This window comes from Gavia stellata, chromosome 31 (assembly GCF_030936135.1).
Source record: "Gavia stellata isolate bGavSte3 chromosome 31, bGavSte3.hap2, whole genome shotgun sequence".
NCBI classification, from domain to species: domain Eukaryota; kingdom Metazoa; phylum Chordata; class Aves; order Gaviiformes; family Gaviidae; genus Gavia; species Gavia stellata.
Window position 1 is genome coordinate 3044605 of NC_082624.1, and position 253292 is coordinate 3297896.

Below are 253292 nucleotides of genomic sequence, written 5' to 3' on the forward strand. Positions count from 1 at the left end.
AGGCCCCAAAGAAGAACTCCAGCAGCAATTCATTTTGTATCTGCTTTAGTTTCCCAGTAATTTGACCCGTTAGACAAGACTATAATGAATTACAACAATTCAGTTTAGAAATAAAGGGAGTAATTATCACCAAAATTATCACTGGAATTTAGTAATAGCTGAGCCATCTGAGGTCATATGCAGGTTAACATCAGGGCAATGTAATTCCCTACAGTGTACTCTTCCATATTTCATTCTGTCTAGCTTGAAGTGTCTCAGTAAGATGTTTCCATTGCTTTTTGGGAGAATGTTTCACAGCCTAACAGCCTTTTCTCCTCGAAAATGTTTGCTAATATTCACCCCGTGTTTCCCCATTCTTAATTTCACATAATTGTCTCTACATACGCAGCCACTTAATTAACAATCATAATCAAAACAGTGCTGAGTCACATCTTAATACCATCACATGGAAATTCATGCTTAACAAAAGGTCAGGCAGACCCTGATTCTGCAATGAGATTCAAGCAAACTCATAGGGTAAACTGCATGTGGTGCAAGTCCCAACCCATCTAACCTCTTCACGTTACATCAACACCAGCCTCGCTCAAGCAGGTAGGCCCTTAATGCTATTCGCAGTCTGCCAGCTGACATGCCAGGAAGTCTTCTGTGGGCACACAGAACTTCCATTTGCTTTTTCTGACAGTCAGGCGTTACTCAGCCTGAGTTCATTTTAACCAGGTCCCACCTGTAAAGCCCCAACTGCCAGTGGCCAGAGATTTTCAGCTAAAACCAAGGTTTAAACAAAGGTTTAAGCATTTCCAGTTCCTGCCTCACCATCCTAAACTTGCACACTTCAAAGGCATGTATTGCACCCTACTTCACTGGAGCAGTTCCACCAAAGTCACTGTTTTTCATTTTTGGAAAAGAAAAAAAAATGAAATTAAAGTTTCTAGCAGTTCTGAGCATCTGTACTATTGGGGAAATACTCAGGAGTGGCATAAAATGTTATCCTCCCCTGATCAGTCACTGGGCAGTTTAACAATGATAAAAAGCAGAAGAGGATGGTACACAACTTTCAGTTCACTGTGCAACTGCCAGTAATTTTCTACAGTGCCATTTCCCAAACAAAACAATGTAACAGTACTATCTAATGGTTCTGTAACTGAGTGCCCCAAACTACTCAACACTGAGCAAACTTGGGCAATGAAAGCTCACTAATTCTGGTAAACAAGCAGCTTGTGTCATCTCAAAGGTGTAAAGTTCATTGGATTAAAGCTCTGCTATTACAAGGGGAAGCCTCAGCATTTTCTTTCAGAAATTACTAAGGCTTTTTTTCTTAACTTTAGCCTGGTACAAGCAAACAGAAAAGCTTATTAGGCTGGGAAAAAATTTCATATATTCATTGAAGTAATAGTTTGTAAAACAGGTTTAAAACCAGCTCTAAAGCTGATCTGTTTAGAGCAGGTCTAAATTACAATGATTGAAACCACAATTTGCAAAGTATTAGTTTAATGGATTATTTAAGCACAGTTTTTACAGGATTCATGCACCTGAATTTTGGCAAGTACACCTGAATTTTAAAGCAAGTGCAAAAATACATGCAAGGATACAGGGAAAACAAGGCTTCTAGAAAAGAAGAAAAAAGGTCTTAGAGGTAGACAGGAAGCACCTGTTTGGAGGGAGGAAAACAAGTATTTTTCAACTAGAAGGGCTTGTTTGGGAGGGTAGGAGGTGTCCCAGTATTTTGAGGCTAAAAGTTAAAAAAGAGGGATAGCTTGAGATGCATAGAAAAATTATGTTCTTAGTGTTTTTAAGTCTCTTACTACATTTTTTACAAACTGTAGTTGGTTCTACGGGAGGATGATTCCAACCAAAAAAATAAGAGGACTGTTACGGGAAACTAGCAATCCTACTAAAACTGCAGCCATAGGAGAAGATAGGAGATTCACAAGACCTAGATTTAGCCCTTCCTCTAACTTAGGAGCTGCAACTAACAAATCATATAGTTCAGGGTAACCTGGCACTTTGAATCTTCCACCTCGGGATAATTTGGACATAACTTGGAACTCCAAAACCTTCTAGCAGTAGGAAAAAACCAAAAAAATGGAAAAAAATGAGAACAGTAATCCTAAATTAAGCACCATGAACACAAGGCAAGGCACTCAGAAAGTGTTTTTATTCTAAGAAGAATGATTAAACACTGAATTGCACTGCTAAAAAAATCTGCAGCACATCCACTACCAGGTACTTCTAAGAGCAGATTAGATAACCACCTACTGGGAATAGTCTAAGTAGAGCTGCTCCCTGCCTAAGGGTAAGAGACGCCTTAGTCCTTCCCAGCCCCAGTTTTCACCATTCTACAGAGAAACCACATTCTTCAGCTTGAAAGCACATGTTCTTCGTACTAGTCACAAAAATCAAGATACACCAAAACCAATAAATCCACACTCAGAGACTATTTTAAAAAGTATTAAGATTTTCTTCTCTTACTAGTCTTTAGAAAGTGGATAATTAACATTCCTCAGCCTATTTGAATACATTGAGATCAATGAAAGGAACATAACAGCAATACCAACAATTGCAACAAAAGGTTATCTTGGGGGGAAAAAAAACAACACTTCATGCATAGACTTAACTGATAACATGCTGCATCTCTAAGAAGCACAGAGTAACTCACAGGTGAAAAGAACCTTACTCCTCACCACCTTTTATGAGGCCCATTGCAAGAAGGGGAGGAGCTAAGATACAGAACTGCAAAGGGCCTTGAATAGGTTTCGTTTGGGGTTGGTTGTTTTTGTTGGTTTTTTTTAAACCTCCAACTCTCATGGCCTATAAACAGAGATGTTTCTTTGGGGGAAGGGTTGCAGTGTTATTGAGAGAAGAGAAGTGTTCATTTTTCCTTTCTAATAAACCTACATAGGTGATCTAAATAAGTGAAAGAGAAGCCTCGGAGACTTTTATGAAACAATTTTGCTTAACAAAAGCAGGAAGTTGAAAGCAAGTGTGTTAAAAACACTGCTGTCTATAGGATTTCCCTGTTATTTTTAATAGTGGGTTTTAGCATCTTCTATTTTAGATTCTTATTACAGCAAAGTACTTTTATGCATTAATTAAGTTAACAAGCTATTATCCTTCACTGTGAGCTGGAAGAATTACACCTGGACAGGTTTATTTCAAAAGGGATACGTAAATATCAGTCTTAGATCAAGCCCTGTAGTTATCTTGTGTGTATCACTGAAGCCATTGTTACTAAAACATACATAAAAAGTCAACTGATGTAAAAAGAGCATGATCAGCTCTTTGGAATCATGTTTTTGTGCTTTGAAGAAGCCTGTAATTTTACTGGCATTTTGCAGTAAGAAGTTAATTGCTAGCCCTGTGTGGTGCTAGCAGGGTGTATGAACTTATCACATCAATGATCCGACTTTGCCAGGAGAAATGTTCCTTAAAAACCATGGATTGTGGGAAGCAATGATTAAATATATAATTTGGAATAAAATGCCACTGTATTCTTTGAACTCAAGCATTCTTGCTCTTGATCCTAGGCTCTAGTCAAGTCTTGTACTTTCAGTCAGCTTGGTGTTGCTGACTTTTCATGGTATTTAAAGGGTGTGAACAGATTGATGTCCTCAGCCCTGGAATCATAGAAAGACATAAGAAATTCAGCTGATATTTTTCAAGGAGTTTTTAGCTTTTGTCATTCCAGAGGGAAATGTGAAAAAGTGACTTCTAAAACAAAAAAAAAGCAGAAAAAAAGAAAGCAAATGCAAAGAGCCTGAAGATACTCTCTCTTTAAAACTCTCTTGATTTTTAAGCCGTACTGTAAGTGGAAGTATTAGTAGTAACTTACTCTGAGAAGTAACACTATCGCTCTAGTATTGCTCGAGTCACACATGCAATAAATGACGCGTGCGGGTGAAACAACAAAGTCGGTACCGAGCCCGCGATCGGGACGGTTTTCCGAGATGAATAACTCAATAACAACTAGTTTGTTATTAAGCAGGCATTCTTTAATACAGCGCTGGGCAGCACTGGGGATTTGTCCACCACGAGTGCTCCAACGGGTTAGCAAAGCACCTCAGTTCATATACAGAAAAATCATACATATTCATCAGAATTCTAAAAAGGGCGGTCTTATGTGGATGAGTTCCCGGAATTCATTTGCATAGTCCAAGCATGCGCAGTAAAATTAGGGTTAGGGTCTTTTCACCCTCTGGTGGTCGTTCATAGTCTTCCTCACACTGTCCGCTAATTGAACTTCGGGTTTCCGTTGTCCATACATGGTCATGGAATTGGCTCATCCATCCTTTGGCCTCGGAATGTTACAAAAGGGTCAGTTTGAACTAGTTCTTTGGCGCTTATCTTGACACAAACGTCTCGAGTCCCTGTTATCAATGATATACTCAGGAGGCATAATGAGCTACCTCAAGGCCCATTTGATCTTGCCAGGAAGGGAGTTACACGTCTTGAAACATCCTATTATCAACTCTGCTCAGCAAATAATTAAAACTATGCAAGTAAAGCTTTTATGTATCACAGTAGGGTCTCAGCCAGGGACCGTCAGTGATTTAACCCTTCATTCACGGGTACCTAGCATGATTGGCTTTAGTCATTCATTAACTTACTCCTTGATGTATGAGTTCATTTACCTTTTGGTTTCATTTTTCATGAACAAAAGCGCAATATTTCTAGGGTATTTTTTAAGCATTTCAAACTTACTTTAATTTAGCAAATATTATTCAAGTATTTGCAGCTGAAACGGTTCTGAAACATTCTTTGCTTGCTTTGGTTTGTCACACAGTTCTTCTGGTAACAGGTTTGTAAGGATCTGAAGGTAATGCCAGGAATGAACTGAGAAGGGAAGGAAGGGAGGCTGAAATAGCAGAATGAATTGTTCCATTCACATGGCTTTTCTGCTAGGGAATAAGTTAACATTGTAAACAGGAGAGAGGTGTGGTTTGCAGATCGGACAGGAAATCCTTAGTTCTAATCCTTGCTGTGTTGTTGATTCCCTTGGAGACCTTGAGCAAATGCTTTCTGTTCCTATTTTTTTAATTGGAAATAAACCGGGGATGATAGCACTCAACTAACTCATAGGAGCAGTCTTTCAGTTAAAAGATTTATAACACACTTTAAAAGCAGCTCATGGCCCACAGGCTTGAAATCAACTTGGCTGCTTGTCTGAGGTTATTTCCTTACCCTGCTCTGAGGACCAGGGACCTTTGGGGGCCCAAGCCAGCAGTGCACATGTAGAGGCTTTGTTTTTCCCAGTTTTAACAATGCAAAGCAGATGCTTTACCGGGGATATAAGGAAATGTAGCTTCACAACCAATAGCTATTGTCTAGTGTGATTTGTGGTCAGGCAGACTGCTCTGCCATTCTTAGTACACACTGTGGCTGCATTTAGCCCTGTTGGAAAAAGATTTCTTAACCTTTTTGCCTTGGGTTGCAGGGAGCACACCTGCTAGTGAAGATGTGTGAGAAGGGGTTATGGCTGAGGAGGGTATGGTCTTTAAGAGGACTCTTCTGTGTGTCAGGCCCTCATTAGAAGCCACACGCTCTGGTTGTTGAGCAGTGTGGCAGTCTCTTGTGGCCCGAGACCGCACGTACCAGATGCAGCTGTCTGACAAGGCATTCAGCTGTGTCTGATATGTGAAGGGTCCTGGAACCAGCAGATGATGGTGCTGGGCTGGGAATACTGAAGAAGCATAGAGACTGCAGGCGTGACAGCCCTGCATGGAGTCAGGGCAGAGATTCTGATTTTTTTAGTGCGGATTCTCTGTATTGGTGTAAATGACGGTGTTAAGTGATGAATCAGACTTAGAATCTTATCATCCTACTTTAATCAGGGAGAACCTGTGGTAACGTGGTCTACTAACAGCAGCATGGAAAGGCAGAAGTCCAGACTCCTAAAAAGTATGCCTTCACCTCAGGTTTCTCAGTTTTTCTCTAACTAGTGCTTACAGCTAGAGTTTCAGAGTTACTGAGCACACACAACTCATGCTAGTCCAAAGAAGTCCATGGAAATGTTTCTAGATCTGAGAGACAATTTTCTTCTGTCACATAATGAAAGAAGGAAAACTCATTAAACAGTTGTCTGTTACTTACCAAACCTGCTTGGCTTTTCACTTAGCTGCAAGCATTTTGAGTTGTCAAAACTGCTGATAACTGTCACTGAAATTTAGAGAAGAACTTTCTCAGTATTCTTATTTGTAACTACTTTTATTTAAAAACCCATTTAATCCTTGCCCTGAAAAGCTTTGTAAACGAGGCTTAGTTTGAAAGACATCTCACTTTGAGAACCTAAAGAAACTCGGTCCCAGTTTGCCTATTATTTGTCCTGAGCTTGATACGCTATCCTGAATTTAGCCATGAAGTTTTATGTGTGTAGAACTCTATTGTCTTCTATTACTTAGTTATAAGAATCCACCTGACTGGTTGGGAATCTCCCTAGTTAGTTCTAAGACATCTTCCAATGTTTGCAGGATCTGTTTTTCCCATGCTTCTCCATTCTTTCTTATGTATTTTCCACATATTCCCCTACTTCACTTCCTCCCCTTCCTCCCAATTTTTCCTTCATCTCTCCCCTTCCCCTTCAACATCCAAACTGTATCTTTGATCCTCAGAGGAGCAAAAACAGAAAAAAAGTTGCAGCAGGCCCAGCCATTTTCCTTTCATCTTGTCTGCACTGTGCAAGTTACTCTGTATGGAAGTGCCAGTGCATGCAGATGACCAAGTAACTCTCATGGGGTTTGCAAGATCAGAACTTTGATCACTAAGTTACATGCTCATGCTTTAGACAAAGTCATTCTCAGCTTGGCAAATGGGAAGCTAATTACAAGATACCAATGAAAGAGACAGTTATTTGCAATTAAGCCTGCCAATATGTCTCAAGATCACTGCCACAGACAACTGCTGCCATCCAGGAGGAAAACGCATCACTTTCTTCAAAGACCCCGGAACTGCAATGCATTAAAGGTCTGCGGCAGAAGATATGGCTTAAAGTAGCTGTGTAGAGAGAACCCCTGAGAAACAGGAAAAGGGCAAGTTGCTTAACAGTGATACTTAATTGGCCTACCCTAGAGACTATTTAAAAATCCTAGACAACAGTAAGCCCTGAATTACTCTGCTTATTGACCTTCCCCCTTTTCCCTTTCAGCGCCTTTATCTTCTTCACACTTACTTCACTACCTGGAAGAGAACAAATTTTCCTTTGAGGTTCCCTGTACATGCTGGTTTTGACATGATCCTGTTTCTTGCTTTCTCTGCCAGTAAACAGAGATATCTGGGTACTTCTATCCCAGAAAAAAAAAAAAAAAGGCATTTCTTTTTTAAACCAGAAGTTACTTTGTAAAAGACTCCAAGAGGGATGGAGGAATATGAATGTAAACAATGCCTTTACTGATACTTGATTATCAATTCATTTAAACTATTCTTGGGCAAATGCAAGTATGCAGAAGAATACTAGAACTTCCTGCTTCTAAATAATCAGATTAAATTGTCCATTTTTATTATTGTTATTCTATTTCTATTCTCTGTTGTTTGATTAAAACCAATATACTCTCAAATGGGTATATTAAACATGATGTAGAAATGCTTGTAGTTTTGGCTAATAGCTAGCCTTTCCAAAAAACACATCAGTTCTAACACTTGGGTTTAGATTTAAAGCTGATCTTTCCTGGCATGCAGGCAGCTTAAATAGTAAGCAGGAGAAAAAAGTGGAAATGTGGATTTCCACTCCCCCTCCCATAAGGCACTGGTATTTTCTCTAGCTCCATCAAAGCTTCTTTGCTTGTGTTTCACTATTCCCTGTTTAGCTGTTGGTTACCCCAGCTGCACAAACACAAGAGACGTGCTCCATTCCCTCCTGGAGGTCAAGTCTCAGAGACTGAACATGCACAACCCCAAGACCTTTTGGCATTGGGGGACCTCAGCCATTTATGGTCTATAATTAGGCTCCCACCTTCTCATCATTCTATCATCAAACACTGATTTCAGAGTCCTTGGAGGGGGGAGCTGGTGCCTTCTCTGACATAAGCGAAGACTGGGCACACGAACCTGAAATTGTCTTGATATAGTCACTGCTGCAGTGTTCCTTTAAATGTGAATATGCAATAAAGTTAATTTCAGAACTAGAAATGTTATCACTAACCTAGCACAAAAAGTAATAATGGTTTGAGTATGGTGTGCCTTTTGCCCACTGTCACAGAAGTCAATATAGAGAGATCTTCATTAGTTTCAATGACATTTAGATCAGGCTTTAGGTAGAGACCCTGACAACAGCTTTAAAATCAGGTGTTGACAGGCGAGCAGGATGTTTTGCTGAAGTACAAAGAGGGAAATCTTGGTCATGATTCATATATAGGTGTAAGTATCTCCACTTGTCTTCAGGTAAGAACTATAGAGGTTTTAATACTTGCATTGCATATCTGTGTAATGATGAGAAGCACAGGGACAGACAGATCCAAAAGGCATCCAGGTATCTTTGAAAAGAGCCAACCATATAAACTGTGTGGAATTTAGAGCATGGTCACACGAGGACACAAGATCCAGTTGATACGTCTAACAAGTCACTGCACTGAGATGCAATAATTAGTCACATAACATTTGCCTAGTGTGTTGCATGCAAAATGAAATGAGTTCATCTGAGCCACTAGTGCAAGGTTTAATTATTAAAAAGCGGTTCAGGTTGAGTTCTTTTACTTTGCTTAACAGTAGATTGAGAGCTTGCATGGAGCTAGAAGTATTATTCCTAGCATTAAACCAGACCACTAGGTAAAGCTACGTTTCTGCAGTTTCATTGGTTTTCCTTTGTGGTTACTGAAGTAAAAAGTAATCTTCTCCCATCCCTATTGCTTAAACCAAAATGAGGCTTAAGATTCATAGTCTATGTCTGTCCACTTCCTCATAGTAGCTTTTGACTCAATGACCAATTCCAATTAGGTTTTGTAGGAACGGATGCTTCAGGGATATTCAACTGCTTACAACTTCAAGAAAATGTGATAAAGCTTGAATTTTTGCCTGCTCTGGCAGAAGCTGCACAGTGAGTTTGGGCCTTATTAGACTCCAGAGAATCCACACTGGAAAAGTGGTGTTAAAATGTTTCATTTGTGCGAAAATTACCCTCTACCCAAAAAGAAAAAAAAAAAGGTTTCTGGTTTGAGAGAAACTTTGTCTTTCCAAAACTTGGTTACAGTCCAAACTGGACAGCAACTAGAAATATTTCCCACAAACTGGAAGTTCCCTGGACTCTGCAGGGGCTCTGCGAAATCAACAAGCTACCAGTCATTTTTCCAATAGCAGGCAGGAAATTACCAAGAACATCAATTCACCGAGCAACTACAGGGGGTTCCCATGATATCTGACTTCCCGCAAAACTGCCAGGATAACTATCTTGCTGTTAAACACCATAGGCCTTTATAATCCATGTCTCTAAACCAAACTAAGCAAGGTACTGGCTTCCATGCCAAAGGGTTCAGATACTTCTTCCTCCACAGACCCTGCAGAAACAAGACTCTGGGACTTCCGACCAGTCCTGGGCAGCCCAGGTTCAGCAGAACAGAGGCTGTAATTGCATGGATGTTTCTGAAAGTAGCAAAGTTCAGTCCTCTGGTTCACAAAACAGTTCTGTAGTTACATGGGCACACAAGAACAGGAACAATAAATCAGTTACAGTCAAAGTGTGAAAGTTTATGGAGCTGCAGCCTGCAGTGCTTCAAACAGAACATTTGGGTCTCAGCAAAATTATGTTTGGTTTCTCAGAGTAGGTTTGAGCAGTTCTTATCAATATCACGAACACAACAGTGAGTTTATTCAAACATATTGATGGCAATTGTATTGTACCATATCTGGAGACAAAGCTAATTATATCATTTTATTGAAAGAAAGGTTGTAAGCTCCACGAAATGACCTAAAATAAAAAGGCAAGGTGTAATGTTTTAATTTGGTTTTTCCTAGCGTTTCCCACAAAAGGCTCAATTTAAGTTCTTGTTCTGCTTGATTCTGTCCAAGATCTTGAACTTGGTCTGTCACATTGCAAACCAGTGTCCTAATTAAATTTGTTGCTGGCCATCATCAGCAAAGGCAAAGTCTCTTTCTTTCTTTCTCTGTACTTTGCCAAACAACAACAAACGGATTTTGAAAGGCCTTAGTTATTCACTACACTGTAAAAAAGTGTATTTCAAAGCTTGCAAAACTTTCCTTTCCCCACAGTGTAAGAATAAAATATAAAACTCAAAAATCTTGTGTCTATTATCACCCAACACTATGGAGACAGGTAGATTCATTAGGGATCCTCAATGGAATGATGGCACAAGAAAGCTGTTCGTGCAATCAAAACTTTATTTTATCTGGGCCCTCTACAGATCAGGTTATTTTGAAAAGCTGGCATCCAAGACCCCCTACATAACAGGTTACTTTAACACATTAACTGTAATTTCAATTTAAAGTAGGCATAAAGACTCACTCTAGCCTCAGGGGACACAGCCAACAGTGAAGAATCACAGCCCTCCTACCCACCTACAACTCCAAACACTGTCTCACCTGGACTTTGCAGTTTTTATAGGCAGCACACAGGTGATGTTAGGCTTCCCTGTTCTGCCACATCAGTCATTCTGATTGGCGCAGGTGCCCGGGACCCCTTTAAAGGAGGAGTGGGAAGGTGGTTTGCTCCCTATGGCTAATGGCTGCTTGCTACACAAGATGTTGGCCTGGGGGTCAGTAGTAACAGGGGTACTGCTGCAGGCTGTGTATAAAACTGAAGCATAAGTGCTGCTTATAGCTCAGCAAAGGTCATTTAGCAGATCAACAACAGTGCTAGCAAGTGAACTCTTTTGAGTTCCCTGTCTGGTGTCCTACCTACAGAGCAGGAGAAGATGGAGTTTTGCAGATGTTCTGAGGGGGTTAATAGTCAGGAGCTCAGACTGAGGTCAGCTGAGCCACAAGGTGTGTGTTTTCTGAAATCCTTCTTTGATCTGACTTCAGTTGCAGGTTTTGAGTGCTTAAAAAATCTGTCTGTGGTCACTCAGATCACTTTGGTAATTCATGGAAGAGGCAAGAGGAGATCACAAATTGTGTATTCCTTTGCACCCTTGTCTCTATGCTCTCTTCCTCAAAAAGATCCTTTTATTTATAAAGTCATCTATTTACCCACTTTCATTTTCCTGTTTTCTCATTTTTTGGCAACGTTTTTGCTCAGTGTTCCTCTCCTTGTATTAGATGGAACATTGCATAAGGAGGCAATTGTTTGCTTAAAGTACTGTATCTCTATTGTCCTTTTAGAACAGTAATGAGCATAAGACAACTGGACTTTGGATCTGCTACAAGAAATCAGAACAGCCATCACAGAAAATGAAGGTGCGGTGCTAATTTGCAGAGGTGTTTTCTGCAGCAGCTTGAAATAGATTCCTTCTCTGCTCTGTTTCTTCTTCTAACTTCTCTGTGTAGTGCCAGCATCAGCATAACTGTTGCAAGCAGCCTGGGTGTAGTAGTAGTTTCATCCGATGTTGCCAAATTTGCAGTTCCACAGGGCCTAGCTGCTCCTTCCCTCCCAAGTCGTAGGAAGCCACTGATTTCAGGGTCATGTTTACCATCCACACAGCATGGATTATGTGATACAGAGTGCTCTAAATAAAATGGGACTCCTGTGGAATAAGTACCTTGCTCGTGTTGTGACTGTGATGGGTGTTTTATTTACCAGGAAAGCCCTGTCACCATGAGTGAATTCTGAAATGTGTTAGTTCTGGATGCATCAACAAATTCCTTTGTAACTGGTGTGACGTTGATCTTGAGGGGGAGGCTGGGGAAGCAATAAACAGTGGATTGGAAAATACCATCCACGGGGCCCAACCTGACAGCCATAAATTTGCATGAACCAGTATGATGTTTATCCAGTGTTACTCCCTGCATTTAGAAATGTGGTTTTGGCCATGAGACAACTCAAACCAAGATCTCCATGAGGAGCATTCCAACCCACCTAGGACCTCTGTTGACAGCACTAATAAACCATCAAATGTTTGTTTTCCCAGTGTCTGATGTTTCTGAGACTCCTAAAGAGGGTACAGCTATATGCACTGTTAAATACTGTTGTTGTTCCTCATGTTGTTCTGATACGCATCAACAAAACAAAATAATCCAGGCTGATGTTTCCACGTGCATCTTGTCAAAAATCATTCCAGAGTTGAATGTGAAGGTAAAAAAAGTTAACTGATCTTGGAAACAAGATTTATTCCCTAGTGATCTGCAATCCCAATGGTTATATAATGCTTTTTAAGCTGAAACTGCCATTTTTGCTTTACAAGTTGTATCGATTGTAGGATCTGCTTCACGTAACACTGAGATGCAGACATTTCTGGGGTAGATTTTGCAATCTGTTTAGTGAAAAAGATTGCAGCACAGATCAAAAAGAGAGTGATCCTATAGTTTTTCTTTATAAAAGTCAAGGGTAAATTCTTAATTAGCAGACTGACAAGGAACTTAAGGGATCTGGATTTTGTCCTCTGTTCTGTTTCACATTTGTTGCGTGAGCTAAGCAAATCATCTAATTTCTTCCTTCCTTCTTTCTAAAAGCAGGAACAAGAATGGCTTCTTTAGCTAGGTTCATGCATTTGAGTTATCTTACTGCACCTAATGTTAAGGAGCCTGACTTCTTTTTGCTACACGAATGACTCTATTCTATTTACTAAGTAAGACCTGAAATTCTTGTGGATCTATGTGTAAAATGTGTGGTGGATAAAATTTTATGTGCTGTCAGAAAAACTGTAAAAGAAAACAAAATAAAAACATCAGATAAAACTGGGAAATTCAAGGTAGGGAGTAATTACCTTTGGTGGCATATGGCCAAGAACAAAGAAAATAACTCTCTGAACAATTGCTGCTAAGATATGCAGGTATTGTAAGCTCTTTAGAAATACTTAACATGTAGAGGAAAACAAAGTCATTGTCCCTTTAAATGTATAGTCAGGATCTTGGTTTTTAATTCCCATCTGAGAAGGTGTAGAATTTCGAGGGATGTGCCAAGCGGGAGGACATAATGCTAGATGGCTCCAAACAGAATGGACACTTGCTTGGTTATTTTTGGACACATGAGTACTTTAGTCAATGACGCTAGTGTTGCAGCTGTAACAAAGAGAGGCTTCTGTTTTGTTGTGGAGATAAAACTTGAGTGGATGCATGGAGGAGGGGAGGAAAAGAAGAGGACGGACTGGATGGCATGACCCATATAACGTTTTGCTAACAGCGTTAATTCATTGTTTAATTAAATAGTTAATTAAGTTCAATGTGTGGACTAGATAGAACAATTAATTGTGGGCTCATTGCATTTTTCAATTTGTTTTAAGAAAACAAAAATCAATTCATCATCATTCCCTGGATTTTGCTTACCTCACAGAGCACTGATCTAATCAATGTGACAGATACTAGCTGCCCTTTATAGTATTAATGGGTCATGGTAGAAGAGATTCCCATGCTTTAGGGAGATTATTAGAGAAGATTGGGAAAATGTACTAAAATAGGAATGGCAATTTATTTCAGGTCAGTTTTTAAAAGAGGGAATTTCTGTGTAATAGTTGAAGTGGGGAGGAGACTAGGGAGAAGAGCTTGAGTGGAAAGAAGATGTTAGAGAGTTGTGAAAACAAAAAAAATAAGAAATTTTTCAATTTTTAGGAATATCTAAAGGAAAAATGCAAATGTCCCCTTCTTTTTAGTGGGAATGTGGGCTGTTTGTTAAAGTGTTATGAAACAGGAGGGAAGACTAGGTAAGTCATAACTAACTTTCAGACCTGTATAGTAAAAATATAAAATACTCATTGTCAAGATGAGAATTTATGTGAGGTTTCCAGTTAACATTAAATTTTTTTTGTGATTTTTTTTTGAGGAGGGGTTTGACAAAATTCTCAAAATGCTTCAAATTAAAACTTAAGTGGGAAAAAACCCCACTCTTTCCCCTTTGTTGAAATTTGTCCCCCCAAAAATAAATCCTAGACAGGCTTGGTTAGGTCTCTCCCATTTATATGTGTGCAAAGGTATGTGGCATTTCAGTTAATACTATCATCCAGGAATACTTCCAAGTTCTTCAGAGCAACTCAGGGTATTTGTCCTTCATGTACCTAAGGTTAACATTTAGCGTGTGGAGAGAGTGTTAGCTGTATCAGGATGGCAAGGAAGTTTGAGATGGGAGTTCACAAGTTCTGGATAATTTCTATTCTAAGTCTCGGTTGTCAAATGACGAGCCAACACGGCTTGTAGAACAGGGAATGTCTTCTCTTCAGCCTTCTCTAAAATTATTGATTTATACTTTGCAGTTTTCTCCTTATTTTTTAGGATTAAATCAGCCAGGAGAGGGAAGCAAAAGCATAACCAGATGAGGCAGATGTAACACAGCAGCAGTGAGATAATAGGCAGCTTCCTTTGGGACATTTTTTACCGGTATCCTAAAAACAAGATGTGAAAGGCTAAGCAGGAATTCAGACTCACAGGCACAGATGAAGCTGATTAAGCAGAGGCCTGGGTAGCTGAGGAAGATCAGCTTGTAGAGTCTTCTGCTACTGCTGTGTGGATTGCAGTGGGACACTGGCTTTGTCTAGAGTTAAAAGTTATGTTCTAAGTGTGCCTCTGTTGGGGGGTAACCCCCCTAGTTTCATCCTCTTCTCTCCATCTATAGTCAGCCATAGCACTGAAGATGTGTGAATGCCAGTACAACCAATTCGAGTCTCACAATGAAAACTTAATTGTACCAGCTTAAAGTGTGTTTTGTGATACTTTAATTGCATTGGTACTGGAGGTTCTGCTCACCTAGTGAGTGGTGACAGAGCAAATACCATGCCAAAAAGCAGAAAAGTGTGATTAAGGGTGCCTGGTGAGAGCAGCTATATGGGTAACACAGTAAGAAGACAGCCCTACCCTTGGAGGGCTCAGAATTCGTTACTGGCAGGACGTTTTCTGTGTGGCATCTATAACCTCAAAACATCTCCCTAATTTACTCACTAACCTGAAAATGGTACATATTTGCAAGATTTTTGAAGAAGACAGAGTATACATTTCCAAAGCTGCTACTCAGTTTTTAAAATACAGGTAACTCCTGTTTAATGCTTACCAGTGAAACTGTGCAGTGATGATAAAATCCACAGCAATATAATGCCTATTATGTGGATGTTAAGGGCATGTAGCAGCTGCTTGCAATGCTGAAACTCAAAATGAGTTTTAACTGGTTTAAAATACTGCAAATAGTGGTCTTGATTCCAGTGAGTTTTGTACCTTTCAGTACTTTTCTCTAGTGCTGTGAAAAGCTTGACCTCAGAAATTCTTATATTTCAGGTAGGTTTCTGTGTTAATGTATACAATGGGAAATGAAATTGGCTGGACAAGGTGAGCTGAAGAGTAGAAAAAGCGTTTTATCATTTTTTCCTTGTCTTTACAGAAGTCTTCAATAAAATTGCTTGTTTAACTTCTAAATCAGAGCTAGATTCATGAATCACTGCTGGTTTATTGCTACCCCTTCAATTTTGGGTGGGTAATGTTTTACGTAACTGTGCTATGTCACATTTTCAACTGAGAAAAGACACATTACTTTGCTCCCCACTTGTCCCAAGAGATCTTCAAACCTATACAAATTAAAATGTTACATTATACTCTCATATTAGACATGCAGTGAAATATATCCACAGATTGTTTATCTTCTAAGCAGCTGAAAGATGATGATTGAATTTATATACTCCTTCCCTTCCTCATCACCTCTGTCTTTCCCATATCTATTCTTTTATTCATAGGGACATCAGAAAAGCTAAAGAATAAGCCCTGGAAATCTTTTCTGGGTGATGACCCCCCAAAAAAAGGCTGCTGATAAGTCATATCCAACACACTATACAGGGTTATTTGGCCCTAAGAATACCTACTGGTTGTTGGACCAATATTTTGAGAGTATTGGTGTACTGTTGTGAAATGTTGATCTTTTTGGTTCAGGCAAGGCTTATTTACATGCAAAATAGCTCTGTAAAAAGAAAGTGGCTGAGTTGATCTCTTCCTTTCCCCCAACATCTGTGAATAAGTGATTCCCAAGCATACAGAAGATACTATCTTTTCCTTAGAGCATGGTGTGGGATGTGCTAACAGTGCAATCTGAGGAGGTTTGCTCTGTTGTTACACACACTACGGATATAAGCTGGGAGCTTCAGGCTGTGGTTAAGCCAGTGCTTTACATGAACCCTAATTTGGTGGTGGTTGCTAATAGCTTCTCACAGGGATTACACCAATTGTTAAACAGCCCATAGAATACAATACAGGCATATAATGAAGGGAAGTGAGAATTTCCAAATTCTTTCCAACCTGTGAACCATTTCATACAGCACGTTTCACATACCATAGCTATCCTTTCAAAGAATTTAGTTCTTCCGAAGGCAAAGACACCCCAAAGATGACAGTTAGGGCAAAAATATGCCCTTTCACTCTCGTAATAACTCTCAATCTTAGTAAATCTCTGAAAGTAAAGGCTGGCTTTATTGGTAATAAGAGGCCTCTTAGAAGCTATAAATTAGCAATACACGTATCCAGTTCATTATTAAGCCTTGTTTGGACACAATTACAGCCTTTCTACTGGATTTTGGTTTTTAATTCATCCTCTAGGTTTGTATGGCTGCCTGTGCTGGGTGACAGCGCTGTAGGAAAGTAATTAATTCCTAGAAGGTTTTTCCCATAGGGGAGGTTTCTATCGATGCTGAAGCAACCATACTGCTCATCTGTATTTCTCACTGAAACTGTGCAGTAATGCTGCCACCTATGGAAAGTTTCACAGAGCTGACCTTTGCAGTCTGGCTAGCACATTTGCAGCTGTGAAAACAGGATTTGAACATGCACCTCTGATCTGCTGATAAAACTCTGCATTTTTTACTGGATCTTTGTTAACCTAGACATGAAGTGGCTCAAATTCTCTTCCTTCCAAATAAATACGTTTTGAAATTGAAATTGGTTCCGGAAATTTGTCCTTAAGACAATATTTTTGCTTGACAGTGGCACCTCAAGGCCCTAATGGAAAATATTGCTGCCCCATTATGCTAAGTGCTGTAAAAACTTCAGAAAGAGCTGGGCAGCACTTCCAGCCCCCATCTTTCCTGACACAGCTGAGGAAGGTGTCAGGAAAAATTCCTTCTTCAGGGATATACCTCACTTGCTGCATGTATGTACATGACAGGGCAGTTCACATGGCACTGCAAACGGCGACGGGGGCTTGCCCTGTAACTTGGTGCCATTTTGTGTGTCAAAATAGAAACCTGACAGGGATGTTGTGTATTAGCTATGGGAAGAGGCCATATTTTCGAAGTGAGGAGTCAGGGTTATGTGCTAGGCCGATGCCGCAGGCTCTGCAGTCGAAAAGCATGTTTTGGCATTACTGCCCATTTCCCACCTTAGGCCCTGCAACGCACACGACAAGATGCTGAAAATGAGCTTTTCCCTGCTGAGGGGGTGCAGTGGGACCCAGCCGCAAAGGCTTGAGGTAGGGCTACGCCTGCAAGTGGCTTTTCCTCAGAAGAAAGCACAGCTTGCCCACCCCCCTGCCTTGCACATGGCCTTGGAACAGAGAATTGTGAGGAAAAAGTGAGCAATATATTCATGTTACTTTTTTTGTGTTGCGTAGGGGGACAAAAGTAGCTTTAAAGGCTGTGAGGGGAGGAAGGGAAAAGTTACCTCAGGTGTGAGTTGCTTCAGGTGCCTCCACTGAGCTGCTGATTGCTGAGGGGAGCCCTGAGGGGCTGTGGAACCTTCCAGAGCTGCCTGGGGCAGCTGCTGAGGTGACATGTCCTCCTCCGCTGGACTGCAGTCCTGGTTGCCTGGGGGGGTCTCCTTTGTCAAAAAACACCCACAGGAGGATGTTTTCCAGGTAGGAAACCATTAAGTTTGTCTGTGGTGGGATGGAGCTTGCCTTTTGTGGTCCTTGAAATTTTTTTTCTCTGGTCGTGGCTGACTCTTGCTGGTTTGCAGGCTGTGATCCCGCCTAATCGGTGCTGTTTTCTGCTGGCTTTTGTAGTGGTTTGGGAAGGGCTGTGCTGCCCCTTCATTTTTGTAATAATAGCTCTTTTGCTCTTTTTGTGCTGTTCTGCGTAGTAGGATTGCTAATTCAGTTGGGTTTATTGTAATTGTTTAGGAAATAATCAGTAGTGAAAACTTCTCCAGAGTGTTGGAATCGATATCTTGAGATAAGGCACCAAGGCCTGCAGAAAAAGAGGAGTTTGTTCATAAATATTCACAAGTGTTCTGGTTCTCTGGTTTAACTTGATCTTTTTCTCAATAAATACGATAAATGTCAGCTGCTTTTATTACAGAAGAAATGTCTGGCTGTAGGGCTGTAGCCACTGTACTTTGTATTCTTACCTACCTAAATCCAAACTAATACTCCATTGTGCACAAACCATCACTTCCACAATTTTTTCTTGGGTGTGTCCCCCCCCCCCCGTTATTTCTAGCTAATGGGATATTGCTAGGAGAAAGGATGTTGTGCTAGAGTAGTTTTGAGACTTATACTAGCATGGATGGGGCGTGTCTCTTGCTCTGTCCATTCCAAACAGAAAGAAGGGTGTTTTTACACAGAATTAAAGCACAAAAGTAGCACAGTTGTTGTATGGTTTCCTCTGACAGAAGGTACAGGATTTCAGCTGTTCTGTGGAGATACAGTAGACACAATGGACTCCAGAGTGTGAAGTTCTTTGTTTTGTTTTAGCCCAATTTTCACTTTTTCAAAGCAAATCTGCTCTACCTGTATTTCCTCAGGGAGGGATTTCTAGATTTTCTTTTCTTTTTTTTTTTTTTTTTTGTGAGCAATCTCAACGCTCCAGTTCTTGCCTTCCCATCTGAGCGTGCATAGGTGTTGGTGGGAAAGAAGAAAATGGAGGTGTGAAATTATTACTTTGTGTATGTAATGATACTTCTTTTGGAGACCCTCTTGTAGGAGGCATATTTCTTGGGCCTTAATCCTGCAAACTGTTTCATGTTTCCTGAATTAGGTACTCAACAGCTTGTGGTCTGGCAGCTGTTTGGCTCATCTGTGGAGTGCTGTTACTTTAAGCGAAGGAGGCAATGTGAAGAGGAACCCAGGAAAGTCCAACCTGGTGTAAATGAGGGCATTGCTATTGCACTGTCTAGTAGCAAGGAGCAAAGGTTCAAATACTCAGGTGGTGCTTGTAAGACAAGGTTCAGCATCACCATCATGGGCTTTTGTGTCAGCTTAAAATCTGACATTCAGTTGCTTCAGATAAGATTGGGCTTGCAACACTTGGCTTATATTCTTGCTTTTACTAGGTGACGCGTACAAGTCCTTTCAAACTTCTTTCCTTTCACCTCTCCATCCCTTGAAAACAAACAAAAAAAAGACTTAAGTAGTTCTGATCTTTGTAGACACTTAAAAATGCAGAATAAAAACTGTAGAGACTGCACTGTACTTAATGAATATGCTGCAGTATGGCTGTGACCTAATTATGTCTGACTCTTACGTGTATTTCAAGGAGGGTAGTTGTCCCATATGTTTCACTTTTGCACATTGAAATATTTTAAGCAAGTTGTTTACTGAGACAAGTATCTAAAAATCTAATGTGTTAAACAGAGATGTTACAATATTTCATGTCTCCTTCTTATAATAAGGCATAACAAGTTGGTTTGTAAAGTGATTACTTTTTTAGCCTTTCATTAGAAGGCATTAAAGACTTATCTGAACTGAGTAGTTTCTGGTTAAAAGTATAATGATTTAAGCTACCCTATATTAATGCATCATCTGAAACTCTCAAACAAGAATGAGGGCCCTGCTGAGCCAAGGGGTTTGAAGGTAGGTGACAAAGATGGGCAATATCTTGTTGTGTTTTCAGTGTGGCGTCAAGCCGAATGCAAGAAGTGTCCAAAGAAAAGTAACAAAGTGGTAGTAGTTGTTTGTTGCTAGAATTATTTCCCTGTGTTATGTGTGTGCAGTGCCAAGCACAAGAAGTTTCTGTTTCATGGCAGTATGGTGTAATGATTCTAGATTTGAAAAAATTAGAATGAGCTGTTACATTGGTGTGATTTGGGGCTGCTATAAATTAGAGAAACTTTCTCTTTCATCAAGTATGCTAGTCAGAAGCTAAGAGCTTAAAGATGGGTACAGTTGCCAGCCCTTCTCTGAAGGATGTTGGAAAAGATAACCCCCTAAGAGCAAGGATGCAAGGAGCATCAGTGTCTTCCTACCTCGATGAGTCTTAGCCTTATTGTTGAGGCAAGAAAATGTTTATTTCATGTTTGCTGCAAGGACTGCATGAGGGATGAATGTGATATTTCCAAGTGTTGTCAGGTAGTCTGTCTAGTCTCAGTGGGAAGTCTGTGCTGTGCAGGAGTTGGAGGCTGGCAAAGGCTCTTTTGGCTTTGAATGGGATGTGTCTATTTCTCTTTGGAATGCAGCAAGGTGTATTTCTGGAGAGGAGGTATTATGGGTCTGAATGTTTTGAACACTGAGTGGTGCCCTCTGATTACAGGGTCTGGTTTTTTACCTCAGTAAGAAGCAGCACCATGTGCCGCTCTACATTGAACATAAGTGGTAGACTTAGACCACATGCTGAGCGCATCTCATTGACCATATATTGCATACAGCTGCATGCTGAGGCCTGGACTTTATTCTGTAGTGTGCAAAATTTATGATCCTACTGCTTGTCACAGAACTCTGCACAGATTCCCAGAGCATCTCCTTCTGACCCGATATCTGGGGTGTTGGCAAGACTTAAAAACAACATATTCTCTCTTGAGTGTCTTCCCTTTTAACTCTGGTTCAGGGACAGGTCTGAGGCAAGCAAGTCATATGCTGTAAATCTCTAAGGGGGCCTCTGCTTCTCTCCCCAACAAAATAGAAGCACCAGTCTGAAAGCCTCAGTGGGGTGGTTCATGGTCTTCCTCTGGGAAAAACTATGTGTCTGTAAAAGGCCACAGTAACACTGGGAATGAAACCTGGTTGACTGCAACGAGAATTACTTCACAAAAAAGACTTGACCCATCTCGTGGATTGTCATGTAGCAAGTCAAGTAGTTAGTGAATGTGAAGACACGCGCTAGCAAGTCAATGTCTTTTCAGTCCAAGGATTGTACATTTTGTTTAGCTGTGGTGTGTGGTTGAAGTAGTAGAGCCGGAATTTTCAGAGACTGTCATCTGAATTCACGTGCCGTTTTCGCATCTAATGGGGTCTGAGGCCAATGCTTCCGTGCTTAGTTTTGTGCAAGTTGAACACCTCTTTGGTGAATTCCAGCCTACCAGAGATTTGGGCTTTTTTTTATTACTATTACTGTCAATTCCTCAAACACATAATCCAAGTTGTGGTCTCTCTCCCCCCCCCCCCCCCCCCCCCGAGTTTTGAATACACCTAGAAAGAAGTATTAAAAATGTAAGCCTATAGCAAAAGTCAGACACACTGTACTGTTATCTGTGTTGCATTCATTAAAACATTTTCTTCTCACTACTTGTTCTGTCAGATATTGACAATGTTTGCAAATGAAATTCAATCCCTATACCATAAAGTTAATTTTTTTCCCAATAAATGTTTTTTTATGCTAATAACTGCACAAATGCATGTTGGTGATGAGGATCCTATGGTGTTAAGTGTACTATGAATGCTGTAAAGAGACTATAGTGTTTGTAATTTAGATTAAGAGATTTAAATATAGTGTGTGAATGTAGCAAATGCTACTGGGCTTTGGGGGAAAAACTTTATGGGCTAAAACTTTCAAAAGGAACTCAAGGGAATAGGGTGCTCAAATGCCTATAGAAATTGGACCCTAGAGCTTATCTGAGTGAGAAAACTGACAGGAATGACTCCATAACTGTTCTTAATCACTCCCAAAGCAGATGTTTTCAGTCCGGAAATCCTGGTTTGTCTTGATCTGCTTTGGAGAAAATGTGAACAGTTGTTGTAAAATGGCTGATTCTGTAATAAAACATTCCAGTTATCCTTCCCTGTAGAATGTAGCCTCTGTTATTTCACTAGCAGAGTTCTGAAGCTGTTCCACATAGACCTGAAAAAAGCAGCAAGGTAAAAGAAGAGGAAAGGTAGTAGCTTATGATATTTTTGGAATGAGTTTGACCATGATGTAAAACTCTCAGAGGTCCGTGACTATTTGGCAAGTGTAAGCTAAACTGAGTAGTGGAACTGCAAAATTAACTGGTGAAACAAGTATAAAATCGGCAAGGTAGCATGTGTTGCATCAAAGAGTTGTAGTCCAAATGGAGGATATAATTCTGCCTCTGAGGACGATACTACAGGCTGTCAGTGTCTGTTGGAAGGTGAATTCTTGGCTCTAATGTTACCCTGAACCAGTTCTGTGTTGGTAACTGCAGGAAAAATTGCTGTAAATGCTTGTGTGCACTAGTATTCTGGAAAGCAGCCTAGGTTTACATCATACAGGATGTCTTGATTATATCAGTAGCAGATATCCAAAGTATTTTTATTTCTTTATGGCATTTTCAGATACGCTTTTTCTAGTTAGAGTAGAACTGAATTTTGCAATAAATAGTCATGTGGCCAAACGTGATAACTTTGATATCTACTTTTTTTTTTTTGCCTGTCATCTGAGGATCTTTAGTTGAACTGCAAAGGCACGATATGCTGATTTAAAGGGTAGGGAAAGGGAGATGGACGTGCTTCAGGTTGTGGAATGCCTCATTAGCAAAGCCTGGGATTGTTGAACCTCCATTTTTTGCTCCAACTTGTTATTGAAGTGTAGGCACTGAAAGCTGGGCCAGATTCAGAAGGTAATTCCACTTTACACAGAACTGCTCTGGGGTGGCAGGAAGTAGTGCTTTCTCTTGCTTCTGTACATAGCATAACTTCAAGTCTACACTGCCATTTGTGCTTGGAGAGGCAAAGAGCCTCAGTGTGGAGGCTTCTTGTGTACCAGACTCTATATTTGAGGTCATCATGTCTCAAGAAATTTCCCAGGTAGGGCTATAAAAATGGGCTCCTGCTGTAGTGACTGGCAGAGTTGCCCCCGCTGACCTACAGCACTGGTACTGTGACAAAAGCAGTCCATCCAACCTGCTGAATTTACATGCATGTTATATAGAGTGTGTTCCTGTCTTAGAGAAACTGCTTATTGTAGATAATCTCATACTAGAAACAGGTAGCATGTCCATAATCTTACAGCCAAAAGTTGTGCCTTAAATTCATGAGAGAAGCTGCCACTAAAACCCCCACGATGGACAATAGCTTGTGTATGGTTTTTGTTGGGTTTGGGGTTTTTTTTCCGAGCCCAGCAGCTAAGCAAGTGCTTCCTATCTGCAGGTATCAGATCGTCACTAACAGGTGGTGGCACCAGTGCTCTGTGACAGGTAGGAAACAGGCTGGAAGTTGTAATGTTTTCTGTTTGTGGAGGATTAACTTTTGTGGTGCTATTATCTGACTATGCCACTAGTGCTAAAGTAATTCCAGTCTACATGCATGGAGATGCTCTCCTGTATGTGTCTCTGCTACATGGCAAGAAATGTCCTACCCTCTTGGATAGCAGACAACACTGTTCATCAGTAATGCCAGGCAAGAAAATAGTGGCAGAATACTGAGTCTCTGCTCTGAACATAAAGACTGAGTAAACATTTCTATGAAGTGTTACTTGGGAAGCAAAGTGTATGTTCACACTATTCATAGTAGGGAGTGGCAAGACTTATAGGAATCAGTTTGACCTTGAGATGCTGTGAGCAAATAGAAAAATTTAGGTGGGAAAGCCCGCATGGAGTACAATATGGCATCTATGCCAGAATAACAGTACTAGGAAGCCCTTTTTTCAGGGTTACGTGAGTAGGAGGTGTTATGTGCATTCAGTGAGTGTAGCTTTCTCTGTGTTGAGAATGGGTATCAACTTTGTAATAACAACGACTAAATAATCATACATCATTAAATTCCATCAGCGCATACCAGACAGAGCTAATAAGGTGGTTCATGAGCAAAGTTCTCTCAAAAGAGAACAGCAAGACAGCATGAGGTTTATCTACTGTTGAAGACATTAAGATTCTAGTGGTGGTGTGGCTGTACAGACCACAAGGTGGTGGCATTGCCCAGGTAAACACTATGCGCAATACCATGTTTTTAGTATTCTTTTTTCCCTTTTGAGCTGCGGGTTTGTCTTTTGTGCTAGCTTTGTTTTTGGGAAAGGAAATCACATTTAATATTTTAATCTGTTGCATAATTAATCAGGACTGTAAAATACACTTCTTGATGGGAGGGACTTTTATTTTTTCTTTTAGAACACTTTTCTTCTCCTGCTTCCCCCAACCCTAGTTATTAAGCAATTTGAATAGCATTTACCTGTCCTACAAAAGGACTGAATGCGGTTGTGCTCTGGAAAACAACTCTGAGAATTGGGAGAGTAGGATTGAGTTCCTGGCTTCCTGTGTGATTTCAGGCAAGTGGCTTAACTTTTGTGGACTTCTGTTTCCGATACATGAATTGGGAATATACCATTCCAACTTCTGTTCTCCTCTTGTTTACTGTGTAGCCTCTTCAGGTATGATATGTGCATATAGTCCCTCACTCACTAGCATCCTGTCTCTTGAGTATTTAAAGTATTCTTGTAATCTTTGCAAAATTAAGAGGTACAGCAACAAAACATCTTTCATTTAATTGTTAATAAACTTGTACAAATGAGTTGAGTGACAGGGGCTTGGTGAAGATGTGCATCAGTGGGCAGTCCATATTGAGATGGTGCTGAGCCCTATTCCTTGACCTGTGGACTTGAACCATAAATGAGCTTCCATATTCCCACCTTAATAGTATTTTAAAGATCTGGCTTTCATCTTTCTACCTGAACTGTCAAGGCTTTTGCTTTAGGACTGGCATCTCCTGCCTCTGTGGGCATGCTGACAGCTGCCATGCTCCCCACGCTTCCTCCCAGCTTGTTGAAAGTGCTACTAGTGGGATTGATTTAGGTCATAGGTTCAACTACACTGCCTCCTTCCTCTGTTCCTTCATCGGTCCTCCTTTTCCAAGATCATGCTATGGCCTCTTTAAGGGCCTTTATCCAGTGCTATCAGAGCTGCTGTCTTATCAGCCTGTTTACCATCACCTTTACCCTGACAGTGGTGTAGGCTTAGCTCAACTCTCCCCCTCCCTGCACACACCCTTCCTTATAGATCATCTGTCAGTGTCTGAGGAGAGAGTTGCCTGCCAAACTCTTCAGACTTTGGAAAGTTTAAAACAAGATTGGTAATCTTTTCCCTTTCCTTTCCTAGGAATTCTCTTGATCAGAAGATGAGCTTCATAGGAGGGCAGGGGGAATATGCAAGTCAGAATTCATCTGCTTTGTTATGAAGAGCTTTAAACTGTGTTACATGGATTAAATCATAGAATTGTGGTTTTAAATCTTTTATGTTTGGCATCTGTCAACTGAATGGTCAGTAAGGACTTCTGCTTCTCTACTAACTGCTGCCTTTACATTTAACCTATGGGCATATGCCTTTTCATTTGCTCTAACCTGTACTTCTTGACTTGCACACAGATTCTGAATTCTTGGATACGTGGACTTTCTTTCTGGACCTGACTGCACAGCACAAGAGAAATGTCGTCTTATGCTTGGTGTTCTACTATGATAAAGTGTAAGGCTGGTGTCTGTTGTGAAGTCAGTGATCAGATGTCCAAGTGCAGCTTCACTCTTGCTGAAACTGATGGCAAAACTTTCACAGCTGGTTCACTTCCCTAATTCTCTGTCTGTTGCACTTATGAACAACAAGTGTCCCTAAGATACTGGGGGACAGGAAATCAGTGCAGGTGTTAAAACATGTCAGATGATCAAATATTTAGTTCCTATCTTATAAAATAATAAGGCCAGGTGTAAAACAGCAGTTCTGTTAACTATTAAGACTTGTAAGCTATATTTCCCATTTTACAAAAAGTGTGAAAGTGGAAACTTTCCAGCTGTTGAGTAGAACTCTAACATTTTATCAGTATCTGAAGTTATACCTCTAGTGGCAAGCTAAACACATTTTATATATGTAATAAATATACATATGTTTATGCATACTGTATACATGTTAGAGTGTATAAGTGCAGTGGTTCAAGTTTTTACATAATACTGTAAATAAAGTGAATGTACTTGGCTCATTTAACCAGTACTTGGTGGAAAGGCAAAGGTTGTCCTGTTCCCAGCCCACAGCATGTTCCTTAAAACAGATGTTTGTGTCTTGGCTGTTGATGGCTTACTTTTTAAATGTTATTATTTTGCAGGGTATGTGGCAAATGTGCCAATAATTGAGCCTTGGGGAAATATTTTCACATATTCATGGATAGCATTGTCCCAGAATCCAGGAGCTCCTGAGATTCCATCCCATCTCTGCAGCTGACCCGCTGCAACTTTGACTTCCATGTGCTCCCGCTTCCCCTCTTACTGAATAGGAATCATAGAACAGCATTTACCTAATGCAGGTGCTGAGAAACTTGCCTTGGCGCTTGTATTAAAGGAGGAAAAAGAAACAATGAAAAGCACATCAAACAACCCGCTTTGTTGGGCTTCTTGATACTTTGTGACTGAAGGCATTCAATATGCATGCTAACCTGACTCTAAGAAAAACTTTTGGGGGTGTTGGATAAGTGTGTGTTATGCTTGGGTATTCACTGAAATGGGCTTTGCTGAATTGTACTTTTATGGAAACTAGCTCGCAGTGGTCAACAAAAACAGGAAAAAAAAATTCGAGAAATGAAAATGTAAGGGAAAACATGAAGAAATTAACTGGCTCAGTTCTTCAAAAAGCACTCTTCCAAATTGGAGTAATCACTGAAGAAAATTTCATTCTTGCTTTTATGATTTGGAGATGTGAAATGAGAAGTGTTTATTAAGATGACTTATTAGTTTATACAAAGTATTTTGCATAATGGGTGGTGTCATATGCTGATGACCCTGCCTGATAAAAAAAGTGAATAGCAGTGGAAACAGTGGAATGTGTGTGGGTTTTTTTTTTTGCTTTGAAATGTGGGTCCTTACCACTTTGCCAAATCTGCTTAAGCTGCATGCTATGCAAGACTAATAATGCCCAGAAAATGTCTTGTTTCTTTCTTATTTCATTTTGTAGTCTTATTTCTTGCCACGCTCAAGTTCTCTTTGGAACTCCTTTAAAAATTGCTATGAACAGCTTAGCACAGGGGAGCCCTGGACTCTTGGTTTGAGCCTTCACGTGTTGTTTGAACAAGGGATGATAATAAAAGTAGAGATTTTTCATTGTCTGGCTTCCCAACCTACATTCTTGTTTTGAGCCTCAGCAGCTGAATAAGAGAATAATAAGAATTTCCTTATCCATTAGAAATATATATTTAAAACAGTGGCAGGTGTGTATGAAACAAATTTCTTCCTTTCTGGAAGATTTTTTACATGATTTTTTTTTAAATCAAAATTTAATAGGTTTTCTATTTGTTTTCTCACTGGAAACCAGTAAGGCTGTGTAATTACTTAATGGACACTGGTCCTAGCCTTAAGTAGGAAGTGCTGGCTGACTGTAACAGCTGGCAGAGAGCCAAAGCAAAGTTCGAAGCTGTTTGATACCTGCAAAGGCCTTTTATTGCCTGTAGGCTCTGTCACCATTAACATTATTCATATTCTACATGGGGAAAAATAAGATGCCATAAACCATCTTGTAAAATGGTTTTCCCCTCTGGAGGTTGTACATGCTGTGCTGCTTTGCAGTTTGGCCTTCCGCACAGTGTGTGTTCTAGCTACCCCTACCCAGCCCTCTCGGTGCAGTCAAGTCAAGGTCAGCATAGCAAATCCCGGGTGTAAGGGTGCCTGCACACAGCTTGGGGCAAAAGCTAGCGTTAGGCCTATGCTGGAAGATTTTATCTTAAGTGACAACCCCGACCACCATATGTCAGAGATTCAAGAGAGTCTCAAATCTTGTAGCCGTTGGGGCATGAGCCTGTAGGCCATCAGGTACTTTTTAGGTTCTTGGCTAAGTGTAATGCAGGGCCCATATTTGAGGATGCTGTCACTCCTGTAGGTTGATGTTCTTCTCTTTCCCTCTGTCCTATGGGTACTTGGAGAATGCTTTGACCAAATAGGTGACTGTAGTGAAGGGGAAAGCAAGCCTTTGAGAGCGAGTGGCTGTCCTTCAGTTACTTAATAGTTACACTGTGTGGTCTTAAGTGTTCCGAGTTGAAGTTATATTTTCTCTTCTCAGCTTCCCTGTCTGTGCCTCTGCTTTATCCTCTTTCCCCTTGCTATTTCTTCTAATGTTTGGATCTTGAGCAGTGCAGTGAAGGAGCTTTATCTCATCTGGATTAGACCTTAGTTACTAGGACGGTATACAAGCATAAAGTAAGTTGGTAGCACCATCATATGGTGTTTATACTTCCAACATGATATATCAGCGGAGGTAGGAAGCAGATGGAAAGTCTTAAAGATGTATGGCGTGTACTTTCTCTAAGAAAATTGCTTAGCCCATCCATAGCAATGGTAACTTACTACTTTTCTGATACTCGCTTGCATCGAGATGAACCCTAAATAGGCTTGCTACAAGGACACGGCTATGGAAATATTTTAAAATGAAAGCTGGAGCTTGTTCTTACTAGAACTGATCTTGCTGCAGATTATGAATGGAAGAAAGGAAATTATATGCCATATGCTTCAACATATTCTAGTCTTCAGATGCTCTGAACACATGCTCTTGAAAACAACAGAGGGTGTTTTCCTTCCCTAAAGCCAAAGAATGCACGTGGACCACAAAGCTGTGTCTGCTCAGGGTGGTGTTCCGAAATCCTCTGAACCTGCTCATCTCTCTTGTTGTCATTGATGTCCTGTGGATCTGGAATCAGCAAAGGCTTGGGTTTTGTCTTTAGCAAGTAGCTAAAGGGGAGGGTACACATGGAGAACTGTTTTTTTTCCGCTCCCCTTTACCCCCCACCCCATATTAGTCAACTGGTACTCAATGAATCTATAAAGCTAGTGCTATATGCCCTGAAAGCACCATCCTGAATAGAGGCACTTTCTGATGAATCCCAGCTGATGTGGCAATTCTTCTATCTAGAGGAGAAACACAAAGTGAAGAGAAACATATCTGAGCTGGTATAATGGTTTACTGTAGCTCTTGCTACAATTTAAAGTATCTCATGGTTTGTAATGAAATTTACACTGGGTAAATCTATGCACTGCCCAGCCTGCCTCTGGCTGGGCATCATAAAGGTGCCTTTTTGTGTTAACGATTCTCCACCAGTGTGAGTCCAACCTGACTTCTGTACTTGTCTGCTATCAGCTAATTCTCATTTGATGCCCTTAGCTTGATTTCTTAAATTAAACTGACTTGACTCCTTAAGCTTATAGAAAGACATCTACTTCTCATGCTCTATATTAATGGAGTTTGGATTTTTCTCCTGATCAATGTTAGAAGAGACTTAACTGCTTGCCCAGGCATAATGCTGCCAATCAGTCTTGGGCCCATCATCTTCTGCAGGTGTGTACAGATTTCTTTCTCCATCCTCAGGTTCCAGCTTTGCTGCTCCTAGTTTCTGGGTGTGGAAAATGTGCTGAGGAGCCACATCTAAGATTGTTATATACGTATTTACTGTAAACCCCACTAAATATATGGATTTACACTATGTCTTTCAGAGGTACAAGGCTAGCAAACTGGGTTTTTTCTTTATCTTTCTGTTGTAGTAGCTTAGCTGGGTTGGGGGGGCACGTGGTACAACTTTATTAAAAAAAAAAATAATACAATGCTCTTGAAATACTTTAATAGTATCAGGTTATTTAGTAAAATACGTTACTTTTCCCTACCTAACTGATACTCCTGATGGAAATGCGATGCCATACAACCAGGGTGATCAAATCCTTTCAAGTAGGAGAACCATTTAGGTGTCTGTAAATTTCAAAGCATTGATCTTTAGCGTGCCTATGAATACTTAAAATCAGTGGTGAAAGAAACAGTTAAAATGGTAAGCTATAATTAAATAGCACAGAAGGCATAAAACTCTGGGTAGATTTCTCACCTCCTAGAAGATAATGTTTAGACTAAACTAGATCCTAATGACTTAAACTCTCAAAAACAAAAGCCTAGCATTTTACTGGTTATGGGACCTTAACCTTGGAAAGATCTGTTGAGAGCAGTTGGCGTTACATACCGTCAGCTTCACTGCTTGTAATACAAGTGCAAATGTTTGCAGGATCAGAATCTGGTTGTGTAATTTGGCAGCTTTTGAAATGCCATGTACTGAGGTAGAAGTCCAGTTGGCTTTATGAAGTTAGGTGTGTTAATTTTTCTGTTCCACCAAATAAAAAAACCCACTTTTTCCGGTTATTTAGTATACTTCAGAGAAGAGCAAAACTGTCTCTCCAAGATTGTAAAGCTCTAATCATGATATACTGAGCTTTTAACTACCTCTTTCTTGCCTTATGGAATGAATGTAGGAATAGTCAGATTAGATTAGGCTTCTTGTGTATTATATCTGAGCTTCCAGTAGCAGATCCTTTAAAAGGAGGCACAGGAAACTTTGTGGGAGCAGATGTTTTGATTATTGACCATCCCCAAGAGATATTTTCCTAATCCTAATAACTTGTATTATGGTTGCACCAATAAACTCCAGACAGGGATTCAGAATCTTGATAAGTGAGCTTATATGTTATACAGAATGGTTAAAGCTAGCTCCTCCTTGAAGAAGCCTGCAATTGCAGCCCCTAATAGTATAACCTGTTTTTATTTTTAAACCACAGAGCTTAATGCCACTTTCGGAATTGGTTTGCAGTAATGTATGTAACTCTAGGTTGAAAGTAGCCTGCATCAGCAATATAACCATGTCCTTGAGCAGCATGAAGTAGGTTGCCGCCATAGTCTTCCCTGAGCCCATACTCACCAAGGTTCTTAGTGCATGTGTGTTACATGACCTGGGTGCTCTTCTAGTTGTTATGGACTCCTGTGTATTGGAAAAATGGTTGGTAAGGGAACGATGGTCTTGTAGGTGATTAGCATGTTGAACCCTTGTTCTTGTGTACTGTGACTTTTTTGGTGCCTCAGCTTCTCAGCCTATCAAACAATAATACTGTATGAATTAGGTGAATTGGTCTCTGCAAGTACCTTGAAAACCTTATAAATGCTGACATTTAGCTAGAAAACCATCTTAAAATAAGAAAAGCAAGTGCTGTAGTCAAGCTTGTAATGACCTCTCAATAACATAAAATTGGTCTGATCCAAACCCTGTTGAAGTCACAATGTTTCCAGCAATGTACTAGGCTTTGACCCAAACCCTGCAACTGTATTTTTTTAATGTGCTGAAGTTCTGGATTTATCCTGACTGGTGAACAGTTAATGGAAAGCCTGAGATGGGTCTACTTACTTGCTTATCTGTGTTATGTGAGGATGAAAATCAGTATGCTTGTTTCTCAAAAACAAATATTTCTTTGAGAAGACGCCTCTGTGTGTGTGTGTATGTATACATATGTATGTATATGCCTGGAAAATGACAGAACTTTGGAAGCTGAAGCTTTTCTAGGTAGCTAGCCCTAGCTGGAGGCTGTTCTTTCAGCCAATCAAAACAGTGCAACAAGATAGGCATTAGATACATGCCCCCCCTTCTATTAATCAGAGGCAAAACTGGCAAATTTGGAATTAAACGCCATTAGCATATTCCTGCTACAATACTAGTTTGCATCAGTTTTGTATTACTGTAACTTGAGAATGTCCAAATTTAAGTGTTGGGCTGTGCTGCATGGAAGAACTAAAGAAACTTACATGTGTTCACAATTCTTGTATTTTTAAACACTTAAAATCAAGTTTTTTATCTAGGAAGATGCTTAAGGTTTGCTGACTTTTAAGCAGACAAAGTGTCCCTGTGGCATCACTTCGGAGTGACTATTCGTGTAATTAAAGTTAGAGATCTGTTTAAGACAGAGCTGCATTGAGTTGAGTCAAGAAATAAAAAATAGGCCCTCACTGTCCAGATGTTTAAGCATGAGGTTAAGCATGTGTATATTGTCAAGTAAGTCTTGTAAGACCACTCAAGTGACTAATATAGGTTAAGTGCCAGTACAAGAATGTTTGTAATACTGGGGACCACTTTTTATTTGGTTCATGTGTTAATGAATGAATTTAATTCTGCTCTCTAGTATGTCTGCACTTATCCAGTTGCTTGTGGAGACTCTGTTTGACAGCTGAAGCTGGGTCATAAGTATGTACCTGGAACTAGGAAAAGCTACAATAACCTCAGCTTCTCTTTTTCCTGGTGAATGTTTTAGATAGCTTATGTACAAAGATGTATTGAAAAGCTGACCTTCATTGCTTTCCATAAACTGCAAAATGAGAGAGAAGATCCCAGAACAAATATACACCCACTTAAAGTATTTTTCGTCAATGTGCTTGTTGCTGCAAACCTCCGTGTGGCTAGAAAAACAAACTTCAGCACTAAGACTTCTCAAATCTGCATTATAAAATAAAATGGAACATACACTCCCGATGGTAAAATATTATTTGCTAACGTGTTCCAAAAACCATGTTAGGCAAAAGGCAGTAAAAGTATCTTTAAAAGAAAAAAAAAGTTGGATATAAAACCTAGCAGATGTGTTTTTCTGTTCTAGTGAAAAAGCACCTACTTATTGGAATGAATGGGAGACTCAAAAGAGGATCTGATGGATACAATATTTTCTCTCTTTTGGGAAAGATGAGGTGGAGAATAAGTTATTAAATGTTTACTTATGCATTTGTAAGTTTGAAAGCATTCCTTTGTTCACTGCTTATAAGTGTGATCAGTAGAATCTCTGAAACTTGCACATTTTGTAAGTGCTGATCAGTGGGGAGAGTTGCCTCCAGTAAATAGTGCCTTTATGATGCAAGAGGGAAGGGGGAGAGAAAGAGGGAGAGACCAGGTATAGCTCGTGATTTTACAGCTATAAAACCATGTTTCTGGTTATTTGCGAATGGTATGGGAGGGGCAGGGGGGTGGGTGGAGTGGATCAATTATTTTATACTTGGGGGTTAAACTTTTTCCAGCAATCAAATGGGGGAGTTCTCTTCTGAGAGAACCTGTATGTTGATTATATAAGACCGGGCTTACAATAAATATAACCAAAAGCCCTTAAGTCCTTGTTTTGCATTTTCCATTCACAGTTAATGGCTTGATTTGCTTTCATGATTTAGTTGCATGCACCTGAACTGCTTTAAACCTCTCATTAAAAACGTTTTAAGAAGCTTTTTTTTCCTTAAGCTGTGTACGTTCTTATTCAAGTTAGATCGAGGGGCTTGTAAATCAAGAGTAGTCTTGCATCAGTCGGAGCAGACTTCTAATTCAGTTCTGTGCGTGGTGCTGACTATCCTCCGTACACTTCTCGTTACACCGGTTCACAACACAGCCTTCTCCTGTTTCTTGTAGCCACGTTTCTGTTGCAGGGTGTCCCGTGCAAGTAAATATTTTGTTTATGCTTATGCTGGGCTCTCGAAAGTTATTTTCGGGGACTTCTTTGTTTGTCGAATACCGTTATATTGCCAAAAATGTGATAGATGTGTGCTTGAACATGAATCACTTTCATTGTGAATGACTTAAAACTTTATGTTATGAACAGTTTAAAGGAACACTTATAACCGGCACATTTATTTTTCTGGTACAGGTGTACCAGAAAACTGAACCTTCCAGTGAGATTGTTGGATAAAGAGGGAAAGATTAGTTATCCTTCTCCATTCTGACGTTGATAATTTTACCCTACGATTTGTTCCCTTGAGACACCTGAAGGATGGCGAATTCTCACAAATTAATAGGAATAAGAATGAAACGCTTCTGTCCAAGTGTCGTCTTTAGGCGTAGTTTAACTTTCGCATTGACATTTTCTCCTTAAGCGTGGGAGGAAACAATAGTAGTTTTAAGCTGATGCTGTTAAAGGGCTTAAGTATTCTCTTCAGTATATATGATTCTTCCTGCTCGGAGTCGTGAAAGTTGCCTCTGGTGTATAAAAAGACGTTGTTAAAAACCTCCTAACAAAAAGGAGCATCTCGCTTTACCACGTCAAAACCGCCTCACCTGTCATTTTGACCCCGGCATGTGGAAACGAGTGTGGCAGTCTGGAGGGGAATAGCTCTTCCTCCAGAAGGAAACGATCAGCGCTCACCGAACCGGTTGCTTTTTTTCCCCTTCTTTTTAGTGCGAGGGAGAAAATCGCTCCAAGCGATCCGCGAGAATGAAAGCCGCGCATCGCGGCGCCTGCGAAAGTTGTTGGGGGCGCGGGGCTGCGCGCAGAGCGGCGCTGGTGCGGGCGGGAGCCCCGGCCCCGCGGCCGCTCGCCCGGGAGGCGCAGGGGGTGCGCGGCCCGACGCCCTTCCCCGCCCCGGGGCGGCTCCGCGGCTCGCTCGGTTCGTGCGCGGCAGCCGCCCCGCGACCGGTCGCCGCTGCTGAGTTAGAGTCGTTTTCACTCTCAGCGCCGTTTGGCTCCGGGAAAGCCTTTCGCCAAGCCTTTGGCGTGCTCTTATTTGTGCCTCTAAATTGTAATTAGAACTGGGCGCAAGTGCGGTATGGAAGATGCGCTGCTGGAGGCTTCCTGCTCTTTAGCGAGGTGTCCTCGTCGGGTCTTGCACGGCTCTTTTTCCCAAGCGAACGCGCTCATCCCTCCCGGAGTTACGGGGTGCCGTTTACCTGCCGGTGGAACCGACTCTCTCAGACGCAGCGCAGAAACCTCTAAAGTGCAAATCCAAATTAAGCGGCGGTTGCACTAGTATAAATGCCGCTTTTACTCGGCGATTTTACGTCAGAAGAGTCTGAGAGATGGGTTTTTCCCAAACTGTGTTTAAACCAGGCGCTTGAAATGGGGAATCTAGATCAGGAGTTTATAATTTCAGAAGTATTTAAGAACGCCTCTCCTTTTAAGACACACACTGCAAAGGAGAGGAACTTAGCTGGGGGGGGAGAAAATTCTCCCCCGAAAGCGCTTCCTCCTCCCGGAGTCGATGAGACGCCGAGGCGCGGGGCCGTGCTGCGCGGGGCCGTGCTGCCCGCGGCCGGGCTGCCGCGCAGCGCTTGGGAAGCTCTCCCCCCCCCCGCGGGCGCGGCGTGGGGAGGGCGCCCCACGGCGAGCAGCCCCCGCTAGGGCAAGAGGGGAAGGCTCCGTTCATTTGTCCCCGAAGTGCAAAATTCTGGTGGCAGCTGTTCGGGGCGAAGAGAGCGCATCTCCTCTGACCTGCGCCGCTGCCCTCTGACCCGCTATGAATCCCTAAAAGCGAGGCTCCCCGGGGGCCGCGGCACACGAGTCCCCATTGTTCCTAAAGCTGGCACCGTCCCGCCGGGCGCGGCCGGCCGCGCACCGGGGCTTCCTCAGCGACTGGGCTGGAGCTGAATAGGCGTCTGGGTTGGATCCGATCGGGCTCCCTTTAACGCGTTTACAGGGGCAGGCTCGGCTTTATCGCTAGGAGCGGGGGACTGCGGTTATTAGGAAAAGCTTTCTCCTTACGAGTACATCGGCCAAGGTTAGATCAAGAGGGAATTCCGCCCCCTCCCCTTCCGTCCCTGCCCCAGGTTTAAGAATAAATGCAAACCGGTCAGAGTGGCATTGCCAAAAATGATCTTAGTACAAAGAGAGGGCTTTTATTCGAGGAAATGTACCCACGCCTGTTGCGAAATAGTAAAAAAAAAAAAAAAAAAAAAATCACCATAATGTGCTTCACTGTCGGCTGTACATTTACGTCGTATGTTCTTGTTTTCTCACTTTTTTTGTTTGTTTGAATATCTTGCCCTGCTTGGTTAGACTGGGTTTTTTTTAGGCTGAGAAACTGCATCTCAAAGATGCTGAGATCAAATCTGGAAAGGTTGGCCTCCACTCGATAACGCCATCAAACTGCTGTTGGTTTTCTTTAACGTTAAAATAACGCCAGCCTCGCCTTTTGCTAACCTGGCAAAATCACTTACTGCATATTTATCAATTCGGGGAGGTGGGTTAGCGTGGTAAACTTCCTTGAACAAAGATTGTGCGAGATGCATTAGTTCATGTAATACCACGTCTGTCACTTACGTAGACAGAATAATTCGGAGTCCCGGCTTTGCCCGCAGTCGTGCCTAAATGAAGGATATATTTTTCTGAAAGTTCTATGGGGAGATTTTAATTTGCTTTTTTTTTTTTTTTTTTTTTTGAGAGAGAACTGTATGAAACTCCGTGAAAATAACGTAGTTTAATAGAAAGGTGGCTTTTTGAAATGCAGCTGAACGTGAATGGAAGGAGTTAGGATTTGTTCTGAAATGGAAATTACATTTCTATCCCGGTAAAAAAAAATAATAAAGCAGGTTAAAGAGAGGAGCTGCACATAATGAGTCAAGGAAATCCTTGCGCTGTCCCTTTAACTACCGAACATCTGATTCCCTCATCTGGCAGATGGTCTCTGAGCACAGATTTGCATTCATTGTCTTGAAATCTGTTTTCGCGTTGGTGTTATATAGATTTCAGAGGCAGATCTATGCACAGATCAGAATACAAAAGGGACGGGAGGAAAATCTCACCAAGGCAGAGTGGTTTTAAAAAAAATAAAATAAATGACGCCGCAGGTATCGTCCGGGTTCACAGCGGGCTGGGCTGGGGAGAGCTCCAACTTCCTTTAATGGGGAATTTTGCCTCCGTAGGATGTTATAAAAAGTTTTACGGCTAGACCGAGCTGTCAGGTCTAGCCGTAAAACTTTCTATTAACATCCTACGGAGGCAAACTTCCCCATTCAAGGAAGTTGGCAGCTCCTCCCCAGCCCAGCCCGCTGCTGACAACCCCCGCGACGCTTCACCCCTGCGGCGTCACTTTATTTTTTTTTTTTTAAATATCGCGCCTGAAAGCGAACCAGCCAACTACCAGTGCCATTGCTTTATTGCTACGGTATGGAACAGATCTGTAGAGACTGCTGCTTTTAGCACAGTGTAGTTGCGGTGTGGCGGGACCCTGTGGTGCGGGGCTGACGGGCTGTGACGTGACTTTAAAAGTCAGCCTGCCCGGGCTCCGGCTGCCGCGGGGTTAGCGCGGGGCCGGGCCGGACGCCGCTCCGCGCCTGCTCCCCGCCGGCACTCGGCCGACTCCGGCCTGGCCGCCCCCGCCCCGGGGGTGAGTGTTTGGAGCCGGAGCCGAGGCGAGTGCGGAGCGGCTGCAGGATTGCCGCGGCCCTCCAATGGGGGGAGGCTATGCAAATGTCAGCCCTTATTTGGGAGCAGGCTCCTCCCCCTTCCCGGTATGTCTGCTCCCGTTGCTGTAACCCATTCATGGTGACCAGTTTGGGAAGGATCGGCTCTTCCCAGGCGTAGTGTGTAATCAGACTCTCTTTAGCTCCATTTCTTCCTTTCTTTTGCAATTTATCCCGCATTTTTTTTTTTTCTGGATTAGGCAGCAATCAATCCTTCTCTCTGTGTCTGTTGAGAAACAGGTGATCCTTGTTAACAGCCATCAGTTTCTGGATGCAGTTTCCTCTCCTGCGTTTGAAGGATGATGATACCAGGCAAGACTGAATCAGCATAACTTTTACTTTGCAAGAGGAAAAACTTTTTTCCCTATCTGAAGGCATTAAAAACACGTAGCATTTAAAAGCAGAAGAAGTTGGTTTTAAAGCTGAACTTCTCTACTTTCCTGGGATTTGTGTGTCAATTTCAAAGGCTGCGTCTTTTTTCTTTTTTTTTTTTCTTCTTTTCTCCTCCCTTATCCCCCAAAAGGAAACTGTTGCTAGTTGGAATAGACTTTTTAAATGTTTGGGATTCAAGATACTTTAGGAAGAGGACCAATTCTGAAAGATAAAGCTCTAGGTTCTGAAATGGATTCCGTCAGGTCCTGGGTCAGAAACGTTGGGGTTGTGGATGCAAACGTAGCAGCACAAAGGTAACCGTGACTATTTCTCCCCCACTGTTTCCCCGCTCTTTTTGTTGTTGTTTGCATTTGATATTAAATTCATTTTCTCCCTTTCTGTCCCCCTCCCGCCTCCCGGTCTCCTCTAGTCAGTGAAAATTCAAGGTAGTACAGCTAGAGCTAGGGAGAAGCGCTCCAAAACCCGAGAGCATCAAGAGTCCTAAAATCCAGTGCGGGGATCAGATGACAGAGAGATCGGGTCATTCTTTCTTTTTCTGCACAAGGGAGGTGTGTGTGTGGGGTGGATTGATTGTACCTAGCGATACAGACTACTCCTTTCCGCTTTCTGGGCCAGCAGCCGAAGAGGAGTGGACCAAGTTAGAATTAGCTTCAGCGTAGATCTCCCCCCCCCCCCCCCCCCCCCCCCCCCCCGGCCCATCTTGTTTTACTTAATTCAAGTGGCTCTGTAGCTACCGTAGGCATTGGTGAAATCTTAACCCGTGGATCCAAGGCTGCTGGCTGACTAAAAGAGGCAAGCAGCGAGCAAAGCATGGTTTCGAGTAAGAAGGGGAGTTTGCAGCAAAGGCAGACGTACCGGCAGTTTGGCAACGCCGCGGCAGCAGCGCGGAGCCCTGCGGGCGCAGCACTGCCCGGAGCCCGCAGGCTTCCTGCGCAGCCCGCCTTCAGACCTCACGCTTGCTTGTGTGTAGCACCTGCGTGTACGAACGGGCTCTGCTGGGCTGAAATGCTAGTAAACACACCGAACTGGGGCTCGGCTGTTTGCTTTCTGCTTGTTTGGGCGGGTTAGCTTCCCCCACCCCTTTATTTTCTCTTCCCAGCCGAGTCGGCACAGGACCGTTATTCCAGTCGCTTTCCGTTAGGGGTAAGACGATGAAAAACCCTTTTAGGTAATTTTTTTTTTTTCCCCTCCTCGCTTTCTGGATATCTTTTAAAAAAAGAAAGAAAGAAAAAAAAAGTAGTAGCGTCGGGAAAGGCTAAATTGGTCCCGGGAATAAGTTGGGTTTTATTTAATATAGAGACAAGGTGAAGGCATGTACCAGCAGATGGAACTTCAAATGAAACAGGGCCGTTATAGAAATAAGTACATCCATGCCCCCACCCGCGGCCTGATCCGTGAGCAAGGTTTTCCAAGCACTATGGGAGGAGTTATCAGAGTTTTATGAATGTCGATAGACGGTTTAATAAACACGGGGCGGGGGGGGGGGGGGGGGGGGGGGAAGAGGTTTATTCCTGGGGAAACCGAAAGTAAAAGGAAACGGTTCCAAAGAAGCCTGTAATTCGCGGGAGCGGTGGAGGTGCAGTCGCATTGTGCTAGGTGGTGGCAGCGCCAGGTTTTTTTTCAGAGATCCATAACAAACCAAGAAATGCGAGTTCTTGCATGCAGAGTGAGAGGAAGCCCCAAACTAGGTGCAGTTGTGGCGGATGTGGTGAGTTCACGCTGTACCTGTTTGGCAGTGGAAAACACAGGGAAACATCTGTAGTTCTCCGAAAGAGTCAAACACTTTGGCCAATGCAGTGGAGCTATTTTGGGGACTGAAAACCGAAGCTGTTCTGACTCCTAACTTGTCTGGCAGACAGACTTAATCTGTCTATTAAGTAATACGGAGGTGCTCGTGTGCACCTATTTCCTCTGCAGTAGGTAGAAATCGGCATTAGGGAGAAGGAGCTACAACTAATTGCACTAAGAAATGTGGCTGCAGTTAGGGAAACTGTGGATACGCAGAAGTGTTTGAATCATTCCCAGCCGGGAAATGTGTGGGAAACGACACTGCATTTTCTGCTGTCGGAGACAGGATTTGGGCAAGGGCTAATTAACTTGAGTCTAAATTCTTTCAATTTCAATCAGAAATTGAAGAAGCAGGCATCGGTTCAGTGACTAAAGACTATATTGACAAACTTTGCTGCTGAGGAAAGTGGATGCTCTGCTTGAAACTAGCTGTCTTTTGCCTAAAATGTAGGTGCCCTCAAGTTGACAGTCCGCTGGTAGGAAATGTTTTGAGGTCGCTTGTCCTCCCCTACAGGAAAAGTGAACGGTGCTGGGGTGTACAGATAGCCCTTCCAGACTCCCTGATACGTTACATCTACCTCCCGCCCTGCGCGTTGCGTTCCAGAAATGAGTGTGACAGGCAAGAAGGAAATAGGTAGAGGAGGAAGTCAAAGGCTGACTGCACTTAGCAATACCCGATCTCTTAACATTCGGGGGTCTGTAAATTATCCTTGTCCTCAGAGCGTAACTCCTAAAGACACCGGGCCAAGCCGAGACGAGCGTTACAATGACAGCTTCAAACCCGGGCATCGCCCCGGCCCGGCCGCTCCCAGCCCGCCCCGCCGTCCGCTTTGAAAGCGGAGCCGCTGAGCGCGCCCGCGGCGATGGGGACGCGCCCAGGTCCGAGCCCGCGGTGACAAGTGACTGTTCGTAGCCTCCTGCGGCACTCGCACGCGGTGGACGATTCCCGGCTTTTCTCTGAATGTGTTCTGCCTTTTCTGGTGTTGTTTTGCTGTTACTGCTGCACAACCTGGTAATGTCTTTGTCTCTCCCCCCACACCCCATCCCGTATGTTTCCTCCACAGCGGAGTAGCTTTGTCCAGAGCTCACTTTGAAAAGCAGCCACCCTCCAACTTGAGGAAATCCAATTTCTTTCACTTTGTTCTGGCTCTCTACGACAGACAGGGGCAGCCCGTGGAAATAGAGAGGACAGCTTTTGTGGACTTTGTAGAAAATGATAAAGTAAGGCTTGTTATCTTTCTTCTTCCTCTTTTTCTCTCCAAATTTGATCTTTTCTTCTCCCCCATTGAGCTGCCAACTCTTAATACCTGTTGTCCCTCACAAAATACAACCAGCTCTTGGTCAAGGGTTCAGGTGCTTTGGTAGAGCTGTTGCCCTCTGTGTGCTGCTGTAGTTAAAAAGGCTTGCAAGCCTCTGCTGTATCAGGAATACAATGGGAATTTCACACACCCGCTAAAAATAGAATAAAAAATTTCTCATGGTACAAATGCGCCTTTTTTTTTTTTTGGTACCTACCAGATCGGCCAAGTTTTATTAGTACCATAACAGAAGTGGAATCTGACCTGTAATATGTCATATTATCTGTCGAGCTTGATTATATGTATTTCTTAAGACTCTAAAGTCAATGGCAGGACTTGAAAAGCATTTGCTTTTGGATTTTAAATCCACGTGTTGACCGCTTCACATTGTCTTTACAATTATTTCTTTAGTTGTGGATGAGAGTTTTTTTAATTATGAAGGATGCTGATAAATAATTATCTTCTAGGAAATGACAGTAAAAAAACATGCAGGAAACATCCCTGTAACACAACCTTCAGGACATAAATATCACTAATGACTCAAAATAAGACTACTGCAAAGTAATGAACACATTAAAACCAAAACCCACTGAGCTTTCCCACTAACAATCTGCTTTATAAAAACTGACTTGAAATATACAAATTCATCTCAGTGTTTTGCCTTGAAAAAGTTGAGGGCATGATAGCAAATAAGAGAGGTAAAGAAGTTCTTGAACTCCTACAGGAAAAGATGTCAGCAGTATTTTGTAGTTTGTCCTGGGTCATTCGGAAGGTTAATATATCCCAATCAGTGGATTCACCTCTCAGAATTTTAATGAACTTTGTTGTCACTTCCATCATGATAATCAGCTTTTGCATTTTAAATGTGCCAAGTGTAAGTTCTGGAAGAATATTTTTTTTTTTTTTTAATTCTCTCTTTCAGGAGCAGGGAAATGAAAAGACAAACAACGGCACGCATTACAAACTCCAACTTCTTTATAGTAATGGTGAGTCCCCTTTCCAGTCACTTTCTGTAGGTTGTACGGTGAGGTGAGGTTTGCAGGTGCTGTCACTATGATTCCTAAAATACACAGAAACTCCCTTGCATGATGCCCCTTCGGTGTGGGGATGGGCTCTGAAGTTTACCTGGTGTGGATGGGCTTGGGAAACACACTGGAGGAAACAAAACTATAAATGGTCTTTCTGAGGGTGTTTAATAAGGCACTAGATGAAACTAAATGGTTTTGTTCTGATGTTTAGGGAAAGATGCATGTAACAGCATTATTTATTACTCTTCTCTCTCACTCTAGGTGTCAGGACTGAACAGGATCTGTATGTTAGACTCATCGATTCAGTCACTAAGCAGGTGAGCTAAGTCACTAAGCTAGTATATGCTGTGCTATCCTGTCCTGCCTCATCCTTCCTTTTTTCTTAACATTGCCCTGCATGTTTTTATTTCTCTTGTTCGTTTTTGTCTCTTGTTCATCTGTATTGCAGACCTTATTTTTTAGGGCAATGAAAAGTAATGCTGTTAAGTCTCTCTTTTTTCCTCTATGGATTGATTGTAGGGTTTTATCTACTTTTTATCAATATTTATGTATAAGCTGCTTTCCCTGCTCATAAAGGCTTTGGGAGAAGGTATCTATTTGCAAACAGATGGTGAGCAACGGTAAAAAGCCTTCACCTCAGATCTGACTACTATGACAAATAAGTAATGCCCTGACGCTACTGGCTTACCCCTTTTCTTAATTCTTGTAGCCCATAACTTATGAAGGACAGAACAAGAATCCCGAAATGTGCAGAGTTTTGCTTACCCATGAAGTCATGTGCAGGTAAGGTGACTTTATTAATGGCGTATGATTTGTTAAGTTTGTTTCCATAGATGCCAAACTGACCTTACTGATGAAGTTGTAGGGAGGAAGAGTTTGCTTTTTTTGTTTGTTTTGTTGTTGAGTCAGAGAGATTCTTTGTGTAGGAAGACTTCTTTTTACATGTGGATAATATTTGATTTGGGTTCAATACAGATATTTGGGTTTTGGTGGTTTTTCTTTTTTTTTTTTTTTTTACTGTAAGAGATTTAGCAACTCCAGATCCACAATCTGAGCTGTGCTATTTTTGTTTAAACTAGGCCTTTGTATGTGTTGTTTAAATCAAGACTTTTCATATGCTTATTTCTTACAAAATTCCTTTTCACCTTTTGAGAATGAGCAGTTTAACTTATAGATTTTTCCTGGAAACTAAGAGGCCTTCTTCATGTAATTTTCTCTGGCAAAATATTTTAATTTTCTTAATTAAATTATCATCATTAATGTTCTTTAATTTTGCTTAGTTCTACCCCATCCAAAAAGAAACCCCTCAAACCAAAACACAAATCCTTTCTTTCTATACTGTGTAAGCAATATTTAGGGGACTTCCACCTTTTAATTAAAAAAGACACTATTTTTAGCATGTAAAGTTATAAATTAGAGGGTAAAATGAGTTGACGATGTTTTTAATAACATTTGTATAAGTCTGAAGTTACATGTACCTTATGTATGTACATCATGCTTCCATGGTAACTTATTACTTTTCCTGTTCTCATGTAATTAATTTTTTTTCAATACATATAACAATGCAAACAGTCAATGTTCTTATATTAAAATGTGTCAAATTGTGCATAGAATGTTCTTTCATAAAATGAAAGGCAAAACCAATCTTGGCCTTTATTAAACACAGTTCGTGATTTATTGTATTAGTGGGAGCGGGTTAAGCTGTTGGACTGAACGTTGCTTCTTTCAATGTTGATTTTTTTTTTTTTAAAGTAGCCTTTTAACTTCATATAGCAGTAAGAGCAGCTTATTTGGACAGACTTGTCAAGGGAAAGTCTCAGTTTCAGTACTTAATTGTTAAGTCCTCTATTCTATTACTTTTAAAATATAATAAGAATCAAGTAAATGTATAGTGTTCCTCTGCTGTGCTTTGCTCTCATTAATTAAGAAAATGAGCACTGATACTTTTGACCAATGTTCGTGTATGTATGCACAAACACAGCATATAGCATGTATGAGAGATGCATACGGTGCGCTTTACAAGGACCTGTAGATGTAGTAGCAAAGATCAAAGGTATATATGTTACTTTATGGCACATCTAGAACTTGCGTACGTATTTAAATAGATACGCTATCCATATTGTTGAAAGTCTTCACTGTATAACTGGAAGAAAAATCTTTGAATTGCTATGTAGCTGAGTCCTGGTTTGTGATAACAAAATGACAGTTAGCATACTTCATCTTTTTCCACTCTTCCTGTATAGAGTGCAGTTCTATTTTAGAAGTTAAAATACCTCAGCAAACACCAGCGCCTTCCCATCCAAATGTACTTCTTTAAAATAAAATTAATTTGGCTTTTTTCCCTGCTTTCTCTTCATTCCTTTATGGTATCAAATGCTCTGTTCAGCTTTTATATACCTGGCCTCCACTGATGCCTATAAACATATTCCGTGCTTGATTTAAGGTAGTGTTCTACAAATGTAAACCATTCTTCTGATTTTACTGAACTCTCCTGCTTGATAGATTAGCCAAGGAAGAATTACAGCTCAGGGATGTTCTTTCTGTGTAAAACACAGATTAGTGAACAAAATCAAAAGCGCTCTGTAACCTAATCAAGACATTTGATTTTAAATGTCGTGTTTTCGTGAAGTATTTCTGAAGAGGATGCTGTGTATTCTGAAGAGGCATTACACATATCACTTTGAATAATGCCAAGGGAACGGATCCAACTCTAGTTAAACTTGACATTTTATTTTATTTCTTTTAAGTACAATAATCAAATCTTCCTCATTGTGTGCTGCTTAAGTGGCAGCATCAATTTTTAAAGCCCCTAGTTTAGTTTGCATTAGTAACGTATATAAAAATTTAATGCACTGTACCCACTCTGCTGTCCAAATTGATGTCTACTGTTTTTAAAAAGAAGGGTCTGCCTGTCTTTCTGCTCCTCCTCTTCCAATCCTTGCTAGTTGAAGGTAGGCATTTTTTTTGTATTTTTTTGTATGTAATCACACACAGAGATATTCTTTCTGTATAGAGACAAGTGCATCTGAAACTCCGCATCTTCCACTCAGACAGTGACAGATGCATGCTTAGCAGGAAAGTTGTCTAAATATTGATACGGCTAGAACAATCTGTCATACCAATTGAAAGTTAAACTCTCAACTCTCAATAATTAGTGCTTTCAGTGAGAGGCTCTATTTATTTATTTGCAGATCTGAAATTTTTCGTTTGGGTTATTACAGCCTAATGGGAACTGTTCCTATTAGGTGGGTCTATCTTAAATACACAGTCTTCCCCCCCCTCCCGCCCCGCGATGGTTGGAAAGCAAGGTAAACAGTCTCCTCTCCTGGAATAACTTTCTTCACTTCTTCTTTTTCTTCCAATTATCGACTAAGAGGAAACTAGTTGTTATGCTGCTGCCAGCAACCCCCTATGCCCTCCATGCTCAGAGGGTTAAAAGGTATTATAATTTGAACAGAAGTAGTCTCAGGGCCTACAGCTGGCTAATAACAGAGTTGTATTGAGTGCAAGCAAGCCCCACAGCTGTGACTTTCGCCACAAGGCTCAGACTAGACAGGAGCTCTAATCAGCTGGGCCAGGCGGCCACTGGGGCCTGTGTCTTTATCGGCCAGATGGTGTGAATTTAGACACTTTTGTTATGCAATTGCAGGGAGGAGTTGGGGAGAAGAAAACAAAACAAAGGCCACCATGCTGTGAGCTTATTTGAGTTTGAAATTAGAGACAGATTTTTTTTTTTTTTTTTTGGTGGGGGGGTGAGGGGAGGGAAGTTGAGGGCTGAATTTTAAAACCATTTTAGTCAAGTGTGAGGAGGAAAAGGATGGAAGTTTGCCTTTGACACAAGCCTTCTGGAGTATTCAGTTTGTAGATCTGGTGTTGTCTGTGGTAGCTTTTTGGTTTCTGTGTTTGTTTTCAGGTTTTTTTCATGACTGTTCATAATGTAAACCATTATTTTTCCCATATAGATCTAGTTAGAGGGGAAAGTGTAATAAGAAAAGGTGTAGAAAATAGAAGTCTTAGGCCTTGACATTCTTATTTTGAGCAAATGAGCATCTCTAAAGGTATGTTCCTAGCACAACATTGTAGCAGAAGTGTAAATATTGGTGAAGTCATGCCAATAATTTGCTTTAAGAGAATATTGTAGGCTTGATCCTCGACGACCGGAGTTTGGGATTTTTGCGATTGACTTAAACTGGAACAAGTAATTTCTGTTACGGACAGCACTTGTAAAACAAACCTAGTGGAAACGTTAGTGCTTGGATACTGTGATGAAATACTTGGAAACAGGGATGTAAAGATTTGAGAGGTACTTTTGCTAAAATGCTGGGCTGAAACATCCTCGGTCTTTAAAACCACTCTGATTTACATGTGAACTAGTCATTCACTGGGAGTGATTGTTTTCCCTAATCAAAACATTTTTTTTTATATGTTTGGGCTCAAAAAGTATTACCATCAAAGCGAAAAAGTCTAGCACTCTAACAAAAATCTGTTACCCGAGTGTGATAAGAATGCAGGTATTTGTAACATAATTGGAGAACTTTAGCTGTAAGCCACAGTTTTAGAAGGAAAATTTTTAAGTATTACAAAGAAAGTTCCTAACTGTGATAATTGTGCAAACCAAACCAAGATGCGCTTATTTCAGAACCTAGCCACATTGTACTCCAGTCTCGCATAATTCATTCTAAAACACTTACTATGCCAAGAAGTGGCAACCTCTCTGGGAAGAGTATATGAGCTGATGAGGTGAGGTGGAGGTACTGCTCGTGTGTTCTTCTTGAACATTACTGTGCTGTAGTGCAATCGGAAATATTTTTATGACCATCTGCATACATTACACAACTAAAGGATATCTCATTTAGTATTATTGCAAAGAGAGGAAATTACTGGTGTTTCAGCTAGCTGTAAAAAAACCCAAACAAACCCAACAACAAAACACTACAAAACTATTTTAAAAATTGTGTTCCTTTTGTTATTATTATAGCAGCATGTAAACCAGCAAGGCATTTATTCCTGGTGTTATTTCCAAGGCATTATTACATTGGACATGTCAGAAGAACATGCCAAACTTAGATTCTTCTGAGCGAGGGTTTTCTGCTTTTTGGGGGGGTTGTTTTGCCTTTTTTTTTTTTTTTTTTTTTAAATATCTTGCATCTTGGCTTTTAGTCCAAAAATCTGCAATTCTTTATAAACAATCATTAGGCAGTGAAATGCATAAAAGATGCACTTAAAACAAAGTTGGGATATTCTTAGCTAGTGTGAATTACCATAGCTTCACTGAAGTCGATGGAGCTATGACAATTTACAGCAGCTAGAGGGTCTGCCCCAGGGATTTTTAAATATTTAGTGTATCCTTTTATTTTAAAAGGACTAGCATCGATGAATAAGTGCAGGTTTGAGGCAAAGGGAATGTAGAAATGTAGAAACGGTTAGAGCTGCTATTCAAATAGATCTGCTAGTTGTATCTCATCTTGCTGGGCAACTTCAACTTGCAAATGGGAAGTTCCTGGCACACACTGTAACTTCAGGAGAAAATGCACGCATTTGACGTTTTTCATATCTGAAAGAGTTTTTTTTGTCTAAATGCTTATTTTTGGTATTTATAATTGAATATTAAGCATTTCAGGAAAAAGAGCTACTCTTTCATATTTTGTACTCCCTTTAGTGAATTCAAGCATTTTATTTAATTTTTCTAAATTTCTCTGCTTGGAATTGCTCCCTAGTTGGAAAACCGTGGAAACAATCTGAGCATCAAGACAGCTTAAATCCTCTAACAGACTTCTATCTTGCTACAAATGTTTAAAATTGAGAATTTCAGAGCAAGGACGGTTTTTAAAGTCTATTAAACTTCTCGTACTCAGCTGGTGTATATGCAAGGAGCATATACACTGAGTATGTCAGTGGAAATCAAACAACGCCCTGTCTCTTGATTTTTTTTTTTTTTTATTAGTTATTAAAAGTGGGAGAAGGAAATGCAGTGGTTCTGTTCTTCTTTCCTGAAGAAAGTTTAATTCACTGAGACTGAAGAACATAAAACAGTTCCTGAGTGTAGGTTGTAGTCTTCTGTACCATCTTGTGATACATCTGTGTATATATGTACACACCCATGCATGTGCACACATACATACACACACAGTTGTCTTTGCATATGTGTGCATGCACACATGCATAGATGTGGACATAACACGGATATCATTCTGCAATACGAACCTTACTGCAAGCTTCTGAAGGCGAGAGCATTATCTTGCATTTTCTTACCAAGTCAGATAAATATATTTTATGTTGTAAGCTCTTCAGAGAGAGTTCTAATTTCTATACAATCATGTTTGTGGCCACACAGTATAAAAATGTGTGTAAATACATGCTTAATCTTCAGGGCTTATCGTCCCTGAAACAATTGCAAAGGGATTTACAGAGGAAATGCCAACCTGAAAAAATCTTTTCAGATCCTTAGTAGGATCTCAGTATGTTCAGTTTCTGTTGTTACTAGATATTTTATAATCAAGGAATCGGTTATTACAATATAACAAATCAGTAGGTTGCTTATAGTCAGTTCTAACACCTTCTTTTGATGGATTTTTAACCATACATAACACATGATACTGACACCTGTAATGTCATTATGACATCTGTTAATCATTTATTAAGCTTTTATAAATAGTGCCTTAGTCTGAAGTGTGACCATATTGCTGTTCATTTTTGGCTGGGAATTTAAAAAAAGACTACAGGGAGCCAAGTGCCAAACTCCAGCTGGAATCAACGAGGATTTGGGTACCCGGTTCCCTTAGTTCTTTTCCCTTCTGGAAAGCCTAGCCAGAATTTTCTCAGTCACTCTTCTAGGCATATATTAAGTCCTGAAGGTTTGTAGACAAGGCTTTTAGCTGGTTGCTTTGCTATCAACCATCCTAGTCATTCTTTAATTTTGGTTTTCTTTCTCTCGCTAGTCGGTGCTGTGAGAAGAAAAGTTGCGGCAACAGAAATGAGACTCCGTCTGACCCTGTGATCATTGACAGGTAGGAAACGAATTCTCGTTTTCCCACAAAAGCAACTCCAAATTGTTGTGTATGCTTTGAGGCAGCTGAGGGCCTTTCTTGATGGTTATCTGTCAGCGTCTGCAATTCAGGGATATCTGTGCTTTGTGATTCTTTAGAAAAATGCCTGCCTAAGAGTTGGTTAGCTTTAGTCCATCTGGGTTTACCTTGACAAAATTGTTGATGTTTGCTTATTTTTTAAATTAAGTTCTCTGTGTATCACTTCCATTGTGACCAAATATTCCCTGTATGTATCTAGAATATTTTCTATTCACCAGGGATATGATCCAACTGGATTACTGAGACAGATAAAGCTTTGAGCAACCTGGCAGCTTCAATAATATTCTTTAACAAAATAACAATATTTTTGTAGAAATGTGTGGTGGAAGGAAGGGGTAAAGGCAGAAGTGCAACATACTAGACAGGATTAAACCTGATGGTTTGGGGACTGTGAGCAATTTTATGTAGAACAGCAGCTTCATATATTACTCAGTTTCAGATCCATGTCTAGGTTGTGCTTGCCAGTTTCTAGGTAAATAACTTAACAAACTGCTGTTCTCCCCATTTAAAACATGAACTGGCACATTAAAAATTGTGAGTATTTGTGGAGGCTTGGAAAACTAGCCTGTGGAACTCGCTGACTCGAAGTGTTGTTTGAGATCTGGAGTTCAGCAAGATTCAGAAAGGAAAAATAAGAAGACAGAGCTGTTTCAAAAAGAAGTACACAACCAAGATCTCCAGAAGGAGAACAGTAAATAAGGAAAAGTCAGGAAGAAACCTTTTCCCCCCCAGATTATTCTACAGTAACTGTTTAAAGAGTTTCTTTTCGCCGAAGCAGTTGCTACAAGGGGCCAGTGGAGAGCTGATGCTGAAGAGGATTGATTGTGGATTCAGTTTTTATGTCTGTATGTGTCTGGCATGTTCTATCTGCATTCTAAAAAGCATTATTTGTCATAGTATTACTTGTGAATTTTGCTTTGGCATTCAGAATGGTCAAGCTGGTTTGAGTAAAGATCTACAATTATTTCCTTCATTTTTTTCATCACAGAGTCAATCTAAATAATTTTGGAACTTCGATGATGAGGTGGGGTTCTTCCACTCCCTTTACCCCATGGTTTTCCCTTTTAATTTTGTACTTGCAAGTTGTGATTGGGGTCAAAGTTGGAAATTCCAGCAAACTGGGCTGTTTGGGTGTGAGGGGCAGTGTCCTGACTAGAAGCAGAAGTCCTAGATATGCCATCTTGACCTTTTCTACGAAATGTCTAGCTTATTTTTGGCTGTGTTGATGTTAGGTATGAATCTGCATTTGGGAACTTTCCAGTCTGAAGTCTGAATTTTCTGAAACTTGTCTGCTGGAGAAGCAGCCTGACATAAGGCAGGGTACGAGCCTCTGAGTTAAGACCGTGAAGGGGGTAGTTCCTACCACTAACTGAATTTGTCATCTTGAGCAAGCTGTCCATTCTTATGCAAAATGAAGATTCTGATGCTTTCTGCGGGGATTTGAGATCTGTTGATGTAAAATGCAATGGAAGTGAAACTATTAGAAAGAACAGGGTTATTCTTTTTAACAGCTGTGTCTAAAATGTGCATCACAAGTCATCTGTGTGGTCAATGAGTCCTAGGCTTTCCTAACTTGCTGTAAGGCTAGAACTTTTATTAGTAGCTCTCCTGCTAACAGCAATAGCTGTTCTGCCTATAGGCATTCTGTTCGCGTGGAAGCATCCTCTAGGTTCAGTTTGGCAGTTTATTGTTAAATGTCAGTTGTACCCTTTCATCTCTGTGTGTGTGTGTGTCTCCAAATTGCAAGTGAAATCTGGAGTTCGGTAGGGGCAATAATAAGGTAGATGAGCGAAATAAGGGATATAGCCTGATTAAAGCTGTTTTCACTTGGTTTTAAGGGCAGTCACTGAATCAGATTTAGGCCACAGTGGAAAGAAATGATTACAAATCTGCACTGCTGTCTGGAGGTGGCATGGTTTAGTGAACAATGTGGTGAATAGAAGCTGAACTCGAAGCTAAATCTTTTTTCTTGTTCTACCACTAATCAGTAGTGTGGCACCTAGCAAATGACTCCCTCTTCCGTACAGTTATTTCTATTCCATGATTTTACCCAGTTAAACAAGGTTTGAGGAGTGAGGGATAATCCTGTGTACTACATCTTAATCAACACATGTAATGCAAATATGATAACAAAGTTATGCTGTACGTGTCTGTGCACAGAGGAATTAATTGTCTAGTCTGTCATCCTCAGACATTTCCACAGCAGTAAGTACAACTACTTGGGAGTTTAACTAAACGCCCCGCTCTCCCAAGCTACATTCAGTGGGGCTAATCTTTCTGTCTTTCAAACAAGCAGAAAACTCTGCTGGAGAGTCATGTGCGTTCTGAACTAGCTTGGGAATCTGGGCAGCAGTGTTCTTATTTATGTAGGGGGTCTTTATATGGCTTCTTTAGAAGAAAACATCTATGCTTACGAACTTGGTAGCAAGTGGAATATAATTTCTGAAATGCAGCTTGCAACTGTCTGTAATCATGAAGGCCAATAAATATGGTAAGACTTTTTGGTTCAGTGTTGGCTTCATGGTGGGTTTTTTCTTAGTTTAAAATGAAGTACAGGTTTTCTTTAAAAATAAATAGTAATTGGAATGAAGGTGTTTTTTCATTGTTTGAAAGGATAGGTAAATGTAAAAATTTGTCATTTAACAATGCAGCTGTTACATTCTAGCATGTCTCTAGAAAAGTGGAAAAGAAAAAAAAGGTAAAATGGAGAGAGAAGAGATTACAAAAATACATTTAGAATAGAATTTTTAATAGACTATTTAGAATATTAGAATAGAAGGAAGATGGAGCCCGGAGAAGAACTTTGTGGTCTGAAGGTGCTAGGTTCTCCCTTTAGGCCTGGGTTAATTAATATGCATTGCTCCTGCTGCAAGAGTGTGTGAGAGAATTGTGGCTGGCATGCAGGAGGTGCCATCTGCATTGTAATTCCAGATGTGTGTGTGGACCTACATGGTTAAAACATGGTTTGATCGTACAGCATAGAAAAGATCTTCAAAGCTATAGTGGGTGACTATCACAAGGTGTGAGAGCAGAGATGGAACCAGTTTTAGGTTGAGCTGAGTATAACTTAAGTCTAGCAAGTTCTGTGATTTGCGACTCCCACAAAGCCAGTGGCCTACTCAAATATAAAGGATTTGGGAGGGCACCACGTTACTAATCTCTAAGCTGCTTTACTGTACAAGCAGCCTGTGCGTGGCAAGCAGATTCCCTGAACAGCAAAGGAACTGCAGGGGTTTAGAAGGGTTTAGAGTCCAAGATGAAGCAAGCTCTGTATGGTACTCAGCTGTGGGGACAAGTACTTTGGGTACCTCTAAGGGTGGTGAAGAAGCAAGGAGAGGCATTGCTACTGGGTAGAGATATACACCAATGCTTGTGCTACTGCAACTTTATTGTTTTTCTTTTTTTGCCTGAGCTAACTAAGTGGCTGCATCTGGTATGCCTGCCTATGCTATGATAGCACACTTCTGACCACGCCATAGATACATGCTACAAACCTCATGAGACTAATGAAGCATTCAAATCAGTTGAGGTTATAACCTGCCATCCAGTGTTGCACTGAACTAAACAATGCACCAAATTTAGCCGAGTTCAGGGACTACATTGTAAGTTGCTGCAAATGAACATAACTCCGTCAGCAGTACCGTGTTTTCCCCTTTATTTGTTTCTCTCCCCGCTTCCTTGCTTTTTATGCTTCCAGAGCCTGATGCTTAGACTATTGTGTTGGTTTACCTGTCTATTGCTGTAGGGAGGCACAATTCATTGGTGTTTGCCAAATCATGGAAACTTGTATTCCTGTTTAAAAGGGAAGAAGTAGTTCAGTGGGAAAAAAATGTCAGCCATGTTGTTGTTGTTGGGTTTTTTCTTCTCCTTGAATGAATTCCAAAAGTTCTTATGCTGAATAAAACATTTCTGCTGTGACCTTTGCTCTGGGGACTAGATTTAGATCCTAAGGACCTTGCAGTTATTTTTCCCTTCACTCTTGGAAACTAGCACTTTTCTGTATGAAAGGGAGCTTCTTCACTGAAATTTACTGTGTACCCTCTCCCACCAACAAAGAGCTGTAGGTTACATTAGAGTATTTAGCTTCCTGCAATGTTCCCAGTCAGAATTCCAGTGTAACTCAGATCAGAATCTGACTTCAGAATGCTGCCTCTGTTTTAAAGGCAATGATACAGCTCAAATCCTGCAATGCTGCTATTGCAGGCGTCAAGAAGCAGAAACAAACATAACTCCATAACATTTCTTTCTTTGTTGAAATCGTAGGCAGGGATATGAAGTGGATGGGTTGGGGTGGCTTTCAGATAGAAGGGGGGAAGCTTGTTCCTTTGAAGATGATACTTCCCAAAAGAAAGCTGTATTTTGTCACACCTATATTATAACTACTTAGTTTGCTACCTTTCCCACGCCAGTTATGCAAATAAAAAGAAACTTGGTCTTATGATTAAGAGATCGTGGATACTGCAAATGAATTTAATTCCTCATTTTACTGCAGATTTTCTCTCTCATTTTAGGTGAGTTGTATAGTTTTGGATATAAATTCCCCATTCATCAAGTGGGAATGATAATTTTATTTTAACTTTTTTTTATTCTTTGTGTATCTTGAAGATTTAAGCTCTTTAGAGCAAGTTATTTTGTGCGCTTGTTACTCTTAGTGCTTTACCTAGTTTACTAAAGCTGTGATCTAATTGAAGCCCCCAGGGTACTGGGGAGAACTGGGTGACTTTTTCGGTTGAACAGTTTATTTGCCTTTTTTTTTCTTCTTTCAGTAAGAGATAAATAGTCAAAAGGAATTTCTATGTAATTCAAATGAAACATCTCAATTCAATTAAACAATGCAACTGGGATGGACAGACTTTTTGTTACTTTTTTGTTACAAGGGAAATTACTTGGAACACTACTGCAAAATGCAAGCATAAGCTCTGCGCTGTGTGTAGCTGGCTGTCTTTATGGTTTTGCTGTGTGGAGGTTCTTGAGTCCTCTGCTGTCATTGAGCTGATGCAATGAGGTCATTTAGCTCAGATGCTTTAAGAATCTGAGATCCTGGGTTCAATTCCTCCTACTGTTAACCTAAACTCTTCCTAATTGTCCTGTAAAGAATCTAATGTGTTTTGTTACCACCTTTTCTTTATTGCAACTGTTACTGGGGCAGTGGCTGTAGTGATGAATGGGATTTGAGTGAACTGCTGGGTTGTGTGGAGCATTACCTTGGGTCGAGACATGCTCTAACTGGTGGGTGGAGGCATGGGGCCAGATCTGCAGCTGGGTCAGCAGTGTTAACATTGACTTGAACCAGCTGAGCACTTGGCACAGTGGTTTCAGTAGGTGGTGAGCTACAATATTAGTTAGCTGACACATGCCGTAAACGTTTAGGCTTTTATTATTATTATTTTTAAAGAAAAACCCCAAAGCATGAACACAGCTGGCAAACTTGTTAGCAACTCTATAAAGAAGCAGAAGAGACTGGATTATGTTCTTGTGCCATAGGGGTCCATGCCTTCAATGCAGAAATGGGGCGGCATGGATAGAGATTTTCTTTCCTGCTGATATGCATGCCCTACCTGCTGTATAGATAAACAGAGGACCGAATTCTCCCAGGCTGGCTGGCTGGCACATTTCACAAGCACTAAAACTCACTTTAGGAGAGACAGCTGTTGCCAGGCTTAGACATTCTGACTATGCCCCATAGTGTCCATGCTGTGTGTTAAAGTGAGATGTCCACATTAATAGGACTGGGCTTTACATCTTCTTGTGTTCCTCCCCACCCCTGCCAATTCCCTCTCCCTAAAAAAGGCAAAAGGACATATAGATTATCTTTTGGTTTTGAAGGATCTGGCTTGAAATAAGCACAGACTTTTGTACGTGTGTGTGGTTTTTGGTTGTGTGTTGTTCCCCCCCTCCCCTTCTTTTCTCTTAATCTCAGCCACCTAAAAAGGACTTTACCCCTTCCATCTCCCTTTCAGGCTCATCCCAAAAAACATTGGGCAGCATAAGGATATTTCCTAATGCTTAGAGGCAGAACAGCATGAATGGAGAGGCCTGGATCAAATTCCCACTGATACTGAGTTGCCCTGTCGCTTTAAACAAGTAACATAACTCCATGCCTCAGTTTCCTCCTTAACACAAAGTGTTGGCAATTACCTAGCTGTGGGAAGCGATTTCAGAGCCATGAATAGGAGTCTTTGTTTTTATTTTTCATGTTTCTACTGCAAGGAGGATTTCATCTACATGGCAGAGTTGGATTGTTCTTGTTCTACTCTGTTCTCCATGCTTCTTGTAAGCCTGCCAAGGTAGAATAAATGTCTCAAATCTGTTGCTGCTGTGGGGTGAAACTAGGAGCCACAGATAGATGCAGCCCTCCTCAGCTCCCCGCACACTCCAGTCGCCCCTTCCAAGCCTCCAAAACCCACAATGATCTCTTCTCTTGTCCTAGGGAGTCAAAGTCCTTTGTTCGCTACTAAACCCTGCTCTCCTGCAAAGAGCTGCTGTTGTGCCATCTGTCTCTTTATGAATTTTTTAGTAGACTGGATGTTTGTGGGGAGTCAGTAACTTAAAGTGCACTATCCTAGCCGTTTGACAAGTGGTTCTTTCAGTGCGTAATTTGTTTTTTTCTGCCCCCCCCCCCCCCCCATTAGGCAAAAAGAAAATTTCTTTACTAGTTTGCTGTCCAAAGCATCTTGAAATCTTTGATGCATACAATCACTTAAAGCTTGTAAATAGAGTAAACTGGAGACTAGATTGTGTCACTTAAATTTTTTTTTTTTCATGTCAACAGACAACAGATTTTCTAGCAAGCTGGTGAGTCAAAAGAAGCTTAAAGATCTCTGAGTGTGCTAGAGAAATGAAGAATGGACTTGTAGTTAAGGAACTAGTTTGAACTGTGGAAGCCCTGGGTTCTGCTCCTTTCTCTCCATTGCAGACTCCCTGTATTTTTCTATTCATTCACATAGTCTCTGTTTAACAGTAAGACAAGTGTAAGCGCGTGCTTTTCTAGCTTTCACTATAACACAAAGATACATATGCTGAAAACTGATGTGTGGAAATACTATGATGATGTGGAAAACTGTTGCCATTAGGATGGAGGTTGTTTTGGAGCGTTTTAAAAAGTTACTCTCCCCCCAGACTGTTAGTTGCTGCTGCTGTGGTTGAAGATGCTACTGCTTCTGAAACTAAGCAAAAAATAAATGAGATGAGTTTAAATCACTGCTGATTTCAAGCACAGATTTATTAGGAAGCTAACAGAACTGGAACTTCATTTCCACTAGCTTTTTGCACATGTGTGCTCCTAGCCATGTGCTGTCATTGTGCGACTGTGCAGCCATTTTATCCTGAGCACTTCACCTGAGCCCTCCGAATGGAGTCCTTGTCTTTTTGGATATGTTAGAGGGTAAAAATGTAATGGGTGGGAAAGTTAAGCAATATGGATTGGTTTAGTTCCACTAAGTCTGTAACTGGAATAGTTTTCATGTGTTCTGGTTTCACAACTGTAAAGGGGAGCATCGTTAAGTCTGAGCAAAGACATATTATATAATTTAAAGAAATAAAATCTGACTATTTCTACTACTGCCTGGAAGCCTTAAGAAAATAAGTCCAATGAAGACAAGACCCAAAGGATTTTAGCAATTCTGCATAAATCAGATAAGCTTCCATGATGCTTTAGTTTGGACAGCAAGCATGGATGAATTCCAATCTTGTTAGATTAGTTGTGCTTTAGCTGAGATAAAAAACACTGATGGTGCTGGCTGGCTGAATCCTGACTGAGCAAGGCAAAGTTTTGAGCAAAGTTCAAAAACAGTGTGGAAAAATCCTTGTCCCCTTTTAAATTGAAGCTTTGTCCCTGCAATAAGGAGAATTTGATCCAGTTTGTGTTGTGTTCTCCTAAACAGCAAGTGAGGTGGTTAAATGGCTGCACAGCCAGCTGATAATAAGGGATCTCAGAAGGACAGGTGCGATAGCAGTGTAATGAGCCATTAGAACCAATGAATTTGGTAGTAGTGGAGAAGGGGGATGGAATAAAAGTTTCCCATGGACTAAAGCACCTCTGGGAATAGAAGCTGAGGATAAATTCACTACGCAAACAGCACGAAAGAAGCTCTGGGCCTGTAGAGCAGTAATGTGCGACATCGGATCTCTACAACTCAACTTTTTGAAAATGGCTCTGTGTTTGCCTGGATCCATCTGCACTCACCATTGAAAATACCAATATTTCAGAGTATTTGCATCCTAAAGAAAGCATCCTCTGTGTATTTATGACCTAAAATACTCTTCCTTAGCACTTTTGCACTCCTCTCGGCCTCTGTCTAGACCTGGTTTTATGGACTTGTCACTTCATCTGCCCTAACCTTTTTTGTTACTGCCTCTTGCTTTCCTTTTGAACCTTTTGTTTCTGCCCATCCTTTCCTTGTGTGTTTCTTTCACCATCTGTTTCTGGTGGGATCTCATATATTTTCTACGCTGTAAACATCCCAGGATTTCAACCTCTCTGAAGCGAGCGCTTCACACCTGAAGAAGGCCTCTCAATTAATGCATAGTGTTTCCTGCTTTCAGATAGGGTATGAAATAATTTGTCCGGCTCGGAACATCACCCAAAGTCCTTGTAAAATGAAGACAAGGTTGAGGTCGAAAGTATTTCACGTGTACCTGAAACTTGCTTAAGTCTGTTGGAGATGGGCTCATAATTTTAAAGATGTTAAGAGCTTACATGACTTGCCCAAGAAAGATCACGTAGGAGACATGGTTTGTGTGATACAGTGAGGAGTGGAATCCAAGTCTTGTGTGTTCCAGGCTGGATCATGTAAGCATGTCCCGGAACAGCATTTCCTCTCTGCAAGTATAATGCATATTCCCATCTTCCTCTCTGATTTGGATCTCTGCTGCTGTCATCCAACCCATCTTTCTTTTTTTTCCCCTTCTTTTTTTTCCTTTCCTCTCCATCTCCTCTTCTCTGCTAATTTCCTTCACAAATAAATGCTTATTTCTCCGTGGGCGTTCCATTAATAACTCCATGTTTGGTGGCTTTTCTTTCAAGTGGAGTCCATTGAGCTTGTAAATTGTATTGGATCAGTGAGCCTATAATGAGGCTTCTAAGTCCAAACAGTGCAAGTCTGCTGGGATTTTATTGTTCATAAAGCTTCTTCCCTGGGGAGTGATAGAGCCATTAGGTGTGTGCTGTGTTTAATATTTGGTCATGACAGGAAGCAATAATTTTCTATCTTTTACTATGGCTCCCGACTTGTTTCTAAGCAGTCAGCTTATTTGAGTCTCGGTGACTGTGAACCCATTAGGCAAAAGGAGTTGCTCTTTCCTACATGGGTTTGTATCTTTCCTACAAAGGCTATTTCAAGAAAATAAAATAAAATGAAGTGGCAACTGATTGCCCTACAGTGGCTTTTAATCACTTGCCCCTCTCATGAACTCCCAAGCGCTGTCACACCTGACAGGAGATGGCATAAAGCTGATTCCACCAGATGATGGCATTTCTCGTGCTGAAGGGCTTTTTTTATTTATTCCAGCAGGGCTCCTATTTGTATGGTACGTTATGGGTTTGGGGATTTATCTTGCGCAAATCGACATCAAAACTTCCTTTATTTTGAGCGGAAGCAGGAGTGAGGTTGTATTGAAGTATTCTGAAAATGGTTATATATATTTTAGCAGAAAAAATTTCAAAAGCAACTAGCAATTTTGGGTGCCTCCAACTTTTTTCTGAGGTCCAACTATGAGCCATTTTCAATATGTTCCATTTCCAGATTGCACTACATCAAGCAAAAAGATTTTCATTGAGGTAATTAAAAAAATGAAAATCAGATTTTTAACCTGAACTTAAAATGTATTTTCACGGGGGGGGTGGGTAACGGGACACCACCAAAAAACAAGGACTGAAAAACAGTCTGCTTTTCCAGAAAAGACTTACAATTTGGGAAAGAAAACTTTACATTTTTCCACCAGGTTTTTTTTGCAGCCTTTACCCTTGCTCTTTGAAGATCGAGCTATATTATTATTTTAAATTCGGAGTCTAAAGCCACTTGATCATTCTCCAAGTACACATGCACCTTTATTCCTTGAGTGTTTAAAACTGAGCTTTGTCCCATGTTTAGCCAGTCTACTGTTTGAACCCAGTGTTGTCCAACAGTGTTGTGTTTTTCCTTAGGACCTTTCAGGAGATGTGTAGGGTAGAAACTCCATCTAGGACTGTCAGTCCAGCATCAACCTGACAGACACCTTGTTATTCTTATTTGATCCAGCGGGAAGCTTTCTGTGGGCTGTGGGAAATGGCAGTGCAGTAGCTTACACAGATTCTCCTTCCACTGTTGCACTGCACTCAGAGTACCAAGATAGGGTAGCCTGCAGCTAGGAAAAGGAGTAAAGCTGTCAGTGACAATAAAAATGTGCCCATCAGCTTAGGCTCTGTTACAGTGATGTATAAAAGTCATTCTACTGTCCATGAGCAGTTGTTCTCAGGGAAATTAATGCTGTTTAGAGAGAGTTTTACATAGGGCATAGCGTCTTACCAATCAGTAAGCAGAACTCCAAGGTAAGGTTTTTTGTAAGATGACTATTTCTCCAAGGGGAAGAGAAATAGAATAGGATGAGAAATTTTAACTGATTTTAGAAAATCTGTAGTCCAATGTCCTCTTTTTGGCCTGTATTTTTTTAAGCTGCTTGTTGCTCTGTTTATTCAAGGTCCTTTAGCAAACTCTAGGAATTGTCCTAACCCATTCCTATCCTAGGTTTTCCACCAAAGCAAGATGAAATGAAAAGACTGAGTTAGAGGAAGCTCATAACGATCAGTGAAATTGGTACATAAAACTCCTCCTTTTCAGCTCTTGCTCTAAGCCTTCATCAATTAAAAAAGAGGTCATGTAGAGGAAAGACTGAATTTGGGGCAACAGGCTATATAAATTCAGACTCTGAAGGCTACAGCTTTATAAATTCAGTGTTCACAGATCAGATTGGGGAGATGGCCTTCTGTGGTCCTATCTCAGAGGCATACACCTGCTATAAACCCAGCACTTTGTTTTAACAAAGTATGCTGTAGTGGAAGGGGGAAGTTAGGGATGGAAGTTAGGATGTTTGAAGCCCATTTCCAGCACTCCCTTTCCTGTAGCCTGCAGAGAAACTTGGGCAAATCACTTCTCCCTTAACCTACCTTGATGCGCCTCGTTAAATTGCACGTTTAATTGCACGACCTTTGACGACTGTTTGGCAAGCAAAATGGGATAAGGAAGGAGGAGGAGAGTTTCATCTTGGCTAGGAGCGCTAGGTGATTCTGTAGTACTAATCATGATGGCAATTTAAATGGCATTGATGGTGTCTGTCAACAACAGAAGATGTTTTGAGTATGCTGACATCTAGCTGAGGCAGAGCAGAGTCAGTCCACACAGGCTGACCTTTTTCTGAAAAGAACATTCTTGCTCACGTGTTTAGATACTGTGATGCCAGTTTAATACACTCAGTTAAGTACCAATTAATTTATTTTTCAAAAAGTAGCCCAGTGATTGAGCTGGAAGAGTCTGGGTTATAAAACTTTGCAGCTCAACGTGTCATAACTTCATACCCCCATGGCCTGGGGTGATTAGTGAGCGAGGTGACTCCAGCTCTGCAGCCTGTGGAATGCTGAGCCCTTTTCCCCTCTGCTCAGGTTTTGGCATGAAGGCAGAAAATTCTGCTCTGTGAATTTTTCATCCCTTTCAAGAAAAAAAAAAAAAGTAGAGTAACTATTCTCATTGGAAATGTGAATCCCAAGCAAACTAAAGTGATATCATCAATTACCACAAATCCTTTCAGGATTCAGGCTCTGTAGCCTAACAGGAAGTTGCTCCTCTGGCAGTCTTTCCCTTTTATTCCTGGTGCTTCCCTCAAAGAACTAGTCAACTTTCTCCACAGGATGTGCCATCAGTTCTGCACGCTTCTTATGCTTTCCATTGTTGCTGCTGACTGCACCACCAAGGCGGTTTTTTAGCCTGATTATTGTAGGTGTTCACTTGCTCTAGTTAGGTCTGTTCCATTGCTCCAGGGGAAAAGTTTTCCGCTACCATATTTTCCCGCTGGGTCCTTGTCTTGATCTTTGCAGCTCTGTGCAAGAGGCTTGTATCAGAAAGGAAAGAAATAATTGCCTTGCTCTTATGGCTCTGTACCCAAGAGCTATGTTGCAAAAGCACGACTGCACAAGGTACGTTTGCATTAACCAGATAGACACACATTCTTTTTCGAAAAACCAAATCTTAGAGGAAGATCATTGAGTGTTTGAAAAGAGGTGGCATAGGGAGGGTAATTACAGAGGTGTTTAAAGCGGTTGAAAGCCAGTACACAGTGAACAGATGAAATTAGCTGATGGCATAAAGAAATTAGACTTGAAGCCGAGAGTGTTGATGCCAATACAAATTGGATTTAATTATTTTTGGAGAGATGCGGTTAGGTTTTCTTATGCAACACTGATAAAAAGCTATTTCAGCAAATGGGTCCCGATTCAGCAAAGCAATTAGCACTTGATATTGTGTAGTATCAACATCAAGAAGCATGTACGTAAATATTTTGTTGAAACTAAGCCCTGAAAAGAAAAATGAAACTGCTAAGATCCCCCTCTGGGCTTCTGGTTTGTTTCACATTTGCAAACTTTCCATAAGAGCCTACAGTCCTTGAAATTTCTTTTTTTGAAAAGATGAGACTTAGGATTCTTATGTTCACATGAATCTAAACCAAAAAGTGCTGTTTTGGATGATTGGTAAAGCTGAAGATGTCTGCCTCCTTCATACCTGCCATTTATCTTACGGATCTATCTTAAGTTTTTATTTTGGACAGTTTTAAATGATCCTTGAATTTATAGCTCCTAGAAATTTCACTGGGTCTTCAAGCTAGACTGTGCTAGATACTAATTTGGAGTATGAGTGAATACTCACATAGGGATGTTTTTCCAAATTTCTAGTTGCATTAGGAACATGGGTGCTCAGTACCTTGCAAAAAAAATAATGATGACTTTTAAGGTTGAATCCATGCCAGCATAAATCATTCTACTTGATGTTGACAAAATATCTGGTCAGTCAAAATTCCTCTGCTAAAGAGGGGAGAAAAAGTATACAGTGTTGTGTCAGTGTCACTTGTTGACACAGAACCTCAAAAAAAAAAAAAAAAAATCCTCTGGGACGTTTTGGTTAAAGGGTTGGGGTTTTTTTTTTTTTTTCTTCTCCTTTATCTCAAGCATTTCCCAGCATTCCTTCAGAGACATCTGGTTCTCTCATTTTCTAGCTTTACTTCGGTGCCTTCAAAAAGTATCCCTGTCAGTTTCTTTCTATTTAGCCAAACAACACGAGCAGGATAGTAGCCCTGCCTGATAACTTGCCTAAAATACAGTTGCTCTTCAGAAGCAGTGACCTTAACCATTTCTGTGATGCGTAATGTGACTGTGTTCCCTTTTTTCTTCTGTAGCTTCAGGGTTTATTTTATAGGCAAAATTTATCTTTATGTTATATATGAAGATATGTGAAGTTCTGTCTTTTTCTGCACTCGTACACTGGAGGGCTATTTTGCTCCACTTGAGAGCACTGCTTTAGCAAGAGAAAAGCAGACAACGTATGAATGCTCTTTATTAGCATACATCAAAGCTGATTTTAGAGCAGTATGGATTCTGATTCCTTGGCTAATATTAATTGTCATGCAGCTAAGAAAGTTCATATCCGCTAAGGCTTGGCTGTTAACACTTGTGGATATATATTGTGCGTAGTTTGGGAGCATCCTCTTGATGGCTTCCTTGCAGTGTGGGGAGAGGGTACTTCTGGTTAAGAGAACTAGGCTTTAAGGTTTGGTGAGGAATTCTTTACTGGACTAGGAGTCTTGACTGGAAGATTAGGACCTGATAATAGGTTGGGCTCAGCTGCAGGCTGGGGAAGAGGCAAGAAGCACGTAAAAATGGGGATGGGGGCGAGGTACATGCCGACACATTGGGGAGGAATTATATCATAATATAATTAAGGATTGTACTGTGTATGTCAAAAAGGATTTAAATTAAAGTTATTCTTTAATCTTAATTCTAGCATTTTCTAGCTTCTGAATGAGTTTTTATGAACTGAGTAATATTTCTGTACTTCAAATCTCTGGCATGGGAAAGACTTCCCATTAACGTTACTGTAAGCTGCAGGTGTGGATAAGTTTTATCTTCCTGCAAGCTTTACTATGAGGGTTTAAAATAATTAAAAAAATCCCCTGTATCTTTCATGTACATTATTTTTCTATATATAAGAAATCTAGAGCTGTTTCATGAGCTGTTTTGGGACAGTGTCAGCACTGGCAAAGAACAGTACAGCATAGTTGTTAACTTACTAGTTCTACATAGCTGTATAAGATGGCCTGCAGCACAGCCGTGATCATACCCATGTACAGTACCTACAGAACTTTAACAGACTGCCAAGATTTTGCTCAGCTTAACCCTACAGGAATTGAGTTTCTCTGTCATCATCATTTTCTCCCCCGCCCCAGATACAACATTTCAGGTATACCCTGCATATCTATAGTGGCCCTGAACAGCAAAGTTAAAGCTGAAGTCATTGGAGAGACAACTTGATTTGAGTTGCAGCCCTTCCTCTCTAAGACATAGATCTGAACTTGAAAAATTAACTGAGTCTGTTTCTCCCTGCAGCTGCTTCTAGCCCACACTGCAAGCACTAAATATAAGTCTGCAGAATGGAACATGATTGGCAGCTACCTCCTCTAGCAGTGGAGGCCTCAAGAAGGATGGTGTGCAGATAATGAATTGGTGTCTTTATCCCAGGAGACTGAGCATTGCAATGCAGTACCCACTCTATTCTCCTGTCACCCATGGTGTATCATATCCCCTAGATACAAAGGGAACTTCAGGTCTTAGTGTCATAAATCTAAGTTTTCAGTCTTAAGCATGCTTCTCCCCTTGCCCCCGAAGAGCTGTGTAAAATGTTTCATCTTCCTCTGAAATAGTATCTGTTCCTTTCTGACTGCAGTGTGTTAGCTTTATCCATGTGCAGACCCACCTTAGAGCATGCACTGTAAGCACAGTCCCTTTCTTGCATTTCTTAGAGCAGAAACATGCCTTTCTTATGACTTGGCATTGTTGCAGATATCTGTATTGAATTTTCTAGTGTTTGGGTGGGGAAAAGGGAGCTGGCACTCTCATGCTCAGTGTCTCTTTTTTTGTCACTGACTTAGGCTGTCATCTTGTGCAAGTGAGTTTTCCTCTTGAGGAACTGTCAAAAGCGCAGGTGGCCATATTCTCCCCGCTGCCTTAACACCATCCATTACCTGGTGCCAGAATGATATTGGAAACGATGTCTTGTTGTCTGTATGAACTCTGCCTTAGTTCTGTCTTCTGCAAAAAGGGTCTGATATGTAGAAATTTTTTTAATGGAGAATTAGTCTAGAGACAACTGCAGTGCACTGTGTTGCATGAACATTGGGGAATGCAATACTTAAAAGGAAAGAGAGAGCGAGTGTACTTTGCTAGTATGTGGCAAAAAATTAAGATCTAGCTCTTATGCCGCGAGTCCTCTGCCCTTCACTGGCAGTATTAAAAGCCTTAAATTGGGCTCTTGCCTGTATTAATTTTAAGATGTCTCTTAGGTTCCTGATACTTTAAGCCTGTCCAGGACAACTGGCCTGTTTTCTTGTGTTCCAGTCGTTCCTTCTCTATCGTTTCTGTTTAGATTGGAAGCTCTGCAATGCAGGGGTTTTATACTATGACTTTGTACAGTGCCTAATGGACTGGAGCCCTGCTCTAGACTGAGTCTCTACCCGCTCCTAAAATAATGCGATCATTTCAGCTAGCACCTAATAGTGATTGCTGCCATCCATTGAGATGTGTTTGTTTACTAAGTGAACTCAATGGAAAAGGTCTCTTTTCTCCCTATGCCACAGCTATTTGAACCAATGTGACACATCGTCAAATAATTCATAGAACTGACTTGAATAACCATTTAAATATTTTTGGTAATTTTTTAAAAATTGGTTTCCAGAATTCTTCATAACTTTTCTCCTAATTGGCAAAACATTTCACTAGGTTCTGTCATTTGTTGAAACTGTCTTAAAAAATGACAAGTTTGTTTTTTTTTTTTTTATAAAACCTTGTTCTACCCCCAGCATGCTCTTGCAAAATTCTATTTTTTTTTTTAACCAAGAAAAAGTAGTCTCAGATTCAAAATTAGGGATGACTGAAGCTGGATTAAATACTTCGTGAAAAGTATTCTACTCGTATGCCCTAAATAATAACTGCTAATGAGAGGGTCTCTTATTTCTAGACTGCTGGTTCTAATTGATGCTATTTGATCTAATCTGTTCTCTGGTCATTCAGTGGCAACTGAAACATGATACGGCTTTCTGAGGGCCTGTGTGAAAAATAATTTACTACCATAGTAGTGTCACTGAAGAACTTCTGGCTGTGGATGAAAATCCTGTTAAGTTCTGTGCAAATACAAAAACTGGCTTTTAGTCCATTTTTGTTTGGACCAACATTCATATCCCAAAATATTTGCTGTAAATGGCAGCAACCTTGTTTCTGTGCTTGCAAGGTCAGAAGAGGACCAGGTAGTGGTATACCTGGATGGTCTCCTGCAGCCAGGGACTCCTCTAGCTGTAGGACTAGTGGCTCCGGATTACTGCAGTGATCCATATGGAAAACTTTCTACTAGCATGTTATCCACTTAGAAGTCCACCAATAAAAAAAGCTCCTCCCTTATCCCATTGAACATTTCATATGTTGTATAGTCTCATCTCTCTCCTAGCCATGTTTTCTCCTGGAGTTCACTATTGTTTTGTCAGCCCACCCATCACAAAGCAGAGGTCACATCAACATGACCTTTTGCTGGTACAAGGAGGCTGCTAAATAATTCACGTGGCCAACTTGATTTCGGGGTCCACATTTGTTTTTTCCACTCTCCTAATCAAGATGCTCATTTAATTCTATTCCAGCACCTGTTCAGCAATTAACACCCTACAATTTGCATCTTACCCTGACATTTGCTATCTTTCCAATTAGTTTTTATATCAGTATAATTAGGTAGGGTTATTACAGTGCATCAAGCAGGGTCGAGGATATTCCCAAGCCTTTAAGCTCTTTCCCAGATTTGTTTAGGGAAGCCACTAAGGGTAAACGGTTGATTAGGATCACTGTTTTTCTTCTTCATTCAGATCAGGCGAAAACTGTTTCCCCATGTGGCTCATGAAAGATCAGGGAAATATGTCAGTCTGTAAGAACTAATATTATGTAGTTCATGACTTTTTGGGTGAATTTACAGGGGATTATAAGTAAGGGTCAGGCTATGTAGCCACTTGCAGTAGCATTCGTAAGGGGACACTGTGCTCTTGCTTTATATTAAGCTAAGCAAATCGCAACAATGATTTCAATTTTTAAAATCAATTTTTGGAGTTAACATGTAGGTGGGGAACAAATCAAAGTTAGAGGGTAACCTGACCATATTGAACACTTAGCTTAATTTGTAAAGACTATGGAGTGAAATGACTATTCTTGACACCTTTTAATTTAGATTTCACAGAAGGAAGGTCTTGCTGTTCAGCTGTGATTGGTTTGGATTGTAGGCTCTTTGAGTCAAAAATTGTCTTTCAGCCAATGTATATAGAGTGTCTAGCACAGTGGACCTTCCGAGCCCTACTGTAATGCCAATAGTAAAAGAGATGGCTTCTTGCTGCTACTGTTGATTTTTTGTAATTTTTATTTTACACCCACCCCCCCCCCCCCCAATCAATATACAGTGCTGACATAAGGGAGACTTGTGTGTATGTAGCGGAAGTGGGACACTAGGAGGTGAAATCTATAGTATGGATCAGAGAGCAGAAGTTTTTTTCTGATCTCGCATCACCTGGCTCTGCATGGTACTTCTTTCTTGCATTTGGTTTGAAATTATCTCCCTCCAGCCCCCCAATTCCCCTGCATCTCTCTTAATTCTGTAGGTGCATACAAAGACTATATTATCAAGAGGCGATACTGCCCTTGGCGAGATTGCAGTGAAGAAAAGTATGTGATTGTAGGAAGATCACATCTTGCTGGGTAAAGTGAAGAGGTGGATTAAAAAAAAAAAAAAAAAAAAACAAAAAAACGCACCACACTTCATGTCTGGTGTATTGCTCCTGAATCTGGTTGTTATTCTGAGCCTTTCTGCAATATATCTTAATGATGCTCTCTAGACCTTGCTGTGGAGGGATACTGGGAGCCCAAAGGAGGAATCAGCCCACTCAAATTCCCCAGCCTGGAAAAGCTGGAGAGAAGCACAGATCTTGTGTGCTGTATTGGTACAGCCAGAGCTACAAGCAGTTCTAATCTTTTTAAGTATACAATAGATTTACTCTTCCTCAGTTTAATATTATATATTGTAATGAGCTTCATCTCTCCCCATTGTGTCTTTTTTTTTTTTTTTTTGATCTCCAGTTACAGGTAGCTGAACAGGCTTAGAAAAATAGAGGGTGGAAATGTCTTGGGAAATTGGGGTAACAAGGAAGAAGTGGAATGGGAAAGGAGGCTGGGGATGGAAAAGAAACCTGGGGACATGAGGTTAATTAATGGGAATGATCAGATCCAGAATAAGAAAACAAGACCAGTGATCAGATAAGCAAGAGTTTTGAACATAAAAATCTCATTTTTGTGGGTGGGATCTCAGTCTTAGCCATTTTTTCCCACTAATTTTTAAAGTTATATCCCTTGCTGCTTTTCATGATATCAAATCCTTGGGAATGAGTTTCTGTGACCTATCAATAAGAAATTAAATTCCTAAGTCTCTAAGAGGGTTTCCATAGGGCTGCTAAAACCCCCAAAAATTCTGTGGAAGTGCTTTTGATTTTTAATTTTTTTTTTTATCCGCCTCCCCCCCCCCCCCCCCCCCCCCCCCCCCGTCAAAGAATTAAGAGTGTCTGCTTTCCTTGGATGTTGTGCACATGTGTGTGTGCAAAATACACGATTAAATCAAACCCCCATACTCGAAAACTTTAAATCTGGTAGTATTTGATTTGAGCTGAAAAATCAAAACTTTCAGCCTTTGTTTTTTACTGTGGTGGCTTCTTGATGTTTCTAAACCAGAAAGTGGGAAAATTAGGCTGAAGAAGTCAATAAGGAGTCAGAATAATTGCACTAAGGAATGCCCATTCGAAATTCTTCCTTAAACCATAGATAATGAAGGAAAGGCCTGACGTACAGGTGGAACTAGTAAATACACCAGCCAAATAAAGACTCGCAGATTGAAGTATCCTGACTCTGGGGAAAGGACTGGGTGGGGATCTGTGCAGGACTCAAAAAGCAGTGGTGCTTTTTTCATTTTGGTGACATGCGACAACAGGAAGGGGGAAAGCTGAACTGCTGCCTTGTGAACCTTTCCCCTTTCCTGAAGCCTGTGTTGGGCTTCAGTTACATTTCCAGATTTGTCTGTGTTAGGATTTGCTGCTGGGGGAAAGAGGGGAAATCCTGGGAGGTTGTTTTATGGAGCGGGAGGAAAGGGTTGGATCTCAGGGCGGCAAAGCAGAACACAGAGATACTATAATTCCCTGCCTCTGCCGGTGCCATAGAACCAGCCTCTGCTAATTGCCTTAGTTCATTGCTCTCCTCAGTCTGTATTTGAGCACAGAATCTGATTTAAAAATCAAGGTAGCAAAGAATTCCCTTTTATTGCTCTGAACATTGTATCAGGCTGTACTAGTAGAATTTACCTCCTAAAAACACTAGAGCTACAAAGGAGGAGAGTAGAAAAGAAAAGGAATAGAGTTTTGTGAGGGTTAAAACTCAACTCAGGGAGAACAGAATCAACAGAAGCTGCCTCAGTGAAGTGCTCTGCCCAGCAGATTTCAGTGCCTTCTGTTGTGAGCAGGCAAAGCAAATGCTCACCTGTGGTGGCAGGAACTATGGTGTGTCTTATTTTCAAGCTTTTGTCTTGGCCAGTAACCTGGTTCTCCGACTGAGCTCCCTCGATGAGAATAAGCCTCTTCATAAATTAAGTTCTCTACCTAAATGGCTGTAAATGTGCTTAGAGAAATGGGAAAGGACAGTTTGTGTAAACCCAATTAAAAAGGGCGAAGAGCCTGTATTGAGGAGAGTTCCTATCTGATTTTTTCAAACTCACAGGCTTCAGCTGGATGTTTACCTAAGCCTAAACCCTGAGCAGAGTGAAGCTTTACCCCTGATGTTCACCTCTGTATCTCGTGTTAAAATCTGGAGTCTCACGTGCTTGGTAGAGGGGTGGGGGAGAGAGTAAACAAATAGTTCAGTTTAAAATGGTAACCATATCCTGTATTGTGTAGGATAATGTCATTAGCTGATCACCTTGTCTGCACAGAAGTATCACACTTCATCTTTTCCCCTTAATAGATTTCACCTTGGAATGCAAATACACTTTGTCACTGTTGAGCAATCTGGTTAATATAGTGCCTGGTTACTCTGGGCCAGGAAGAGAGTTTCTTAACATTCATCAGAAATCACTTAGAGTGCTAAAAGGCTAGCAGCTTCTAATTGAATGGCAAGGAGATCAAGCTGTTCATAGTGACATCAGGAAAGGTTTTGATTTGTATGTGTGCGACAGCATTGTGAAGGGCTAGATCTTACTGTTCCTGGTTGCAGACTGTTTCTTAACCAGCACGTGAAAACTTTCTCCAAAGCTGGCCTGCTTATGGACCAAGGTCTTGAACGTTAAAAATTTAAGCTTTAGCTCCCCCTTTACTATTTAGACTGAGATCTTCTGTGTTGCCTAAGAGTTTATAATGGAAATTATAATCCAAATCTAATAGCTGGCTTGGAAAAATTTGCCTAAAGGCAGCAGTTGATGTTACGAAATTGCTGGTTCTTAAGAACTTTTGAAAATTAAGCCATTTCTAGCCTGTTGCTTCTGAATTTAAGAATTCTGCTCTAAATCATCATCTTATCTAATGGTACGTAACACTAGTGACCTCTTTTCAGGAGAGAGAATGAAGTCAGTTTGAAGAATCTTTTGTCAGTGTCCAAAGAGAGAATTTAACCTATAGCGTTGAGAATGTGCTTACGGTGTATTTCTCTTTGAATCCTTAGTTTTTGTGCTTCTTTGTCAATGGCATCAGACTTAGAAAAGTTAGGTCTTTTCCATCTCGGTGAGGTTACCCAGGGCTCTCCCTAGTGTGGCCCTGCTAAGGCATCTCTTGCTGTATTTTATTAATATATTCTCCTGCTGTAACTTGGTGCGTTGCTTCCCTGAAGGCAGGTGTCCAACATTAATGGAAGTTACACTCACTAGCAGAGGGACGTATTAGATCCTCGGTGTGCTGTCTCTAGGAATGGAAGAAGAAAGAAATGAATTAAGTAAATGAATAATAATATTAATGATGTTTGCTAAATCTCTCATCCAGTGTACTAGCCAGTGTAATTGCTTTAGTGCTTTGTGTGAAAGCCAGCAGGCTGATTGAGAAATATAAACAAAAATTTTCCCCTCCCTTTTTCCCAAACAAGAAGATAGCCATTAATAAGGGCTCTTTGTTTCCTGAAAATCTAAAAATAGGAGCATGATGTGTGAGCAGGCAAGATTTGTATATCTAATCAGTACTAGCTACACTGTCAACTGTATCAAATTTCCTCTAGTTTGGGGGGATCTCTCAGAGCTTTTGCAGTTGTGTTAACAAGAGTGAAGTTTCTCTGTATATGTGTATAAATATTTGTGTGTGTGAGAACCTGCAGTGATCAGTTTGATCTGTTTTTTCAACCCCCAATTTAGCAACACGTTATTAAACTGAAATGGTGTGAAACTCTGCAAATCCTTTTTTAATCTTTAAAAGCAAATTTTGGGGGAAACAATAATAATAAAGGCTTACATTTTAAAAGTTGAATCCAAAGTTTAAAAAAAGACAGAAATCTTTTAGGTTAGGTAATATGAGCTCTCAGTTTGTCCTCCTTTAAATCTTTTTGGATGAGCTCAGTGATTGCAAGCTGTCAGGTACAAAAGGAGTTGGATGCTGTTTGGAAATAAATTCATTTGTAAGATGAAAGGTCATGCAAAATATTTGGGAATTTTGGAGGCACTGCAGCTGAACTCGGTTGGCACTGGGAGCAGCTGTTGGGCTTGTTGGATTTCCTCCACTAAGTGGTTGCTGTATAATTTTTTTGGGGTGTATGGGGTGGGAATGGGATCGAGAAGGGGGAACCTGGTGAGTGTTTTGCTGCCTGGAGCAGGTGACCAAATTGACTAGTTGCTACTGTGTTTTGTTCAAGGAGGGGTCAGGGAAGAAAATCTGTGTGGGGAGGGGGGCCAGGCTCTGCGTGGTTGCCTTTTAACACCTTCTCTGCGAAGCAGGAGGCCAGCTTGGGGTGCTAAATTCCTGTCTGTGGCTGTCTGTGAAATAAATCTGTGTGTTGTGTAGTCCCAAGCTGTCAGCAACGGTTTGCGCTGACGGACTCTGAAAGAGGTTTCCTCTCGGTTCGTGGAGTAGTCGGCAGCCGCTAGGGAGCTGTCTTTAGCTCGTATTTCAGAGTTAGCTCATTAGACCAATAACAGCAGACACTCACGCTTTTTTCCCCAAGAATTTGTCAAGTTGGACTGTATTCATAGAGTTACGGCTAGACAATAATAATATTACATCTCCCTTTACCTGTTGTAATGGCTTGGTGAGTTGGATGGTACATGGTTTTTTCACATAGACTACCTGTCCCATTTGGTTATTGCTCCTGTATGCTGTGCCCCCCTTTTTCCCCATGGTGCGCTCTCTATCTTATAAGGAGTTTGCATTGGATTGCCAGATTCTTTGTACCTTCTCAGAATCAGGGCTTGGACTTCTATTTTGAGCACTCACTCATAAGGAAGTCCTGTCTGTCTTTTTTCTTCTTCCCCTTTGCACCAATAACTGGCTATGTTGAATGGGTTGTCTCATTCGCATTTCTCCTTCTGAACCTTTCTTTATGTCCCTCTCCCACCCAGCTGTGTAGTGCCAATAATACACCGAGTTGGTTCCCAGCAGCCGCCTTGTGATTCATGAGACAGTGCCAGTAAGTACTGCTGAGCTGAGCTCCTTAGTTCCCCCTGTGAAGATGCTGCTTGGCCTCTTTTTTTGCACAAGTTCACTTGACCAGTTGCTGCCACTAGAAACATTTTAAAGCAGAACTTCTGTCTTTTGCTTTTAGCGCTAAGGTGGCTGCAAGCACCAAGGTATTTTATAGGAATCACTATGGGGAAAAGTTACGCTATCACTCCAGCCATTAGTAAAATCTATTCTGCAGGATGTGGCCACGCACTCTGAAGAGATGAGACAGTCTTGGTAACTCCAATGCAGGAGAAGACATGGAATGAGCAGAGGAGCATAAGCCAGGAACTCTGGAGTTGTAATCTTAATATCTGATACAGTTTCCCTTTCTGGCCTTAGCCAAGTCATTTAATGTCTCTGCTTCAATTTCAATAGTCAGTTTTGAGTATTTTCAATTGGAAACCTTCAGTTAGCTTCCATAACTAAGAGAAAGAAAATTGTGAAAGAAAAATAATGCGCATGTTCATATTTTTCAATTACAACTTTAATTTATGAAAAATTTGACTTGCAGCTTTTCAGCCTGATTTAGGCACTAATAAGCAGACCCTTCTTAGCCTGTCTTGTTAGCATATGACATTTCAGATTGTTAAACCAGAACAGTTAATACCAGGGCTTAAAAGTTGGAGCGAGCAGTAAAGAAAGTCTGTGGAAATGGGTTGTGTGATCGTATTTTGGACTTGCAAGCTACTTTGGTGAGCAGGTAGGAATGCTGTAGCCCATCTGTTGTGACAGGGAAGACAGGATATGATTTTAGAAGGAAGGATATGAATGCACTGTGACCTTCCACTGTAAAATGTCATCACCCAATACTAGGCTGTGACTGGGAAGCTGGGGATGTATATCAGGGCTGGTTCAGACCACATATTTCAGCAGTGTCTGCTGTCAGACCTGGTGCTCCGTAGTTCCATTCCAAAGGAGAAATGACTCAATCTACCCATTGTTCCCAGATAGTGACACCTGATGTGTTTAGGCCTGGAATAGAACGAGGAGAGTTGGAAATAACAAGGTCCTGAGGAGAGTTGGAAATAACAGGTCCCGTATAGAAGGAGTGTCCTGTGGGTGAGTCACATGTCTGGAGCTTGGGAGACCTCATTCAGGTCCCCGTCACTAAGGTGGTATTCAAAAAGGCTGACTCGTCCTAGACAAGAATCTTTCAGCAGGTGAGTCAATACAGCTCATTTAGTTAGCTCCGTGCTGCTGCATCACCTCCCCCAGAATCCTGCCTGTCTCTGCTGACTGCAGCACAGAAAGCCTGTACCCTTTCTTTCTGTTTTAGGTGGTTTGTGCCTCACTGGTGAAATGGAGGGCAGTTATACTCACCTAGCTTACTGACTGTACATATTCATGACTGGAAGGTGTTTAGATACTGAAGTATTAAAGAGAACTGGGGGGGGAACTAGAGGTAAACATCTGTTTAGATAGAAGGTTATGGTGTTGAGAATTCAGTGGTGCCTTTCATGCCTTTTGAGTGTGGAGGAAAATCCTGCACAGAGAAAATGCCTGAATTGAGCTAATATGAGTCTTAATTTTTCTTGCTCAAAATACTCTCCCAGCTTTGGATCTCAACCTAAAATTTGTCTAGCTGGTATATCTCTATAAGGGAAATATTCCAAATAGGACTGAAAGGCAACCGATGTCTTAATTTCTTTTACCAGCGTAATGTAACTGCAAATAAGTTTTAAAAAAAATTTAATACAATGTCAAGTTGCTTAGGAGAATAGGGTAGTGGTGGCTATTCCTTACTAAACAAAGGATACAGCTTCCCTTGCTGTCCCCGTGTCTCCTTATTTGCTCTTGCTTAGGTCCTAAGGGGAGGTGGGTTCGTACCGATGCTGTAGCTGACACTCCTGGAACACTGTAGAACTGACAGAAATCATTCACATCATTCATCTATCATGATAGCGCCTCAGTTTTGTGTCCTCCTTTGCTCTTCCATGAGGGGCATCTTGGCTGACTGGCAAAGATGTGAGTTAATGTGTACTCCACTGGAGGCACCAGTGGTGAGTTGGCATTTTGAGCTCGTTCCCTGTAGTAGCAGTTGAATGAACAAGTTCAACATAGTGATATCTGGCAAAAAGCACTGGCAAACTGAGTATTAATTAAACAGCTGATAAAGGTTCATTTGGTTAATTTTCCCTGCAATAAAACACTAATTATACCAAAATGAGAACATTTCTGAGCGTTGCAGCAGAATGGGATTGAAATGACCGTGATTGCACTGAGTGCAAAACCACCCAGTACTCCCGCGCGCCACCACGCTGAACAGAACAGAGGCACAATGTTTTCAGAGACTAAGTATGAAGTCTAGTTCAACAGAAAGAGGAAGTGGTGTTTGTTGATGGTTAAATCTTTCATTGAATCTTTTTGTTTTCAGTAAACAGCTTGGCATCTCTATACTTAGGATGATATAAGGAAACTTCCACTCAAAATTGTGATAATGGTGGTAATTAGAAATGGTTGGAAGTTGGTTGGTACTTTGTGTTTGTAACTATTAATTTTTAGACTTCTTATGCCAAGTTTTCCTCTCTTAGCAAGAAGCTCTTGAAACTTGGAAGTGTATTTTCAATTAATGGAAGGAAAAAACCCAACATTTTTTTCCTGCCAATAAATGCCTAGGAGATGAACGGTTGCACTGCAATACTACTTGAGGTCAAAGCATTTCCTGGAAGGAGCATAACTAATAATGGACATAACTGTATTATGACTGTTTCAGATTTTTTTGGTAGGGAATTTGAAAAGGGTTTGGGGATCCAGAGACAAAAACAAAGATAAAATTTCAGGACATGAAGGAGTAGGACTGATTAGCAGTATTTCTACAATGAATTTAATTAGTATCTTTTGTAGTATTAAAAATACTTTTCAGTTAATTTTTTCATTACCAGCTTACCATTTTGATGGTTGTGTGCTCATTTCAGGACATCTTTCTTAATGAAGAACCACCTTCTTTACAACTTTTGAATTGAGTTAATGGATTTTGCTTTTGGAAGTGTAAAATAGCCAGCTTTGCAGTGCCAAAATTAATCTATGATTAGGACTTTGATCTGTGCATTTGGAATGTATGTCTGTAGAATATGAGACTATATGCTAAGGCTGACATTCAAGGAAAGGTCAATAATCTCATCTTGAAAGGGTTACATAATTCTTTCTGATAGGAACTTTGGTTTTAACCTTGGTTCTTCACAGCTGTATTACAGTTTGTGTTGCTTTTCTAGACTGCCAATCTCTTCATCTTGACAGAAAATGTGTGTAGCCCAGGGACTGAAACAGGTCAACAAAGCAAATGCCTGCAGGTTCACTCAGTGAAAAATCTACATTTCTTATAATAATTAGCCTGCTTATTTGCTCACTCCATTTGTCTGTTCTGCATTGTCAGCAGAAAGCGGTAGTTCTTCCTCTAGATTTTGTTTTATGCAGATGCTAGCCAGCCTACAAGTCTGGTATCTCGCTCCCTTTCCTGCTGCTTCTGTTCTGTATGGACTACTATGTCTTCTCAAATATTATCATTCTCTGAGTGTAAGCCTGAGGGCAGGAAAATGAACCGATGTCCTTTCAAGGTCTCTTTCAGTGTGGTGTGGTTTGTTTTGTGTGTGTGTGGTTTTTTTTGGTTTTTTTTTTTGTTGTTTTTTTTTTTTTTTTTTTTTTTTTTTAAAGGACCGAGTGCAGTGTAGCCTAATTTCCTTCAAATAACAATAATGACGATGCAGCATTGAGCACAACTGCCCTGGTAGGGGCATTTCTGGGCATGATGCTTTTGGGGATCCATCTGGCAGTTTGTGTTGCAGGCAAGGTCTTCCCAGGTGTTACCAGGGTGCTAGTTTCGTGCATGATTTTCTGTAAAGGAAACCATGTTTTTTTGGTTGTCTGTTTCATCCTTTCTCCTTCCCATTTCTCCTAGCCTAGTGTGGTTGTTGTTTCTCCTCTGAGGTTAAGCTACAGTTAGAGAGAATAAAATAATGAATGCAATAAGGAAAGGAAACTAGAGTTTCTTTTTAGCATTTCAATTTTATTTCTGTCAAATGACACTTCAGGAGCTGGAGCCTGTTAATGCTCTCTCCAAGGAGCAAGGTTTCTTTTGAGAGAAGAACTACGGGGAAATGCAGCAGCAACAACAAAAGTGCACCAGAATCCTTCAGACCTGGGCATTCTCTAAAGAGCTCTGGCTGTCATAATTTACACACCTTGCCTAATTCAGAGCACATGTCTCAGCTACAACAGGCATTCAGTAGACACACTGCTGTCTTCCTCTCAGTGGGCCTGCTGTGAGTTTGTCAGCAATGCTGTTAACAATGACAAAGTAGTTCATCAATATATTTTTTTTTTTTTTTTTAAACACCAATATCCTAGAAGCAGCAAAAATCTTGTGCACTGTTCCTGTGCACTCTTCTCTCCTGTAGCCTTAGGGATAAATGCAGGAGGTAATAGAGGTTCTGCTGCTGGATGCTGAAACCCTGTTCTCCTTTAATCGAGAAATTGGCAGTGTGTCTTTTAATATAGCACTGTCTGTGGTTCATTCTTGTATCTGTGAGTGAGATTATCTGGATTGTTGGTAAGCTATTCCATTAGCACAGAGCTCAGAAATCCTGCTGGGCCAAGGACTGCATTGATCTGGAAGCAGTGTTAAATGCATTGCATATATGTCTACACGGGTTCCAGGCAGAGCCACTTGTACTTCTGCATCATATTTTCCAGCACTTCTAGATTTGGAAGGACAGACTGCCTTGGATGCAGGGCTGTGTGGACATCACAGTCCAGCTTTCAGGCCTAAGCCTGTTCTGTGTCTTCTGTGCGGTACATGACTAAGTCAGTCCTCCCAGATCCAGAAGCACTTGCAAATATGATGCAGAGATATTTGAGCTGGCTCTGGCTCTGCAGGAAATCCACCTGGATGATTCTATTTCCTGGGGATTTTCCTACCACTGCAATACTTAATGCCAACTGAAGTGCACTTTGTAATACAAAAATCATCACTTGCACTTACCCATGGACCTTTAAGCTGCCCATTTGCCTCAGTGGGACTGATGGGAATGGATTAGAAACTTATTGAAATTAAAGACTTAACAACAACAACAAAAAATCAAATGTAACTGAAAAATGGTTTGGGAAGCTGGAACAGTTTAACATAGGCAGAAATAGAGGCGTGTGGGATAAAAATTCTGTCTAGCCTGAAACTTCTGATGAGACTCCTATGGCACAATGAGCTGCACGTTTCGTCCTAGAGGAACACTGGAAAAGTGGAAATGGATAAAAAGGTAACATGAAGGAATATAAAACAGTACATGGCATGGAACAGGGGCATATTTTATTGTAAGTTAAGCAAAGAGAATATTCAATGAAATGGAAAGACCCCGGACAAAGAAAGAAGTAGTATTATTTTGAGGTATAGTTGGCCTCTGGCATTTGTTCCGAGTCAATATTACAGAATTCATGATTATCAAGATTTATAAATATTCTGTACGGATGTGATAATGAGAATAGAGAATTTTATTTTGGGAAGGATATAGCTAACTGCTTGGTGAGTTCTGATACTAATGAATAACTCTGTAATCATGCATTGCAGAATTTTCTAGAAGGGCTCATCAAAAGATTTGAAGGGTCAAATGTTGGGTCTGATGTGGCGACATCCATGATCAAAGCCTGTGTGTTTGGCGGAGCTGCTAAAAAAGTCCTCTTAGCAACAGATTGCATGACCAGGTTGAGCAAATAAAACACAAATGCAGTGGGAGAGAATAGATAAGTCAATCCATAGCTCTGAGCCTTAGATTTCACCTTGTTTCAATATGAAAGTGTGAAATAGTTCATAAGGTTTATTTCATCCTCACCCTCCATTTATGGCCCTGATCTGTGAGCAGCCGGGAACCTATGCACCTAACCCTGTCAGCCGATTGTCATTTAGAACATGTTGACCCACTAGAAATTTACTGGCCAATAAAAGAACAAATTCCACAATTTTCATACTGCTTTTATGAATTTCTTGTTGGTCCTCAATTTTCAGCCTCTTGGCAGGACCTGTTTTTAATGGGTGTATCCGTGTTGCTGCCAGGCTCTGTTACTGTGCGAGGTAGCGCTGGAGCGTGGAATGGCCAGTCTGGGAAACGGCCCCTCTCTCAGCTGATAAAGGAACCCTCTGCTCTGCTTACCTCCTCCCTCCCCCTTCCTCCTGCTTAAGAAGCTTGGTCTGACTCATGTCTGGCATTTACAACATGTGGTAAGAGTTAGGAGGAGGGAAGAAAAGCAAAAAAAAAGGTGGGGGAAGGGTAGGATGGGAAGGTTCCACAGAATTTAATAAGACTGCTTAGAATTTATGCTAAAATCCTACAGGGAAAGTATACTCCCCTCCACTCCCCCTCCCTTCTGATGTTTTTGCAAGTTTAGAGCCAACAAATGTAAAATTTGGGTGGAGGTGTCAGAAAAGCTATGGAGGTAGGGCTTGCAGGTAGAAAAAAGTTAAGAAAGGGGTGTTAAAAAGAATACCAAGTTCGACCCTGAGCTTTGTGGAAATAGTCTTAAAACTGTTGAAGTCACATTCCATTTTATACCAGCTGGAGGTCTGTTCCTCTCCCAAACAGTGGTTGGGAAGACTGATTGAACTAGCACTTGGCTGCCATGTTGGGCAAGTGTTTAAGGAAATAAAATGGATGTTGTTCGAGCCAAAGTTGCAGAATCCATGTTTTTTCAATCCCATCCATATTTTTCAGCCCCATGGAAGATGGTTTGGAATTGTTTCTAAATGCAAGGATTTGTTCAAAAATACAGCTCAGCTGCAGAAGTTTCAGGCCTGGGTTTACTTTGTACCCAGCCTTCCCGCTGCCTTGATCCAAAGTTTATGGGAATTGGTCTCGAGTGCATTGCTAAGTAGGGTCTTAGTGGTATGCTTGCTAGCGTAGATCCTACAGGGAGAGTTTGTGTTTTCTCTTGAATGTCTTAAGGACACATTTGCTTATGTTACCTCTGTGTGGGCTTTTTGGCTGCTCATGTACTAATTTGTTGACATAAGAATATAACCATCTTTTCAAGCAGCATCTGCTTGTCTGTCTTCCATGAATTCTGCATATTTTCTACTCTTGTTTTTCCAAAAGCTGTTGGGCCTACATCCAATAACCTCTCCCCAACTCTTCCAAAAAGTGTTTCCGGCAATTGCCCAACGGCCTGAATAAGGATGAGTCAAAAAGGGACTTATCTGCATGAGAACGATTGTAACAGTGCAATGAATTAGAACAAAATCAGCCCCCCCACCCCAGCAAAACATGTGATCAGTGGAGTCCACAGCAATGAAGTTTAAAAGCAAGGCCTTGGGGTACAGTTGCAGCAGTACTATAAAATCAGTTTGAAGTCTCCTCACTTAGGGCTTTGATTTGTGTTTATTTTACAGTACGTTAGTTTCAGATGGTGCCTCTTTTTCACTGCAGAGCTGGTAGACTGAAGTGTGCCTGCATCTTGCATCTTACTCAAGTTATGGACAAAGACATAGCTCAACGTGCCACTGAAGGTGTGTTTAAGAGAAGCTTAGCTGGCTTTTACAGGCAGGCAGCCTCAGGTAAATGCTGCTTATTGCATTCTGCCAGCTCTGCTCTCAGAGAGATAACCTCCAGAAAAGGAGCAGTATGAACTGCTAAGGGCAGAAACTTCTTTCAGACCTCACAGGTACATTTTTGAGAGCTTGTCTGTCAGCATGTTACTCGTGCAAGTTTCTTGATGAAAACCAACTCAACGATACGTAAAGTATGTAAAGGATGAACTTGCGTGCTACCCTTGTGCTTCATGGGTTGTGAATGCAGATCATCAAGCTCCTTTTGAAATAAGATCAATCTTTTCATGCAGTGCCAGATACAGCTCTTAATTGCACTGTCGTAATGCGTTATTCCTTTGCTAATAGTTTGAGTTATTTCTTTGTTAACCTTTACACAGCCAATAACAAATTAAACATCATTATCTGAGTTTAAAATAGGCTGTAAATCTTGAAGCCCTGGTTAATACTCAGGTACTTACAGCGAGGGAGCAATAAAAGGGCATTTAATGACACTCTGAAATGCAATGTGGGAAGTGTTATAAGCAAAAGAGAAGAAAACAGGGCAGTTATGAATTGTCCATGGAAATATGAGTTTACATAAATGACAGTGTTCTTAAAATGTGTCTCTGATGAAAGTGGAGAGCTTTTCTTATCAAATTGCTGGCAAATAACATGGTTCCAATGCTCTAAATCGCTTTGAGTCAGCAAAATTGAAGGCATCCAGTGAAGTTTTCAACAAAATCATTCCGTGTTCTGCAAATAACATTGGCATGAGAGAAACAGCGTTGACATGAGAGATTTGGAATTTTGGTCTATTCTCTATTAGGAATATTTATTCCTCTCTGCTATCTGCACCTTTGGTTCGCTACCACCAGCTTCTATTTTCCAAGGGTGATGCTTTGGTTCCAAAGCTGCTTGTTACATACACCATTTTGGCAACCCCTGCTTTTTAGCATTGTGGGGGGAAAAATTAAGAATTATTGATGAAGGGATATAAAAAAAATTAATTTCTATTGCAAGTAGAAATATTCCACAGTTTGAGGTATTTGTTATACATCCTTTGCTTCCTTGATCAGGATATGATACAGCATTTGTATGAGGAGAGACTAAATAAAGACTCTAACTTGGATACTACAAAGCTGATGACAGCTTGAGTAGAGGTATATGAAATTGTCAGTGACCTAGAGAAAGAGAGCAGGGAATTGTTGTTAATGGCTTCTCATTTCCCCGTTGGGTCACCGTAGCAAATTCTCATGTATGGCCTTCAAACAAATAAAAGGGAGGACTTTGGGGTCTTGAATGTGGACTCCCATACTAATCCTAACTAGCAGACAAGCTTCTTAAATTCTGTAACTATAGATCTTCAGAGTTTCATATCTAGCTTTGTGTAGCTCCATTTGCTAATGTGTATGATGAGGCCTATATTTGTTAAACCTGTATCTATTGTTGTGAATGTTAAATGAATTGTCTGTGATCTGATTTATAGGTGAATGCAGGAGACTGCGTATATTCATTATTAATCAACTGATTTCTAAGGGATCCTTTCTGTGTACTTCATTTCTAGCCACGCATGAACCGTTTGGGGCTATAATTAAAAGGAAGGCTTAAGCCATAAAATTCAGATTGGGCTATAATGTTGTTCTTTGTTCGAGGTACTCAGACTCGGGATTCCGGTTGATATCTATCTCACTGCCCCACTTCTGCTTCTCTCTGATATGGCAGATATCTTGTGAGAAGTGCTAATCTAGGTGGCACCTTTCCATTATGTATGGGAAGAACTCGGAAGCTGAGAAGACTGTTTAGAGGCCCAAATCTCATCTTGTCATATTTAGAAGATATCAAGATAGGAAATATTTATTTGGGGAATTGATTTTGTTTAGTCCAGTTCTGTAAAGCATGATTTGCTAAATTTTTACTGAATATGGCTGACTAGATTTACTCTTGGTACGTTTCATAAATAGCTTGTGTCCTGTCAACCTGCTTTCCTTTTTCTTCTGAGAACTGATAAATCTTCACTAATTATATATTGCATTCTTTATTTTCCAGCTCTGTATACATGTATAACCAAACCAGCATGCAGTCAAATAATTTGCCACAGGCCTTGAATTTCTTAGACAAAACTGGCATTGTGTGGTTTTTGTTGTTGTTTTTTAATAAAAATGTGATGTGGTTGTATATTCAAAAACAAGTAATGTGTGACCCACGTGCACTGTATTCATGTTCCCTGTGAGAGATAACAAGGCTGGAAGCAGACAGGGGTGTAGCCAAGTCCCGTGGTTCTGACTAGACGCAGGGGCTATGGGTTTGTGGTGGCTGGAAGTCACAGAGGAGAAGGGAGGAAGCTGGGGCATTGTGCCGAGGTATCTCATTAGAGTTCTGATCTGTGACATAAGAACATTTATTTAAATGTAATCTTTAGACAAACGTTACTTAGATAAACATCAAAAGGAACTTATCTGAAGGTAAATGTTGTACTGTGCATAGCACGCATCACATGATAATCTTGTAAGGATGGTAAGATGTAGAGGCAGGAGACCTTGCTGTAGCCACAACTACTCTGTGTTGTTGACAGTTGGGGAGTCTACTTTTCTTTTTCTGTTTATATTCTTTCACAAACATACAGGGGAGAAAATTATCTCCTTTATAGGTGACTGTGAAATCTTTATACGTCTTAAAGCATGGCTGTCTACTCTTCTGCATCTAGCAGTAACTATACCAGTATTCTGGATTTCTGCAAAGATGTCTGGCAGTTCTGAACAAGCAGGCATGGGGCATGTGGTTTCATGTTGCAAACAGAGTGAGTCAAGGCATCCGAAATGCACCTTACTCCCTGTGTATGCAATGTGCAGGCTGATGCATGTGGGACGCATCTGATTTGGCTCACGTCTGCACATGTAGTAGGTCCAATGCAGATGAGTGCATGGGGGCTGCTGTGAATGTTGACGGGTGCGGTAAAGTGCTCTTCTCTCTTTGGGTGGAAGGTTGCATGTAAAGGTGTAGTGTTACATGGGACTTGGATGTCAGTGTTGGATGTGGGCTAAAAATTTCAGTGCTTTCTGACTGGAAGATGGCAGGGGAAATGACGGTGAGGAGTTTGGAGGGCGTTTCCCCTCTGATGTTAAGGGAGCAATTCCTTCTCAGATGTGCTTTGATGCTTGCAACTGCACACATTCCCCTTTTCTCGCTTGCTACCTTGCAAAAAAATAACTGTAAGAGGCCACAGAAACTACATATAAAACATTAATTGGTATGCATAAATGCAGTAACAGTTTCATTAAACTAAGTAACATATTGCTGGTGGTCTCAGAATGACAAGAGGTCAATAGAGGTAGCCTTGATGGGAGACAGTATATTTGTCTGGCTGTGGCCTCTCTTGTACCTGACTTGGGAATAAACAAGGACCAATGATCATCTGATTTTCCTCAGCATTACATTCTCTTCACTAAGGCTGGGAGCAAGAGGGTTAACAGACATTTAGCTATATCCTTGGGATTGCAGAGTGAGAGAGTGTGTGTGTGTGTGTATGTACACCCACTAAATTTTTTCTTGTTTGGAGCACAATCCCTTAAAAATCCAGCCAGTCAGCAAAGTCTTCTCTTCATTGTGCCTCAGGGGTGGGGACCTGGAGCATGGCTTTTTCTGTGCTGGGAGGCTCACAGTTCCCATCATCTCTAACCCTGCTTATCCAAAGGAACCTGGTTTCCCCTGAGATGGTGGATAAGTGGGATTTATACTTTTATATGAGCTGGCCTGGCAGAGAGTTTTCAAGGGAATATAATGAGGGAGTCTGTCCAAGTTGGGGATGGAGGGCTGTGTGAGGAAGAAACCCTTTCTAGCTCAGTATATTTCTTGGGGTTTTAAATGATTTTTATCTTTACAATTGTAATTTGTCTTTCTTGGGGAGTCAAGTCTATCCTCCTGCAACCCAACATAACCCCGCGTAAAGTAGAAAGGTGAGTTTCCTTCCTGCAGCACAGAAGTACTTTGGTTGGGGACTCAGAAATTTTCTTGCCTAAGGGACAAATCAATTCACAGGAGGAGAGCTGGACTGCAGAAGATGTTAAAGAAAAGGAAGCAAAGGCTTTCATTCATTTTTAAAAATTACATATGAATATATTTATATATTACAACAACAAAATGTTGTTGCTTGTTTCTCTTGATTACTTGTGTTACATTAGCATTGAGAAAGCCAGCTGTGATTAGGATCAGGCTTTTGAGGATCTGAAGCAGAGCTATGGGTTTGGTTCACTTGGCTGTGCTAGGACTCTGTAGTAGAGCTGAGAATGGAACCCGGCATTTCTGAGTTGTAATATTTTGTCTTAACCATCTCACTATGGCATCTTTTCGCTTGTAATTCATCCTAATGATAGCAGCTTTAAGTTAAAATGGTGTTGTCTAAGCCTATTTCCTACAGTAGAACTGTGTTGCTGGTGAACTGTGAGCCAAATTATTAGTGGTGTCTGTACACAGCCGTAGAAGCTGAATCTTGTATCTTTTCTTCAGCAAATTCCAGGATCAGAAACAACTATGCCTGGGACATTTCCAGGGTTTGCATGCATCACTTGCCTGTTGAATTTGTACTGCGTAACAAAAAAAACCAAAACACCAAAACCAAAAAACTCCCAACCAAACAAAAAAACCCCACCAACTCACACCCCAGTGCCTAATGGGGTGGTGGTGGCTGGCTTGGTGGAAGACAGGTTTCAAGTAGATTGGTTTTTCATATGTTTCCAGGGAACGGCAGTGTGTCAAGCCCTGTTTTATTTTTATTTTATGCTGAAAATATACTGTGTCATTGCAATACCATCATGGTTTGTTTTGGAAGAGGAAATGTTGGTCCTGATGTCTAAGCCAGATCCCAGTTTAGGAACTGGGTCATTGCATTTTCCTACCTATTCCTTATGTGGTTATTCAATAACATCTGTCCTCTGTGCTATGACCTAACCCAGTTTAAATACTTTCCACCCCATATGTGATTGCATTTCTATAGGAGGCAAGTAACTCCTACTTCTGCTTGCACCTACTTGAAGATACTCCTTCACCCATATTTTCTTAAAAATCTGTGAAGATGAAATATACTGCAGTGACGCAAGCTATTATGCACTGAGGTTGGCTTGTGTAGAGGAGTATGTTTTTCTTTCTGTTTTCTGCTCTTGGAGATGGGTGGCTTTTGCTACCACCAGCCTAAGCCAAAGATGAGAAAAATGTGGGGAGAGGCCAGATCCCAGAGATGCTTATTGCTGAGCTGTAGGCAGCTCTTCTGACCTCCTGCGTCTCAATAGTAAACATTTGCTGGATTGTGCCTACAGACAGCATTTTTATTGATATTTTTTTTTCCCAAAGGCGCTTGTTTAGCTTTTTAACTGTTTAACACCTGCTATCATTTATTGCAATTTGAATTGGAAATATTTTTAAAGAAAAAAGATCAGCTGCTTGCTTTTGAGCCTTGTACAGTCTAATAATGAGTTTACATTTTTACTTAAAACAAAACCTACGCAGAGGACTTGACAGGAAAAGCGTGGTTGCCTTTATTTCCACTGTATTACAGTGTTATAGAAATAAGCGAAGAAGGCCTGAAAGTCTGAGCACTACACTTGCCTTAATGGGTCAGAAACGTCTGTGAAGTAGCCTTTAGTACAGCTTCTCAGTGCTGCTTGACTCAGTTATTTATTTCTTACTTGAAGGGACTTTGGAAAGTTTGTGGTGCACAGGGGGCAGCAGGACGTCAAGGAGGTGGACTCCGGGCATCATTAAAGGTGTCAAAGGTCAGCGATCTCAAAATTGACACACTTGACCCATTTCCTTGCCATGCTGGACCTTGAGTCTGGAGTGAGTTCCCCTGGGGACAGTGCAGTGGGTTTGAAGCTGAATCTTCAGCCCTTTCTTCCCATGAGGTGTATAATTCGATATTTATAGCTTTTCTCTCCAACAAGGTCTATGGCACCTCAGGGACCCATTCGGTAAAGAATGCTGATTCCCTTTATGAATTTTTGATGGGGGAGGAGGAGCAAGGGAGGCCACAAGGGGAACTTGTGAAATGTTAATATTTTTTTCTTTTTAGCAATGTTACGAAGAGCCCCTCTGATTGCGTTTGCTAGGATAAAGTTGTCTGAATTTTCTTTCTCCTCCCTTGCCCCATTCTTGCCTGCAAAGCAAGAAAGCAGAAATGAACATCTCCCACTCTACAACTTCTCAGTAATGCACAGATTTTTCACCTCCTGTCCTCCTCAAAAAATCAAGATGATCAGTAAACAAGATATTTTCCTTGAATATGGTCTAAATGAGCCTCCTTTGTTCAGCTTGATTTTGGTGGTCCATGGGGGTGGCACTCCTGGGACTGGGAGTGTCTGTATTTCAGTGCAGAGGAGGAAATGAGGGGTTTGCTTTTACTTAGCATGTATGAGTACACATTACTCATAGTTGTGATTTTTTTTTTTTTCTTTTTCCCATCATACACACAAACAAATACGCACCCCTGCCTTCTCTTTTGCAGGTGAAATGTTCACCAGTGTGACTTTAACCACACTTTTCATCACAGAGGGTGTTTTGGGTGTTTTTTGTTGTTTTGTTTGGTGTGGTTTTGGGTTTTTAAAAGTAATTTAAACAAACCTTTCCATAAGTAAATCTGATTTTGTGCCCTTTTCTGGTGGTTTTGGTTTTGGATTTAATTATAGTTTTCTTTCGCTTTGTGTGATGTACGGTCCATCTTGTAATAAAGTAAGAGGAACCACTGATGTTTAATTTTGGCGAGAGAACATCAGTCAAGGGTCAAACAGGGCAAATGTACTCAAGCTTTCATCAGTAAGAAAAGCCAGGGTTAGATCTGGTGAAAGAACGGAAATGGTAGTACAGGTGCTTAGATGGTGATTTTTTTGGGGGAAGAATATCTTTGATTTCTAGAAGAAAAGACATGATGAAAAGCGTGTGCATCAGAGAGATGGTTTGATGTGACTTTTTCATAGGCGGCATGTTCTTGTTGAGACTGGGAGCTGATGAAATAAATGTTGTATTCCTGACTCTGTGACCAGTCTGCTAGACTGGCTGGCCAGGACACCTTTCACCCTTTCATCTCTCTCTCTCGCCTATTGAGATTTTCAGAGTGTCTGTGGTTAAGTGCCCAGTCCAGTAAGCTTCCTGGCATTGACTGGGACCTCCTGCTGCTTCTGCATTACAAACAAGTAATAATATAGCCACGGGGTGTCCTGTGGTTAGGTGAAGTCAGTGGACTTTGGACTACAACCTTCAGGCCAAATATTGATGCACTCCTTTTACTACTGTGAAAATAAGTATCCATGATATATGGCAATGCGAGATGCAGGGCAAGGCCCAAGTTTTAGTAACCTCCTGCAGGCACACCAGCATCTCCTTTGCTCTCTGTGTGAGGCTGCATGAATACTGGACACGCTGTGCCTCTGTCATGTCCTCCTTTAGTCATTTGAGCTTGGGGTATAAGGCCTGCGTTTACTCCACATTCAAAAGTCAGATTTTTTAGCTTTGAGGGCAGTTTGTGCTCTATGAGCAATGTTTCCCCCTCTCCCGGCATGTTCTGAGGGGAGGGTGTCAGACAGGATAGTTTGTATGATGCTTTTTGGATGCAGCATATTGGTAGGTAGACCTGTTTTTTTACCTGAACAACACAGTTAACCTGTGAAGCTCATTGCTGTGTGGTTTTACTGGGGCTAAGAGTTTTATATTACACAAAGTAAAATTCTTCTCTTCATGGCAGAATTAAAATAAAAATTAAAAATAAACCCTTACCTACCTCTTTGGACAGGGTTACTGATAGACCTGGCTAGTCATTCTGATTTAATTAGTGTTCTGCTTTCACTCATGTTCCACTTCTTCCTACCTTGAGGTAGGATTTTTTGCTTGCTTTAAAGTCCTATTTGAATGTTCTCATCTGGATCTGTCCCCAGAAGCCTTATCCACTTGCTTTCTCTTTTAATGAGAATAAGACTTGCTCTCTATGAGCCATGAAGCCTCTAAGATGATGTAAAATGATGTTGCAAAGCCCTCTGTCAAAAGCTTTGTATAGTATGATGAGTTGAGCCTCCTTTTCAGTGCAAGGTGATGCAGGCATTGCTATGATTAGTCCGATAACTCGAAATGCCAGAAGGGGATTGAGATTTTTGAGACTATTAGGGGCTTTTTATTTTGGATGCATTACAGATCTAACATCTGTAATGCGTTGTGCTTCTCCTATTGATTGACTCGTAAAACAGTATTTGTGAAAACAGAGGCAATTGCTAACTTAGCCTTGATCCTGGAGATGCTTAAAACACATGCTTAACTTTGCTCTTACGAGTAGTCCTGGGAAGTAATCCAGTGCCTGTAGTTTGGGGTCTTATTGCTGAACTGGTAGATCAGGAAACTGGAAATCAGGACTCAGTATTCTGCATTGCTCTGAGGGGTGCGTATTGTCTAGTAGTGAGATGAAGAAAAGGACATGAGGGAATAGATGATGTCTGCTCTGTTTGTGATTTGAGGAAAAAAAAAAAAGAGGTCTGGATCTTTGCCTTAGATTTTCCCATCTGTTCAATACGGATTAAGATACTTTCTCTGCCTCCCATCAGGGTGTAAAACTTAATGGATTAGATTGTCTGATTTTTGATTCCACCTGTTAGGTGCTATGTTACCAAGCTTGTTAGATGCTATGTTCTGCAACAGCTCCTTCCTGTATAATCTTAATCTTTATCCTCATTGCTTTTTGCAAAGTCAGTCAAACTTTTTTTAATTAATTTTCTCTTTTCAGACTGGTCTTCCAGAATTTGACTTTGTTCCAACATTTGTATTCCCTTACCCGATCCTTTTTTCGTATTTCCTCAAATATTCCTCCTTTGTCCTGTCTCTTACATATGCTCACTGTTTCTCTGCATGGTTGACACTTACTATCGTAGCTTTGTACGCCTATAGCAATAGCCTTGCAAGGTAAATCTGACTGGCTGACTTCTGTTCTGACGATGATGTTAGATTCTTTTCCAAGAAGTTTTAGTGCTCCATTACCTTAAAGAATCACAGGCTCAAGGCCAATCTTAATTTCTTGGTTTTTGGTAACTGTGGGCAGCATTCTTCACCTGGTAATTTGTGCCCAGGCCCTTGATAACAGCTTCAGGTTTTCTCCTTTCATTTCTCTTCATTTTTGTTTTGCCTTTCCCTGCTACTGTCTCACTGTCTTTGTAGATCCCTCTTAAAAGCAGACCTCTTTCTTCTCCAGTTTGAGACTTGGTCATTTTGTACATGGGTTACTATGACTTCCTGTCCTCCCAATCAAGTGAAAACCATTCCCATCATTAGAAGTTTACTCTGAATCCCTCTGGGTTTGAAAACTCTTGCTGGTTTCATATGACCCTCATGCAGTTCCTTTTCCATGTCTTCATGCCCTTTTGATGCACCAAGACCTGTTTCTTACCTCTTCACTGTTGTCCATTCTAGCAGTCTTCATGAGGATTTTTTTGCATGTTTCCTGTTCCCAACTTGTTAAACATCTTTGGGAACTTAGAAAAGATCTGTCAGTCTTTTCTAGCAAAATAACCTTTAACATGGTAACTTTTGTGATGAGCCATCCTGCCATCTTGATTCTGTACTGGTTGACTTAGTCTTCCTTCTTTCTTCTTTAGTATGTTAGCTTATGAGTTTGCATAGTAAAACCTATGGACAACCGGTGTTTGTGCAGTATATTGCCAAACATGCTTAAATTTCTTCCAGTGCCTTGCAAATATTTGCAAAGGGTTGCTTTACACTGAAATCTTGTTGGGAACAGTCTATGGATGTAGAAAGCTCCTAGTATTAGCAGAGATAGGGACAACAACTTTCCTACCTAGTAAGAACAGCTGAATATAAAAGCCTTCACACAAATGTGTTAAAAGGAGGCTGTTAGGACCTCTTAAATAAAGCATCCAATATAATTAAAGTGAAGTAGGCTGTTAAAAACATACATTCCCATCATGATGAAAGTAGGCTAATACAAACACTGATAAAACCCACACCGTTACAAAAGTAGACACAGTTCTACAAACATGTATATAAACCTCCCCATCATAATAAACGTGAAGTAGACAGCAAACATTTAACAGAAGCCTTGTTCACCATAATAAAAGCAAATTAGCCAGGCAAATACCACAGGCATCTGTCAGTAGAATCCCTGATCTATTTTGAGTAACTTGGAGCATCTTGGTTCCCACCAGCCATCTTGATGTGCGGCTGCACTGTAAATTGCTTAGGGAAAAAGCCAGGCATTTAGCAGTCATAAAAGGAAAGGCTGCCTGCTGCTGCTGCTTGAAAGGATTGCTGCTTTGTACATTTTATTTCAATGCTCCTGCAGCAGGCCTGCAGACCTGACTCTTGTTTAGCTTCAGGCAAATGTGTCTAGTTTTTCTGGCACGTCTGTCTGCCTCTCTATCGAATGTTCCCTTCATAGAGAGAGAGAAGATTCGTGCATGCGTAACTACTCGCTCTGGTTTCCACAGTGTGACAAGAGTTCAGTGACAGACACTTCTGGTGACTCGGGGGCTGAGGCTGACCTGCCCGCTAGCCTGTGACGACTGACTTTTCTGCTGGATGGGGTTCATGGTTCTTTACCTACCACTTCAAAGTGACAATGGGTCAAAGTCATTTTTCTGAAGTGACTAGAAGAAGGACAGGTAAATGGGGCCAAGAGGAGAGAAGCAGATGAACTCTTGGTTCTTCTCTTCTGGTCATTATATCAGTATTGCTTTCTTCTTAACCTATCGTGGAGCTCATGGGGGTAAAGTGCCACAAGTGTTTTTCAGGCAGAGATGCTCACCGAGGCTAGGTCCTGACTACTCGCAAATGGATACGACATTCAGTTTCTAAAGCAAGATGTGAACTAAGATTTCCCACTCCTATCTTGGCACTTAGGAACCCCTTTGTATTCTTAGTAAAGCTGATAGAAAAATACTCATCAAATTCAGCAGCAAGATGGCTAATTTTTACGTTTTTGATGTCAGGCTCTGATCCTTGCTAACTAGCTATAGTTCCCAGCTGATTGAGGGGCAAGGAGACACGATGTGTGTGTTACTGCAGCAAAGCCAGACACCTGCCCCTGATTCCCTAGCCATTGATACAGGATTTGTGTAGTATCTACAGCCTTTTGTTTTATATGAATAATAACCTACTGTATCTGCCTTAGTTGATGAGCTCTTTGTTGTTAAAAATGCTGGTGGGAAGACAGGAAAGCACCCCCACGTATTTATCATACCAGTATCTACGTATTGTATTAATTCATCATAGAAAGGCATTTAGTGTTTGTCAGAATCTAGTGTTTGTCAGAGGCCAATACTTGTTCTAGTGGGACTGATAGTTTTACCTGGTGTGGAAGAGGAAAAGAAGAGTGATCATTTGAAGTTAAAATTTAGTGTTTAAGTGGCTTGCTTTCAATTCTGTACTTTGTCATAGGCTTCCTCGGTGACTTGGGGTTACTCGGTTCACTTCCACAAGCCTTAGTTTTCCTGTCAATGAAATGGTTATTACGGTACTTTTCTTACAACTAGTAAATGCCTGGGTTGCTGAGATTCAGTGCTGACAGTGTTTCATGTATGGATTGGCAAGATAGATCTTAAGTGGACTCAAAGTGGAATGTGTAGTATGTACAAATACTTTCCATAGTTTGTTTTGAAGATGGTTATATGGCAGAAATCCTGATCCTGCTCTATTGGGCAATTATTTCTGAGGAGCTATTACTGTTTTTGATCTAATATCTTTCCAGCTTACCTTATTGTTAGTAAACAGAAAGCACCAACTGCGGACAGTGGTTATCAGTGAGCTACTGCTCTGGGTTATTTTGTTCAACTCCAGCTTTGGAAATGCCTATTTTCTCTATTCCCTAATTGGATATCAGTCAGAAAACAACCCAGTCCTGGGAACATGAGATTTTAATGTGCGGTGAATAAGTACCTTGAGACTGAAGCCTGTCACTAGAACTCATCTGGAATTGCTTACCACAGGGTAAATTTACTAGAAGCTGTGGCTTAATACTGGAGTTTAAAAGGTGGCACCTAAAGAAATCCTCTTAATGTCTCAACAAGCTGATGTTGACAAGTTCTTTGCGTTAAGGACTTATGGCAAAGTCCAAATCCTTACTCAGTATGTTAGACAAATAATTACAGAGAATTTTTATCTTGATACTTTGCTCTGAGGTATCCATTCATAAAATATTTACAATAGCTGCAGAGAATGCAACAACCATTTTTGTTTTTTCGTTCCTTTCTTTTTCTTCTCTCTTCTTAGAACCATGGTTCTTATTACTGTAGGATTGTAAGAATAAAAATCAGGCTTTACATTTTTAGCAAAGACACTTCCAAGGTGAAATTGAATTTTTTTTCCCCTGTAAACTTCTGTCTCTCTTTCTCTTTTTTTTTTTTTTTTTTAAAATATACAAAGCCTGGAAATTTCAAGCACTGGAAACTATATAAGAATAACTAATAAATGCAAGAAAATGTGGGGAATTGTACCCAAATAACAGCCGTGTTCAGCTGAAGTAGGCTGTATATTTTTGCACTTTATGTCATTTTCCTAAGTCTCTTGCCCAGAATATTATGAGTGCTTCTAAAGATGTCAAATAGCCGTTCAGCATCTATTGGGGCCTACAAACCTTTATGGAAGTCAGAAAGCTTAGCACTTGAATAGTGTTTAATAGCAGTCTATGATGGGAGATTGCCAAACTGGCTAAATTACACTGATTTTGATTCTGAAGTGGGGAAATAACATGGAAAAACTGCATGTGGTTTTTAAGAACTATATTCAATAATGATTTAACAATGTTAACCACATCCTATTTAAAAAAATAATTTATTTTTATGAAACACATGCTGCAATGAGATTTATCTTATGAGGAGTTTATTCATTAGAATCAGAAAGAACAAGTCAGACCTGACTCATAATACATAGTATTTATATATGTGTGCACGGTTGTCTATTTTTTTAATTGGATATTGGTTTAAATATTATTTAAGAATCTTGTAAAGATTTAAGCCAGAAGCATCAGTTAATTTTCTGGATTTAATTTTTTTTTTTCATTGGTAGCTATGTAAATTCTGAAAAACATTTATGAGAAACCATTATTATTTAAATACAAATTCATGGCTTGCTGGTATTTTTAAAATATATATATAATTTTGTATGGTGCTTTATTTCTTATTTTGAAAAATAACATTGATGTAAGGTAGTTAGCAAATGCTTGGGGTTCTTAATGCTTTTGGAAATTATTTTGGAACAAAACTAGCAACATATTCTGAAAATTACTATTTAGGTAAATATAAACACCTGCATGTGCATTGGGTGCCTCTCATTTATTTTGCATAAAAAGTTTAAAGTTCTTTCAGACAGAGATGGGTTGGATGGAATATTTAAAATGTGTCATTTAATTAGTGAACATATTGAAAGAACACAGAAATACATGTGTTAGAGAATGGAAACAATGATTCTAATATGGATTCTTAGTTAAGGTATGCAAACAATTTCTTGTGAAAAAAGGAGGAAAGATTGCTCTTACACCTATTTGCTTAAATCATTTTTCCTTTTGGAGCAAATAACTTTCCTGCCTAACCTATCAAGCAAACACTGTCAGTTTTTAGCCGGAAATAAGAGACTGAACATGAATAGTAATGTTGGGTTTGGTGGTCTGTATTTTTCATAGAATCAGAGACTAATTTAGCTGTTGCTGAATTTTCAAAACGTTAACTTCTTTGTTGTAGGTGCTTTCTGAATGGTCCAGAAAAAAGGCAGTTCCTGTCCCAAAGTACTTACAAGAGTTTCTAATTTTACATGATATAAGGCTATAAGAAACTTAAAAAATTTTTCCCATACTCAGCTTTCATAGGTGCCAAAGAGTGGTTTGGGATGCAGTTACTTTCAGCTGGAGCTTGGTAGAAGCTTTTATTTATATTTTTTTGGGTAGATGTGGGTCATGACTTAGAAGAATTAAACCACTAAAATCTAAAAGAAACAGACTATCTCAGATTAATCTTTTGCCTCTGGATTTCTTGTTCCTAGGGGCAGTGGTAGTGGCTATTTCTCTACCCCAGTGTCAGCTTGGTAACGAGGGGGGAGGCACAGCCAGTAGCTTGATTGTTCTGGATGAACTATCAGTGATCCAGTGGGAATACTGGTACCTTGACCTCTCTGACCCTCAAAGTGCTGAGTGTGGAAAATGTGAAGTCTCCATGGACCTCAATATGCGCAAGATGTCAGAAAAATGCAGTTCTTGGAAAACTGTACCTTTTTTTAAGGTTGCATCGTTGTGCTAACATTACAAGTTTTCCTTCTTTTTGTTTTGTTTTGTCCCCAAATGCATGTTTTCCTTTTTTTCATCCCTTCAGTAATGTTCACATTTTTATTGTGTTTAGGGTGTTCGCAATTGTCCCAAGAGAAGAAAAATGTAATAGAGGATTTTAAACACAGTTACATTGCAAAACTGTATTCTGTTTCTTCTTCTGCCTCCACCACAGAGCTGGGATCTCTTTTAATAATGTCTTCCCCACATTTAGCCAAAATCTCTGCTGAACTTGAGTAAACTTCCTACAGCTCCTTTTGGACTCATTAAGGGCCAAGCTGTATTTCAATTTTGATATTTGGGTGTTTCCTTGGCAACAGTTTTTTCATTTGGACACATAGAAGGTTATGGATCATACACTTGCTTCTCTGAATTCCCAAGTATTGTTCAGTGTAGTAGAGCACAGCCTGAGACTGTATAATAACAAATCTGATTGCAAACTGGCTGTTTGTGACTGATGTTGCAATTTAGGATTTATAAGCATTTCCAGATTTTTTGCCAATATCCAGAAATGTGTATGGTGAGCACACAACTTGCACAAAGTTTAGTCAACAGTTTAAGATTTCAGTTAGTAAGCCAAGATTTCCACCACCCCACCCCCCACCCCCCCTTTTTGAGGACAGAAGGGTGTATTTGATTTAAAGTTTATACAATGCACCTCTTCGGGGTTTGGGTTGGGTTGGTTTTTTTTTTCCACCTAATAGCCATTCATACTCTCAACACACCTGCCCTTTCTCTTAGTGCACTGCATCTGTATTCTCTCCTATTTTCAAACGTCATGTGTAATAGACTTAGGAGTTGAGAATAAAAGTTCATCTTAGGCTGGCTTGAATAAATTATTTTTTCATTGCATATGCTTTGGTTTCTGTGTCTTGAAGGAAAAAATGAAAGACGTTTAAGAGCAATTGAGGCTGGATTTTTAAGGACTCTGAATGATTTGCTGTTGCAAAAGAGAGCCTTATCTCAGTATAGATGCTGAGATCGCAGCATAGTCTAGTCATTGTACTGTATTTGCTAAACTGTTATTAACGTTCCCGAGTTCTTGATCTGATTTCATTAGTGGATCTCGGAGCGTCTTATAGAGGAGGGACAGTAGTTTTTTAATTTGAATGATTTTGATGTGGATGATGAGGTTTGGGGGGGGGGGCGGTTTAGATGCTATTCTTAATGAGGTGTAATCATTTAGACATGCCAAAAAAAATCTTCATTAACAGAAGAAATCAACAGACATAACTAATATAGTTAAAAAAAATGTGCACTGTATACACAAGATCCTGTTCTTTTACTCTTGAAACAGGAATAATTCTTACTATGTAAAGTCTTCTACTTGAAAATAAAAATACTAGAAGGATGCCAAAGGAGTAACATCTTTTTTACAGTATACAGGAAAGTCAAAGGGCTTCTCTCTTTACTGTGGTCACTTTTCACCATTCTGAAAGTTTAAATTGTAACTGCTTCTGTTTTTCAGCCACTTCAGTATTGTCAAAACAATGTAATGAGGCCCTAACATAAAGAAAAATCAGGCTTATTATGCTCCATTATAAAAATAACATCATAGATATTCAGTATTTTATCAAAGGAGTCTTAAAAAAGGTATCTGAGTTCTTCATTCCTGCAGACTAAAGCCTTATTTACCTGAGAGACCAAACATCTCCATCAGTGGTTTTCTGGTCTTCTAGGTAAATAATCAACCCTTTACAGAACTGCTTACCCTAGATACCGTGTCGGTCTCTGGCGTAAATGATGTATTTTATGAAGCTGGTAAGAATTAAGTACACAAACCAACATTTAAATAATATAAGTAGGGTTGTGTGTGTGTACTTGCACTTCCATCAGTGTACAAGTGGGCTTGATACTAAAGATGAAAAGTTCTGGCAGGCATTATTTATAGCTCATACCATTTTGTCTTTGCCTTTTATTTTTCATAAGAGCCAGAATTTGTTAGTATCAGCCTTAACTTTCAATTTCCTGGGTTTTGTCAGCTTAAGCCACACACTTAACGTTATTCAAAAATGTTTTTCTTTATTTAACTTTTTTCAGGTTTTGTTGACGCAGAAATGTTATGAAAAATTGAAAAAAAGTCTTGGCTCAACCAATATTGAAGACCAGAGTTATTTTTCAGTTTCTTGAAACACAGGGAAGTTGAAAAATGATGAATTTTTACCACTACTCCCCCAGAGAAAAAGGGGAGGTTGGGGAAGGAAAATGGCTTGTCTCTGTTTATGACTTTGCAAATAGAATTCTAAAATCCAGATGTATAATTAAAGTCAGTGACTCAGAGAACTGTAAATATTACAGCAGAATTCACCAGCATGAAGCATGTATATCTGTTGGCTTAGAGGTAGTAACAAATATAAGATGAGGGGTTTTTTGGTTCATGAACCTTCTGCAAGTGTGACATACATTAACTTATCAATTTTAGTGAGTGATTTAAAATGCCAACTACCATTTGCCTGCAATAATTTTTCTTGTAAACTACTCCTTCTGGACTTCCCTACAATATCATTCAGGGTTCATAAATCAATATCCAGAACCACTAGTGGGTTGCTTGCATCTCGCCCCTGGATGTTCCTAGAGCTTTTCTGTCAGGAACCCATTCATTGTGTGTATTTTTTTTTCCCCATCCCTCTCTGCCTTACAAACACCCCAAATGGACGCAACCGATAAGTCACTGGTTCTAAACCTTTATAGTTCAGCATTATAAGTACAGTTTAGCTGAAGTATTTGAGGAGAGCTTCCTTACAGCTTTCAACAAATATCATTAAAGCTGTAGAAATGATTAGCCCTCAGAGATACCATAAGTTGAATCAGTTGTGGGCATGGAGTGGCTTTTACACCGCTAGAGCTTGCTCTGGCTGATGAGGGCTGGTATCTGCTGGTTTAACAGAATGCCTAATTATACATGTGCTGCAGCAGTTAGCAGCTCTCTGTATAAAGAAAGGGAAAGCCATCCATTAGGACAACATGATATAAGGAAACAGTTCTGTGTTCACTTGCGTTTTGTTGTAGGCTATTTTTATGGCTGTGGATATCTGTGATATCTAAGAATGCATGTAGAGTCTACAAAGTTTTTAAAAAACAACTAAATAAGCTGGGTTAGAAAAGCCAAGCCTTTGCCTTGCTGCACCTCAGTTTCCCACATATGATAAGAGTACTAGCACTTCTCTACTTACAATGGAGAAATTCAAAGTTTGCTGCAGTTAAATACTGAAGAGAAATGGACAAAGGATTTTTTTTTTTTTTTTTTAAAGCATTAATGGTATTCTTTCCACTGCAGCACTAACAATGCTCGATTCTGGTTGGAAGAGTTGTGTCAGTGGGGACTCTGTTTTCTCCTGAGTTTGCAGGATGCATGGCACACTGGGATCCTGGCCTGTGATGAGGGGTCTTGGGATTTTTTGAGCCACAAACTTAGATGGGCCAAAAAAATCCCCCCACAACCTTTACCAAGAACAGAAGTGCTTCAAAAGCACTCCCTGTTTGAACGTTTTCTACCAGAGGTGTGAAACTGTGGGAGAACTGACCCATGAGCAGTTCTGTTTGTTGTGGGCTATTTTATTAGGGGAAGAAAAGCAACTCTCCCAGTTTGCAAGCCTGAGGAGAGCTTAATTAAACTGATTTTCTGTTACTGAAAATACGCCTACACCTGCTTCTGTGGTGCTTTGAGAGGCTCCTGTTCCCAGAAGGCCGGGGCAGATGGGGGAAATGAGAGGAGAGTCATATTGCAATTTGTTTTTTACATCCAGGCTTGTGAGTCTTGGGCTTGTATGTTTGGATTCAAATGTATGCATGGCGGAAAGAAAAATGGAATTTAGATGACTTTCATGGGGGAAAATTCCCAAATAGTGGCAAATTCTGTGATACTTGAAAAAATTAATTTTTTCTTCAAAAAAACTTTATAAATATTCTAAATTTAGTGTGTATAATTTGGTTATTCATACCTTTTAAAAATAGTCCTTAATTCTTTTTGCTTCCTATTTTTCTATTCTGGAATTTTTATATAGAAAATTGAGCTTAGGGAAGAAGACGGGAAAAGGAATAAATAAGGAACAAAATACTGTCTTTCTCACTCTTGCCCAAACATGGGAAAAATTTGGGAGAGAAAGCACTCTTAATGAAAAGTTCCATCATGGGTATTCTTTATTTAAGCAAGTAGTTTAAAAAAAATTTTTCATCAGCTCTGATTTTACAAGAAGTTATTCCTTGTACAGCCCAATCTTCTGGCTGAATGTCACTGTCGTGTTGCAACATAATAAGCATTGAATAGTAAGTAAATTGCATACTCTACATGATTATGTGTTATGTTTATATTCCACCTGTAATAAAATTAATATAATGACCAATGAATGAAATTAAATGAGAAAATTGGAATGTTGAAATACTGCCCTTAGAATGAATCGTTGTCTATGAAACCCTGCAGTTTTGGTTAAACAGGGTATTCAGTAGGATTCTCATTTCTGTTCAACTCTTTTATGTACAAGCCAGCTGAGGAGGCAGAGGGTTTAACGCTCTGCTTCCCCTTACTGTCCACGTCTTGCAAGCGCTCCAGGTAGCCAGAACCAGTCCTCTTCTGGGTTATGAGCATTTGCACACTCTTCAGATAGAAGAAAAACCGAGGGAAGGCACAAAACAGTGTTTGGTCGGGTCTAGTGAGCATTTGGAGCAGATTATTGAAGCCACCTGGTGCGGTGCTGAGGTACTGCACGGATGTGCTCCTAATCGTTAGCATCCAGGTGACCATCAGGAAAACATGCTTTTTCAACTGAAATGCTATTTGAGGGCTCGAGGACAGGATGACTGGTGGTCTGCTCTTCCCATTCCTTGTTTGTCTAGGCACCTGGGTGGGACGAGGAATAAAGTTTTGGTTTTGCTCCCCAGGGTCTTGGTTGACACCAGGAAGGAAAAAGGTTGTGTCAGGAAAAGGATTAGAACCGCCTGGTTTCCCAGAGGACCTGCAGGTGAGGAGAAACTCATTTGGGACCCTCTCGGAGCCACGGTTCAGTCACACCAGGACAGTCCCTTAAGCGAGGGGGTTGGTAATCTGCCATACCGGTGCCCAGGGAGCAGCTGCATTGACTTTGATGAAGTCCCCTTAATCTGTAGCAGGAGGTTGTGTTAGCAGGCCCCACAATAAACATTTAATTACTATAAAAGCTTATTAACATGAGTAGTTCCACTTAAAACTGGTGGGGACATAACAAATGCTTGCTTTGTGCAAAACATTTGCAAGACAGTGTCCTAATATGGAATTGTATAGCTGATTCCTGTACTGTCTCTTTAAGGCAAATGTTGCTATTTCTTGGGGGGGGGGGGTGAAAATTTGGGGGGGATTTCTTTCTTTTTCTTACTTTTTAAATGACTTTCCTTTAGTGCATATGCTGTGGTCTCTCTTTGTCTTCTCACCAGCTGAGCCTCAGCTGCAGATTCCCAGGCTCCTCTTTTCCCCTCTGTTCTCAGCAGTGATTTAATAAATATATTTAAAAATCACTTTTTCCTTTCTCCTCCACCCAGCTGCCAACTCCCACCCCCATAATGTGCGTATGCACATGCATGCATGTGAACTGAATTCACATCCGCAGTCAATGATAGGTCTGATTTCACCAGAACTTAATACAATCATGACTTTTTTACTTACTAGTTCCCCTTTTTTTTTTTTTTTCCCTTCTCCCACTGCCTATGTCTTTTTTGGATCCTGGGGTGAAAGTCCATCTCACAGTGAGAATGTGAACTAAATATGCGCTGTAGAGACAGTCCACCAGCTGAGAAAGGCAAGATCAGAATGACCAGGTCACAGTTACCACCATGCTTGAAGCTTTTGTCAAAGCCTGTCAGCACCAAACAGAATTCCCTAACCACATTTGCTCAGTGCTACAGTAAATATTTTAGTTCTTTTTGCTTAACATTCAAAAGCATGATGTTTGAATGCAGTCTGTTTAATGGGATTGCCTAATGCATACGTGTAGCTCTGCTTTCCAGTGCTTGGATATTTATGGGAATTTTCTGCTTCTGAGATCTCAAATTCAATTTTCTTTGGCACTGATCTGTCACGATTCCCATGGACTTCAGTGGCAGCTACAACACAGAATCTCGGAATACTTCACGTGAGCATTAGAGGGCAGGGATGTATGCTCTGCATTAGGCCGTGCATGTGTGATACTAGCCACAACGCTGGCTCTTCCTTCTAGCAATGCCTATGCTTTTTGGTGCTGGTGGTAGTGCTGTAGCTCTGTGTTAAAACTCCTGCTGAGGCCATCCACACATGCAAAGTGCAAGAGCTGCACATCAAGATGCTTTAGGATAAATGGGCCAAATCAGTAAAAGAGGAGAACAGGGAAGGAGATGCTTGGAGGAATAAACTGGCTCACCATGCCATTGGGCTACAATCCTCAAATCTTCCGAGTCCCGCCCCTGGACTATTTTGTCTGGTGTTATCTTATCTTTAGTTTAAACTTCCTTTAGCTTCTCAAATGCAATCAATTTAGATCAAATTAATCCGTAACAAGGAATTAAATAGCAAAGTTCTTGTTTTCTGTTCATTCATCCCGATAGTTATAATGACTGTAATAAAAAATCATGCAAAGTAAGGAGCAGTTGGCTCTGAATAAACTTGAGACAGAATATGGCCCCAAGATTCTTGCATTTCATGTACTTTTGAAACATGCATATCTAAGCTAGTCCTGATGCCTTACTGGTGCAATGGTGTATAGCAAAAGCATTAAGGATCTGAATGTAAGTGAAGTAATGCAAGACAAGATCTGTCAGCACAGGCTTTAATGTTGCTTAACAAAATATGTTACAGTAAATCTTTATAGACTGTATAAGTACGTTGGGTTCCAACAAAGTAAACCAAAGTAAACATTTCTCTTATGGGAAATTAAATTCCATGTGGTTAGGGCAGAGCTATGATTAATTCAATGGCAATGAGAATATAGTAAAGTTATTGACTGTGTCTGAGAAACAATTTAGTGTCAGAAAAAGAGAAAAAAGTTTAAACACCAGATAGTAGGACTGGAAAAATAGAACTGGCGTTTCTGATCTTTAATTATAAATTAAAGCATTGATGCTGTAGGTATTAAAGTTGCGTCAATTATTGATAATGAGCTCGCTACAGTATTAATAAGGAACCATCATCTGCACTGAAACATTGCAGCTATGAAGGGGGGTGTGTGTGCGTGCACGCGTGCGTGTGTGTGTGTGATTTCGTTTACTCCCTTAACCAATATCAACAGGAACAGTGAGCACTCGGAGGGCTGTTGGACTGAAGCCTCAACCGGAGTGCATGGTTTCATAATGTTCGTTTTAACTTTAAATGATTTTTAATATTCTACATATGGTTTCATGGTTTTAAGCCTCCTCACTGGGAATGAACAAGGCTGTGGTATTATGATGAATAGTGGATCAAGTCCAGGAACACCCACTTGCTTCCCTACATATCAAACATGTGGCGCTCCCATTAAATATGGGAATCTCTCTGGGGATTAGAGTTGTCCTATCTAATCCAGTCCTATTTTGTTCCCCCGACCCGGATTGAGTAGGATGCATTGTTCCCATACATTTTTCTTTTAATTAAATGCAGTAGATATGTCATGTCAATGAAATATTCCAGGTCTGTTTTTACATCTGTAGCCATTTTCTCCTCCTTTACTTCCATTTGCCTTCTTGGAAAGAAATTCTACATTAAATACAATCTTGGATTAGTTGATTGGCTGCGTGTATGCTGCCAAAACAGTTCAAATAAAAATCTTAATGTTGTTTTTTATTTTTTTGCCTATGTAAAACTAGACTATAATGTCACAGAGACACTGTTCCTCTGAGAAGTTTCAGACCAACCAGAAAACTCAGTCTCCAAATTACCTGCCTTCTTTTGTTTGTTTGGTTAAGTGGATGGCTTTTGCAGCAATCACACCAAATGTTTTTCTCCTTGTTACTTCTGTAATCCCTACAGGTATTAGCATGATGGACGCTGGACTGGGTTGTTTTTTAAATTTGCTGGAATAATTTGGTAACTGATCCAATTGATACAAAGCTTCATCATTATTTAAAATAAAAATCCTCTCTGAATATATGCCAGGCAGATTATCCAGGTTTGAAAACTGATCTCCTTTTAAAAATGCCGTGTTCAATTATTATTTTTAAAATGCTGGATTACAGCTATGAATTCTCTGGAGGTTGAACTGGAGCCTTATTATAAGGGGAACTACAAGTAAACATTATTAATTATAAAAAAAAAAATTGCTTAAATTAGGTTTTTTTCACACCTGCTTCTTTCTTAATTAGCTAGTAGTCCACATATTTCAGTCAGTTGAACTCTTTAGTATTTATTCAAGCATACTTGACATTAACATACTGTTTGATGTTTGATATCCTGAGTTTTTAATTTAACCACATGACAACAAATGGTATTTATGAAATATCAGTGAGCTGGAAAAATATCCTGTGTTGCAGTTGTGCACTGTAGTGAGCTGAAAGCTGTTTCCTTTTGGAGGTTTAAGAAGGGCTTAAACGCGCAGGGGGGAATCTGTGCCTTGTACCCATACCCCTATTTTTTATCCTTAGCAAGATTTACAGGCCACCAGGGGTGCAAACCTACCAAGAGAGTAGCCATGCCTGCCATAGGATCTGGGAGGGGAAAAACACAAAAATACTTTTAAAATGATGTCATAAGTTAGAGGGTTCTTACAAAATGGAATTTGTACTGACACACAAGTCATCAACAAAGTATGTGACATCTATTTGTCTGGGTTTATTAACGTTGTGACACTTAATATTTGGATCGTACTTTCTCCCCGCCACCCCCCCCCCCCCCCCCCGCTGATCCACAGTAATTTACAAATTTTCCGTCAAAATTTGCAAAACTTTTGTTGTTTGTGTTACAATAGCGCTCAGAGACTAAGCTGGGATCAGGTCTGTCTGTGTTAGGTACTGTTCACCATCATCAGAAGACGGTTCCTGCCAAAGAGAACTTGCATTCAAAACAGATTGTATAAACACAGGGTGTCGAGCACAGAAACCACATAGGCATGTGAAACAACTTCCTTAGGATTTCACAGCAGGGTAGTGGCAGCGCTAGGATTAGAGCATATTCCCTAAATCCCAGTCTCAGTTATGATAGCATTACTCCATGGGTATTTTTTTTTATTTATTTTTTTAATGTTTTTTAGTGGGGAAACTGAGGTATGAAGTAGTCAGCTGGCTTTTTGAAAGCAGCTCTGTGTTGAGGACAAAAACCAGTCCCTCAGCCTGCATTTGGGTTCAGTGTTAACTTCAGGATGTATCAGCTATCTGTCTCCAAGTGAATAATCTTACATTTGTAATTACAAAGCTTCATAGCCAACAATGACGGTTTCTATAACTGGCTAGCTTTAAACTTGCAGAATCTTTGCCAGAATCTTGATACCTGCTGTTTTGGTCTTCATATGTCATCCTGTACAAGGTTTACAGGGAATGGCTGGTTTTGTGGGTAAGGGTTCTCAACAAAAGGGTGTGGAACATCTGAGTCATTTGTTAAATCTGCTACAGATTCTCTTGTGCAAGTCTCGTCCTCCTCAGTCTGTTTCCTATCTGACAGCAAAGTTTTCTGATCTTGGTGTATGGGTGTTACATTAAGCAGAACTTAAGTGTTTTGAATAGAGCTGTGTTGTTAATTGACTTTTCAGTTTATCAGTTAAAATATTTGAGAGATCCAAAATGGAAAATTTTCAACAAAAGGAAATACTAAACATAGGAAATTTCAAGCTGATTTACGCTAGAATTTTTGGGTTTGAGTTTCAAAACAGAAATTTGTTTTAAAATCAAAGTCCTTATTTTAAAAGTGATAGTATTTTTATACTTTTGATACCTCTGCCCACAAGGAAAAAATGTAACAAATTGTAAATATCTTTAGCCTACCTACGTTTTTGCTTTTTCTTTTGTTTTGCATGTTAAAGCTTCATATATGGTCTGTATTTGTTAAAGTGCTATTACTCATTATGATTTTTTTTTCCCTAAGCTATTTGGACCATAACAAAAGTTAGAACTACAAAATGTTTAAGAGTAAATATGTATCACCTTTGTGATCCCTACTTCTGGGTCAGGTACAATCCTCTGGTGAGGAAAAACTGGTGTAATGCCCTGGTTCACACTAATAACGTGGTTTTTTTTTTTAAGGTTGCTGATTGTTGTAGTAGACACCAGTTTTCATATCATCTTGATCACCAGCAGACCATTTTCGCTTCAGTCATGTGGATGTGTGTACACACTTTTGTTATCATTATCTTGCTGCTGTTATAGTTTGATGGCAGTCATTACCTCTACCTGCTTTCTGCCATTAAAATGTTGGCAGTCAGTGAAAGAAGGCTATAAAAGAATACTTGTGTTTGCACCCTGTGTCTCAAAAGAGGGCGCGTGCTCTGCACCAGGGAAATGCATCTGCTTCTGGGTTGGGGTTCGGTAAGAATCAGGCCATAGTGTGTAACAAAGGAAGCATATGTGTAAAGAAATATTAAGCATGGATTTAGAGAAAATCCCTCATGTTAGTGGAATATTCTAAACTGAGAAGAGTATCTTCATAAAAATAAATGGGAGACAGATGCATGAATTTCAAGTGGCAGGATAAATTCGAAGTGAAGAGAAAGCTTGTTTTTAATGTTCGCATGTGTTAGCAGGTGTGAACACCAGAGTAGACAAAGCTTTATTTAGACTTGCTTAAACTCATTCATAGCAAAACTGCACTGTCTTTGCTAGGATCTTAACTTTTGATACCTACCTGTGTCTTAATTAACATGGAGTAAGAATACCCTTAGCTGGTTTTATTACTTCTCCAAAAAAGAAAGGTAAACTGCCATCATCTTCAGGAGAAGGAATGGTTTAATCTGAGCCTGTCAAAACTTGGGACCTCAGAGCATGCTCCATTAGTGCCTTTGCATTTTGAGTGGGCAATTTTTCTTGTTTTAATGGGACGTTCTTCAGATGGTCAAGGCTGAAAGACAATGAAATCTTGAGGTATCGTTTCCACTTAGCATTTGTTTATTGGGACCATGTAGTATTTGATTCGTAAGTATGCCACTTAGCATCTGTTTCAAAAGATGCAGCCCAAAGGCCGCTGATGTCAGTGGAAGCCTTTCACTGATCTCTGCAGTGTTTGAAGCACAAAGTTGTAGTGTCTTTGGCACACCAATAAGGATGAAGAATCCTGTTTTAAGGAATTTGGGAGAAGACAGTACTTGCTATGATGAGCTTCTAGTCCAAATAGAGACAAGCACCTATTGACCTGGAAGAGAAAGTGGCAGGATTACAGGATAGATCAACAGAAGCACTGAAAACGGTCCTGTAGTGTTACTCTGATTCCATCAAAGGCACATTGCCCTTGATGTCCTATTTGACTGTCTTGTTCGCAGCCACATCTGGAAAACAGGTTTTCCAAATCTCAACCTTACCCCTTACCTGCTAGGCTGTGTTACTCCCTGTCTAGAAGTTGAAACTTCACTTTGTTTTCCTCATAATTAGACCTTGACTCTGGCAGGTGGACTTGGACAGACGATTATTGCCTTTGGGTAGGCCATGTGAAAGAGCTGTGAGATGCAGTATGTTAGCTCATAACACTGCTAGCAAACATGGAAACAGGACCAAAACTGAAGAAGCATGTTGCTTTCAAAATTTACTATTATTACTTCAAATAGAATAAATAAATAAAAAGAGAATGTAGCTCAGCAAAGTGTGCAACACATCTGTGTCATAAAGCCTTGTAAGGAGGCAAACTCCCTTTGAAAGTCTGAGATACAACACCAGTGCTACACAAGCCAGGGACAGGAGAATGTGTTGGAGCACGTTTCAGTTCCCCTTGCACTCTGTGGGCCTGAAATTTTCATCTGTGTCTGGATGTGTTTTTAACATAGGTTTTGCTTGAGTTCTCTCTTATTCTCTCACAGTGAGGTCAAGTGAGAAGCTTAAGGAGACAGTAGGATCTAATTTTGCCAGCTGCAAAAGACAGTCAGCTCCCACCAAAGTGTAATACATGGTATTCCCTCTGCGTGTCCTCAGAATTAGGTCCTCTAGTGTCTGAAATGAAGCAGAGATATTTGAATGATAATGGTTAGCTGACACCAAATTTCAGATCTACAGTCCTTAGGTTAAAGGAGAAAGGCCCAAATCTAAGAAGGGTGAAGGTGCTGAAAGCTGCAAGAAGGGAGAAGTTGGAGCTGTGAATTACACCAGAGGGGAAAGAGCAGAAGGCCTTAATGCTACTATTACTGATTGTTTGCAGGACTTATTTTGGAGAGGGGAAGAAGGCATGGGTGCTACAAACAGTGATGCCAGGAATATTTATTTAAGTTTAAAAAGTCCTTGAATAAAAACGTTTAATCAGTGGTCAGTTCCTACAAGAGTGGAAAAGAATGCTTAGGGACAGCTGGAGAAGTTTGTGAACTTTTCCAGCAGATGAGACAGGTTACTTTGAAGTGGGAGTCCAAGAGAATGTATAAGGATTACTGGAATAAGTGGACCTAGAGGAAGGAGGTCTTAAGGAGAAGTTGACCTAGAAGAAGAGCCAATGAGCATGGAAGAAAGGCACCAAACCCAGTAGTAGTGAAGGAGAGATGCAGCCCTTTCAGTTTGCAACTTGAGGGAGATGTCATTTCACGTGTAACCCTAGCGTGTGTTTAGGGCTACTCTCGCCTTGGTATCTCAGTCTTTTACCTGATCCTCTGTTTATCTATTGGTAGATGACATCTGCTTAGGGGGAAAGGAGAGCACTGAGGCTCTGGTTCCTATTTATTAAAATTATTTCCCTTATGTGTGAAGAGGGGACCCACCAGAATAGTTCTGCATAATTTAGAACTTGGAAAGTTCCTGCACTCTTGACAGTTATAGTGAGGACTTAAGTTCTGCAGCAGCTCAGCTTTTGGGTTTCACCTGCATGAAACACATCTTTTATTAAACTGCTAAGAGGATGATTTTTCTTTAAAGACCACAATCCTAATACCAATTTATTCCACACGTAGGAACAGAGCCAGATCAACAGACCTGTGTAAACAAGACACCACAGACTTTCTTCTTGATTTTTTTTTTTTTTTGTTTTTAAACTTTTTTTTTTTCTGTATATAAAGAGGCTACTTCAGATTCTGCAGAAGTAATAATAAAACCAGACCTAATGGGTCACCATATGTGGAGAGGAGTTCTCTTGGGTCTTAGGATATACACTTAAAGAGTGAAATAAAGAAAAGGAAAAAAGCAGTAATATTGGCAACTGTTGTTAGGTAGTATAAACAATAGCCAGCCATTGGCTTGGAGTGGAGGATCAAGTTCCAATAGCACTCAATAGGGAGCCTTCCTTAAAAAATTAGAAGAAGCTGGGTTGGAGCTGGTCCATGCTGGGAATGGCAGAAGAAGCAAAAACAAGAGTAAATGAATGGAAATTAAGCAGCAGGAAATGGGGATTTGGCACAAGGTTGGAATTTGAAACTGCAGAGAGGTGTCAGTGATAAAGGTTGGATAGAGTTTCTGGCCAAAAACAGAAAGAAAGAATGCAGATGTGTTCATTGAATAAAGTACAGATGTAGAAAGTGGAAGAGGGGGGCTGACAGGGGGAGAGAGGAATAAAGAAGGGGGGTGGGGGGGAGAAAAAATTGAGGGGAAATCATGCTGAAAGTAGGTGCATTCATGTTTAATGTTTTTTTGAAACAATTTTTCTCCTTGAGTCTGTAGGTCTAGGCTTAGTTCAGATTGTTGCATTCTACAGGGAGCATATTTCTGCATATAACTTGTTCTTGCCTCTCCTGTGTTTCGGCCCCACGTTCTTTTGGATCATGCAGTATTCAACATCTAGGTGTGAGGTGGGGTTAGGGATTTGCTCATTTATCATCTGACAGTGTCTCTTCAGGAAGATGAGGTGCTGTCATTTCAGGGACTACAGGGTTTATGCTTCTGGATGCCTTATAAAAAGACTAGTCTTGTTTACAGGTTTTTCTTGTTATTATCATTTTTTCAATTGTTTTTGTTCCTTTCTACCTCTCTACAATGGAGTATTTATGCCTAAGTCTAGGCATATGGTTGCACAATCAAAATTTATCATGTATTATTTAAATAAGCCCACATTGTGGCAATTGACAGTGGGTATGTTCTTCCTAATTACAAAGTAGGTTTATTTGCTTAGACTGTTGTGAATATGAACCCATTTTTCGCTGCAGTTGGGCAGGCTAATTACAGTTTTGTTTCCGTTTCTGCAGCTCATCTGATGAGTAATGTTGTTGTGTTCTTTCCCTAAAGTCCTCTTATGGCCCACATTACAGTTGCTTCCGAGTACTTCTCTATATATCTGGCTTCAGATTGCCCCAGTGACAGAGGGAAGTCCTGTCACTCCTGTTGTACTGCTGCGCACTTGGTAAACCCAAACGCTGTGAGCTTTGAAGGCATTTAGCCGTTTGTCTCCTATCAATATGAGCACATAAAATAAGAGATATGGTCTCAGTGACTTGCCAAATAATCACGTAGCCTGTAGCAGAGCTCAGAGTAGTATCTGGGCCTTCTGAATCTAGACTAGGACTTCAACTGTTGAACCATGCTCCTTCAATATTGTGCTTATAGAGCTGTAGCTCAGGGAATAAACAGTTCAGGGATTAAGCAGCGTCCTCCTAGCAGTGTAACTGTATTCACCCTAAAGATATTACAGGCTTAATTACTTTTAATTAACATCTTGTGTCTTTAACTTATGTAAGGAAGTTATAAATGTTATGGTAGGTTTCTGAAGGGCCTGATTCTCTATTGACCCCTGTCTTGTGTGTCATTTATTAAGCAGGAAAGTTAGCATTTTGTGTCTACTTTACAGTTGATATTAATAAATGAAGTGCAGTGCTGCACAAGACCACAGCTCTCTGAAAACAGCAGCAAAAATGAATGGCAGTCTTTGAGTTGTGTCTGATCAAATTATACTGTGGTTTATGGATTCGTGGTGTTAGGCCCTCATCTTATAAATTAATCTGTACTGTGCCCCGTTGACTTTTTTAAGAGCCTGTCCAGGAAAATTGTTTCACTACACTGGGACCTAACCCAAGGCAGTTGCAAAGAACCATAATCACTGATGTATTAGGCGTTCATGCGTGTAAAACTGGGTAACCCTTTTTGCCTGCAAAGGACTTGTTATTTGACTTTTAAGTTCAGTTTAAAGCTCACAAAGAGAACTTCACGTATTATTGTGACACTTGCAACACAGATGAGGAAAACAAGACAGGGAGAGGTTTAACAACCGTCTTGACAAAGATGACAGTGAATTTAATGGACAAAACAGGGATTTAATAAGAGAAATACTTATATGCATTTATATCTGTTCCCTCCCCCCAGCCCTTTCACCAACAACCTTCAAGATGCAATTCATCAAAGTTATACTGATCATTACAAGACAAGCTATGAAGAGACATTAAAGCTCCCATTTCAGGGCTAAAGCCAACTTCTGTATGGCTTTACGAAGCGCTATCTTGTGACTAACTGCTGCTGACTTTCTTGTGTCTGGCTGCAATGGTGCCTGATGCTGGCTCAGGTCAGAGACCAGGTACTAGGTTAAACGGCCCAACACTGCGATAAAAGCTGGCAGCTTTCTGCTTCGGCACTGTGGCACTGATGTGGATGATGCGGCTAGTCAGTGCTGTGTTAGACATATAGTTTTTAAGAGAAAGAAATCTATGTGCTTTAGTGCCCAGACTGACTGCTAATAACCTTCAGAATAAGCAGCAATTCTCTTTGAGCAGATTTTGCAATAGTTGTTTGTTTACTTCTTTCTGGAGGCACTTGGAACCGACCATTTTAGACTATGGAACAATGTAAGATTTGATTTGGTGTGCCAATCCTTGTGCTTTTTGGTTATCTGTGTGTTTATGTAACCACTAGACAATTTTCTGATTAAAAAAAGGGTATACCTGGTTTGTTGGTATTCAGTAATATCAGTCCAGCCTGCCTAGATTTTTTTTTGGACAGACAGTGGAATATCTGTGGCTAGATTGTTCTAATGACACTAACGAAAACTGTGGCAGCTGCTGTTAGCCTCAAAAGCTTGGATCAGGTGAACTGAAGCCAAAGTATGGACAACTGGATTGTCTCTGAGCTCTTTACTAGACCTTTATGCTTTGTGATATCAGCTTGTGCAGACTATTCTAATCGATATTTTTAGCTGAGACTTCAAGAGAGCTTAGATCTCATGTAATCATGGCAATGAATCAGGCTGTTTTTAAAGCAAGTAAGACCTTAAGCCATCTAAAGCAACAATAATAAATCAAACCTTCATATTACTTACAAGAAATGAAATATTAGCTATTAACTAAATCATTATAGGTTTGTTTGCTCTTTTATTTCTAATTGCTCCAGTTTAGGACTTGGCCATCTGACTCTGGATTTTTTTCCCATTAAGACAGAAGATAAGGGATATTTTGGTGTCTAAGCCTCATTTAATATTTTACTCAAGTATAAAATGTCTTGACTTCAGAAAGTCTTTATTGTCCTTTGAGCTCTAGAAGGAATTTGTAGTGCTTTTTCACAGCTGTTGTTTTGCTCTTAACTATGAGTGGTTGTTGCACAACATTTCCTTTATATTTCAGGGTATTGTTAAAAAAATTAAGCCAAATATTTGTCTTATGTTATTATCTATTACGAACTTTGCCACTCTGCTCTGCCAGAACCATCATTCTCAAACCCTAGAGAACTCTAAAACTAAGAACCGGCAGGTGGGGAAGGCTTCTCCATCCTGCAATAACAACCCCTTCTCAACCCTTAACATTTAGGTAGTTTTGATACTCAATTAATGGATGTTATGGAATTTACTGTGAGGGTACCCAGCGACTTTTGTATGCCTAAGGCGCTTGGCACATCTCTAGTATCTAGATGTACAGATCTAATATTTCAGCCGTTATTCTGACTGCCCTCCTTGGAAGTGCTGCCTAATTTAAGTTTGCAGGATCAGCCTCTGATCATCTAAAACGAACTTCTTAGTGTTAGCACATTGAAAAATCTCTTCTACATGTTCTTATATATAATAATTTTAAATAAAGGCTGTATCCTGCAAAATACTATACTGTAAATTCCCTGAATTTAGAATGAGAAGTTACATTAATTAAATTCCTTTGCATATGGCCAGTCCTGTGAAACACTGTGTATTCTCTGCCCTTACTCCTAGATTTTAAAGGGTTTCCTAAGAGAACGAGACACACAGGTCATGCCTGGTTCTTGTGGGAGCTGAATAGCCATCACTGGTATTTGAGCAGCTCTGAAGAGCTAGAGTCACCAAACCCGCAACTGAGAAAGGTGCTGCACAAATACAAGCAAAAGTGGATGTCAGTGCTAACACAGCTGAACTCGGCTAAACTTCTTTGTGAACTCATTGTTAAGTGGCCTAAATATTAGCTGAGAACGCTTGCCTTTTCTTATGTCAGTTCCTGGATGATGTTTATAAATAAGGAAATAAATCTGCAAAATCAAATGCATTTTCAAGGGACACAAATCCTGGTCATTAAAAGGGTTGTTATCCCTGCTTTTAAAGCAGCATCTGGCCACCTTCCTTTTTCTATTTCTGAATTTCTGCTTCATATCTCTTCCCCTCTCCCCCCACCCTTCCCTTTATGGAATCTTTTAAGTATAGATGCTACTTACATGCCTAAACAGCTGTAAAACTACCAGTGCAAACCCCCTGTAAATGCCAAACAGATGCATGGTGGTGAGATACGCATATGGACAGCACGATCACCACATTGGAGGCCTGGGCTCTTCACCTTCTTCCCTTACCGAGAGGGCAGTGTAAAGGAGAACTCTGCACTAGTGTTTAGCTCCTCTTGCTAGAGCAGGAAAGGTAATGCTGAAGCTTTTGACTAGGTAGTCTGGGAAGGGAGTATAGTCGTCTTTATTTTGAGTTTGGATTTGTTTTGTTTTCTTTAAAGAGAATAATAGACAAACTTACAAATACTGTGGTGGTGCAAGATGACAAACTGGGTCACGTTCTGACATTCCTTCCAACTCTATCTTTCATCCTACACTGAGGATGCAGGCTGGGTTTCACAAACACAGAGCTTTTACAGTCCTTTCACCAAATCCTTTAACTTGCCCTTCTCTGTTATTTGTTGCCTTACACAGGTGTCCCGTCATCACTGGGGGAAGTGGCAGTGGTATAAATCTTGCCTCCGTTCTTTAAAAAGGTGTAACGTACATCTCGGCGTCAGGGGTCCTCAATGAGCAGGCTGTTACACTGGGCGTTCTGCTGGCATCATGCACCTTGGAGGTTGTCAGCCTGCGTGGCAGGACTGGGAATGCCTCGCTGCAGCACAGTGACTTTATGAAACCTACAGGATGTGCAGCAACAAATACTGCAAAAAGCAAGCAGTATGCTGGATATTTTTTTAAGATCATCCTATTGTGTCTTATCTGTGAACTCTTTACATGTAGATAAATAAGACGTCTTTCTCTAGCAAAGGGGTTTTGTGAAACTTTGCTGCCCTGTCTGCACTGGAAGCAGAGAGGGTTGCAGCAGGAGGTAGGAATGGGGAATTTCTGACAGTTAGATCAGAGGTTTGCATATGGTATCTTCTATAACAGGCTGGGAAGTACAACCTGTTGATATTTAACAGTAAGCATCTTTATGTACCTAGGAACTGCAGATGGTTAGCCATAACTGTGGGTAATGTTAGTTCCTGACCACTTACTGCATGCCCAGACATCTGGTTTATCATACTCTGGATTTCAGCTTTCTGTAATGCATGCGTCTGTGGATTCTTTGTAATGCATTTGGCACAGGACTTCTAATTTTGAAACTAGCCCCTTATTGCTCCTTTCTCATGCGAACTCTCTCAAGTTTCTCTTCTTTGCTCTCCCCCCACCCTTTTCCACAACCTCCTTATTATAGCTAAGGAATGTTTATACAACTATTAGACATAATTTGTTTATTTACTTCAGTTTAAAAAAAAATATAGAGAGAAAGAGATTGAGATCTGAGCTCTACCAAATATCTGGGGGCGTTGTTATCGAAGAGATTGATTGCTGGCTTGTGTGAAGTTAGATGTAGAAGTGAGACTAAAAGAGTTCTTGTTACAGCACTTCAACAGGACTAACTTGGTCAGTGCCTTTCTGTACATAATTTTCTGCATTAATAACATGGGAACCAGGATCTTCCCCCACTACCTTGTGTTGAGAGTCTTAGGGTGTCCAGGAGGGTCCTGTCCCAGGGGTTGGAAAGGACATTATGGCCAACTAGTATTTATCAATGACCCAGGCCTGAGGGTTTAAGGTGTTAGAGAATGGGTCTGGTCCTACATCCTGGATTAAAACTTTGGACCAGATGAAAGTAACATAGGAGAAAGCAGTCTTAGAAGATTATGAACCACAAACCCTGTGTAAACGCAAGGCAGAGATGTCAGAAGATGTAAAATAAATGCTTAAACCCCCTCAAACCCTGAGGCTGGGGTTGATGAGATGATCTTGCAGTATGGAAAACATCATTTAAAAAAAAAAAAAAAAGCCTGACAAAGCAGAACACAAACAGGTGGAAAATAGGACTATATTTTTTGATTTGCAGAATTAAAAATAAAAAAAGACAAGTTAGTTGATGAGAAGTCTCAAACATTGTTGTAAGTCTGTAAACAATGGTTGCTGATCTGCTCTTGACTAGGGCAGGATTTAGTGGGCAAACTGAAGCTTTTAATAGAATAGCTGACTGACTGCACTGTAAGCATCACCGTTACAAAGAACACATTTTCATCAAGGTTTTGCAGGTAGGTACATTAAAATATCACTTCATGGGTATTTAAAAAAAAAAAAGGTAAGATAATCCTACAGGGCCTGAAACCAAAAGCAGAGTGTGTTACAGCACAGTCAAGAGAATTTTTGTGACCCGCAGTCAATTGCTTTCTCACTGTTCCTACTCCCTCCTTCCTCAAGTAAATATCTGTTTCAAATGATAATTTTGTTAGTAATTTGGTGATGGTTAATCAGCTTATGCCTGAACTTACAACACTGATTTTTTTTTTTCTTTTTTTTTTTTTCCCTGCTTGCTCAGTGCAGCAGTGAAACGGTGACCTTGACTTCAGGAGTCAGGGAGCTCCTGAAGGAGTTTTGAGCTCTTACTGCTTCACAGGGCCTTTTCCTTACTACAGAGGTGGTGACAGTCAGAGGGCAGGACTTGAGAGACCTGGTTTTCTATAAGGTGACCAACAAAATGGAGAAGAAAATCAGTGCCTCAATTCTACCTTCCTCTAACAACCACAACAGGGTACAGAGGGAAATGTTCTTGTTTACCTTGCAGAGGTGTAGAGGGTGGTTATTTAGTGGCTGTTTATAAAATGCTTTGAAAGACTGCATCTGAAGACATTCCTGTTGCTAATAATATGTAACCACATCTAATAATAATGTATAGCTTATAGTATTTGGCATGTGTCCTCCCAAAAGTGTTTTGCAAGAGAGACACAAGCCTGTTGACATGCAGCCAGCTCTAGGGTGGAGGACAGCAATCAGGCAGGCAAGAGCTGTCACGTGGCATTAATGCAAGGGCAAAAATAAGTCCTCAGGAGAGCACCAAACCCTTCCCACCTCCACCAAAAACTTGTCTGATGAATACCAATGTTAATGCTGGGCAGACAGAAAACTGCCTTTCAATCTCTGCTTGAAATGTTCCCACCCTGTATAAAGCACATGAATGCAGGTCAAAGAAAGGGGATTGAGAATAAAGAGAAGCAACAATTTATTTAAAAAGGAAATAGGAATAGTCTTTGAAAAGAGAATAGGCTTGAAAAAAAAAAATCTACTTTCTGATTCAGGCTACAGTGTGCAAAGGGATAACTTCAAGCGCTGAGGAAGCTGTGGGAACTGAGCTATGATGATGGAGAAGGGTGAGAGGAGACACTGGTGTGAGACTAGAGCTGGGTTGTTTCTTGGTCCTTGTCGGTGCTGGCCGCGCTTTGCCCTTTGGACAGTTCTGACTGCCTCGCTGCTGCCCGTGGGAAGCTCCTGGGAGCAAGAAGGTGATGACTAGCCTGGGGCTAAGCTCAGTCACATGCCTGGGAGAGAAAGAGGCTCAGCAAGGGTGTAGGCACTGCCGTGTGGCGTGGCTAGGGCCAGTAACGGAATTAGGGACGAGGTCTGTGCAGCTGCATACCTTGTGCTCTTGAAGGATTAAATGCAGAAGATTTGTACTTGTTTGGATGTGTTGCTTTGGAATTTATGTAATGTGAGGATGAGAATTAATGGTTTAGTTTTTTGTCTGTCGTCCTGTCTGTCACTAGCTCCCTGTCCAGATTCTTTTACTGGTCCTTAAAGCCTATGACCTGAAAGTTCAGTTTAGGTGTTGTCACTGAAAAAGGTAATAAGGATTTTTAATTTTCTTCCATGCAAATAAATTATTTTGGTACCTTTTTATGAGGAGGGTTGATTTAAACATCAATCATTGAAGTTTAAAAACAATTTGGGGTTCTTCAAGGAAAGAGATGTACATTAATGATGTTTGCTGGATGTAACACCTTTTAATTGCAAAGTCATCTTTCAATTCCTCTATGTATAGCAGTACTGAAATGCAGCGATCTCTGTGATGAAGCACAGCAATTTGATGCACTGCCCTTTGCACCCGTGGAAAGAATAATTCAAAATGGCAGCATAACAGGACTGAGTCCCATCCCCTAAAATAAGACATGGTGTGTGCCTATTGTCCATGAAAACTTGTGCAACTGTGAGGGTTTTACCCCAGAGCCCTGTGTACACTGATTGCATCCTGCTTAATTTCCCTTTGCTATGCAGAGAGTTATTGCTGTGATTCACGTTTAGCTACGTACAGACTCCATGAAGCTGTCTATGTCTACGTGGCTTACCAGCGGTTTAGGCTGAAATCTGAACAAAGTGCTGACTTGGTTGCTGATCCTTATGTGATCAGATGGCCTATTTAGGGGAAGATTCTTTGCTGCATCTCTTCTGGGAATCCCCCCGTCGGCCATCTCCCAGTGCCTGATGATTCTGTTCTGCCTCGTTATGCCCACTGCACCAGGGGTGATGAGGGTTTGGTTATGTTACCCATCTAATAGCCATGCTCTAGGGGAATAATTCCCGATTCATTCTCTTTTTCACAGACTGTGTCCCTTGCCAAAGATGGGTCAGACATCTTTTCTTAATCACCCATTTTATGATTAAAAAATCCTTTGCTGATGAAGAAGCAGTGATTTGTCAAGAGGTAGTCTCTTAATTTAGGATGATCTGTTAATGCTGAATGGTATCTAGATCAGCGTCTGAAAGGTTTTATCATTGACCGGAATCAGAAATGTTTCCACAGCTGAGATTCTTGCTCTGTTATCCAAGACATGTGCAATTCTGACTGTGACAAGATTGGTCTCAGTTTTAGAATTGTAGATCTTTGCATGCATGCTTAAAATGATATGATTTAGTTTGGGCAGTTGTCAATCTGAGATGTCTCTTGTTGCAAGACAGTATGTGATGTGATTCCCATTTAACTATGGATCATTCATTGGTTTGGTGGGTACCTTGTTTCTGGGGATATCCCAGTTTACTGATTTAGATATATCTGTGAGATTGTTGCCCACGGGATAAGTGTTGTAATACAGTGAGACTCATCTCTAATTAAGGTTCTTGGCAGTTGTAGTCTATTAACAATGGAGGAGGGTCAAAATTCACCACCTTTGCATTAAGGTACGTGCAAAAATCTTTAAATCTTAATCTTTAAGTTTGTATAAATTGGGAAGATTGATAGGGTGATGACTGGAGAAGGAAGATGGTACATTTCCAGGCTCAAAAATAGGACCAGATTTGCTAATAAGGTTGAGAGGACTTCCTGACCTGCGTGGGTGGCTAATGTTGCTGTTTTTGTGTCGAAACTATGTGAAAACTGCAGCTGTGAATAAGGATGTGTCTGAGCCACAAGGTTTGGATTCATTTCCAGTTTCACAGTCATGGGCGTTGGGATGTGATATTACAGTCTGAGCTGCTCCTTGATTTAGATCCAGTTTAGATTGTTGTGTTTTCTTTTCTAGCTTTTTTTTCCCTTAAACTCAAATTCACAGCATAAGTTTGTGAAGGTTTGCAAAACTCTTGGATTTGGAATTTGTTGTCAGTGAGGGCAGAATCACGCTGGAGTGAAGCAGCAAGTAAATGTCAAAAAAAAAAAAAGTAAATGTTCTTATGAGGAGGGGTCTCACTCTCACAAAAATGCAAAGATCCTGCATCCCTGATGAAACAGTCATAGGTCATGTGTGCAAGAATGCTTTAACTAGGCATGGTGCTTACATTAAATTTGAATAATTGTTTCTAGCATCATCTATGCATGATCCTTGCACATTTTCCAAATTTTGGATTGTAATATGCAAATTGCAATTCCGGTTACAGGGAACTTCTGCTGAAGTTGAAGTTCTGTGCAAACAATTACTTCTGTTCGAGTAGTGCTTCAAACGGATCTCTGGAAATGGGTGTGCCTGCAGCAGTAATGTGGTATTTTGTTCTTCCCCCAATCTAAAGTTCTATCATGTACCCCTGATTTTAGCAGTTTGGCCAAATGTTTAATTACTGCAATTACAAAAGGGCATCATACTGCACATCAATCATCTTACACTGCAAATGTTTGCACATAACCAAGATTGAGAAGAAAACAAATATACAAGATGTGCATATGTTCTAATTTCAATGTGAAAGAATAATCTTCAAGCCTGTTAATATGCAGCTAGATTGGAGCAACACTCTTACCAGAGAATACCTCTGAACTTGCTCAGTGAGATTGCAAAGCTGGAATGAGCGTCCTTTTCTTAGGAACATCTAAGATTAGTCCAGTGAGTTTTCTGGAGAAGGAGATCCTTTCCACAAGTATTTTGACAATTCTGTATACATAGCTTTTAATTTTGTATCTATGTGAATTAATCCACTAGAGTAGCTGGAAAAAATATTTGTTGCTTCCCTCTTGGAATTCTACTGAGTAAATATCCATAGGATCCTCCATGCTAAATTATGATAGAAGCATATGGTTTATTCCCAACTGAATATAGGACTCTTGAAAAGGGGGATGGTGGCATAAATTTTTTCAGTATAACCATCATTGTCTATTTACATCAGTTTCACAAGTATATATTAGGGAAATGAAGCTGTTAAAAGATTCTTTTTTCTTTTTTTTTTGAAGGGCCACTGTGGGATGTTGGGAGTCGATTTTGATTTTGAGAGAGATGTTCTGACAGTCAAGCTTGTGAACAAATATGGAAGAAAAATCTAGAAATGTGTGACTTTTTTGTTGGCTGATATTTGATTCTCTGTCTTATCAAATTGTTTTAATCAAAAGAGACCTTTTGATTTGCGCAACTGCTGAAAAATCTTCTCTGGAAGGTGACATAGAGTTGCATTCCCACTTCTGTGGCTTTTTCCTCTATTAAAAAAGAGATAATGTCATTAGGGCTTCCTTCCTGATTGTTCCTTTCTTTCAGGTGTTTATTTGGTTCTCTTTCTTTTCAGCTAAAACTCACTAAGTATACCAGAGTCATCTGTATCTTTAAATATTGTACAAGGTTAAGATATTATTCATCTATGTGTATTTTAACCCAGGCAGACTTTTTAACAGCTGTGTAGCTATACTGATTTATTTTTTTTCTTTCTCCTTGATTTCTTTTGACTCTTGGGGGGGCAGGGGAATAAGCAGAGAGGAAAGAGAAAGAAATAACATTAACACAAAGGAGCACTTCTTATTAAGAGTAGGTGGGTAAAGGCATTGGAAAAATAATACCTCAAGATGCATTGAAACATTTTAGGGAATTAGGGAATTCTGATCTCCTGCAAAAGAAAAAAAAAAAGAGGAGGGGGGGAGAAAATTAATATTAAAGACAAGCTGTGAGTTTCCATCTGGCCTTGCCGCTTTCGACTAACGCTTCCATGACGGAATTCATCTGTCCATCAACTGTCAAAAATTCTCCTGTCAGTAAATCCCTGGGTACTCTTTCAAGCCCACCCCACTCAAAAATATTCTGAGCCACAAAGTCCTCCGAATTACGAATCACCCCCTCTCCCCCCTCCCTTCCTGGCTCTGCTCTCTGTGGTACCAAAGTTGTAGGTCCCAGTTATTTATTTATTTACGTCCTCCTCCAAAATTGGGGTTCCAGGAGGAGGGGAGCTCTAGTGGAAAGAGACTGGGGAGCGTTCAATCATCTGGAGATTAAATTCCCACCAAGATCCTCCTAAGTCTTTCTATTACAGTCTGACAGCAGACAGCCCACATCTGTTTTAAAACACTGAGTGGTTGTGAAGTGTGAACTCCCCACTGTTTAATGTAACTACATGACTATTTAATGTACACAGTGGTAGAGCAACTCAGAATGCCAAACTGTTGTGACATGCCTGAAGGACATATATAAACATAATATACAGTGGTTTATTGTGACAAAGTGCATCTATACCACAAATAGAGAAAGATCAGTTTGCTCTGAAGTGGAGTCAAATGGGAGCATAATACTATTTACCACATTTTTTTTCATTGCAGACATAAGACAAATATACATGAAACTTATGTTCCTTAAAATTGCATGGAGTCTATTTAAATTCCCCAAAGAAAGATTTTTTTTTTTAAACTTTTTTTTTTTAGGTGAGGATTCATCCCATTATATGTATTCTGTGCTGTTATTGATGATAGAAATAGAAGAGAAGGGAGCAGGTAGGGAATTTAGGAAGTGTGCACTGCATGCTTGATTGGTCCGACTCCCAGCTCATGTAAGACTGCATTGCTTTACTCTTTTGTGCCAGCCAGAGACCTGGCCCCAAGAATTTCTCGTTTCATATTCTCAGAGATTGAAGGGGTTACACCCGACAGAGAATTTTTGTGGGTTCTCTCTCTCAGCTTAAGTGATCTGGAGTAGTGAGGTTTTTATTTTATTTTTTTCTGACCATGCTGAAAACTAAAACTGCCTTTGAAACAGCTGCCTTTTCTATGCTGGGAAGAGGAGTGGGAGAAACATTAAATCTTTAAAAGTACATTTCATTTCAGTGTTTTTCCTTCAAAAAAGTGTTGGTTACTTGTGGCTTCTGACACCTCATTAATCAAGTGATCAGAATTCAGTATTTTACAGCAGCAAGACCAATTAACCTTTGCCAGCTACATAGCAGCCAAAAATAATTTCTAATTGTCAAATGGGGAAAAATACCCCATCCCAAACACCGAACATCTGAGGCATATAAAGATAAAAAAAGTGGAATTTCTTTTTTGTTTTGCAAGCATTTAATCAGCAAGAAATTCTAAACTCTGCATGTGTGCATTTCTTTTTTGGACTTCTGCAAGTGATGAAGAAATTTGGAGAGAAGAAAGTTCAAAGGTTTGACTCTGCACAGTTGCAGAGTGCCAGCCTGTAACGTATCTCTAAATCCCTTTGGATGAAAGATCGGGCTTTCCTTCCCTGTAACTCGAGATTCTGTTTTCTAAAAAATCTCCCTCTCACAGCTAGGATATTAGTAGGAGACAAAAGATGATGTGAAAACCTCAGCTCAAACCATTTCATTTTAGCTAAAAACCTTGACTATCCGACGTTCACCATTGCGCTATACCTTACTGCAACTGGTTTCACGGCCTGCAGCGTTCCCGTTTGGATCGTAAGTGGCAGATGTTCGTAGCAGTATTGGAGTGAATTCTGTCAGCTGAGGAGCTGGCCTTCAGGCTTTGTTCGCAGCTCCTAACCTGACAACTTAAAACTAAAACCAAGTATTACTACTTAGGGGTTACTTTCCAGTGAAGGCTTACTGCACTTCTTAAAACTTACCAATTTTTACTTATGGATTATATTTTATTATTTTGAGGAAAACTGCAGTTTTAAAGGCAATCAAAATAGTAAACATTGTTTTGGGCAGCTTTTAATTTTTAGTAGAGATTATTGTAAAATAAGACTTTTAAATATTAATTGTGCGAAGGATAGTACAATAACAAGAAGTTCTTCATAAAAGGGAAAAGTTAACCAAACTGTCCTTATTTTCTTGTTATTATTTCTGAACACGAAGTATATAGACTTTGTCAGAATTCAAATCTTTGTCGGATCTTCAAATGCGCAGAATTAACCAGTTCTGGGGGAAGGGACCCCGGTAAGCAAACTGCTTGTCTACCATACAACAACCTGCTGTTGTCTTACTTAGCATTAGTATGAGCTCTCCTTATTTACCTAATATTTTTTGCTTTTACGCTATTGTTTAATTCTCTAATTTTTTTTTTGTCATATATAAGCCATCAGAAGATCCGAATACAAAGTCACGCTGAGGTTCAAATCTTGTATAAGGTTTGGCATGGACTTTCAAACCTCTATTATTGCAAGCCTGTAGTTAAGGTTGTGATGAAATTTGCAGTTGAATGGGAGCTCGTCTCCTTCAGCTGAATATTGTCATTTACTTCTGAAGCTTAGCTTGATTTTTTTCTTTATAGGCTGATAACTTTCATTTTTTATACATTCTTGATAAAACAAAATTTAATTCAAGTATTTGCGTGGACTTCTCTTTAAGAAGTATTTCACATCCTGGCTTTTCCTGTTAGTTAAGTTTCATCAATCATGCTTTTAATTTAAAGAAGGGCATCTCCATCCTCACTTTGGACACAAAGTGCATAATGAAATTGCGTATCAGGGAGGACCTGTGAGGTTGGGTTTTTGGTTGTGGTTTGTTTCCCCCCCTTCAGGTTCCCCCGCCTCCCCCTTCCAGGGTTGTTCAATGTATTCCAAGCAGAGGAGGTCAAAAACACTGGTGCATATGCAAGAGCCAAACAAATAGCCTTTCTGATAGGGTTGGGTGACATGTGTCAACCCCTGTCATCCAGGAACAAGAGAGGCAATGTGCCCAGACAAAGGAGAGGGTGGAATCTCAACACACTGGCAAAACCTGACCCACACGCAAGGGCTTTGTGCAGCAGATGCCGCCTCTTATTGTTTCCTGACTCTCTCCCCACCACCCCTGACAACAGCCACTGCCGCTGGCATTCCACCCTGACATCTGTTCAGCTTTATTGATGCTCTCCTGGAGGAATTCCCAGTGTAAACAGGGAATTCTCTACGGGAACCCCATGTTGTAAAAGGGATGAGCTGCATAATGCAAAGATTTAACCACTATTTAAAGGTGTGACACTTGATTGAAAGTGACTTGATTTTTTTTTTTTCTTTTTTTTTCCTCCTCTCCCCAACCACCCTTAACTGTATTTGGCACAAACTGTCTGGGTTGGACTTTTTTTTTTTTTTTTAATTTTGGGTAGGATTTCTCCTCCTCCCCTTCCTTTCTCCCCCTCCTCCCTTCTTTTGTTTTCATGAAGTGGAATTGTCAGGATGAATGAAAACTAGGAAATGGAGCACACCAAAAATGGAAAATGAAGCAAAAACTTGAAAAAACCCTGGAAAGGTGGGAGAGAAAAACCTGGTTTGTGTGTAGTGGAGTCTAGCTGCTCCTATAAAAGCTGTCAAAGCCCACCTGCTCTTAGGACTGACAGCAAATGTCTTGAAGATCTTTGTATCTCTTGAACCTAGGGAGAATTCCTTCTGAGGGGGCTGAAAACTGGTACAGTACATTCAACATCTATGGCAATAGGAAGGAAAATAACATACTGAACCATAATGCCTTTTTATTCATGTCCTTTCTCTCTTGGTATTTTTTAAAAAGGAATCCTCCCTGCTTCCGTTCTGCATGCTGCTCTATGTGGGTTTCAAGCTACCTCTGTGAGTATGCAGGTCTCCTCCTGTAGAAAATATTTAGCTGAATTTTGGCACCAAAAGACCTGATCCAAAATCCATAGCAGCTGATGAGAATCAGTCCATTGATTTGAATTGGCTTTGAGGCAGGATATTAGATGCTGAAGTGGCCAAAATAGCATGAGGACTGGGAATTGCTGTGTATTCTTGTCATCTAGGGACCACTATGAAGAGACTAAATCTGGCATTATTTTGACTCCCTGATTTGTTTAAATAAATATGTGAAAATAAATGTGGATACTTGAAATGCAAACAGCAGGCTGTCTGCTAATCAGATCAAAAATATACAGAAAAAAAATCACGCTACAAAAGTCCTGTAGAATTTTACCAGGATATAAGCTAATATTACTCTGTTGAAATTGCTCTATAAAGCCATTGTGTCTGATGCTGGAGGTACAGCTGAGGTTCTCCCATGCCCACAAACACATGCTTATTTAAATTAACTAAGGATCCGGCCTATAAACCCTCATTCTTTGTTAAAGTTCTGTCTGTGTTCTTTAAAGTAAAATTCTATGTTAGGTATAAATATTTCTGTTATTGGATAAGTTATAGGTATAAGAACATCCCCCCAAATAGTGAAGTACACTAAAAGAGACATCAAACCTACAAGAAAAATTACACAGAAGGAAATAAAATGTTATAAATGTATAAGTAAGAGGAACAAGTGCTACATTACAGAGAAATCTCTTAAGTCTTAAAATGTTATACTTAAAATCAATTCGGGGTTAGACAGTGTTAGGCATGGAGAATACTATGTAGTTGTTTTGGATCTTAGTGTGATATAATCATCCAGGCTAGAGTTTTTATTAGGTTTAGGGTATCACTGGGATGAATAAAGTAATCTCAAATTCATAGCAAACATGCGTAGTCTGCATTGATTTACATGTAATAAAAATTTCTGTGGTAGCTGTTACGGGGAAAGGTCTTACTGAAACGATATCTTGAAGTTTTATTGGACTGTCTATAGGATTTCATAGTCGGTTGTATATTTATTCTATAATTCTGTTGGATTGTTTAAAAAATATCACTAGTCTACTGATAGCATCTAATTTTTAAATAAATTTTACAGGACTTTGGAGGAATTTCTTTTAGGAATCTATGGCTAAATCATATTAGCATCTTTTGGACTGCTCTGGGAAGTGGAGTAAATATCTAAGCTTGTTCAAAAGCAAAAAAAAAAAAAAAAAAAAATCAAGCAACATTCCCCCCCCAAGCCAATGACCAGCTGAGCATCTTTTTGTACTAGTGAAGCTGATAGGAAATGAGGCCTCAGTAACCAGAGAGAGATCATTCTGTGTCAAAACAAGTTGTTAGCATTTTGAGAGTTAGAGCTCCCAATAAAGTCTATGTGGTAGGATCAGGCCCTCAGAGATTATTATGAGACTAAACAGAGGACTGTAGGAAAAGAAGTGAGAGACTCATAATGAAGTTACGGAGAGGTGGATTTGACGGTATTTGTAGGAGTGTCTCTAATTAGAATGTCTTATTTTTCCACTCACGTCTGCTTTTCCCTTGCTCCTAGTAGCTGAAAAATAACGAATACAAATACCGAAGTGTTGATGGATGGCCAGAGTCGTGGCCAAATCCCGCTTTGTGCTTCCTGTGCCGTTTAAACTAAAACACAAAGAGAAGTTGCTACTAGAATTCTCAACAGCAGTCAATCAAGAACAAATTTACAATAGAAATCCAGCTTCCCCTAGGAACAAATCACTTAAAGATTTAAGGAGGTAAACAAATATCTTGCAAGATTTGTTTGAAGCGTAAAGTGAGTACAGTTTCATTAGAACATGCCTCTTGATAGTGTTCCTAAATGCAGATTTTCTCCCCTACTGTGTGTATATGTTTTGGGAAAATATGTATTTTCTCAAAAGTTAGCAAACATTCTGTGTATTTGTCTTAATGTGAGAAGAGTGACAGGAATAATATGTGTATGGATGTGTTTATGCACTTAATACATTTATATGTGTGTGTATGGGAATATGTATATACTATCTGTGTGTGTATGTATATGTGCACAAATATATTTGCATCCAGGTCAAATAACAGCTGTTATTATTAAGTTCAGCTTTTATTATTAATTTGTTGGTGGATTTGGGCACTATTTAAAAAAAAAAAAGTCCACATCTGAGCTTTTTCCTAATCAGTTCCCTCATTTTGCTAATATTCTAACGACTGTCAATTTACTTCGGTGGTGCCATTTGCAGAATTTTCCAATTAGCAGGAAACCTGTTCCACCTTCTCCCATAATTACAGGGGACTCGCTTCAGATCAGCTGTGGCCAGACAGCATATGATATACTTGCCAAAATCTGCGCACTGTGGGTTTTTTGTGTGTGTGTGGAATTTTTTTTAACCTTTGCATGAGCTGGCACAGACTTTACATCTCTGTTGTAGGCAGGGAGCTCCCTCAGTAGTGGCATGTGTCAAAATATCCAAATAATTTCTAATAAACACACCATGGTGAAAACACAAATATGAGCCTATCTGTGTTTTGATGGGTCTGGTGTGCGATGGATGTTCAGTGCCTTGTAATTCTACAACTCCCTGTGTATGGTTATGAAAATCAGGTAAATACTCAGTAGCTGCTGGGTTCCAGTCACACTAGGTGATTTTATTCAAGAAGCATCCGTTTGGTCACTTTTTATCACCTTTATCCTTCAGCATCTGTGTCAAGCAGTACAGCAAGGACAATGTTGTTCTGATACTACACCGGACGATCAAAAAGCAATCAGCCCCCTTTTTTTAGAGCTGCTTAACCAGCTGATATTACAGCTATAACAATGGAGCAGCAATAACTATTATTGTTACATGAAAAGAAAATATATTTAATAATAAGCTCATTGATTTTTAACAGCATCTCTGTGTTGCCTAATTGATGGGAAGTTGTATGTTTGTGTAGCCAACGGGGGTTATGAATTAAATATGGTCGTCATTCCTTGAGGGATGCATGTCAATGCAAGAAAGATGGAGGATCTACATTTCCCCCAAGCTAAACAATCCCCTTGTAACAGACATAGGAAAGCCTGGAATAGGAGGAAGGGGGGAAAGGGAATAAAAAGCATCCATCACTGTTTATTAAGTGCTGCTACTTGAAGGTAAAAGGGGTATTGAACTGTTTTTAAATTGGAAGGAATGTAGCTAGACAAAACATTGATGGTAATATTGGGTTGGTGACAAATTTTATTCTTTTGTCCACATTTATTACAGTAGCAATTTGAAGTGATTTATGCCTCTTACCCCTCTAAGCCTCTCTGCATACGCGCACACCTGCAGGCACGCACACGAAAATTCAGTGTCTTTGAGTAATAAAATGAACTCTTCTGGTAACAGCCACAAAAATATGGGGTAAAAGTGTCTGGAAATACTGAATCTTAAATTTAAGACACTGAAGAGGCTGGTGATCAGCACTTGGAAAAAATTAGGCTCATCTGAAGATGTCTCAAACTGGCCGCTTGATACAAAGTCACTGGGCACTTCTGCAAACCTTGGCTAGCCTGTGCTTAGCTCTGAGGTACATGTGAAATGTTGGTGGATGTGAAGTACTACAGCAGCGTTTTCTTTTTTCTTTTTTTTTATTTTCTGGGGTTTTTTTTCTTTTTTTTCTGTGTGTTAATGGCAGTGGGAGTACTTTTTGGAAGAAAACCTTACCATTACTTAGTTTTGAGATTTCAGGTACGCTGAGCTCTCCTGGAAGCCTAAATTCCTCGCGTCTTGAGCTTGAACTATAAGTTAAAGGGAAGGTCTGAGCTCATTACACTTGTGATAAACAGTTACAAGTGGAGCGTGGTTCAGTGCTTGCATGAGCAATTACCACTTTCTCGCTCACGTATGTTGTCTTCTGTCATATGACTTAAAAAAATACGCTCTCGTATGCATCTATTTGTGTTATATAATCAAGAGTATTCTGCAGATTGGAACATTTCACCCTTTAGATAAGATTTTCAGTCTCTAGTGAATGCGATTGTTGTTACTTGTTTCTTTTCAAGTACTTTTTGCCTGAGTTTTGTCTCAGGCTTCCCCCATTATGTGATCATTTTCTGTCTGTTGAGAAGTTTAACTAGGCCGAAGGGGGCAAGGCTTGGTGCGTATTCGTGGGTAGTATCTGTTTGACCATAAGAATGCATATGAAAGGATAAATGACTTGTCTCTTGGCTGTCCCCAAGGAGGTACTGAGGATTGCTGGACCATGTAAGTCTGGGGAGAGCATATAAACTATGCTGTGATGATTTTTAGGATGTTTACAAATCCTTGATCTCCAGCATTATCAAACAAATTCCTATTACAAAATCTCTGAATCATAAATGCCATTCTGTTTTCTTCTGAGCGCTACTGTTTTATGGTCAGATCTATTATTTTCCTGTGATTAATAGGGAATAACTTAATGCAGAGCAAAGTTTGGGGTGATCATTAGGTTTGCAGGTTGTATGCAATGGAACTTACAGATATAAGAACTCACACAACCCTAGCTACAGTAGAAGGTTAAGTCTTACTTTAATTATCAAAGAATTCCTACCAACTTTAAGACTGCTTGAAATTAAGCTGGAGTGGTAGTGTTTGTCAGAGCTGGATTTGTTCTTGTAAACAGCTATTACAATAACAATATTAACTGCCACTGGGGATGCTAATTAAATGGGTAGACTCACATTAAGGCTGCGACAGGCAGAGTTTGCAACATTTAGCCCAAAGTTTAGACCAAACAGGGAGTTCCCTACAGGATGCTGTCGGAAAATGAAAACCACCCTCCCACCCCAAAAAGGAACAAAATGCTCATGGTGAGAGGATTGGTTCTGAGAAACCAGGAGAGTTTATTAAACAGGAGAGTTATGTTTTTAAATGACAACTTATAGTCAGCTTCACTTTCTACTTCTGATGTCAGCTGAAGGCTGTAATGACTGAGCTGCGGATGCTCTGAGATGGGAACGTTTATTTGTAAAACAAAAAACTTCTGTTGGATCTAAGCAAGGTATTTGACCCAATTTTCCCTCATTGTTAGATCCTTAGAGGCTCGGGAAAGGGACTGTTCTGTCTCCTGCTCTTTTATAACTGCTGGGACAGTGAGGCCCTGATCCCTCTTTAAAGGTTTTGGATAGTCTCTTAGTAAAAATAATTTCTGTCATTAAGAGGGAAAGATGTTCACAAGTCCCCAGCTGTTAGCCAGCTCAGCTTGCTCGTCTAGCCTCTTACAATGGTATTCACAGTCACGGTGAGCCAAACCAAACTGTGGCAGTGAATGGTAAAGGAAAAGCCCTTTAGAAAAACAATTTCACTTTTTTCAAAGTTTTGTCATTTTCTAAGCTAAAGTAAAGACATTGCCAAATATAATAGCCGCACTATTATTTTTGCTCAGGTGCTCAGGAATATGAGCTTACTCAACAAGTTGAAAAATGAGCAGGCTTTTTTTTTTTATTAGAAAGAAACCCTCTGTTGTGTATAAAAGACGCTTCCCCCTAATATTTTACTTGCTAATAGATAAGTACAAAGTAATTACGTAGGACAGATGAAATGGTTTCTAATGCCTCACTTCAAGAATTATAGTGAATGTTTTCCCAAGCTGTCCTCCAAATTGGTAGTCTAATTAAGCAACAGAAAATTATGTTGGCAGTCACTGAATTATTGCAAAACCAGAATTTAGACTGAAACTGTTGACTAATTTTTTTTTTTTTGGTGTGGGGGGGGAGGTGGAGAGGGAAAGGGGGAATGGAGAAGGGGAGGGATCTATTATTAGAGCAACTGATTAATCTTCTAAAAATCTCTAAGTGTCCTGGCAGAGATCAGAGTTTCTGCCTTGGCATTCATTGGTCTGATGATTCCTTATGAGTGTGATTAGTAGATTTAAACCCCAAGAGCTTCAAAGCTAGTACACGTCTTTTTAGCACGTATATTAAGATGTGCAAGTCTTCTAGTTGATCTCTATAGTAAATGCTGATCTTCTAGAAAGAGATGCAACATTTTTCTTCTGGGTCCCCAGGAAAACACATTTTGCTGAAATTAGTGTCTGTGAACTATGTAAAGCCTCTTAACCTTAAATTTCTGTATTAAACTTAATTTTTGGCTGTAAGAATTCACACGGCAAATGTTACTGTAATTGTCTTATTGAAACAATGATGCACAGTTTCATATACAGGCCCTTTAAGAAGCATATGTTGGCAGTCACAGTGGTAACCCAAGTCAGAACGGTTTATCGGATGCTATTCAACTTCACAGCATTCATCAGAGATGTAATTATACATTTATGCATGAAGAAACTTTGCAGAGTTAATTTTCTTGGTAGAGAAAAATATCTTTGGAAATCTTGTGGTCTTTTATGGAGCGCTTTCTTCTCTCCTGCTGGCTTCTCATAAAAGATGGATTTTGGGCCCAGTGGACCATAACTCCTGTAAAATAGCTGTTCCACAGATACTTCAGTAGATACTTCTTAACAGTTCCAAAGGAGCCTTTACAAGGGATTACATCATGATGTGGAGCCATTAAGACCTTTTTGCATATTGGGGGAAACCACAGTCGTGCTATGGAGGGGGGTACAGTAGCTGACTTCCATGGAGCAAGTCTTTACCTGGTTCAAATCATTATAACTGTAACAACTTCTGTGTTAGTTTACGTAGCTGAGATATGGCTGCAAGTATTTAAAAAAAAATCAGGGAAAGTGACAATAAGAAATCTTAGAAAGTCCAGCAATCACAAGGCCGGTCGCCATCCTCAGTTACAGCAGCGTAATTTAAGAACTGATTTTTAAAAATCAATTTAACAAAGCTACTGCAAACCTGCATGTAATCTTCCTTCCATTTAAGCTAACTTGACTTCAGTGAGGTTAAGGTTGATTTTTTTTTTTTTAGGAGGTTCAAATTGAAACAGAACAAGAGTTTAACAATGGAGACAAAAATTAGGACAGCTGAAGAGTCAAGCTGCAAATTCACAGTGCTTTGAGTAGAGCCCAATTGCACTGTCAGTCTCAAAATCTTAAATCAAAACAACCCCACTTATGATAAAGTTATACAGCAACTCCAGTATTTCATTTGGGAGCTTCAGAAACCACCCTTGCTGTTAAATGAGCTTAGTGAATGGGTCTACAAAGTGGAGAAATGGAAATAATTCCTTTTTTTTTTTAAATTTTGTGTGCAACTAAATCAAACCATATGAAGAAATACAAGCTTGTGTAATGTAAAGCTCACAATATACTTTTCACTATGAGTTCTGTGCAATTTATGTTAAGCCTCGCTCAGCAGTCTCTGTAAGTGTCATGGATGGTCTTACATTGATGTGTAATGTTTTTCAACAAGCTACATGCCTCCGTTCCTATAACCTGTCCTGACATTGTCGGGACTGACTTCTTAGTCTAATGTCTCATCGTACAAGTTCTTTCCAATGACAATGCTACTCCCATTAGCCTCCCTTGATGTCTATTTACCATAGCAGCTTTTCAATTATTTAAAATGCAAACATCTGGATTAAATAAATGAAGAAAACATTCAGCAAATGTTGCATGCACTCTAAAACTTTTCTCCAGAAATTATGACTGCAGTAGAACTTGAGAAGGATAAAATCCAGAATTCACTGCACGCATCAGCCTCCCAGTGCACCAGGGACATGGGCAGGAAGTCCTAAAGTTGGGAACTGCCAAGGGACCTTTTTCAGTAGAGAGCACGTTGTGATGATGCATCTGGAACAATACCTTGTTATTTAAAGCATCCAAACATGAATATTTTCCAATCAATAAGCCAACTTTAGGCTTAAAATCCATGCTCTGCATTGGAAGTGAGTATGCCTGCAGTTGGAGTATATAAAACATCTAATACATATGCATAAAAATGTTATACATCTCCAAGAGATAAAGCGGATTAATTTTTTCACTGAGAAGTCTTTCAAAGTCAGTTAAGTATGGGGTTTGTATCCAGCTTTAACACTGCCACTCTCTTGAAGGAGCCTCATCTCTGGCTTTTGCAATACCTAGTTAAGCATCGAGTTGAATCTGTCACTATGATCTCCACAAATCAGGGAAGAATATTAGAATTTGAAGTGAATGAAGAATACAGATCATGGTTGCTGCATTTGGAAACATCTGGAGCCCTCACACAGGCTCATTAGTCTAGTCATAAAGAAAAGCATTGCAGAAGTCTTATCTTAATGAGATTAAAAACAAGCACAAACAACCCAGTGCATGAATGACCACTCCGGTCGGGCAGAGGAAGCTATTGGTTGCACAGGGCATTAATCATTGGCGTGAGTTGTGTGATCAGAAGCCGGGTGGGGGGATAGAAATTTTGGTCAATCAAGACCTGTTCCCAGACTCTCTGCATTCTGCAGCCTCCTGCAATTCCCCTCACGGGCATGTAGTCCAAAGCCAGGTCTGTATCTGCTGTGTAAAGAGGCCCAGTAATCAGATATTTGCTTTTTGTATTTGGTACGTTTCACAGGCCTTGTTTGCTTTCAGTAGGTGGAAGGTCAGGAGCTGAAATTACAAAGTGTTAACTTAGGATCTCTCGCAGAAGCCCTGGGAATGTGTTTTGCTCTAGCCAGAGGGTAAGGTTCTGCAGCTGAACACAAAGCTCTGTAACAACTTTATGAATATACACATAGATATGCTGTAGTGATCAAGGGGGAAATCAAAACTATGACCTTCACCAAAAAACCATGGGCAGCAATCGCTGTGCTGAAGGAGTGGCTCACTTACCAGATAGGTGTCTTGAAGGAGGCCGCTGCTAAAACCAGATCTGAACATGTGCACCCGTTCAAGTGAATGGCAAATTTTGCATTGTCTAAAGTGATGTGGGAATAGGTATTACATATACACGCTAAAATGAAACCAATCTCGTGCTTCAGGGTGTAAATTGATCACTGGAAAGGTCAGGAAGCATTTTCCTCATTTTCCTCTCCTGTTAACATCACTGCACAGTCAACTTGAGGTGTGTGTGTGTGCACACGTGTGAGAGAGGGAGGGATGGAGTGAAGAGAAGCAATTTCTCCTGTAGCATGAAGTATTTGCCAGAGGCAAGATAACTTGCTGCAGCCATGAGTGTATAGCAAACTGATTGCCCGAGTGTTTGGATTTTACCTCGTCTTGATTTCTGGGTGCCCAATCTAAGACACTTTAAAAGAGCATGGTTTTCATGACCTATTTCATGAAAATCCAGGCTTCTTTTGAATGCTGAGACTTGATGCTGTGTGTAGTTGCACCAAGTTGGCTCTTTTTGCGTGAAGCCTAGGCTTTGAGCTAGTGTGTGGGGTGTGGGTGTATAGTCACAGTTTTGAATCGTGAGCCCAGAGAAATTGCATGCCAGTGTTTTGGACCCGCTGGATTCTGGAGATGTGCAGCTTAGTACAGCATGACTTAGTACAGTGTTATTTCCAAAGGGCCTCATACTGAGCCCACTGAAAACATCTCTTATTTTGCTGTGTATCTTTATAATCATCATAACTTCTTAGGGTAAGACAGTTGCCCTGAAATAACTGAGGTGTCAAAACGGGCAAAGTCAAGTTCCCTTGAATGTCAACCCCAACAGAGATACTCAAGTGAAGGGAAGTAGATTTGCCCCTGTTCTGCCCGCCACCACCACCCTGCCCTTTCACTGCGGCCCCATATTAAGGTCCTGAAAAGGCATATCAACGGTGCGGTGTTTCTTCAAATTAAACTGCCGTCTTGTGCGAGGCTCATCTACTGCCAGTTAACAGAGTTCATACTGGTATTCTCTCATCTGATATGAGTTCCTACCCCAAAATACTGCTGCTTTTTTAGCCTCTGGCACCTATGTGCTACATCAAAGGGTACTGAAAAGGTTAATTAAATTTGGAGGCTAGTAAGCAGAGATGAATGAAATGTTTGCAGTGAAAGGTGGAATCACTTTAAATGTATTAATTTATTTACTGCACTCTAGAAATTTTCATATTCCTCATAAATACAAGATGGTGCATATATGTCTAAAATAGTAACTCTTTTCCTTTGGAAAATTAGTTGATTTCTGAGGTATATGCTAAAACATAGAAAAAGGTGGGTTTCAGAGTTCAGAATTTTTCTCTTTAAAGCAAAATTACTTCTTTCTACATAGGCATATGTGCACACACACACACGAGCTTTTTTCAGGAGTTGAAACAATAACAAAATGGAAAAGCATATCAGCTGTGGCAAATTCCATGGTCAAAGAACTGGGAAATGGTAGGAAGCCCTGGACATCAGAAATCTTCTGAAAGATGTGGATGCTGACATTTGGTTTTGGTCATATGCTGTGACTGCAAAATATCTTATTCTGACAAAAAAAGAATAGCTTTAAAGAATTTCAGTGACTTGCTCATGTATCCAGCACTGTGGCTCTGGAGATACGGATTCTATTTCTGCCTCAGCCATGTGACCTATATATCTTTGGGCCAATTCATCCATGGTTTAAAATGAGGTGCAGGCAGAAATGAGGAGTGAAAAACACAGACCAAATCCTGTATTTTTTTTTTTAACTCATTACATCTTTTCTGTCTGCTGATCTGGGGTATGGGAAGATAAGAAATGGAGATGTATGAGACAGAAAGATGTTTTCTGTTTACATTACTCATTTTCTTTCACTTTAGCTTCCCTTGTCATCCGGTGATCTGTTCAGTGGCTATTAGGAAAACAATGTATATTGGGGCTGTCTACAGATATATACCACAGAATTGTTAGAGAAGCTATTCAGTGTTTGGAGTCCTCTAGTCCCATGGTAATCTGCCACAACAAATAGGTCTCCTGGTATTGCTATGCTTCGTGAGTGGTTGGGATTCCAAGTGTACAATTCTTCTCTGTTTTTAATTTCAAGACGGTGTTTCTTCTCCTAAAGGGAGGTCTTTGTTAAACACGTGCCATTCACAAGCACCTATCTTTTCTGAGGAGGTCTACAACGAGTTAAAGCACAGCAGGATGATTTCCAATCTTCCTTGGGCAAAAAAGTTGTTGGTTTTGCTTTCTTTTTAAAAAAAGTGATTTCCCATTGACTGTCCAGTAGCAAATACTAGAAAGCAGCTTGGTTGGCACACAGTGCCAAGAACTTGTCCTGTGCAAGCTGGGTCCCTTTCACGTTTTCTGTTTATGCATGGATATGCAGAACCCAAGTCAATTTAAAAGAGAAATTTATCTGAAGAAGGGTACTTGTCCAAATTAATAAAAAAACAATGGAGACTTCAGGCAGAAGTGTCTGATAAGTATTTTATGTATATCATTTGTAGTAGACAAGCCACACTTGAAGGCTTTAAGTGGTTCAGCAATCTCCAAGTATAGGAATTCATTTTTTTTCTTCTTGCTTCCTTTGTTTGGGTTGAGTCGTGAGGTCTCGCTTCAGATTTTGCTTACTCACAATTGAAGTAAACACTCAGTGATGTTGGTGAGTGCTGCATTTGAGAAAGATTGAAGTGAAGACTAAACAAGGATGTTAGCAAAAGAGCTGAAATATACATCAAAAAGTATATAAATAAATACAGTAGTTAGTAAAGGAGATTACAGACAAAGCGTGTATATGTTTATAAATACAATACACTCATATTATTGCTTGCATTCTTGTTTGCAAAATATCCTGTGATATTTTGGATGCTTTTTCCCTCTTTCTCTGCACAATTAAATTGCTGGGTGAGATCTTAGTACTTGGCTGTTCTATGCACAAGGGTTGCTTTGTGCATCAGGAGTAGAGTCCCTAGTATACGGCCTGTAACACTGTGCACATTTAAAAAAAATGTAATGGCATGCATATTTCTCTGAATCCAAGCTCTTCAACATTAAAGCAAGACCCTTCATTTTAATCATTAGAGAATGAATCCAGTGCTAATAGCACTTAATTGTTTCACTAGAATGATCTCCGTTGGTTTTGGCAGCTGAAATGAAAACAATTCCAAATACCATCAAAGGAGCTTATCCACACACAGCATGTACAGGGAGAGTGTTTTGATAGACAACGGTGTGTTAATATCATAACATCTCCTAATACTACACACGGTTCTGTAATCCTTTTCTGTCTCAGTCTATGATCTTGGAAGGTCCAATGGGTGAAAGCAAAAGGAATAAAATAGACATGGGAAATCTTGGTCCTTGCCCCTGAAAATAATGCGCCGACAGTCTCTTTGCTTCAGCCATATACCCATATTAATCTTGACTTTCTTGAAGCTTGCCCGCTAGTTTAAATTTGTATGCGACATCAAACATACCTTTTCACATATGTTCTTTCCAGATTTTTTTTAACAGTTACTTAGCAGTTTATAGAAGGAAGTGAATGATCTCATCAAGCTGCTTAGAAATTAAAAAAAAATCTGTGCTTATTAATTATGCAGGATTAGTCTAATTATAATTCAGCAAATTAATTAGCGACAGAAGGTGTTCTGAAACATTGGAGTACATTTGCATGTTAAATGGAGAGGCTAGTCTGTAATATATGTAAATTTATGCATGGCTTCATAGTTTAATTTAAAAATTTGCAGCTGCATATGGTATGGGAGCAGGTGAAAAGTCAGTTTTAGTTTAATGATGCTAACAAACATTGGATGCTGTCCTGTCTTAGGGAAGGAATGCACTGAATGCACCCCTATCTGCCAATCTATAAATCTGTCATAGGAATATAATGTTACACCAATGTTCAGATTCAAGGTCATCTGTGACTAGACCCAGAAGTACAATAGGTGCAAATCTACTGACTGAATAGATCTCAGAAAAGGGAGGAGGCAAAATGTGGATGGACCCAAGTTGCTGGGATGTAAATTTGCCTCTTTAGCAAATGAATGCATGTTTATTCGATACAGAAACAGTTTAGGGACAGGCAATACTCTTGCCTTCATAAATGAGTGAGAGCTTTCAGCTGAGTGATATCCACTCTGGCAGGTGTAAAATAGGTGCCTAACCTTGTGTCTGCCTCTAACATTCGCATCAGTGCAACTTTCTGATCTCTTGGAGTCACCGGAAAGTTATTACCAAGTTCTGCATTAACTGCAGGGTAGAGAGTTTTTATGCGCTCGCCTCTGCCATCTGGCAGAAATAGTAAAAACCAGCAGACCCAGCAGCAGCAAAAAGGCTGTTGGTGTAATTGGTGATCACTGTTCAGCCTAGCATGGCTCAATAGACATTTTTTTGAGAGCCATGGGGTAAGAGGATAGAAGAGTCAAAAGATAAAGGAATCATAGATTTCTCTGGGTATGGAAAAAAATGGGTGGGGATCAGATTCTGTGCTCGTGTAACACCTATGTAAGCCTCTTCTGGGGTCCAAAGTAGAACTTGAGTGAAATTTGCACCTGTGTAGAGCTATCAGGACAAAGCAATACCAAAGAACGAATAGATTCATCCAGTATTGCAGAGCATCATCAGGCCTATGGTTGTGCGATATAGTCCAGCACCAAACCATGTGTGTACTGCTGAGGCTGACATAAGTGGAATGAAGAAGAATTTGGCCATGTTTTCAAAATCCTGCTCGGTATTATGTTCTGAGGCAATGAGCTTTATGAAATTTTTGTCGCTGTTAAAAAGTACCAGTAAAATCACAAACATGGGCTTGCAGGAATGGTACATGGTTCTTGGCTGGAAGAGCAACTTGATCTGTGCTATGGGGTAAGTCACTTAATTTCTAGGTGCCTTGACTTCCCCATCAGTGAAATGAGTATAAAAGACATTCTTTCCTCCTGTCCTTTGTGTATCTTTTCTCCAATAACAATTTCACAACGTGACTGTGCAGTGCTTAGCACAGTTGGAGCCCGTAGATACTGTAATAAACTAGGGAATGTTATCTGAACGTCCCTTTCAACAGCCCGTCAGCCCAATCCTCTACTCTATTACCTCCCTGCCTATTGACTTTTGATTATGCTATGGCATTTGGTCGCATGCCAAATGGCATGAATAATATGGATCTTACAGTATAAATAAGCTTTTAGCCATTGTCTTGTAAGTTACTGGAAAGTTTTGGTGTGGGAGGAAGGAGGAAAACCCAAAGGAAAAGGGAAACTGCTCAGATTGCAAAGAGTCCTCCAAAGACTTTTTGGAGAACAATTGCAATTACAAACACGCTGTTAGTGTTGTGTTTCATTTTCAATTTGAACCCATAGAGTTCAATTATTATTTTCATTAATGGTGTCAGGTTTTCATCAGAGTGCACAAACAAGGAGGTTTTCCTTGGAGACTTTTTTTCCTAGCAAATGTGGCCATGCCAAATAACTGCATTCAGCACCGAGAAATGACTGTCTGTATAACCGGCACTGCACTCTCCCCCAACCCTTGTTTCTTGAAAATGGGATCACTTTGCAAGACAGAATAAGCATTTACCAAATGAGTGTGAATTGCAGTTGTGGATGTGTGTGCCTGCTGCTGCTCAGAAAGAGTGGAACAGAATCTACTTTAGAATTGTGCAGAAGGTGGAAAATGTACAGAATATAAATACCAAGTTTACTGGCATGTTTTGGGCTTGGATGACACATTGCAGGTTTCCATTCAGTTACTACTAGTCTGTAAACTAAGCTCTTAAAAAAAAAGCCACTAGATACAGGGCAGAGAGAAGTACAATGTTCTAGGCTGCAGATGGGATGCGATATTCGAGGAGGAGTTGTTCTTGGTTACAGCATGAGACTGGGAGTTGGGCATGAATTGAAGTCCAACCGTTGCTGTGGGCTCAAGGTGCAATATTCTTTCTTGATACATCTGAAATACAGGATACCAGTACTTTCATCCTGCATCTTCTTTAATACATTGCATAGAGTGTTACTTACTCAAGTGTGACTGGAAGCTCTTGGCATGACAAACAGGTCCTAATTAGAAGCAATTTTAAGATGGGTACTGCCATCCCGTAATTTTAAGGTTGACTTTTAAGGTAATCTGATCTGTTGGCCTACCTTAGCTGAACCAAGAACCTTTTTTTGTTCCATTTTCACATCCATCTCTAGTGTTAGCTTCTCTGAGCTCAGTGTTGCAAGGGGCCAGAGACACTACAAATCAGACACTTACTACTAATAGTCTTCTGCCTTTCCATGGTGTTTCCAGGTAGCTTTTCAGGTCTGAATACTAGGCACAGAAAAAGAGGCCCTAAATAATGTTCCCACATAAACTTGAAACTTAAAATCTAATTTGGAGTGATTGACTAAGTGTGGGACAAAGAAAACAGGATGTTAAAGAGTAGATGTTGGTAAATGACATTGGACTGTTAGCCTTGGAAAACTGAATTGTTTTGATACTTAAAATTATCTGATGTTTCTAATTTATTTGAGGGATACAATGCCTTGTGGCATTTTAAACTCCTTTCTGAGCTTTTCTCCTTTTTAAAAATAAAAGCACTAATTCCACCTGTTTTCTATTACATTTATCTGATCTGCATGTCTTCATATGCTTTGCATTGCGACCATCTTGGAATGAGCATGCTGTTATTGATTGATTAAATATTAATTTAATAATAAAGATGGGCCTAAACAGAAAACTTCTGATCTGGGCTTTCCTCAGTGCAAAGGATCTTTTTGTCCTGTAGCTATTGGTCCAAACCACCTTAATTTAATAATACAAGTACAAATACACAAAAGCCTCACATTTTGAAGCCAGCTTCACTTTTGCCATTACAATTCTGCTAACATCAGTGCAGTTACTCCTGAACTGTACTCTTTAGATCGCTGTAGAAGCGGACTTTGCCTTGGCAAGCATCTATTTCAAAGCTGGAAAAGAAATGTAGAGCACAGGAAGAAGTTCCTGTAGAAAGAGGTGAGGATCAGTCCCTAGAAGCTGAGAGACAAAGAGGTGAGATGAGGAGAAAGGTGTAATGGCAATGTAAGGGGCTGTATGTGGCAGAAAGTATAGATGGAAGTGTAAAAATAAGAATCATAGAAATTTATGAGGAAGGGACCTCAAAGGATCACTTACTCCATCTCTCTTAGGTTTGCATGCACCTATCTCACCTCTCACTGAAGGCTGAGGAATTCTGTTGCATAGTCTGGTTGTCCTCTGCATGCAAAAGTGTGGAGCTGAAGAAAAGTCTAACCAGATTGGTGGTCCCATAACTGAAGAAATTACTTTGAATTAAGGCAAGAGGGTAGAGAAGTGTTTTTCGTTTTTCCCATCAGGAAATGAGGAGGTGGTTGGGGGCAGCAGTAGCAGGCATAACGTTCACGTGTGGTTTTTGGTGCAATGAGAGTCTTTCTATTAAAAAACAAGTGACAAAGGAACAGCCAACTCCTCTTCTGGCCTAGGCTTGGGACCTCCTATCATCTGACTCCTGCACCCTTCTCTCACAGTAAATCTCTGACAAACTCAGAAAAGTCTTTTGACCTACATATGTTGGTTTTCACATTTGTTAAACTGGGTTCACACTTTATGCACAGGAGTTTTGTGAAGATTAATTAGCTGCTGTTTGTGGAGTATCTGGATTATTGTAATAACCTCAGTCATTTCTCACACAGTATAAGGTGTATGTTCATTTAGAATGCCTGTGTGCAATGCCTGATCCCACATTGACTATAACTGCTGGAAAAGAGTAGGAAATTTTCTCATCAGCTCCCTAGTAATACACACTGACATAATAGAACGAAATTACTCCAGAGATAAATATTCAGATTATAAAGAAGTATTCTACTGTGTTATTAATTAAAATCAAGATGATGATATCAAATATATGCAATTAATTGATTTTAAATACTGACCTTCAAATGTATGTGCAAAATCTGACCTAGTCCCTTTGAAAGGAAGAAATTTCAAGTAAAGCCTTCTACTTTGTCCTGTTGGGGCATCGGGTAGGGTTACTTGTCACACTTATCTCAGAGTTTGCAATGCCAAGACACACATGGGTGAGTCGAGGGGAGGATGGGAGACCCTGATCTCAGAATTTCCTAGCTTTGATGGAGCTGGAGTCAGGCCCTCCCTGTAATGATAGTTTTTCAATTCATAATATATTTAATCTTAACATTGTTTAACTGGAGCAAAGATACTCATAATAACAGCTTCTAGTTTTTATTTTGTTCACTTTGTGACTTTTTGGAAGCACTTTAATTATTTAAGCAGAATGCCACCTTGTCTTTATATTCTCATTAGATTGTAGCATCATAGGATTTGCTGATAAACATAATCTTACTAGATGGTAGGCATGTTCTCATGCCAAAAAATGACTGAGGCCATGAATCCAAATTCTCCAGTAACCCAAACAAGACAGGATTGTCTCAGTATTTGCTTTACAAGGGATATTTTTGAAGTGTATCCAGAGGCTGCTCACAAGATAAAAAAAATGTTGTCTCTTGATTCTGTACCTGTATTTTAAGAAAACACAGAAGGTGGATAGGAAGGTTAGTTAAGATGTAGAACCAGGAGTCAGGAGATCCGAGTTCTAGTCCCAGCTCTGCGGCAGACCTACGATGTGATGGGGAGCAATTCTCTCCCAGTTTCCAGGCCCTGGCATCTTTGCCTGTGAAATGGTGAGTTACACCACCTGCTGCAGAGGGGTTTTGTGAGGCAGAATTAATTGAAGTTTAAGTCCCATAGAATGGTGCTATAAAAGCGCAAAGCATATTATCTATTTCTGTGGTTCCATGTGGTGAGACTAATCAGTCCCAGGTCTTGTGGCAGGATTTTAAAATAACATTAATGGATTTTTTTTTTTTTTTTTTTAAACTACACCTTCTGTTGCATGTGGGACTGCTCTTCAGGGCTTCTGTCTAGTCCTGTTGAAGTCACAAGAAAGATTTTTTTTTTTTTTTTCTGACTCCAACAGGATTTGATTAAGGTTCTTCTCAGTCATCCAAGATGGAGGATAAACATTCTCAAAGGTGTGGAACATGCTTTCTAGTTCTAGCCACGTTTTTAAGTTGCCTCAGGTAGGTACAGAACCTAATAATATAGGCATACATAGACGAGGTGGGAGTGTGGATCAGCAATTGCTTTGGAAAGAGCCTGAGAGGTGCAAGACCTTACCTACTTTGCCCTTACCCTTTCTCACTGTCCATTGACAACCTTCTGCAGGGGAATTTGTTCGGCCTCCTCTCAACTGCCTTATGGATTGTATGAGTGCTCCTGGTCTGCTTTCCCACAAAGTCAGATAGGATTGCTCATAGTATTGCTGAAAAATAGTTGAGATAACACAGCTGCCTTTGTACTGAAGTGAAAAAGGGGCACTTAAATGATTCATCAACCTAACTCCTCAGCATGATGGCAACTCCCAGTAGGAGGAGCAGTAACTTTCAAAATAGCTCCCTGTAAATCCTAAAAGAGGGAGTTATATTTAAGGTGGCATTTTGGAGACCTCTGCAAGTGTATCAGTCTGTAGAGAGAATGCTCGACTATGTGAGAGAGACAATAGGAAAAAAGGGATAAGTCTGTAGTTATATCTTAATTAATTTTATGTCTATGCATTAAGTTAGTCAGGTTTTCTATAGCAATGCCAGAATTTTTAGTGGTAGTCATTCGAAAGTATTTAGGTTTTCCCCTAGCGCCCTTAGATGTTGATCTATGAGATGACTGGGCCATGCTCTCTCTGCTTGGCTGGAATCAAAGTTATCTGCTAAACTCATAGCTAATGCTGTCCTTAGGAAGGAACAAAGGCCAGCTAAGAAACATGAAAATGAGCTAATTTTTTTTAAATTCTGGTTTTTATTTTTTGATATATGTATAGGTTAAGGCCCAAAACTGGCTAAAGGTTCTCATTTAAAAAAATTAATAAAGCCTTTCTGCAATTCTCCTGTTACCCTAAATCAGCTTCATTTAGTGCTAAACCTTCCCTCCTCTTTGCTCCCCCCAAGTCATTTTTATTCTAATGCTGCAATAAATATTAATGTCTTTCCCAGATGCAACTGCTTAAAATATATATGTATATATAACAACCTACCAAATACTTCATGCAGATGCCCAGTTGCAGCTAAAACTTGACTGGAGAAACTCTGAAAGGAGAAAAAGAGAGACATGGTTCAACTAGAGGAAAGATAAAAATGCTTGTGTGTGCATCTAAATAAAACTGAATGTAAATCTGGGGTGACGGGAGGGATAACTGTCTTAGTGCAGCATATCCAGTGAGCTCCAAAGAAACTACAAACGTCTTAGCACAGGCAATATATAGGAATACTGCCACAACGTTTAAGTACTAAAGCCCAAGGCCAGCACTTCCAAAAGTGAGGTGAGGAATTACTGATGCCCGATTTGTGATATCTTAAAGGTGCACAATTTTCAGCAGCACTGGTGCTCAGCAATTCCAGAAAGTGGGCACCCCTAAGTTGTCTCAAGTGGGACTCCCAAAATTGCTGTTCGTTAAATATCCTGGCTAAATACCCTTAAGCTCAGTGCGTATGCATGCTGAATGGTGTTTACTGCAAAGCAGTCAGTGAGGGATGAGAATGCTCTGCGTCTTCTAGGAGGCAGACGGCTTGGAGAGAAAGGAGAGTTTTGTTTTCTGTGTATTCTTAATGGACTATACATCTGTTCGTATGAATCAGCACAGATCTAATTGAAATCCAAGTTAATTTTCACATACGCTGCTGATTTATGTTTGCTGAGGATCTGAACCCCAATTTTCTGGAGAAGTTTAGCAGAAAATATGAATTTAGTTCATTGCCATGCAATGTTGCAGAGTTCAGTCACGGGTACTGTTAAACATGCATTTAGATTTTTTACCTTTTTGTAGCTGCCTTTTAGGGGTTTGTGTAACACACGTTACCGCAGTATCTTAGCTCTTTCCAAAGTTAGCTCAGCTGACAGAGCAAGGTCTCTTACAGACACCTTTTTTTGCTCTGATTTTCTTTCTCCTTTAGTTTGTGTTAAGCATTTCTCTTATCTAGATGAATGGGGGGCAAGCATTTAAAAAATTTAAAAAGGAAACTGGACATTTTCCCAATTAATTTGATCTTTTGTTTTTCCTTGAAAATAACTTCTTGTGGATTTTTGTTTGTAGTTCTCCTCCAAAATAATCAGTTAGCTAGCGGCCCATTGTAAAAGTTACTTGCCTTGGTTTCATTATAGAGTTTGGTTCCGTTCTGCAGTTTTTCCTTCCATAGGTAGATCTCAGTAACATAAGCTGTTTATGTATCTGCAAGTATTTTTTTATATCTGTAAGAAGAGGGCAGGATAAAAAGGAGTGTTTGTGAGTAACATTTCTGGCTCAAATTCTCCTGTGAATCTTTGAGTGTGTCGGCATGCATAGCATTTTTCCTTTTGAAAACATTCTTACAGATAAAATCTTGCTTACTGAATATTCAAATAAAAGAGGTCACAGGTTTTAGCATGAGGAGTCAATAAGACTTACTTGATAGAATATATGCACTCAGTGCTGTTCCTGAGGCATGAAGTTCTGTAGGATTTTTGGTTCAGAATACGAGGAGGTGACCAGGGCTCTGTTCACAGAAGTTGCCCTCTGACAGTCGAGCACCGACGTATCTCTCCTGCTGAACCTGGATGCCACCGTGAAGAGAGACCGCAGCAGGACGCTGTACTTTCACCCTCATCTGTGCCACAGGAAGAACCAGTGAGCTCTTTAGGTCGTAAATGAGAAGGAACGATGGAGATAAAAATAACAGTCCCACACAGAGAAAATAAGTATTTTAGGTATTTTTAAAATGTTTGTGAGAGATTTAAGGAAAAAAAGGAACATTTTAATTTAAAAAGCTCGCTGGAAGGATGTATTTTGCAACAGTCATTGTATATAACGTTATCTGGGTCTTTTTGGTGGGTTCAGTTGTCATGAGGTTTTTGAAGGGTTTTGTTTGTTCAAGCAACATATAAATAGATCAGATCCTTCGATATTTCTTTGTATGTTTGGGGCAGACGGAAGAGAAATACTGTGATGTAAGTGGTGCAAAGAAAGTAGCAATAACAAGGGAGAGTGGATTTCTGCTTTATTGTCTTGCGTTAGGACTACTTTGGTGGTTGTTGTTGGTAAACCCTAGGAAATATACATCTTTCTCCTTTAAAGTTCTAATTCAAGGCATGAATGTGTGAGTTCTGAAGGGACTTAGGGACTGCGGTAAAAAATCGTTGTCATAGTAACAGAAAGGGAAATAGGCCTGGCTCACCTGGGACTTTAACTTACTGCAAAAGCGGATTTTTTTTTTTAAGGAAAGCACTCAGCAAGAGAAATAAATAAATAAATTGTTCTTTGTATTCTAAATCAATTCCTCAACTATTTATTTTTTCTTATATCTGAGTCTTTTTCCTTCTAAATCTATCTTAAAGTCTTTGATTTTTTTTTTTTTTATTTTAATGGTTGCAGTTAAACCCATTTTGTCCGACAAATGGAAATGAAAAGAATCACAGAAAATATTTTCACTTGTGATAGAGGATGCCAAAAAAATTTCTTGCCTGTTAGGTCTGAATTTTGAAGACGTTTGTTTTGTTTTTAATCCAACAACTGATTTTTCATGTAGTTTCTTTACCTCTGAAATTCACAAATTTCATCAGACAACGAAGAGATGAATCCTCTCCTCCCTGGATTTGACACACAATTTTGTGGAAAAGCTTATAGAAAAATGCCTGCCTAATATTTCTAAACTGTAAAATCTATATGCTCTAGTGCATAGTGTTGGGTAAGCCCATCAAGCATGCTGAATGTTCAACTTGTGTACATGACAAGCTAAACTCTACAGAATAATAACACATAAAGATAGGCATATGTGACAGGGCAAAAATAATTGGCACGAGAACTTTGTACAATGTTAATAGGTTTATCTGCTTGGACAGCGTGAGCTGTCATGTATTACTTCAGGTTATGTTTTTGTTATCCTCTCTCAAAATCTATGTAAGATTATAATCTGGGCTCTTGGCAGTTCTGCTTCTCTGCTTTAGTTACTGAAATCTTAATAACTAACAACATCGTCATGATGAAATCTCATCAGCTTCTTCTGGGAGCTGTATTTGTTTCTCTGTTTTTTAATACATTCTAAGTAGTTTCAAGGCTTATCTGCCTCAGAGTTGCCCTGTTGGTTTTTGTAGTTTTTACAATAACATTATCCTTCTGTATTGTTTCACGGAAAATCCCTTCAGACAGTGAAAGAAAGACCTTGTATGCAAGGGAGAGATAAAGAAAGAGACTAAAATGGTGTGGTCAAACATGCAGTGAGGAAACGGGCATAAATTGGAGTAGATATGTTGACTTATACCAGCTAGCAGCCCAGCTCAGAGTGGATTACAGTCACATTGGTAGTACTTTACCTGGTTTGTTTTTTTTTTTAACCTCTGTTTGCTAGGGTTTGTTTTTTGTTTGTTTTGTTTCTGTTTTGGTAAATTCTTACAGTCCTAGTCTACCGATACACTGTCATGTAAATCACTACAATGTATACTTTAAAACAGAATATAACAACACGTGTTTTGTTATGGTTAATAAAAGTGACATGGTTCTTTACCTTTCCAGGTTCTTCTTAAAATTTTTTCTCAAGTGCAATCAGAATTGTTTGAAAACAGCAGGAAACCCAAGAGATATGAGACGGTTCCAGGTAAGTCCGATAAGGCTCAGCATTAACTTGTCTGCTTTTTCTCTTCTTTTCCTTTTCCCTCTCCTCTCTCCTGCATTGTTCATAATAAATATGATGACAGTATATGATAAGATAATATCAGATATTGTTAAAGTTTTTCTCCATTTGTTTTGTTTAATCCTTCCCCCCCCCCCGTTTTTTTCCTCTTTTTCCACTCTGAATCCCCAAGGGGAAGTGATGTACTGTACCAACCAGTAGTGGATATTTGATTTGACACCCCCGGGCAAAGCACTCACACATACAGCTGCCCACAGCAGGGATCATGTTTGTGATACTTAGATGCCTCAGAATTTTTCAAAGTAGCTCTGTACGTGGTACACAAGCAGGGTCCTCATTTCCCTCCACTCCCTATCTCTTCCCATCTCTTTTGCCTTTTAACTCTCTCACGCCCTTCCTTTCAGCTTCTTTAAAAAAGGAGCCAAAATAGTGATGGTCACTTTAAGATCTCACGCAGCAAAGCAACAAGACCCATGGGACAATGACCCAGCTGCTTTGCAGTGAAATCTGCCGCTGGTTTCATCATAGCTGTCGCTGATGTATTGTGAATACCAGCTAATAAAAACACAGAAGGAGGTGAAGTGTGGCAGTGGTGAAGAGAAAGGCGGACGCAGCCTCCCATCTTTCACACCCTAATCTTTTAAGCAACTATGTTTAATAAATAAGTATTTAACCTGTAACTTGGCCCTCACAGAAATATAAATGGAATGCTCAGGCTGTTTATGTCCTAGGTGCACTGTCACGTCTCTGCGGTGTGAAAGGTGGCACGGCAGAGAACGCTGGGGAAAGTGCAGAGAACACTGGGGAAAGTGCTGCTAGAACTGACTCTCGTGCAATTGGGAGCGAGGCAGCACGGTCTAGCGGAAGATCGCAAGTTTTGGACTGTACCACTAATTTGCTGGCTGACCTTTGATGAGCCATTTTTCCTTTCTTTTAGTATATATTTCCACCTCTCCAAATGGGGTTGCTTGCCTTGGTAAAACTTTGTGGTCTTTTGGAGAACGTTTGAGAAAGTGCATGCATGCTTTGCCAGCCAAAGCCTTTGAAGTCTACTGATGAAAATCAGGACTGTCCTTGTAAATGCTGGTACCGCTTGTTATTGTTATTATTGTACTTTCACTGTGTCACATCCCTGATACAAAGAGGATTTTAGCTTATTTGAGGGATGGGCGGTTTTCTTGTAGACCCACAAGACTTGTGGTGGGAAGGTGACATCCTCAGGTTTGCCAATTCTTGTTTCATTGCTTGGGCACTTGCATCAGTTTTCTCATTTATAAATGAAGTTAAAACTCCACAGGAGTTTACAGAGTTTACAGAGTTGTTTAAAACCTTCCACCAAAACATGTTTTCACATACAAGTGATTTTTTTTTTTTGTGGGAGGTGTATTTTTATTTAAAAAAAAGTTCAACTTTTAACAGAAATACTGCAAAACGAGAGCTTCTAAAAGCTCAAAAAAATTTGAAAAAATATAGGCAAAAAAATATAAGAGAGTTATTAATTTTTTTGTTTTGAGCAAAAATAAATTTAAAGAAAAATTCCTGACCAACTTAATTTTTTTCACTAGTAGCTTTAGGAGACTGCAGTGACTTCTTCATTCTGTGTTTTTAGAGTTGATAAGATGTGAGAAAAAAGAGGTGTTCATTGTTAGGAAATTTATACTGATTTTTTTTTTTTTTTGAAGTGGCAATTCCCCTAAAGAAAAAACACCAATTAGATATCATCTGCCAAGAATGCGAAAAAATCTGAGTGTAATGGAAAACTCCATTTATAGCTTGTAAACAGATCTTGTTAGCTCTTAGAGCCAGCTAGAATAGCTGATTGTGGAATGTGATGAAACAGAAATAGAGTCCTTTTTTTTTTTGTTTTGTTAGGAGTTTGTAAAAAATCTTGCACAAGGGTATCCTGATTAGCACCTGGGGATTCTAGGCACTGCCACATTGCAAACAGTATTGGTTGTTGCAGCCAAAATATAAATTCTGGATCCAAAACCACCTGAACACTGAAGAAATTCAGATCTGATTTCAATCTCATGCTAGCTGCCCCCTCGCTATGGCGAGTGAAACTAAAATCCTAGATTTCGATCAGGTGCTGAACTGCAGGAAGATTTTGGATCTAATTTTTTTCTTAGAAATCTATCTCTAGTATCAGCCTCATTCTTTGTTTCACCTCTGTATCTCCACACCCAAAATGGTGATGCTATACAGCCTAAACAGCTTCAAATTTCCAGTGGAACATCGAACAGGGAAACTGAAGTGAGTCTTACAGCACCCACATGGTTACTGATGGAATGTCTTCACTCCTTCAGCCCATCCACCTGGCATGCCTCTCGTATGTGAGAAAGTGTGGCCTGGTGTTTGATCTTTGTACCAAAATCAGCGGTTTATTGGAGAAGAAAATGGGATAGACTCTTCATCTGGGTTTTCTGCCTTACAACATGCCAAGCTGGAAAAATAGAGCCAAGTGAAACTCTCTGGTTCTGTTTTGCAGGGCTTACTTAAACTCCTGCACTTTCTGTCCATTTGAGTTCATACCCTTTGAGTTCCATTGTGAGGTTTAAGTTCAAACCCCAAAATTAATCAAGATCAGGCAAACCCACTAGGTTTAGCTTACTTTTTGTCAAAACCAAAAATATTGACAAGACTTTTTTTCAGATTTACAAAAACGAACCCTTTGATAGAAATTGCAAGATGCTTGAGGTTTTGAGTGAAAGCAGGATCTTCATTCAGGCTTGTTCAAAACTGGACGCATTGGTTGATGAGCTTTGTTCTGGGCTACAGACGTCAGTATGTATATAAAAGAGATATGAAAAGTAGTTCAATTGCTGAAATTTTACACATTGGGAGTAAAAAAGCTCTGTGTTCCAAAGGAAATTAGCCGTGATGAACTGTAAAGACAATAAGCAAAGACAGCTTGCTTTCAGTCTGCCTCGTTGTTTCTAAGGATAGAAGCCTGACTTCCCTGAAAGTAACGGAAGTAAGAGTGTTCTTGAATGCTCCACTGTCTTCTGGATCGTCCTTTTTCTTGGTTGATTTTTTGGGAGTTGTTTTGTGTTTTGGTTTGGTTTTTGTTTTTAAATTTGGGCAAACACTTCTTTGCCTGCTGCTTGTTGAGCATGGTCTGTCAGCTACCCTTCAAGTCAGAAGTGGGAAAAAAAGATAGATTACTTCAAATATTAGTGGTGTGCTTGCACACTGTGAACATGTTCATTTTCATTGTCCAGATTTACATCAGGCAAAGTAATTAAAGTGCAGAATTGTTTATTAGGTTTGAAAGGACAGTTGTTTGTCCTACCAGTACAGGAACATGTGAGTGGAGTAAAAAGCAGGGTCAAAAAGCACAGTGCAGTGGGATACTTTATTAACTTCATGATTTAATTCATTATGTTTTATTCTTGGGCCACATCTAAAACCTTTATTATTTTTTCCTAATAAATTATTTGTACAGCTGTTGTTATTAAGGCCCTCCTCTTTCACACGCATTTAACTTTCCTTATGCAGACAGAGTTCTGGAGCGATGCTTAGTTCAGTATCTTTTAATTTGTACCTATGTTTTTCTGCAGAACCAAATATATTCATTTTCGATGGAGTAGTGCTTGTCGGATCTCCAGGAGACATTAAGATACTCTGTTTTATGGTTATAAAAAAAACAGAAGAGAGAATCCCTATATCAAAGTTCTCATTTAAGTTGCTACTGAAACCTGGAACTGAAAGGGTCTCATCAAAAAACATTTTTGCTCTTTAATGGAAACTGAATGAAAGCCCAAACCTCAGGCTTTGTTGTTGAGACACAAATGTAAATAAGAGACATGGAAATAGTGCTGTACAACGCATCTTATTGAGTTCTTCCCGCATGGAAGAATGGTTACTCATGTCTGGAAAAGTGTCAAGTTAATGCTTCTGATTAGAGATGGGTGTGAAACTACACAGTTTGGGCTTGGTTTGGCTGATAACCAAAGTTCCAGGGCGTTGGGATCCAGTCTCTGAGCCTGGCCTCAGCCTCACTTCTAGATATGTTAAAAGATTTAGATATTTTACAGTGTCGTTACGATATATTAAACTAAGTTAAATGTTAGATTTCACTTATATCACTCTCATTTTAAAAAAGGGGGGTGGGGAGAAAAAGGGGTGGAAAGGTTACGTTAACACTGCATTGTAAATTTAATACAGCTCCAGATGCCTGAAGATGGTTTTTTTTTTTATTATAATTCTTTAGTTTGGAGAGCAACACCAGCTGCTTTGTGATCACATTAACTATTTGAAATTTGCTTTGATATTAAGTAGAGCTTCAAAGATACAATGAAAATCTCTTAATGTTCATTTTTTTTTTAATCAAATACAAAGGTTTTCTACTGTTGAAAAAAATGTTATACCTCAGAAGTTAAAGGATGTGTGATCATTATTTTAGTGGGGTTTTTCCACCCAGTAATAACAAAATTTTATTGACTCACTCAGTACTTCAATGTCTGTCAGTGGCTAAAGCAGGGAAAGGGAATATTTCTAGAACTAATGGATATTTTCATGGTTACTTGATGGCTGCCTAAATAACGAATGCAGATCGAGTAATATGTCCTTGTGAATTTAACTGAAGCAAATATTGATTATTTATCAATTAAAATATTTCTGAATAAAGATTGTCAGTCGAAAACTGAAACAAAAAGCATGCTAAAATCACCTAGTCAAACAATAGTGCTGACTATTTGAGTTCAGCTCATCTGCAAATCTGAGTTTACACAGGTATTGTCATTACTGTCATTGCTGTATTCTCAGCGAGTGATTCTCCCAGGAACAGAATAAAAAAAAAAATATGATGCCCTCCATTTAATGAGGACTTCTCCTAGAGAACTTGATTGAAGCCCAATGATACTTAATGGTAACGACCGGTGTGTAATGTGGGACAATAATTCTGTGGAATTAAGATGAGGCACTTCAGCTAAAATGCTTCAGCTGAGACCCGGTGCTAATGCATTAGACTCCTGTTGATTGGGAATTCTGCTTCATCCAGTAACATACTGATTAAACAGATTCTACAGTGCCACAGTCGAGAGAATGGTACAAGCCAACAGAACATCAGTACTAACAATGGTCATCTTTGAACCAACGTGCTTTCTTAGAGACAAAAAAGAGAAAGGTCAGCAATTGCCCTCTGTTTTCAGCAGAAATCATGACATGGAATGTGCCTGGCAGGTATCCCCCTCTAGGTGCTCTAGGGAGAAAGAGAAAGGAAAAATAACAAGGTGTATCCCTGGGGAGATTTCCTTCCTGACCTCAGAGTGGTTGGATCTCAGTTTATCATCAGGCACGTGAGCAAAGCTGGTTGTGTTTGAGAATTCACCCAGCTAGCTTCTCATACGGAGCACTGAAGGATATGTGTCATTCAGGAAAAAGAAAAATGGGTAAGAGTGGTGGGATAATATTGTGAGTTAGGAATGTCGTAGACTGTAAAAAACTAAAAAGGGATAGCAAGAATAAAACATAACTGGTCAAAATCAAAATCCTTTTCAGACTGATGGTGAAAGAATGTGCCAAAAACCCCCATGGTCAGATTTGGATATGGATAGAGATCGCTGAACTGTTGTTAGAGAGGTGAACACTACACGGACTAATGTCATTATGGGAGACTAATTTCCCAGGTATAAATTGCAAAACAAATGCAACTAGTGTCAGCAGAGTCCAGAGCTATTACTCGGTGGCAGATTTCTTCATGAAATAGTGACTGACCCAACAAAGTGATGTTATTTTAGATTCTATATGAGTAAGGGAGGAACTGACTGCAACTGCAAAAGAAAAAAACACTCAAGGAGCATAATGTGCTCAGATCTGCAGACCAAATAGCCATTGTGACAGTGAGTTGCCAGAGTTGTGTATTGTCTGTTAAAAACAAACCACAGATGAGATTCTACTATGTCTCAGGTAAGCTTTGCCAGTAGAAGTAAGGATGCATTTGTGTGACTGTACCCTACTGATTTCTTGTTTGGAATACAATATACTGGTTTAACCACCTTCAAAAGGGAATGAAAATGAAATTGGAACAGGTGCAGGAATGGGTCATTAAGGTGACTGGGGAGGGGACAAGAGCTTGGCTCAAATGCTTTAATGACATGCACTGAGAAGGGACGTAACTGCTGTCTAAAAATATCCTAAGGTAGATCAGAATGGGAAATAGTAATTTTTAAAGCTAGTGTTAAGTATAAACTGACTAGGATTAAATTTAGGCTGTAAACCATAAATTCCCTAACCATCAGGACAAAGTAGGCTTTAAAACAAGAGGAGTACCAAAGGCAAAGCTTGAAGAGGTTGAAGACAATTTTATAAAAGTAGTAGCTACATGGTTTGGTTGTCTGTAATAGCAGGAGACTAGATGTCAGTGACCCAGGCGTTATCTCCTACCCCTGTGCCCCTATAATCTTAGGAGGCCCCATTCCTGAAATGAAGGCCATGTGCATAGTTTTTTCTGTTCGCCTAGACTTTGCAGCAGGCTCAGGGTCTCGGGGAGGATTTCCCAAAGAATTCAATGGAAGTTTTGAGCAGAGAGAGGCCGCTGGCATTTCTCACATTGTTTATCTTATTCCTAATCCAACTATGAAGCAAACACATTATATTCTAGCATCTACTCCTGTATTACTCGCTCAACCAAAACGCCTATTGACATCAATGGGAGCCCTGTCCAAGTGAAGACAGCAGGATGAGGCCTGACATCTTTTCTTCCACCCAGCTGGAAAATAATAATAATGATGATAATTTTTAAAATCCTCATAGTAGTTATTCTTTTGAAAAGTTAAAATAACATGGTGCTGTGACTAGAGAGTTATAGGGGAAAGTGCATCAGGAATGTAATATTGTTTCCAGATGTACAATGTCATAAAGAATTTTTTCCACACTTGGAATGGTAACAGGAATTTTTTGAGAGAGATCATTTACGCAGTGATGAGATATGTTACATGTAAGTAAATGCCTGTATGCCTGGAATGTTTGTACCATATGTCTAAATAGGTGTCTGTGAGTGATACAGCTTTTATATCTAAGATGATGTGTATTTACTTGCATATATGTGATTTGAAGAGGAGTATACTTTAGAATATAAAAATACTGATATAATGTATGGATGGGGAGGAAAGATTGTAGTACCCAGGTAAAGGTTTGTAAAGAAATACAACATTTTGAACTGTGCATGGAAGTGAAAGAGGGGCAGCGCAGCTCAGAGAACCTGAGTTTGTGCTAAAGACAGTTAGACTGAATGTCATAGTAGGTGAACCCTAATTGTGGTTTTTGAGCAGGGATTACGTTACAGAAATCCACCAGGGAAACAAAAATAATGTGGAGACAGAGCCCATGCATTTCTTCGGTACTGCTGGGGAATCATTGTTTTATGTCTGTGGCTTCATAGCTAATAACAAGACCCTTGCAGATTTGCAGAGAGAATCTTAAGAACTGCCGAGATCACCACTTAGAAGCCTGTAACTCCCTCGCTCTTCCTAGACATGGAACGTACGTTTGGATGGATGAAGGAGTAACATGTTGCCGTGTCTATTTCTTGCTTGATTGCGTGTCCTCTGAAACTCCAACAGAGGTGATGGGTTGATCCAGCTGTTGGGTGGCAGAAAATCTTTAGTCTTTATGCTGTCTATGTCAAATTTGGGCCTCAGCTACAATTACCAGAATCCATGGCCTACCTGACATATTTTGATGTTCTCAGAGCATTCCCTTAGGATTACATTTTACATTAACTACTGATTTTAAGTAAAAGACCATCAACTGAATAGGAATAGAAGCCAAATTATCATACACAAGAAGTAGTGCCATCAGATCAGGAAAAGAAAAATGTGCCAAAATCATTTGCCAGTAATTTTTGCCAGTGCTGTGGACAAATCTGAGAATTTACATCTCCAGGGAAGTTTGCACATCACCTTTCATCGGCACTAAATACAGGGTTTTTTTTAAAAAAAAGGACTGGAGTGTTTTACGATGTTGAGAGAACAAGTGTTATTGATAAATACGTGTTCAGAAGGGTTTTGGCAAAAATGCATAGAAATGGTTAATAAGGTAATGGTAAGAAACGTTGACCTTGATTTGTTTAGCTAAGATGTAAAGATTTTTGAAGGTCAAAGGTGTTCTTGTGTAGTGTTTTGGAGTCTAACTGTGTCTGACCCTCTAACATTAAGCTGCTGTGGCCTGCAGTTTTGAAGAGTGAAGCAAACCAGGGGGAAAGAGAGAAGGGGGAGAGAACAGGAAATGGAGTGAGGTGTTTCAGGAAGTTGTCAGGAGTTGACTGATTGATTCCAGATGGAAAGGGTCACCCTTCATGACCCAGGAAATACTCACTGGGGGAAAGCAGTTGGCTTGTGAAAGGGAAGGGCCTGGGAGTTAGAGACCATAGTGGAATGCACATTCCTCTTCCTTTTATCCATAAAACATTGTTTTTTAATCTTCAGTATAAAACAATTGGATTGTCATCTTCATCAGGCAGGAGGCAATGGCTGGAGCAAAGTGAAGAAGTTCAGTGGTTTCTATGTCCATAATCTCACATGTTCTTACTCCACATCCTCAATAATGAGTTGGCTAGCGGTGTCGTAGCAAAGACGACAAAGGTCTCTGCGGAATTTCAACAGTACCTTAGAGATCACTGCAAGTAAGGTCCAAAACGTTGAGAAGGTTCTGGTACAGATCTGAACTTTGAGTTTTGTCCTGTCCCTGAGAATGCGATATTTATTTACCCTAGGTCCCAGCCTGTGAAATGCCAAATGGCTTTGACCCTCCTGTGATGAATGGGAGAGGTAAATAAAAATGGAACCGCTCATGGAGAGAGGTCTAAAAGTGCATCTTCCATTCCCGCTGGCTCATGGAATAGAGGATGCTCAGCACTTATCTTCTAAACAGAGGACTATTTCTTGCTGTTACTCATGCTACAGGGATCTCTACAGCTCTTACTGAAATGTGGCTCTTGTATTGTGCGCAACATTTACACCCAAATGGTATTTCAAGCAGGGAATGTGTGTGTACTTGAAGTCTGCGTATATTATAAAGATCTCATACTGAAAGCATGTGGGTGTGTGTTTATCACATACGTACCTTGTGTATGTGAGGTCAGATATGTGTATATTATATAGTGTAACTGTATATGTATGATATACTTTTTATTTACATTTGGTTACAATTTAAACACTTGTCGTAAATATTTCAGACACTGGAATAATTCAGGTCTATTCCCCTGTTGCCATAGTGTGCTCTGTGCTGGCCAGTGAGAGATTAAAATTTATTTCCATTGTTTAACGGAAAATAATGAAGTGCATCTGAGTGGGTTCAGCTATGTCATGCGGGAAATGTTCACTTTGGAAAGGAGTCTCACTCCACCCAAATGTGCAATGATGAAATCAGTTGGCACACAAAAGCAACACATTTTGTGACAAGAATGCTTGAGAAGTATAAAAGTACAGTATGACAAGAGCCTTTTGGAATGAATTAAACTTATCTCAAGAAAGAAAGTATTCTTTAAGCTAGTATAATCCTGTAGGAGGGCAAGGTTTCTCCTGCTATATGCTGAATATACTTTTATCAACAATGAGAGCTTGACGTTCTCTTACCTAGACTATGACAGCTGTATCTGTGAAAATTCATGAACACATCTAGGGTCAGATTTTCAATAGCTGTGAATTACTCTAGCTGTGTGGCAGCTGAATGGAGTTAAGCTGATTTACACCAACTGATGGTCGAAACCTGAAAGTTTCAATAAGATGCATCTTCTTCCAGTAGTTAAAACGCGGTTTGTTCATTTTTTCCTAAAAGTTTGTGGTTTAAAGGCACATATATTTCTGGATTTATAGGACGTAGAGCTTTGGATATTGTCTTGTAAAGGGAAAACTAAGTGGGATTCATTAACTTATACAGTTACTTCCTCTAAGAATTCACATGCTATTGGAGCCCAGCAACATAAGGTTTAAAAACTGCTGCTTGATTCAGGGTCCTCAGGCTCAGATGATTTTCAGGAGGCACTAAGCATGCATAGGTCAAAAACCAGACATGATATTAGGTACTGTTTTCATGTAGTAGGAGTTTCCATTTTGCTCAGTCAGTGGAGACCTGTATTTTCAGAGCAGATGCAGATACATTTGCATCTGTGTGCAGTACGGCAGATGGCTCTGAATCTGCATGTATGTATCAGAGGGCAAATTGCTGTGGTGCTCTGCAGCCTGCCCTCCTGGATGGTATATATAGACCTCTTTGCCATCAGCTATGCTACAGTGCATCATAGGAAACTAAATTTAGGGCCATCTGCAGTAGCTGGTTCATTATACAGTAAGGACTTTATGCGGCCCTTAGGATGCTATGTTAAATGGAATTAATGCATAGAATGAAGGCTGAAAATATTTTCTCCCCTTCTTGTTAGGGAGTAAACCCTGCAGGACATGATGCCGTTTTACAAACAGAACAGGGTTTTAATTAAACTGAATAATTAACAAGTTGAATTTCAAAGTAAATTGTTTACCTGCCTCCTTTTTCTTCCCTTTCTAAATGTCTAGGTTGTGCTATCAACAACAGTGAATGTTGACGGGCACGTACTGGCAGTGTCTGACAACATGTTTGTTCACAACAACTCCAAGCATGGACGGAGAGCAAGGAGACTTGACCCCTCAGAAGGTAGGATATTTGTGTGAAGAACAGCGTGCAAATGAATGCAAAAGCATATTACCCAATCCTCGATTTCTATTTGTTTTCAGGAGGGAAGGAGAGCTGGGGGGAACTACAGAACCTCAGGGGTTTAGAGAAGGAAGAGGCAGGAAAACGGTGTCTACTGCATGCAAAATATGATCCTCTTTACATCTAAGAGACTGACTCCTCCTCCCTCCCCCCCCCCCCAATTTATTAATTAGTTTGTACTGCAAAGATGAAAAACATAGAAATACTAAGTATTATCTAAATTTCAGACTTCTCGATCAGCTGGGATAGATTTTATTTCAGGCAAATTAGGCAACGTGACATCTTAGTTAAACAGAACTGTTACAGCACAAGATGTGTATGAAAAAGTGTCACTAGTTCCCTTAAACAAACTATGCACAAAGCATAACAATGCACAGAAGGAAGCTGACACTAATTGATTTTAGTTTGTTTGGCTAAGCAAGACTCATGGCCGGCTACAAGATGGGGTTTGGACTATATTAAAGCAATTACAAATACTTGTATCTGTTAAGCTTCAAAATGTTGGCCCCTCCTCTCCCTCTTCCCATACATTCATTACCAATGCATTCCACCTCTCTCACACAGATAGTACTCAAAATTACTAGAAAATGCTATCTGTGTCTACTTTTCCCTCCCCTGCAGCTAGTGAAAGTGAGAAGAGCTAGTGATGTTAGTAGAAAAGACAAGCAAGGATATTATTTCATTATAATGTTTTGCTGCCCCACTTCTTAGCTGTGCCCTATATCAACCTAAAAGAAGAATTAATGAACTGGAAGAAAATGATTGAATCAGTAAAGAATTCAGAGTGGTGTTAATTCTCCCCCAGCGGGCAGTGAAATGGTAGAAGGAAAATCCCAGGATTCCTAGCCTAGGAAGCCATCCAGTTTTTCCTTGACTGATTGGATGTGATTGACTGGCTGTTCAAAGGAGTCTCATGTTTTTGGAGCACTGCCAAAGTTCCCCTCCACCTCTGACCCTGTCAACATTGGGAATGGAGTGATGGATTGACTTTGGTTATGGCCTGGAAACCATATTGGGTTCCTGATGGGATGTATAGTCCAGAGGCCTTGAACATATGGAAGAGAGGAGAAAAAAAAAAAAATGTACTCTATAAAATCAAGAAAATTATTAGAAATTGTCTTCTAACAGGAACTGGAGGAAACGTTTGATATTCCCATATCTTTTTTACCCATTGATAAACTTAATAAATCTTAATCTACCTCTCTTTCCACAGGGTTTAGCTTTTGTGTGATCATATGCTAATGAGTGGGGGTTTTTTTAAACAGCCTCTGCACAATCATTTAAGCGTTTCATTTTTACACCCACTACAGTTGGCCTATTAGGCTTTAATAACACGATGTTAAGTGCCAGTAATGAATAGGCAAGTAATTAACACTAGCAAGGCAGAAACCATCCTTTTATTTATTTATTTATTGGGCTTCGTGGAATGGTAAAGCAGCCTTCATGGGTGAATGGCTGGAGGGGATTTGTCCTGGGCCTTTGGTCAGCACTAGGGAATTCATGCCAGCCGTGAAGCTGCAGCAGTGCAGAAACTCCCAGGAGCGGACAGGTGAAGCTGCTCTAAGCTACAGTTTGTATCAGTATGACTTAGGCCTGCGTAACGTGCACAGAAGTTGCTTGCACCTGTCTGCTGCAAGGGTTTACACCTGGTATTGCAGACAGTCTCAAAGCTGTGTGGGGAAAAAACCCCATAACCTGATGCTCTGATGTCCTTTTTGTTTTGTTTAGCCACACCGTGCATCAAAGCCATCAGCCCAAGTGAAGGTTGGACTACAGGAGGAGCAATGGTGATCATTATTGGAGACAACTTCTTTGATGGGCTGCAAGTTGTATTTGGAACCATGCTTGTATGGAGTGAGGTAGGTAGAGGTGCCTCCCTAACGCTAAACTGAAGAGACACTCCTTTTCTGAGGAAAGTGGAGGCGGAATATAAATATAATGGTAGAAAAATGGTGCCGTGTAAGGCGGGCCATATAAACCTGTGTGAAGGAAATTCATGGAACAGGTTTTCTCTCTGGAACTCCTTGCTATGCGCTATTATTGAGGCCAGCTGCTCAGCAATAGCCAGAATGGAACTGAACAATTCTAGGCATCTGGAGACAGGTAAAGGTAAAGAAATAAAGCAAGGGTTAGAGTTTGGGAAGGAGAAAGAATTCCCTCTGGGTCCATGCAATTAACTAATGGGCATAAGCAGTACAATTTTCCTGATGACAATTTATCCTAAAATGTGTCTTCCTCTCCCGGAGGCAAGAAACTAGACCAGATGCCTGATCTATAGTGTCTCCTATATAGGAATAAGCAACGCATTTACTTATAAAGCATGTTTGGAGGGTGAAGAGTGAAAACGGGGAATAACACAGACATGTCATAATTGTGCCTCTCCTTCTGTTATTTCCCAGCTTATCACGCCTCACGCCATTCGAGTTCAGACACCTCCACGTCACATTCCCGGAGTGGTTGAAGTGACATTATCGTACAAATCCAAACAGTTTTGCAAAGGCGCACCAGGCAGGTTTATTTACACAGGTAGGTGATTGCGATTTACACTAGAGGAGCTGGAGCTCAGGCCCTCTTTGTTTTGGTAATCATTATTGACAACTCTCTGCTTGCTTGCTTTATTTATTTATTTAGCCTCTTGCTGTTTGAAGGCCACTCTGCTATTGCACATGTAAGGAGGTAGCTTCATTGTTGTGCAGAGGTGTTAAGGGGCTTTTACTACACATGTTAATATTTTTTCCAGATTAGAGCTCATGCTGTTATGATACGGGTCTGCCTATAGATATGTTAGGTCTATAGGAACATGATAGCATTGTTCTACATACTGGAAGGTGTTTTATTTATAATAGTGTTTATTTTACATTTCCCTCTCGCTGGGGGTAACTTTTCATTTTCAAGATAATCCCAGAGGACAAGGAGAGCATCTTGGATCAAGAGAAGTCAAAGACCTGAGAGGAAAATAAATCTGTTGGGTTTTTTTACTATTCTTAAATGGATTATCAGCTTATTTAGCAGGAGAACATTATCTATAGATCTGAAAGAAAAAAAATCAGATGGGACCAGATGAACATCTCATTGAACTGTGTCAGTACCAGTAGTAACAATGATGGCATATAATGTATACACTAAAGTTTCTGAAGCCTGTGAAGCATGGCTGGAGAATAATGGTGTGCCGAGTTCTAAAGGGTGGATTTATGTTTAAGTTGAATGACTTGCTCCCACCAAATCATATTCAGATTTCTCAAAATGGAAGAAATTTTTTATTAAAAATTTTAAGGTAAAAACTTAACTACCTGTTGAGTGAAAAGTGGAAAAGATTGAATGAAAATCTGTCACTTCAGGACTTTAGAAAGAACGAATGATTTGTGAAGATCCTGTTACTGTCTTATGCCATTTTATATAGTACACATGCTAAATTAGCATTTAGTTATGTATGTGGAAAGGTATTTATTGATACAACTGCCACAACTAGAAACCTGCAGCAAGAACTAAGTCTTCAATTATACTAGGTACTCTAATGAAATATAAGCTTAACTGACAAAGGTTTATTTTTGTTATGGTAGAGGTCTGATCCACAGTTAATTGAAGACACTGAAATGATATCCATTGACTGAAACTGACTTTGAATCAAGCTCAAAAAGATTAGGACTTCCTTCTGATTTTGCACCAAAATAACCCCAGTGCAGTGCAAAGTCATCCTGGAATTATTCCTGGACTTGTGAGATCAGGATCTGGCCAAAACCTTTTGAAATACATTTTCTTCTAAGGCAGTCCATTGATTCACTGGTCTCTGGGAAAAGATGCATCTGATGTCTGAGCAGGTTAAACCTATCTCCTTTTCCTGAGAGATGACTGGCAAAGCCATCAAACAGGTTGAAGATTCAAATCTGCATTCGAATACAATCATGTTTCTAAAGAGATGGGACAGGTTAACTTACCGGAGTCTGGCACTCCTTAAGCAAAGGAACAGTGTCAGTGATTCGTGTGCAGTACAGGGCTTGTAGGGGCTGCACTAGACCTGATGCATTTACCTTCAGAGAAGGAGAGACTGTTAATTCTTTAGTTATTAGTACAGATTTAAATGTAAAGTTCTTCTATGCCATTTTCTGCTTCTTGAGGCCTTGCTCTCACAGCGTCTTCAACACAAGCGTTACTGAGGGCCACCATCTGTGTGCTGTTGGTACCTGTGCTGAAAGAGGTTTAGGAATGGAGCGATACAGAGATATGTAATAGAAATGTGCATTCCTCTATGAAGAAAAGTCATCTTATTATTGTAAAGCTGTTTTAAGTGCAAGACTTACTTGTACCATCTAGGGGGGACTTGAGTCAGACTGCAGTGTAGTTCTTTGACATGTTAATTAGAGTGCTTGCACAAAAAAGGACATGAAGATGTACGTAGGAGCCAGGGGAAGAGAAGAAAGTTAAATATGCTATCCCTGTTTCACTGCTGTTATTGGCATAGGGATATCTGCTACCATTCTGAGGAGTGAGTGGGTGCTTACTGCCATATGTTACGAAACAGCATTTCACAGAAGATGCCGAGCTGTTAGAGCGAGGGTAGAACAGACAACTTTTCAATCTGTCTGTTCAAGAACCTGCAGTTCTCCCACCATGGCAGGCAAAATGATAAACACAGCTATTAGGTAGAGGCTCACCTGTGTAATCAGTTCCCCCAGGTTGTTGCTGCTAATAGCAGTAAGAACAACTTCTAAGCTATGAAAATAACATGGTGGCATTTTTTACTCTTTCTGTGGCTGTGCTATAAGAAAAATGCTGTGATCCTGCTGTAGACAAATGCATTGATTTTTAACCTAGGCAAGCCATATTCAGGCAGTCAAGGTCCTTCTAGCTGTAAGTCTTCTTCAGAACTTCCACAACTACTTTTGAACCTCTTGACCAGTTTCTCTCAGATTTTATCAGAAAGGTAGAAGCATCAAAGATGCGCAGTTCCAGCACATTTTTGTGAAAATGGAAAATGGTAAGAGAGATCTGAATTAATCCTCCACTGAAAGAAAGGGGGAAGAGCTCAACCATGTTATTAGACAGCAGAGAATCTACCAGAAAACAGCCTCAGGAAACCAGGTTGTTTAAATGCCACTGCCCATAGAATGCATGTGTGTATCCATAGCACTCTGTAAAACATACTTAGTAGCAGCACAGAAGGGCAGCTATTTGTTGGGTAGAGCGGGGCAGACAAATATATAAAATACTGAAGAGGAAAGTTCAGCAGATTTTATAATTATTGGTAAGGTAGTCTTATGCATCATAATGAAAATCGGGGGGGGTGGGGTGGTGATAATTGAAGTTTATTATTTTCTTGATACTTTTAGTACTTTAGATTGCAATATATTCCTCCGAGCTGTCACAAAGTTTGTAGATAACATACTGGAGAATGTAGTAGGCTTGGAGACACAAATAAGACCACTTTCCTCTTGACTTGTAGTTGCCTCTATAAATGAGAATTTCTCCTCTAAACACCTTCCCTTTACATTCAGCTTGCATTTGGCAAAAACCTAAGAAATGCAGAGACATTAACATCAAGCCCAGGAGAATGGAAAGTGTGAAGTCCTGCAAACTAAAAGCAAGGGACAATGTAGTTCTGTCAGAACTAGTAACAGCAGCAACAACTAGCAGCCCCGGTACTATCAGGGTCATGTTGTATTAAGTCCTTCATAATTACTAAGTGCTGAGATAGAACCTCAGATGAAAAGCACGAAGGGTCAAGTCATACGAAGAATACTGAGTAGCTGGCTATAGGTACTTCACAGGTATAACAAGAGTAATTATTCATATAAAACCAGACCTCAGAGGGTTCATCAGGGCCTCGCTGCTTCAGACATGGGCAACCAGTTACAGGCAGACACGTGCTTCCATTTTATACGTGAGACATTGCCACAGTAGGACGAAGAAAGATTAACCACTTGCCTGTGGTTATACAGGGAAGCTGAAGATAGGCAGGGAAATAGATCTCTCAGGTTCTAGCCATATCCTTAATCACCAGAACACCAATACTCTTCTAAAACATGGAAACAGAAAGACAGTGATCTTAGTACTGTGTGTATCTGCCTATGCCCTCAGTATTTAATATACAATCAAATATTAATGTTTGACCTGATTATACTTGAGCTTTTTTTTTTTTAAAAGAGTCACAATAAGACAGGTTGTTTGAAGAAGAAAATGATAAACTGTTGAAAAGATGAATATAAAAATTAGATATAAATTTCAAGGGTAAATCTAAATGCCACAGTGGAGCTGTTATGGGAGCTCATATGCGTCCTGTAATGTGTATTTATAATAGGCTCCTTGCAAAGTGTGCTGTGCTAGCATTGCTGTAGTTATGGTTCTGTCAGCGTTTCCACTCTTAAGTGCTATCATTCAGGGTGCTGCAACTCAGCCATCAAATTCCTCTCATCACCAAAATGTGATGTGTGGACTTTTCATAAGGTTCCCAGATGGAAAACTTACATTATAAGAGTGAAGCCAACAGGATTCTATGGATATCTGACAGTGTCCTACGGAGTATAACAAAAATCTAGAGAAATGACTTGTTATATGTTAATGGCAGTTGCTGAACCAACTTACATACTTTAGTAGTTAAGTATATACTTAAAGTGAGAGATAAAAAGTCTATTTTTAAATCACCACAACTAAACATTTAGTCCCCGTGTGTACCTTAATCTGGTGAGAATAGAGGTTACACATACATCTCCATGTTCTGAATTACTTTTCTTTCATCAGCTGTTCCTAGAATAATAAGACATTTGTTCTCTGCTGCTAGTCTAGCAGTAGCCTCATATTCTGCTTTTAATACTACACAAATTCAAATTCTCTGCCGCTGGAAGTAGTTCCATTATAGTTCCCTCGATTTTAATAACGCTTACATCAGTTTACACCAGCTGAGGATATGTCTCGTAGGCTTTCATATCTTAAGTTTGATCACAGCTCTGCATTTACTTTGTCATAGCGATGCTAACCTGGAAACGTGTCTATCAGGGAGATTTTGAACATAATTTTCCTCTCTGAGCAGAAATCCTCCAGGGGTTAACTTGTCAGAGCAATGCAATATAAAATAATCTGTAGGATATGTTGGATTCCCGGGTTGTACGGTATCAGTCTCTATGGCAGGTACCAAGGATAGCAGGGTACTGGTTTGCTAAAGCTTGTAAGTAGATTTGAGAAGGTCTTGTTATCTGCTTGTGGGAAACAACACTTGCAAGAATGCAGCGAGCTCTGCCAATTGGAGGACCAAGTTCACTTGGCCAGAACACAACTGATGTGACAGAAAGCCTTTGCAGAGAACAGCTCCTACCACTGCTTTAGCCTATGAAAGACACATGCGATAGGAGGCAAGGCTGTGTCGGGAGCAGGGTGTTTGGAACAGCTGGTACCAGTGCAGCAAACATAACACAGGACCACTAGCAGTACACTGCTAGCAGCATCCTTCTCACTCTAGACCCTAATGTACCCCTCAGAGTAGGCTGACCAGTACGTATGTACCTCCCAAGCCCAGGATTAGCGTGATTACAGCAAGCGAGCTTCTGTAGCCAGCAACGTGGAAAAGTTTTATTCTGAAGGGTGAATACCAAGCATCTTTTTACTCTTGGCTTGAGTGAAGGTAGTCACTAGTGCAAAGTTGGAATTCAAGCCTTTAAGGCCACTGCTGCCTCTTGAGGAAGGTTAGGCATCACATTGCAAATACTACACTCCATCTGGCTCATTTTGTGGGTTCAGGATATTTCTAGAGGCATGCATACTTTGTTTCTTCTCATTCATACTGTGCAAACAGAGGACGTGCTGCCCTTTGGTCTGCTTCGTGGAGTAAGGCAAAGATGAGCTGTAGAACTTTGCTAAGGTCCTTGAATGTGGCCCTCTTTTGATTGGCGGAGAGGGAGAGTGCACATCTCCCAAGGCGTACCCTGGCAATATGAGAATGAGCTGTCACTCATGGTAAATTGTGCAGATCTTCATAACATCATCTTCCTTCAACAGTCTTATGTGCTTTGATGTGCGGTGAAATAATTAATACTTTAAATGTCAGCACTGTTATCATTGGGTATCTGAGTTAGTCCCCATTGAGATGAATGGGACTGAGCTGTTGTTTCAGGTTTTGCAAATGCAGACAGATGTCATGGCATCAGTTGCTCAAGTGTGAGAATATTTTTTTTTCTCCTATTCCAGTGAGTCATAATAGCTGGAGACTTGTATTTAAAATGAAAGCATGGATTTTGGATGGTAAGGAACAATATAAAAGCAGCAGCACTGGGCCATACTCTATTTGAGCCTTGTCATAAATAAAGTCAGGCAGGCTGTGGGGCATTTAGACCTCTCCCTACTGCTGACTGTAACAATTCTGTTGTTAAAACAGTTATACTAGAGTGAAGTTTATAGACTAACTGATAATTTCCTTTATTCACTAGATGGTTGCTCTTTTTTTGCATACATTATATCATGTCACGCACAATTTTTTAAACTATGCTCTGGGAAATCCAAGAGACCCCTTGTGCCTGAAACACTGGATTTGAGAGTTGCCAAAGGGATTTTGCCGTACCTCGGTCAGTTTTCTTGGGGGTTTCATTTCAGATACCTGATTTGTAGGAAATAATGAGTAGCCTGCTTCTGTGTCAGACCCCTTTATGGTTTCTGAATCCATGAACCCAAAAGCATTTGCATACAATTTTGGCACATTTCTGTGTAACACATAGATAAATCACTAGTGACACAGTAGCTCTTTTCTCAGTGGAAGTGGTATTGTGGTGAAGCTGTTCAAACTTGCTGGTGGATTCCACATCTTGCCCTTCAGTTGAAAAGGTACCGTTTACTTCTACAAATGTTGGATGTTGGTTTTTAACAGGATTTCATGACAGACATGTTTTTGTTACATTGGTGAGTAAAACTAGTAGTGGGCAATTTTGTTGCAAGCTGTACAGAAAACCTTTTGTGCTGAAAGACATAATATATACATTGATTCAAAATGGCTGAGTTATTCTTAGAACAATTCAACATTGTTGAGAAAGTATTTGCTGCTATTTATCTATCAGAATGAAAATGTCTATGTCAATCCACTGGAAAAATGTTTGTTGAATAATAGCCAATTTCTTTTTCCTGAATTAGCATTTTGTATATTCCCATTAGCTATTTTTAGTGAAGTATGTATACATATATGTTTAAATTCCTATATATTTTACATTGCTTTTGCTTAGCTTAAGATATATAACTTAACTGATTAGACTTGTAATCAAGAAGAGAAATGGCACATAATGATGTATAGGCTCTTGAGAGAATTTGCCTATAATTCTCAGGATTATTGGCAAAAAAACCCACCCCCCAAAAAACCCCCTCTTCCCAAATGGGATGTAGATCTGTGGCAGTTGAAATGTGTATTATTAAAGTCCTTAAGCAAACCAGAATGGCTCCCAGTGGAGAGCAAAGACATTCTAAGTATAGCCAAGACTAAATTCTCAGGTCTGGGTTTTCTCTACTCAATTCCCACTTGATTATCTCCTGTAATATTTAAACTTCATGCCATGCCATAATTATTTAATAAAAAGTAAATATAAAATGTATCTCAGTGGGGAATATGACCTTTTACCTTCATGTTGTTATACCAAAGACAGACACAGATAAACAGGGAATCTGGATCAGTATGATAGTCTGTCTCACTTGATAGTTTCATTCTTCTGGTGTCTGAGACAGTTAGCCTGTAAGGTGCTGAGTGTATTTCGGAAGATTCAATAAGTGCCATCAGCATCTCTTGCAATCAGGTGTTTTCAGCTGTGCTGATGTCACCAGTTATTTAGAATTTTTTTTTTTTTTTCAAAAGAACCACAAATGGTACAAGAGGATAGAAGAAGCTGGTGCTGAATGAGGATAGTGCTAAAGGACTTACATATGGTACTTATTAAATGCGTCATGGAATTCTTTGCAAGATTCTCAGCATGAATCTGTCGTTTGAATTATAAGGCACATTCTTAAACGTTAAGGAAATTCTAAAAAACCCTACCTGTAACTGTGGTAGTAATCACTAGTAATCCTGATGTATTAGAGGCAGTCAAAGCCTGCAAGCATGCAGAATGCTACAGAACTGACTTTTGGTTTCTGTGTTAATTTGAGTTGGAGTTTAATTTTGAATAATCAGAAATTAGATTATTATTGCCACGATTTCATAGTAGAGAGTATTGAAGTGTCTGAAGTTTTATGAAATCACCAGCGATGCCAGTAGGGCTCTACCAGCTATTACTAACTGAGGATCTGGGTCAAAATATCTTGGTTTATCCACTAGAGATTAACATCATTACAGTGAAGTGGCTATGTATGCATAATAGCCATACACAATTGAAGAAGTTAACGTGTCTAATGAATAGTTGTGCCCTAGTTTGTGACGGCAAAACGTGTGGGAGGTGTGTGTGTAATGTGTTTATTAGATGAGCAAATACAGTACTCTTGATTTCTGACTGTATAACGAACATAGTAGAAGACTTGTTCTAATTTGCATTTGTACCGTAACTTGCTATATTACTGCCATGGTCAGTTTTGTCCAGAGTAAATGCATTCATCCTTAAAGGAGTATTTTGTGACAATGCTTCCCTGCTGTATCTTTCAAATTATTCACTCAGCCTTTGAGAGATGGTGAGAAGTCAGCATTGGAAACTGGAGCAGTTTTAAGCGCAGCAGTCATGCTTTTTTTGTTCCCTTATTGAGTAAGCCAAACTCACTAGTGTAACCCTTTGGAATACTTTCAGTCAGAAGTTTTGCGAATCGCATGCAGCATTCACATAAATTTTGTCATTTGCTTCAACCTATCTACCTCTGAATGTATTTTGTGGAATACTGGCATAAAATGAGCACATCCATTCAGTTCAGCTGTGCCCACCAGAATGAGCAGGCATAGGGTGTGTGTATACACATAAATGCACAGAATTCTTTCAAGGCTTAGCTGTAAGCGGAAAGATATCACTAATTCTTTATTTAACAAATTACAGACACTCTGAAGGATTGTCCAGGAGCTCCATGCAGTTCATTATACAGATAATAGCAGAAACAGCTGTACAATTAAATGGGTGGGGTTGGGGTAGGTACTAGCAGTCAGGGGACCTGGTCCGTAGAACACAGTCCAACATTAATAGCTTGTGTGTCCCAGCTTTCTTAGCGGCAGAGTAAGTGTTACCCCTGAAAAGAGATTAGGGATCCTCATGCAGAAGTTCTTGTAAAGCTTTTAGCTTGCTATTCAGCCTGTCTCACACACACAGCGATCAGGGCTCATCTGAGCAGTAGGCAATGTACACCTTCTAGGAACCCAGGCAAGGAGAGGTTTTTTGTGGCGAAGCTGTGAAATCCATCTTTCTTAGGTAATGGAACTTAAGAGTCATACAAATATATATGCTCATATAATATGGGTTTTTTTTCTGCTTTCCTTTCAGCTTTAAATGAACCTACCATAGATTATGGTTTCCAAAGACTGCAAAAGGTCATCCCAAGACATCCTGGTGACCCTGAAAGACTAGCTAAGGTAAAATATTTTTAAGCATTTCACTGAGCCCACTAAATATGTTCTTTCACTTCTAAATCACACAAGAGACAAAATAGTATCTTAAATGACAATTACATCTGAACATAAGTTCACCCATTAGCTGTAGGTCCAAATGAACATTTGATCATTTAGAACCCATAGGTACCAGTAATTTCTATCTGTTAGAGCTCAAACACTGTGAATTTCTTTTGCTGCTAAAATGAGAGTCCAGTGCAGATATCTTCCCAGTTCATATTCATGGTCCTTTGCATTTATCCATATTGGCAAATCTCTGAACCTAAATAGACATAAAGGATTTGTTGCAGAGGTCTAATCTTAAAGGAAACTTTTAGTGAAAAACACTTAAAGCTCAATTTCTTCTGTAGCAACAACTGCAGTATGCATGTGTTGAAACAACTCAGGATTTTATGTATCTATCTGTAATACTGCGCACTGTGGTGTTGATGTGGCACCTAGCACAATGAGAGCGGCATTAATGACTATATTCCTAGATTTTAGTGCAGTACCAAAAGTACCTATTAACATCTTTGCATGATGAAAGACTATTGTATTCAGAGAGTATACTGTGTAGCTTTTTTCCCTACAACCAGAGGTAACATAAAATACCTAAAGTGTTTTATTTGTAGCATTATTGAGAAACAATATATGGACATGGAGATTAAGCAGATTTTTATGTGTCTGTGCAAAGGAGTATATTGAAATTCAGTAGGGAATGGAGGTCCTATTTAAATTGGGAATGTCTGAAAATTGTCTCCATTTTTTAAGCTCGTGAGCTTGAAGCAGCTTCAGGACTACGGAGAGCTCCCAGACAAAGATGGAGCGCTCCCAGCTAGAGAGGGAGCGCTGGGCTCGCAATGCAGTCGGCACCGGTTGAGGCTTCCATCGCACGCTTTCCAAAGTGACTGATGACTTTGCATGTCTAGTTTGAGATACTGTAAGGGGTTCAATTTTTCAGATAAGTGGCAAATAACAGCTCTTTAAGGGACCCAGTTTTCAGAATGACCACGCACAAACACTAGTCACTTCAGAAAATACTAGCCCATGGTTTTATTTGCAGTGGAATCCTTTTCTGTTAAAATGTCAGTTTTATGCATCTGCTCATCCTCCAGGAAATGCTGTTGAAACGAGCTGCTGACCTAGTTGAAGCACTGTATGGAACACCACATAACAACCAGGTCAGAATGACTACTCTCAACAGAGGGGAGTGGTATACATTCAGGTTTAGTAATAAACGCTAGAAAATTTCTCCAAGCACACTTCTGAACTTGTGCCTTTCATTCTGCAGGACATCATTCTGAAACGAGCTGCAGACATCGCAGAAGCTCTCTACAGTGTACCAAGGAATCCCGCACAGATCCCTGCACTGTCTAGCTCTCCTGCTCACAGCAGTATGATGGGAATTAACTCCTACGGTAGCCAGTTAGGAGTCAGCATTTCAGAGTCAACACAGGGGAACAACCAAGGTAAGCATTGCAAGTGGTATAGTGTTAATTTGAACAAGAAAAATTTCATCACAGTTGCTTCCATAGTAGTTTTTCAACTTCTCTACCTGCTCAGCTTATGAACAGAAAGATGGCTTTAAACTGTCAGCATTAGAAATGGATGTGTACTGCCGTTTTGGATGATACTGTGTCAGCACCAGCTTCTAGTCGCCAGATTAGCTACGGCTGAAATAATTTTTGAATATTTTCTTCCTTTTTTTTTTTTTTTAAGGCTGCTTCTTCAGTGTTAATTTTACCAACTTGCTTATGTTGTATGTATTACATTTACTCCCGATATATTATTGTTAGGAAAACGTGCTGTAAAATGACATATTAACAGTAATACATCATGGGAGCAATATCAACTTTGGGCATTTTCTGACTCTTGAATATTTTGGTTTTTAGCACTCGATTCCAGTAACATACAGTCTGTGGTTGACTGCATGAATAGCTGTGTTTAACACTCATAAGGCAGTAAAACCATGTCATACGAAGTTAATATTACATATGCCATGTCAAAAGTCATCATGCAGCTAATTTTGCTTGGTTTTTTAATAAGGTCTTACCAGCCCTGAATTAGAACTCCATAATATAAATGGGCAGAAATAACCTGACTTGATATCTACTTTTGAAGTAGCTATTGGATCACATCTTTCTAATGAAAGCTGTTCCATGGAAAAAACCTTTTGCAGCTGTAACAATAGCCTTGGACTTTAATGCTGATAGCTATGGAGTTCTTCAGTCTCTTTTTTGATTAAAAAGAGGCTAAATTTGATTCTCAAGTATTTGTGATTTTTTTTTAAGACAAAAAATGGTTTTTACTTATCCAGTTTATTCTTTCCCCCAAGTAGAGTATGTTCAAAGTCAAGCTGCAAACGATATATGGGTTATAATTTCCCCTTAGTAATGCACTTGCTTTATTTGTAATTCATCAATAATTTGAAAAGTATAATGTCCTCCGTAAAATTGTACAAAATCCCACATATATTATAAATTCTACCTCAGAAATAGATAAGCACACACATTTTTTCCAGCTCTTAGAACAAATTTCAACTTTTAATAAATCAAATCTGATTAGAAAAATATACAGCAGTTCACTTCAGAAAGTTATGCGTGTTGCTTAACTTGAAAGCACGTGTATAAAACCCACTGAAATTAATGGTACTTGCTTAAATGTTTTAATTAATCTGCATTTAAATAAGTAATTTATTTAAGCAGGGGAATATACAGGAGGAAGTTTTAAGGCAAATCCATTGACATGCTTTGAAATGTGGGGTTTTTTTAGGTTATATTCGTAACACAAGCAGCATCTCACCCCGAGGTTACTCATCCAGTTCCACACCTCAACAGTCCAACTACAGCACTTCCAGCAATAGTATGAACGGCTACAGCAACGTCCCCATGTCAAACCTGGGCGTTCCTGGCTCACCTGGATTCATTAACGGCTCTCCAACAGGATCCCCCTATGGATGTATGTGCTTTGCTTCTTTTATATTTGATTCATGCTCCTGCTTAATTTAATTTACAACATCAAAAAATGCAGCAAGCCATGTCTTTCAGGAGAAGTTCTCAAGATGTAGTGAAGATTTTTGTAAAAGGTTCTGGTTTGTGTTCTGGTATTTTTTAGTATGAACTAGAAAAGGTTCCCATTTTTCAAGAATGATAGAGGAATATTGAACCTTACTTGTTTTTTCCTTCATTTTTTATCCTTGTACAGATTCCTAAATGGCAAAGGCCACAGTGTGAAATGAGGTACAATTCGCAACTTTAGATGATTAAGCAAGTAGCCATTACTTTTAGCATAGAGAGTACTTCGAATCCTATGTAAAAGCCACTTTAAAATAATTTTTGTATATATAAGGATGACCAGTTAAACAGCTATTTACTTATTATTTACCTACACTGTAGCTTATGGAGGGTATAGCTCCCAATAATGTCAGGATCATGCCTTTCTAGACCTGCAAAATGCTATTTTATTTACATTCATATCATCTGCATAAGGACTGACCCACTTTGCAGTGATGAAGAAGGCTCCTTGCTGGTCTGAAACCTGCTAAACAATGTCCTCGCAGTTTGAGCAGTAATTTAAGGCTAAGGTGCAACTCAAAGGATGTTCAGGAACTTTTGATACTTTCCCTATTCTGGAGCTTTGCCATTGACTTCAATAAGGAAAGGACCGGGTTTGCAGTGTCTTGTTATTCTGATTTCAAACTAATACACCCATGAGATTTGGGGATTCACTTGAATTTGGTTATTTGTTCCTTGTTTTGCTGAGAAACAGCTGATATTTTTCTTGGAAGGTAAGTTAGTTAACAGTTGCTTAACAAGCTATTGGACGTATAACGGGACTTTTTCTTGCAAGATACTTCTTTAATAAGAAGCCAGTTTAGATTCAAATCTAAGCAACGACTTAAAACATCCCCCCTCAACTCCAACCCAGGAAATCTTCATTTTTAAAAAGCTGGGGAAGGCACAGACCTTCCCAATTTCCAAAGCATAGACTCTAAGTGGACAGGCCGTTACTGTCTACTGATTGTTCATATTGACTCTCTCTTTCTCCCTTGATGACTTAGCATTTTCTGATAGCCTCACCCTTCATTTTAAAAGAATTAAGCACTCTCTTTTCTGAACTATTCCATATAACTGCCTCTCTACTTTAGACTGATTCTAAACAGCCAAGTCAAAGTGAGAATGAGATCTTAAAGAAGTGAAATGAGTAATCAGAAGGTAGACATTTTAAGCAGTTTTACCAAACTTCTGTAACTGTGTTTCTGATGATTCACTTTTTTCTTTTGCAGTAATGTCTTCAAGTCCAACAGTTGGCTCCTCCAGCACTTCTTCCATCCTTCCATTCTCCTCTTCCGTCTTTCCTGCTGTCAAACAGAAGAGTGCCTTTGCTCCTGTCATCAGACCCCAAGGGTCTCCTTCTCCTGCCTGCTCTAGTGGCAATGGAAATGGGTTTAGAGGTAAGAAATGTACCATTAATATTCAGCCTGCACATGTAAAGCACACTGTGTTAGTCTAGGTAAACACAGTAATCATCTGAATACCATCACACTGATATTGCAGGACTCAGTAGTGAGAATCGGACCCAATCCAACTGGATTAAAGCAATGCTCCAAGCGTTGCCTATTTGGTTTTAAAACAACAGGGGACAGACACTCATTTATACCAAGAAGGATTTGACCCACGCTGCATTTCAGTACCAGCTCTTTTGTGAGGACTGACTTCTCCTTAGGCTTCAGGGACTTGTAAAACAAACGTCTGCCCTGCAGAGTTAATACACAGCTCTGTACATAACAGCCAATGTCTTGAAACCTGCTGCAAGGTTTAGGCTCATACGGGGAATTGAGCCCTATAGTACGTTTACAGCCTTTTTTAAAGGTGATCTGCAAAACAAATGTGAGTATTAAGATAAGAATGGAAACCTGTACTAAATTCTTTCTTTTAACAGGCTGGGGGGGGCATGCGGCACATAAATACGCTCCAAGTCTCCATAAAAAAAGCCTTTATAGGGCCTGAGAAGTCATCTGGCTCCTTCAGACTTCACTAGAGATACCATAGAAAACACAACTCTGGGAATTCAGCCATGCCAAGAGGCAGTGGTAATTCTAAAATGAGCCCTGCAAACCGCACCTGTTGATTTGGGTGCATTATAAATCCTTAGCTAGGCCACAGGGACTTACATAAACTGCGATTATTTTATATAATAAGGAAATTCTAAGTGTGTTGAACAAAAACAATTACATTTTTAAAAGCTAACTTATAGAATTCTGCTATATATCTGAAACAGCTTCTTCCCCTGCTCCAATTACATGAAACTCCGTGCTTCTCCAAGATCATCTTCTCCCCATTAAAGACATTGATCTACCCATGTAAATGCACAGGTATCATGTTGACAGGGAATGTAATTTCTTTCCCACTCTGTTAAAGAAGATGAAAAGAAGGATTTGAAGCAAATTTTTAAACTATAGGTATAGAAAGTTTTGTTGGCCCAATAGTTATAGCTATTTAGCTAAACTGTTTAGAAATGGGTTTACCTTTGTTAACGGTTTGTATGATCACGGTGTCTAGAGAGTCATCATCACTGGTCTGCAGTTAAGTTTTTTCCTTCTTTTTTTTTTTGGGGGGGGGAGGGTGTGTTCTTTGTATCAGCTAATGAAGAGATGTATTGATTTCACTGCATTTTTATAAAAAATGAGAGGGTTTAGCTGTTTTAAGGAACTGTTCCAAGGTAACTAGGAAGGCCTATCCTTGTTTAGCAGAAGTCAGTTGGACAGTGCTGTAATCTAAAGACAAATCAGTGCGCTCAGAACAGATTTAAGTCTGCTTTAAACTTGTCTAACTGCTATGTTGAGAAGGTCTAAGTGTTAAGAAGTTACCAAAAGTAGTGCTAACCACAAATCAGTTCAGTGAGAAAATCACTCAGATTGTTTCTGGGAGACAGAAAAAGGACAGATTAAAAAAACACTGACTTTTTATTTAAGTTAACACTTTTCCTTAACCTACCATGTCTGTCCTGTCTGCTCAAGCTTATCTCTTTTTTCACCCTTTTGTAAACAGGTAAAGTACTAGAGACCATTTGTGCCATCATGCCCTTTGGTGTTTACAACATATTGATTACTAATTTATAGATTGGATAAAATAAGAGATTCTAAAAATGGAAGTTAATATTAAATATAACATAAAACCCAGTCCTCACATCCATGCCTTTTTACTGACAAAAGTCCAATCCTGAGGTGTTCAGGATTAATCTGTCAGTTAGTTAAGGTTATGATTCCTTACTGAAATAGCTTATGCATATAGAGGTGCAGAGACTTGGGCATGGATAAACCGATACGAAAGTTATTAACCATATCCCTTTCTTCGTGGGATATCTCCTTGTACATCAACACCCTGATACATTAACACAGTAATACGCTACAACTGTCATTTAAATAAGTTTTCAGCAGATACAGTACCTACTACAATGGGACTTGTCAGTCAGACCGCAACAACAGACGTGACTCACAGCAAAGGTTGTCGTTGCTTCGCAGACTCAAACAAGTCTGCCCAAGGTTTGTTATGCCAGGTCTGTGTAACTATTTAACTATTTCAGCCATAGATGCAAATTATTCTTTCCAACTGAAATATTTAAATTGATGCAAGCTGGGGAGCACATGCTTTGGAAAGGCTCCAGATACACACAGCCTGATAGCCAAATTAACGTTCCCACAGTGCTGACAGACAGATGTGGCCAGAAAGTCAACAGGAGGGTCCCAAAGAGGCAGCTTGAATGGACTTACCGTGCTGCAGCAGTGGGAGATTGTTAATCTCCTTGGCTATGCCATCCTCCTGTACTATAAACTAAGAATAGATGTGCTGGTAATATAATCTGTTTATTTATTTACTTATCAAACTTAGGCATCAGTAAATAGTAATAGCAAAAGCACAGAGCAAGCAGTAAGTATATGCAGGCTCCTTCCCAAAGCATATCAGGCAAGTGTTTTGACATTACCTTGCAACTTCCCCACCCATAATATGTTTTCACATCTCCCCAACAGGGATTTTTTGAGCTTTAATTTAATGTTTGCAATGTACTTTGGCTACATCTTTTGTTCAAAGGCAAAAGTTTCCTGGTGATGCAGTCTCCATCCTACTTACCGCATCCTGTTGCAATGAGTATTAGAAATGCTACCAGCACCTCGGGGCGTGCCACTCAATTTACAAGCAGTGATGAAAATCTAGACTATAGCTTCCACGTATGTTAACCACAGCAGTGTTTAAGCCTGGATTAAAATTAGTCTAAGCAGCAGGAGCTGTACAAGCTTCACCCTCAGATTAGCATTCCCGTTATTCCAGGCAGTTTACAGTACCGCTGGAAATTTTTTTCCAAAAATGTATCTTGGGAGGAAAGTCTCAATGATGCTTAAAAGCTGCTGGAGACAGTAGGACAGCTGGTAGAAAATACATTGTAACTCAAAAGTATTAGCTAAGCCTGAAGCTTGTATATCTACTGGCTTTCAGCTTTGGGCTGCACAGCACAGCCAAGACATGTGGAGTACCCTCAGATAACCCCCTGTGCCATGTGTTCTTGCTTACCTCTTTCACCTGCCATCTGCTATACATTCTCACAGTGTAACAGGACATGATAGGTAGAGAACAAGCAGCAATCCATACTGGACACCACTCACTTCTATAGGCTCTCCAAATTGAGAGCAGGTGATCCTGATCAGAACAATTGTGTGCTCCGTTCATGTCATATGTCAAGGCAGTTTAAAAAAGGCACTGGGAAGATATAATGTGACGTGACACAACACGGCATGATAAGTACACAAATGCCTAATCAACTCATCTCAGATGGAAGGCAGCTGATGGGAAAAGCAAGCAAATTGGAAACTGCTGGAACAGCATGGACCGCTGACTGCCCAGATTACCTTTGGCCAGCTCAGCACATCTCAACATAAAAATGCAAGCTCAGTTACAAGGAATAGCAGGCAAGCCCCAGAAGGTCAGATGTTCCATTAACCATCAGGATCCTAGCCAATCCAAAAGGTATTTGAAGTCTGACACCCTTAGGAACAGCCTCAATTTAGCAAAGGGGACATCTGCGCTATTCCCTAAAGAAATACAGGGATTTGACTTGAAGACCCTAGTTATTAATATCTTGTCTTGACAGAGTTAGGGGTGTCAACAGGACTGGGGATTCTAGTCCCCTTGCGTTCAAAGGCCATGCAAACAGGTAAATGAGGAAAGTAGTTGCTCCAAAAAGTTTGTGAGGGGTGGGACTCAGATGAAATGGCTGGCTCACATTTGCAAAGCAATGGTCCCTGATTGTTACCAGTCCAGTGCCTGAGCTGCTGTTCCATGTCGAAGCCCAGCTCTAGTCCACACTTAAGACACCGCGTTTTAAAATAACTCTTAACAAAGATTCTAACCAGGCAAAAATAGCTGGGCCATTTCTACCCTAGGACTGTTGAGCAATACGCTTCTGCCTGAATCAGAATGATTCCAGAGCCTAGACAGTGATTTAAGTATGCCAAAGGCTGCAAATTATGTCAATATATATGAAAAATACATATCTGTCATCTGATTAAATTTGATATATTGGAAGGATCAAGTACATTTTTCTCCCCAGTTTATTGGCAGAGACATAAGCGGCACAGACTGCTTCAAAATAAAGGAAACCTTAAGAGATATTTAAAACTTCTTGCTAACACTTAACTAAACAAAAATATCTCCTGTTACTGTTAATTACCTTTCATGTGATGGGATGTTAATTTTAGTAGCTCATCATATGTCACAGGCTTATTCGGGCTAGACAAGAGTTCCATTTTTAATGGGAGAAAACAAAAATCTGCCTTTTTTAATGGAAGAAAATATTCAAGACTGTTAGGTGTCACACACAAAAAAGAGGATATTGGGTAAGGCTCAATATTGACTTCTCCTTTGCACGTGAAAACTTACTTAGGTATTTTTCCAGTCATACTAGAAAACGGCTAACTGCAGAGTGGCTATACATTCCTGTGCTCTTTACTAATTAAACTTGTGCATATGTGATTTTGCAAACGCACATTTTGATTTTAAGGGTGTTCCTGATTAACTTGAACTAAATCAAAATAATTGTTCAGGCAGCCTTTTGTGAATATACAGCTTAGTGCCCTGGTGAGATAGTAACTACATCAGCGTAACTCAATAGATGAGGCCAAGTTAACTTCTCTGTCTCTTAGCTATCAAAGGTTTTTTTCCAGAGTTTTTGAAAACATGTTACCTAAAATATGGTTTAACCTGCTTATCATCTAAAAGAGACAAAACCACTGCTTATTTACAAATTTCTTACCTGTCTGTGGTTAGATGATCATGAAGAGATGAATGAAAGTCTTCCATCCAAATACTGGAGGATTTCTGCAAAAAAAAAAGTGTTAATTTCCTATGGAGGGAAAAATAAAAAGAAATTCTTTAGGAAAAGCTTGAAGCTTTTGGCTACTTTTTAGTGTCTTAGTTGGAACCGTCCTTCACAGGTCGTTCACAGAGGCTGTAATTTAGTTCACTACCATTCTAGTATAAAGGATGATGGTGCCCTTCACCCAAGCCACTGATGTTTTCTGCTAAATGAAAGCCAGCTGTGTTTCCCTCTGAAACTCCTTTCTTTTCTCTATCATTTTCAGTTGATTAGTTACGTAATAATAAATGATAGATAATAAATGGGTGCGTTGTTGTTTTACAAATGTCTCTGTGGTCTTAATACTGAAAGTAAAACTGCACATTTTCTAGTGGTAGCCATGCTGGGAGTCAGAGATACCAGTCAGGTGAAGCCTGCGGGTAGAAGTTGCACCTTTTACTAGGCCACATTACACAGAAGCTAGCTCTGCTACCAACAGCTCGGTGGCTTGCGATGTATAAACTCACCTTTATATACAGGACAGCTCACGCATAGAGATGTTTCTGGCATTGCAGGGCAAGAACATTCGTTTAGGATGCTCAGAGTAGTACCACCGGAGCACTTCGTTTGCCTCTTCAAAGAGCTGCAGAACCATAAGATTGGAGTTTGCTGGAAACTTAGTGGCAAAAGAGGAAAATCAAATGAGAGAGCAAGACGTTTGACATGACAATGATTGAAAACACCCATCTTCTCTAGAAAGCATCGTTATAAAACCAGGTCATAATTTAGACACCAGCAAAGCACCTGTGCTAGCTGAAAACTAGATCAGCACGTGTGCGCGCCTGCGCACGTGCGTGCATTTGTACAGCACTAAGCCCCTTTCCGGTTCTTACCGAATGGCTGTTTGAATTGCAGAGAGTTCTTTTCCACTACAAAGCAAGACAGCGTTTTCAAGGGCCACTTGTAGACACTAGGCTTATGATCATTATTAATTACACCCATTAAAGGTGCCTATCACCATAGCATCTGGGTACTATCCATGTTTGATTATTTATTTATAAAAAAATTCTCCAACCTTGTGACAATTTTAATCAAGTGTTTCAGTTGATAATTGCAAGCTGTCAAGGTTAATACAATAAGGCTCATCTCTAATTCTTTTTCCATTTCCCTCCAAGAAAAAAAAAAGACCCTCTGGGATAATGACTGTGGTTTCTATATTCCCAACTCATCAGGGAGTGTCCTGCATTGAACCACCTTTATTGAAAAGTTACATCGATTCAATATATAGTAATACAGGCAAAAATAATTACAGCTTTGCTAGCAGTGTAAGACCTTAATCCAAACCTCACAAACATTCAATAAAAAGCAATACAGGCTGGGAATAGGCTTTTGACAGTGCAGCCCCAAAGGGGAGTGGAGGCGGGGTGGAAATGGACGGAGGAGGGTATGTAAAAAGAGAGAGAACCACAGAGCCAAGCCATTTAGATGAGCGGTGGAGAAACAGGTGAGAATGCCAGCCAGTATTCCTCAACCCACTTGTTCTTTGTTGCAGAAGGAGGTGAAGTTGCAACATCAGGATGAAATGCCAGTGAAACGATTAGGCTTCGCTTGTCCTTTCGATGTTATACTCTAGTTTTACCTGAATTTGTCCACTGGCAGGTTCCATCCTAACAACTTCTGAGGAGCGTCTCTGCTCTGGAGCACTTACAACCTGGAATGACAGAACAGACTTGGGCTGGGGGGGGCAAAAGTAAGGAGAGGAAAGCAGAGACTTGCCTCCTTTCCCTTCCTCCGGAGCAAGTAGCAAAAGAGGGATCCCAGGGGTAACCCCAGGAGTAACAACACACTCCTCCCAAGTGCAGATGGCAGGTTCGCTGCTGCCATCACTAGTTTGACTCCAGGACTGCTGGATAACATAATATCTTTAGTTATACAGTAAAAATGTATTTTCCCTTCAATTTAAGGAACTTTCCAAAATGCTGCATCTACAAGTATTCTTAAAATATTTTTGAAGAGACATGGATGAAACTCAGGCTTGGTCTTTGATCTGCTGGAAGAAGCCTTCCTTGATTAATTAAAAAAATGAAAATAACATTGATAACAATAATATCAGAAAAAAGCATTTACACCAATATGGCCTGTCCCCCTTGGGAACAGGGTTTAAACTACACCGGCAACAGACCCTGCAGTCTGAAATTAAACCGCGCTAGCCATACCAGGGTCTGCTGCCCCTCTGCAGAGACAATCTAAACAGCCACAGCCTGACTCTGGCTGTGCCAAGAGAAAAGGGTACCGCAGGTACGGCCCGGCCAGGCCCAGGCGCTGGACGTGCTCCTGTAGTTGCTTCTGGCAAAAGACCTGGCCGGGTTGCCTTAGACAAACAGTTTAAATTCTTTGAGCTAACCTGGATGATTTTGCCCAAAGCAGCTTAGGAAGTGCGCACACAGACTGCTCCACTGGGATACCTGTGGGATGGCGGTGAGCAGCTGAGGGCACACACTTACCCCTTCTATGAGCCCCGCAGAATCTAGAGGAGGGCATCAATCCAAGAGTTAAATCAAGTTTTCTTTTCTAGAGGACAGACAGGCAGGCATGTGGTTCATAAACAGGGAGAAGGCTCTCCAGTGTCAAGCTGGGACACTGCCATTAGGATCATGTTTTGGTTTTGGGGGTGAGGAAAAGGAAAGGAGCAGCCTCCTTAGAGCTGTCAGAAAATCTCTCTTCTTCTAATGCACTCCCCCCCCCCCCCCCCCCCCCCCCCCCCCCGCCAAAAACAGGCATACAAATATTTACCTACTTTACTTAGGGTTATGTAAATTGCCTGTTTGAAAATCTGTTTGAAAAATAATAGCAAATTCCTAAGCAATTAAAAAAAGTAGATATTTGACTTCTTAAGACTGTTCGGTTTCACTTTCTCTTTCAGCTATCTGCCAAAACTGGCAGGGACTTCCAGCCCTACTCAGTTACAAAATACGAAAATATTTATTTTCCTATTGTATTAAATCATAGGCCATATCCACAGTTGTTTAAAATCAACACAGCTCCAATAAAAGAGTCATGTTAGCTGAGGATCTTGCCCTAAGCATTTTTTTTAAACGCTATGAACATAAGGGTGAAATTAATTCTCAGAGGACAGGGCTTTAAACACATGAATAATCCCACAAATTTCAGCGAACATAAATCTTTGCAGGATTAGGACCTTGCACTGCAGTGAGGCCCCTTTGAAAATATGACTCACTCATTTGTTATATAAATACGTATAAACTTAACTTACCCCTCAAAACCTTTGGGAATGGCACCAGTTCCAGGCAGCTTCAAATGTTGCTGTTGTCAGTTATGAAGAATATAGCTGCAATTAAAGGCAGTGAGAGTGACTAATAAATAATTTACATAAGCCCAGTGTTCTGGGAGCGTGCCAGGTAAGACTACAGTGATTCAGGCATATGGGGTAAACCAAGCGAGAAAGAGAGGCTGGTCCATTATTTCCACTGAAACTAAATTAGCAAACCCTAGCTCTGGTCATTGTCCAGTGAATGGGGACCTGTAATTCTCTGGCTAGGTCCCGTAAGCAGTGCACGGGCGAATTCCCGTTTGCTTTCACATCTTTCCTCACTCACAACATAACCCCTTCTGCAAGCAAATGAGCAGGCTGAGTGGGAAAGGGAAGAGCTGCTCGACTCTGGTTTTCAAGAATGATTTTGAGTGTTCAGCTTGAGAAAGCATGAGAAATCTGAATTTTTTGGGACAGTTCTGAGCATGTCTATCACCAAGGTCATCTCTCAGGAGATAAGCACCCAAAAATGATTGGGCCTTTCTGAAAATTCTGAGATTAATTCAAGTACTGAGAAATGCATTAATCCTCTCTCTCCTTTATCCATTTAAGAACCACAGTAGGCCTTGGCTTTTGGTGGATTTACTATGAGGCAGCACGTTGTCCCTTGGCTGTGGTCACTGTCGGTCTCACTGTCTTAGTTCCCACTAAAGCATAAAAACATTAAAAGAAATGGAAGGTCTAGTTTAACCTGTGCGTAAGGCCATTGCTACAATACATGACTGCGCGCAGAAGGGTGAAGGGCTCAAATATATTTTGTTCCATAAAAATTTGCCAGAATTTCATCTTTGTCAATTTTCTTTTTCAGCCATGACTGGTCTTGTCGTTCCCCCGATGTAAGGAGGAGGCAGCTTTGCTCCTCTCCCTCTTCCCTTTTTTCCTCTTTTTTTCATTTTTCTTTTACAGCACAAAACTACTTATTGTGATGGACCACTAAAAAGAAAAAAAAATAGCACTACAAGCTCTTTTTTGGGGGAAAGCCAGGCCCAGGAAAAAAAAAGGAACATTTTTTATGGATTGGACAAGATAGAAGTCTGCATCTTTTACCTGTTTCATATTTCTGACACAACCACGTCAACTCCTAAAACATTGTGAATGAAGAATCAGCCAAGAGCCAGGAAGAACAACAGTTGGCAGAACGGAATCAGAAACGCAAAGTCTTTCTTGAAAGACGTGAAACCTTCCTAAGATTTGTAAAATACTAAAAGGAGAAAGGAATTGGCAAAATGATTCAAGCTTGATATTTTGGATACAATTTGTTTTACTTTGTAGGGGAAAAAAGTTGAAGTTTCTATTTTCTATGGAGCCTTTCAGATATCGATTTAGTTTATGCAGAAAAAAATTCAACCAAACAGGGTACCAGCATGAAAGAATTTCTAGGACAAACTGACATGAATGATGGAACTTTGGTGTATGTGTGTATTTGCTTATAGTTTAACCTCTTTAAAAAATGTAAGATGTTTTACAATTATTTAAATAAATAAACTTGTAACTTATTGTATGTAGAGGTAGAAATTAAACCCTTTTTTGGATTTTTTCCTCCAGTTGTACAATGAAGAAAAATGATGCAAAAATGTAGTGATAAGTTTGAGATATATTATTACTGCTGCAATTGCTCCTCACTTCTTCCCTCTTACTGAATTCATGTGCAAGGATGTATAGGATTCCTTCTGAGTAACAATCATCAGAAACTTTTACATACATTGTGGTATACAGGTCACTAATTCGTGTATGAATTTTCATCCTCCTCATCTTTCCCCCTTCCATTTTTTGTTTCAATTAAAATAGTCGGGTACTAAGATTAACTGGTGAGCGTCACAGACCCTCCTGGCAAATGAGTGGCACTTAGGGATTTGAGCGAATCGGATTTGTCATGAGGTACTGAGTTTATTTTATAGATTCAATGTATGAATTAGGAGGGAAAAGGTTCTCTAACCTATCGTTCTTCCATGTAGTTAGAACACCTTAAGTTCAGTTATACTTCATACTAAGGGTGCATTTATAAAGGGTAAATATGTATTTGAATAATTTATGCACTTTTATCCTGACTCATTAAAAATGGTAAGTATTTTCCATTTATATATTGAAGTTCATAGAAGTAATCAATTGCTTTGAATTTTTCTGCATTTTAGCATTAAAAAAAGTTTAGTTCTTCGCATCTCCTCTCCTGAAATTGGAAGGTGAGAACAACTCTGCTAAGAAAAATCACTAGTTATCTGACTAAACCAGAGACCACTCAAAAGAATGTGATTGTTGGAAAGCCATTTTTAGAGGGGGGAAAAAAAAAAATCAGCTACACTACTCATCACCCCACTAAAATACACACGATTTATAGTTGCATGAATAGTTGTTCCAATGGAAACATCTTTATGTTAATAAATAAACCCTTATATATGGCCCCTGAAACTGTACTTGTCCATTTGCCCAGTAGTTTTGTCGATGGGTAAGTAAAATAGTGTTCTTGGTGATCCTTATCTATGGTAGGGGTTCAGTCCAGTACTGGACTCAGGATGGTGATCAACAGTGATGACTTGCATGGCCGAGGTAACGCGGAGCTCCTTTGGAGCTGTTGTGGAGCTCCTCTGGGTCAGTAATAGACTGGAAAGCCTCCCTCTAGATCCGTGGCTCAAATCCAGCTGCGGTGCTTCGTGACCGAGAGGCTTGGTGGTGTGTGTGGTATGTGACCTGACAGACCCTCACCTAACGGATGGGCTTTTGGCACAGGACTGCATTTTGCAACCATGTAAAATCCTTTCCTTAATAGCCCAGTGCAGGAAAGCTGACTGCTGTGAGCCTGCTTCTGGCGCAGACGGCGTGGGAGTAGGTCCTCCCTGAAGCTCAGTTTTCATAGTGTAGTGTAAGATGAGAGAAATGTATTTAATATACGTGAAGATTTACAGGATGTGTTTCTTAACCAGAACGCGGCACAGCAGAGAAGCCAGGGGACTGGAAAGACAAAGAAACGGGGCTACTCCTGCCATCCCTAAAGGTGATACCCTTGTTGGGAAGCAGCTTTGTGCTACTCCTGACTATGCCGTGAGGTTTTGGTAGGGCCTTGGTGAGGTGAAGGCCCTACCTCTCTTTAAAGAGAGATTTGGTGGGAATACTGGGTTTTTAAGGAGCATGAATATAGTTAGTCAGGCTTACAGTCAGGCTACTGAAAGCGTCTACATCCCAGAAAAGATGAAATAGAATAACTCACCATTAATTATGGTTGCAAGTTCCTTGACACTGCAGGTTCTTTGCAGGGAAGTGGCAGTCGCTGGAGGTCAGCAAGGGAACCAGCCTCAAAGCCAGGTGATCTCTGAAACAGGAGAGAATCACAGCTGTTAAGAAGTCTGGCGTTGTAACTGCGTACTGCTGTACGTTCACCTGCGGTAACACAACAGGGCGCACCGTCTGACCTGATCGCTGTTATTCAGAACAAAAAAAACCCCCCAAAACAACAAAAAAATAGTATTTCATACATTCATAGGTACCGATATCCCAGCAAGGCTTAAGAGTGGGAGGACCAAATTCACGTTTGGAAATCTGCATGCATACAGGGAAAAAATATTGAGGATTACTAGAGTTGGGATTGAAACTTCCATAAATTTCAGTGAATGCTGTGTTGAGACCTAGACTTAAAAATCTTGATGGACAAGGCTGCTTTTGGATCCATTATCTCCCTTCCCCCATTTTGACCTACTAAAAAACCCCAAACAGCTCCAAAGCATAAAGATGTTGGATTTTTGGATTTTTTTTCCTCCGCCCTTCTCTGTACAGACTACTTTCTAAATTCTATCATCTCTGCTTAGACTCAAAATTCTATGCCTAGCAAATATTCCAGGTAGACAGGAATTTCTAGACCACATACTCAAGAGCAGCAGCTTGCTACCTTAACTCTTCTAACATTTTTCAACAAATAAGCTTTTCATTACAAATATCTCAGTCAGGAAGGTTTCCCGTTAAAAAAAACGAGACATTTCATAGAAAATGCTATTCTGTTAATTGTGCACCCTTCTTTTTTATTATTGCTTAGTCAGCATAGGCACATAAAAAGATCGCTGAAGTCTTGGGAAGATTCAGGGAAAAAAATGACTGGCTAAAAAAAGGAAAGGTTCTGAAATGCTCGACATTCCTTTCACGCGCCAGTTATTTTTATTAGCTCCGTCCAGTTGCTCAAGCGGGAGAGCCATGAGTCCAAATGAAAAAGAAAACCTCCCTAGAAAGCTACTTCGAGTATTTCTAGGAAGAGAAACAAGTGTAGCTGCCCATGTTGATGTGAACATGGAAAATGATTTTTTCTGGGTTGATTTGAGCCTGACAAATGAAAAAAATTAAACATAGGAATGATTTAGAACATGGATTTTGCTCATGCATGGAAATCATCATACTCAAGATGAGTGTAGAACTTACTGGTAGCTTTACAACGAAAAATGTGTGTAAATAAATACAATCAGAAATCCTTGAACATGAAAGGAGGACTTTGGCAGTGGCAAAGCACCCAACAAAAAGAAAAAGTCATGTAAAAATTTATGTGTAAGGATTTTTTCAATGTAATTAATAAGCAAATCTGTCCTCTTTTAGTTATCGCTGTTTAATATTCCCTAACAGCTTTCCTTTTTGCCACTAGAAAGATGAAAGTGTTGCGATAGGTAACTACAAATTTTATCATAACTTTGAAAGAGTATGTTTTATTCCATTATTTATCTTGGTATAGCATCTTACTCTCCCTATTTCTTTGCACACTTCCAATATGCATGGTTTTTAAAGACCGTTTTCTCCCTCCTGTAAATTAAGGCCTCATTTCTCCCTACTGTATAGTTTTGGGTTTGTTTGGGGTTGGCTGGTCGTTTCTTTGGTTTTTTGCTTTGTCAATTATATACAGTATGAAGTTGCTATGCACAGAGCTTTTGTAAAGATAGCTTTTTTTGTTTACTGTTTTTAATGGTCCTACTTATGGAAGAATATCTTGTTTGTAAAATGAATATGTCTACTTCAGTTTTAAACTTTAAATTATCCTAACAAAAAATAAAATTTTTGTACTGTAAACAAGGGGGGAATTATCTTAATTTCAGTGTATTCAATATGCTTTATTCTTTATCATCTTTATGGGTCACTCAAGGTACTGTTACAGCAATAACACTTAAAAAAAAGGGTAATCATACACTCTGCGACAGTTTTTCAAATCAAGCCTTCATGCTTGTCTGTAAGACATCCACCCACAATTCGGCAGAGCCAGATCGAGATTATGCCGGTCACAGAACGAGAGAGTAACGGTCTCTTCTGACCATTCCTTTATTACAGCTGACTGACAAAGCGGACACCACCTTTGTGGGAGTTCAGTCCTTTTTGGGGGTGGAAGGTAGTAGGATAGCTGTAGCTTCCCGTTTGGAAACCTCCCCTTTTTGTTAGTGGTGTCCAGCTGTCAAAGCACAAAATCAAAAAGCAAATCTCGGACTGATACCCGCCTTTTCTTGGACTCCGGCTGCCGAACTAAATTTGGGGTTGGTTTTGGTCCTGCCTTAGGCGCTGTCGTGCACAACTCTGAGCTAACGCCGCCGCCTACACTGCAGAGATGAGTCATGTTGGCTCCTAAGAAAAAGAAGTCTGAAGTACATCTACTCCCTATTGCAGCAGAGTGCATGTTTTAACTCCTGGGACGTATAAATACGCTTCTTTGCAGCACCAGTGCTCTGAGCAGTACATGAGTCCAAGTGGCAGAGGCCTTGCTCCACTTGCACTCCCTTCTACCTGTTCTTCAGAAAGAGTAAAATACACTGGCTGCCAAAGCCCAGGTCAAGCATACGGAAGATGGGGAATTTCTGTTCCCTTTGTAAGACATTGATCAAAAAGGTAAACTGGCTTTATTTTATCAGAAAAAAATAAACCAGAGTGCTGAAAAGTGTCTTGGAAAATGGTAATTGACTATCTAACCCCGGGATATTCCGTTTTCTTACATGAAAATCACTGGAAAGGTTCAAGCAAATGAAAATTTTCCTTGATGATGAAAGCCACTTTTGCTGAGATTTTTTGACCAACAGAAGACAGAATATGAGTCAGTGTTTAAACTACTGCCAGATGTCAGTGAAAGCATCTGAAAACGTTAGGCACTATCAACCAAAAGCTGAGAAGAAAACAGGTTGTTTTGATAATCTGCTTCAATTACTCATTCAGGTATAACATGCAATTAGTAGACGACCTGCTTCCCAACAGTGAAACCTAAGTTGTCCACCGTCCGAGTGAAATATCCTTCGTCTCGTCTTGAACAGAGGCCCATTCTACTTAAAATCTGATTCCGCTTTTTTTTCCCCCTAAGAAATCCCAGCAGTGTATTAAGTGACGATTTTAGTGATAAAACTAACAGTTAGTTTGAAAGAGATTGTTAGTCTTTAACAGTGACCTACTGTTACATTCAGGCAAGGAAGTCTATTATGCAGATGAAAGCCGGGAGATCTACTGTGTTCCGCTACTGATTTGTTACCTCTTTTAAGGACTTGTTGATGCACAAATACAGCATGTGCCTGTGACACGTTATCGCTTGCACCTTCAGAGCTGTCCTGTAGTCTGAGCAAATTCCAAATAAGGTGCTGAGTGAGGGAAGGAGATGCATGAAGTACCCCAGCAAGAGAGTTTCAGAAAAAATATTAATTCAAAAAAACATACAAACAATTCCCTCCAGCCCCAAGTAGCTTAGATGGTATCATCAAAGACTATCTGTACCGAAAGGGAACCTCTATTAAAAAACCAAAAAAAGTCTCTAGATCAGTTACATTGTCATGCTGAGCCTATTTCATTATCAGTCTTGTTCAATTCTTAAAAGCCAGCGTGAAAGGATTCTTCTTGACCCATGTTAAGACACATAAAGGCTAGAAATCTGCAACCTTTTTAAATCCTTAATTCGCCAAGTTTTACACGAAGATCAAGTTGCTCATCCTTCCTTTGTAAGGTTGCTGCCGTGCTCTGCAAAGAACTTAATGACATTTGTCCCACCAAACATAGAAAGCAGCCCTTTTCCAAAGGCAAGGTGTTTGGATAGCTGTTAACTTGTACAGTATTGAGAACACCAAAGGAATATTTCCCCTAATAGCAGGGATAAGCAGAACCTCTCCTGCAGGCGGTCAGTGAAAGCCCAGTTAGTCTTCGCCTAGGGAGCCACCGCCGACAGCCGGGCATGGCCACGTTGCCATCCGCACGATGCCCTGGTTAAGAAAGGCCGCCTAGAAAAGCAGGTTCTCTCCCACCCTCCTTTTCCCTTTACAGGTCTTTTCTAGATGGCTGTTCTGTACGAACTTGAATTTCGCAATAATAAATGGTGAAACAATAGCCACTCATTCGACCACTTACGCAGGGCAGCTAGGGAATTGCTAGACCAGTTAAAATATTTATCTCCGTGACAACACGCAGCTGTTGAGGTGCAAAGATCTGAAGCTTTAATCGCACCAGGTTATTTAAGTAGGAATGTCTCATTAACTCCGCTTGCAGGACTGGATTAAACAGACAGCTGGTGGCCATAGCAGAGGGTGCAGACAGAGCAGCCATGCCAGAGACAGTGTTGAGCAAACATCGGTGTGGAGAAGGGGAAGTAGGAAACCCAACACTTCCCCCTGCTGAAGGGGAAGGCACCAAAATACCGTCCCATGGAGGCTACATAAGAAGGTTGGGGAAAGCACCCCAACGGGGAGGGGGCAGGGGAAATCACATCCTCTGTCCTGCTTCCTTTGTGTTTGTGCAGTTACAACAATGACAGAGAAAGACACGGGAATGACAAAACACAAGCCTGTCCATTGCCAGTTCCCCTTCCGGGGGGATGACCTGGATGGAACATGCTATTTTCTTGTTAGTCTTCTGCAAGATTTATAGGACATGTACATGGGGAAACTCATCCCGTTCATTTTTGTCTGTATTCTCAAACTCAGTCCAGCGTGGACTTAGAGGCTGTCGCTACCCAGTTTTGCGTACAAGTTAGTAACTGCCTCTGCAATGAGAAGGTGTTGGCTGCGACCTTGTCACCATTAAAACCAGAGGCAACTTCAAACCTACCTTCTTTAATTCTGGATCAAGGTTTTAATGAATGTGATTCTGGGTAGAATCGGTCAGAAATTGCATATAGCAATAGCACTTGAGGAGCAGTGAAAAGGGAAGGGAGAGCAGAACAGGGGAATAAATAGCTAGCACAAGCGAGAGAGATTGTCTGTTGGTAATAATACCATCTCTCCCTGTTTACAAGCTCTAAACTTGACAAGACATGGGCCGGATCCTCAGCTATCGTAAACCTGAGTCAGTGGAAGCGTACCAATTTATGCCACCTATAGATCTGGCCATATAATTACTTTCCCCTCTGGCCTGCAAACCAGAAGCACAGCTACAAAATAAGTGGGAGAAAAATACAAGCATTGGATTTCTTTTATGTTCACGTTCACCCTAGCACAGCACCCAGGCGCGCACAGATCGCTTTGCTTACTTACACTACGATAGCGTGTGAGGGCTTCAAAATCCGTACCTGCCAGGGCGGGCAAGGCGAAAACAAGTAATGGAAACAGCTCCTGACCAAAGAAGTTACAGTCATTTTTCAAGTTAAGGCGCTCTAGTTGTATTAGAAGACAGAAAGCACAGGGAGGTGGGAGAGGAAAAGGCAAGGGCAGCGTTAACTGAAGTATGTCCTCCTGTACATCATTTGCATACTGTAAGGGCTCTTCTTATTTAAATTAAGAGGTTTACAGCTCTATGTCAGAATAAAGGAGCCTCTATACGTTTTGTCATTTCAAAATAACAGTGACTTTACAAATACGCTGTATTGCCGGTTCTCGTGCCTAGAGTTACTCTGATTTTGAAGGTCTTTGGCAAGTCTCCAACTTCTGGAGGCACAGGAATTTTAGCTTCTTAAGTAACTTTCTGGCCTATTAATTTGCAAAGGAACATCCTTAAAAATACAATGCAGCTTTTCAGCAAGGCATTAACAAGTATGTTTACAATTGTGATTATTTTTAATCCAAGTCATGATTTTCTGAGATATGACTCTTAATTTTTTCTTGATTAATAGAGCTGGCAGTAGAAAGAAATATTTCCAATAGCAAGTAGGCTTTTGAGAATGCTTCAAAACAATTTTGAGAATGTAACTAACCTCAACGAGAAATTCAAGCAGCCCTACTTTTCCCAAGACTGTTTGGTTTAAGCGGCTGCAGCAATATACCGTAACAGACTGGTATTTCTGCGGGATTCGGAGGGAGAGGGCCTTACCTCAACACCTCACAGGGACTGCGGGAACTCGGTGGAAATTTACCAGCAGGGTCCCTATGACACTGCAATCGCTGTAGTCATTTCTTTGTCTTTAAAATGCCATATAATTGCTAATGTAATTAGTGATGTATACAGAGGGGGCCTGCGCAATTGCCAAGTCCTAAGATCAAGTAATTAATGTTCTGTCAACAAAACAGCAACTGTTTCATTAACAACTGTCTGGGTTTGAAAACAGATCAACTCCGAACGTTACCCACTTGGCTGAGTTTCGCAATAGCAGCGAATTCAAACCCAAAGTATACCAGCCTAGATCAACCGCGCACCGAAGACGGGACTGTGGCATCCTCCACCTGCAGCTACCAGTCATTCCTCCTTCCAGTAAGGGAGGAGTCGTTAATACTGCTCAGAGAGACAGGGTTCACATCTGTGTAGTCTGCTTCTACGCTGGCAACTGGTGTTCCCAGTTGTATGAGTCATCTCAAGTATCAAAAACTTGCAGAGGCTTTCAAGGACCTGGAAAGTTTTATTAAACATTGTGGGACTTTTATTTTTGGTAAGGCCTGTGATTTTGTTGTCCTTTGGATTTGCTTCACATTTCCAAGCTTTTCTCTACCACCACAACCCCGCACACCTATCTCATACTGCGGAAGGAGGAGCTGGGCGTCCACCCTGATTTTATTTTTCATTCTCCACCCTTTAAAAAATTCATAGCTTTACAAAGAGGTTTTTAACAAAGATTTACCTTGTCTTTTTCCTCATAGCTATTTTGTTTTGACAGCTCACATCCGTGTTAACCGAACCCACTTTTGTGTCTCTACCAATCTCCTTGTTTCAATGCTTATCTCAAGAGGCCATTTTCAAGGGGGAACCCCAGCCATGTGGAGACTGGAAGGGGCTGTGTTGGTCCTACCCCACTCCGGCCCGTGTCGTGTCACCTCGAGCACCGTCTGCTGGTTCCTTCTCTGCCAGTTGGCTGTTTGGAACGGGATTCAAGGTCCACTTCGCCCAGGACGCAACACAGACTCAAAGTCCTGATGCACCGCGGCGCACATCAAACTTACAATAAGGGAATGCTCCCTGTAGCCTAAATACAACAGTTGCTGAGCAAAGGGTTTAGCACCACCACTGCCTTCAACCCCCAAATGAGCTCTGCACCCCGTAGCCTCCTCACCCTCTCAGAAGATGAGGTTTCCATTGCCATTATATCCTCCAGAAGCCAGCTTAGAAACCAGGCCTGTTCTCCCTACACGCTTTTTCCCTGCCTCAGAATTGCACCATGTCCAGTTAACATAGCTAAACGATAAACAATAGCTGTGGTAGAATAGAATTAAGCAGCAGAAGCAAGAGGGACCAACAAGGATTTCTGGTGAGATCTGCAACACAAACACGAGGAACTCTAAAAGTATACAATTCTTCCTCCTGCTCTGTGTCTGTCATTTTATTGCAGGGTAATTAAAGAACACTTTAAAATTGTGATTAATAGGCTTTTTAGCTTCAGAGAAATCAAATCTTTGATGTCAGTTGCTTAAACATTCAGTTTACTTTGCCACTGAGAAATGCAAATAAATAAAGAATGGCGAGCATGGGGTTTTTCCTCCTTTCATTTTACTTACTACAGGAAAGCTTTCTAACAGTAATATGGATAAAAATGAGCTTCACGCAACAAAATCATGCCTTCCCAGCCTAACTAAATGAAACCTTGTGTCACGTGGGCCAGCGCTCTGGCATCTCAAGACCGCCAGCATGCCCACACGCACACAGTGTCGCTGAATATGGTTCAAACAGCAGTTGGTATTTACATGCAGCACAAGGCGCTGTACAATTTGCAACCATATGCCAAGTTTTGCAATCGTTGCCTCCAAGATACCTGGCCATACAGTTTAGAGGTTCCCTTTTCCAGGAAGCTCCGTTCAGCAGCAACATTTCTGATGATGATGATGATGATGATATTATTATTATTATTATTATTATTATTATTATTGTTGTTGTTACATTTTTTACAGGGGGTGAGGGAAGCAAATGCTGATAATACAGATCCTAAACCAACACCAGGTAGCTTCACGGTCCATTCCCTGGGGACACGCAACTTCCGTGGACTGAGGGAATGAGTTGCTCCCTTTCTCTTCAGCAGTGCTAGCAAACCTCAGATGCACAAAGCCTGGTTTTCTGCTTAGTTTGAGCCACTGACTGAAGTAATGCCTCTCAAGGGTGGTTGTTTTTGTTTCATATAACTATTTTTAACCATGGGTGATTTTACACAGGACGGAAAGTTGAGAAAAAAATAGGTTCTAATTACCCTTATTTTCCTTTTCATTTAAGATCTGGACTCCACAACCACACAGCCCAAACCCCTGATATCCTGCATTACGTGTCTTTTGTCGTACAGATTATGGAGGTGACTGTTCCCATAACAGCATTTTCAGCCCGCTGGCAGCCTATATGGCCAATATTTTTTCTTAAGGAATAATTGTTACCTTTTCTTTTCTCCATTTCTTCTTTCTCCACTCAGCCTTTCCCTTTACATCCATAATCACGGATCTGTCTGAGGAACTTACATGACCAGAGTCACCGAGTATCTCGCAGTTGTTGAATCCTCACATGGCAGGGCAGCACTGCGGCGTTCGCTTGCTGTGGTTTTCAGAAATGGCTCTGATGCCCTAAGATACACATGAAAATCAATGACACTTGGAATGCCTTGACGTATCATGCCCCTAAGTGATTTGCCCAAAGCCCAGTAGAAGACCGGGGGATCAACAGAGACTTGTGCCTGTGCCCTAGAAGTGACAAAGGTACTGGAGGAAAGCAGTAAAAAGGCAGGTCTTAGAGTTTGAGTGAACATATTAATCTAATAGCCTGTATGTACGCATCAGTTTCTTAAAATACTTTTGAAGCATTATTGGCAGTGCTTTTCTTCATGGTTCTGGTCTACTCTTTGCGTGAATCCTGCCTGACACACTCTCTACCTTCCAAATACTGGTAACATGTCACACCTATATGCAGATTAAAATTATAGATGCTTTTCATTCAATTGCTCTTGGAAGAAAAAGGGAGGGGAGGAAGGGGGGGAAGAGCCAAGTTTAATACTCTACAGTAGCACAAACCTCTTGGGCATAAAACATCGTTCAGGTAGACACATCTGGTGAAATGCATCACATCAAATTAGTATCAAGGGTATTGAGATTCTAAGACGACTGGCAGACAATTCCCCTTCTAATGTACTGCTTTTTAGATTGTTGAAGAAACTTGAATCCCAAATCTCCTGTGAAATGAGTGATACTAAACATGCCTGCTCAAATACTGAAAGTGAAGATCAAAGACGCAGTGTCCAAATTGGCTTTGCAAACAAAGCAAGCCCAGAGATCCCCAAGAGAGTGTGGTGCTAATTTTATCAGATCTTGACTTCTTCCTCCCAACAGTTTGTCATTTAAGAAAAATACTAATAATGAGAATGCATTTCTCTCTGTCAGAAGCCTTGTTGTAAGACAAACAAATTCATTCCCTTTTAAGTATATGCTTTGCAAGTCACCTAATACTCTTAATCTAGTTTAAATGAAAAATGAGAATGTTTCACTCTCTGAAAGCTACCTACATCTTAGTCCCCGAACCACACACACACACTGCCATGAATATTTCAGAACAGCTCAGCCTTTCAGATCAATACAGGCAACTCTCAAGTTCTATTGATTTTTCAGAGGTTTGGCTCACAAGGGTGATAAAATATTTCTCAAGTTATGAAACCTGAGTTAAGGAGCTTTTGCTGACACTTCAGCATTTACTAGACACATCTCTCTCTCCCTCTGTCTCGATTTATGACTAAGCAATAAGTCCTGGTAGGGTGGGCGATATCATCCCATAGGGCCCACTTAAGGTCAAAAAGAGAAGTCAGGATAATAGGACAGCCCTTAAGGTCCCTAAACTTCTGTCTTCTGAGGTAATCACTTAGTCTTTTCCACACGCCCTCCAAGTCCTTATTCCAACATTCATTAGGCAGTGAGTGAAATTCCCTTTCAGTGTACCTCTGCAAGCTGTCAAAAAGAAAGGGACACCAAAGCAGACACCAAATAAAGCAACTCCCTGCTGAGGCAAGGAAGCTAATCCTCTCCATATGGAAAGGAAATATACTTAATTATGTATTTATGCATGTCATTGCAGGCTTATATCTTGTTGCGCTTTCATCCACAATGATCCAAACCTATTTAAATATCATGAGTAAACATTTCTGGTTTTACAATAACATAAGCACACGGTCGCTCAACATTTCCCAACCTTTTCCTTGCAGGACACGGCAATTTAGTGCAGTAGTTATTATTTGTACTGAAGCAGCACCTAGGGAAGCCAGTCATGGACCATGACTCCGTTGCATTAAGGTGTTTGTAATCACAAAAACCAGAAGGCGATCACCAGCCCCAAAGAGTTTACAACTGAGCTGAAGAAGCACCTTGAGTTAGAAGGGGGAATCTGTGGATACTGGTTCCAATATTCCCATTATTCCTTCCCAAAGTAGGTACCTCTGCGTAACAAAGGATTACATTTTTGATCCAGTGGGTAGCACACAGTCCAACACACTCGCGGTCTGTGACCACGGCTGTTTGCTGCTGCTGCATACGACAGGCTAATAACACTCCCTGCTCTGGGTACCTCAGTTTCCCTCTGTCCCCTTGTAAGCGTCCCATCTGCTTATATCACAAGTTCCTTGGTGTAGGGATTGGCTAGATCATGTCTGGGCAAAGACCTTACCTTAAGGAGAGCAGAATATACACAAGCAACAAATGTTACGTTAGGATCTACCCAGGCAACATTACCATATTTTAAAAATAATAAACACATTTCAACTGTTAGAAGTTGATTTTGGAAACCAAACGCACCGCCTGCCGTTGGAGGTACTTAAGGGCGGGTTGATCCGCTGTGGAGGCAAAAATCAGTTTGCACACACAGACACAGAGAGGAGAGCCGAGGCTTAATTCAGTTTCCCTATTTGTTCTGAGCCTCGTTAACAGTTCTACACCTAACGTGGCACCTATCACTGAGGCACCACAAGGCATGTTTGTAAAAAGATGACTACTTATTATTCCTTGTGAACAGATAGCAGCATAAAGAAAAAAATGAGGTTAACTGACTTGACCCATAGAAGCGATCAAATCCATAGCAGTTGTATTGATTCCCCATTGCCTTCTCCAGCTTTCCCTCCATTTTGTGTTAGCTCTTTTGTTTTCAAGAATTAGGATTCATCTTTCATCACTTGAAATTTAAAGACCTTTATCTCGGAATAACCTCATTAAGCGGGACAAGTCCTACAGACTCTCATTACACACCAGTGCCACCCCTTTCCTAGGATGCGTATCAGGTGTTTACCACGCACAATAGGCAGGGCACTTTCTGGCGTTGCAGGAGATACGTTCGTTACATTTCAATGGGAAATCGGAAATTGCGGAGATGTGTGTTAAGAGATACAAACAGTACGTTAATTCCTGGCTAGTAGGCACAGGAGCCATGGTGCTTTGTCCATAACCCGTTCTACAGCAGCTGAACGTCTTTGCACACCAAGGTGTTCCTGTGGTACGGGGGCTGAGAGCAAAGGACCAAAGGCCATTTCTGACTGTCGGGTTGGGGTCCTGGCTCTCGGTCGGTGCCGGCGGTGGCACCGTGCCAGCTGGCTCCAGCTGAGGCCCGACCCTTAAGCATTCAGTTCCACTTTTCTTATTACCTCCACCATTTCAGGCCCTTTAGTAATTCTGAATACTTCCATTTGTCCCCAGAAGGCCTCTGGCCTCTGTTTCCTGAGGGGAAATAATTTCATCTGCACCAGACTGTCCTCAGTTACAAACACCAGGAAAAGCCAAGGAATCAGCACTCTCTTGTGTGTCCGAGTCCCCCACATAGAGCAAATACTTCGCTCCCTAAGAGGAAGCAAGCGTATTTTTGAAGCCTCACCAAAGAAATGGAACAATGAAATGATCATGCATTTAATTTGTTTTTTCTCCTTCCTATTGATGCTTTACACTCTGCTTTTTTTTTTCACCTGCAGCAATATGACGGCTTGAAGGACTGTTCTACCACAGCCCCTAAATCCCCTCCCTGATCAGTATGCTGCGTGGCTCTTCCATTTAATGTGTACTCTCACTTTTGGTGCCTTGCCCCCAAGACTTAGCATTTTATGTTTGTCTGCATTAAAAGTATATGCTCCATTTACTGGCCTCAAACAGACTCAAGCCCTTCTAAAGGGGGTGGCATTGCTACCTCCTTGCTCAGTACATCCTCTGCTTTCAGAAAAAATAAGCTAAAATATATACAGTTCCCATACATACACAAGACAATACTGGAAAGAGAAATTCTCAAGAGCACCTACATAACTTAAAATCCTAAAGCATGCAAGTATTTTTGAAGCATCATGCCCAAAAAGCCGGAATTCAGAAGTGCTAAACAAATAGTTATGATGCTTGATACTTTGGGAAAAGAAAAAAAAAATCCAGTTAATTATTCAGCCTAAGACAGAGTGTAGTAACTGAACTTCTGGCCTTATCCCTGAAATTATCAGCAAATCTCTTCTGAAATATATTTTTAAAAAAGTAAATAAATCTTGTAGCAGATCCTAAGTTGCTTTTTGGTAGTTCAGGAGTATAAACCTATCTCTGTTTCTTTGTTTAAAGCTATTTTTATTACTATTATTAATATTAGTCTTTTTTATGCAGTAGCATCTTTGGGGACTTTGAGACCAGGGACACCTTGTGCTAGCTGCTGTGCATCACGTGGCAGGAGGCCGTCCCAACCCCTTGCTTATTACAGAGACATTTGAGAGGGAACAAGAGTGCAGAGGAAGGACACCTGGCTGGTTTCGCAGGCTCGGTGGCCAAGGCAAGAGTGGAACCCACAAGAGACCTTCCCTGAGCTGTAGCCTACAATTTAAAAAGGCAACACAAAGAACATCAGCATTTAATTTTCCAACTGATTCACGCCAACAGAGGATTTGTGTGCCTGGGCAAAGACCCACTGATACAGTTATACTGCTCTGATCTATGTACGACCTCAAGAAAGCATCTGAATTGCAGTTAGACACCTAGAAAAGCTTGTTTGAGACAACCTTCCCTGGAGTAGCTTCCCTGTGGGACAGAGCTTGGCAGGGGAGTCCAGCTTGCCCAATTTCCATTTTTTCCCCCGTGTGATGGTCTTTAAGACTTTCAGGAAGGAGAAGGCAAAAAAAAAAAAAAAGCACTTCATTTCACTTCTTCAAACAAAATATGGCTTTCACTCCCCTGCCTCATCATTCCCCTCATTTAAACACATTTCAAACAGGTTCAGCAGCACAGCTCAATGAAACTAAGAGGAGCTCTGTAGTTGCATCCCAGTTTGCCACTTCAAAACCGTAGCGCAAGTACACACCATCCAATCAAGACCCATTACCTCCCAGGGCAGCAATGCCTTTGAAGAATCCTATGTTAGTTAAAACCTACATCAAAAACCCACGTTGGCCATCTCTAATCAAATTATACTTTTCAAGCTGTTCACTCCCCAAACCCCATAAAATGGTTTCTAATATTTTTCCCACAACTGGTGTTAAACCGTAATTGCTTGCTGTATCTTTTTGCCCCTCTTGAATAATTGGTGTTAGATTTGCCACTTTATAGTCCTTGGGAATGTGACCTGTCATTATAAAGCTTCTAAAAATATCAGTTAACACTTCACAATTTTCTCTCCTTTGTTTCCTTCTACAGCAATGGATGTACCCTCCCTCGACCAGATACCTGATCTGCCTTTGAGCGTAAAACCTTTCAGCAATAATTTTTGCAGTCATTTACGCAGTAACACCTTTAACATGCCTGGGAATAGAAAGTCAGATCTTTAACTGATGTAAACTGGCATAGCTCCACTGATTTTCATAGTTACCTCAGTTTACACCAGTTGGAGAGTCCACTAAGTATTTCTGTATGTTTACTTCATTTAAAAGCCCAAACAAACTCATTTCTTGTTATTTGAAAGAAAAGACTTAATTGAACTCAAACTGATGTGATAAGAATAGCTGTTATTAAACAACAGATTTTCAGTCTAACTTGAGAATGTATTTCAGGACACCTCCAATGTGAGCTCTAGTTAAAACTATCAATATGCTTAATTATCTCCCTGAACTGGACCCTCAGTTTGTAAGGTTAGTGCCTCACCTTCCAACGTGCCAAGAAACGGCATTGCCAGTGGCAGCAATGTGGACAAGGGTGTGCAGAAGGTAGGTTTTCTGACAGCAATAGCCATGAGGATTCTCATATAGGATAGGTTATACACAGGGTCCCTTTTGGAGCCAAGGGATCTGAATACAGAACATTTTCTGAAAGCCCCGATATTTCCTAGTGCAACCACAAACTTTTTTAGCCTTTTCCCTCACCATCCCCTCGGCAGGCTTGTACCGATTTGCAACAGCGACTGGCACTCTGATTCCTGTCTCCGAAATCCCTGAACCACAGCCATTGTTGTTATTTATAGTGCTACAATGCATATAACCCTCTTGCTCTAGCTAGCAGTCTCTTTGCAGACTTATTCTCTGACATCCCAAGCCACAGCGTCCAATTAGAATATTTCGAAGCACCAAGGATTGCCCAAGCTCTTCATAAAAAGGATGGTACGCCTCAGCAGTCTTAGACTTTGTTCATTCTTCCTTCCCCGCACAGCCCCCATGGTTCTAGCACAGCCTCATCTCTTAGTTTAAGCACAGGAGTCATACTAACACTCTCATACAATAAGCCCAAGTCTCAAGAGGAAGGAGAGAGAGTCACCTATATTCAGCGTTGTTGCTAAAACTCCACAGTAGGTTGACCCCATGGCCTTTTCCAACAATCTTTAATACCCAGTGTTACATGATTCCTAACGGCACTTTTTTGGCGCTGGACAGGGCAGAGGTCAAGGTCTGGAATGTCACCAGGGCTGCTACTTACTGAGTAAAGACAATTAGACGATTGTCTAGACAACTGAGCTTTGTGCTGTGTGTGATAAGCATGCAATCAACTCTCAGAGGTGATATAAACAAGCTGCCTCGCCACTGCGTTTTCCTTTTCAGCCGCCTCCTTCCTTTTCTGGGGATCTCTTGTATCCTTCCTCTGCGCACGCTGTTCTCCACGACTCTCCCTCCCTGCGCCTAGTGGCTCTGTTAGAAACAAGCCAGCTGCGGACGTTCCAGTTGCAGAACACAGAAAATACTTCAGGCACTGAGACAAAGAGCTAGACTAGTGTAATTCTCTAAGCTTAGGGTTTGGCCATTGACAGATATTATTTGTATTACAACATTATTTATGCAAAATACAGAATCATTAACAGGATAGCTTAAGAACTCCTAATCCTAAACCAACGGCCGTTCCCTGACAGACACACATATCTAAGAACTGTGGATTCAACCATTTAGAGAAAGGAACTGAAACTGCATTCCCAAAGTCCAGAAAAGCACATTAGGCCACTAAGTTATTGCATTTAAAAAAACCGAAACAAACCAAAAACAGTCAGCCAAACCATTACTCCCTAACATCTCAAACTGTCAAATCTAAAATATATGTTTAAGATGTCCCAAACCCCATCTATTACTTGTGGAGGTAGGGAAAAAATATCACCATAGTTTATTTTACTGCAAAATACTGATAATGACATCTTACATTTCTGTAACACCTCTAATTCCAATGATTTCAAAGTATTTTATTGTGGCCCTAGTTCACCAAACAATGTAATCACAGAATTAAAATCCCATTTACTCCAACAGACTGTGCTCAAGTGCTTTGCTGAACTGGGGACTAAACTATTAAAATTTACATGCCTGTAAGGCAGAAATTATCTATCCTGTTTCACAGATGAGAAGAAAATGAGTCTTGCAGAGAAACTCACTTAGACTTACACTTTGTGATTCTAGGTATGTCCAAATCAAACAGAGGGATGCATGAGAATCCAAAAACAACAGACCAGAGGCGGACCCTGTTTTGAAGACTTTTATTTTCATCCCTGTGCTACAGAGACCAGACCTGCATGAATGAGAAGAAACAAGAGCATATGGGAGAGATGAGTGCATCAGCACTGAGTATATATAGTCTAGAAAAATTATCTTAATTGTTCTTTTCCCTCAACAGGGGCACCCAGTTCTAGTTTTAGACCTGGCAAAGTGGCACAAACTCAACATGTTAAATCCAAATCATGCCTCTGGGTTCACAAAAGGATTTATGGAAACATGAGCCTTTTCAAGCTCTAGGGCCTGCAGGAAAACCCTTGTGGATGTCTGTCTTACCCAGAGCTGTTTTATAGGACCTTCTCAAGCAGAACTTGCAACACACAATATCCTGGGAATCCCTCCCCCGAATTTCTAAGTGGGACTTTGGAAGAAATGTGTCTCAGGAGAATCCTCCCTGTGTTTTATGCTGAACCCACCCACATGTAAAGGGAGGTATTTTTCAGCCCCATGCTGTGTAGATGCAATCAATAAAGCTCACAGTTCACTCTCTCACTATCCATTCTCACCACCTTGATTTAAAGAGCTCCCAATAACTTGGGACATAAGAGCAAACTTCACACAGAGTGAACATTAAGTGAGGGCAAACTCCCTCTTACGTCACCCAAAGGCTGACTATATCCCAGTTAAGAGAATATCCAGGACGTGTTTTATTTACATTCCTCAAATAAGGCACTTGGGCTTTTGGGGTTTTGTGGGGTTTTTTTTTAAACCAACTTTTGTCAGATGAGTTTGTCTGAAAATTTCTTGTAAAGCCCTGAACAAGTTCTGCTGAGCAAAGCCAGGTCTGCATTTACTATTCTCCAAGCTTCCAAGGCACCTTCTTGCACTATAATCACACCGTGATAGAGTAGTGATATAAAACTGAGGGAAATGAATCAAGGCTGTTAGTATCCAAACTATTAAATGTAAAACTTCTGTTTGTGAGCCTCAGAGGCTTCTTAAAGTGTAAGGAACGTCATCAGTCTAATCATGCTAGGAACTGTGAGTTGTTTAAAGCTTGATTTAGCAGTTTCTTTCAGGTTCAGAGCCACTTAAGATAAAGTCCTGCCTCGCATGAAGTTAGACGTTCTATTAAAATTCGGAAAGAATGGCTCACTTGAAAAACATCTGTTCAAATATTCTTTGTCGTCTAGACCATTGATAGATTCAGATCCAGGGGAGTCCAACAAATATTAATTAAAGGCTTGCTAAAGACAGAGAGAAATGTAGGTGCAGGAGAAGTTAGTTTATCCACCTTTCTGATAAAAGCTAAAGAAGTCCATTCCAAGTTCTGGTTGCCATTGGTACAGTGCTTCCAGTGCCACACTACCTAGCAGTTACTTCCAAGATTTCAATGAAGTAGTAAGATGAAAGAGATACATAAACCCCACTGCCTCCAGTAGAGTTTCAAGATGTGGTGCTCAGCATGATTAAAATAATTTGTAGCTTCTTCTAGGTGCCTGACCACATATTTCTGTGCCCAACTAAGCTTTGTTCTTCTGGTTCTGGTTAATAAGAACTATAAATAAAATAATTGCTACTGTGGGGATTGTAAAATTTTCTTTCTTAAAAATTAAGACAAACTGAAAATTTACACAAGCTCAATCTGATTCTTTTTAGTTTGCAAGACAGAATTTATCTGTAGAAATCACCGTCAGAAGATAAAAAAGAGGAGAAAAAGAACATTTAAATAGAAGAAAATAAGTATCTGCAGTTATGTAAAGTAGTACAAGATGGCAAGCTCTGAAAGCGCGTTACTCTAGGCTCTTCCAGATTTTACAGATGTGAGCCAGTCTGTGGATGTGGAGAGAACACAAACACTGGTTACCGTGTGGTTTAGATTGGCTACAAAAATCTGTCTTATAAGCATAGTCCCAAGCTGTACATTGCTACGGGTAAAGGGAAGCACCTTTTAGCACAATGGGCCTCACCCCTATCTGTAGATCCAGCTGAACAGGGAAGAACACTCGCAGATCACACCTGCAAAGCGCCTACAGCGCTATCCAACCTTGAAGGTGGTAAGTAAGTAATCTGGGGGTCGAGGAAAGAGCCCCCCCTTAGCTGTTTGCAGTAGCGTGCCAGAGGCAGATAACCCATGCAGCCCTACAAACAGCCCTTGCTTTGGTGAGATCAGGGGAGAATGTAGCAATAGGACACACTCTTTCCTGGAGCTGGAACAGCTACAGTTCTATCTGGCCCCAATGATCCCGGGAGTCAAAAGACCTAGTCAGAGACTGTCTTTTCTTTCCTAAAATGCCTGATGCAATAGGAATCTACTCCATGAGTAATTCCTATTGCATTATAAAGAAACAATAAGAGATGAATGTTTGTACAGCCTGTGCAGACTTTATAGCAACTAGCTACACTTAAGTGAAAACCTTAGCTTGTATTGCTACTTCTGTAATATGCGTGAAATCAACTTCCATTGGTAGCAATTCTCCTGCAGAAAGAGGGCCCTTCCTCCTTCCTTCATATAATTTGACCCCCAGGGCATAAGAGCTTTCTCCTCTGCAGCTCTTGCCCATCAGTGCATCTTCTTTGCATCTCTTTTCCCCTTCAACTCATTCACACTCTCTTCTAAACTCAGCTGGAAGCATCTCTTTTCCCCCTTGCCCATGACTCTTAATTTCTCTCTCCCTTGGCAGTTATTTAACTCATTAACTGAATTAATTTTAACCCTAAAGCACTTTGGGTGAATAGATTTTATGAAAGATCTGATACAAAATAAAGTCTTGGGGGCCTTATGCCACTGTAGGTGCACAAAGGAGCCTCTGCGTAACTGAGAATCAGACCCATATTTCACAGATTCTACATGGAGTTTAATCTCAGTGCGACTCACAGATTCCATTTAATGACAAAGTGGCTCTTTGATTGATAAAGGTCCCATGCCTCTGATGCAGACTAAATAACCAAGCATCCTGAACTGTGGAAAAATTATTCTTGGATCTGTACGAAACAAGACTCTCCATCATTTTCCCACACATACTTCTTAGAAAAATTCCTTTTCATTTCAGAATGCTGTTTTATTAGGAAATATTAAGAGCAGAGTAGACTCCAACATGGTGGTTTTGCCTTTTGCTCTAAGAGGTGGTTGTTTGGCAGGGGAAAAAACCAGAAAGTCACCACAGAAATAACATGGAAGTTACTCTACAGAATGTTTATTTTGCTAGGTGCACTGATGGCTTTGAAAATTAGTTAAGTTTCTCTTTCAGGTCAATTAAACTTTTGTTCAGCAAAATTGCACTGGAGACAAGAGTCTAAGAACATGAGGTATTGACTGTAACCTGCTAGCACCCAAAAAGGGGCATTTTCAGCTGGCGGTGCCTAAGTGGTTTCTGAGCCTACAATTTTCCACATAAATGCTCGGAAAAGGAGGAGGGGAGCCTGCAGAAGCTCCAGAAGTGCGCTCAGAACAACCAAAGGGAATTGTGGCCCTTCAGCACAGTTACACTCCATAGGCTATCACACAGTTCCTGACTCACATCTTCATGGGATTCATATTATCTAAACTGAGATATATATACACATAGATATAAAATTGCCTATAATTCTAAAACGATGATTACTGTCCACCGCTACTCTTCAGCGCTGTGAAACCCATTACACAGCAAGATCATCCTTTATAGAAGCAGACAATTTTCAATGCAGCACTGATTCCTGCAGCATACTGTCTAGGTCTATCACAAATCTCAACTTTAAAGAGCATTTCTTCACCAATAAAACTCCATCAAACAGCACGTGCTAGAGAACAACATAACCAAAAGTGGCCCATAGGATCACGTTGTTTCCCATCACTGCCACTGACTTGCTAAATAACCTTGAGCAAGTCACTTCCCGAGTCCACTTTTCTTCCCAACTCCTCCTTGCTCAGACCACCAGCTACTTGGGACAGGGACACTGTATGTGAGAGGTACAGAGGCTTAACGTTCTGATGTCTCCGCAGATAAATAATGTATTGTTGCCCTAAACATACATACATGGACACAAAGAGATTGGAATGGGCTTTCAGACATAAATAACAGGGAAAGAAGTCCTGGTTGGCTACTATCCTGTTCACTGAAAGGAAAAGCATCATCTGTTTGAAGAGCCAATGTGGCCCAAGAATGCCTTCACCCATTTTTATTACGATATACTTATTTCAGTGTATTTGAAAGTTTCATCAACTTCTGTAGCAGGGCCACTCTGCTGATGGGATGAGGAAAAGGGGAAAAAAAAGGAGGAGGAGGAGGTAGAGGGAAGAAGAAAGGGAACCTGTCTGCAACTGCTGCGAGTTTCCCCATTACAGATACACACACACTATAATCACAGCAGCTAAAGAACTTGCTCTGATCTTCTCAGAACAGACGACCTTGCAGCTTTCCTCATCTGTAATTTCTAGATTTCAGCTGATTTAAAAGAGCGCTAGGAAACAAGACACTGTTCATAGATCAGTGCCAAAGAGAAGCCCTTGTATCAGGAACACGTCTGTCTGTTTCTGATACGTGGAGTAAATTGACCCCAAATACACCCCTGGACTTGTTGGTCGTTTTCCCTCGAAGCAGTAAATAAGGAGCAGGGCTGAGAAGCTAAGCCAAACTAATTTGGCCAGTTATTATTTGACTGAAAGGTGATACTGAACGTTTAAATGGTTTATCCCCTTCTTGTTAGTGGCATCATTCAATCAGGACTACTAAGCCTCCAAGTGAACGGATTGCAACTACCGAGGGAATTACTCACTCCAGCCAGGAAATGTGGGGTTTGTTAGTTCAAACAGCATCTGTAGGAAGCTAGTAAACAACAGCTGAGATGATGAAAGATCACATCAACTCCTTGCTTTGAAGTAAAAGATATTAAAACCACGAGCGTATGAGTTCTTATTATAGTGTAGCCTCCCCTGCATGCTGATCCCCAAGAACCTGGCATGGTTGTTCTTGCTGCATAACAAGCTGTGTAATAAAAATCCATAAAAATATCAACGAGGCACTTGAAAGTGACATGAAAAAGCAACGGAGACCTATTTCTGGTGATGCTGCCATTAAAGGCAATTTGTTACTTTATGCCTGGAACAAAATCAAACATTCTTCCAGGCCCAGAGTGACATTTTTAGTCTCAAAAACTTAAGATACGTTGTCACCTGGATGGGCATATTATGAATACTCAGAAGCAGAACCATTAGCATCATTTGTACACGGAGTGTATGTCAGGCGATTTGCAAATGAGCACAAGGACAAGGGGTCATATTTTAACAGCAGACTCATAAGGCATTGCAGTGTGAATTCTCCCACTTGCAAAGTTAGTCAGGTATTTGTTGTTAATTACAAAAGTACCAAATGAAGTTAGGTGCCTCTGCCCCTTGGCATATTAAAGGGCTGCAGGTTAAATACCTACAACGTTTTTGAAAAAGCAATGGACACAGTTGCTTCTGGAAGTTCTGCCCAGCTCCCTGAACACTACCTGACAGTACTGAGAATCAGGGCACACACATCTTATACTCCTGCTACTGTCAGCTTCTGTCATTTTAGTCCGCTCCAACCATAGAGAAAAATCTCCTCACTTACTCCTTACCCAACGTCTGCTTTCTCCATCTCTTCTAAATCCCCTCAAAGTTTGGTATTGTGCTTCCCTTTTCTTTCCCTGCCAGTAACCTCTTCACCTTGCTTTTCCTGTGAGCTAATTAATCCTATCATAGTTTTCACCCTTAACAAAAATGGCATCTACAGATTCCAGCTGATAAGGCACTGGACTGGGACAGTAGGGAGCCAGGATTTAGTGCCAGGTCTCTGGTGGTCCTACAGTGCAGTCACTTCTCTCTCTAAGCCATTCCTGTATAAAATAAGGGTAACAATTTACATCTTCATTTGCAAAATGCTTTGAGATCTCTACATGAAAAGAGCCAAACAGCAAGCATGAATAATATATGAGAGCTACAGGACAAGACATGGGGTTTATTCCTGGTCCTAACATGCCAAGTGAAATGTTTTTATCTATGTAAATATTTTTCCACGATAAATTATTGTTAATAAACAGCCTTTTCCCTTATTTTTTTAAAGCCTTGAGCTTAAAAAATTAAAAATTGCTTGGTCACGAAGATCTCTAAAAACCGCAACCCTGACAATGCGGACTCCCTCTAGAGCTACTGTACAGCCTCACACTTTCCTGCCATTTCCTCTCCCTGCCTCCTCCTCCCCCAGAAAGGTACCCTAGATTATGTACTTTTGTAATAATGCCTTTATATCTATTAGAGTAAAATAAGCATATACAGTCAAACTGGAACTAGTCATGTCCATATGTCAGAAGGTGCCTGAAAAGTTGAAATGCACAGAGGTATTTTCCCATCTAATTTGCTTGATTAGGTGCCTTTCAGTACATTCAAATACATTTATTTAGGATACCATGCAGCTTACAGAGACTAACAAAGTGCTTGAGGGTACAACACATTCAGCTTCTGCAGAAAATAAACATCTTGGGCCTTGACCCTACAATAAAGCCCTCACCAGCAGCTTTATGTCTTCAGAATAGCAGCATTTATGCCTTTAAAATCTTAAAAATAACTGCTGTCCCCAAATGAAGGAATGCTAAAGGATGTGTATCCAGCTATGAAACTACATCCCAGAGATACCATGTGAAACCAATATCTTTCAGAAGATGAAATCTTCAAAGAGTCCTCCTAGCCCTCAAAAATGACAGTCAAACAATGGCAACCCATCCTCAGTCCCACCCACCCCTGAAAATCTTTGGGCAGCCACCCTTACAGAAACAGAATTCAGATCGAATGAGAGCAGATGCTCCAGAGACTCCATACAGCCATCTAGAATCCTCATTCCTCCTGTTTTTTTCATGTAAAATGGCGATGACAGGCTGTAGGACCCCAAGTATAAGGACCAAAGATAGACGGGAGATGCAGCCAGACATCACTGCTCACCTTCACCTCTGTCCCCTCCCTTTATGGAGGCTATAAACTACCACATTCATTTGCCAAATGCCTGTGCATGAATACGAGCCACAGACTGGCATGAGGTAGTGGATTATTAATTACTGGTGACATATGTACTCAGTGGCTTTCCCTTAGTTTCAACTTCTGGGTGGAAAACTGCACCCTCTCCTCCAGCAAACCAAGTGGCTGTGGCACGGCCTGCCTTTTGCTACAGACAAAGCTGAGCACAAATAGATCCAGATTTCACTTGTCAAGTACTGCCTACCTATGCTGACAGTATAGAGCACACGTTGCAGGGGCTGGGTGGAAAAGCGAGGCACGAGGAGGGCTTGACCTAAGCACTGTTGTGCGTCTGCAAGAACATCTCTTTCTTTTTCCAGCACAGAGCTGCTGGGTCTGATTCAATCAGCTTTGAAATGTAGAATGTGAAAACAAATCTGTTCAGGTTCTTTCCCTCTGATTACAAGACTTAGCACCTTTGCAGAATGAGCACGGAGAGAAACACACACTCTGCAAACGAATTAATTAAACTCCATGAAAGAACATGTAGGCTTGGAGGAGTGTCTTACCGAGCAGTTTCCAAAGTAACAACTGGTGAAAAAAATTAAATTGCATTCCCCAGTGCCCTAAGTATGACAGATTAGAACAACCAGGGTAGAGAGGAACATACATGCGTTAGGACTGATACACTGATCATCATGAATGCACATCTATTTGAAATGATTGTACAGTCAGCTGTCAGAACATGCTGTTCTTTCACTTACCCCCTTCCCTACTCTAAAGGTATCTGCCTGCATTATGGGGCTACAAGTAATGCAATAAAAAAAAAATTTCAAGTTTCATTTGACTCTTGTTGCACTGTACACCAGAGCTGCATGCTTTACAAGTCTACCAGAGTGAAATAAAAAGTAAGACTTCCTGTATGTCTGCTCCACTTCTCAGGTTATGAGGCAGAGAAAAAAAAAAAAAATCAGTAATTGCTTTACATATAAACGTGAAAACAATTTTAGAACTCCCTGGTCCTGTATCAACATGCATATGTCTTTTACCAGCTCTGAACTACACATTGTCATAACACCTAAGAGCAATGATAAAGGAAAGAGTTATACTCCACAGTTCTATGTTAATCTGTTTATATTCAAACGTTTGCAAAATTACTCTTTTTCCCTTGAGATGTATATGGGGATGCTGAGGGGTCTACAGCTTGTTTTATTTTGCCAGGCATAGCAATGTAAAAATCTAGGACCATCTTCCCAAGCCCTGCTCCCCTCCAAAGTCACAGAGCGCAAAAGGAGGAGGAATCTAACAGCTAAACTGCAGTAGCCGCAAACGTAGACATCGTATCAGTTCACAGATACGGATGGTGGTGTTATATTGCTACATTAATGCACAAAGTATGATAGAGAAAGAGGAAAATGCTCATTTATGTGTATTTCATTAAATCAATCAAAAGGAAAGACGAATTCTAGGTGGCTGACATACAGACAGACTTGTACCAAAATAACCAAACGGGTGTAAAACCCATTCAATTGTAGTTATTTCAGTGCTATCTATCCACATAAACCGGCCCTGTATTCTACTACATCCATCAACAACAGAACATACACTCCACCAAGAAAAAAGAAAATCAATACTATGCAATTAAAAATATTTCTTTTAAGTAGCAGTAACCTGTCTTTTCCTTTGGCAAAGACAGCCAAAAGCTTGTATAGTACATACATAACAAAAATAAACCCAAGTGGACGTTCTCCTCAAGCATTCGTAAGGAAACCCTAGGGAGCTGAGTGCCATTGGAAGCACAAAGCACTTACCTCAGTGTAATACATTGCCAGAAACCATTTAAAAAAAAAAATACAAAGCAAGCAGCAACCCAGAGCACTACAGCTATTTGCCCTGCCTGCTGCATATGGCCCTGCACTCCAGTTATATCTACGTAGCAGCAGTTAAAGCTCTTTGAAAGAGGACTGAAATTCAACAGTCGTATTAATTAATGCATTTAATAGTGAGTATGTGTGCTGCCAACAGCCTGCCAACAAGGGCCCAGGAGCCTGCAGAATTATTTCTTGGATTTCAAGGTCAGCAAGTACCATCAGATCATTTAGCGCAATCTCTTGTATAGTGCAGGCTAGAGAATTTCATCAACTGCCCTTGCACTGAGCTCACCTACTCTTGCTTCTTTAAAAGTACATCCTCCAAAAAGGCACTCAGTCAAACTGTGGAGAAAGATGGAGATTCCATCACACACTTTGTCCCAGTGGTCAAAGGCTAAGTTTGAACAGCAGATAAACTAGGCTTCAGCCAAAATTGTAACAAAATAATTTTGGAAAAGAAAGAATTTTGTTGCAATCTGCTCTCTGTGCCCCTAAAACATTACAACGAAAAGCTTTTCTGAGCCAACTATACTTTTTCAGGTTGAAAGAAGTGAAGCATTAGAAAGCAGAATATGGGAGATAACAACAAAAACATATATGATACTTGTAGTAAGCTGCAGTTTGATATTCTCCTGTCCTTTTACACTGTGCTTTCATTTCTAAAGTCAATTAATCTCAGATCCTATCACATGAGAACAGCAGTCCATTCAGTTTGTTCTCCTGTCTCTGGATGTGGCTTGTCACAGGTACTGAGAAGGAATTTGCAATGCAATCACTAACATTTGCCCACAGTCTAGAGCGATTTTCTTCCCAAAATCCTTATCCTTTCTCACCCCCCTCTCATTCTTTAACACTTCTACTCATCACGTCATATCTGAAATTAAAAAAATACGCAGTGACAAATTTAAGTATCTGATCCAAAGGGAATGAAAGACTTCCCTGGAGGAGACGTATCTTTAGTTCTGTGAAGTTGCTAGTACTGGATTTAGCAAACATTTTTTCTATAAAGATCTGAACAGGCATATATTAAAAGCCCTAGTCTTGAGGAGCTCAGAAACCATACAAAATGAAGAGAGTATTTTATTCCTAAGGAGAGAGTAACATCAACAGGCAAACTAAGCTGGACTTGAACTTGAAACATCATAGACTGCTTGGGTGCCAACGGAGACAGTCTGAACACCGTCCAGAATGCTTAAGGCTCTGATTTAGTGCCCGATGAAATCAATTATTGGTTTCAGCAGGAGTTGGAAGATGTCTTATGTGAGTTGCCCAAAGGGACACAGGAAGTTTATGGCAGAGCTGAGAACCAACCCAGATCTCCAGACTTTCCATTTAACCATATGTCCATCTGTCCTTTTAAATTTTTCTGTATTCTCTTTAAAAGTGATTCCCCCCACCTCTGCCCCCCTACTCTGCTAGGAAGAAGTAGATGGCACTTTAACTCTCCTAGCTGCGCTCTGTTAGCTCTCACTGCCACTTGGGATGTGCTGTCGCTTCCATGGAAACAGAATCATGAATCTTTTTCCCAGGAAATGCCTCCAAACTGCCTTCATTCTGTTTTGTTGTTGTTTCTAGGCAAGTCTGTGTGCGCATGTGCACGCTGAGGCTGTAGGACTTTTCCTGCTATTTAATGTAGAAACAACCTTTTGGAAACCGAATTAGGTGCAACATTAATGTAAGTATAAAATAGTCTCTCTTTCTTCAAAGGATTTCCCCTCTTCTGCCTAGGACTTCTTTGCCAACATTGGTCTTGCAGCTTGGATGGCATGTGGGTATTAAAATATTCACCGATTTAGCTGCATCTGTTGTGGTCAAGTAAAGACAGTTGTGTTGCAATGAAAGAGAAGGGGAATCTCTACCCCAGCAGGTCCGGTTACAACTGTGCAGTTCACTCTAAACTCTCACATTAACATGGCATGTGCTTTCCACCGCCTTGGTCAATGCTGGGGATTGGGCTGGAACAGAAGACTTGACAGTCTACAGCCTGGGCTGCCAAGCCGGGTCCTACCGCCTGAAGTTGGGAAAGATGGGCATCACATACTGAACCAAGCCCAGAAGAGGCAATATAATGCACATTGACAGTGATTTACAGCCAGGCAGGTCCTCTTATACCTGAGGAGAAATTTAAGAGGAAAGAAGTCCATAGAAAAGACTGCAGAGCATATCAAGTCACACTGTTGCAGAGATAACGATCAGCTTTACCCATCCAATACAGGTTTTCTCTCTGTCAATACCGCTATGCAAAGCTGCCAGCTGTGAGCTGTGATTTACCTACCGGGTCTACAGGAGAGGAACCTGGAATAGAGTATGGGACTATGGAAGTCTTGAACTCTGCTCCTCAGGAGTTCATTGCAGGATGAGCAGAACACCACATAGCATTACTGCCTGTATATGGTCCTCTTAAATTCTGTCCCATCTAGTCTCAACTGGTTCTCTCATGATTTACTCTGTACAAGGGAGAAATACACGCATATTTTACTGTATACCCATGGTTATTACTATAACTGATAATTTTGTGTGTGTGAAAAATGCAGGTTCAACCTAAACTTGTCATAAGTTTATCAAAATTTGGTTTTAGTCAAAATGTTTTTAAAATATTTCTTGTATGTGAACATATTTTGAGTTCTCATATTGAAATTATATTTTGTTACCATATTTACCTCAGTTTAACTTCTAAAACATGTAAAAAGCAAAACGAGAAGTATTTCATTTTAGCCAAATAGCTTAAAATAAAAATTGCTAATTTTTTTTTTTGCTTTTTCAAAAAATGAAGCCTCCACTGAAAGTCAGAAGGATTTTTTCTTTAGTTTTGCATTTTAGCCAGTCCATTGGCACCCTTCTCTTTCTCCCTAAGAGATCATTTATTCAAAAACTTTTAGCCATGATCAAGTCATAACAAACATATAATTCAGGCACTTTGGCTTAATTTTCCTCTGCTCTTCAACAAGAGAGGAAACAAGAATAAAACCTTTTCGTTTACTGCTAAGGTGCAGGAAAATAAACTGGTTTGAAGGGGCTGAAGAATTAAAGTAGGAGACAGGGAGCCCTTAACCTCAAGGTCACAGATCTGAATGCAGCCCAGCAGGTAAAAGCACAAGCTGCCACCAGGTGATGACTGCTCAGAGGGTGGCTGTAAGCAGCCCCGCTTTACTGTCTGTCCCACTGGGTGCGCAGAAAACACAGCGTACCGTGAAAGCCACAGTGGTCATTTCCAGAGAGTTTACGCATCGATTCAGGGGACCAAACCCACTATGTAGGCTTCTCCTTTTAGGAAATAAGACAGAGCAGCAGAGGAAGTCTGCACTACCGCCAGTACTTCAATCTCTAGTAAATGACAACCGTAAGAAGCCTTCAAAAAGGTGATATTTGACAGGGACCATTGTAGAGAAAGGCAGTATTTTGGTGGCAGTGACATTGAACTGACTCAAGGCTTTGGGAAAACTCTGCAAGAGACTCTTAGTGAAGGCTGGGGCACTCATCCTCCATGTATCTCACATATGACATGGGTAGTAATCCTCTCCTGTCTTCTACTGTTCACCTTTCCACCTACTTAAAGTTAACTCTGTGGGGTACACACTAAATGTAATTTTCCAAGAACACGCAGCACCTGAATGTAAGAAGTGCTCCTATTATGGGCATCATCCAGAAACTCCAAGTTAATTCTAAAAACAGGCCTTAGCACATGAATTTAGCAGAACTTCAAAATTCAGTGTGATACAAGTGCTCATGATAGCAGACTCCTGATCTTAAACAATTACACAGCATTTTCAGCCATTCCTCAGAGAAAATAGAAACCAGCATAACAACAGTAGTGACCAAGGTAACACACATTCCTGGTAATGTATTTTATGAAGCCAACTCAAATATGCCAAGGGTTAAGCTATTCGACATCGTAAAGCTGTATATAACAGGGGCAGAGAAACTTTGCTCTGTCATGTCCTTGTACCAACTTGCAATGTACAACAAATGATTTTGGCTGCAAAGGAGAATTCTCCCACTGTTATATCTGCAATGCTAGTGCAATCCACAGAAGCGGTGTTGGTTTCATGTATCATAACAGCCTGAGGGAAACTTTACTCTTTTTTATTTCATTCCGATCTCTTCCTATTTTTCCTCCATCCTGCAAACAATTAATTATAAAGCTACACCTAAATTATAAATTACCAACTTTAGGGGGGAAAAAATTTACTTAAAATTCTGAAAGGTTGATATGTCAAGATCGGAGAGAAGCAGCTGTTTTGGAAATGTTGCCTTTTTCTTTGTTCCAAATGCTATTTAAACATTGGCAGGGGGCCTCATTAAAGATGAATCGATGAATTAGTAAGTAGTGTTGTAGCCAGAAGAGACAGCATGTGCTCCTGTGGTGAAAACAGATTTACACAAAAGAAAGGAAGGGGGGGGAGAAAATACCCTATCTCAATGTGTAACAAAGTCGGTGTTTTACAATATTCTATCAGAGCTGCACCAATCCCAGGCAGGATCCATCAGAATTTCCAATATAAATTCATATTTGGGGATAGAAGTTGGAACTGCATGCAAAGTTTCCTCTGGGCTAAAATGTAATAGGCAAGTTTTGAACCCTAGAGCATTTTAGTTACCAAAATGTTATGAAGTGTGAAATAATAGTAATTAGGAATATAACATGGGAATCACAAAACACGAAGATATAAACCAGCTGAAAAAGCAAAGAGAGATATCAGATCAACTATTGCAATTGATGTATGCATGCATTAATATGTTAATAGCACCTTACTTTTGGCACCAGACTTCAATGGAAGTCTGAGAAAAAAGGATCAGCTTTAGCCGTGGAACTGCAGGGGGGTTTCACATAGTTCAAGATGACGAGGGTATAAATATCAAGGGGCAGACCAAAAGTGGAACTGCTTATCTGACTCTGAAATGCAAAGAAGTCAGTGAAGACAAAAGACCTGTCACAGCTCCTGCCCTTAGCACGATACTTACTCTTTTGGCCTTTATCTCTTGCTCCAGCACCAGGAGATGCAAACTAGGAGCAAGGTAGCAGTTCCACACCGCAGTAATGAGAATGGCGCTTCCCAACACATGGCTGAACATACCTTTCACGTAACCTGTGCACAGGTATGCGCCCACCACCTGATCCTGAGCACACCATCAAACAATGGGACATCAACCTTCTCGTATGCCACCAGACACCTTATTATCAGCTGAACAGAAAGTTGAGAGCAGGACTACGGCTCTTATCTTAATAACAGAAACCAGATCCAAGCGTCCCTTGAATTTTTTAAAGAAAAATACTTGCTACTCTTTCCCATGCAGACCTCCTCCTGGGAGGGTTCTCAAGTATTTTGCCAATCAAAAACAGACCACAACAATTCAAAAGTTACTAGAAGTTGCATTTGTATTTTAAACAAGTGGAAGAGAAGGCACTTGCACTGACCTACACACTACATAACCCAATCCCATGTTATTCCATGATAATTTATTTCCCTAATAATAATAATTCGGCCTCTGCCTAACAAATAGAAGCATGAAAATTTAGCTGGTGTTTTTAGAAGACTATAGAAGGATGAGGGAGAAATAATCCATTATTATTACCTGTGAGCTGCTACTAATTATTCTCCCTTTGTGCTAGGCACTACAAAGGCATTGGTTAAATTAAACATGTACACAGCCCAGAGAATATTTTAAATAACTCAGATAAAAAAAATCAGAGCAAATATAATTACTAAGTTCTGAAAATGGAGAATTGAGGCACAAGGAGGTTTTGTGATTTACTCAAGGTCACCCTGGGAATCTCTAGCAAAGCCACAAGCTGAATCCAGACCTCTCATATTCAATACCTTTTCATCTATGACCCATCCTGCAAATCACAAAATGAAGGAACATAAGCAACTACCAAGTAAACATAAGATTTCTGAGTGACTCCAGTGGGTTTTTAACTCATATATAAAATACATATATATATTGCTCCAGCTTCCGAGACCCCAATTCATTTCAGATCTATCACTATTAATAAACCTCAAGAGTTCTAAAAACTTGCAAGACATTAGTTGCTCTTTTACAGTTACCAGAGGACCATTTATCCTATTTTGTTAAGTGTAAAGAGTTGAAATTTTCAACCACTTTAAGTTTTTACCCACATCAAGGATTTGGAGCAAATAAAAATCAGCGTCATTTGTGTCTTGATTGCTACAAGGCTGGGCTTCCTCTGTTGTTTTGCTCTTTTAAATCATTTACTAATTGAGATCTGGTTCAAGACACTTTGCATCTGATATATTTTGCTTTTCTTAAAAGAAAAAAACCTAACCCCTTCATGCTGAACACCGCCTAAATTACTGACCTTCACACAGGAGAAACTGAGACCCAGAGCAGTTAGGTGACTTAGCATTGGCGCATGAGCGTCCTGAGCTGGCACTAGGACTCGAACTGAGAATGCCTGTACGCCAGCAGTTGAGACCTTTCCACTACCTCCTGCTGCGGCTCCCTCAGAATCCCAAAGCAGAGGACACAGCTGGAACAGAAACACTGTACAAGTGTGGCGTGCATGGTTTTTCACCTGAATTCTATCTCCCCCCTATGCAGAGACACTGTAAGAGAAATACATAGGATAATAGAAAGTTCCTTACAAAAGATCAGCCTTGCTCTCACACGCTCAGGTGATAAGAGCTAGCAGTCTATGCTAAAGGTGGAGAGTGAACAGCTGGATTTCCCTCTTAAACCAACTTCTGAGATCTTTATGTCATTTTAAGTTTGTTATTAGGGATATTAAGAACAGATTTTTTTTTAATTAACTTTATGTCCCCTGACTCCTCCCCAACTGCTTCTTGTACATTATTATCCACGTTGACTCCCTGTGACCGTGACCCAGATTCTCGCCAACACAGAGATGTGATCAGGCAGAACTGAGACCATCAAGAAGCACGATAAGACTCCCTGATTCACATAGGGCAGCCACACCAGACCTAACTTGATGGCTTAAGTTAGAGCAACCCAGAGGATACTCTAACATGCACAGTAAGACTGATTGGACCCAATATCACATGAAAATTAGGTGCCACCAGGTTTTCCGTCTATCTTATAATGTACACCTGTATAAGAACATATTAATTTAGAACCTCCCTCCATGAATAATTGCCATTGACAGGTAAAGTCCCATCACTTTGCGCCATCTGGGCAAAGTAGAGTGGTAAAACATGGCCAAGTTTTGCTCTGTTTGCTTCCACAGTAAATAGCATTTTATTCCTTAAAAATCAAATTAATTACTTGCAAAATAAAATACCACTTAGCGTAAATAAAGGGAATGATATTTGGCCCATAAATTACACTCTGATTTAAATGAACTATTAAAAAAATTACGGGTGGGGAAAATTCTCCATCAGATTGTTTTCTAGCTCAGACTAAGAATCACCAAGAGAAACGCCAAAGGTAAGATGAAATCTGAATTATTGCAATTATTTAAATCAAGGGGACAAAAATGCTAAAAAAAGGCTGAGAGAGAACAGCTAGAGCAAGCAATATAAACAAAAAAATGGGTAGAGAACTAATGGGGTATTTAATGCCAAAGAAATTTTAGGGTTACAGCCCAGAAATGGTTAACACATTCTTGCAGCAGAACGTGTCTTAAAAATAAATAAATAAATGAATAAATCTTAGCTCACTATTCTTCTAAACCGACATGGCTTCCATTCAAAATGTTTGTTTCATACCATTGCTGTTCCTCTGGCTTTGCTGTACTTTCTCTAGGTAGGGTCATAAAAAAAATATTGTACCTTAAAAAAAAAATGTACTTGAATCTATTGATTTCTGCTGTACTAAAGCCCCTGACATTCTGGCGCGATGAAGATATTGCTCTGGACCCTGTGTGCCTCCTCATACTTCTCCTCTGCTTATGAGGGTCTCTAAGGATGGTATTAAAGATATTGTAGTTCCCACTTTCCGACTCTGGGATATCAGCGAGATTCTCCTGTGTAAAGAATAATTATCAGCACTGCTGTTACCTCTAGTAAGTGTGTAATTACATGCTCTGTTTTGTGGGCTGTAGGCTGTGCAATTTTAAATTATACAGTAATGACAAATTCTCTCTTTTTCACCACCTTCTTCCAAATAATAATAATAATCATCATCAACATCATAATGAAAGAAAGAAAACCTTCTTCTCACGTTAGGATTAGCAGTTTGCATTTGGTTGTGGAATTATTTTATTCTTTAAGACTGAAAGGAGCTTTGAAATCTAAAATTTCTGCTGAAAAATAGAAGAAGAAAGCTAATAGTGGGAGAAAGGGAATGAATAACAGCACAGAGAGAGTGAATACAGAAGAAGCCTTAACACAGAGAGAGCGAGCACAGGCATGGAATAATATTTGATTCCATTCATGCAACAGAATTTGCCCTGCTTTTATTGGGCAAGTCTGGTCAATAACAGGAGCCCAGCACACACTGGAATCCTCTCCCAAAAATGGAAAGTATATCTTCACAAGCCCCAAATTGAGATTTCTCCACAGAATGAAATCAGCACTCGGTGAAGGAAATTAGCCTGACCATGATAAACAACATGTAGTGCAAAGTGCGTGTAATCAGTTCAAGAGATCAGATGTCAGAGTGCTCCCTTGTCTGTCCCTTGATCATCACACCAATTAGCGATTAAATATTAAAACAAGACCACTATGTATGTGCAGAGATTGCTAGAAGCTATCCTAAGTATGCTTCTATGCCCACACACTCAAAGGCAGAAGACACGTTCATTGGCACACCGAGCCTGTTCAGAAAACAAGGAATAAAACTGAAATTCATTTGCAGCAATGCAAAAGCAACATTTATCTGTGCAAGAGGGAGAACCCTTTTTTTCATGAACTGAGAAGCAGATCTTCAGCTGGTTTATTTGTCTTCAAGAGAGTTAAAACAGTTTATATTTGCTGAAAATTTGGTTCATAACTCTATTTTTATTTTTCTGCTCCTACTAAGCTTTACATATATTCATGTCCCCTTTAGGGAAAGTTTTATCGTGATTACTGGGGAGAAATCCAAAAAGGACCTATATAAATACACCTCTAAAACCTACAGGATTTGAACTAGATCATTTCCATGGGTTATTTCAAGTATGGGGCTTGCAGGCTATCCTATGGAATTCAATGGTTGGGATACAATCCTCAATGAAATTCTATAGGAATGTCACAAAATGGAAAATTCATTATGGTATTATTTACTATTCAGGCTTCTTTTTGTTTATTTCCAGCTGCAGGATGCTGTTTTAATTCCTGTATCACAAGATGTAATGACATAACCACAGAAACTGTTGCTATTTACAGTACCATTTACAAGTAAATATTCACATGAGGAAAACACGTAGGGTCAGGTCCTAAGAGCATACAGGTGTTTCAGTAGCATTCTATCAAGCTAGTCTTTGCTACAATGGAAAACAATGGGTTAATAATTTGAAATTTTGGCTTGCAAGCTACTGAACACTCTTTGGAAATGGAAACTGGTAGTATTCTTTGCAGAACAATTACAGGAGACTATCTGGAACTCTAGGTCTGTGTTACTACTCAAGCAGTAAATAACACTAGAGGGATGAAAACAACTTGGGCTTTACCTCAACTCCATCCCTAACATCCTACTAGGAATTAATTCTTCCACTGCAGTAGTATTCTGAGGCTCTGATTAGGTAACACCATGTCAAGCCACATGAAATAAACAACTGGCAAGAAAGACTAATGAAATACAGAGAGGGAAAATAACTTTCCCAGAGTCATGAGGAAATTGGTTATAGAACCAAACCTGGAATTCAAGATTCCCGGCTCTCAGCCAAGTGGTCTATTGACTGGATTAGCTAAGGTACCTCAGGTTTTCCAGTTCCCAATGGAAGGACAATCCTGCCTCGAAACTGGTACAGCCAAAGGCATTTGGTTCTTGGAAGATATATGTAGCTTTTAGAGCGGATCCATGGCACCTCTGAGGCAAAAAGAGTAAGTTTAACAGAAGTGGCCCATTCACTGTCTTTTGGATCAATCTGTGACTAGATCCTACTCCTCCAAGTTCTAAATTCAGCATACCAAGCATGCCATATCAATATAAAACTTAGAGCCATACTCTAGGGGAAGAGCTGAATCACATTGCCATAAGGCATTGATGAGGCATGTTTAGCTGTTATTAAAGCGCATATCAAGAACTAGACACTGCGGGTCACATATCTACCGGTTTGTACATGGGCAGATCTGAATGCCAGTTATGGCACAACTAACTTCCTCCATAACTTATTTTCCCCGAAAGTGAAGTTTCTGCCTAATAAACCTGCTTATTAAAAGATTTTCTTTCAAAGACAGATTGAAACTCATGAAAAAAAATAATTCTTCACATGTGCCATAGTATTTTTTAAGACAAAGACAACATCTCACAGACAAAAGAAAAAATAATTCTGCTGCTAAAATATATGTCTATGCTCAGCTTATTCTAATTCAGCGCTAGAAGTGATACCATTCTAGTATCTCTATACAGGAGGTTTTGCCATAATTTCAAACATACTCACACTGCCAATGTTTTGTTATGTATGATTAATGGATAGATAGGAGACAGACTGAGCTGGCGCATCTCTTCAAAACAGCTGAAACCCCTTTGACAATCAGGCTGCCATTTACAGCGAGATCTTGAAAGACGCCGAGCATGGTGGCCCCATTCCAGAACAGCAACTTGCATTTAAGCATTGGTAACCTCAGTGAGGTAGGACTGTTTGCAGTGAGCAGGTGAAAAAAATATTATCTTTTCATTATATTTTTCTCTGTACAGAAAGTAGTGGAAAATTATTTCCTTTTACACTATTTCACATCCATCCTTCAGGATTTAATACAGGACTCGGGAAGGTTTCAACTAGCACTAAGAGATCTCTTTCTCATCCTCAGTTTCATAGCTCTTTTAGTCATTGTGTCAGACTACTACTGACATGGAAGGCAAAGAGGGCAGCTTGGATTCAACTCCCCCTGGAAGTCAGTGAGATTTGGGGACTAACTTGCCTTGGAAAAATCCTCTCTGTTAACATCTGTGGGACTAGTTAGATGCTTATGTGCGTTACTGGATCAGACTCAAAAGACAAGAATCAAGCCCTAAAAGAACAAGGTGAGGGATAGGCATGACTGGGACGTGAAAAATAGGAATTAACTCAAGCATGCAAAATTGTCATTAAAATTTACCAGGCCAGGGACTAAATATACGTCTCTTCCTTACAAAGCCTCATGGAGGAAGTCTTATAAAAATTAATAGGCACTGAGTCAATAGCAGTCTATAGGAATAAAACAGGGTGTCATAGAAATTACTCCAAAACCTACATGGAAAGGTGAAGTTTTAAATGTGTTTTCTTTTTTTAAATGCTCATATTTTAAATTCTGCAATAGAAATAAAAGCCTAAGAGAAGTCTAGAAGAGGAAATAATTTATAATCAAATGTCATGAAGATACAGAGGAAAAAACACTATTGTACTTGCCTTGAAAAAAAACATTACTTGCCCGTAGCTAGTAGAATTTTACTCCTGAGTTACGTCTCAGATGAATCTGAATGGTATTTTACTGTTCTTGATAAATCCTAGAGGAAATTCACTTAAATGGCATCTTTACTCTATTAGTGTTATCTTGCTTATTTTGTTCTGCGATACAGGAGAGGTTCTGCACACATTTAACAACAGGTACCTCAGACCCAAGAAAAAGTTAATGCTTCATACGTTAGGGAATGAGACTTTGAGGCAAATGGCTAAGATTCTTACTGAGATGATAGGAAGCCTTAGTTCAAGGCCACACACCGCCATGATTCATATCACTATATTACAGAGGTGTTGTGAAGATAAACACAGCAAAGACTGTAAGTCATTTGGTTTACAGATGACCATAGACAGAGATTAAATTCTGCAAGAAAACAGAATCAGCTGCATAAATTAAACTGATTCATAAACAAACAATACTTATATCTCTTCAAGCGAAAACAAAGTTAAACCTTCAATTCCAGGGCACCCGATTACCACTGGACGGTTGATATTTAGAACTTGATCTGAAACCAGTATTGCATCTATCCGCAGTCCCGCTGAAACAAGGCCCAAGCTATTTGAAGACAGAAACACCGCTATGCTATCTTTTATATCCTGTACAGCACTATGCGCATTTACGCTGCTTTGTCAATAACATTACCTCTTTTATATTGATACATGAAAAGCTCCAAACGCCAAGTCCAGCCTTGTGTAACAACACACAGCATTACGCAGCTCTCCAGGTGCACTGCGGGTATTTCATCTTCCTCTGGAAGATTTGGTATTGAATATTGCCTGAGGCAAGGGGCCTCCTGGATCAACAGCCTGTCCACTGCGGCAAATCAGACGCTTGCCACAATTTTTCAAACAGCAAAGAGATTTAGGTAGGCAAACCCCCCCACCCCGTCACCATGAGATAGGATAGATTAACGCGCTCCAAAGCTTTGCAGCCTGTCTCATAAGAACCCGCTTGGTAACATAAAGCAGACAAGGTGTGACAATTGCCCAAAAGGATAGTGAATATGAGAACAGATGTAGATCAAATATATGCCTGGGTACCATACGACACTACCTATTGATTACTCCTGCTTTGTGTTCACTGAGATATTCCATTTCCATAAGGGTAACACAGACATTGACAATAAAATAAAACTAAGGCACTGCAATAGATGCCCACATTCTTTTCTTCTAGGAGTTTAAAAAAGAACCTATGGTGTATTGTGGGAAAGCTGCTGTGCCACGCAAATGGACAACAGTATTATATGGAATACCCACCCCATGAGAGCTAGTTGTCTATCGCAAGAGTCATTTTAAAACTCTCAGGATGATGCACTGGAAAAGTAATCCGCTGGGAGTAATGCTGCATCAGCGGGAGGGATGGACCTGATTATCTAATAGGTATTTTCTCTCTCTAATCATTAGGCTCGGGCACGGGATAGGAGGGGATGAGAGGAACACAGCAACAAACCAAAAACATTTGGAAGATACTAGCAAAGCATTTTTCTAGACTATTACACGAGGCTTTTCATGATCTTTACAAAGCAGGTTTCTGTCTGGACCAGCACTAAATTCTGTGCTTTCCGCCTGCCCATGATTCCAAGATCAGTAGCATCCTGATTTTAGAAATAATTTAAGCCATAGTCACAATGTCAAATAAGCTCTTTCAAAACATCTGCCAGTAGATTTTTTGCTCACAATTGTTTTTAATAGATGGGATGAAATTAATATGACTGAACTATTCTTCAAACTGAGGGGAAAGGAAGGGGGGAGAATAAATAGTGCAAAAGGCAGCATTTTCAGGCAAACAAAATGCCCTCTCCTCCCATTCCTCCCCCCCAGATACAGCTAACTATGTTTTTCCTCTTGCTAGTCCTCTCTGACAATTTGCTACTCAGTAATTCCTACAGTGTTTGCATTAAGGAGATTTGGAAAGATAATATATTTGAGCTTTAAGAGAACAAGCATTTGCAGAATCATAAGCAACGCGAAGTGGAAACTGAGGCTACAAAAAAACCCCACAACCCAAAAAACAAACCGACACCCCAAAACACCAAACACTTTGCCTGGTGCCTCAATTCCTCTTTTCTCAAAATAAGCAATATTCCTGACCTCCTTTGTGAAGTGCTTTGCAGACAACAAAGTTAAAAGTACCAAGTGGAAGATATGATTCATTATTACGATGAACAAATTCCAAACAATTTGTACTTTTGGACTAGTCCTGCAAGTCCTTGGGTTAAGTCACAAACAGCCTCTATTCAAGGCAATCTGGGGGCTCAGCAACTTTCAGGATCAAAAAAACCCCAACCTACCATGTAGTCTTTCTATATCTTAGTTTGACCACTACAACAGGCACAAGCAGTGATTTGTTTCACCACTACATCATCAAAAGGCTTCATTAATGTATGTAGCACAGTTCAACATCCTCTGTTGAAAGATGCCTCATAGCTGCTAAACATTATTCATTAATAAATACCTTATACATACATATGAGAATTTTTTAACCCTTTAAAAATAATAGGAGGTTGCTTTCCTGCCTCGTCCACTACACATCCATATAGATACTAGGTGCAGAGTTTTTTCCCTAGTACCTCTTCAAAATTTGTTAGGACAGATTTGGTTCCAAGCCAGTTAGGAAAAAGGCTGTAAAAGTTCAGCTATGGATGAATTTTTTCCTCTCACAGACAGAACATAATCTAATTTCTTTGTTACTTACAGTTTTGAAAACCACCATCAGGCTCCCCATCTTTTTCTTGGGGTTCACATTTCACATTTTGCATGGATCTCTCTTTCTGGATTTTAATTGACAGTGAAAACCTGATTTCTGAAGCCAAGGTAAGGTACTGAAGGTAAGTGATCAAAACACTGCCCCTGTAATAAATCACTGTAGTCCAGGTCACGGTTTGGAGTGTGAATGCAGCGTTCAATAAAGAAACACACTCCACCTTTCAGCTTCAAGCCGACCCCAGCTAATTGACCTCATTGTGGTCCCACCATTAATCATTCTGGCACAAGGGGCAAGAGGCAGCTCCACTGCATAGACTTTCACGAGGTGGGGGTGGAAATAAAAGGTAAGATGAAATCATAGACAATTCTTCCTTCATTAACTCATTGGATTTCCTGTTTTGTTAGATGTCACTATTTTACCAGTGGAATATCAAGAACAATATGCATGGTTTGTCCAGTTTGTATTCACTTAGCCCATGGATGCCCAACACAGCAAATAAAAGTAGATGTGAACAATCCCCTGGTACCAAGTGGTACAAAGACACCGGAGAGTACAGTAAAGTTACACCCATTCATAAAAACTTCACTTCCAATATCCGGAGCTCAATTCTATGCATGACCCTGCTGCCATTTACACAAGACCAGAGTAAATGAAATTACTGCTAGATCTGCATAGGGTTTCTTACATTCATTTTGTCAAGAGAATATTGTGCAAGAACACATTGGAAAACTATGAAGCTAGCCCTGGACTTGGACGTCACCTCTTACCAGTTTTCACTCAAGACTTAAAACCACTGGTTTGCACCTAAAGCTAACATCACCTGAAAGTTTATCTATTTATCTAATAATTTAGAACAATCATCTAGAGACTTGTGGCCATGCTCGTGTGAAGAATTTCAACAATTTAACTTAAGGAAATGACCTCATTAACGTAGAGCTAAAGTCTGCGTGTAGACTGTAAGCCTGTGTTCCATTTCCCAAAGAAAATGAATTTTGGGGTTCCAAAACAGTCACGTTAACAATGTTATTTCGGTGTCTAGACACCTTTAAAAATCAGGGTGAAAAAAGACATTGAGAGCCAATGGAATTTAATCTCTGAAATCTCCATTGAGAAAGGAACACATAGGCACTTTCAAATTTTTATCCTGTGTTTTATTTAGGATTATGCCTGCTTTATTTTCATTTGGTATAAATCTGTTTATAGGCTGTGAACAACATGTCTGGAGCACAAGCCTTATGAGGAGCAGCTGAGGGAGCTGGGGTTGTTTAGCCTGGAGAAAAGGAGGCTCAGGGGAGACCTTATCGCACTCTACAACTACCTGAAAGGGGTTGGTAGCAAGGTGGGTGTCGGTCTCTTCTCCCAAGTAACAAGCGATAGGACAAGAGGAAATGGCCTCAAGTTGCACCAGGGGAGGTTTAGATTGAATTTTAGGAAAAATTTCTTCACCAAAAGGGTTGTCAAGCACTGGAACAGGCTGCCCAGGGAATTGGTTGAGTCACCATCCCTGGAGGTATTTAAAAGACATGTAGATGTGGTGCTTAGGGGCACGGTTTACTGGTGGACTTGGCAGTGCTAGGTTAATGGTTGGACTTGATGCATCATCTTAAAGGTCTTTTCCAACTTAAATGGTTCTATGGTTCTATGATCTAACTTTAAAGTGGCCCTGCTTCGAGTGGGGGATTGGAGCGGGTGACCTTCAGACATCCTTTCCAACCTAAATTATCCTATAACTCTATTAGAAAAGGTGTAAGATAGACAGAAATAAGCCTTTTAAACACTGAAATGGGAGCGATCTAAACATGAACGTACAATTGTTTGTTAATCACCAAGAGTTTCTGGGGAAGCAACCACCACAAAGCTACCTAAAGGATTTACTGAAAACCAAGGATTTAAAGTTAATAAGGGGCTCAAAACTCATGTATGTATTCACAAATATCAGCCACAAAGAATATTAACCATATTAACAAATCACTGAAAATTTAGGAAGAGGATAAAATATTTAGGAGCTCTACAGTCCCGTCTTCATACAATATGTCCTACTGAACTTGCTTACCTAAGCAAGCACTATTACATTGCAGGGCTTTCACAGTGTAGTGTCCCACGAATACACAGATTCAGAATCATCTTCTAGCTCAAGCAATTGCTACAGTACTGGGGTACCTGGAAATTGCAGAATTTACAGATGGTCAGTGCTCAATTTTCAAAGACCCCAAGTACTTGAACTAAGTTACTGGAAACAAGAGTATTAGTATTTCTGCAGAGTCAGGTCCCCAGTCTTACATTTTTGAAGACATGGTCCAATCTTTCCTGAAACATTCTTCTTTCCGTCTCCATTTTTCTCCATTTACAGTGACTGAATGCTTGAATGCTTCCCCGCTAGCAATTCAAAGGAAAGGACAATCCCCTTGGAGCGTGAGACACAGAACCTATTAATAAGCAAATGGAAAGAGCTGGCATATATTCCTCATTGTTTAATTCGTCAGCCACTAGAGTCTGAAGCATTTCTCTCCAGGGTCTCAGCCATGTAGAGTCAGTGTGGGAGATGACTTAATGCTATTGTCTTGAGCAAACTGTCTCAAACTCTCACACACAGCAAGGACTCACAGGATGAAGGCGCTCATTTAAACAGACAGGTCTAGATTTTAGGGGAAACAAGCCTTTAATCCTATACATGCTGCCCACACCTGTGTAAGATTCAATTTTGTGAGTGAAAAGGAGTGCAGAGCTTTAGGGAAATGACACGCTCTGCAGAACTGATGAACTGTGTGAAGATAGCTGGTGAGAAGATCAAGCCCTTATCCCCAACTGGAAAACTATCACTTCAGCTTGTGCTTCTGAGGCTGTCTTAACCCTCTCCTCTCTCAAATCAGATCCTCCCCTCCTCCTCCTGCAATACCGAGCAGCCTGAAGAGATTGAAGTGAATCCTGCCTGATAGATACCTTCCTATCTACCTTTCTCTGCTTTGGAGATAACAGGGGGGCCACTTTTGTATTGCATTAGAATTTGCAGAATTATTTCCATTAGGGAGAAAAAATAGAAAGGAGAGACTTTTTCACTTATGGTGAAACAATATTTTTTTCCCCTCACACATCACAGATTTTTAATAACTACACCTAGGACCTGATCAACAGAAACATTCACTGGGAAAGGAATGCTGGGTTGTAAGTCAGGCTCAAGGGGAGAGAGGGAGTGCTGATTGTAGTATCACCAAGTTCTACATTTCTCCACCTTACAAGCATTTTTACCTCCACTGCCCCTCTGTAAGAGGACATTGTTCTGCCAAGCAACAGGAAATATCAACACTGACGCAACAAAATCAAAGTACAGGAACCCACTTTCCTTTGAATTGAGCACACACAACTGTTGGGCCCAACAACATGCTGTATTATCTGTCTGAGCTTCATCTCCTGTTCAACAGGTTGAATACTTCAGCTTCAGTTCCTTAAAGTCTCCAAGTAAGTCTGTTGCATTCCTGCATCTAACACACCCGATTTGTTTATGGATACACTAGAAACTTCCCGTGGGGAGGGGGGAAAAAAAAGAAAAAAAGAAAAAAAAACCCCAAACCACCCCCCACACCCAAAGCACCCGAACAACCAACCATCTGGATAATTTCCCTGGCAAAACATTTCTCCCACGTACTTGCCGCGTCTCCCTAAAGCTTCTACCCTGGCTCTTCCTATCGTGTGAACTGTTGTGTATTTAAATTCCAGTCTGTGTGACAATACTACTGGGTATATCCTGTACTTAAATCATTTACTTGTCTTTCATATTGACACTTTCTCAAGTGCAATCCCATCACACAAGTGTTTCAGTGACATCTTGAATATATAACAGACTCCCTAGCGGACACTGGTCATTTTAATGTTGTGAACAGCTCGTCACACCTTTCATCCTCCTTCCACCTTGCTGCATTTGCTATTTCTCCTGTATAAATTGGGGTGACCATAGAATGACAATAATCTCACATTGATGCACCACTTTTCATCCCACTGGATTCCTAAGTGATTTACAGATTTCACATATGATTCACTGCATCATTTCTGCAACAGAACATAGGCTGAACCAATGCTCATATTAGGTGAAGCTATCACCATCTGAAATTGCAGGACAGGCTTCAGAAAGAAAGCGTGTGAATAACCCCATTAGAAAAATATGCCAGTCAAAATGCCCCTGAAGAAAATGCATTTGGGTTTTTTAAATCCCAACTGCTAAGGATAGTTTATGATTCATGCTCAAGCAAATCACGCTCTGGGCATCAGACAAGGAGGACAAAGCATTTGAGTTGTCAAGAGGTAGAGGCAGATCATGAAATGTATATACAAACAGCCAAAATATTTTGTGGGTGTCTGTTTTGTCTATATGTTCTGTCTATATATACATTTACACAGTCATTCAAACATAATAATTTAATAAAAACTTTTACCATTTATCAAAACTTTATCATTTCAAGGTCAAGTCTTCACAGCACACTGTGCAAAATAAAGCTACCTGTTTCACTACTATTCTAATTTATTAGAATATCAAAAAAATAAACTCTTCCTCAAGAAATCGGCTCCACCAAAGCCCCCAATTTACTCTGCTTGGGTACATTGAAATTCTTATGCTGTGAAGGGTAACCAATACGGACTATTACCAGCCTCAGAGATGACCATTCCACCGGAAATTCCAGCTCTCATCTGGGGAAAACACTTGAAAGCAAAGCTTTGTAAATGCTCTTTAAAATCAAGCTTAATCGAGCACATTGACTTCAGAGCTCCTCAACTATGGCAGCACTGGAAAAGCAGTTACTACAATGGGTAGTTACCACTATGCTTCACCCAAAAGGTGACCTGTATCAATGTTAAAAGACATCTTTTAATATAAAACCATGGACTGCACATACACAGATGCAGTCGCTTGCCCAAACAGTAAGAAATTACAATTAATTTAACACGCTATTTTCCTGAACTTTTACAAAGAACTACCTGAATCCTAGTCCAGAGTTAAGACAAGAAACTCAAATCACATTCACTTATAACAGAAGAGCTTGTAAACTGCCTTGGGGGAAGGCTAACTTAGGCATTACATGCATGTCATCAGCATAGTGGAAGTCAGCAGCCTTTAATGCACTTCAGATTTCCTCAATGATCTCAATGTGCTGGCTTCATAAACGTTGGAACATGTAGATATTTTTTAAGTCCCTCATTTCAACTTCTATGGTCAGCCAAAACAGGAAGAGTAATGAATGGCGACACTGCCCTTAAGAGGACCAAAGTTATTAGCCTAATGCATTGGGAGGAATGATGCATTAAGACATTAAGAATCAAAACAATCACATTAATGCTTGACAGCATAAGCAGGAAACAAAAGATGAGAGCTGTAATACAAACCATATGGCTTAATAACTAATCTCTCATTTAAGCATCGTTATTAAAACACCTCCTAAATGTTTGGGCCTTAACAGAACATCTCAGCATCATTATTTTACATATTTATTCTTTTATTCCCACCTCCCCCGCTCCTCTCCCTACTCTTTGCCTCTCTAAAAGTGTTTGGTTTTTTTCTGAAAAGATCTTCAAACTGCTTCTCCTTTCACAAAGTCCAAATCCTACGTCAACCCAATTAAGCCTACACAGTCATAATAAATGAGGGTTGTCAGTTAGTCTCACTTGAGACACAAACTGTAGCTAATATTACTCAATATGCAGATGTTTTCTGTCTCTTTCCGTTGGAAAAAAAAAGTATTATTCAAATGGATTAATGATAAATTGCTATTAATATGAAGAGGATATGCTACAGAATGACACAAGGTTGCAGAAATGTCAAGTGGAGGAGATGTGTGTGAACAATGAAGTCCTCTTAACATGCTGATGTGTTTCAATAATTCATATATTGTTGTGTTTCTGGACCACACCATCTCTCCCTTAACAAACACACACAAAAAAAAAGTTTGCTTAAAAAATGTTAGCCCCCCATACAGGGGCTCCAGGAGACTCTCAGCTTGTAGACGATGCTCAAACGGATACCAGCTGGGGATCTGTCAGAGGGAGACTTTCCAGTGAGAGTTGTTGGGCTCATTTTCAACTCTTACAGAAGTTGCTGGGAGTTATGAGTACTTTAAATTCCTGAAAATCAGATTACACCTGATTCTGGAAAGCAAAGTGGCTGGAGTATAAACCCAGTGGCTGTAGCTCAAATGACTTCAATGCAGTTAACATCTACACCAATTGAAAAATTGTCTCCAATGTGTTTTTAAAGATAGCTATCCCCAATATTATCAACACCAGTTTGAAGAATCAAAAGTTACTTCAATGCCTCCAAAAAACAAAAAAAAATCAGCATTTGTTTTCCTCAGTCCTTGAAATAGTCTTTCTGTGGATTTGTTTGAAAAGTATTCTTTTATTTTATGCTGCTTTTCCTACAGCTTTCCCTATTTTTTAATGTATTTATTTCACAGATTGAAACAGAGTGCTAATGGCAGAAAATTTGGAGCTGAATTTTAAGCATTTCAAAGCCTGGGAAAGCATTCAAATCCTGCGTCAAGGACTTATCTTCAAAATAGAGAATTGATGTTTGAACAACATGTGCAGAAAGAAACCACCAAAATGTAGGTCTGGGAAAGCACTTCAAGAAATCTTTTAATGCAATATCTTTAAATTTATTTTTAATCAAAGAAATAGCTTTTTGGAGGAGCTTGAGGGAGGTAGAAGGAAGACATATACACCATCTTGTATTGCACTGTTGGTCAAGATTGGGGCTTAATGCAAGTAATTTAGTGTCCTCCAAGTTTTCCAGAAAAAGAGAATCAAAAAGCACCTTTAGAGTTTGCTTCCTCCTCAAGTACCAGCGGCTGCATTTTGTGCTTTAACACACACAAATTCCTACTGAGCTGCTATATAAATGCTAATGATTATGATCATTCTTTTCTTTGTTTTTTCCCCCCTCTCCCTTACAGTTAAAGATTTTTGCAGTGTAACTGAATGCACTGATTTATCTATGTTAGAGCCAACGTTAAACTGAAGACAGAGTACTGTTTTCATTCAAGAACAGTTTGCTGGAAAGCACCCAGAGTTTGAAATTTTGATGATGGGTGGGGTTTTTTTCCTCTGTTTTTTTTTCTCTGGCTTTTTCTGCTTTGTTTTCGAAGCAATTTAATAGAGGTTGAAATGCTACAGAATAATCAAACTTTCAACAGAAATGAGCATAAAAAAAATTTTCTCCTATATTTAACCAGTCTTAGCATGAAAGCAGATATGCTAAATGTTGACATTCCAATTATATCTGCTGTTACACAAAACAATAATATATTTTAACAAAAGCTTACTGCTGATCAAGTTGTTCTAAATGAGATTACAGTAACTACCTTGGGCTGATACTCCTATTACTGAATCAGAGTTCTTCAGAATGAAAACAGGAGCTATCAGAGCTGCAGTAGATTCTGTCGTCTCTGGATTAGATGCCAGGAGAGGCATGTAAAATCGACCACCAATTATATTTTTTTCCTTACTTTCTTCATGCTATTCAGTATATTTACAATCTGCACATTTGTTACTACAATAAATGATCTCTCTTTCAGTATTTTAGGCTTCTTTTGTGGATTTGAATACAGATATTGACCAAATAAGAATACAAAATGTTATTTGAGGTTTTATGGTAAATGTGGTTTTGATCTTAAGTTACAATGGTGTCAATTGTACAGTTTCAGTCATTTACTTCAGGCACAAGGACAAAGGGGGACAAAGTCCTATAGCAAATGAATTTGAAGGTTATCCACTGGATCATGGACTTCTACACTGCTTAGGATCACCTGTGCTTTGGTGAAGCTTAACAAAACAAGCTTCCTCGCTGCTTTCTGCATTCGCATGTGCAGAAAAGAAAGATTGAAAAGAAAGGCACAGAGGAATTATGGTTCCAGACTGTATAAGGAAATGCGGAGAAGTTTGGGCTATTTTATTTAACTTTTTATTCACTCATTTTGCATCCTCTGCTTGGAAAGAGTTGGCTAAGTATGTCAGTTTCCTGCCTTAATTGGAGCCTCTGTCTACTGAGATCTACAGTAAGTAATAAATAGATTCTCACCTACCTACTTTCTGAAGCTATTCAAAGCCCACCTGGGCTACTGATGTTCTTGCTTACAATGGAGAATAGAGAAGGAGCTGAAGGATTTGACACTGCCTGAAACAGACACTTAATAAATAGTGTTCTCTTGAAATGATTAAAACCAGCTGGCCTCAGTGAAAGAGTGTAGAATTTAACTTGGGAGAATGAAATAAAGATAAAGTCAGAATAAATTCATCTTCTGCTTCCCAGCCTCGCTTTCCTCATCCTGCTCCCTTCCCCCAAGGCAGCAAACCTGGTTTTCATAACTGCAAAGAGAAAGGGGGGGGGGGGGGAAATCCAGGAATTCTACTAAAAGAGATCAGCCAAATTTAAACTGTTCCAAAAAACATGAAAACCATTTGAAAATCTTCTGTGTCTCCAAGAGACTAGTAATTCCCAACATTTGGCTGCTTAGCTTCAAAAATTGAGAGGGGGGGAAAAAAAAGGAAAAAGGAAAATTTAAAACACAGGAACAAGATTTCCAGTCATGAGTAATGATTTTCAGGGACCCAGACTGAAATACACTGAAAACCACCTGCCTTACTGATAACTGATTCCCTTTAAGATATGTCAAACTGGACCGCCTGGAACAGATTCACCTACAGTGAAATTTTTCACTTTGAAAAAAACCTCAGCTCCCAGATTTTCCATTAAAATAACATCAATCTTTTTTATTCCTAACGGAGTCACAAAGTGTTTCAGAACCAGTGCACAAGGGAACCTCTGTGCTCAAGTGAAGTCCAGCTGCCACCTGGGTGACAAGCAGCAGCTGCTGAACAACATGCAGCAATGCTGCTCAGCCCATTGAGCAGATCGGAGTACTTCAGCCAGTGGAAGTGCGGAGAAAAAATAAGAACGTAGAATACCATTAACTAGCATAAATTTTCACCAGCATGACAGGTCCGGGAGCCACACCCATGAAAAGGTTTGTAAGTTCTTCAGTGACCACACGGTTTGTGCTTTCCTCGATTAAAGTAACACCTCTCTAAGCCTCCCACCCATAGCCACGCTTGAGTAGCCAGCACGAGTTCAACAGATACTCTTTCTAGAGATGGATTGACACAGTAAATGATGAAAACCCTACTGGGAGACCAACACTTCAGTGTTCTGCAAGAGCTAGCTTCTGTCAGTAGACGCAAGCACTGAAATGAACCTCATGCACTCCAACTGCTGTTTCCCTGCAATCTTTTACCCCTGTACTGAGCTCTTCAACATATGATACAACACTACTATCAGCTGCCCCACTAATGACGGCTGACTACGGCTATACTTGAGGAAATCAGTGCAGGCAGTACAACAAGATCAAACCAAACCCAAGCATTTTTTTTCCATTCAGGTTTACAGGAGTATTCGCCTTCTTAATCAGGAGCTAAATACGTATATCAGAGGTGACAAACGACGAAATCTGGAGAACATCTACAAGCTATTGCACAGTTAAAGAAATACACTGAGCTACAGCCCAAAGGATTTTCTGTACGAGAGGTTTCTGTCCAAGCAGCAAGTTGTTTTTCAGACAGAATAGGAAAAAAGTAAAATAATATTCTTAGAAGCTTCAATGCTCTAGAAGCTCATTTGTCATGCGACACATGATAACTGACTTGAAGAAATGCAGGCACTGGCAAAAAAAAAAAAAAAAAAAATCATTAATTTTTGAGCTTGTGTTCAGAGGTCATAAGCCTGAGGTTGAAAGCTAGTGAAAGAACATTAACACACGCAAACTGGGAAGGAAAGATTCTGATCTTTCTTACAGTGATATAAAACTAGAATGATTCCTCTGATAGTTTAGCAGTATGTAATATATTTTACATGGATCTCTTTATGAAAGTTGTTTCAAAAAATTCAGAATTTGCAGACCTCAGCTAGGATCTCTGACAACCACACCTTGAAAACGCCTCATTCACAGGGCAATGGAATTCTTTTACTTTTATTTTTTCCCCAAGACACCAGTGAAAATTATGCACCCAATTCTACAGCTGAAAGAAGCCAATCTGGAATGGAAATGCCTACTAGTTCGAGAGGGGAAAATGATTGTTTTCATTATTTTTTAAGGGAGTTTCATTTGCAGTAGAGAAAACAGTCTATCTTATTAAGGTTGAAAGACATTAATAGGCTAGTACCAAATCCAAAACGAACCTGAGTTTTTGCAATTATTTTTGCATTGAAGTCTTCCTTTAAAAAAGTTTTTAGTACTTGACCTGTCTGCAACTGAAGTTTAGATTTTGACAAAATTTCTTCTTCTAAACAGAAAACAATTCCACCAAAACTTGACCTAATACCCCAACCCACAATCAACTTGCAGTATAGTCTGCACCTCTGAGCCTTTTATGCTTCAGGAGTAGCAGCATGCCACCTCCTCATATCAGACACGTATTTCCCGTTACTGTGAGAGATTACCTTCTATGAAATAACTTGGTTTCCCTTATAAGTTTCCCTTTTTTCTTAAAAAGTTCATTTGTTTTGAAAATCCGTGCTTCTAAATTGCAGTCACTTAGGGACCTAAACATCACCGATTTGTACTAAACCACAGTTTTCAAAGTGACACCAAAATCAACACTAGTGAAAAATCTTTATTAGCATTTCCTACCTATTTTACAAGCCTAATCATTAGTAACTTTTTTACATGGAAAAGCTATGCTAGCATAAGCCAATGGATGACTCTTAATAATTACACTAATATAAATCTCCCCATGGAATCTATTCTTCCAGTATGACTCTTCTATGGATCTTCTAGGAGGGTATATGCAAAGAAATTGCACCTGTCTAGTTGTAGTGGTAAAAATTTTCTAACAGAACAGATTCATGTTTAATTAAGTCAAATCATATCAATTCATTCTCATGTGGAGAGGGGAAGTATGAGAACAGTACATCAATAACATACTGCCGTGTCCTCTTTTAAAGGAGATTGTAACACAAACCTGGAACGTCCATAGAAGTGTATTAGACTACAAGGAGTCCAGCGGCTTATTTGGACATGCCTACAAAAACCTGGAACCTAGACATCATTTAAGATTTTGCATTTTATCGCAGTCAGCATTTCTACACAGGAATGTAACTTTCCAGTAAGTTGTCCCATCTCCACTTTTCCCACTCATAAAATCCATGGTGAGATTGCTCAGCAACAGCGAGAAAAATCAAATCTCGTCGACGCATTCCCAGAGCAAAGGCAGTAATTCAAGGGAAGACAGCTACTTATTAAGCGAGGCCAATGGCTGGGGATAGCCTGATGTACCCATAAGAAAAAGCTGGACCGCATTTGCACAATCTTGAACAGCCAGCTGAAACGATAAACCTATGGAGTATCATTTTATGCCTGGCATTACACACTGCCCCACTGATCTTCCTTCCCCTGCCTAGGTCACCCCTGCTTTTGCCAGGATAATGCTTTCCCAGGTATTCCAACATTCTTTGCTTGATCCAAAGATAATAGTATATGGAAAAGAAAGAGTAGAGATCATCCCCTCTTTTTTTCATAGTCATAAACAGGAAGTATGTTTTATAACCTGACGTATTGTCCTACTTAGATAATAGAAAGTATGTGCATTTTTCCCTTTTCTTTCTAGAAACACAAGTTAACTATCTGCCAGAATGCTGCATTTTATACAAAGTCTAATAAAAAGGTGGTTTTTTTTCTTTTTTTAATATGAAGGTTATTTCAAGATATTTTTCTGAAGAGAAACTGTCTCTTTAGCTACCCAGCCTGCTGTCTGTTGGGGAAGTCCTGTGTGTTTTTCAGAATTACATGTTAAGCATGAGTTTAAAACAGAAAACTTCTCAGAAAACAGCAAGTTTATTTGGACAAAGGGCCCCACTTAGCTCCTTTAGCCCTATCTCCCAGTTAAGCTGGGTTGTTATCTAAAAAGAACAAACCAGCAATACTAATTTTTACTGCAACCACCAGGGTTTAGACTTCCAGTTGCATTCATTTTATTAGGAACTGGGTGATCAAATTCCTCGGGCAGCGTGGGACATTCTGAAAGCAACAGTTTCACTGAATTATAACGAGAATAAAAATCCCAGTTGGTGAAAGTAAAATACTTGTAAAGAACATGTCACCTCCTCAGCTGCAGTGGTTGGTTGAAATGCTCTTTAAAAGCTCGCTTCCGCAGCCAGTTAACAAAACGACACCTTCAGCACACGATTCACAGAAGTCTCTGTTGGTGCTGAAGTCTACGGTTCTGCTTCTGCCAACCACCTGCCAGAGAGGTTTCTTTTCACAAGAACTCTCTGATGGTTAGGTTTGTTAGTCTAGGGGCAAATTTATGACCCAGGGCCTTCGTTATGCGCCACTGTTCATCAAGTTTCATTTTTTAAGGTTAAAGCTAATAGTCAAAGAATTGAACCACAAGACAGACTAGGATCAGGTCCTAAACATTTATGTTTTCATTTCATTTGAATAAAACAATGCTCATCTCTGGCAAAAATCTCTTTCTTCTGTAGCTTTTAAAGCAGTGTATAGGACAGAGGTCCTGTCTCTATGTCATAGATAGGGAAATGGAGGCAGCGAGCTGCAGAATGACCTGTCCAAAGTCATACAGAAAGCCTGTAAAAGAAGCAGAAGTAGATCCTGACAGATCCACATTCCAGTTCTCTCCACCAGCTCAGGCAGAATCCAGCAGTGTTTAAAGTCTTTGGAATATCATAAATATGCAGATGAAATGGTGGTCTCATTGCATTAAGAACTTGTCAACACTGGGAAAGAGTGTCCTTGTCCTGAAAAACAAGGCTCCAAACAGAGAGGAAATGGGAAAACAGAGGCGGATAAAATGGGGGTGTGTGGGGTGTGTGTGGGGGGGTGGGTGTGTGTATGTGTGTGTGGTGTGTGTGAGAATTGCCAACAAGAGATATGGAACAGAAATGAACCTCCTCTATCCACTGCTTCATCAAAATGGAGGCAATCCAGTCTGAGGCCCGTCTGACTCACTGAGGGTGAGTCAAAAAAGAAAGGAAAAAAAGAAGAAAAAAAAAAACAACCCACAAAACTCTCTGAAACAACAGACAATTCAAAAAAAACCCACCAAACCCCCCTCTAAACAAGAGCCATGACAGAGCCCTCACTAGGGATGGTGTGAAGAGCGCGGCTGTCCCAGCGGCAGGGTAGACCTCCCACACTTGACACCTTGCAGGGCTTCCAAACGCTCCACAAGGCTACCGAGAGACTGCAAATCATGATGCCAGCAATGCTTAGCCCGACAGGAGTAAGCCCCCCAACATGCCATTAACGGTATGAGTTTAGAACACAAGCCTTGATTTATGGAGGCTGGATGATTCCATGTCACTCACTCACTGTAAATCGATTAGGAGACAGCGAGGTCCTATTAAAGAGATGTCATATTCATGCAGTATTTATTGCCTGATCTCACACAAGCACACAGAGAGACCATTAATTGGGATCAGCCTTCCCAGGGACAAGCAGCTCCCCGTGCAGTGGAGTCACCACAACTCCTGAATAGGGGGATGGGACACACGGAAGAGATGCGCACCAAGGTGGGACCTACAGACAGGAGGACTTGGGTAACACAAGACACTTTAGATCTCATTGGTAATTAGCGACAAAGCTCTAATTGCCTTCAGTAGGCTTTGAACCAGGCTGAGTGGGTAGATAGCTGGCAGCTCCCCAGAGCCATAAACCTGAAACAGTCACTGTTAGGTGGATTCGCAGCATGGGTAGTACATTGCTGCTTATGGGGAGAAGCATTTCAAACCCTCGCGCATTTCCCATGTGTTCTACCTATCTACCAACGCGCGAGGACCAAGACGAGGCGCACAGGGCTTTTCATCTTCAAAGAATTCTGCAAACCTGCATGTCTTTGCCATGGCTACAGAAGGATAATTACCATAAAGCAGACAGCATGGATTTGTTTAAGTGAGAGAAGATTCTCAGTCTAATTTTAGGCATTTGAACAGAAGGCGACACTCCAGCTGGGAGACAATTTCCACCGAAAAGAATTTTTTGATGAAAACCAGAGGGTGAGGGGGAAGTTTCACAACATTATTTCCCTCCTTTTCCTAACCTGCTCAGTGAAATACACATGGGACAACTCATTGGTAACAGCCATTACCGCTGAGGGAACTGTGATGGTCCCTGCGAAGGCTGTCAGCAGAATCCGAACCAGAGACCTTCTGGAACAAACCGAGATCTCCACCAGGGCGTTTAAAAGGAATCTAGCGGGTTAGTCAGTAGAGTGAGACAGAAGACACTTTGAGAGTTGTTTACATGAGTGGATCAACATGCTGGCCTCAAAGAAAGGGACTCTTTAGGACACTGAACTCAGCCTCAGGACCTCAACAATCCCCTTCATACTTGTGAGTAGCTCAGCACAGTGCAGCTGGGAGTTGCTGTTGCCTTAACCTGAGGCAAAAAGAAGAGGTCCTCAACCTGCTGAAAAATACGTACCCTTCCCCTCCTCCGAAGCAACAAGGCTAAGAGAATCTACCCGAGATTTCTGGCTGGGGTTTGGTTTTGTTTGGTGTGGTTTTTTAATGGAAGGCAGATACTGGGCAGAAATTTTCACTTAGTCAAAAATGCAATTTTCTGAGAAAAAGAGTTAAAAAGCAGGGTGGATTTGATCAACCTTAGTTCTAATTCACCTGCCCTGCAAATAATGAGAATTTTTCTCCCTTTAAGGAAAACAAAAGGGTAGAAAATTATCTAGCTAAGGCAGGACATTTATTCATTTTAAATCACAAAAGTCAGATCTCTCTGGAATGCACATTTAAAATACAAAAAAAAAAAAAAGAAGAAATCACTGAAGGTTTGCAAAATATTTCAAAACTCAGAGTTACTCTTAGAATTGATCTTCTAGGAATAACTAAACTAGCAGGAAATGCACAGAGGAAAGGCTGGACAGAATTCTCCCCCTCCCTTTTATACATACTGCAGCAACACACACTCCCATGTGCTCTGTTCTCCCTCTGTTTGGAATGCAGACCGAGAAGAAACGAGACAACGGACCTGGGGCTAATGTCCCTTGGTGCCCATCCAGCTCTGTTCCAACTCAAAAAAAAAAGAATTTGAGTTGCTCAAGAAACCCAAACGAGTATTTATAACTTCCTGACAGACTGGATTGCATGAAGCTTTAAGATCGCTGTAAAGTCTGCCTTCCCTCCTTTCTCTCCCTCTCTCCTTCTAGACGATAAAACTTGCAGATCTTCAGGGACAGCCATTTCTCCCCCAGATCCAGAATCAATGCCTGGTATCTGAAGACACCCCTCACTTTTAACACCACCTTGTTGTCAGTGTCTCAAGCTGTTAATTCACCCTCTCCCCGTCCCGTGGCCAGCTCAAGGCTCTGTTCCATTAGCGAGTGTTTCTTGAGCAGCCCTGATTCAGAAGATAATGGAAGGCACAAGAGGAAAGCCTTCCAAGTGGTAGGTTTCAGTGATAGAATAAGCATGAATCCTGGCAAAAGCCATGGTGGGACTGCCAAGAAATTCTATATGATGCAGGTGCAAATAGTTTTTTTAATTCAGACTCATTAAAATATGTATTTTGCAAAACGAATTAAATTAAAACATCTGGGAACTAGGGGAAAAGGCTAGGGGCTTGAGAGGAGAAGAGGGCTACGCATGTGCATGCATACACACACACACACAATTACTTTGTTTCCAGTTAAAAAGTGGATTTGAAGGCCCCGGACTTCATCAGGATCCGTAATTGTGGGAAAGTAACCTGAAGATGCCAAACAACAGGAAATTACCAGAAGAATCTGTCAGCACAATCAGCTGCTATTTTCATTGTTCTTTGGCAAATTTATACACAGTCGGGAACACCTGGGCTGGCACGCAGCCCGGGTTTGACTAATTGCCAGGGGAGAGGAGCAGTCATTTGTCTTCAGTGGGGTTTCCTACACTCGCTCCTCAAAACATGTGGTTTCACTTTTCCCCTCTCTCTGCAGGAAATGGCAGGACAGTGAAACGCAGAATAAATGAGTTCGATTCCAAGAGGTTGCCTCCTCAGAGGCCACTCCAAAAATAACTGTCTTGTGAGAGGCTGTTAATAACCAAGATTCTATATACTGTCTTCAGCAAACAACATTTCAAAGGCACAGTGTTCCCTTTCTCCCCAGACCCTATGTACATTAAAAACATTGTGGGGGGAAGAAAAGGAAGGGAGGGAGAGAAGGAAGAACCTCAGCAGTTAAGAGTCCTGTATATTTTTGTGGGGAATTCACACTCTCTTCCAACTGCCTTGCAAAATCCAACGCACCTCAAGGAAGTTGCTTGGATTTTCCTTCAGGGCTGAGTAAAATACTGCTACATTTTTCCAACATTATTTCCGGATGAGCAAGCGAGTATATTTGTTAAACAGCTCTGTCAATCTCTGTGGTCATCTGTTGAGGCATTCCCCTTAATTTTGTTAAGGATGTCTCTCTCTCCATCTCATGCCCTTTGAGAACTTGGCATACCTGATCTCAGTGGGATCACACCAATTTACAATAGACAATTGTTTATTCCCAAGAAATTCAGGCACAATCCCACCAGCAGTTACCAGCATGGAGTTAATCTTTTGATTACACACAGTAACGAGGGATATTCTAAGATTTGTAAAAGCAAGGCCATAGTTTCTATGCATTGCATTTCAAGGATCCATTTCTAACTTGCTAACTATTTGAAACAGGTATTTGGTGCATGTGTCTTATATTAAAAAAGCAAGTCCCTTTCCAAATGCAAGTTTTGAAACAGATTTTAAAGCTATGTGACAGACAACAGAAGAGTCCCAGCAATCACCTGCATTATAGCTTTATCTCTGCCGAGACGTTGTTTTTGACATTGTAAGACTGCACTTTAAAAGATCACCTCTTTACAAGAACCACCTGTCTAAAGCGACAGCTTTTTCCTTTAACCTCAGAACATATTTTTAAGGTTAACATACCACTAAAAAAAAAAAAAAATTTGCCCCCTCCTCCCATTACCACTGATTCTTAGCAAATCCAGGCTATGGTGTCCCCTCCATGTAGTAAAAGCATGTTTTATGTATTTCTCTTTTAAACTTCGGGTACTTTCTAATTTAAATTGCATAGAATTTTACCATTTCGGATGGTGCTATGTCACAGCAGCAGCATGTTTTATATTGGAGTGTATATCTGCATTTGGTATATTTTCACCTGCATCTTGTCCAAATCCTACAATGATTTAGCATCTTGGCACTCTGACAGCAAAGAATCAACTCAAAAAAACCCAACCCAACCCTAAAAAAACATTTAAAACATACAGCAGATGATCATTAGGTTGGGTGAAGGAGCTAAAGGAACATTTGGGTTTCATTTGGTTTCAGTTGCAGACTCCTTAGCAGGGTAGAACTAAACTGTAATTCTAAACTGACCCACCTTTTCTTTCCTTTCCTCAACAAAAGGTGAAAAATGTGATAGAACATTTTACAATATGCAGCACATCGGTTATACTGCAGCACTGATAGAGTTCAGACTTGGCTTATTTTCTCTACGGCTGAGATGTTTTGACATGTTTATTTGTTTAATTTGTTTATTTTGACTAGCTCTGATTATAATTGGCAGCAATGAGCAGAATTAACATTAGACAGTGTCTTAGACTTGTCGGTTACAATAATGCAAAAGGCATGTGAAGACAAATTCTCCCAAGAAGTGACAATAGCTAGAGTTTGGTTCAGCTGCATCGTGGCTTTGCTAATGCACAGAGAACAAGTGGCAGAATAGTACTGGAACTACATGCTTCCCACTGATTTCAATGATACAGGATCAGATGCTTAAACGGTTGAAAACACAACATCTCTTAAAATCATAAAATTTCTTGCTAGTTACTCAGAAAGCAACAATCTAACCCATACTGACATAAAGGGATTATCCTCCAAATCAACAGGTTTTGAATCAGAACCTCTACATGAATATTAGAGTATACGCAAAGCGCATTTACCCTTAGATGCAAGGTACACTTGCAGTCATTTGAGTGTTACTGACAGTAAAGAAAGGGCTCATCATCTTTCAGAACGAGACCCTTCGTTTGTTCTTTGGAGTTCATTCATGTCAGGCAATGAAGACTCTCATTGACTTCACTGTGCTAAGATCTTCATCACTGTTGTTACTTTCTTGCACTAGAACAATGTTTTTTAGAGTAACAACGTTTTCTGGGTTTGCCTTGAGTTTTTTGTTCTTAATTGTAGTCACTGAAACATAACAAGAGTTAGGAAGGAGGGAGGAATCTATTCAAGACAGGCGCTGTAAAGCATTTTCTTCAAGGCAGAGTAATCCAAATGTTTTGCTTCAATTCAGTTTTAAACAGCATGTATTTAAACTGACAAAAACAAGAATATTTTCTGAGCTGCTGCATCCTTCACACAGGCTACTCTGCCATGATATTGCAGCCCATATGTTCCACAATATCACACTTCTCAGCGCTACCTAGGTAAACGATAATGCTAACAAATTCCCTTCTGTGCATGTAGACAATACAGCATGTGGGTGATAAATCTGGACCCAACTGACAGAGTTTACTTTCCATATCTTAAGGTGCTCTGCATAGGTGAAGACACCTTATCCCCTGTAAGTTTCTCTCCTGCTTGCTACCCCAAAACACTGTTTCAGGCCTCAAGTCACAACCACATTTTAGCATCAGAAGATACTCAGATGAAAATGCTGTCAGAACACTGCACTGCTACACTACTGAGCAACTAAAGCATTCCCTGAACTACCAAACCTTAAAACACCATCTTTAACCTCTACCAGTTAAAGACCAAGACCAAATATTCAATCCAGACCTTTCCCATGATTCCAAAAAACCCCCACAGACTCCAGCTGCAAAATCCAGATTCTAACGCACATTTCCAAGAGCCTGACATTTTTTAATTCAGAGTCCAAACATCTTTACGGTGCAATAGGTATCCAGGCCAGATCTCAATTTCTTCCTCCTCCTCAAAAGGAACATTCAGACCCGAGATCATCAGAGATAAACTTATGACACTTCACCTGCAAATCCCAGAGAACTTTAAAAGGGGAGGGAAAAGAAAATAATCCCAGTTTTTCAAGACGACAATCTGAGGCACAAAGGAAAAAACCCATGATGTCAAACATAAGAAAGGACCATAGAATTCATCTGTATGTTTCTTAGTTTTTATTAGATTATTCTTTTCCTTTTCCTAGAAATAGGCATTACTGCTAGGCAAGCTTGCTGATGCCTAGTGGTAATACAAAGCCTAGCGGTGAATATAAAGGACAACTACTAGTCGAGTAACCAAGCTGTTTCAATATGGAGACGCAATCCATGTCCCAAAGAATGTGGTCATTGCATGGACAAGATAAAGCAACTGAAAGCTTTGAGCAAGTGACCAGATTACATCTGTATTTGCCATATTAAACAGAGGTGGGTTTTATGCAAAACCTCTCCAAGAAAAGCAAATCATCTACATATTCCACCACTAATTATCCAGGAAAAGCAAAGATGCTGCTTTACTCATATTTTCCAGAAAATATTTTCTCGGCGTGCAGCATGTCACGTTATTATGTGTGAGACCATATGTGTGGCAGTGCAGGGGGCCAAGTTAAGGTTCTCACGTTCACACCAAGTGCTACAGAGAGTTCACCACATTGAAAGGGTTTGCTTTTGATACCTTTGCTCACTTGCTTTGTGCTTTTTAATTATTTAAAAGTGATTGGAACATGCGTCCCCTCTGCGAAGCCCTGTCTTCAGTTTTGAGGTCTCTGCAACAATTGTTTAAATTACCAAGAACACTTGGAACTACACTAAAGCAGACTGCGCGATTGTGCTCATTTATGCTGACTTACTCTTGGAGTCAGTGCAATGGCAGTTGCAGCAGAAGACACCAGACCACAATACAAGCAAAAAGTAAAATCAAAGCACGTTGGACTCAAAAGCCAAAACCTGCAAAAATACCAAGAATTTCTTCTCATATTAACAGGTCAGAAAAAATCAGGCCCTACTGAGGAAATGCCCTTTTTTCTTTTTCTTTTGTTCAATGGAATTGTATGCATTTGGAGTAAAAGAAACAAAATGTAACTAAAGCTTATCACAATTTTTGTGTATTTTTATGATATTCATGTTTTTCTTGCAGAAATTCTTGTGCCTGATGGTCAGCTTGTTAGATATTGGACACAAAATATACTTTACAGAAAAAAACAAACAACAAACTTTTGCATATAATCCACCAGCTTAAATGGAATTTAATTAGTGCATAGCTCTCAGGGCAGTTCTTTGCACTGGGGGCAGTTTTATCATAAAAGTGAAATAGAACAATTATGAAGCCAATATCGCGTCATTTGTACTGCACTGGTACTATCACTGCATTTATAAACCACGAAAGGAGTTGCTCCTCTCTTGGAGCATAATGCCTGGGGTACTTATGGAGGGCACAGATTACTAACACACACTGAATCCAGCAAGAAGAACCTGGGAACCAAAATTTGTATGGAAAAAAAAAACCCCAAATGAAAAGCAACCCTCAAACTTGGACAAGTAAACACATTGCAGAATTTGGAGACTAGCAGAGTGAAATAATTCATCCTGGCAAATTATTTGCCTAGCTCTGCTATTTGCCCAGGAGCACACTGTCAATGCTTACTTAGTAAAGAAATCTAACTGGCTTGAAACAAGATAGAAATCTTACTTTATTGATTTCACAGAACACGTTGGGGTATAGTGGTTAATAGTGAATAGCACCACAATGAAAAATTGTGCAATTACATGGCAGCTAGGTTTCTTATTCAACAATTATCACTAGTTCATATAACTGGAAGGTAAACTATATTAGAAAACAAGATACTATTATACCCTTGATCTCATACCTAATACTCATTACTAGAACCCCAGCAAAAGGACATGTATGTTTATAAGATCATGCTCACTCATTAAGTTAATGTAACTGTACAGTTTCAGAGCGTATAGCTACCGTCATCCTCCACTCATTTCAGAATATGTACAAACACTGCATGGACAGTGTAATTGTAATGGTGGAAACCATCTGTTAAGAGGCCTGAAGGCACAATATTTTTCTTTAGGCGTAGAGGAGGTAGCTTCCCTTACGCAGCCTGTGAACAGAGCTCTCTTTTTTTCCGAAAGCATTATATCTAAGGCAGAAAAGCCAAGGAAACTATGAACATCCATTCCCCGATCTCCAGCAAGAGCTCTGTAGAGATTAACACTGAAGCAGACGTGCCATCCACACAGGCCTGGACTGAGCCCTACCAAAGCATCTCCTACACAAGCACAGCAACCTCTGCACACTATGTTCGAGATTGAAACTAAAGATTCTCAGTGCCTCATATGTCAGTTGCCTGACATAAACAGATGTGCCTGATTTTAAGGCTGCCTTCTTTCAGTGTTTTGGATATTAAGCCTTTTTAAGGGTCTCAGATTCAGTACCTATAATCAAGGGCTACTGTTGAAAATCTTGGCCGATGGTCTCTGGCTAGAGTATAACTATTGCTGAGAGTCCCTCACAAAATCTCTGACTGCTACAGTCCCCCAAACTGGACAGATTTAATCAAGTAACTGACATTCTGATATCAAGATGATTCATACCTAAGTGGATATATGGTTAAGACCACTATGTGGGCCGAACACTCTACGGCTTGCTCGTCTGCCAGTCAGTAGGACTTCTCTGAATAAGGTGAGCAGGTTTTGGCCTCATGGTGAAGAACAAGATCACCAGCTGTGTGCATTCAGTTTAAATATTCAGCCAATCTTTCAGTGAAGATTCATTTGTCATGTCCCTTGGCACTTTCTAGTCTAATTATTGAAGGCTATACATCCCCCCCCTCCCACCCAAGGGTCTATTGTTTTTAAAGTGATAGCATACAGCTCAATCTAAATAAAGAAAAATCACAAGATGATCTCAGTTACAAATAATTGCGGAAATAGGCAGAATTTTCCATTTCTAGCCTGCACTTCTGTAGATCAGGGGATAAGAGATAATGGCCTCAGGCCTACACAGAAGATGTATCGCTCAGACAGCTTTTGCTCTCTAGCGGGCAGTGCTGAAGTCCACCAGAAGACAAAATTGGGAATACTCTGTTGGCTCTCGTGACAGAAGAGCTCCGAAGAGGTATGTGCCTCAGTAGAGATATTCCTTCCAGGGTAGTTGCAGGAAAGGTTTTTCTCACATTGTTCATGCTTTTGATTCTCAAATATACGCTATGGTATTTTGCCACTTCACAGCATCTTTCAGCAAGCTATGCTTTTAAACTCCCTTCACATATGACCTTCTAAAAAACCAAGCAAACAAACAAAAACCCCAGCATATGCTTAGTCATCTTACTCATATAGCGACATTACGGGCCAGGTTTCCTACAGATTTTTCACAAAAATGAGTCATGAGCATCCCCATTTTACAGGTGGGAAATTGAGGCTGGGCAAAGAGACAGGTGAGCAAAGAGACATCCCCCAAGGTCCTATCTTCAATTGCTGATGAGTTGGAAATGCATCCTTCCCCTCAACACATGAAATGACAGTCCTTTCCAAACAATTCTACATGTGCAAAGGGGATAAAATACCTATAAGAAAATTTGTTCTACCCGTGAGCTTCCCAGGGGGGTTTCAATGACAAAGCGTACAACACCTTGACAGCGTCTACTTAAACAAAGGAAGCACATTGTACATGTCTCAGACATTTCTCCATAGAGTTCAAGGCAGCAAAGGTCACTGTATACCATACCTTTAAATAAAGGAACCAAGATAAAGGGGAGAAACCTAAACTAGAGACTTCCAGTTGTGGCAGGAGAGGGCTCTGTAGGTAGCTGTCTGTTGCCATCTAGTGGATAAAAAAACAGATGCCAAAATCAGAGCAGTAAGTAAGGGCCCAGAGTCCCCTTCTCAAGAAAAAACTCAGTATCTTTCCTTTTGGATTATCTCTGAACTCCTGTTCCACTATGTTATCAGCTGCTTGTTGTTTGCTTTTAAGATAAAGAGAAATTCTTCTTGTTGACTGAAAAATCCAGTGAAAGAACAGCTTGGATCAAATCTAGAGTTCCTTTAATTAGTTTGAAAGACAGGCCGAGAGGAAGAAGGGGGAGGGATGAAAGGGAAGGGGAAAGCAGATGAAACTCTTGCGCCAAATGGCAAACAAAGGGTTTGCTTTGCAATTTCATGGATCAAGCAGTGGTCAAGGGGTGAAAACCTTAACTGAAAAATTTTAAATGGCACTAAATTAACATACATGGGAAAGCAGCTAAAAGTTTTCTTTTGTCATTAACAGTTGTGATTCAAGTTTCCTCCTGGCTCTTCCTCTCCTGTTACAGTTTACCCAGGGATGAAAGTATTTAGCGTAATTTATGCAATGCCAAGCCATGGGACTATGTTGACTAATTCTGTAAAACAGGAGCTTTTGATGCCTGGCAGCCCTTTTCAAGTCACCAGTTCACAAGAGCAAACAGCAAGAGAGGGAAGCAGGAACTCTGCTTGTAGGAGTTGTTATTCCTAATCCCACCCTTTGAAATTTATGCATATTGTCTTAGATCACAAGATCAGACCAGCTCAGCAGTCCGCCAATAAAAACAGCTAGTACATTTACATCACTTGCTATATAATCCAGAACAAGTCTCCCTGCCTCAGTTTCCCCACAGAAGAAATTGCAGCTGATACTTGACCTTGATTTATTAAACCCTTTGAACTTTGTAAGTGCAGAGTCCTACTAAAGTTAACTAGTATTAACCTGCTATCTTTTGTAAAGATCCTCTAAACTTTGGTGCCAACATGAGGTCAAGATGGTGGTAATATCAATTATAGTATCCATATTAGAAAAATAAGGAATAAGGAAGATGCCACAAGTCAGGCACTAATAACAATCCAACAGATCCAGCGGGCTAACACAGTTCCATGCCCAAGTCTGGAACATTACCATATAGATGTAATAATATACTAGAGTTAGGGTGATCTTCACTGGCTGGGAATATCCGTCCCATACACACAAGCTCAGAATACAAATGCAGAGTACTCCTACATCTCGCCTGGCAGTATTAACTAGGGCTTGCTCATACGGTTTGTTTGGTACTTCTAAAGCACTTCTGGCATAAAAACGGGGGAAGTCCTTCCTAAGGGCATCGCTACCCTCAGTTGACATGCTGGGAACACCTGTGTGTACAATATCATTTGAAGAAAAAAATCTTCATTTGAAATGACCAGATCACCACCACTACCTAGTAGCCAAATATGAACGCCCACAGATCTCTGAGAACAAGCGTATTGATGTTTAATACTGTTTGTCCTTTAAATAGAATGTCAGTTAAGTAAATTAATATCCAATGGACAGTATTTAAGGAGCAAATTAGTTTTGGGTTATATGCTTTACTAGTCCCACATGGTAACTAAAACAGTTCTGAGTATACAGTGGGACAGACTAAGAGAGCAGTGATTATTCCTTGCTCATTGCTGGACCAGAATTAAGCCTCAAAATGGCTTACACAAGAACATCCTTGCTTACCTTAGTGCCTTACTCTGCAAATATGCCATCAGGTTCAAAGGGAGTGCTCACCAAAGAACATGCTATTCAGCAGAATCTGGCTTTTACTCACCTTCCTTTGCTACCTGGCCTTTCAACTAGCTGAAAGCATCTGAAAAACCCTGGTCCAACAGACAAAACACCAGAGTGGAAGTCTATGGAACTGTGTTCTTTTCTTGGCTTTGCTGTGTGATCTTAGGAAAAAAAGAAATACAACATTCTTTGTGTTTCCTGTGTCCTTCGTAACATTTCTTGAGGTGCTAAGCTGTTTGGGGAAGAAATACTCTTATTGTACGTACAAAACAACACTTTTATTCTTCAAATGCAGACTCCCTAAGAGGCAGTGAACTACCCTGAAGAAGCCAACTGTAGATCTGGAAATGGAAAAATGGCCTTGCTGTACTACAGCTGAATGTGTTCTGTGGAGAAACTTGGGCTAATAGCTTAGATGAACTTGCTGCGGTAACCTGGATAAACAACCAAAATCTTCATTCATACTCATTTGTCTTTCAGCTGGTACTATTTGTGTGGCAACCTAGGCTCTAACTTCTGGAAAGGGCTCCTGCCCTCACATCTAGTTCTTGGGTTTACTGTAGAGATCTCCAAATATTCACAGAGCAGCTGTTGAACTGACATAGTTTTCAGCTCACCGTATTAAGATAAACTAGCACCGATTTTGGATGACCATAATACCTAGGATTAGAACTTCAATTCACCAGTCAGAATCCTTACTTTGCCAGAATAGACTGGATTCCTGGCACACTTATTTCCATGTGATTTAAGTGTCCAGGAACATTTTCAGTTGGTAAAACAGCAAGGTTTTCACTATTCCCCCAGAGATCACGGGTTCTGTTACCCTCAGTCTAAGCTGACACAGGAGTAGGAACCCAGCTGCACAGCACCTCAAGGGAATGGACCAGTAAAGTAAAATGTCCTAAGGGAAATGTTTTTTGGTAACCCTAGCGAGTTTCTTGTTGATGATACTTTCAAAATATGTACATACAGGGGTCAAATGCACAACTGGATCCATCAGCATCAAAGTAAATAGCCCTCTCTAATCAGGTAGCTCCATTTACACCACTGCAGGATATAAACCTCAAACCTTTTACCCAGGTTTTGCACACACCAAACAGCACTTCAGCAGTGGATGGCGGCAGTAAGTTCCACCAGTTGACTTTCTACATGCTGGGAAGTACAAGAAATCTAATAAGTAAACTACTGTGGCAAGATCTCCAATTCAGTTTCTGCAGATGTCCTGATAAATATCCAAACATTTAGGCAGTTGTCCAAACTTATGCTTTTTGAGACGGAATTACAAACCTCCTCAAGACCTGCTCCATTCTTATTCTTCAAAATTCCATCCAATTTGGAGGGTTAGGCATTTAGGACTTTTTTTAAAAGTGCAAAGTGAGTGAAAGGAAGGGGGAATAAAAAGTTAGCAACCCACCCTGCCATATTTATTCTGTTTTGTATCATTTAAAAAATGAGCACTAAAAGGCTGAGTGGAGCTCACCCGACGTTTTTTAATGTACTGTAATTTCTCAGGAAAACGCTTTGTGAAAAGTAAGCAATATATCCTAGCGTATAAGTATGTAACCATAGTTTCCCCCACCATGCAAAACATCTGTGACCTTGCACAGAGGTCATCACTGCAGTAGTGTTTCTCTTTACTTTTAAAGAAATGTCAGGCCATTTTTTATACAAGACTTATGACAGGGTGCTGTTTATTGTATCACAAAGCCACTATAACTCCAGCACAAGGAAACTGCTATTATTTGGAGAGTATATATCTTTCTGACTAGCAGTAAAGATGAAAATAAGAAGGGTCCTTTTCAGAGAGTAAAAATTAGAGTCTCCCTTAATGACACCAGCATCTTCTCCATGACTGAAAACTGAACTGTTACTGGACTGCTCAGTCTGATTAAGGCTCAAATTTTATGCTGGGATTTTCTATGAGGTCACACAGGGTTTGTGCTCATCTTCCACTGAAAATGGTGTCGAATTCCCAATTTTTTGAGGTCTCTCATGTGACCATGCAATCACTTTAGCCACTAGACCTAAAATTTCAGCTCCCTTCAGCAGAGATGTGCTTCCCTCCCCACATCATTTTATGTTGAATCAAAATTTTGTTTCACGTGGAAAGTGTTGGAGAATATGCCAAGGACAATTTGGGGCAGAATAAAAATCATTCCCAGTCACCTCTATTTCCTTTTTACCTTTATCATGGAAAATCGCTTGTGGCTTTTTCTGGTGGCTCTGTTCAGTCCTGAACGAGTACACTGTGGGGGCACCAGACTGCGAGGGCTGCATCTTTCAAATCAGAAGTCTAACTGAGAGCCTAACTAGTTGTGTTCATTGAAGGTCCCTCGGTACTTTTCGCAAGACTAACCTCTGTATCCTGGCCAAATTCCAGCTCAAGTAATTACAATCTACTTTCCCAAACACCCCTCTTCTTTCCCTGCAGCACTTTCAATTGCATATGAAATTATTCTATTATCTAATTATAATAGTACCCACAGATTCCTGTCAAGCTTGGGGATTCTGTGAGGTGCTACAGAGAGAACAGATGCATACACAGTCCTCCGCTTTCCCAGCAGCATACTGTGCAAGTGTTGAGACCTGTGACTACCTCGCCAGGACTCTGAAAGGCCAGACTGGAGAACAGGGTTCAATTTGAAATACAATACAGTAAATTAGTATACGAAAGAGAAGTGAAAGAAAGAAATATGTAAGCTTAAGAAAGAAAGCAAAAGAAGGACAGGTCCCTGCTGGTGGTGTTTTAGGCTGACTGTGTGCTGTTTAATCAGTACCACCCCGCACAGTAGTCGAAAACAAAGCTGCTTAGTGTACATCTGTACTGCTTAACAAAGCACTGTACAGGAATGTCCCAGCTAGCACCACCCATGCTGGAAGAGCCACCCAAAGTTTCATCACGAAACAGGTCCGTCTGGTAAGTGCAGTATCCATGCTGGCTACAAATCACAGATACATTGCTTCTGATTCAGCCGGGACTGCGTGGTGTAATCTGTACTCCACACACTTCATATAGCTGAGATCATGCCTTTTGCAAGCAGAGATGAGCTTGCTTTGCCTATGCTTCAAACAGACCATGTGCCAAGCACTGCTAATACAGTTCCGAGTTCAGGCTAGGAGGTGTTGCCAAGAGGCAGGATATATCAGATTGGTCTTAACACCATGTGAGTGCAGCTACCTGCCTAGGTGCTTCACAGAATTATGAAGCCTTTGATTTCTGGAGTGAAGGGGGAGGTGGATTGGAAGGAATCACCTTTCCTCATTATATATTTGCACAAGCAAACAGTAGTGAAGCCATTAAAGAGGAGAGACTAGACTTTTTAGGAACTCCATTCCCATTTAAGCAGCCAGATTGTAAAACCCAAGCAAACACAAATGGAAGAATGCGTAAGAAGTTTGAAATATCTTTTCCAGCATATACAATGAAGTCGACTGCTCACAAATATTACACAGCTTAAATTCAGAGAGATGAAATTTATGAGTAAGGAATTAGATGGGACAGCATGTGTTTTTCCTGACCATTTTGAGAAATTATTAAGATGTTTAACACAGAACTGACCACAGAGCATTCATTCACTACGAACTGCATCCCAGCACCCAGTACTATGAACAGCAGAGTAAAATAAAGTGATCAGAAAAATGTCATCAGCTCTTTTGAAATGTTTGTTTGTGGTTCATTGTCATTAATTGGAAAAAAATATCTGTGGTTCTTTGGGGAGAACAATAATTTGTTCACTTTTTTCCTGCTATCCATCAGAAGTCTTACATGTATGTAATAGCTATGAAGACATTTCAGTTTAGATTGTTGTTGCCTTTGTACCTTTAAACACAGGTTTTGAAGTGTGATTCCTTATAATGCTATAACTTAACTTCAACGTTTTTAAATGAAAATGGCAGCAGGATGCAGCCAGCATATGCTATGTAGTCCACAGAGGGCAATTATTAATTTCCCAGTGGATACCTTTTCTTATGGTGACTGGCAGTGGGTTTTTTTGTTTGCTTTCTTATATTATTATTATTACTCATGCCTTTTATTTAAAACATTGCTAGATGTCTGTATCTCCATACACCTGCTGTGCCAGTGATTACACTGTGTTTAATGGCACGTCTACCCTGGGAGAGCATAGCCGAGTAAAAGAGGGGACTGGAAAGGACAACAAAACAGCTGTTGAATTTGTACATCCCTACACTCCATTTGAGGAGCTGTCACCAACCTGCTAGGGGCTGGCAAGGGCCTTGGTAATATCTGAGCTTCAGCCCTGGTTCTGACACTAACAAACTGTTAGCTGTAGTGGTGTTGCTCAAACCTCTAACTACCAAGCAGGCTTGTAGCTAAATGCTGAAAAGTGCAGGAAAGAAGCAAATATGAAGTTTTCCAAAAGTGTCTCGTACTGGCCTAATTTTTCTTCTGCTGAAGATAATAATGGACATGAAGACAATGAAACTCCAGCAATAATAGCACCATCAGTGCTAATGGAAACGTTTCAACAATGAATTTCCAAAATACACCTTGAAGATCTTCCCTAAAAATGTAAATCATTGGTACAGGCCAAACTCAATGGACAAATTTCACACCTGATCACAGACTCTGAGAATCGTCAACTTGGACTAGGAAAAGACACGCACAATGGCAAAGCAAATACACAACTGCAGGTCTACAAGAACAGAACTAACTATGTTTTAGTCCAAGCTTGACATTTTGATTTTGTTCCTTACCTCAAAAAAGTCAAGTGTGGAGATGGATTTTTTGCTTGTTCCAAACATAAACTGTCCAGTCCTCTGTAGCTAGATATTCAGCAGATAGCAGTGGGCTAAAAATATCATGCAGATAGTACCAAGATCCACACTTTAAAAAAAGAAAAGAAAGAAACATCAACCAAACTTGTTTTAAACAAAGTGAGAACAGGTCAATGACTCTACAATACCAAACCACTGTTACCCAAAGTGCTACCCCACTCTGCGCATTTCTAATGGCTTCTCATCTGCAGGCAACAAAAAAAATGCCAACAGCAATTCTGCTTTTTTCTAGGATGAAGCCTCAACTCTGCAGCGAGATCCACGTGGGTGGATCCTTGTATCTATTTCAAGCCCCATTAATTTTAACAGTGAGACAAAAGACACCACTTCTGCAGATTCACCCAGAACTTTTTCTTATAAAGCTGCTCTTGAAAAGAGTAACTCTAAAAGGAGGTCCAAGTTCAAATACAGCATGCCAACATAGTGATAAACAAAAAAACAGGGAAGTTTCACAGACTACTGAACATGTGTCATCAGAGCTGGAAAAGAAGTTACATGTTACAGATACCAGCCAAAGAATTGGTGGGAATAAAGACTTGATTCTCATAATACTTGGACAACTCTTTATTAAAAAAAAAAAAAAAAGGTATTCCATTAACTGCATCTTTTCTAAATGGCCTCTTGTCATACTTGAGGCTGAAGTAGTTACTGAAGAAAGATCAAGGGTTAAGCTGCACACTGCACAATAGCACAAGACTTTAAAAGAAATAATAAAAAAAGCTTCATCCAATTTTTTTTCCAAATTAAATCAAGAACATTCATAATTAGTTTTTACACCGGAGACATCTAGTGGGAAATGAAAGAACTGAAAGAGCCATAAGCTGCCTTCGCCCTTTCATTAATATTTGCTCCCAAATGCAGGTCAAATAAATCTAACTCACAGTTTGAAATGAGCAGCTTTAAAACTGATGTATTACTTTCTGCTCGGATTTATGCCACCCATTTTGGATAATTACTCCCAATGCTTTTTCCCTATTGTATTCAAAGCTTCTTCATAAGAATGAAACGAAGTTGGGTTCCTTGAGATCTCTTCTGCTTTTAATAACTTTTCATTCCCCTCCACCCCTCCCCATCCTCAAAGATTACTTCCACCTTTGCAATTTAAGGCAACTGGATTTGTGCTGGCAGACACCTTGCACTCATTTATGTATGTTTTGTTCCCTGCTATGATAAATTGCACTGTCCAGGCACACAGTAAAAGACCGTCCTGCCCTGCATCCGAGGACCTGATCCTGTGAAAACATACCCATGTGCTTGAGTTTATACACTGACTAAATTTACTGAAGCACATGTGTAAGCCCTATTTGCACAAGATTTATGCACATCAATAGGGTTACGCGCAGCGCATAAAGTTAAGCACGTTTTTAAGTCATTATGAGACTAGGAACAAAACATGCAAAGGGTGAAAGGGAAAATAGATGGACAGAAAGGAGAATTAACTTGCCCTATATCATGGTATTCATGTCCACATGGCACAATGCAACAACTGTCCGGAGATACCTGAACTAGCTCAAAAAACTTTGCTGTTACAGGCAGCAGTTCAGTCCCACTAGTAAGCCATTCTGCTCAGGTTAACATACCTACTAGGCAGAAGGGCTAATTAGTGTGAACAAAGCATCATGCCGACACAGCTCTACAGCTTTTAGAAGCTAAGCTAAAACACGTATCACTGAACAGCATCACGTTATACTTTTAAGAGTTCCCAGAGAAAGCCAGCAGGGACAGAACTGTATCTTCAGTGCTACTACTTAGTGTTTTATTTTTTGGCTATTTTGCTACATCAATACAATTGCGGGGGAAGCCACTCTGCTGAAATCCACTGCAGGAGTGTGTCTGTACCTCAGTGCAATCCAAGAAAATGAACCAAAGGGAAGTACCTACCAATTTTATTTGAAACATTTTGATGTAAAGAGAAAAAAGGTAAGAAGTGGACAACTGTAAGAAAATGCAACACAACTTTGCGCCTTACTCAGGGCGTGGTGCTGCAAACAAGACAAGAAAATGTGTCCTCCTAAGTTCTCTAGGGCCATGTAGATGAGCCAAAATACCTACAGAAGTCATTCCCTACAGATCTGGGAGCAACACGGAGGCCTTCAAAGTTGATACATTAGAGACTTCTAAGTTTCCATTTAATTACAAATCAATATGAGAAATAAAGCCTTCCCTGCTATCTCTCCTTTGATATCTGTAGGCTTTTAGATGTTTCATCAATATTGTACAGTGACATAGTTAAATCATCCTCTTTCCACAAAAGGCAGTTCCTCTTTATTAGTATCTGGCTCCTGCATATGCAGAGGATTAAGGACAGGTACACGCTACCAACTGTTTACAGGCTATATTTGGAGTTAACAATTGCATAACATTGGATCAGCTTAGCGCTTAACCTTCTATTTCATTATTTTCACTTCCCAGATA

General features: G+C 40.2%; 1 protein-coding gene across 8 annotated transcripts; it reads left to right on the top strand.

Moving 5' to 3' along the window:
- Positions 1–37609: 37609 nt before the first annotated feature.
- EBF2 (EBF transcription factor 2) lies at positions 37610–180228 on the top strand. 8 transcript variants are annotated; one of them, XM_059831577.1, is made up of 17 exons: positions 37610–37740; positions 40300–40456; positions 41456–41519; positions 41823–41878; positions 42271–42344; positions 48500–48568; positions 144376–144457; positions 155008–155138; positions 155262–155272; positions 156914–157044; positions 157585–157711; positions 166600–166688; positions 167819–167884; positions 167995–168172; positions 169476–169661; positions 170989–171156; positions 180191–180228. In XM_059831577.1, exons 1-17 carry the CDS (start codon positions 37610–37612, stop codon positions 180220–180222), a joined length of 1752 nt encoding a protein of 583 aa, XP_059687560.1. In that variant the 3' UTR covers positions 180223–180228. The 8 variants fall into 8 exon arrangements, with proteins under 8 accessions (XP_059687560.1, XP_059687565.1, XP_059687558.1 ...); XM_059831582.1 differs by lacking the exon at positions 169476–169661; XM_059831575.1 differs by lacking the exon at positions 155262–155272 and having other exon boundaries at positions 155008–155128; positions 156887–157044.
- Positions 180229–253292: the final 73064 nt, after the last annotated feature.

Bases quoted from the DNA above. Each gene is read 5' to 3' on its own strand.
- EBF2 (XM_059831574.1), top strand. From the start codon at position 37,610: ATGTTTGGGATTCAAGATACTTTAGGAAGAGGACCAATTCTGAAAGAT. The intron at 157,045-157,584 runs GTAGGTAGAGGT...GTTATTTCCCAG, and splicing joins CCATGCTTGTATGGAGTGAG to CTTATCACGCCTCACGCCAT. The intron at 166,689-167,818 runs GTAAAATATTTT...CTCATCCTCCAG, and splicing joins ACCCTGAAAGACTAGCTAAG to GAAATGCTGTTGAAACGAGC.